A 233,407-nucleotide genomic window follows, 5' to 3' on the forward strand; every position below is an offset into this window, starting at 1 on the left:
GCATTTTTGAAAATAAACATTAGTTTAAGAATGTTAATTCTGTTTCTAGTCACCTCTGTAAGGATTTCACCCCACAAAAGTCACAAAGATAATGCCAAGACAATATTTTCATGGGAAAATCTGCATTTAGAGTGGAGCTCAGAGACCGGTTTTCAAAGAAACTGTACAGACGTCCATTACGATCTACAATTGAAGGACTGGAGTTACATGGGTCACTCTTTTCCCAGATTACACAAGCATATTTTGGCATATGAGGACTGCTGTGTCCCTCACCATGGCAAAGGATTAAGAGAGAGCTCATGTTTTTTTACATCATAAACTTTCACTGTCATGTATTTGTGAGGAGACGAAAATGGCTAAACCCCAAGTGAAACACAAGTGAAACTTGTGTCATCATTTATTCAACCTCATGTTATTCAGTTTTCTTTCTTCTGTGGAACACAAAAGGAGATATTTCAGAGACGCCTCAGTCACCATTCACTTTCAATGTATGGAAATGAAAGTTGCAAAAAGTGATTGGTGACTGAGACCAACATTCTGCCTAATTTACTTTTGTGTTCCACAGAAGAAACTCATATAGGTTTGGAACAACATGAGAGTGAGTAAATGATGACAATGTTCATTACTGGGTGAACTATCCCTTTAAAGTTAGGCAGGATTCTTCTTTTGTATCTCACATCTGCTGATCTGTGGACATTTTTAATCCCCTGGACATTCCCAAATAATGACATATCCACACACATATGTAGCACAGCATTTAACAAAATAAGAGATGATAAAACTCATCAAAAGTATCAAAAACATAATCAGAATCGGTATGTTTATCTTAAAGCCATGCTAGCACCAGTCATTCTCCTCTGTCTCTGGGTAGTACTGCCGTGCCCTGCCTCTGTTGGCATCGGTGCCCAAGGTAAAGTGGTATCCGTTGGGCAACCCATGAAACTGCTGTTGCGGAGTTGGGGGAATAGCCACAATCGGCATCCCTACAGTCCTGGGAGACCGTCCTGTCTGAGGGCTCAGATCCTCTTGGTAGACAGCAAAGGCTTCAGGCTGGAGGCAGCAGTGCTGGCCAGTGGGGTGGTCTTGGGGCCCCAGGAAGGGTTCTGAGTTAATGCGACTGATAGGGGCTGGCGAGCTGGAGATGGAGCCACTGTGTAAGAGGGCGTTGTGCTCAGACAAACCACGGCTCAGCCTGCTGGGACTCGGGGGAGGCAAACCAGCCTGAGTGCCCAGAAAGTGCACAGGGGAGGAGTTGGCAGTCCTGTAGGCCACAGAGGGACGAGGAATAAGGGGGGTCTGAGGCAGCTGTCTGCTACAGCGGCTTGGAGTGCTCGCCCCTGAGGTCAACAACACTGGGCTCCCCTTAGCCCACTCACTGCCCTATATGAAAATTAAACAAGCAAATCAAAACAATAAAATGATGAGGAAAATGCCCAAAAGATTAGACAGGGAAGGTGGGAAACAAGAAGTAATAAGACAGTAGAAAAAGAAGGAAGATGGAAAGCAGGAACAAAAGGAGGGAATGGAGAAGACAGTGAAGACAAAGAAAAGAATGACAGATAAATGCACAGATAATGTTGTGGAAGAAGATTGGAAAGAGAAGTGAAAGGCCATGAGAGATTTATCAACAGCCAAAGAGCAGAGAAACTTGAGTTTTCAATTTAAGTTTTTATCACAAAACATGAATCACTTTAAATAAACTAAAATCTGATAAAAGTAAAACATTCTAAATCTCATTGCAGTCATATTATGTATGTACAGTTAAAATGCTGCTCCATATCCAGGCTTGGTACTGTAAAATCAAAATCCACCATATGTCTAACCAAGCACCTCACAGAGGCTCTTATAAATGCCACTATATGATTAGTAACCCTGAGAGCTTTAAAATCCAACAACAGCCTGTACTGAGGAATCTTACTGTACTGCAGCCACATTCTCCGCTTTAACATCTAAAATGTGCAAAGGTTATACTGCAGCTTTACACAGCTTCCATGTGCACAGTTCCATGTGCTCCTCAAACTGATACTGTGATACTTCGGCTAAAACTGAATATGATTTGGAATGCTGGCACTATCGACAGCCTCTGTGGCAAGTTTGTCAGTTACCACAGAAAATAATTTGAACTAGTTTCTTAGTTTGCTGAAACAAATACGTTTACAGAAATGAATTTACAATGAAAGTCTATGGAGCAAGGTATGCTGTTATTGCTGTTGTTAAAGAACTTCTTTTAATTCTTCCATATAAATATATGTTACTAGAGCTGTAAAGTTTAGCAGTATGATCTAGATACAGATCTGATGTTTTTCTAACCGATTATTAGTTTCTGAAGTAATGCTTGTGGGTGGATTGAACTCATCACATCTCTTTCTTGAATCCATACACAATATATAGAAATTACTGGGTTTACCAGGTTATATGGTAAAGACAGGGATTGAAAGACTGTATATAACGTGACAGAGAATGTTTATAAACTATTCTGCCACACTAGTCTCGTGTTAACGCATATTAAGGTTGATTTTAAATTAAGTCTTGTTTTGAAATACTTTGTATTTTAAAGCAGGAACTGAATAAGCTCCAAGGAATGACAATGGAAACAGAACGTAACCGAAAAGGGAACGAAGTTCCTTTCAATTGTTCCGGATTGAAAACTTTATTTTTAAATGCTGTTAATCGGTTTATAGCCAGTTAATATTGTTCTGATATTTTTTTTTCATGAAACCATAGTCTAAAGTTTATCACAGTAAATTTACAGAATTACACCACTTACTGTTGCAAAAAAATGATAAGCATGTGCTTTGATTCTGAAGGAAATCCACAAACTATAATTTTAGTACCACATTGTGGATGTAGCCTTCTGTGAATGCTGAAGACCATTTAGATAACTATATATAATTACTACGTATACATGCATGGCTAATAATGCATAAATATTGCAAAATATTGAGGTCAAAAGTCAATTTCTCAGCTGTTTCCAAGTCTTCACTGAATTATTGTTAGATACATTATGATGCATTAATACAGACTTGATGCTGCCAGGTTCTGACCGAGAAAGCAGATCTGTAAATAAAACAATTAAAATAAAATAAATAATAATTAAATAATAATAGCCCGCATAAAATGACGTTTACGTCCAAGCTGTGTGTGCATGCAGGAGAGAGAGATTTTGGCTATTAATTGATTATGGATGGCCAGATGCATTTTTGAATTATTTGAAATATTTTGGAGTATATATTTAATATTAAGAATACATTGATTAAAAATACATATTTTACATACACTCACCTAAAGGATTATTAGGAACACCATACTAATACTGTGTTTGACCCCCTTTCGCCTTCAGAACTGCCTTAATTCTACGTGGCATTGATTCAACAAGGTGCTGAAAGCATTCTTTAGAAATGTTGGCCCATATTGATAGGATAGCATCTTGCAGTTGATGGAGATTTGTGGGATGGACATCCAGGGCACGAAGCTCCCGTTCCACCACATCCCAAAGATGCTCTATTGGGTTGAGATCTGGTGACTGTGGGGGCCATTTTAGTACAGTGAACTCATTGTCATGTTCAAGAAACCAATTTGAAATGATTCGAGCTTTGTGACATGGTGCATTATCCTGCTGGAAGTAGCCATCAGAGGATGGGTACATGGTGGCCATAAAGGGATGGACATGGTCAGAAACAATGCTCAGGTAGGCCGTGACATTTAAACGATGCCCAATTGGCACTAAGGGCCCTAAAGTGTGCCAAGAAAACATCCCCCACATCATTACACCACCACCAGCCTGCACAGTGGTAACAAGGCATGATGAATCCATGTTCTCATTCTGTTTACGCCAAATTCTGACTCTACCATCTGAATGTCTCAACAGAAATCGAGACTCATCAGACCAGGCAACATTTTTCCAGTCTTCAACTGTCCAATTTTGGTGAGCACTTGCAAATTGTAGCCTCTTTTTCCTATTTGTAGTGGAGATGAGTGGTACCCGGTGGGGTCTTCTGCTGTTGTAGCCCATCCGCCTCAAGGTTGTGCGTGTTGTGGCTTCACAAATGCTTTGCTGCATACCTCGGTTATAACGAGTGGTTATTTCAGGCAAAGTTGCTCTTCTATCAGCTTGAATCAGTCGGCCCATTCACCTCTGACCTCTAGCATCAACAAGGCATTTTCGCCCACAGGACTGCCGCATACTGGATGTTTTTCCCTTTTCACACCATTCTTTGTAAACCCTAGAAATGGTTGTGCGTGAAAATCCCAGTAACTGAGCAGATTGTGAAATACTCAGACCGGCCCGTCTGGCACCAACAACCATGCCACGCTCAAAATTGCTTAAATCACCTTTCTTTCCCATTCTGAAATTCAGTTTGGAGTTCAAGAGATTGTCTTGACCAGGACCACACCCCTAAATGCATTGAAGCAACTGCCATGTGATTGGTTGCTTAGATAATTGCATTAATGAGAAATTGAACAGGTGTTCCTAATAATCCTTTAGGTGAGTGTAGATTATTGTATACTTTGCTTGTTATGATTTCTATGCTGACAATTCCCCCACATGGGAATTTTTTTAAATTTTCACATATTTTGGTAGGGGCAAGTCCCTTAGTTTGAGCTTGTATTTATAGACCAGGTCCCTTTTTTCTGGTAACACTGCAACTGGTATATCACCCACTCTTAGTGCGGAGTACTGAAGCAAAAAAAAAGAAAACGGTTTATGTTATAAACCGTTTTTTAATTTAGTTCTTAATGGTTGCCAATAGGAAATGAGGCAGCGGAAGGCAGGCAGTGGAATGACGGAACCCGGAACAAAAAAATACAGTTTCTGCTCATAACGACCAAAATGACAATTCTTTTTTAATCCCCGTTTTAAAGTTTATTCCAGTGCAAAGCCCTGCCCCATAGATTCCCCCCTTCTAAGTGTATTACTGTACACATGCTTTTTGCTAGTTGTATTTTTAATTGAGGGATGAGTCAAAAGTATTGTCTGTGGTAATCAACAGCATGCCACATATACCATAGAACTGAGCTTGTATTAAACCTGGAATATTCCTTTAAGCACTTCAGATCGTCATCATTACAAAAGGTTTTGGAGCTTACCAAGTTCAGCATTCATCACTTAATTTTTACCTTGTCTCAAATACCTAAGCTTTTGTTAGTTAGACAGCACTTTCTAGTTAGACATCAGATTTTTTTTTTTTTACCCTGATCAGTCTCTAACCCAGACCCAACCCTTCATCTGACCACATGTCCCTGTCCGGTCTCATCTGCCCATCCCACCTGCTTGTTAAGATTGGCCTCCTGAGTTTCACTGGGCGAGGTGGCACAGCTAGCCATGGCAGACTTGCTGTTGCAGTGATCCCGGCTGCCGTAGCGATCACAGGAGTAATACCGCTGCTTCTCTGCCGATGACGAATGGTGCCTCCTCTTATGGGAACGACCCCGGTCATGCACCCTCTCCTCAATGGTGTCAGCCTCTGTGCCTGTGAACAAACCACAAATATGAGGAAAGGCAAACTATCAGAACCAGGATAGATTGCATCATCTTCTTCGGTTTATATTCGCTCCTGTTTTCTCAGAAAACGTGTTGAGTGCCCTATATTGAGCACTGAGAGGTTACTGTAAATAATTCCTTGTTCAACATGGATCACCAGGTTTTGTACAAACATGTTAAGGCCATGCAAACTTCAGTGCATGATGACAAAAAAGGAAAAAGAGGTACAATACCAAATACTTCAAGAATGTATGTTTATGAATTTTTAATTCAGTTTATTTGAATTCTTCTCTCAAATTATGCTAATAAATAATCTGTAATGAACATAATGCAAAACATTTTCACTAGGGGTCAAATGATTTTAGACCCCACAATGTAAAATGATCTAATTTGCCATTTAAGTACAATTATAGATGCAAATCTTAGAGAGAACTGAAGGAAAAAGAAAACAACAAGAATTCCTTGAGCTATTGTGCCCTGCATAGAAGTCTGTCACAGTGTCTCCTCTCCTCTGGATTTCACAATCTTTAACAAGACACAGGACATTTTCCAGTCAGAAACCTGACTGCCTCAGTTTTTCTTCCCTGTTCTCGATTGGCCTGCTGAGATGCAACCATAAATTAGCAGGTCATGGGTCTGCATGTCTTTCTGCACTTTTTATCTGGCTGATAGAGGCCAGCCACAGCTGGATGCTCTCACACCAGTTCAACTGCTGCTTCTGCATTTCAACAGGCTGAATCTCACCTGAGTCTAGGACAGGGGTGGGGAAAGTTTTCTGGGACAGGACCCACATCGAGTTTTGAGTAGTACATGTGGAGCCCCATTGTATTGTTTTTGAGTTAATGTCCTGCATTGACTGTTTTTTGTGTCTTTTAATCCCAGAAATTATTGTGTTCTCCTAATGCACGATGCAACTTTTTGTGAAGTGTATATGTGTGTGATGGGACTACTTTGCAACTGCCTAAAGTATTGCCCTACCAAGGTACATACTTTTATATCAGGCATTAGAAAAACTTGATAAAGGCTGAGTATAATCATAAATAGTTTATTTTTCCATCTCTACTTCCCTGGTTATATATTAACATATATAATCTGGCAGCTAAATGTTTAGAATAATGTACAGATTTTGCTCTTATGGAAAGAAATTGGTACTTTTATTCACCAAAGTGGCATTCAACTGATCACAATGTACAGACAGGACTTTAATAATGTGAAAATTACTATTACTATTTGAAAAAAAAAAAATGTCAGAGCTTCTTAAACTACGTCAAAGAGTTCTCATCAAAAAATCCTGCACATGCAGCAATGACAGTTTGCAGATCCTTGGCATTCTAGCTGTCAGTTTGTCCAGATACTCAAGTGATATTTCACCCCACGCTTCCTGTAGCACTTGCCATAGATGTGGCTGTTTGTTGGGCACTTTTCACGCACCTTACAGTCTTGCTGATCCCACAAAAGCTCAATGGGGTTAAGATCCATAACACTCTTTTCCAATTATCTGTTGTTCAATGTCTGTTTCTTTGCCCACTCTAACCATTTCTTTTTATTTTTCTGTTTCAAAAGTGGCTTTTTTAGTGGCTCAAAGTGGCCCAAATGAGCAATTTAGCATGATTACTCAAGGATAAGGTGTTGGAGTGATGTCTGCTGGAAATGGGGCCTGTATAGATTTGATCAAAAATTACTTTTTGAACGGCCACTTTGGAGAATTATAGTACTAATTTCCTTTTAAAACAGCAAAATCTCTTCATCATTCCAAAACTTTATGTCCGCCAATGGTTTGGCTTCCCATTTAGCACACAACTGAATAAAACAGGCTGCATGTCTATGATGAATGATTTCTGCAAGAGTTAGACTTGCATACAGGTGCAAGGGACTTCAACATTTCTAAATTACACAAATAAAATACATTTTCTTTTGGATTTCTTAAAAGTTTATCACTGAGAAGGTTTATTCACAGACTTTGTAGCACCAAACAGCACAAGCGGCCTCAAAAATAGACACTTCTCCTTGTGTAGAATGTTGCACAGATACAGATCGATAAGCTTTTTCGAAAGGGGAGGAGAGAGAGAGAGAGAGAGAGAGAGAGAGAGAGAGAGATGACACTCATGCATGGCTGCCATATTGGGAATATTAGGTAATATTGTGCAAAATATTACCAATTTGTGCAAGAATAAAGCTCTGATTGGAGGTTTGCCTCTTGTTATCTGGCAACCCTGAGCATATTTAAAAAAGGGACATGCAGGGACCTCTTGTTTGAACATTTATCTTTTCACTTGCACTCATTCTGTTCAGAGTGTCTGGTGGATCACACTCCTGTTTATCATCACTCTTGACTATACTGTTGACTTGGGTTCCGTTGTTGTTTGTACAAATATAATAAAGTAAATATGTTATTATTATTGTCATTATAAGTGGTAGTACCTCAGTCAATTGCTTGACGCGTTGTCATGTGCTGTCAACATGGCGGCGCTCATGAGGGGGCAACCCGCTCCATGTAAAACTAAACAGCTTTTATTGGGTGACTGATATGACGGAAGACTTCATCTAATGTGAGTGTACATCATTTTCAACATATTTCTAAAAAAAAATGCTATTCATGTCTTTTTGTAAAACATTTTTAATCAGCAAAACTTACTGAGTACCTTCAAATACAGGATTAATTTTAAGGTTCTTCCAAAAGTTTTTAAAGCAATGACTTTAGAACCCTCTAACATTTCCAACTGTTAATCAAAATATGTTCCAAATTGTTTATGTAAATAATAAGAGATCAGATGAACCTGCTTTATCTATTTTATTGCTCACTTTTATTTCCTTGTTGTTTTCTGAATGTTTTATTTTTTTGAATCATTGTTTTTACAATTTTCAAAATTAAAAGTGAATACAAAAATGTATTATTGTTATTATTATTATTATGAAACTGACAATTCAATTGTATGTAGGTATTGACCTGTAGTCTTGTGTTGGCCAGTGGGTGACCTGTCCAGTGACCTCTGTTTCTTATCTTTGTCCCTGCGATGATGGCATCTGTGATGATGGTGATGGTGATGTCGTTCGTGAACAGGTTTCTCCAGATTGTAGTCATTCAGATTGACCTTCTGAGGGCGCTGTGGTGAAAAAGTGGATGCAGAGCGTCTTATGGGGGAATCAGGAATAGGCTGAGAACGAACAGAATGTGAGTAGTTAAATAAAGTCGGATTAATGCAGTTGAACTATTACATATGGCGTACTGAAATGGAGTCCAATAACATTGTGCAGTCTGTTGATCCTTCATTTATTCTCAGATGCATCACACCTGGGATGAACTGAAAACCACATGTGCTCTAAGGAATCATTTTGGTATCAAAGTATAGGTAACATAAAAAGCAGTGTAACATCTGTAGCAGCTGACATAATTCTCTTTGAGGAAAACACTTATTTTGGGCTTAGACCCTGAATTTATGACAGGTGCATTTTAACAGTGTCTATGCCTCTTAATCTGTCTGAAATGATCAAAGGTCAGGTGTCTCCTCTGAGTCACAGCACTAGACTTACTTCGATTTCATGTTTTGTAGTACAACAGACTGCTAATCCCTAGATTCCAATTGATACTAAAGAGCAGTCCTGTCAATTAGAAAATTATATAAAAGTTCCATTGGTTGCACAAGACAAGAATTAAAAAAGGTTGATCATACTTCCAGTAAAATACCAGGAGGGTGACGGGAGTGACTCCTCTGATGAAACACACGGTGAACCAAATGGAAGCCATGGGCAAGGAAGACAAGGAGAATAAGATTCGAGTCATGAGTCATATGTCCACTTATTAGTTGAAGATTTAATTACTTTTTACTTAGAAAATAATTTGTCCCAATTGTAGCACCAAATGTAAAACATATTGCAAAAATAGTGTAACATTGTTTCCAAATACATAGAAGTCTACAGAGGCCCTAAATAACATGTGAGGTATAAAAATAAAAATAATGCATGGCCTCCGTGGGCTTCCGTATGTTTGGAAGATCACATCTGATTAACACATAACACAGTTTACACATATGTTACACAACACAATATACACCTAATAATAAACAATATACAGTATACACAAAATAAGAAGAGTGTATACCAAAAAAAAACACTGTACCCCCCACCCATGTATTCATTTTTTGAGTGTTCATAAATCAGACTACACTAGTCATCTACATGTATTTTTTTTTTGCATGCAGTAAATATAATGCAACAGAAAGACACGTTGTCTTAGCATTATTGACACAATCTTCATGTCTCAACACATTCAATTCTAAATAATTATTTTGTCGTGGCACTGTAGATTCAGCAACACCATCGCGCCGTTACCCCTCCAGACAAAACTACTGATTGCTCTGAATGCTTAAAATAATTTGTTTGGGTGAAAAATGGATGGTATTATTTCATAAACTTATTTATTTTAGAAAGTCATCTGGGTTGGCATGAGGGTGAGTACATTTTTGGGTGAACTATTCTTTTAAGGGGGAAGCTTAAAGGTGAAGTGTGTAATTTTTTTAAATGTTGAAATCCAAGCTTAATATACAGAGACAGCTAAAAGATTTAGGACGCAGGTATGTTGGTTGACTTCCCTAAAATGTATAAACACCGTGGCTTTGTGGTGCATTGATATTTTTGTTTGAGAATTCCAACTAGCCCATCACATCAACATTGACTCAACCAATGGCATGAGTTTGGGGCAGAACTATCTGTTTGTCTGACTAATGGAAGATAGGGGAGTGTTCAGGAAAACCTGTTTGAAGTGTAAAATCATTTTTTGAATGCTTTAAAATAGGTTAATAGCACAATAGTCTGACTGGAGAACGTTCAACCAATTATGTGTCAAGTATACCTGCATCTCTGCATTGAGTTTTGGCATGGATACTGCACGTGCTTGGCTCTCCAGGCCAGCAGTAGTCGCTGTGTTGGCACTGTTTTCAATCGTCCTCATTTCTACTGACTCCTGACACATATGTACACACAATGGGGGATTTAATATGCACTGAAAAAAGACACAGTATGGTGTGTGACAGGCACAGTCAATGTTTTTGATTGCAGTACCTGGGCAATGTTTGCATTTGAGGCTTCCTCTGATTGACCTCTTGAGATTGGCCGTCGTTTAGACCTGTGGACCTCTCTGGACTTCTCTGAGGCCCAGGATGAAGATCCTCTAATTGTGTTGTCAAGACTGATCAAGAGATTTGAAAGAGAGAACATGTTAGTGTAGATAAGCAATTAAATTAATAATTTAATTGTATGTCTAGTGTAAGATTGGGTTTTATGCTCACTGTGTGTGTCCGTTGTTGAGTGTGGTGGAGCTTGGTCTGGTTTGAGCTTGAAACTCTGAGGGAAAATCTACATTGTTCATGGCCTGACCTTGCATGTGGGTTAGGGGAAGAATTGGCTCTAAGAGAGCACTGACTTTATTCTTCAAAGGGAGAGAAAGACAACACATTGTTATTATATGAAAGTATAACCTGATTAAAGCGATAGTTCACCCAATTCTGTACTAAATTTGGTGGATGTAGCTTAAAAGCTCTAGTTAGTATTATACATTTTGGTCTTTTTTTCTTTTTTTTTTATAAAAATAATAATTAAAAAAACCCTAAACCAAGTTTTGTATAATAACAGCATTTTGGCTTTGTAAAGCCTATTGGCTTGACTGACAATGGCTTAAAGTGATAGTTCACCCCCCAAAATTTATCTCACCTTTATGCCATCCCAGATGTGTATGACTTTCTTCTGCTGAACACAAATTAAGATTTTTAGAAGAATATTTTAGCTCTGTTGGTCCGCACAAGTGAATGTCTCCATATATTGAAACTCCATATCTTCTGAACAATTGATGGGTGTGGGTGACTATCAGTCTCCACATTTGACCAGCCCCAACCAACTAGGTGGCTGAATGTGACAGTGAAAGTCAATTCCACACCAGAATATGCAAGTGAAAGTGGAGATTTACAGTTAAAAAGGACTTAAATATTGATCTGTTTTTCACTTACTCATCATATCACTTCAGAAGACATGGATTACTTTTATACTGCCTTTTGGACCTTCAAAGTTCTGGTCAGCATTCACTTGCAATGTGAGGACCAACAGAGAAATGTTTTTTTTTTTTTAAATCTTAATTTGTGTTCTGCACAAGAAATAAAGTCATACACATCTGGGATGTATGAGGGTGAGTAAATCATGAGATAATTGTATTTTTTTGGTGAACTATTCCTTTAAACCAATGTCAGCCAAGCCAATAGGCTTGACAAAGCCAATATACTGTTATTATACAAAACTTGGTTTAGTTTAAAAAAAAAAAGACCCAACATTTCTAACACTCACTCCTAGAGCTTTTAAGCTACATCCACCAAACTTAGTACAGGCCTTCAAACTGTTCTGACTGTTCAGACTTGGGGGTTGCACACCGGATGAGAAGTGTCACAGGTAGGACACGGCATACATATCAAAAACAGGGCACGTCGATGCGGTTCAATTGGCACTTGGTTCACACAAAATTTACCATGGAAACAGTGACATTGATGAGTTTGCAGGTTAGAGAATGAAACTGGTGTAACTGCACAATCTGAATTATTAGAAATGGCTATGTTCATTATGCAGTTTCAAAATCTGTAGCATTGAATGGGCTTCATTCAAGCTGTCAAACCACAAAAATACATCTTGTAACTTAAAACACATTGTGTAGGCTATCTGAAAGAAACACAGACACAATACATCATCCAGAAATGGCTTGAGAAAATAATATTTGTTCTTTGATAATGATTTAGGTCGAATTTGAATGGAAAACTACTATTTCTGCTGCACCAAACTCCTTGGTGCAGCAGAAATATAAGCAGGTATGTTAGAGTATAGCCTACATGTATCACATGTAGGATAGTTAGTATTATCTAACTATCGTCCTATTTCAAATCTACCCTTCATAGATAAATTACTAGAAAGTACTGTTGCCTTTCCAGTCTTTTCTAGTCGAAAATAATCTTTTTGATCCTCTTCAATCTGGTTTTCGCCCTCTACATAGTACTGAAACTGCACTAGTTAAGGTACTCAATGATTTGCTTCTCTCTGGTGACTCTGGTTCTCTGTCTATGCTCCTGCTGCTGGACCTCAGCTCTACCTTCGATACTGTCTCCCATCAACTACTCATTTCTCGTCTTTTGGATGTGGGTATTTCTGGTGCTGCTCTTTCTTGGTTTTCTTCCTATCTCTCTGATAGACAGTTCTACATTTCAGTTCAAGATTTTCACTCACCTACTGTCCCCCTGAAGCAAGGTGTCCCACAGGGATCCGTTTTAGGGCCATTACTATTCATAATTTATATAATACCTCTTGGTCAGATCCTTCGCCGTCATGGTTTTAATTATCATTTTTACGCTGACGACATTCAATTATATACTACCTGTACATCGACTCTATCTATCACAACTGACAAAATCTCTGCTTGTGTGCATGAAATAAAAGATTGGCTTCATTCAAATTTTTTAAAACTTAACATGGACAAAACTGAGATTATTTTTACCGGACCTCCGTCACTCACTAACAAAATTCCTACTAACTTCACCTGCGAGTTTGCTGGCTCTCACATCAAACCATCCAGTACTGTTAAAAGTCTTGGTGTAATCTTTGACTCCTCTCTATCTTTCCATTCTCACATTAATTCTATCACTAAATCAGCATTCTTTCATCTACGTCGCATCGCTTCAGCTCCGGTCCCTTCATCAGTATCTCAGACGCTGAAACTGTCATCCATGCATTTATCACATCACGTCTCGATTATTGCAATGCACTTTTTATTGGCCTTCCTGCTAGCTCCATTTCCAAATTGCAATACATTCAAAACTCTGCTGCCAGAATACTCACCCACACCAAGCGTTCTGCACATATCACCCCAATTTTGCATGATCTTCACTGGCTTCCTGTGGTTTACCGTATCAAATTCAAAATTCTCCTTCTCACTTTTAAATCTCTGCACGGCTTGGCTCCCTCCTATCTCTGTAATCTGCTTCACCCCTATGCACCGACTCGCTCTCTACGATCCTCCGACTCTAGCCTTCTCATCGTCCCTCGGCATCGCCTTGTTTCGATGGGGGGCAGATCATTCAGTGTTGTAGCACCCAAAATATGGAACTCTCTACCCCGATCACTCTGTTCTGTTAACACTATCTCTGAATTCAAATCCATGCTCAAAACTCACTTATTTGCTGAATGTTATAACTCTTAAGTTGTACTGTTTTTTTTTTTTTTTTTTCCGCTGGGTGCTGTCCCATCTACCTAACCTTCTCATTTTCTGTACCTTCACTGTTATCTACCTGCTGTTGTTTTGTCTGCTGTCTTTGTCCTCTGCCTTTATTGTTGCTTGTCTATTGTAAAGCGTCCTTGAGCTCTGGAAAGGCGCTATATAAATAAAACTTATTATTATTATTATTATCACCTGAGATCCAGGCCCAGCCTGTTCTCTCTGCTGCTGTTGCTGCATCTGAAGTCTTTTGGCTCTGTTCTGCTTGTAATATTCAAAGATCATAAGAGCTGCATACACCTTACCCACTGTAAGCTCATTGTCTGCAAAAGAGAGAAATACATAGCCATGTGTTGTTTGGAAGTTCCAATGGTGACCACAAGAGGTCACTGTGTAATATCTGTGTTTGGAGTGTTTACGAGTTTGATGAAGTGTGATTGTTTTGGTCAGTTGTGTGTGTGTCTCTATATAAGTCTTAATCTTGTGTTGTCTGGATGCATGTATTTGAGAGTATTGTTATGGCAAAATTAAGAAAGAATCTCCTCGGAAGTGAGTCATGATGTGTTTACGTTTATGTGGGGTGACCAGCAGGTCCATAGTCTTCTGAGAGAGGTTTGGCCAGACTGTAGCTAGCTCCTTTTTCAGTTCAGCGTCTGATAGACGCTGGGCCACCATGCCTGTGGAGATTCATGAAAACCGGGGCAGGAGGCTAATAAGTTTATATCCATTAGAAATCACTTATATATACTTTATATATAAATTATACATAATAGCAAGCATTGATAGTTTTACATTTGAGGGTTTTATATATTTATTTATTCTTTTTTTGTATCAGTGGATAAGTAAGCAAAGGCTAGTAAACGTTTGCTTTGTCAATGATTCAATTCAGTTTACCAAATGATTACATGCTCCATTAAATGCACCTTTACTGAAAGTACATTGGGGATCTGAATTTGGTGTATTTTTATTTTTTTTATGAAAATAGATCAAGAACTGTATGATAACACTTTACAATAAGACTCCATTTGTTAACATTAGTTAATGTATTAGGTATCACTAACCAAGATTTATAAATGCTGTAAAAATATTGTTTATTATTATTTCATATTAACTAATGTTAACAAATAGAACCTTATTATAAAGTGTTACCTTTTTAATAAGAAATTAATATGTAGTTGTGTTTACTATAATCAAACAAATAACATAATTCATGCATTAAACTTCTATTGATTGGTCAATACATCATAATGCTTGTTTTCACCTCCAGAAGGCTGAGGATTTATACTGGGCAGTGAAGCTACAGAAATCCATCCAGTGCCAAACTCCCTTACAGATACGGCAGATGCAACACACACCAACCCACACACACCGCACTAATGAATGGTGATGGCACTAGCAGCAGCAAAAGTACCAATCACACTCAAAGAATTCGGCAGTGTGAGGGAGTATGTCTCTCCATTAAATCAGGTAATAATTACATTTGGAATTATTCATAAAAAGATGAATCAAGAAAGATGGATTCCAGTGTGACATTTGAAATCTTTTTTTCTTCTTTTTTTTATTACTTGTAGTCTTTAAGAAGAAATGGAGGGCTGGAGACTATTATCTAGACTGCAATCTAGACAATAATTACACAATAATTTAGAAAACATGAAAAGTGCTGACCTGATGCCAGTTTGATCTCCAGGGCGGTGCGGATCAGAGCCATCAGGGTGGAGGTGAAGTGCACAGTGTTGTTGTCTGCAATGGGCATATTCATTTTCACCAGCCGCTAGGGGAAGCCAGTAGGGTCATTAGTAAGTTAAGAACACTCTTCAAATTCAGCATCACCCAGAACAACCCCCCATCCCAAAAAAAAAAAAACATCAAAACCGTTTGTGTGCATCTGAAATAACGCATATTGAATTCATCGCTGTCTATTGCCTCTACTGATTCTTGTAGTGAATCATTAACTATATTGGATGTGTTCTGTATATTGTAATGTATGCTGTTTTTATCTTGAGGTAGGTACGTTTAATGTTTGAAACACACAAACAGTTTTGATCACAGAGAGAGTAAGAATGTACAGAATCATACATTCACATTCACTGCAAAGGGCTAAGATCTGCAACCAAAGTGCACTGGTGATAAACTGACACAGACTCAAGAGTGAAGATAAGCATGTACACATAACCATGAAGGGCTTTGGAGACATGGGAGCTCGACTCTGATCAATAAGCAAATAGCTGATTTTAGATTTTAGAGTTTCATCAGTAAGCCGAATAGTGACCAGTTGCTGGTTTCTGGTGCTTTCACCAGAAAGCAGCAACTGGTTTTTAAATTTAAAAAAAAAAATAAAAATAAAAATAAATACACCAGCAACTTTCATCATCCTGAAACAGTCAGCTGTAAAAATCATCTTTACAGGTAATTTATGCCCCACTAGTGGCACTAAACAGAATTATAATGAAATAAGAACAAAGATGATAAAAAAATAAAATATATATATATATATATTGAATCAGTTTTGTAATTAAAAGTTTTGGTCTTGCAAGCTTTGTTAGGCATTTCAAGCAGAGAATGCCACATCAGCCAATTTAAACAAAAAATATACAAATTTCTATTTCTTTATTATTTAGTGTATAAATATATTATTATAAAATAATAACTGTTTTCTAGAAAATCCCCTCCTGCCATTGTTCGGAATAAAACAGGTAGTCCCTTCCCCCCAAAAGTTTGTCATTGGTTGAGCCAATGTTGTTAGGTCTGGCCCTCTCAAACTAACTATTATTCTATTTGGTGCTGCTAGTGGTTAAAAAAAATACATATTTCACCTACTGTATCGTGTTATGTACAGGTGTTAGTGTCAGTCATAATGAAGAGTTGAGCTCCCCTGAGCATAAATTTACTAGCAGTAGCAGTGCAAGAGAAACAGAGCAAAGTCAGAATGAAAGAGAGGAAAATGGTCTCACACACAGACATACATTCTCACACACTGCAGAGAGAGAAATAGAAAGAAGGGCTACAGGAGAGAGAAAAAAAGAGAGGAAATGGTCAAGTGGACAAAGACAGACAGCACACGAAAGACTAAGAATATAAGTGAACGATCACAAAGAGAGGAAGAGACAGGTCAAGTGAATAGTTCTCATGATTAAAAGAAACTTAGGTTACACACACACTGCTCTATGAGCAAAAGGGTGACGAAGGGGGGCACTTTTGGAGTGATACTATCTATTCACAAAATAAGGACTCTAAAAGTGAGGTAAATTTGGGGCCCTTAAGAGAATCACAAAAAAAAAAAGAAGCTCTGAATGATCCTTGTAGAAGAATAAATAAGTGCAATTAGGCAAATTGTTTTATGTAAATTGAGTTGATTGAGTACATAAAAGATTACGCATACAGTGTAGTGCATATGATTGGTATTGAGTTTTCAGTAATGTCGTGCACAAACCCTTACACAATGCAACTTATGGGGTAGATTTTATACACATGAGGTTGGGATCTATGTCTCGCTTGTTAATAATTAAACTTTCGTTAATACTTAAATGGCTATTTAATATTATGCAAAAATTATCTTTAGTCGGTGACCATCCCTAGATGTCACAGGAAGTGGAGGAGGGTCTCGAATAAATAGGAAAAGGGGGGGGGGGGGTACACCAAAGAGATTAGAGCGTGGGGAGAAAACAACAAGGAAACAAGGAAACGAGGGGGAAACACTGCAAGAGCACAGAGATTGGCTGAAAAACAAGCCAATGGGAAGACAGTACGAGCAGAGGGGGGTGGGGCATGTGAAGTTGAGCTACCTTGTAGGCGATTCGTGGAGGACATTTCTTTCCCAAACCTAAAGGTGGGGACATGTGGAGCAGCATCTCATACATATCGAGGTACTTGATACGACCACTTCACAGTGCAGACAATGCAAAAATCCCAAAATAAAGAAAAAGGATGGTCAGTTAGAGAGACAGAAACAAGGGGGACATAAAGTAAACCAAACAAAATGAAATTATAAGAGACAACAAACAAACAAACAAACAAACAAACAAACAGAAAGACAACAAAAAACAGAAATCTGAGTTATTTAGATTTCCAAGAGTGTCATGGACGGGGATGCCATTCTGGCCTGGAAGGGTCAGAGATGAATCTCAAAGTTAGAGGTGAGAGAGTTGATGCTTGATAAGGAGAGATGAAGAGGTGAGTGAGATGACAGGAGAAGTGGATTGTGACAGAATGGCTGTGTTGTTTGGAGGATGTCTGCATTTGCATGCTCAGACATTGAGGGGAGTTTCCACTTTTAGTGCACAGAAACAAAGGTTTCAATGCCAGTTCTTTTTTAATTAAATCACAGTTCCTGTTCTGCAGAAATCTTGCAATGTAAATTTCATTGAAAAATGTTATCTAAATAATGGATATTGGTGTTAAAGTTAAACAGTGAGATTTAACTTCATTTTTAAAAAGTTAAATCACTTAACAATATTTTGGTCAACAAACTGACAAAACCCTGAGATTCAGTCAATTGGGAATATGAGAATTGTACTTAAGTGTGATAAATGTTTAATTACACTGTCAATCTGTTCAGGTTGTAGGTTAATTTGTGGTTTTGAAAGCTTTGTTTCCCATTCAGCATCATTCACCAAAGCCAGTCAAGTCTGGTGGGGCAAGTGCTTGTGTGTAGTCAAGTCATTTGTGCACAGCCATTCAAGTTCGGGTCTCTGGGCATTTGCACACAGAGCCCGCACGACTGGAAGAAGTTGCTTGGGTTGCAAACCTTGTATGCTACCCTATTAGGGCAGTTCTTCCCTAAGCCAAGGGGGGGCGAGATAATGCGCAACAAATTGTACATATCCTTATAGGAAATCCGTCCGCTGCGGAAAGAACAAGCAAAACATGACACATATATAAAGAAAGCTCGGAGAGCACATTTGTGTTGTGGAGAGAATGGACGCAGATCACATCCACACAAGGATGACAACTATTCTTTCAGGCATTCACACATTATTATGGGAACATGATGAAATATTCATCATTTCTGTTATTTATGTGATTGAACCTGAGAAGACACAAAGGCTTTGAGGCCTAACAAAATCACTCTTTTTAACTGCTGCAAACTGAGTTACTATATTTATCACAAGAGTAGGCCTCTATCTGGTGGGGCTGAAACATACCACGCGGCCGGGTCGTACTCCGCCCACACTCGGATAAACTCATCCAGGTGGTGAGGGCCCAGGATGGAGGAGTCACGTGTCAGGTACTCAAAATTGTCCATAATGACAGCCACAAACAGGTTTAACATCTGTGAAAAGTGGAAGAAGAACACACCATGGAGGAAAATCTTTGGAGTGTGATATGATTCTTAAATGCAATGGAATATTTAGTGTCACACATCCAACCAGGTTTAAGTGTTTTAGATTAAGATTGATTAAATGTGATCTAGTTAATTATATGATATGTTGATTAATGAATCAAATGAATCATTAATTAATTAAATATATTAATATTTGTTGAGAAAAGCCCATTAAATTATTGTGGCAGATGAGTAAAGCATTGATAGATACAATAGACATTACAAAAAGTGACTTTTTAAAGAAGTGATATTGTTTGTTTTATTTCTATATTATTAGACATCAATGGCCTACAGTCCACAGCAATCCGTTAATTTATCTGAAGTAAGCTTAGGGGTGTTCACACAGGATGTGTTAATTTGTTGTGTCTGCATTATATTTCAATTGCTGGTCTATGTGCACATACTGTACGGTCAGACTGGTGTCTTTTTCTGGTGTGTCACACCTTGCTGTTTATTATTGTATATCCTTCCTTGAGTACCAATGCTGTCAAGTTTAAAAACTCTTCAAATTTGATAAAGATGTCTGTCTCGAGAACCATACACTCCATCCAGCTGTTTTTTTTTATTTTTTTTTTTACATAATTTCGTAGGTATTTTACATTTGAATTGCTCCATGTAAAGTAAATCCCTTACTACAGAATATAAGTAAGGCTCAAGGGCCTTAATTAAATTTGTTAAAGGAATATTCTGGGTAGAATACAAGTTAAGCTCAATCGACAGCATTTAAGCACAAAAAAAACAAAAATCTTCATATTGTCACTCCATTTCTTTACAAAAATCAAGGTTACAGTGAGGCACTTACAATGGAAGTGAAAGGGACAAATATTTGGAGGGTTTAATGGCAGAAATGTGATGCTTATTATTTTATAAAAACAATTACATTAATTCTAATACTAAAGGTTAGTAAGTGATTTTATCACTCTAAAATCATATTTATGTTTATGTCTTGTGACTATACTTTTGAAAGAGTATTTTAATGTAAAAAAATTGGCCCTAATTCACTTATATTGTATGTTCCTCACTGGAACCCAGATTTTTGCTTCTTTTCATTTAAGAAAAGGAGGAACACATCAAAATACATTTTTTGTGGTAGTCAATATTATGCCACAAATTGTGTTGACAGAGCTTAAATTCTTTTGAACCTGGAATATTCCTTTAACTGTTTTAAACACGTTATTATTTACATTATGAATTAACACAGTACTTGCTTTAAAATACCAACCCTATTTTTGGATAAACAATAAAGCCGCTTGGTGCCAGTAGGACTGTATTGGGGTGGAGGTAGGGCAGAGAAGTGATGACATGCTACAATAGCCCTGTCCCAAATGGCACACTTGATGTGGACTTTGCTCATGAAGTCCACAAGATCATAGAGGGTCGCATTTGTCATTTTATGACAAATTATGACTATTATCTAACTGGCAAAGTGGAGACTGAGAGGAAGACCACGAGGGCTGAAGGTGCCATTTGGGACAGGGTCAGTAATGAGCCTGTGTTGAGAAGTACAACTCTAAGCACTGACCAGGAATGAGCAGAGGAAAATGAAGGAGACAAAGTAGATGTAGGCAAAGTTGCTGCCGCACTCCTTTCCGTGGGTGCCTGAGCGTTCGTCACAGGTGCGCTTGCTCAGACAGGACAGCATGATTTCATGCCAGGCCTCACCAGTGGCACTCCTGCCAGAGATAAACAACGGATCTGGTATTAATACTGAGAATGATCATTAGGGAACATGATGGAGACTCGCTTGTTGATGGAAAAGCGCTGATGTGTCAGATTTCATTTATAACACTATCAAACTGATGTGCTGGCTCCCATTTCAGAGGAAGCCTCAAGGTAATGAACATAAGGGAAAGATGGAAATGTATTTCTGAATTTTATTAGGAAATGTTTATTTCTGGTTATGTGGCGGATCTCCAGGTGCCACTTTAAAATTCAAACTGGCCAAATGTGGAGACCAGAGCGAAAGGAGCATTGCAGAAAGAAAGAAAAAAAACTGAGTAATACAAAGTACCATAGATAATACAGACAACTTTTAGCACTGTAATTTGAGAGCACTAAAGGTTATTTTGCAGCTATCAGAAACTGGATGGATGGATGGATGGATGACATAAGGTGTGTGCAAACCTGAACAGCAGCATAAGCGCTTGGAGGAAAGTGCGAAAGTTGTTGTGATGATTGATGGCAGTGTCTTCGTTCAGTTCAATGTTTCCAAACAACTGCAATCATAATATTACCGGTAAATACAGTACCTGTATGTTTTAAAATGTAACCATTTAAGAGAATAACATTTATATACTTTAATTTGCCAATGATACATTTCAGTGCATTGCAATTACATTTTACCGGTATGCACAATTATTAGTTGATGCACTGAAGTTACATTATTTAATGTACTGCCAGTACAGTACCTGCATTCCAATGATGGCGTAGATGAAAAACAGCATGGCGATTAGAAGGCAAACATAAGGTAGGGCCTGGGAACAACAAATGAAGAAATCAAATCTTATTTCCAGTCAACAATTCAAAGCAATGCAAGTCAAAGCAGTCAAAATAGAGGAGAGCTACCTTAAAAGACTGGACAAAGGTCCAGAGTAGGATGCGGATGGTGTATCCCTGTCGGAGGAGCTTGATGAGCCTGGCTGCTCTGAAGAGCCTCAGGAAGCTCAGGTTCAGCAGACGGTCCTGTGGGAAAACAAACTGTTTCAGCTTGTATTTGTACCCATTTACTTCATTTAGCACTACTGTTCAATTCAACACCCAATCTCTTTTGATCAAATAGAATTTTTGGCACAAAAGAAAAACGCATGACAATATTTTAAAGGATCTCTATGAAACAAGATGAAACCCTTTGAAACCCTTCACACTGAGTCCAAAATATCGGACTGCAATGATCAGTAATGTTTGTTTTTTTTATTCAGAGGATGGGTCAATTTTGGATTAATTTTGGTTGATTAATTAAAGTTCCAGAGTTTTCAGAGAATAACAATAAAATTGGCATTGGATTCTTCGTGAACAGCATGAAGAATAGTTAGCAAATATTTAGGTGACAGTGATATTGCAACTGTTCCTGGATCAGCAGCTTTTACAAAGATATCCAAACATGCATTGCCCTTTTCCTTAACCCCAACCTATGAACCCCAAATCTAATTGGCTAATAGGAATGCTGTTCTGGGGAAAACAAGGATGTTGATCCAGGAATATGTCCAAATAGCAAAATCAAGGTAAGCTGCCTGTCCAGCAACTATTGACAGTAGCAGCGAAGGAAGGTTTTTAACTCTAATATATAAGATAATATACAGTTTCACATCATGAATGCTGCTCAGATTGCATAGTTTGTTGAAGAACCATGTCATGTAAACAATGGAGAATATATCAATATTTCTCAGATTTATCACTTTTATTGACAAAAAGTGCTATTGGATGTTTTATCCCATTTTGATATTGCATGTTTTCATTTGTACTCTATTAGCACAAATAACTAAATTGCTGTTTCTGGAGCATTGCTATCATGAAACAGAGATCGGATATCAATGTTGAGCCTTTAGACCTTTGGCAAGATGTATAATTTGTTAACATTAATTACATTTATAGATGGCAAATTATATATTAAAAGTAAGCAGAATGATGTCACTACCACGTGCGGGCGATTGCATATCAACAGGTTAACTGGCACTTTTATTAGGACTTCAAACCAGACCTATTCAGCTAGATATTACATACCTACTAAACTGATAAACATGGGCTCACTGTGAAAATGACACTATATAGTTTCTAATAAAGGTAGGACATAAGCCTACGATTGGAAGTAAATTCAGGAGGGTGGAACAGACACAAAGTTAAAAAATGAGACAGTAACTCACCGTAGTCTAAACATGAAGATGATAAATTGTGGCAGGAGCCAGCCAAGATTTGAGTGAAGACATTTCATGAAAAAGGAAGACAGAGAGAAGGACCACAGGAGAACAATAACAGCCATCACACACAAATATAGTTACAGTGCAAACACAATTACATTACTAGCAGCTTTTGACAGTGACATGGAAATCAAAACAGACAGTATAAAGGGGCCGTTCACAAGAACACGTTTTTGCAACTACAGTATATAAACATGCTAGATGGACATCTTTGACCATTGTGGCACCAAAAGCTGTTTATTTCAGTATCTCAAACAAAATCCGCATTTTGTTTAGAAAACATGTCAATGCATCTCGAGACATCTTGTTTTCTTTTTGTTGCTCTGCATCCAGCTTTATCTTTTTCTTCACTTTCCAGCCCATTTCTGCTTTCTGCCTGCTGAGGGTATCAGACCCAGTCTGTCTGGCTCTGATACGCTCTTCAAATAGAGAAAAACAGAGCTCGCTGCTGATCACTTACGTTAATTTCAGTGACTAAGATGTCAGTGATGCTTCCCAGCACAGTCACAAAATCAAACACATTCCAGGCATCTTTCAGGTAATTCTGAGAGGAAAAGAATTAGAGAGATTATTGAGGGACAGCGAGAGAAGCTTTCAATTTGACTCTCTCTCACAGGAATGTCTCACTATCCATTAACATGGCTTGTATGTGTCACTTTTTGACCATATAGGCCATTGTGGATTAAGTTGTTAAAGGGATAGTCCCTCTGAAAATGACATTTCTGTCACCATAAATTATCACAGAATTGAACTTTTTTTGGGTGTACCATCCCTTTAAAGGTATGAGAGGAGATACTTGCCAAGGGGCCAAAAGCAATAATTTTGAGAACACACTCCATTGAAAAAAGAGCAGTGAAGACAACATTGAGATACTTCAGCATCGCCTCGTAGAAGTCAGGTGCCTTGTAGAACTGCAGGTAAAATACAAAATAAAACATATCTTTAATTTGTTTTGATGTGATTTACAGCACTGAATCAATTATCTGGTCCATTATCTGACATTAATATTAGCAAAGGAATATGAAAGGTACATGCAAAATTAAAGGAATATTCTGGGTTAAATACAACTTAAGCTTCATTGACAGCATTTGTGGCATGCTGTCGATTACTATAGAAAATAATGTAAATTTGTCTCTCAATTGTAAAAACAGAGCAAACGTGTATACATTATCGTGCTCAAAAGACAAGCTTCGATAAGCATGAATTGTATGCTGGTCTACTCTAGGCTAGTTTATCCTGGTAAGTTCTGGTCTAGCTAGTGGACCAGCTTATCATCAAACAAAATTTAGCTCAAGAAGTTAGACTTAAGAAAACCCAACCCAGCATGCATCTTTTCAGAAGGGTGACTTTAAATGTAGCTTCTGGGGCAAGCGTACTGGAGAGTTTTAAAAGCAGTTTGTATTTTTAAGTTGTATATAACTTGTGGCCACATTATAAAAATTCTTAAGAGAAAAATAAAGTTCTTATAATAAATTACACGTTCTTAAGAATATATATACTGCAGCTATAAACATTGACTGTTTAAGAAAAAAAGTTAACATTTTTAAATTTGTCTTTTTCCAAAGAATACAAAAATATTCTTAACTTTTTCATTCTTAACTGTAGTTAGAAAATAGTAGATAAGAGTAAAAAATTCATTAGGAATGTTTTGGAAATCTGACCCCTGGACTTCTTTGATGATACTTCATAACTCCTAATAAACTCACAAAGAAAGAACAAAATGACAACTGAAAGAACAAGACGTCCGATTTACCTTCATCATGAGCACCAAGGTGTTGAGAGCGATCAAGATCATGATGGAGTACTCAAACGGTGGAGAGACGACAAACTTCCACAAACGGTACTGAAACGACTGCTGGTTCTGTGGCATATAACGGGTCAGAGGCTTGGCGTTGATAGCAAAGTCGATGCAGGCTCTCTGAGAGGAAAACCAGCAAATATGGAATTAATTCACAAAACAGACCCAGATAAATCATCAATGTTAACCTCTAGCTTTTGGAAAGAGGATTTTTAGAATCACTTTTTCACTCTCATAGTCAAAAATAATCATAAAGCCAGTTGTGCCATACAAAGACTAGTGGCCTCTATGGAAGACCCAGTCTAAACTGTAGAGGAAACCAAATAGATTTTAGATGCAACTGATAGTTTCTGGCTTTGTCGATGTTGATGATAAATTAATTATCTTGGGGTCTTGGTTCCTGCCACAAACTGTTAGTCATGTTAGGCTGGTATATGGAGAGGCAGATAGTGAGACAGCACAGACTCAGCAGACAACTGAGCCCATCTAAAAGGGTCTCAGAAGAAATGGGGCAGCAACATCTTGCTGACTGCTTTTCCATGGGAATGGGTGTCTGTGTGTGTTTACTCACGGTGCTTCAATGTTTGAATGTATAACTACTTCTCTCTCTCTCTCTCTCTCTGTGTGTGTGTGTGTGTGGGGGGGGTCTGCTGTAGGCACATGCATTAATCTGGTTCTGTCACAATCTCCTACCTGGACATCTGCAGCTGTTGCCATGGCTGGCTTCACTGTAGGTACCATCTCACATCACTGAGAACTTAAAAAAACACCTTCAGTGTTTGTTTGTGTGTAAGAGGAAGATGAATGTTTATCTGTGAATCGTTTACTCTTGGAATCTTTTATTTTTATTAAATTTGTTAGCCCTTTTTAAAAAAATACACCTGTATTTTAGGGAATACATAAGCCAGTTTGTAGATATTTTTATTACATCTTGAAACAGCATCTATTAGCCTGGGATTCAGAGTATGTGAGTTGAGTGGAAAAAAACGTTCCCTCCCCGCTCCAACTTCATAACAGGTTCTCTATTTCCTGCACACTGGTGAGTGAAAATTTATATTCACTCCTTAGTACAAATTTGCAGCAACTTCCCAAGCCAATGTAAAGTTCTTACAATGTGTTTTTATCATGAATGCTTGGGCACAAGATATATTAAAGGGATCGTTCACCCAAAAATGAAGATTCTGTCAACTTTTACTCACTCTTATGTTGTACCAAACCCCTATGCCTTTCTTTCTGCCATGGAACATATAAGGAGATGTTAGGCAGAATAGCAGACTCAGTCACTATTAACTTATCTTGTACAGCGAAAAGATGCAATAAAAGTGAATAGAGACCGAGGCTAACATACTGCCCAAATTCTCCTTTTGTATACTACGGAAGGAAGAAAATCATCCGAGGTTGGAACAACATAAGTAAACAATTTAGATAAAGTTTGTAGATACTACATTTTATATTTGCTTATATGTATATTTGCTTAACTTTTCCTTAAAGTCTGAAAATTTCAAAATAATTTAAAGTATTTTAGACAGACAGACAGACAGACAGACAGACAGACAGACAGACAGACAGACAGACAGACAGACAGACAGATAGATAGATAGATAGATAGATAGATAGATAGATAGATAGATAGATAGATAGATAGATAGATAGATAGATAGATAGAATCCATTCCATAAAAGATCAATTACAGAACTTTTAAAAGTGATACTCTTGATATTTTTGGTCTTTGTCAGGCCAACATAATAATGACAGAATTCTTATTTTTGGGTGAATTATTATACTTTTAATAAAATGATAGATAAACAACATCAGGAAACTGCTTTACTGAAACAGTAACAAAAACCTGTGAATGTGTGTTAAGCTCAAAATTGAGCATTATTTGAGTGATCTTGGACAAAGAGAAAACACAGATGCTCAGACTTCCAAAAACACAGTCCTTGACTCCTAGAACCACTTATATTATCTGGTCAGATTACCTAATTTAAATGAGTTGGTTACAAACTGTGGGTTTGTTGGGTGACCATCTCTGTATGCTATTTAGTCATACCTCATTTTTCTCCAGACTGCAATCTGACAAGGCCTTATCACCCTGTTCCTGGAATGTGATGATTATCAAGGCCACGAAAATGTTGACAAAGAAGAAGGGAAAGACCACAAAGTAGACCACGTAGAAGATTGACATCTCAATGCGGTAGCCTGGATTGGGACCCTGGTCCTCAAATGTGGCATCCACAGAGTGTTTTAAAACCCTGTATAGACAACATTCCACCATTACGTCTAACATTTTAACATTTCATACTAAAATGAAAATGACTACATTTGACAAATTTACTACATTGAATATAATTGTATTAAAATTTGAAGGAGCAGAGGGGGCATGGAGACAATTAGACATTACACATCTAGAAGAAAGCTGACCACCAAAAGTTACTACTCATACAAATAAATACTGTAACAGACTATTACAATGTCTTGCACAGCAGATCCATGAGTTTGGGCAGCCACAAAACAGATTCATGAAAGTCTGCCCAATCGCCCTGCTGAGAGCTATGGCTACGTTTCAAACTGATTTCAGCCTTTAAAGTGAAGGAATACAAGGCTACTGAGGGGTCAGAGGACACAAGGGAAGTGTTTGAAATGGACAGAAGCTTTCATAGGGTTTAAATCCATACAAAAACCTACTGGATAGTAAACAGTATAAATCAAAATATACCCAACTGTCAAAAGTTATTTGTATATGGGACTTCTTTAACCAGGGAAATATTTTTTATAAATGTGTATGAGTGAGTGTGTGACTTACGTGGGCCACCCCTCTCCAGTAGAAACAGTAAAGAGTGTAAGAAATGCCCACAACACATTGTCATAGTGGAAGTCATATTTCCTCCAGACCCTGGGCTGGGCTGCCACCCCATCATTTTCATAATCTAAGAACAGCCCACTGATAAACAAAAGACAGAGGATATTAATATAGTAAAAAAAATCAATATCTGCAATATCTGGTTGATAAGAGCTGAGCAAAAATAGAAAAATATAGATTCACTATACAAATTTCTCTGACTTTAAACATTTTGTTCATTTCTATGACTTTTTAAGGCCTGGAAAACACATTTAAAAATCTGTCATATATTTTCCAGGTTTTTCCATTACCATGGAAAACCTGCACATTGTTTCTCAATGTGTCTAAGCTTACAGTGTCATAAATCTATGACATTTTCTTCCCGAAATTCAGAACAGATTTAGACAATACCGCTGCATGCCTGCAGGGGGTGCTGCAGGTGTGAGAAAGCAGCCCGTAATACTCTGTGCCCCTGTTTTAATCCAAATCTACCTGCAGTCTTTCTCCAGGCTCTTGGACTCATCTGTGCAGTAGAAAAACTTGCCCTTGAAGAGCTGCACAGCAATGACAGCGAAGATGAACATGAACAGGATGTAGACAATGAGGATATTTAACACGTTCTTCAAGGAGTTCACCACACAGTCGAACACAGCCTAAGAGAGATCACACACACATATACAACATTTTGGCAGGAAATCTGGTTCATTAACAACCAACTATATTTATAAAGCTGAACTAGGTAGTTTTACAGACCATAAAGCAGATTTTGAGTATCAACAGATGCAAATTCACACATTTTAAGCCAGTGCCACACTAGCCGGTTTTTCCAGTGATTTACAGGAGTAAGTTTCATAAACATAATCACTGACCAAAAGCTGATGTGAATGTTTTCAATGCACTCAGTTGCACATCATCACAAACACTGATTGTAATCCATAGTGATTCTGTCACAAAGCATTTTTTCTTCCTACACTAAAATGACTAATGAAACCAATGGAGGCACAACAACGTCATTTATTTACTCACTGAAAGCTGCATATGTACATTTGCATTCTATGACAAGCCTCGATGGGATAAATACACAGTTACTGTGTAAACTACAGTTACTCCATGAATCGCATCTGCAATCACTCTACTGCAATTGTTTATGCTCACACGATACTGGTGTTGTTATTATCAGTTCCACATGACAGGGAATCAGAGAGAGAGTTGTGGTGAGTTGGTATGTTTGTCACCCCTCCACTCTTGTTAATGTGCAAGTGTGTTATACCTCCAACTGAAGAGAGAAAGATCTCAGGCTCACCAAAACAGTCTGCATGTGTGACACCCTTAGCCAAAGCAAGTTGATTTGAGTCTGCTAGTGTGGCACTGGCTTAATCTGTCACAACTGAGAATAAATCATTTCCAGTTATCTGCAACTGCAATGCTCACAGGTGTTTATTAAGCAATAGCCTTGCTGATTTTTTTTTAACCAGTCTAAAGTTGTTTGCTGGTCTAGCATCCTTGCCAATTTGGTCAGACTGGTCTGTTTTTTAAGGTTTTAAATGTTTTTTAAGCACTTGACAACTGGTTAGGCTGGGAGACCAGTGGCCAAACAGCTGAACCAGCTTAACACTAGGCCAGATAAATGCCAGCTTTGCCAGGCTTTGATCTCAGCTAAACACCATCTTGGCCAGGCAGGGAGACCAGAGAAAAACTAACATGGATAAACTGTGACCAGCTAAACCAACTAAGACCAGCAAACCAAACTTCTGCTAGTTTTATCTCATTCGTTTTTTCAACAGGGAGCTCTTACCGTGCGTTAAGACCAGAGATGGCGAGAGCGTCAAAATTCGCTCTGGCTGCCATGCCAACAATGCTATGGAATATTCATGGACGCTCTGTCTAAAGAATAGTTTAAATAGGCGGCAACATTCGTTCAGAATGCTTGGTTTTGTGAACTATATTTAAAGGGGCCGCAAAACATCCAGACATGTCGACCGTTACCTTTTTGCCAACATATCACAAGTAGCGTATATCCTCATGAAATCTTTTAATATATTATTATATAATATTATATAAACCATAATGTCCACTTCATCAACTAACCTGGCACACCAACAATTTCAGATACCTTTGTCCACGCATCGTTTTTAAAAAATTTTTATTTATATCCCTGTAAGCATGGACAGATCATATTTTACAGGAAAACCCGCCACGGCAATAATCCGTTTTTCCTCCATTTTGTCTTCGGAACTAATGTTTGGTGGGAAGCAAAGTTTACACAGTTGTGTTCTCTAGACTTCGCTAGAGAGGAACACTTCTATACTCCAACAGGTTGCCGCCAAACTGCGCCAAAGCTCATTACCATAATTTTGCCCACACTTGAACTTTCCCCTGACGCCCACACTGCCTAAGACAGGGCGTGCCACTTCTCGCCGCCAAAATGAATGACTTCCGGGCGATTTGACGCTCTTGATGCCTCTGGTCTGAACGCACCATTACTGTAAGGAAAACAGCTGGAGTTCAGCATCATGGTATGATTGCTTTAACATACTAAAAATGGAATATGCACCTTCAGTTTTGGTAGACGTTTAATGGTCTTCAAAGGCCGCAAGACTCGCAACACCCTCAGGGACTTGATGGTGTTGATATCTTTACCCTTTGTCCCTCTACACAAGTCAAAATAAGCAAAGGGTCAGTAAGTGCCAGATTAAAAACATGCTAACATGCTGTAGCTAGCCTTCAAAGGAAACATATATATCCAGACAAAACAAGTGAGAATGTGTGAAAACATGATGAAACTTTTACTTTTGGTTAAAATATCAACAATACTCACATAACCCGGTTCTCTGATAACAGTGAGGTATCTCACTATGTGTAACGTGTATCCTTGAAGCACCAATAACACCCAGTCTGTCAGCTGACAGACAAATCACAGCAGTGATGAGGGAGTCCCACCTCCCTATATAAACCAATGTTATAGGTGCCTACTTCATTCTCTACTTATCTCTTCACTGTGCAACTGCAAGGAGGGAAGTGTGGTGAGATTCCTCATTCCTGTAATTAGAGAACGGGGTTTTCTTTCTAACATTCTCACAATGGGATATAGTCAACTCCTGTATTGCTGATATGCTGTCCGAAGCAGATTGTCAACTGGCTTGTAACGTACACCCACCCAATCAATTTGCAGAGTGATGGGTAGATGCAAACATAAAAATAAACATCCTTCAGATCGACTGACGTAAACCACTCTCTGGGATGAATAAACTGAGTGTTTTGAGCATGAGAATTTTGTTGAGGTCTTTGTTGAGGTTTCGCAAGTCTAGAATGGGATGGAGACCTCCTTCTCTATTGGGGCTGGCAAAATACCTGGAATCAAAGCCCTGATGGCTGACCTCCAGCGGCACAATCCTTATTGCTCTTTTGCTCAGCAAATTGGCTATTTATCTAGATAAAAACAAGGGATGAACTGTGCATGCGCACCAACTTAATGTGTGAACAGAGAGGGGCCCGCTGAAGCTCTCACTCACTGATGGTGCTACGGCACCATCTAGTGGCGGAGCTGGGGATTACAGCTCTGAGTTCAGAACTATTTTGTGATTTACGTTCACACAATGCTGCACCCATGGCCCACTGCCTGGATGCACAGAGGATATTTTAATTTTGTCACACACATGTTTTTGTGCAAAATGTCCTCCTCTCTTTTTTCTGACCCTATGGGTGGAGAGGGGAGATGCAAACTGAGAGGCACTGGGGAAACTGGTGTCAACATTCCAATTAAATAATTTGTGTATGAACCGTGTAACACAAAACGTATGGTTTGATTCCCATTCCAAGTCCTCTTGGCTGGATGGCAGAAAACAATCTCACTGCTTGTGGGAGGAGTGGAACAAAGACTCCACAAGTGCTGTTCACCCACTCCATGTCCCAAACCAGAACACTGGTTAGGTCGCCCATCTCTTCATGTTCCCCTGAGGGTTGTTTGGCCACTACAAAAGAAGCCTTGCTTCTCGGCTGGGGCTATTTTGGCTGTGCCCCTCCCTGCCCTGACTGCTGAGGTGGCGGGGGAGGCCTGGTTTGGGTTCTAAAACCAGATTGTCCACCTCTAAAATGGGTTGTGAACCCAGAACGTGATGGCTGGGGGGGCGAGCAGTAGATTTTCGGGGAAGGCAGGTCTCTAACGCTCACCCATTCTTTTTCCTCAAATCACACTGCTGCCGCACTGTGGACACCTTAGCCCTGAAAAGGGCTTTCGGATCCATTGAGGCATCAAGGAAATCTATCTTGAGGCACATGCTGAGGCCACAGATCTGGACAGCCCCTCTTGACGTACGTAGGTTGAGATCCGCAATAACGCAGATTTCACACAATGCCGCATCCGGCTCCCCCACATCAATTTGTCTGCCCATCTCCTCCATCAACTCAGTCTGATATGCTGTAAGAAGTGAGTTAGCATTAAGAGCCCTTACAGCTAGGGCTGAAGATCGGTAGATCTTTTGGTAAATGGAGGCTGATGATCTCTCAATGAAGCGGGAACAGGCGAAAAGTTGATTCTCCACCAATGCCTCGACTGGAGGGGGGATGGACATCCCCAGATCCTCCATTTTGTGCACATCCAGTGTAGAGTAACCTTATAAAAACCAACGCATTTCCACTACGTATGCTGGGGGAGCTGTAATAAATTGCTTTACCCGGGCAGCAAGAGATGGCAGCCGTTTACCATAGTACAGATCCCTCTCTGTACACTAGCCAGTCTACTGTGACGGATGGAGAGCTTGGCTGCCGCCCTCCTTGACATCTCAATAAGGTGTAGCACTCCTTGGACGGGGGTGCATCCATCATGCTACCCAGCTGAGAAGGAGAATGAGTGGGGAGAATGGCATCATCTCCATCCTCCTCAGCATCGTCCTCCAAAAGAGGATCATCAGCGTCATCCTCCTTCTCCTCTTCCATGTCCTCTGCCAAAGAAGCTGATTCAAAGAGGGGAGGAAGATTGGGAGAGACTTCATCCATGAGATCGCCCCAGCTGCACTGTCCTTGCAGCTGGGGTGGTGGTGTTTTCCTCTGTTGAGAAAAATAGGGATCCTCATTATTTGACACAATGACCAGCAGCCTTCTTTCAAAAACTCTCCGTACAAAATGGCATTTCTGAGCCCCAGACAGGCTAAGTGGGTGGGGATCCTTCGGTGAGATCATAGATCCACAAGCGCATGGACGGGAGGGATACTTCCCCTTTGCTCCGCCGCTCAGTGAGCTTGCAGTTGCCATGACAGAACCTGAACTCAAGAACACAGAAGCAGTTCACCACAACTTGCCACTTGATTCTGTGTTAATCCTAATTGAGGTAGAAGCTATAACAGCTCGAAACTCCACAGAAAAAAACACAAGCTCGCCTCCTGGAGAAAACAATATAATATAGCAGAAAATATATTAAATTTGACAGTGAATATATTCGCAAAAAGAACAGCCGCATTCTGCGCCATACATGAACGTCTTGCCTGATGACCTGTTAAGCGATCACATCTTACGAGTCCTGCTGATGATAGCTTCCAAAGATCTTCATGGGGAAGAGAACGAGAATGAAGTAGGCACCTATGACAGTGGTTTAAATAGGGATGTGGGACTCCCTCATCACTGCTGTGATTGGTCTGTCAACTGACAGACTGGGTGTTATTGGTGCTGGCCACTCCCAAGGCATTACCCATAGTGAGATACCGAACAAATGTTAGAAAAAGAACTACTGTAAACATAATACTCACCCCTCTTTTTAGACTCAAACTGAATAAACACCCAACTCTGTTGTTCTCAAAGTTTAAAGTGTTGTAGCTTTAAATCATTCCAGCAATGGATTGGTGTTATTTCACAAAAGCAAATGCTCTGGATTGCATGCAGGTGCTGGTTAATACCCATACACTAAATGGGCTCTTTCTGAAATGTTATTGAATGATACATTAGCACTACTCATGCAAAAAAATAAGCAAACATGGATTCAACCCAACACTGCTGTGCATCAGATTTTTAAAGAACAATCACAACACCAATGATAACAAAGAAACCCGCCCTGAAAAAAGGGCATTGTTTCTTTTCAGGAACAAAGTCTTTATCAAGCTGACGTTCAAAGGTGTCGACTTGACTAACTGGCTGCATTCATTTGAATACACTGCAGGTATTCGTTACAACGCAAAGCTTATAGCAAGAAAAAACATTTATAAGATGTAGGCTAAATAAAATACAGTTCAACCTTAGTTCACCCTTAAAGAAAAGAAATATTCATGCTTTCGCTTCTGAATGCTCAAATCATTACTGCCAAGCTTACAATGTAATTTGATGAAGTAACTGCAAGGACAAGCACATTTGATAATGGAATTATAAATGATTAATCTATGGTCAAATGAACAACTAAAGCCTTAAAAGTTCAATTTAAAGAAGTCATAGAGGAAAAATAATCATGCTCTTTAAAGAAGTCATAGAGGAAAAATAATCATGCTCTTTATAAGACATCACATTAATTTAAACAACCTTCACTGTTAAAGAGATAATTCACCCAAAACTTTAAATGGTATCATAATGTACTCAACCTCTGTCACGAACCCCGCTCCGCCCCCTTGAGCTTCCACGCTTATTCCGCCCCCTCGAGCTCCCACGCTCGTTCCGCCCCCTCGAGCTCGCACGCTCTTTTTGCTCGCTCGAGCCCTCACGCCCACTTTGCTCCTACTCGCTCACATGCTCGTAGGCAATCTCCCTTCCTCGAGTTTCTCACGCGTTTCCAATCCCCCAGAACATTATGACCACCTGCACTCGCGTCATCTGCACTCCTGCACATTAGTTTCACCTGCACTCGTCTCATCACCTGTCATGGTTTACACCTGCACTTGCCCCTATATATATCACTACCCTTTCGTCTCACGGTTGTTGGTTATTGTTCTAGTTTACCCCGCATCTTCGCCCCCGCTAGTCTCGTCTAGTTTTGTACTCCTCTCGTTTACCCCTTAGCTTGCCAGCCCCCCTTGATCCCCTGTCTTTTCCTCTTGCTTGTCTTGTTTGTATATTGATTCACCGGCTTCGACCTCACACTCCCTTTGACTACTCTCTCCCGGATTTGCCCCCTTGTTTATATCTTGATTCCCCGGCTTTTGACCTAACGCTCACCCTGACCATTCTTCTCTGGATTTGCCCTTGTTTTGTACTGTTGCCTGCTTTTATTTTAATAAAGCAGTTTTTTCTCCGACATTGTGACTGTCTCTACTTGTATTCGCTACAGAATAACCAACCTCACCGAAGACAGTCACAATGTATCCCACGGATGTACGCAGCTCACTAGAGCGGATTTTTTCTGCACGCTCTGCTGAAGGATCTACTGTTGGGAGACATCACCGAGCGCTCACGGCGCAGGGACCACAGGTACGTTCGATTTCTGACTTAATTCACCCTGTTTCACCTGTGTCTGCCCCTGAGCCCGTTGATGCTCCCAACGCATCCCTGAGCGCCGTAAGCCTTCAATCCCCTGAGAGGTTTGACGGCTCTTTGGGCGCTTGCCAAGGGTTGTTTATGCAGGGCAGCGGTTGTGGAACTCATAACCTTGCCCTTAACATTGTGGAGCCAGCGGCCCGACTCTTGGCTTTGCGCCAGGGGAGCCAAGCCTTAGAAGCTTATGTTGTGGATTTTTGTGCCCTGGCTAACCAGGTGAATTTTGATGAGGTGGCTCTAAAAGGAGCCAGCGCCTGTAGCCTTGACCGTCCCCATGGCCACGTCCCCTGTTGGCTGAGGACGCAAGAGAAGGAAGAGGGCCCCTTCTCCCCAGTCTCGTCTTGTGCTCAAGACCGCAGAGGTTCCCTCAGAGTCTTCCACAGCTCTACCGACCTCTGCTCTGCCCTCAGAGTCTTCCACGGCTCTGCCGGGTTCTGCTCCGCCCCCAGAGTCTTCCACGGCTCTGCCGGGTTCTGCTCCGCCCCCAGAGTCTTCCACGGCTCTGCCGGGTTCTGCTCCGCCCCAAGAGTCTTCCACGGCTCTGCCGGGTTCTGCTCTGCCCCGAGAGTCTTCCACGGCTCTGCCAGCCTCTGCTCGCCCCTCAGAGCCCTCGCGGCCTCCGCCTCTCGAGTCTCCCAAGGCTCCTCCTCCCAAGCCTTCCAGGGCTCCTCTCAAGCCTCCCAGGGCTCTTCCTCTCGAGCCTCCTAAGGCTCCTCCTCTCGAGCCTCCCAGAGCTCTACCTCCCAAGCCCCCCAGGGTTCTGCCTTTCAAGTCTCTCGAGCCTCCCAGAGCGCCGCCTCTCAGGGCTTCTCCTCCTGAGTCTTTCAAGGCTCCTCCTCCCAAGCCTCCCAGGGCTCCTCTTCTCGAGCCTTCCAAGGCTCCTCCTCCCAAGCCTCCCAGGGCTCCTCCTCTCGAGCCTCTCAGGGCTCCCCCTCCCAAGCCTCTCAGGGCTTCTCCTCTCGAGTCTTTCAGGGCTCCCCCTCCCAAGCCTCTCAGGGCTTCTCCTCTCAAGTCTCTCAGGGCTCCTCCCCCCCTCAAGCCTCTCAGGGCTTCCCCTCTCGAGTCTTTCAGGGCTCCTTCTCCCCTCGAGCCTCTCAGGGCTCCGTCCCTCGAGTCTTTCATGGCTCCACCCCTCGAGCCTCTCAGGGCTCCGTCCCTCGAGTCTTTCATGGCTCCACCCCTTAAGCCTCTCACGGCTTCGCCTCTCGAGTCTCTCAGGGCTCCTTCTCCTCTAGAGCCTCTCAGGGCTCCGTCCCTCGAGTCTTTCATGGCTCCACCCCTCAAGCCTCTCACGGCTTCGCCTCTCGAGTCTCTCAGGGCTCCTCCTCCCCTCAAGCCTCTCAGGGCTTCTCCTCTCGAGTCTTTCAGGGCTCCACCCCCTTCGAAGCCTCTCAGGGTTTCGTCTCTCGAGTCTTCCAGGGCCCCACCTCTAGAGCCTCTCGAGTCTTCCACGACCTTTTTCCCCGAGCCTCTCACGGCTCTACTCCCAGAGACTCCAGAGCTTCCTAGGGCTCCGCCTCTCGAGCCTCCTACGGCTCCACCTCCCGAGCCTCCCATGGCTCCACCTCCCGAGCCCCTCACGGCTCTGCTCCCAAAGACTCCAGAGCTTTCTATGGCTCCGCCTCTCGGGCCTCCTACGGCTCTACCCCCCGAGACTACAGAGCCTGCCAGGTCGTCGCCTCGGGGACCTCCCACGGCGCCACCCCATTGGCTCCAACTCCTGAGCCTTCCAGGCCTTCCCCCCTAAAGCCTCCGTCAGCTCCACCTCCAGAGCCTTTCAGGCCTTCGCCCCTAAAGCCTCCTTCGGCTCCACCTCCAGAGCCTTCCAGAACCCCACCTCCAGAGCCGCCTACAGTGCCGCCTCTGACGGCACCACCTTTCACGGCTCAGCCCGGACTTCCTGACACTCTCCCTGTCCTGTGGCCTCTTCCCTGGCCTCCGGACCCTATTCCTGTCCGGTGGTCACCTTCCAGACCCCCGGACCCAGTCCCTGTCCTCCAGTCGCCTTCCAGACCCCCTGACCCCGTCTCTGCCCTACGGCTGCCCCCTAGATATCCCGACCACCCGCCTGTCCGCTATGTTCCCCCAGACCTTGCCTTGATACTGCCCATTGACCCCATGGACTGTCTCATTTCCCTCTGTGCCCCTTGGACTGCCCTCAATTTTGTTTGTGTGTTTTGTGGGTTGTCTGTTCGGGGTTTTTTGTTTGTTGGGTTCGTCCAGCACCACTTCCTCACAACCGAGCGCGGCCGTCAGGAGCCGTCTGTTTTAGAGGGGGGAGTACTGTCACGAACCCCACTCCCTCGCTCCGCCCCCTCGAGCTCCCATGCTCGTTCCGCTCCCACTCGAGCTCGCCGAGCACGCTCTTTTTGCTCGCTCGAGCCCTCACGCCCACTTTGCTCCTACTCGCTCACATGCTCGTAGGCAATCTCCCTTCCTCGAGTTTCTCACGCGTTTCCAATCCCCAGAACATTATGACCACCTGCACTCGCGTCATCTGCACTCCTGCACATTAGTTTCACCTGCACTCGTCTCATCACCTGTCATGGTTTACACCTGCACTTGCCCCTATATATATCACTACCCTTTCGTCTCACGGTTGTTGGTTATTGTTCTAGTTTACCCCGCATCTTCGCCCCCCGCTAGTCTCGTCTAGTTTTGTACTCCTCTCGTTTACCCCTTAGCTTGCCAGCCCCTTTTCCTCTTGCTTGTCTTGTTTGTATATTGATTCCCCGGCTTCGACCTCATGCTCCCTTTGACTACTCTCTCCCGGATTTGCCCCCTTGTTTATATCTTGATTCCCCGGCTTTTGACCTAACGCTCACCCTGACCATTCTTCTCTGGATTTGCCCTTGTTTTGTACTGTTGCCTGCTTTTATTTTAATAAAGCAGTTTTTTCTCCGACATTGTGACTGTCTCTACTTGTATTCGCTACAACCTCAAACCCATATGACTTTCTTTCTTTTGAGAAACACAAAATGAGATGTTAGGTAATATGAGAGCCTCAGTCACCATTCACTTTCACCATGTGCAATACAATGAAAGGTGACTGATACATGCTGCCCAACATCTCCTTTTGTGTTCTATGCAAGTTAAAAAGTCATATAAGTTTGGAGCAACATGAGGTTTTGTAAAGGATGACAGATTTTCATTTATAGTGTGAACTATCCCTTTAAGTCCCTATTTTGATGTATACAGTAACATGTGATGTTAGATGTCTGACAAAAGAAACTAGATACATTATTAAAGATTTCCATTAAATGGTTACACTACGGTTACAACTAAATAACAGACATCAATAAAAATTCAAGTCCACACGAGTAATATAACAGCAATCCTAACACTGCATGTGTGCCTGTTGATTTGGACTTAGCGATGTCTGTTGGCTGAATCAAACTTAAAGTACTTTATATTGGTTTGCAGGTACCGTTTGGTTCTTCCAGTGCAGCAATGGAAGAGAAAACAACAGAATATCTGAGAGAATATTAATTATATTTATTTTATTTTATTAATATTTAATTATATATATTTGATATTTATTATGGTCTATAACTATAACAAAGTGTTGGTATAAAAAGGCATTGGCAGATGTATGATTGGTGCTGACAGAAGAATCAGCAGAAAATAACTTCAAGAAATAATTGTAAGAATGCGTAAAATATATAAAAATCCCACAGGAAAATATATCCATCTATTCAGCTTTCAAAAAAATTTAACTACAAAGGGCCTTTTCATTAGCAAGGGCAAGTGATGATATTTGTGATATTTGTAGGTTTCTAACAATTTACCTCAGAGATCTTAACCCCTAGACAGTAACAAATTGTACACACATATGCATGTTCCATACATTATTCTCTAAATACTCAAACACCAATCTGTAGAGACCGTACGGTCACCAAACAGCATGGTGAAGTCACTACTTTGGCCCAATCACATGGCTCTGCAAAGTCATGCCACTCCACCCATGCTCCCTGATGCACATTCATCTGGCATGCATTCCCTGTATAGGTTCCTGTTGTTTATCATCCAAAACCACTACACACACTAAAGGAGCCTCAATAACAGCTCAACAGATACCCTGATAACTTTCACAGTGGCCCTGATTACAATTACGGTGGGATGTTGTTACACAACAATACAACATTACTTTCAAGGTTCTGATGAAAGATATCAGTGTTATTGTAGAGGCTCCAACCATGTACAGATATTCTCACTCCACTAATATGTAATGACAGTAAAGGACATTATCCCAGTCAACTCAGGATAATGGGATAAGAGATGTTATCAAGGAGAAGGGAGAATATTTGGGGTTCCCCACCTGTTTACGCTTTGATGTGATCTAATGAACGAGAAGAACACAAGGCAAAACATTATGACATGTTGAGAACAGAAAGTACCTCTGCACTTACAGTTAAAGGGATAGCTCACCCAAAAATGATAATTTTGTCATCAGGAAGATGTTAGGCAGAACGTCTTGGAAATGACAAGGGACTGACAGTCTAACACCCTGTCTACACCAGATGCGAGTGGTGTGGCATGATTCGACAAAAGCAAATCGCTCCCATCATTATCAATTACATTGTCTTCATTGGATGCATCTGTCGTTTTTCGCCTTGTCAAACAAACGGTAAACGGATGCCCCATTCTATTTTGCGCTGCACCCGCTGGCACTACTTATTTGACATGTAGACGAGTGATGGGTCGTTCGCGAATGAGTCAGCTCTAAGAGCCGGCTCTTGTAGGTGAATGTTGGGAGCCAGCTCGCATATCTGTAGAGTTGAATCTATTTATAAAAATATAAAAAAGATATGAATAATCAAAAGCTTTAAATGAATAGAATTAATTATTTCAAAGAACTAAAAAAAAGAAATAAAATAATATAGGCCTAAATGCTCAAGCTGTCTGCTCAGACTAACAGCCTTACCTGTTGATCCTGTCAATCAGACCTGCAGTGTCAACCAATGAACCAAAGATTCATGAGGGAGGGCGGAGCAAACTTATTTTGTTGTTCAGATTGCATTCGTTTTGAATTGTTACATTTATATGCACTTTGTTTAATATACATTAAAAAATTTATACTTTAAATGCATATGTTTAATAGCATTGTTTTTCATAACAAACCAATGCATTGTGGTTAAGGTAGTGTATGATTTCATTTAATAATTTAATTAGAATTGTTTTAACACCAATTATAGTCAAACTATCATAAACTGCTTGACTTGGGCAAAAAATAAATACATAAAAATGTAAAGAGCCGTTTGGGAGCCAAAAGAGCTGGCTCTTTTTTGTTGAGCTGAGCTGAATGAGCCGGCTCACTGAAATGAGCCAGAAAGCATCACTAATATAGACAGCCTTAAGGCGTTGCAATACAACACAACATTGCTCGCATCCGTTGTAGACAGGGTGTTAGTCACATTCCGTTTCATTGTATGGAAAAAAGATGCAATGAAAGTGAATAGTGACTGAGGCAAACATTCTACCCAATATCTTTTTTTGTGTTCCACAAAAGAAAGTCATACAGGGTTTGGAAAAACCTAAGGGAGAGTAAATGACAGAATTTTCAATTTTGGGTGAACTATCCCTTTACCCACATAATCTTTTCAGGAAACTGAACTTGATATTTTAAAGAAAACAAAAAGAGAGATTTTTATGAGCACTTTGTCACATTCCTTTGTGAGGCTTAAAACACGAGAAAAGGCATTATGGCTTTGTTGACTATACTGTATGCTAAAGTAAAAGGAAGTTAAGTGACAGTTTTTTGGCAAATGTTTTGGAAACTGACAAAAGGAGGAAAAGGCTTTGTATGGTGGGTGAAACAGACACTTCCAAATGCCATTCATTTCTTTTGTAGGAGAGATGAATGATAGACTTCACAGAGAGAGGATCATCTGAGCTTGCATCTGAAAACCAACATGATCAAGATCTGGAGTGAATACTAAGACATGCCAAAAAGAGATGCTTGAACCATAGCTCTCAATACAGTTCCGATCTGATTCAGATCACCTCGAGCAAGGTTGAAAGGTAATATTCACATTTTGCTTGCTCTGCAATTCCAGCAATGTAATGTTATACTTTACTATGGAGTGGTGGTGGCATAGTGGGCTAAAGCACAAAACTGTTAATCAGAAGGTCACTGGTTCGAGCCCCACAGCCACCACCATTGTGTCCTTGAGCAAGGCACTTAACTCCAGGTTGCTCCGGGGGGATTGTCCCTGTAATAAGTGGACTGTAAGTCGCTTTGGATAAAAGCGTCTGCCAAATGCATAAATGTAAACGTAAAAACTTAGAACTAGCAAGCCTCAAAGAAGTATATGAATTTGATTTTGGGACATGGGCAAAATGTGTCTAGATTATCTATATTATGCTTCAACTCCACAGAGCACACTGGCCAATCATAGCAGTCACACTGGCTGTCCATCACATTCTCTCACATGAACCTGAAAGCATGCAGAGAGATGAGCATGTCAATATGTTCATGTTCTCATGCCAATCAATTTAATGGAGCACTAAAGTGATGTCTCAAGTGAACAATGATGCAAGACCAGCCTTGATATGCCTCTCCAATCTGATTTAACTGTTCATCTTTGATATGAAATGACACGTGCACTGAGCTAAACAGAAATGCACATAAACAAACCATCCTGTTTACAGCCACAGTGGGGACTGTCCAGGATGCTTTATGTTCAGTAAGTACTGTTGTGACATACTGAGAGTGGTAGGAATGTTTCGAACAAATTAAATGGATTAATAGCGTCTACACCTTCTGACACTGGAGAATGAAATTACATGGAGAAGAAACAATCTAGCGCATAGGTTGCAAATTTGGGATGTGCAAAACTCCATATTTTCAAATAACTAGTCAATGGGTTGACTAAATGACTAGTCAATGTTTTATGGAAGCCCAATTTTTTTTTTTATTAGATAGATAGATAGATAGATAGATAGATAGATAGATAGATAGATAGATAGATAGATAGATAGATAGATAGATAGATAGATAGATAGATAGATAGATAGATAGATAGATAGATAGATAGATAAACTAGTCAACGTTATTAATCAACTAGTCAGTTATTGGATGACTAGATGACTATCGTGACCCATTCCTACTGCAAATGCTTGAGTGATGCTCAATGATAGATTATGGAGAGGGTGAAATACAGGAGAAAGTCCCATGCTTCAACATTTGCCTATGAGCTAAGCATAATTCGACTCACAGAGATGACGAACAGGGAAAGAGAGAGAGACAGAAACAAGGACACAGAGAGAGTTAAGGTGTTACCCCATGAAGCTCCTACAAGTGATTCCAGGTAGAGAGAAACAGAAGAAGATGGGGAGTCAGTGACAGGACAGCAGAATACTCACATTGAAAATGCCTTGACATGACACAGCAAAAAAGACAAACAGGACGTAGACAGATTAGTCTGCTTAGAAGAGAACAAGCCGAGAGACCCCTCCTTCTGAGATACCCTTGTTAAAGTTCAAATTCATAATAGCTTAGACCTGCCTTAGCTGGTTTGCTGGTCTTAGAAATTGCTGGTTTAAAATCGCCTAACTAGTCTCCCATTCTTGACAAGTTGGTATTCAGCTGGTCAAGCTTGTGTTCAGTCTCCCAGCCTCAGTGGCGGATTTAGGCATGGGCGACATCACCAACAACCCCCGCCCCACCCAACAACTTTGGGGGTGCGTTGAAGCGGGTTTCGCCCAGGGTGCCAATCAAGCTAGAACCGCTACTGCCCAGCCTGACCAACTAATCTGTGCCCAAAACCCCTCGAAAACCAGGTTGAACAATTAAAGCCAGCAAAAAAGCTTAGGTTGCTTTAAGCTTAGTTATTTTTTTCTGTCCGCTCTCTTTCTGTTTTTTTTTTTAACTGGCAATGTTCCCTTACTGTTTCTAATAGCAACTAATAGCATTTCCTCAATACTGAAGTGTTGTAGTAGTCCATCCATTACACCACTGAAGATGAGCAAACAGCTGATCATATCAGACAACTCCTTTATTAGCTCCCACACATACACAAACCCACGCACACACATTTACACAGAGACATACACTTGTTCTCTTTAATTAATAACAATAAGGAATACATTCTTGAAATTGCAATAAAGTGATTTCAATTGACCCAAAGACAGGAAGGAACAACAGATCGCAGCGAGCTGGCAAACATTTCCAGCTCTGCATGTGCACAGCTAAGATAGACAAAGACACACTTGTCCCACTGAGAGATTGAGTGTCGAGTAAAATCCTTAAAAGAAAATACAGGTGAGAACCTTCACTAATATACAGTATGTGTCTCTAATTATGAGAAACATTTTTTTGTCAAGATCAATGATAAAAAAGCATACAAAATAAAGGTTTTAGTTAGAATCATCGAATTAGCTGTGTGAGTTTCATACAGGACTTGAAAATTATAGGAAACTTACGAGAATGCAAATGCCACCAGTGCACCACTGACCACAATGAAGTCCAGAATATTCCACAGATCTCTGAAGTAGGAACTGGGATGCAGTATTAAACCTAAATCCACCATCTGATGAAGAAAACAATTAAACAGGATTATACAGTTAGTTACAGACCTCTTATCTGATTGGACAAGCACTGTTCCAACAGTTCTTGTTTTTAACCTAGTAACACTAGGACGCTTGACTGTTTGTATCACTCCGCTTGTCTGTGTGTCTTATTGAGTTCAAAATACATTGTCAGTCTGTGCATTGCTCAATAATGGATGATCCTGCTTTGGCTTAATTTGGAATTATTTTCATTAGCAAAAATAGACAAAATAACTATCCATATTTTGTCTAACATGTAATTTACTTAATATTAACTTATTGTTTACAGAATTGTTGTTCAAAAGCAATATCACACTAGCAATCGTACAACCTGTGGCATGAGGCTACCCAATCACAGCCTGGCTGACATTCAATACAATCTTGCTTGTGTGATATTGCTTTAATATGAAAAATAATTGAGGTTAACACCTTGACAGCCACATTTTTAACAAAATTAGCATATTAAGATGGGTCATTGTGTTCATTTTAACCATCACACAAGCCACGCATTCGTGTGGGGCCCCAAACGTTAGGGGGCCCTCCGCCCCGGTAAGAAAGCTCAGTGAATACCCCTTGAGGGGTGATATGCAGTTTTGGATACACGTGTGGCATGAATACACCATTGTCAGCGCTAACAGAGTGGTTCACGTTATAGGTCTGCCAGAATTTTAAGTCCGTTTTTCAAGTAGTATTTCGTGTTCAGGTTTGTAATTTATGAAAAAATATGCAGTCCTTCCGAACTTGTTTCACCCATGTGCTATCACTCACATATGCTCAAACGGATGTGTTAGGGGCCATTCACAAAAAACTTGGGTTTTTATTTTAATTTTAAATTGGGGCCCTGGGGTGGTCGGTTGCTTGGGGCCACAGAAATTGTAAACAGGCCCCTGGCAGTACAGTAATTTACCTCACACTTACCTTAATGACCATCTCAAATGTGAAAACACCAGTGAAGACATAGTCCAAATACTTCAGCACCTATGATGTGAAAAGTACAAAAATCAATAAGTCTGCCATCAGTTCATTGAGACATATTAGGAAATAATGGTCATACATTGTCAAAATGTGACTTTAAACAACCAGAAAAAACACAAAAGATATGAATTTGTAAAATGTAGACTCACATTGTTACGAGGGGCATTGGCTTGGACTGGGTCCTCGGCAGCCAGGGCTATACTGCTCATGGAAATGACCACCAGGATACACATCTCAAAGTAACGTAGACTGACAATGTAGTGACACAGACGCCTCACACTACACAACAATTACACACACAGTCAAAGAGAGGCTAGTGGCAATTAGATCCTAATTAAGTCTGCCTTTGATGTATCTATAGACATATAATCACTGGTAATGAGTATTATACGATAGTTAGTTACAATCCTCTAATATACAGTAAATGGACAAGGAGAGCTCAAAAAGTGCTGATATTTAGTCAAAAGCACTGGGGTGCTTCACTGTTTGTATCACTTCACCTTTCTATGTGGTGACATTGTAAACAGGCTACCAGTCTGTGCATGGCTAGGCAGCAATCCAGCTTTAGTTTCATTTAGAATTTTTAAAAAATAACTGTCCATATTGTGTCTTAACATTGGTCCTTTGTAGTGCCCCAACTGGGCCATAGACAGCTGGGTTATAGATGCCTCATTTGGCAGCTGCTCCACAGTTCACAGCTCTATGTGGAGGTTTATGGCATTGGATGCCTTTAAGACTTAAAGACCTTGAACACACACAGTGAAACTTTACAGCTAATAAGCAAAAAACATTTTCCATACAACAGCCTTGGTAGTTCGCCATTCGCCAACTACAACAGCCGCGCATTAATATTTTAGATTCCCCACACAAGTGTTGGGGAAGCTACACTGAAACTGTACTTTGGACATTTTCATTCTATAGAGCATTTAATCGGACAAAAATCTGTGTAGTGCAAGATGAGTCATCAATATTTTTGGTCCTTTTCTAGAAGAAAAACATTGTAAATTTAAATGTGTATACCTGCTAAAGGTTCCTTTTGTCACCTTTTAAGAGTGCCCAAGTACATAGATGGCTTCAAAGCTAAAACGCATATCATGAAAGCCATAGAAACCATTAAATGCAGTTACTATGTTAGTAGCATTGCTACTTCAAGTTAGCTATTCCCCAACACTTCTACACACACACTCACGGATTGGTTGGGCTGAAGATGAACATTGAGCTGAAAGGTAGGATGGGACGAGGGCTGCTCTGGTTCAGATCCTCCAGATTCTTCTCAGTCATGGGCATTGTCTCACTGTCTATACTGTTCACTGAAGAGACACAAATATGTCAAGTGTAAACCAATATATATGTTCCTTGGAAGAAAGTAAGTCATGGAGGTTTGGAACAAATTGAGGGTGAGTAAACAACAACTGAATTTTCATGGTTGAACGAACTATCCCTTTCATTCCCTTGAAAAGCACACAAATGCAACTCAGTATGTGAGCATAAAATGAGTTGCAAACGAATAATTGTGGGCTGAAAAGGCTGTTTGAGAAATACTGACTGGGTATGAGGGTTGTCTCTCCTGGAGGAGATGTGATGGTCACAGGAATGTGTGTGTTCATTCCTCCAGTCTGACCGACATTCCTCTTGTTGTCAGAGTCTTCTGGTTTCTCAAGACACCATCTGTTCCTGACCGGAGGCTGATGAGGGTTGACAGCCAGTGAATCTCCTCCCATGTCCATGTGCCTGAAGCAGTGATTCAGAAGCAGGTTAAAGTTTGAGCCACATTACATATACCAATATCCATCCTTTTGAAAATGGAGAGAAATAGAACACATACTAGAACACATTCCTTTGATTGACATGTCTCAATATTTTTTCAGTGTCTTGAGTCAAAAACTCTGTGTTTTTAAGATGCTGTATCAAGTTAAAAAAGGTTCAATTTTTAAAAGATTCAACATATTAAAACCCCTTTGTTCAGTTGCATTCTGCCAAGCACTACATTGAGATGTTTTTGAATGCAAGAATCATACTATGTGAACAGCTTCTATGCCTGCAAGCTACTTTCATAATCAGAGGGAATAATTAAAGAAAACAAATATAATTAGTCTCATTAGATCCTGCAGAGTGTTATTTTGTAAACAAGTGCAATGTAAGACATGCATTTTACACAAGAAACTTAATTTAAGACTTTGGTAACATTTCATTATAAGGTTCCATTTGTTAACATTAGTTAACAAAATTAGTTAACTAACAATACAAAATTAAATCAAAAGTTGCATTTGATAACATCGTTTAAAGCACTATGAATAAACATCTACTAACAATAGTGTTTTTATTAACTAACATTAACAAAGATTAACAAATGTTGTAAAAAGAAAAATGTATTTTTTTGTTAATGATGCTTAATGCATTTACAAAAATTTAACCTTTTTTCAAAAAATACTTTTTAGTAAGAAATTTTACCTGTGGCTGTGTGACTTGCCCTCCTCATTCTCTCCATTCCCTAGTTGTTCCTCTCCCTCTAGCGTGGACTGAGCTTTACTGGTGTGTGGCCTGTGCCGTCTCCTCCCTCTGTTACCTCCATTCTCCCCTCTGGAGCACCTCACCCCTTCCCTTGTTCCTGAATGTGAGCCCTCCTTATGCCTGGACCTCCTTTCACTCTTCCCCCCAGCACTGACCACTCCGTTGCCCTCCCTGTTGTGTCTGTGGGAATGATGATGCCGATGTTCTCTCTCACCCCCTCCCTCATCCACCGACCTCTGGTGGTTATGTCTGCACCCCCCCTCTCGGCTCTGGCTCCTGTCACTCTTACCCTCCTTACACCATGTCCCATCATGCTCTTTACTACTGCTGTGATGAACGTGATGTCTGCCCTCTTTGCTGTGGCCTGTGTCCTTGTTCTCATTGGTCTCATTGGAAGGCCGCTCCCTGTGATGGTGGTGCTTGTGTGGTGGGTGGGACTGTGAGGGTTCCATCACAGGGGGATGTCTTTCATCCACTGTGCCAACCTCCCTTTGCAGTTCCTGTGGCTTGTCCCAGCCTCTTTTGGAGCTGATGGGGCCATCGCAGTGAGGTTCCACCACCAGAGGTCGGTCCAAGTGGGTCTTGATGTCAGGGCAAAGGTGAAGGTTGGAGGTCAGGCGAGCATTGAGCTCCTCTTGGTACAACGCCTCGCTGCTGGCCTGCATGTGCTTGCGGATCTGGGAGGTGCGCTGCTCCCACACAGACATCATCTTCAGGGAGCGCTGCTGCTCTATACTAAAGAAGAGAAGATTCATGGAAACATACCTGTCAGCATTAGATAGAGTTTAAATAACATGAGGGTGAGTAAATTATGACTTCTGAATTTTCATTTTTAAGTGAACTATCCCTTTAAATGCAACACAGTTAGGCACGATGTTGAAAGTAGTCTGCAACCATGTCAAGACCCACTTTAATGTCAGCAGAAGTGTGATCAGATCTGAATTCTTTAACATAAAATTTCATAAATTTAGCAAATAATAGTAGTACTTCACGTCAAATAGCTGCAATACAGTTCATGCCATAATGAGGGTGGATTTGTATTGAATGAGGGTCTTTATGGATGTGAAATAACAAAGATCAGGCAAGGACATGTTTTGCTCATCCTGCAAGTGTTTGTGGATGATGGTTTGACTAGTGAAGTTTAAAGTCAACATGAATTGCAGTTTGCAACCCGTTTTACTTCCATAGTGTATTTTTGAGTGACACAGGATATACCTTGAGAAAAAGAAGGGTGGGACTATCCCAAGAATTAATTGAACCTCAGAAATCATAATTCATTAATAATTTAGCACTTACATTTTTCTAAATTTACAATAATATTTAGAATCAACCGAAACTACATGTACAGAAAAATTCCAAAGCATTCAAAGCATGGAATAGGCTTTTATATACAGTAGTCCCAAATTATTATTAGAAATTGAATATCTAAGTCACTGTCTTGTTTATATAAGAGTAACAAAACTGATGTGTATTATAGCTCAATCTGAGATTAATTAACATTAGAATGAAGGTAAGAACAAATCAATATGTGTAACTGTTGTGAATCCATCTGGCTTTATTTTCTTGAGAACGTTACGGTTGTGATTTTTGGAGCTTTAAAGTTCTGGCCACCATTCACTTGCATTGTATGGACCAATAGAGCTGAGAAATTCTTCTAAAAATCTTCATTTGTATTCTGCAAAAGAAATAAACTCATACACATCTGGAATGACATGAGGGTGAGTAAATGTTGAGAGAATTTTCATTTTTGGGTGAAATATACCTTTAAATATAAATAAGATTAATATAGAAATGTAGTAAAAAAAAAAATAATAATAATAATAATAATATATATATATATATATATATATATATATATATATATATATATATATATATATATATATATATATGGCTCGTTGGCCGTGGCGGGCATGGGCGCTGGCTCGTTGGCCGTGGCGGGCATGGGCGCTGGCTCGTTGGCCGTGGCAGGCATGGGCGTTGACTCGCTGGCCGTGACAGGCTTCGAGACTGGGGCCGTGACAGGCTTCGGGACTGGGGCTGTGACAGGCCTCGGGACTGGGGCCGTGTCAGGCTTCGGGACTGGGGCCGTGTCAGGCTTCGGGACTGGGGCCGTGACAGGCTTCGGGACGAGGGCCGTGACAGGCTTCGGGACGAGGGCCGTGACAGGCTTCGAGACTGGGGCCGTGACAGGCCTCGGGACTGGGGCCGTGTAAGGCTTCGGGACGGGGGCCGTGTAAGGCTTCAAGACGGGGGCCGTGGTAGGCTTCAAGACGGGGGCCGTGGTAGGCTTCAAGACGGGGACCGTGGTATGGAGCGCTGGTTCAGTGTCTGCCTCCCCCACAGTAAACGAGGAACCAGCGCACAGTAGGGCGAGGTCAATAAACTGAGCCAGGTTGAGAGAGCAGCGACCACCAGGCATGAATGATGAGGCTGGCTCATTCAGTCCAAATTGAAAAATGTCTTTCAGAGCCACCTCATCAAAATTCACCTGGTTGGCCAGGGCACAAAAATCAACCACATAAGCCTCCAAGGGTTGACTCCCCTGACCCAAAACCAAGAGTCGGGCTGCTGGCTCCATAATGTCAAGGGCGGGGTTATGAGTTACACAACCGCTGCCTTGCATGAAAAACCCTTGGTTAGCGTCAGAAGAGCCATAAAACCTCTCCGGGGATGGAGAGCATACGGCGCTCGCGGATGCATGGAGAGCATCAACGGGCTCAGGGGCAGACACAGGTGAAACAGGGTGAAATGAATCAGACATAGCACATATGCTGCCCCTGGGCCGCGAGCGCTTGGTCAAGTGTCCAAACAGTAGCTCCTCGCGCTGAATGTGACGTGTATCTCCGCTCTAGTGAGCTGCGCGAATCCTCCGCGTGATACATTGTGACTGTCTACGGTATGGTTGGTTATTCTGTAACCCGCACACACACACACAAGATGAGACAGTCACAATGTATATCAAAACTGCGTTTATTTTCAGGCAAACAAAAGTACAGCACGAAAAATCCAGAGGGAGAATGGTCAGGGTAGCGTAGGGTCAAAAGCCGGGGAATCAAAGAGAGTAAAGTGGGCTAATCCGGGAGAGTAGTCGAGGGGAGCGAGGGTGAAAGCCGGGGTAAACAGGATCGAGAGGCGGGTAAACTTACAAAGGGAGTAGTCAGGGGTACTAGGGGAACGAGGAGCTGGCAAGCTAAGAGGGAATCAAAACTAGACGAGACTAGCGGGGGCAAAGACACGGGAAACTAAATACAATAACCAACAACCGTGAGACGAAAGGGTAGTGATATATATAGGGGCGAGTGCAGGTGTAAACCATGACAGGTGATGAGACGAGTGCAGGTGAAACTAATGTGCAGGAGTGCAGATGACGCGAGTGCAGGTGGTCATAATGTTCTGGGGGATTGGAAACGTGTGAGGGACTCGAGGAAGGGAGATTGCCTACGAGCATGTGAGCGAGTAGGAGCAAAGTGGGCGTGAGGGCTCGAGCGAGCAAAAAGAGCGTGAAAAGCTTGAGGGGCGGAGCGAGGGAGTGAGGTCGAGGGAGTGTGTGTGTGCGACGAAGCGGGGATGGGGCAGAGGAGCGGGGTTCGTGACAAAATTGCACAACTAAATTAAAGAGTCAATAAATAAAGCATATGGCAGAATTCTTACAGATTGCTGCTACTCTGTACTATTACACTTAATCCCTAATTTAAAATGTAACCCTCCCCTCCTATATGACTTTGTCATATCAGCCCAGCAATCACATGGTTGATACTAATTTTCTCAAGACCACTGAGGTGATCCTTTCTCACATCGCAATCTTGCGAGCTCTGTGTGGCCATACCTGGGCAGGTACCCTTTTGTGCTGGCCCAGAGTGTGTTGCCGCCCTAGGTGGCTGCCTATAATGCCTATGCCAGGATCCGCTACTGGCCTCCATTAAGAGAGAACCTAAATCTCTTATATTTCTCCCATCCTACTTAGAAATGAAATATTAAATGTTCTTCTGGGTAATGTCATGCTATGCCTTATTTCTTATTAATTTAGCATGAAGTGTACATGAATCAAGACAGTTCTCAGTGTAAAGCAATGGTTCAGTTGAGGAAAAGTAAAACGTCTCTGCTTTACTCTGTCTTCTCTTTTTTCCTCATCACTTTATTCTGAGCACACCTCTAACAGGTAGGCTGTGTTCCATGGAGCGGGCGTGATGAGTGAACTGCAGCGATGTGTAGACAGATGTTGGGAAAGAGAACACTATGAGTCTGAGAGAGAGAGAGAGTTACACTGATTTTGATACACTATTTACAGCTAAGGCTCTAACAGGGCCTTGCAGTGTGAAACACTCCTGTGGTCAGATTGCAGTTCTAGTGGACAAGGTATACAATATGGTTCTGTTTCTTTGCATCAAACTCTATGACAGAACCTCAAAGAGTGATCTTAAAGAAATAGTTCACCCAAAATTAAAAATGTGTCATCATTTACTCATCCTTATGTGATTCCAAACCCATATGACTTGAACACAATTGGATATGTTATAATAAACAAATCTCTTCAATAAAATGGCAATTAAATGGCAGCTGTATTGTAAAGATGGCAACATAAGAAAGTCAGGTTTGGAACAACATAAGGGTGAGTAAATAATGACAGAATTTTCATTTGCAGGTTAACTATCCCTTTCTTTTCTCTTTTCTTTTGGCCTTTCAGCCACTTTATTTGTTGTAGAGAGAAGAGGAAATGGTGGGGGAAATAAGGGGCAATGGGATATTTCAGTTACATTGCCTGCATGAGTATTACGTCAGTGTGTAAGAGCACATTTCACATTTACTATGAAACATTTAATATACTTACCAAAATAATCTGTTGGCATTATAATCTCATGTAAATTAACAAGCTTTTATATAAAAATAAAAAACATGTTCTCAACATGTTAGTACCCCATTATCTACAGGTAATAAGCTGCTGTAAGTCATATTGCTAACGTCCACCAGATATAGCCACAGACTGCCCACCACAGGTGATATTTCTCAGGACAACTATTTTAGTGACATCTGTTAGGCAGAAGGGGAATTGTAAGTATGTATACATGTATGTATGGTATTCATAACATTTTAAATTACAACAGCTTGAAAGTGGATAGCGTGAAACATTATAGATGAATGATTTGCACAGGTGAGCAGAGGGTTCATATAAAATCGCAGGTTAACCATGGGAATACATAAACTGCATGTGAAAAATGAATAAGGGAGAAGATTCTGGAATGTCCACAATACAGCAGTCACTGTCAAAAACTATGAGGTGTTATGGATGAGTACTTGTCTTTTGTCTCACAAATGATCAAAATATGTCCATTCATATACTAAAGCATTGGTCATGCCCTATATAGAACTATTACCTCAGGTAGTGGTGTGCAGGGGAGCAGACATAACTCCTAAAACACATATAGCACACAGTGAAATACACAGATACACACAGACAGACTAAGAGTCCCCACACTGCCACAGAAAACCAGTTAGAACAAAAACATTTGAAATTAGAAAGAAAATCATTAAGGAACAAAGATGTGTGTAAAGACAGACAGAGGAATGGTGACAAAAATGTAAGAAAAAAACAGAAATGTACAATACAGTGGAGAAAACAGAAATGAAAGCAGACTCATCCAGTTGTTGGTATTGCACTGCAAATCTCTAAAACCTTTCAAATGTTCAATACTGCACAAATGGAGTAATTACATCTTTGCTATGTAAAATAAACTAATTCAATAACTTGAAAACAAATGCCAATTATACTACTCTTAACTTTTAGCCTCTGAAAAGATAGGGGGGTTTGGGGCTATGAGGGATAGACGTACTGTCTGTGTGGATTGTTCAGTCAACAAAATATTGAAAATACACCTTTCCAAAATAATTCTGGTGGACTAAAAACACATCTAGGTAATCTAGGTCTTCTCCATACCAATAAAATGAATGGTGACCGTGGTTGAAGATTTTCAGTGAGTAATGTCTTAAACTTTCTGTTTCTCACTAAATAATTTTATGGATTGCTTTTGCAATACTTTTTTGGTGCTCCTTGATCTTTTTGGAGCTTGAAAGCTCCTTGTCTTCATCCACAATCATTGTATAGAAGACAGTTGCTTAGATACTCTTCTACATTTCTCCTTTAGTGTTCCACAGAAGAAAATCATACAGGTTTGGAACAACATGAGGGTGAGTTATTTATAGGTGGGGTGGGGGGGGGTGGGCGAGGGAGGCAGACTGTTTGAACATCAATCCCTCACAGCCTCGTTTTCATTCTATTGTTATTTCATTTAATTTCTCTAATTGAAGCATCTACCCAGACAAAAGTCACCTGCACTCAAAAACTTTGAATGTGACTTCAAATTCTGTAGTCTTAATTCTATCACTGGATTTAATTCAAAGCCTAGAACTGAATTTCTGCTTGCTTTTATGTGCGAGTATGTGTGTGTATGCTCTCGCAGGGGCCTGTCTTGTGCAGTGTTGGGTGTAATGCATTAGTAAATAATTACAGTAATTAATTGATTACTATTAATTTTCAGTCATTTAATTACATTCTGATGCAATTGTGTTAAATACTGTATATACTATAGAACAATTCTATATAAAACAAGAGTGAATTTCAAATCGAAATTTAACGTCTAATGTTAAAATATTTGTTTTCTAAATTTACGCTGCCCCCTTAAATTCTTTGGCCATTTCATTAATAATTGATTTGATTTTACATTATTTATTTGCAAGAATTCAGAGAACGGTTTTATGTCTATCTTTGAATTTTTCATCTGGTCGAGGTTAATAATGGTTTTAGAAAGTAATTAGTAATAAGTAAATCAATTATTTTCAGACAGAGTAATTAGTACAGTAATGTAATTACACTGTAGAAAATGTACTTAGTAGTTAATCATTAATTACTTTTTAGAGTAACGTACCCAACACTGGTCTTGTTTTAATAATTGTATCTATACAGTATGTTGTACAATGAAGAAGAAATATTTAAGATTCTGCACTATTTCTAAGTCATACATCAAACGTTACCCAATTTGTGACCATTAACACATTTGTACAAAAGGTCAGATTTCCTTGCTTCCATTGAAGCACACAATAATAGTTTTATTATTTTCATAATTTGTATTGAACAATACAAAATGCTAATACAGATAGATAGATAGATAGATAGATAGATAGATAGATAGATAGATAGATAGATAGATAGATAGATAGATAGATAGATAGATAGATAGATAGATAGATAGAGGACTTTTGAACACCACTTTGTCAATAAATATAATTAATGAAAGTTTGAAAGTTATTTTTAAGTGTCACCCTTCTTTCATCTTATTCTTCATCATCTTACCTATTATTCTCTATGATCCAAGTGAGACAGCCTGAGTTGTGTTTAACTGTGAACTACATAAGCACTCTGGTCAACGAGACTAGTTCAGATGCCTGGTGTGATGCAAGAGCAATGTACTGGGACAGAGTGGGAGAAGAGATTGTAACAGAGTAAATTAACTCACGGTGAATGAGAGCTGGAGTTGGAGGAGCTGCATGAAAGAGCACCAGGTTTTGGCCTTAAAAAACTGCATATGCCAAAAACAAAAACCACGAGAGGGTAAAGATAATAGTTTGGTGGGGGAGGAGTCAGTGGCAGAGACTACTGCCATCAATTACTCTGACTCCGCCCAACTCTATGGGATGTACACATCAACAATAGTGTGACTTTTAAACAAAATAAAAAACTAAACAGATAATGAAGACATTACAGTATTGGGGAAAAAAGTTTGACCTCAGCGTGCATAATATAGGAAAAATCTTAATAAAATGTTTTTTAAATTATGATTTCATTACTCTATTATATAACATAATGAATAGAATTTTTCAATTATGTGTTCAAGAACTGGAACTCAATAATACCAGCAGATGCATTTGTCTTTCATAAATAAAAACTACAATACATTCTTAAACTTTAACATTGGGTTCCCCTGACCACATTTAAAAATGTTTACATCCTTGGTAATAGCCTGTTATCAATGTATCTTCACTTTAGACATAAATAAACAACTTAAGTTCAACGGTAAACAACCAAAGTAAAAAAAAAATATACATTTGTGCCAAATAAGTAAATTACCGCTTGTGCTGCTAATTAGTTGCTGATATCAGGGGGCAGTGGTGGCTCAGTGGTTGAGGCTCAGGGTTACTGACCAGAAGGTCGGGGGTTTAAGCCCCAGCACCACCAAGATCCCACTGTTGGGCCCTTGAGCAAGGCCCTTAACCCTATCTGCTCCAGGGGGATTGTCCCTGTAATAAGTGCACTGTAAGTCGCTTTGGATAAAAGCGTCTGCCAAATGTATAAATGTAAATGTAAATGTAAATATCTTGAATGACACATAAATCTGATCCAGCCTAATTAAACATAGATTGATTTGCCAGCCACATTCAGTAAGAGTGAAGATCATCAGCTATTTCCACAGAGTAAATCAAGCATGCATACCATTGCATAGTAAAAACAACCAACTGGTGGATGTGGGTGTAGGACCAGTGATACAGAGAACATTTACAGAGACTTACTAATGAACAAATAAATGTTATAACAGAAATAAATTAATAAAACAACCAACACCCAGAAACACACACACACAGTAGACAAACTGAAATTCAGTTCTTGAAGGGGAGAAACATAAAAAGTACATGAGAGAGAGAACAGGAAGTAGTTATTAACAGGTGTTATGGAGGGTTATGGACTTACGCTGTGATGGAAATGTTGGTAGCCGACATGGGGCTGACCTCCTTTACCTCCTTGGCTTTCTGTAGAGCCAATTTCTTACTGATGGCCTCCTCCTGTTCCTCCTCATCCTGAGATAGTAAGATAGAGAAAGATACATTTGCATCCAATAGCAAGCACCTCTACCATTATCAAATCAATGTGGTGATGTCCCAGGGGGCCTTATGGCCTCATATTGTTGGTACCGTTTTCATGTAGGGCTGTAAATCCCACGATGGATTGAAAGCTTCATTACCTTGAGTTACTGACCAGGGCAAACATCAAGCAGATAAAAAAAAAACCTTACAGAGTCTCAAGAAATCAATAAAAGCTGTCAGTGTGTGAAGATAGGTTCACTTCCGCCTTAATTCACAATACACAACATATGTGGAGGAAGACTCATGTGGTGCATGTGCAGTTACAAATGGCTAGTGAGTCATTTCTACAATACATTTATAATATATTGTATCATGCCCCAATAATATATATTGTATATAAATGTTGAAAATCCTATAATTCAATGTTATTTTATAAAAATATAACAATTAAGTGAATAGGAGGGTGAATTTTACATAGTTTTACTACTTTTATTTGAGCAGATGTTGCCATTTTTGTCACTGTGTGCTATGAAAAACTGCCAATTTCGGTAGTGTGATTATTTTCAAAAATCTGTCAAAAAAAACTTTAAAAACTTAAATTAACTTCACCCTCATGTAAGCAAACTCTTAATCCCCCACAGAGTAATGGCTAATTTAAGCACATCATTTGTATCCTATAATTTGGAGAATATTTCTGAAAGTCAGTTATATCCTTATATTTAAATACCTGTTTAAATTTCAACAAAAGCATGTTGTATAACAACTATGGAGTTCAAGGGGTAGTGCATAACAAGAATAACCATAATACAGTGTGACACGGTGCAAGAGGATGTGGATATATGTCATGTTTATAAAATTGCCCATATGCAGGATCTAAAAATGTTCAACCAACCTTGGTGAGTTCTTGTGCATTGGCAAGGTTATCAACAGCGATGGCCAAAAAGACATTGAGGAGAGTGTCTTATCAAATGTATTTTAAGGAATCCAGAGGTCATCTATAAAACTGTGAATCAAGACACTTTCAGTCAGTTGCCCAAAAAGGATACAGTTTCCAAACAGCGTGAGCACAATGAAGTACACAGAGCAGAACATTCCTCTGTGCACTCCTCCCTGGGACTTGATTCCATGATACATCACAGCATTCCAGTCCTCTCCAGTCAGAATCTGACAAGATAAAACACATCATGCAGACACTACAAATATCAAATGATTGTCTTTTATACTGCCAGATGGTTATTACCTGAAACACTGTAAGAATAGCAGCTGGGAACGTGTCAAAGTTGGTAGTCGGGGTCTCATCTTCGAAATTGAATCTAGGAGAGAGATCGTGGTGAGCTGTGAATCATATTTTTTGGATGAGTATCATGTAAATGATACAATGTTCAGTACTAGATAGAACAGAGCCAGCTTTGCTCTATTTCCAGCATCTTTTTTCTTTAAATCTGTTTGCTAGTAAACAATGCAAACACACTGACAATTAGATTAAAAAACAGTCTAAATACTTGCCTCGGCAAGTATTTAAGATGTTTATGCACAGTCTGTTTAAGAGGCATTTTAGATCATGAGATTATGTGATACGAGTTAACCAAACAAAAAGGGTGCTAACACACAAAAAAATCATACTTATTAGTATTTGTGTCTTGTTTTCTAGTAAAAAAAGAATATCTAAACATTTTTAAAACAAGACACATTTACATAAGAAGCTAAAAAACAAAAGATTTTGTCATATTTTTAGAGAAATCTAAAACAAAGAATTCTAACATGAATGCTTATATAAAGAAAAAAACTATTTATTTAAATATTTAAACTATTTAAAAAACTTTATTCAAAGGGAAAACAGGTTTATTTTTCTTACCCCACTGGCAAATATTTTGCATAAACCCAACCAAATGTTTTTGGAATTCTCCTAAAACAAGACTTAAAACAAGAAAGAAAAGTACTTGAAAAGGCAGAATTACATAAAATATTAAGGCTGTTCATATGTTTGTACCAGAAAATAAGACAAAAATACTCATTAAGAATTTATATATGTATGTAGCTCCAGTCTAATTCATACTCCAAACTATCAGGGCTCTGCAGGGGTCCTTATTACTAGAGACAACTAGTAAACAGAAATGCTTAAAACAGGAGAAGAATCATCTCACAATCAAGAGCTTGTTTTCGTTATTCTGTTGAACAACAAAAAAATGCTTCCTTTAAATACTCAAGCCCTATTATTATTTATTTATTTATTTTGCAAAACATTATTACAATAACATTAGAAACATTAAAAACAATTTAAATGTTGCTAGAGTATACTATATTTCCCTAACGACTCCACTTGGCATATGAGGGTGTCCTTCCATGCAACCTAGTTGAAACCTCTCTTCAATAATGCCAGTATTCTAATATTGGCTATGGTGTTTGATCCCTGCCTTTTTAGGCACAAATCTGTCCGCTACAAAAGCATGTGCGCAAACACCATTCCTTAGAATTTTCTTCCTTCAAGACCGCGATTCATCTCTCGTCTAGAAGACTGCTTCGCAGTCGACTACACGAGTCAGCGGGCGGAATCTTCAAAACTGTTGGAGGATACCTATATTTTTCATTTTCTAACAAACAGCCATACAAGGGAATGTGAATTTCAGTATGTATGCTACATTTTAAAATTACAGCATACAGTGTTTATTATAAGGGGCCACCCATAAGGGGGGGTGGGGGCTCAAGAGAGATCAACACCCTCAATAGTGCGGAAATCGCCCGCTGGAGATTGCACGCACGCATTGCCCGTGACAAATAACGGTGCACCAACATATAATGGCACACGTGCATACCATCTGGGCCTGCTCAATACTCACGAGTACTTTTAAAGGAGCTACTTTTTTACTCTTAAGTCGTTTTTAGGACAGGTATTTTAATATACATCTTCTCTCACTAAATTTTTTGGGAAGTAGCAGTACTTTAATTTGAGTATGATTTTTCAGAACTCTTTCTACCCCTGCTTAAGACTAATTACTTGATGCTGGTTAAAACACTTGTTACTGTCTATATCAATTATGGTTACACCTGCCTATATAACAAACATTCAAGGTTCTGAGCACTTCCATCAAATGCGAGAATGTGTTATCTGGTCTCATTGTTTCCACTTGCACTGTTCTCTGAGGTGCTTCACACTCTATATCACTGTCTCTTTTATCCAACCCAGAAAATAACTTCATGGATCAGACAGGGAGTTTATCATGTCCATCTACAGTCTTAAATATTAATGCACTATGGAATTGAAACCGAGTGCCAGAAAGGCACAAAGCAAGTTCTAATTTTACTAAACACAGAGCTGGAAAGACTTCAATGATATCAATGATGAACATCTTCCCATTGCTCTGTTATGTTTCAATAACATTTTCATATTTGTTTATCCAGCACACTTCTCATTACAGTAGATCACATGACAGCATGTTTGTGCTTCTAAGCTGATATTTACTTATTGGGAAGCCTGCACAGAGGCAATTCCTCTGTTGTAGCATACAATCAATAATTCATGGAACAGAGAAATGAAAACTTTATTACTAGATCTGCTCAGTCATGTTTGTTAAAATGAGGCTGAGTGGTAAATGAAATGGCAGGGCTTGGAAGAGTCACGGTCACTAATGCAGCAAGGAACGTATATGATAGGGACTTTTAATCCCATGTCAAGGGGTGATTTTTTATATATCACTTTATACAATGCAAGTCAAAAGTATACCACCCAAGTGCTCTGAAGAGTAAAGGACCGAAATTAGATGCGAGTGTAAATCCCCAGTGGTACTTACTGTCCTCCGAAGAGCTGCATTCCCAGGAGAGCAAACACAACGATGAAGAGGAAGAGCAGGAACAGGAGACTGATGATGGACTTCATTGAGTTGAGCAGAGACACCACCAAATTTCGCAAGGAGTTCCAATACCTGCCAAAGTATTCCATTATAGCTTAATTTAGGGAAAGGAATATACCTCAATTATCAGGACATATGATACATATATACAGGGTTCAAAGTTAACCTTTTTGCCACATTGGCTAGTGGTGGATGAACTGAGAAAAATTACCAAACATAAATATTTCATACCGGCCATGAAACTGTATTTTGCATTATTTTTACTAAGAAATATTGGTAACACTTCACAATAAGGTTATTTCATTAAAATGAGTAAACGCATTAAGTATCTGGAACAAACAATGAACTATATTTTTATACTGCATTTAATAATTGTTGTTAATTTTAAGCTAATAAAAATACAATTGTTTCTTGTAGTTCATGTTAGTTCATAGTGCATTAACTAATGTTAAAAAGTACAACTTTTGATTTACAAAATTTGTGAATATGTTGAAATCAACATTAACCAAGATTAATAAATGTTGAAGAGTCATGTGACGCCATGTGAGGATCTTATGTGGGAACAGCAAGCTCTTTTAATGACATAAATTGGTGATATTCGATACAATATGTCAGAGAACATTAAAAGACACTTATGTGCTCAAGCTGACACCCCCGAGCAGGCCCCGAGCCAGGGAGTCAATTTGGTCGGAGAGATGAGGGAAATGCGACGTGAGATGTTGAACATGTTGGCAATGTTGACGAAGGTCGTTGCTGACTTCAAGGATCTTGCTGTGATATGTCGAACGATCACTGCCATGGAGACGGAATTCTCTGAGGTGGTTACAGGAGAGGGGGATGTTGAGAGATTGTCTGGAGTCATCAGAGAGGGAATTGTCTGCTGGTCCTCTGGCGACTGGGGTGAATTTGGAGCATGTCTGGGAGAAGTTGGAGGATGGATAACCATGGCCGGCAGAATAAAGTTCATATTTAAAGGCCAAAGAGGGTCAAGATATGGTGAAATTCCTGGGTGGGCTCTTTCCGAATCTGCTTGACATAACAGGCCATGAGCTGGAAATCGAGTGACCTCACAGGGTTCCTTATCAGTGAGCTGCGGAGGGAGGCAGGCCCCGATCAATTCTTGCAAAATTTCTGAGATCATCCGATAAATATATTGTGTTACATGAGGCGAGGTGTAAAAGAAGGCTTTCTTGGAAAAACCAGAGCATTTTCTTTTTCAAAGACTTTGCAAATTCGACAAGAGAGGAATGTGATCGATTCAATGAATGCAAGAAACTTTTAAATCAACGGAAGTTTGCTTTTGCACTGATATTACCGGCCAAATTGAGAACAGATGCTAAAGATGTCTGTAAAACATTCACATGCCCATAGCAAGTGATGTGCTTCATAAAGCTAATGGAGTAAGTTATCTTGTGGTACTCATGTTGCAGCCGAGTGGAATCAGAGCACCTTTTTTTTTTTCTTTTTGTGCTGGTTCCTCGTAGCGATTAGAGTTTGTTTTGTGGTGTAACACACCTTTGGGACAGTTTTGTGGATGAATCTACACAGTCTTTATTCCGCCTATTGGCTGGAGTTTGTTTTATAGATGATCTTTTGTTGTGTAATTCTATCTCACAAAATTTGTATAGAAACACCAGACTTGAGCAATCCGATGGCAAAGCGGTCACGGGGGCTCTCGTAGGTGTACTGTATATGGACTGTTTGAGTTTAGAGGGATGGATGCCAGTTGGCGCTGTCATGCATGGTTAATAGACACATTTGTCTTTTTTCTGGTTCTGGGGGAAGTTTGGGGTTTGATTGTTGCATTAATGTTGGAATGTGGTCCTTATAATTTTGTTTTTACACACAATCTTTTTTTTCTTATATGTCAAAATGTCAAATGTTAATATGGAGTGCATTGTCTCTCTCCACGTGGAATGTGAATGGGTTGGGGCACCCCATAAAAAGAAGGAAGGTTATTTTGCTTCTTAAGCGTAAGAAATATGATAGAGTGTTTCCTTAAGAAATGAATATTCCCCCGCAGGAAGCTGAAAAATATGGGAAGACATGGGGTGGACATGTTTTCTTTAGTGTTGGCTCAAGTAAGAGCAGGGGAGTCATTACACTGATAAGTAAACATCTACAATTCAAATGTCTCAAACAGATTAAAGATACATTTGGAAGAGTCATTATTGTTTTAGCAGATATTCAAGTCTTTTTTGGCTAATATGTTGTTGATTTCTCTATTGGAAACATTTTAGTCTCAGATTTAGTCTCTGGTGTGTTTAGAGGTGTTGCCACATATGGAGAAAACAAAATCATATAGTTGACACTTAATGTATCCTTTTTGCAAAATCCTGAATTCCAACAAATGTTTAAGGCTTAAATCAATGTTTATATGGTGACCAACTGGTCCTCAGTATCCTCTGTGGGCGTAGCGTGGGAGGCACTGTGCCGAGGCAGGGCTGAAGCATCAAATGTCGTCTAATGGCCTCAGAGAATTGACCAGATTGAAATACAGATATAATACTATTTTGTCGCAGAAGGTGGAGTTTTGGCTATTCAGAGCAAGAAAGTCATACTTTGAGTCGGGGGACAAGGTAGGAAAACTTCTGGCTAGATGTATAAAACAGAGAGAGTTTTTTTCTACCATTCCCTCAGTGAAATCTGCTGGTGGTGAAATATTTACCACAGCCATTGATATTAATAATACTTTTAAAGAATTCTATCTTGATCGCTATAGTTCCATGTTTTTGTTTACTGATGAGGATATTAGAAACTTTGTGGAACCATTAGAACCTAAACTGATGGCTGAGCAAAATAATTCTCTTGATTCTGAGATAAACTTGGGGCTTGGGGAGGTAATTAAGTGCGTATAAGAGTTACTGTTCATTTTCCCTGATCCAGCTAGACATTCAAATATTGTCAAAAATGGTGGCTAGCTGATGAAGTAAAGTTTCGACATCTCTTATACATATAGATCAGGTGGTGTTTATTTGGGGCTGTAGCTCTTCTGATAACATTAAGCGTTTCATCAATATCATGTGTTCAGTTGCAAATGATCAGTCTCCGGTCACTGACATCTCACTTGATGCTGAAAAGGCGTTTGATATGTTGAATGGGATTACTTTTTAAGATTTTGGAAATATTCGGGTTCGCAAATACTTTTATTGGTTGGATTAAGTTACTATATAGACACCCAATAGCAGCGGGGCAAACGATTGGATACATTTCTGATTATTTTACTCAGGCAGGGCTGCCCTCTTTCCCCATTATTGTTCTGTTTTGCACATGAACCATTAGCAGCCACGATGAGAAAGGAGAGATGATTTTCCAGGGGTGGTGGTGGGAGGTGTGGCGCATAAGCTTTTTCTATACGCAGATGATATTTTATTATTCGTCTCTGACCATACTAGATCTATGCCTTGCCTCCACAGAATTATTAATTCCTTTTCTAAGTTCTCATGATACAGAGTTAATTGGTCTAAATCCGAAGCTTTGTCTCTGACAGCATACTACCCGTAACGGCTTTCCAGCCAGGCTCCTTCCAGTGGCCCAAATGGGGCACTAAGTATTCTATTTTTTTTCTACACATTTTTCTACAAATTTGTGTGATTAAGTTAGAGTTAATTTTGACCCATTAATAAAAAGGTTTTCGAGCGATGTGGATATCTAAGATTAGGAAGGTTAATATTTTTAAAATTTATTTTATCTACCTATTACAAACTTTCCTGATAGATGTCATCCTCTCTTATTTCAAGCAATTTGATATCATAGCGAAGTCCATCATTTGGAATGGTAAATGTCCCAGATTATTATATTTCGGTAAATTACATTGGTCGCTTCCACCTGAGAGAGCCCCTCCCTGGTTTTGTATTGAACAGGAAGTTGTTGCCCCTCTTTCGCCATTGCAATGCCTTTCTATCAAACTAACTGGAGAAGTGAACTCCCTGTTATCACGCATTTGCACATGGTATGGGCAAAAGTGTCCAGCGTGTTTACTTCAGACATTTATTGAAATATTGCTTCAAGCATATGACTGAACCCAAAGTTATGTACTAATAAGTCCCCTTTCTGCTGGACACAGTGGATTGCGAGGGAGGTTAAAATGCTTGGTGACCTATACGAGACCTATATGGATTCCCAGGTCTAAATTATTTAGGTATTTACAGCTGCGCCACCTGCTTTGTACTATTTTTGGGAGTAGGATACACATCCCTAAAGCAGCAGTTACTCAAAGTGGTGATTACTGCTTTTGGAATAGGCCATGAGGCATGAGTGTATTACTCCCTGCTAATTCAGTGTATGGGGGATGGACCCTTATGCAATTCAAGATTTTACATAGATTCTATTGGACACAGATAGGGCGGTCATTAGTATAGGGGAAAACTATATAAGAAATTGGGTCCAAGCCAGTGATCGGTAGACAGATCATGGGGCGGCTGTGGCTCAGGGGGTGGGGCGGGTGGTTCGATTCCTGGCCCACACGACTCCACATGCCAAAGTGTCCTTGGGAAAGACACTGAACCCCAAGTTGCTCCCAATGGCAGGTTAGCGCCTTGCATGACAGATATGCCGTCATTGGTGTGTGAATATGGGTGTGAATGGGTGAATGAGACGCAGAGTAAAGTGCTTTGAATACCTATATAAGTAGGTGCTATATAAGTGCAGACCATTTTCCATCATTCTGAGGTTATGGAAGTTTGCTGGTTCACCTTATTTCTGGAGTGGTGCACGGAGATGGGCAAGGTGGCGGCATTTGAGGAGATGTCTGTTAGAAGACTAGGCAACCTGGGGTGTTTAATATGAAGTGGGGCAGCTATCTGAACTTTTTGGAAGGCTCTTGGGGAGGGGCAGTGGAGAGGGATTTATAGTTGAAATGTGTGATTATATATATATATATATATATATATATATATATATATATATATATATATATATATATATATATTTGGTTTTGTTTTCTGTTTTTGTTTGTTTGTGTAATTTGGCTTTGACCACAGGGATGTTTGTTGGGGGTCAGGGTGGGGTTGGGGATTGGGAGGGGGAATAATGGGGGTTAAAAGTTGATTTTGTGCATATATGTTTTGTTTTTCTGTTTCATGTTTTAGAATCAATAAAAAGTGTTAATCTTAAAAAATGATTAATAAATAATTAGTATTGTATACTATAGTAATGAAATAACTGTTCATTGGTAGTTGTTAACTAGTGTTGTTTAAGCTGAAGTATGTAGCTTTTTCTGTGTTAAAATACTTTCTCCTATCCAACCTTAATATGCAGAGCCAACTATAAGTAAGCCATTCATTGGTTAATTTTATCAAAAACTGTAAGCACTTTGTCTCTGTGGCGCAACGGAAGTTTGTTTTAAGCGACCTTTCTTCTGTATACAAACATATTGACACTGACTTGACCAATTGCGTGAGTTGGGGGTGGGGCTATTTCTTTCTTTGACCAATTGCTGACAGGGGGCATATTCAGAAAGCTTATTTAAAATTATTTTTGCAATTCCATTTGTTGGAGCTAGTGATGCAGAAATTATACACTTCAGCTTTTACAATGTTAACAAATGAAACCTTGTAAAGTGTTACCAAAATATTTTAACCCTATGACAATGGAATAATTTAGACAATTGTTTTTTATTTTATACTGTGATTTTGTTCCTAATTTATTTGTTTTGATGGCATAAAAAAAATTGTCATCCTATCTGAACTTACTGTATGATGATACATTTTCTACCGAGGTTTAAGGTGGAAGTGCAAGTCAAAACATACATTGTCTTAAGTAGACTTCATGATTTGAATCTCAGTGAATATCGCTTTTAAAGTATAATTAGTTCTAATATTTATGTCACAGTTCCTTATAAAATTACTCGCCAAGTCCTTTATACACACATTTAGGGCTTGGCAAGTGTACATTTTGGACCCTGTACATGCTGAGGGCAGCCTAGATGAAGGGACATTTTTGTTCACTTACTTTGTAACTTTGAATATCCTCAGCAAACGTAGTGCTCGCAAAACACTGATGCCAAAAGAGGCTCCTGGTTTTACTGCTGCCCAAATCACCTCAAAAATGCTTCCCACAATAACCTAAACATAGCAAAGACAGAACACAAATATGAAAATAAAAATTATTTGTCAAAATTCCCAAAGGTCTTCTGTTGTTTTTGGCGATCTGTAACAGCAGGGCTTTGTCAGCACTCAATTACTCCTGGAAAAAAGGATTGTCTTTGCTTCTGAAAAGGCAGTCTCCCGGGCATTAATTCCTAATGGAAAATGTTCTTGTCCTGTGTATCATTTGTATCTGATGGGATGTTACTCACCCCAAAGTCGAAGCAGTTAAATGAGGAGTGAAAGTAGGTCCTGGGCCCAAGGCCATACATCTTCAGACTCATCTCTATTAGAAACAGTCCAAGGAACACAAACTCTGCCAAATCTGTACACACAAAGCATTTTTTATTGGTGTTAGTCTTCAATTCATTAATGCAATTATAAACTTTGTTTGATTCATGATTAACACAAGTAAAAAAAGAAAAACAATTTGACAGTGGAGTAGGAAATATAAACTTCTTATTCCCATTATCCTACAAAATTTTAAAAGCATTTTGTTGTTGTTTTAAGAATTTCTACTTGAAACAATACAAAATAATTTAAAAGAAAATGAGTTTTTGCTTTGCTCATACTTTGTTTCTTTCACAATAGGTTTAAAAATAATGAGTGCAATGATGCTAAGTAGGAGTGGTGTGGCCTTGTAGTTAAAAATCTGGGCAGGTTACCAAAAGATTGCAAATTTAAACCTTATGATGGGTGATCCATAAACTCCATCTCATATTGCCCTTCATTAATGCACTTAACCTCAGATAGCTACTTGGGGAGCTGTCCCTATAATAATTGTAGTCTATATGGCTTTGAATAAGAGCACTAGCTACATGACAGATGGTCATTAGCCTAGTTGGCATGTATGTAGGTAAAGGTTTATGAAAAAGTTTGGGCAATGGTCTTTTGTCATCAGAGTATAATGGCACTAATCTATTTCTGCACAGTCATACTGGGTAGCCCCACCCTCTGAGAAATATCATCAGTTTAAAATCCCACACCACATAACTGTACATTGCACATCAAATATCTTCTGACAAGGTGTCTCGCTGCACGGCAGTTTAGAGGTTGAACAAATTGCTTGTTGTTGGAAACATGCCACATCAGCCCTAGACAAGTAGGCGTTACTGTGTGAACTAGAAACTGTGGGAACTACTGTACATCCCTAACACAACCACATGTAGTTGATAACACCACTAATGTGGATCAAAACATAAAAAACATCTTTAGAAAAACATTTTAAAGATTCAATTCACTTACACAGTGCATATGTGAGCCAGTCAGGCTGATTATAATGGACTATAGCCACACACAGTGTGTTCAGTCCCACTATACACAGAACAGTCCAGTAGAAGCTCTGGGCCTTCACCATGCGACGGATGAAGAACCGTAACCTCTTCTCTTTTCTGTGAAAGTATGATGAGCTCTCATTCTTGCTACTCTTCACACTCATACGAGTGAATGGAGAGCCATGGGGAGCTGCAGAGAGAGTACAAGACAAAGACGGATACTCACAACAGCTTATAGAGGGTGTCCAATAGAGGTGAGGAGAGGAGAGCAATTGAACAGAAGAGGTTTTGCACAAGTGCTAACACTCTATATCCATGGAATCAAAAAAAAAATATTATTAAGAGGCCAAAGAGTGCAAAAAAGGTGACAAAACATTTTCAGGTTACCCCTTCACCAGTGTCCAAGAGATAAACCATCTAGTTTAGCTACAAACAGCAAACAACAAATAGCTTTTTTAAGAATAGCTTATTTTTCTACAGTAAGTGTTCTAATACAAATCATTTGTAAATATGTCACAGGCAAGATTTGTAGTTTTTTACAAATTACACAAATATGCAAATAAACAATAGGAAAAATAGAGAATATGCACACCTATAATAACACTAGATCACATCAACACAGATCAATAATTTATCACTATATAGTTCACAAAATTAGAAATACGGATATAATTAAGAGGATTGTTTTATATCCATACATTATAATGAACATGCATAAGATGTACAATGTATTTTTGGACTGTCAATCGATTAAAGTTTTTTATCAAATTAATTACATGGTGTCCTGATTAATTAATTGAGATTAATCGCATATACAAATATTTGCTGAGAAAGCCCCTCATATAACAATAACTCAATAAATAAAGATTATACATTTATATCAATATATAATTATACATAGTTATCATATATATATATATATATATATATATATATATATATATATATATATATATATATATATATATATATATTCTATATTCTTTCTAGCAGAAGAGTTAATCATTTATAAGACAATACAAAAAGCAGCTTTAGAATACAATGTATTGTTTACTACCATATTATTGATCATAAGTCGATCATACAGTTCACAGCAATCCATTTCACAAGTGAATTTGTCAATCAGTTGGAGATTTATTATGAGGGCTTGTTTAAGGACCCGTCAATGTACACCTGTGTCAGACATGCTTGTGTAGCGTCTCGGGTGCGTTGCATCATAAACATAAAATGTTTAGTTCACTGTTTCAAGTTAAATATAGTTTAATACATCTTGAGATCCCTTAGTTCACATTTGCACTCCTTCAAGTGTTTTGAACACAAGAACGTAACGCATGTTTGTGTTGTTCTGCCTAATAATAGTATAATATTATGCATGCAGATCTAGGAGTGCCTATTCTTCTCTTGGCCACTAATTAAAGAGTAAATACAAAATGTGATGTCACATTTTTACATCATTCTTGTAGGATTGTTTATCTTTTCTTTTATCTGATACAAATTGTGTCGTAAATAGAGACACAATGCATATATGGGTATGAGAATTGTCTCCCCTCTGTGACTCTAACATTAATCACTTAATAGAACTCTCAGTATCTCACATTAAACACAAATGTAATATTACTGTGTACAAAAGGAGAGGTGAAAAATCATTCCATTAGCATCTTGTTACTCGCCCCAGAGAGATGAGGGATAAACCTTTTGCTGGCTATTTTAATGTGGACATTTGCCTTCAGTGAAGCTTCATAAACCGTCCGACACCACCTATGTCATCTATCTATTTTTCGACTCTCTCATTTCTTCTTATGGGCCTTATACCTTCTTTCTGTCATATCTCTCTGTTCTCCCACAATGAAAACAATCCAAACCCAAAAAGCCACACTAAATACACTTGCATGCACACGTGCAAAATTATGATGATGGAATGTTTGGGAGTACAGTGACTAACTAAAAGTAGTGAAGCTATTAACTTTTAACTATTTTTTTTGGCATGGCAGTACTTCAGCTCTGGGGTGAAATAATGAAGATAATGCAAGGCTTCATTCATATTTAAGGTGGAATAATGCAGTACAAGCTTTCACTGACCAATTAAAGGTCATTTCTGAGAGATCTGGCGGCAGATTTCCACAACACACAGCTGGGCATTTACACCACTCAAAACCTTTACTTAATTATTATCTCACTCAAAATTGCTGATCCATTGTACTGTACATTGTTTCTATTAGAAGTAGACATGAGTCCATACATGAATGCAGTGCACTTTATTATCAAATTAAGTACTTATGAATTGTCCACTGGGAGTTTAAAGGCCACAGGTGCTGGGTATGATTCTTACCGACGGACAAGATATCAGTGAAGTGGTCTTCCCCCTCCTCTGCGTTGATGAGGTCATTTTTGCTCTTCTTTGCTCTCTTCAGTACTAAACATGTTGGAAGGAAAGTACATTATAATAACAGCGTTGAAAACCATAATAATGAAATCTTTTATCTCTGATTGATTACCTGGGTTGTTGCATTTCCTCTTGTACCAGGAACCATCCTCCTTCTCTTCTGCATTCTTATCTTCCTCAGCAAGCATTACTTCCTCTGAGATAAAGATCACATTTTACTACTCACGTCTTCAGTCAAGTTATTCCTTCTGCCTGATCTAGAATCTAAACATCTGTCAGATATGAGAGCCTGAAACTCTTTTGCCTGACATGAGGTTATGCAAATGCAAACTATATTTTTACATATCCTGAAGAAAATGTGAGTGATACTTGCATGTGCAAAACTCACCACTATTTTGTTGTGGGTGGTTGCTATATCATTATGATTTGGTTGCCAAGGTTTTTTTAGAGGTTGTTATACATTTGCCATGCATTTCTGTTAGGTTTGTGGGTGGTTACTAGGGCATTACTAAGATGATCTAGGTGGTTGCATACTGGCCTAAATCAAAAGTACCCACTCCATGTCTCTAATATTCTGGTTCCTAGATATGGCTTAGGTCTCTCCTTCAAGTACAAAGTAATTTTTACATTGTATCATCCACCAGACAAAAGTCAGCACACAGCAAGACACATGATTTGAAATGTCATTCATGTCTGTAGCAAAAATGGTGACAGGATCAACTCATTGCCATAACCATATGCTAGGGGTGTGACGGTTATTATATAACCGTGAGACCGACGGTTATAGTTGAAAACCGTCATTAGAACTCCATAACCGCCAAAACCGTGTAATTAAAATATTTTTTTTACAAAAAAAAAAAATAATCATAGAGAATGTTTAAATACTAATTAAAAACAACAGTTTAACTTTAACTTTTAAACGCGCAATCCAACGGACCACTGAGGCGGCGCGGCACATTACTTTCTAGAGCAATTAAATAGGCCTACACTGTCCGCCTGTTTTGTTATATACATCCCTAATAAAGTGCCTATAATATTTCTATTCTGAAATAATATCGGCATTATAATTATTATGACTATGATATGATGAATGATTTTTCATTAGGCTATTTTTGGTGCGCATACGCACAGCGCGTGATCGCGTGGTGCATGGGAGCGGACGCGCTGCCTGCTGCAGTAGCCGTCACTTTACATGTGAGAACTTCGTGAAGAAAGGTAAAACAGATGGATCTCGTTGCGAAAAATAATGTTACATCGCCTATATGGGCACATTTCGGGTTTAAACCAGATGGCAACGGAAAAACCAGAAAATCTTGATGAGCCTGTGTGCAGAATATGCGGAAAGACGGTATTTGTTACAAATGCCAACACCACCAATCTCCGTAACCATCTGAAGATTAACCACCCCGCGAAGTGAACATGTTGGTGTTTCTGTCACGGAACTTGGAAGTCGAAAAAGATTAGGACTTTAAAATGTCATTGCACTTTTTGGTTTCCTGAATTTAGTTAGTTTAATTAAGTTATTATTACAACAGTCGTTCTTTGTTTTTTTCTTTGATAAAGGTAGATTTTATCATTTATTCTTTATTTAGTAATTTAGGCCTAGTCATTAATTTTTATGCAGCTCTTATAGAATTTAATTAGCCTATTTTTTTAAAGGATTTGTTTACTGTGTGTGATTTATTTAAAACAAAGCACGTTCATTGCAATTTTATTTTTATGTTAAGTATTTGTTTAGCTTCTGTGTGTTCACTGCTAATTGTCCAACTGTTCATTTTAAATAAACATAGAGCAAGTAGCTAATCAGTGTCTGCTCGTTTATTCAAACTAAGTTTTCCTTCGCACTGCCCCTCCCCCGGTTGTGACGGTTATGTTATGAACCGTCACATTTGACTCAAGTCATAACCGTCATCACCAATTCTGAAACCGGCACACCCCTACCATATGCTAGATTTAATTCTGTCAAATGAAGTTGATATTACTACTATAGAAATTCTGCCACAGAGCGATGACATCTCAGATCATTACCTCGTCTCTTGTATGCTGCGATTAGCTAATGTTACTCAATCTACAGTAACCACGTTATCATTCAGGTAGAACTATTCTTTTGACCACTAAAGATACAGTTGAAGTCAGAAGTTTACATACACCTTTTTCACAATTCCTGACATTTAATCGTCATTAGGTCGATTAAATGTCTGTCTTAGGTCAGTTAGGATGATTACTTTATGAATATTTTAAGAATATGAAATGTCACAATAATAGTAGAGAGAATTATTTATTTCAGGTTTTATTTATTTCATCACATTCCCAGTAGAACAGAATTGTACATACACTTCGTTAGTATTATTGTTAGCATTGCCTTTAAATTGTTTAACTTGGGTATTGGGATGTTTTGGGTAGCATTCCACAAGCTTCTCACAATAAGTTGCTAAAATTTTGGCCAATTCCTCCAGACAGAACTTTTCAGGTTTGTAGGCCTCCTTTCTTTCACAAACTTTCTCAGTTCTGCCCACACATTTTCTATCAGATTGAGGACAGGGCTTTGTGATATCAGAGTTCCAAATGACTTGCTCTTATCATCTGATCACAGGTGCACTTCTCTTCTAGTGCTTTTAGATCTTAGTGCTGCCTTTGACACCATAGATCACGACATTCTCTTGAATAGGCTGGAGAATTATGTTGGCATTTATGGACTTTAGCATGATTTAGGTCCTATTTAGCAGACTGCTACCACTTCGTCTGTGTAAGTGAGGAATTGTCAAATCAAACAGAATTTAAATATGGAGTGCCACAGGGATCAGTTTAGGGCCTCTGCTTTTCTCCTTATATACAGTATGCTTCCCCTGGGAGATATTATCAGGAATCGTGGAATAAGTTTCCACTGTTATGCTGACAATACCCAACTTTTTATTTCTTCAAACCCATCAAAATTTCACAGTTCTCCAAATTAGCAGAGTGTTTCAATTAAATCAAAGATTGGATGGCCAGAAATTTCCTTCTAATCAATTCTGACAAAACAGAGGTACTAATTATTGGGCCAAAAACCTCTAAAAATAAGCCACTAAAATATTATTTGACTCTCGGTGGATGCACTGTTACATCGTCTTCTACAGGAAAGAACTTGGGTATTATATTTGATCCCAATCTGTCCTTTGAAAATCAAATTTCTAATGTTTGTAGATCAGCATTCTTCCACCGCCAAGTTACAACACATGCACTCTGTTGCTGAAGGCAAAAATCTAATTCATGCCTTCATGACCTCAAGACTAGATTATTGTAATGCATTACTGGGAGGATGTCCTGCAAGTTCAATAAATACATTTAAATTGGTTCAAAATGCAGCAGCCAGAGTGCTGACTAGAACCAAGAAATATGATCATATTAGCCAAATTTTATCATCGTTACATTGGCTACCTGTTAAATTTCGTATTTATTTAAAAATTTTGTTAACTACGTACAAAGCTTTGAATGGTCTATCTCCACAGTACTTCTACTACGCTATATTCCATCACGTTCATTAGGATCGCAAATTTCTGGCCTGTTAATAGTTCATAGAATATAAAAATCCACAAAAGGAGGTATATCACTTTCCTATTTTGCTCCTAAACAATGGAATAGTCTCCTTAACACTGTTTGGGATGCAGATACACTCACTCAGTTTAAGTCTAGACTAAAGATTCATCTATTTAGACAGGCATACACCTAATTTATCCATCAACTCACAATTAGGCTGCTTTAGTTAGGTCTGCCGGCACAAGAAACAAACCAGAAACATTTATCATGCTCTATAATTCTGCAAAACATTTAATGGCATCTACACTAATATTATTCTATTTGTTTCCCAGTCTCAACTTCAGAATTAATTTCAGAGCCGGCCAGATCCACCTCCGTTCATGCCTGGTGTCAGAGTCCACTGCTTTGTGTCTCTGAGTGATGATGACTAAACGGAGCCTGTGCCGGCCAGATATCACTTCAATCTATTACGATGGACTTCAGGGGATGATGCCAGGGGATGAAATGATGCCAACTCCAATCATAAGACATGGGATACTTCATATGCCACTGCCTAAACCTTGGACTTAGGATAGACCTCACCGAAATGGCCTGTTGGTTGAACTGCGATGCACCTCACTGATCTCTGCCTGCCTCACTTTGGTCTAATGATGGAATACACTCTTAAAATAGAATACATAGACCTTAAATTATTTGCCAACAAAACCCTTCATCGGTCAATTAACAAAGGACAATGCATCAATGTGAACATCTGCAGGCTGAACTTCAAAGACATTAGTCATTAATCTTACATTTCATACAAAATCTTTGTATAAACACTGGCCCTTAACACTTACTTAGTTTTATTATTTTAAACCATGACCTGCACTGCAGATAAATAACACATTTTGGCATTATATTCATGCTGGTTAGCCACAGGGGAACTGGCCCACACAGTGAGTCTGGTTTCTCCCCAGGTTATTTTTCTTCATAAAATCTACATCTTATGGAGTTTTGCGTTCCTTGCCACATTCGCCTTCAGCTCGCTCACTGGGGTTCTAAATACAATTATGATTTAATTATTTAATTATGAAATTGTATAAACAATTTACAATCATATATATTCAACCTTCACAATGATGACTAAGGCTTTATAGATATTACAGCTTCATTTTCTGTTAATGCATGATTTTCTGTAAAGCTGCTTTGAAACGATGTGTGTTGTGAAAAGTGCTATACAAATAAAAATGACTTGACTTGAATATCCCAGCTTAATATGCAGAAACAACTATAAGTAAGCCATTCTTTCTGTGGTGCTTTGAAAATTCCTCTGTTTAGCAGATACTAAGAAGTAAGTTTTCATTCAAATTGTTGTCAAAATGGTATTAAATTAAAAGAATTAAGTGTACTCAAACTTTTGAACCCCACTGTAAATGCACCATCTACATCAACTTTTATCCTGAGCAAAAAATGCCTTGAACCTTTGGGAAAAACCTTGTTGTATCAGAAGTCATACATTTTGTTTCCGATTAAGTTTTTTTATGAGGGTTTACTGTACATCATGCTTCTCTAAATCCGATGCTGAGAAGCATATGAGAAGACATCACCAAATGGGCTCCAGATCAATGCAAATCTACAGCAACAGAGCACTCCATCAAATTCATTGCACAGGTCCCTGCACAGCAGCTGATGAAAAAGCTGTTACAGGAAGACTGAGGGCATGAACCAGCTTGTGAAGCCAGTGGAAGGCTATTTGGTTGCTATGGAGCTGCTGGCAAGAGGAAGTATTAAGCAACAGACAGGAGTGCAGCATCAGCTACCACAGAAAAGAACAGAAAAGAATACCTCTAAATTCAGCTCTGGGATTAACTATTTTCAGTGGTGGCTAAGAAATTGCTTATTAGCGGTTAAAGAAACCTAATGGACCAAAATATTGATGACTAATCATGTACTACTCAGATTTCTGTCCATTTAAATGCTCTATAGAATGAGAATTTCCCTCCCCCTAATACCACCTGCAACCAGCAAGTATTAAATCATGGTTCGTGGCAATAATGTAAACAAAAGCATTTTGGCTGTTTGAAATAACAGGGATGAGCTCTGTGAACTGTCCCACCCAAACTTCTTGTTTCAAAAGGAACACTTGAGTTTGCTTGGGCTGTTAGACTGACCTGCCTTGCAGATCCACTCCAGATAGCCAATCAGCTCTTTCTCAATCTGCTGCTGTCTGCGCATCTTCAGGAACTCCTGCCTTTTCTCCACACGCTCTCGCTCTTTTGCAAACTCTCTGCAGGAATACATACACACACACACACACACACACATGAACAAACTGTACTGCACACAATCATCTGTGGGGCAATGATCTATGGCACGTGTTTGTAAGTATAATTGTTTATGTTAACATTTACAGTATGTGTGTATCTCATAATACAGTGATACACCTAAAGCACACACTACAAAAATAAATGCCCCACTCAAAGACCACAGGTTATACACAGCAAAAATTATTTTCTTAGTCAGAATTTCTGTCTTTTATTACATAAAAAATATGTAAACATCATTAAAACAAATTTATTTGTAATATAATTATGCAAAATAAGTGTTATATATTAATATTAAGTCTTGCTTAGGCATAAACATTACACAATTTTGTTACATTTATGCTTAAATCAAGAAAAACTTTTTGCCAATGGTGTAAGAAAAATAAAGTTAATTCAAGATAAAGAGCATGTTATGACCTCCTTGCTTCCTTTTGCTTAAGCAGTGGCAGTGTTCGATTTTGAAGTGGTGACTGGGGATAATTGCTTATTGCGTACACCTGTGTGGTGGTGTGGTTTATTTCGCATTCTACCCCGCTCTCTCTCTCTCTTGTCACACACACACACACACTAGACACAGGCTGGAGCTCTACATCTGGTGACATGTGAGCGGATGATTTATTTTGCGCAGTGAGAAACTTTTATTCATTATCTGTGGATTACCTCCAAAATTAGAGAACACAGAAGAACTTGAGTGGGCCCTACTGACATCCCAGAGTGGAAAGACGATCAGAGCAGCCTCAAACATTTCTACTCCAGAATCCCCATTCTCAGTTTGATTGACAAAACCACGCTCTTTGATGAGTGGGCTTGCGCAAAATACATTGTCGCTCAATTGGAACACGAACAAGACGACCATGTCTGAGAGTTGGACAGGTGTTTTTCATCAACTGGAGAATAAGACCTCGTGGAGTTTGTTTTATGCCTGCCTGGGACATCTGGATCTGTGGAGCATGTGTTCTATTAATGAACGCAGCACTGACATCGAATAAATCTCGAGTCAGTGTAACAGTCATGAATGCAATGCTTTTTGTACATATTCATTTTGGAATGAACTGCTCTGCATTTTATGCTAAACATTGAAAGAAAAATTGCTGCCAGCGAAAAGTACAAGGTGACGACAGTTACGGATGCACCCTCTACTTTGCATTGATCTGCGCCTAGGTAAGGATGCATCAATTTCATTTTTTCTGGGAGGGGGCTGTCCCGTTTTCCACAAGCAGGAATCCGGTCACCCTATATAAGAGGTACTATAAAAACATTCTTTAAATTTCAAAACTTAATCCCAATGTAATAAAAGCATTTATTGAAACCAAGCTGCCAAACGATGCCTCCTACATCTGTATACACAAGGGTACTCATTAATTCATGACCACCTCTACAGCAAAAACATCAACGCCTATTTTACATCACATCCTTGGCCCCACCCAGTGGGGGGTCAGTTCGAATAGGAACGCATTCGAGGCATGTGCACTACAACTGCTTTGTGACCGAGTATGCGAGTCAAGAAAATATAGGTGGCGCATTATTACACACACTATGTGCTGAGCACTCCACAACACTCACTCCCCAAGTATATTTTGGCCTTAATGCACACCTTATTCATTAACAGAGAGCTAAAAAAAAAAACTAATATCAAAAGTAACTGTCAGTATCTGGTGTGGTCACCAGCTGCGTTAAGTACTGCAGTGCATCTCCTCCTCAAGGACTGCACCAGATTTGCCAGTTCTTACTGTGAGATGTTACCCCACTCTTCCACCTAGGCACTTGCAAGTTCCTGGACATTTGTGGGGGGAATGGCCCTAGCCCTCACCCTCCAATCCAACAGGTCCCAGACGTGCTGAGATCCGGGCTCTTCGCTGGCCATGGCAGAACACTGACATTCCTGTCTTGCAGGAACATGCGCACAGAAGGAGCAGTATGGCTGGTGGCATTGTTATGTCAGGATGACCCTGCAGGAAGGGTACCACATGAGGGAGGAGGATGTCTTCCTGTAACGCACAGAGTTGAGATTGCCTGCAATGACACATAGCTCAGTCTGATGATGCTGTGACGCACCACCCCAGACCATGACGCATCCTCCACCTCCAATAGAACCTGCTCCAGAGTACAGTCCTTAGCAATTGGTGTCTTAACGACCATTCCACAGGTGCCTTAACAACTATTCCACAGGTGCATGTTCATTAATTGTTTATGGTTCATTGAACAAGCATGGAAAACATTGTTTAAACACTTTACAATAAAGATCTGTAAAGTTATTTGGATTTTTATAAAATTCTTTTAAAAAAGTGTCCTAAAAAAGGGATTTTTTTTTTCAATCTGTACATTAGTTTTAAGCACCAGCCTGTAACCATCCATGTGTCTGAATCCATGTTTATTTGTTCTATTAAGATAGAAATGATGGGTTTTGTTGCTGCAGTAGTTATGTGATCTTTGTTTTTCAGAGGTTCTTGATTAAATTGTCTAATGCTTTATTGTCAGTGTTGCTTAACTATTTAATAAAAACAAATACTCAATATTGAGTTTAATGTGTTCTTTTACCATATCTATCAATTACATGACTTTTTCAAATAATTTGTAAAACTGCATGCACATGAAAAACTTTTAAAACAATGTGTCGTCTACTTGAAGTCTGTCCCAAATGCCCACTTTTATCACTCATGCCCCTTGTGGACTTCCTCCGAGTGCAGACAGATGGGGTGCTAGTCAGGGGTGCTATTTGGAACAGGGCCTACTTGACCTGATCACTTCTGTAGCCCCGCCCAGTAGTGGTGAGCAGTGAGATGGCGATGAGTGAGCAGATCGGTCAAGAGCAGAGAGGCAGTCATAATAGTGGCTATTTACTACCATGTCTTAAATTAGAAGCAGTACCAAAACTGGGCTTTTCTGACAGAGGGTCTGACTGGGGGGGGTGCAAAAACCTTTACTAATATTATAGTTGAACCTCAAGGAACATCTAAAGAAAAGAAGAAAAAACGAGAGTTAAAAAGTCATGTCCTGCCCCACATCCCATTCTGGCAACCAGGATCCAAAAAAACGTACATGGTGGACTATTCAGTAGGATTTTTCTCGTGCGTGCGTCGCGTGCGTGTGTCGCGTGTGCGTGTGCATGCGCAAAATCTGCAGCAGACCCTCGCTGTCTCTTTTACATATATTAATGCAAATGCTCACACAGTCAATGCAATGCAGTATGTCAACTCCAATCCATTGTACTTCTAACTCAGCATGAAAACATCTCCATCTCATAAAAGAACTCCAGACAGAAATATTGAATAGTTTGTGCACACTTGCAGATAAGCAAAACGCACACAGAGGCAGATACACCGAAATGACAAGCAATGCTGCATGTGTCAGCAAGAGTGTATTTTGTGCAGAAACACAGGTGCTGTTTCACTTTTAGTGAAGAAACTTGTAGAAATCTGTCCTCCCAGATAAGACTACAAAATAGTCTGTTACACAACTCTGCAACTGATTCACTAAAAAAGCTTTAACTTTTGCTCCTGTCCTTAACAGTGGCGACAGGTGTTCTTCAAAAGAGCAAAGATGTCAATTAGGACCGGGCAATACAATTATTTTGATATTTATCATGATAAACAATCCGCTACATCAATCAAACTTTTGAGTAATTTTCTATGATAAGCCTGTGTTCTACTTCTAGACAATCAAGTGTGTGTGTGCTGCTAAAAATGCAAGCGCCTCTGCTTTCCCAGACTGTGTGAAGTTGCTAACGTTAGCTACCTTGCTAGATTAAGCTAAGCCAGTCACTGCGGTCTGAGTCCAGACCCTAGATTGATTCCATCTGGACCACAAGACTTCATGATGACAGTTGTGCCTTCTCATCTCATCATCTGTAGTAAGCAGTGTGACAAAACAGTGCTGTGTACGCCAGCTCTGATCTTTCTGCAGCTTATTCTTTAATATTTTTCTCTAGTACCAAACATGCTTCATTTATGTCCGGTTCCGCATGTGTTTCCTTTTTTCCCTTCATGTGAGTAGGCTTGAGGCGCCGCATAAGTTAACGTGGTTCCAAAGCACCTTTTAGACCATGTTTTTTCCTTTCTAAATTTAGCTTTTATTAATCAGAATTTTATGAACCTTTAACAATACACAAATAGATTTGTTATTTTGTGAAAATTCATCTACTTCAACTCTGACATGGATGACAAGGAAAGGTAATAAAGATCGCCGCGTGATCAAGCATGATAAGCAACTTCGGCATTTTGATGGTTTTAAACATGTTTCATCATGCCCGTCCTCTCTGTATTTGTAACAGGATTGTTCTTACATCCAGCAGAGCCATGGCCAAACCTCTGACAACTGAAGCATCTTGGGGGGGTTAGGGATGTATATGTCAACCGATCCATTCAGGTAATTGAGGTTTGTTGAATGTCAAAATATACATTCCAGTCTTTATCATTTGGTCTCCTTTTTTATTGTAATACTCTAACACTGGAACTACTGGAATTCTAGAACTACTAGAATGGCCATAGCGTTCATTCTGACCATTCATACTACACTGTACCGAATGTCATTTTTGTCATGTCATATTTACATTTGAAGCTTCTATTGAGGTTAAAGAATTAGGCTTCTAATGTCTGTTGTCATAATTTGACATAACACCAAAAAAAAAATTTAATCCTCAAAAAATCCTCAATTTGAATAAAATAGAATAATATGGATTAAATGGAGCACCAAGCGAACGCAGATAGGCCTACATGATACAATTTTTTTTGTAATGTATAATAGTCTAAGAGCTGCTGGACTGCCCCGGAAGATGCGTGCCTCACCTGTCCAGCAAGCACGGTGAAAATGTTGCTTTTGAAAGTCTAAATGCCAACAAACATGGATTGAAGCAGAATATTTAGTTAGATAAAAACATGTTGTGGATTTTGGAAATGATTGCATCTATCTTTTTATCAATATATTTAACTTTTGGATTTTAGAACACACTGGAGTTATTGGAAAGATTTTGATCACATGAATCAGAAACAATCCTATGCAGCCACCACTGGAATCAAAATCAATGAATAAATGGATCTGTTATGTTAGTGTAACCTGAATAGTTGTGTCCGTTTGATTTGGCCATGCCCCCGGACATGCGTAATGTTAATCACCTAACCAGGTGAGGTTGTGTGTGTGTGTGTTTGTGTGTATATATAAGGTTTCCGTTGGGTCTTTGGAAGCATGTTGACTGGTGGCCGGCTGTTGTAAATTCGGACACTGACAGATTTTCCCTCGCAGTAAACATCGGAGCTGTACGGGTCTAGTGTTTGGCTGTGGCTGCATTTGGATAAGGGTTGGTATGTTTTTAGATATTATTAAATCTTAATATAAAGTATTTTTGTATATTCATGTCTCTGCTCTATCTCTGTGGGAACGGAAATGTGTGCCCTTATTGGGTTGTTGTTTTCTTGGGTGAAACTCCCAAGGTGGCGTAGTCTGTGTTTAGCGGGTTTGTCTTTATTAATTACTGGGGTACTTGGGTTGGGCCCGCATATCCTGACAGTGCTGGGAGACTTTGGCCCTTAACCCTTGTATCTTTTACCCTCTTTATCATTAATAATATCCCCTCCCCCACTCTGTGACGCCACATTAGGAAAGGTAATAATAAATATCAGGACACAAAATTGAAATTCTAATGAATGTGAAAATTGATTAGTTAATCAATAACCATAGAACCTGCCTTGTAGCTAATTACAGATACAAATTTGATTATATTCTATTATTCTCTTTGTAAAATAAAAACAAATATTAGGATATTATAACTTCTAAAAACATCAACAATATGCATTTCAATGCATAGTAAAAACCTTTATGGAGACATAGGCCTAACCCAAAATGGCCAAAACAGTTAATAAAGAATATGCAAATTCGCTAAACTGCGGCAAAAATAACAGATTTAGAAAGCAATATTTGTTTTACAGTGAGCAAAAATATAATTCTGCAAAATTATAATGAAAATATCATACTGTAAAATCATCATTATGATTTTACAGCATGATATTTTCATTAACGCATTCTCCTATAAGTGGGCTCACTTGAACAAGGCATCTGGTTATTTTGGGGGCAAACACCACACATCATTCACTGATTGATTACTTAGTCAACACAGGTAATCTCTAACTTCCGCCATCCACCCGGCTTTTTTTTACAAACCGGCATTATCTCTGAATCACTCTCAGAGTCCTTGTCAGATGAACCATCAAGAGACCAAGAGACATCACTAACACAATCTGCTCCTCCATCAGACTCTGCATCGTCAAGGCTCTGAAGCAAGGCTAAAGCCTCTGTGGCAGTTAGTATCTTTCTTGCTGACATTTCAAGTTTTAGCTTAGCAATAGCATATAAAAACAACTAGAAAAAAATGGTTGCTAGGCAACAGTGACACGCATTTTCAACGCCGGTAAAAAGTAGCAAACGCTGAAATGATACACCGGCTATAATGACCGTTGTGGCCATTCAAGGTAGAAATACTCAGAACTCTTGTTTTATATTTTTATAATATAACAATGTTAGAATAAAATATACACATATTTAAGAAAAGTCAGGGTCCTATGGTTATATGGGTTTTATTTCAACAAAGTTATTACATTGCATAATTTAAACTGTCAAAATGACTGCCTTGGTAGTTTTAGTGTTAAACCTATAACACATTGTTGTGATCGTTCTGAGGCTATTTCAGTCTCATCCATGACTTGTTGTTCTCTAGTTCTTATGCCTTTGGTAGAGTTTAGGTATGGGTGTAAAGATGCCTTCATAGGAACACCAGCCAAAGTATTTGCACGCATTAGATTATCTACATGAGATGAACAAGTACATATCTAGCATCCAATCATCATTCAAATTCTGTTCTAGTATCTGTCTTTTGGGAGTTTGTTTGTATGAACGATTAGGCTACGTTGGACACTGGATTGATTCCATCCACACCGCAAGACTTCATGACAATGGTTTCGCCCTCTCATCGTCTCTAGTGAAGAGCACGACAGAACAACAGTGATGTGGACAACAGCTCTGATCTTTCTGTGCTGTAATCTTGAATATTGTTCTCTAGCACCAAACATGCATCATTTCTGACCTGTCCCGCTCTGCACGCGTTTCCTCTTTTCCCTGCATGTGTGTAGACATGAAGCGCCTTTCATGCACCTTTTGAACCATAAAGTTTTCCCTTTCTAAATGTATTTTTATTTATCAGCATGTTACAAGACTTTAATAATAAACAAATCGATTTCTGTTCTAATTTTGTGAAAATGAATTAGATGTCTGGAATGGATAAAGAAAGACTAAAATTACTAGTTGGTAGACTAGTCTCTCACTTTAATGAACTTTTTTAATAAAAAAAACAAAAACATGTTTTCTAAATTGTATCTCTGAACGCTCCTGAACCCACATTCAGCATCATTCCACAGTCACAGGGGCTTCTATGCCCCCATACTTGGGTATCTGAATCTAAAAAAAATATAAAAAACTTTTCATTTTAATGTAAAAATATTCCAACAAATACTGGACTGCTGTCACTATGCTTCAGAACAAACAGATGATCTTTTAACATTAATTTTCAATTGATAAACTATAAATATTTTAATATTTTGGCAAAAGATCCTGCAGACCCCACTGCTTTGGCCGTCTCTGGACCCCCTGTGCAGTTTTGTAGAGACTATTTTGACTGTTTAGAATTTTGTTTTTTTCTTTTCTTCCGTCAACTTTGAAATAAATAAAAAAAGTGCAATGTGTAAATGTATATCGTGATAAATATCGATATCAAACTATGTAAAAAAAGATTATCGCTATAACAATTTTGTCCATATCGCCCAGCCTTACTTACAGCCAACATGTCGCCCCATTCATCGCATTTTACGAACAGCAAGGGGGTGCTAGGGGCCAGTTGTTCAAGGCCTTAGATGGCAAAGTATCCATGGTGCTTCCGATACTCGTAGTGCAATTCAATCATTGACAACAGAATAGACATTCCCACTCCTGAAAGGTTCGCAGTCAGTGCAATTGGCCTCAAAATGCTCCATATGCCCAATGCCTCAATCTAGGATGGGTACTTGTAGGAGATGTGTACTTTAGCAGAGCCCATAAACCCATGGCGAGCACTTTTAAAACCAGCGTGCTTGAGAAAGGTAGGCTCAGCTTTCTCACACCTTGCAAGAGCAGCATCTGTGCTAAAGAGCCCAGACTCGTCATGGGAAGTAGAAAACATTCACATGACATTGGGAAGCACATTTTCAAACAGACTAACGAAAACAATATGATTGCCCTCTCAGGTGAAAATTAGTCTTTCCTGGACATTATGGACAATTCATTATCCAAAGATGAGGCAAACAGTTGGGTGGCTCCACTCCCGTTTTGCTGTTCCATAAGGCGTTTGCCCAACAATAGAGAGAAGATTGTTAGTCATCTTTTTTCCCTTCGTCATACTCCGAGAAAGATGAAAGACTACTATTTAGAATTCATGGAGATAATTTTCAAAAAGGGACATGCAGGGATTGCCCCCCTCTTGAGAACAATAAATAATTTTGGCACCTCACAATTTTTGGTGTGTCACCCAAAAATCATGAAAAATCTGAATAGTATTTGATTCAAATGCCCAGAGTCACAATACAACCCTCAATCAGGTACTCTTCAAGGGCCCAGATTTGAACAGCAGCTTGAAAGGTGGGCTCATCTGCTTTGGATCTGAAACTTGCACATTGATGGCAGACGTCGAGCAAATGCTTCACAGCTTTCTGGTCAAACAAGATCATTGTGCATTTTTTAATCTTGATGGGGACATTGTTGAATACTGTATTAGGGTTCACCTCTTAGGCAATTCTCCCACACCACTAGTTGCTGTATATGAGCTCAAGAGAACAGCTATAGAAGAAGAAGAGTATGGAAGCAATGCCAGGCTGTTCATCGAGAGACATTTCTACGTGGATGATGGACTGAAATCATTCAGCTCTGAAACCGAGGCCATTAATGTTCTGCACAGCAGATGCTCGCAAAGTCCAATCTCCGCCTTCACAAAATCTCATCCAACAGTCCTGTCATCACAAGGACCTTTCCAAATGTGGATCTCGCAACCAAATTGCAGGGCCTTGACCTTGGACAAAGGTTACCACCCATTAAACGAAGCCTAGGATTGGACTGGGACCTGTCAACAGACATGTTTGTATTTCAAGTATCCATCAGTAAGAAGTCTTACACTAAGCAGTGAGTGCTATCAACCATCAACAGCTTGTACAGTCCTCTTGGATTCATAGTATCTGTAAGCATTGAGGGTCGCTCCATACTGAGAAACCTCTCTGGAGGTGCAGATGACTGGAATGCCTCCCTGCCTAAGGAGAAACCATATCGATGGCAGAAGTGGAAAGACATCTGAAGAATGGCAAATTCCAAGGATGTATACCTCTGCTTCATTGTCTGCCGCACATAAGAGATCATTATTTTTTATGCTTCCAAGGCTGAATGTGCAGTAGCTTACCTGAAAGTTACTAATGCAGATGGTCACACAGTGAGGTCGGTTTCCTTTTCGGCAGGGCAAGGCTTGCCCCCAAACTAGACATCAATCTCCCTTTGCTTGAGCTGAGTGTGTCTGTACTGGCAGTGGATGTAGCTGAATTACATCAAGAACAAACTGATGCAATGATGGATTATGTGAAATTCTACACTGACTCTAAGGTGGTGTTTGGATATATCTTCGACAAGATGCTTCTGTTTTCATAACCATGTACAGCATGTCAAACACTCTACACAACCACATCAGTGGAAATTTTTGGCAACTCTCAACCTAGCTGATGCTGCCACTAGAGGGCTGCCCACCGAGCACCAGGTTTTGTCATCATGGCTTACAAGTCCTCCATTCCTTACAGACTTGAGCCAAACTTATCACAATAATTAAACTTACACCCTTGTCAGCCCTGAAACAGATGTAGACCTTTGTCCAGAGTGTATGACCTGCCTTACTAATCCATCATAAAACAAACTTATAAGTTCAAGATTCCAAAGTTTCTCAAGATTGAGTTCTCTAAGGCCTTTTCACAATTGCAACACATTTCCAAGTCTTTTAGGCAGCAGACAGAAAATGTCAGAGCAGCTAAAGCAGGCTAGGGCCACAGTCATTCGCTCTGACCAGAGAGAGGTCTAAGCAAATTGTCCACAAGTCAAGTCCTCTCAGCAAACTTTGTCCATTTATTGACACAGACGGACTCAGCGAGGGTTCAGCGAGGTCAGTTAGTGAAAGCTCAACTACCGTCTGAAGAACAGCATACAGTCCTTAAAGGTATGTCAACAAGGCCGTCACCTCAAGGAAGGAGCAGTCAGGGCAGCTGGCTATTTGATTTCTGGGGGAAAAAGATCAGTCCGCAGCACCATCTTCAACAGTGTCCTCTGTCTCAAATTGAGAGGCAAACAAGAAGAACAGATCATGGTAGATTTTCCAGCTGACAGACTATGCATAGAAACTCCCTTTACATATGTGGGACTGGATGTCTTCAGTCCATGGCCATTCACAGTTATAAAAACATGAGGCTGTCAAGCAGAGGCGAAGAGATTGGTGGTCATATTTGTTTGTATGTCCACCTGTGATAATCACCCCAGCCATGTTGCTCACTCAAATGGTTGGAACACCACAGTTCCAACTGGGCAATTTGAATACCATGATCTCTGCAGAGCACAGTGGTGCCAGGTTCAGTATTTAGCCAGTTTTTTTTTCTGGGAGATGGAAGAAATAATATTTGAGTGGACTTCAAGGATGTTGCAAGTGGCGCACAGTTAAACCCAGCCTGCAGAATTAATATGTTGTGCTTATGAAGGATGGCAAAGAGAAAATAATTGACTGGCCATTTTGTCCTCCTGGTTAAAAGATACATATTAAAATGGTAACCTGACAAGTTTAAATCCCCCACATCTGTTACTGTTGTTTGTTAGGTTTGTTGTGACATTGTATAATGTCAGGTGGGGAGTGTTCTGGCCCTAGTTATGGCAACAGTTTATTTGGTCAATACTGACACCTAGTGGCCACTCTAAGAATTCTACCACCTGTATCAGTATAGTAGCCATCTTGTCTGTCAGTCCACATTGTGGAAGAGCACAGAAGTGTATTCACCTACATTCTGCTTGTTTTTGCTCTTGAGAAAGCATAATCCATAAATACTTTATTCATATGATTATCTGAGATTGTGAATTTTGACAATTTATGTATTTGTTTTAATAACTGTTTCCAAGTTACATTTTGAACATGGAATTCGAGGAATATAATCCTGATGCTAGATTAACAAAGTGTAATGTATTTTAACATGGCCATATTCGAAATTGTGTAAAGGTCATTTTGTTTTAATTGCATCTTACACTTAACAGCATCTTACACTGTTTTGAATTTTGTGTTGTGTGCACTAATTCTATAACTCTGTAAGAGACAAGATCTTTACAATATCTTTATTAATTTGTTACAGATTCACAAAATGGTCACCGTAAAGTGAATTTGAACTTGAATCTTGCCTATGACCTTTTACTGGAGCCTTTTTTTTTTTTTTGTTTAGCTCTCTGCCAAAGCACTGTACGAAAACGCAGGCTGAGGACAGAAGAGTGCCATTCTCTCCTAGATAAGCGATAGGAATGTTAGGAACATATTGTACTGTATATAATCTAAGCCCTAAAAGCAGAGTTGTCAGAGTTTTGAGTTATTCTAAAAGAGCAACAATAAATAGCTTATGCCACACTGATAGCAGAATAAACATGAAGGGCTATTTGGTGAAATAGAGTGAACATTATATTTGATTTCCAGGAAATCATCAATTCAGATCCCAACAGCAGTTAGAGTTCACCACAAAGCATTTATCCAGAGACCTTCCATTAAAATGGCCTGTTTGTGGGTATGAGAGAGAGAGAGAGAGAGAGAGAGAGAGAGAGAGGCATCCAGAAAGACAGAGCAAAATCGATTAAGCATAAGGGAAAAATAAAGATGCTTTGTGTGTCTGTGTGTGTGTGTGTGTGATTTAAACTCATTTTACAGAGAGTGTTTGTAGCTCTTGGTTCTAATCACAAGTGATGGAGGAAAAATCGAATTCGGGCCAACACTGCATTGGCAAAATACAGCTTCATAATCAAATTCAGAAGCAGGTCTCTACTGCACTTAACATTGTTTCTACTCTGTATATGCATAGGCTATAGATGAATGATATCAACCTGTAGGACAAATTATTTTATTGGGGCTTTTAATGCTATAGGAAGGCCCATTTGTTTCAAAAGTGCCTACCAAACAGCTATACTGTATTATGCATCCCTTGCATAATTTTAAAAGATTGTTATTTGTTTGCATCCGAAATAGATGCAATCCATGCAATAGTTACTGTAGGCTTTGTATTGGCTTCAAATTGTCTATATGTACTGTATGCTTGCAGCCAATATATGCATCTGTCTCTGCTGAGATAGGAGTAGAATGGCTGAACATATAACTAAATTAAAAGCTTATGAAATGATTGTGTAAATTGTGAATACATTAATTGATCAAAGAAGCACCTTGTATGAGAGGCAAAATGACAAGCTTTGCAAAAAACATGTTATATTTGCTATTTCATTTTTAAAATACATTCTTATGGTCATCTCAGTACTGCCATCTGTAACAATCTCAGGCCAGATCCACACTAATATGCTTTAATTACCATTTTCTAATTACATCATTTGCCAAAGTATGTGGTACTAGAGAGCATTTTTAAAGGGCAGTTTTTAGTGGAAGTAAAGCCCAGCCTGATCTCATGTAAACAACATGACTGTGGCAAAAAAAATAATAATAATTACATTAGTTCGTTCATGACATGTATTGTGCCAGTTTCTAGATTAAATGTCCACTGTGTGGTGCTAAATGCGAGTTAAATGTTCTCTTCAAAGGCTTTAAAGGTGCACTTGTTTTGTTTTTCTCACTTAAAGTATTTCTAAGAAATTGATAGTATTTTTCAGACATAAAAAGAGTACTAACATAAGATAGCTGTTTTAAACTACATTGAGAGGGTCCCCTCACTGAGGCTGCCATGATTGAATCACATGAGCAACTTAATACTACTCGCTTAATCTCAGTAACTGTCCTGTTATTGGACACTTTAATTTAGGGATTAAATTAATCGTGACTGACTATGAATACTGAATTTCTACAGTGGCAAAAACTATTCTGTTTGAATGATGCTGTATCCACACACCATGTGTGACGTGTATGGCTTTTTTCTGCAGAACACATTTGAAGAAAAATAGAAAAATATATCGGCTCAGTAGGTCCTTAAAATGCAAGTGGATGGGGATCAGACCTTTTGAAGCTCCAATAATCTCAGACAGTCAGCATAAACGTCATCCATACGACTCCAGTGGTAAAATGATTGTCTTCTAAAGTGACACCAGTATGCACGTTTAACCTAATCACGTTGGCATGTTCATGCGAGAACTGACACATGTGCAACACACCTGGAAGAGCAGCAATGTTTACAACTGAGTAGGAGGAATGCTGTACAGAAGCTTTGGTAGTTTGGTTTGAATCTGTATTTGTATCTGTATGTTTTTCACACTGGTGCATTTGTGTGCTTATCCTAGATATCTCAACCGAGAGAAAAACGTAAGATTACGTACGTAACATGCCAACACGAATACGTCACATGATAGACCGCATGAACTCAGCCCTCTCTTGACGTGAAATATTAAATGATTATTTAAATGATTAAAAAGTACTTAAATATTGATATTTTCAACCAAAAGTGATCGCTTCACTTTAGAAAGCATTAATTTAACCGAAGTCATATGGATGAAGTTTATGCTGGCTGTCTGTGATTTTTGGAGCTTCAAAGGTCAGATCACCATCCACTTCGGTCGGACCTACTGAGCTGAGATATTTTTCAAATGCCAACTATCCCTTTTTTCAGCATCTCGCACAGGAATGCCAAGTGTTTTGGAGGTCGTGACCAGTTAAAAATAAAAATAAAAAACATCTTGAGACACCTGTGCTCTGTTCCAATCATTGCAGTGTGGGTAGCGTTCTCAAAGCAAGAGCGCATTCGGTCTGAACGGCCTCTTAGTGTGGACATGACCTCAGTACTGCCATCTTTAGTAACTTAAGGACACCACTTGAGGTAATTTTTAAGAAGTTATGAGCACTGCACATGTTAGGATTCTTGACAAGTTGATTATGTTGAATTGGCGTATGGGTAGTTGAAATCCATCTGAAAAGTTGCCATGTTATGCAGTGTGATTGTGACAAGCTATACTGCATCTATTTTAAACAGCATTTTGCTAAACTCTTATCACTATTACGCATCCAGAATTTATGAAATCATATTAACTGAGAGACAAAATGGTATATTCATATTATCAGTAAAAAAAATGTTGATGACCATTTCAAATTAATTAGCAAAGGTAAAAATGTAATTAAAAGATGACGACTACATTTGCCCTTATATGTTCAATTTAACCTACAATTTAGATTTTTATCAAAAAGGTGATATGTAAATAGTAGAGTAAAAGAGTAGAGTAAAAAGAGTAAAAACTAGAGTTCTTATTTTGATTTGATGGAGATGAGATTTGTTTGATCACAATGGATCCAGACTCACCCTGACAGCACCCCCAGAACCAGATTAAGCATGAAGAAAGAGCCTATGATGATGAGCGGGATGAAGTAGAGCCAGTTCCAGGTGTTCCCTGATGCATCGTTGGCCTGCAAAGAGAGAAAAAGAAATGAAGGAAGAAACGGAGGAGCAGGGGAGAAACAGAGAATTAAACATTAATATGAAAACATATGAGAGATCAAATCTAAATGGCAGTTCATGGACTTCCAATACAACTATCCTTTACACCAGTTCCACTAAGAGCATATTTCACGATCTCACATCCATATCAGTGCAGCTATACTCCTTATTGCCCACCTAATTGCTTTTCTTGGAGATCCCATGGCCTTTCAGACTAAAAAGGATGTGAAATTTAATCTACTGGCCAACAATTTGTGAAGAACCTCCTTTTAGACAAGAGAATTACATTGACCATTCACTAAGCATTTCAGAGGCATGGAAAGCCCTGCTGAATGGACAAGCTTAGACCAGCATGAATTTTCAACATTAATCTGTCTAATTTCTGGGTCAGCCTAGCCATGTTGTACACCAGCAAAAAAATAAAAAATATTTTGAATGAAGCTGGTTGACCAAGGGAGGTTTGTTTGTTAAGCAAGTTCATAAGCCTGGTAAGAAGACCAGTATCCCAACCCCAACATAAGAAGGTGTCCAGCAATGCTGGTATTTTCAACAGGGAGCATGGAGAGATTTCTCCAAGGGTCATTTTATATTATTATTAGTTTGCAAATTGCTCTCCCATATTGTCTGTAATTGTGAAGGGATTTGAGAGAATGCTGATTCAGCAGTTGAACAGAGATCAGCACTACAATCTCCCTAACACCCATCTTTGCTTGAACCCCATCTACCTCCACTCACATACACAACAGTTTCTATGGCAACAGGCTCGTCATGCCTACCTCTGTCCCTTTGTCTCTCCTCAAGTAGCTTTAAATATATATATATATATATATATATATATATATATATAAAATATATAATCAAATTGACCCTGAACTGAGCCTGTGAAGGGTATTTTGGCAGATCTTGCCAAATGCCATCTCCCTGCTTTGAAAGGAATGTTAGTGATTAATTTAACATAAATGATGCAGCTCTTTCTTTAAATACTGGATGAACCCTATTTGACATAGAACAGTTTCAATTCATTCTCACGTTGCCTGAAACAATGGTGAATCACCCAAACTTCATCTAAAGCATCTAACATCTAACATAACAAATGAACATAAGCCTAATATTACTTGCATATGGGACATCGACTATGTGGAGGCCACCTCGCTGTGAAATATATTGTGATTAAATATGCTAATTTGGAGCAAATTTAATTTGTAAAGAAGCGGCATCGAAGTGGCAAATATACCACGTTTGCACAGATTTCTTTAGGCTGCCCAACGTCACACAGGAATCACAGTGGAGTAAAACCATTTATCATGCACTTGAAGGTTGATTATTAATTTGCATGCTCCAGCACTAACCCACTGTAGACTTGTCACAGCAGAGGCATGGGGGCTACTCAGAAAATGCTTGAATTGTTTTCCAGTGTGATTGCCAGGGTGATTATGCAATATCAGAATGTGTTTACTGGTAGCCATAATGTATGAAATTGTTTCCATGGCCCCATCCCCAGCCTATAGTTCAGAGGTCTGTGTTCCCCTGGAAGCTGAATACAGACTTCACCAGATTACCAAAGTAATGGCAAGAGCATCTGCTAACAATACATCAGACTGTCAGGAATATGGCTGTTAAGCATTTTAACCTAGTTATCCAGTATTAAACCTCACCATACCCCATTTTATGAAGAGCGAATACACTTAAAATTCTCCTAGATTTGATCAAATAAAAAACAAATATGGCATTTGCTTTCTATATAACAATACAGTTTACACACACTGCCCTTGAATACAGGTTCTTGATACAGTATGTGTACTAACTAGGATGTTTCAGCTTCACTCTCCCTTGCACACACTTCAAGCCATACATCTGGATAAATCAACAATCTATAGTATGAAATCATTTCAGAGACAGCAAATGAACATAGAGGCTGATCTCAAACAACATTCAAAGTCTTCTGCTCATCTCATCAATGACAATAAGAGCTTTTATTAATTTCCTGATTGGCATTAGCCGACTCTGAAGGGACATAATCATCCAGCAAAATGTTTCTCTTAGCTTAGAACTCTGGGCTTGTTTTATTATCAATATTTAAGTGACATTATTGGTTCCGTTAATGCCTATTCCTTTCCATTAATATTGATTAGTGAGACAGAGCCTGTAACTAATGGAATGACGAGGTGACTGACTAGATTTGAATGGGATAACGACTTCAATATTAAGACAAAAGGATACGGTTGAAACCAGTGGTAGCAGCTAGAGCACATGGTCATTTCGAATTATGGTGTGGTCACAAATCCAGCCTGCATCATTACCCAAATCTCAGAACTTTCCAGACATGTTCTATTTTGTTATACCATAAAAAGCCAAAATGTCCATAAATAAAAAAGACAAAAGAAAATGACGTGTTTCATGTTGAGTTTTAGCCTTAATGATAATGTCTACAGCAGTGGGGATTTCTTTAAGACTGCAAGGGAAGCTCAGCTTCCCCTATAATGTCAAAAAAATAATGGTCAAATATGTACTATTGTGTAAACAATTTATTGACTAAAAATGCGTTAGAACACGTTCATCTCGAAGACGAGTTCGTTCAGAATCAGCTACATTACATATAGCAGGTCGGCTGACTCTATTTACTTCTCATACATTCCTGTAGCGTCAGTGCATTTCACTGTTGAAGCCGAGCGTCCATTGACTTCAATGGGGCTGCTCTGAACAGTTTTTTTCAGTGCTCCGAAAATAGACGGTCATTGGATAAATGCTGCGATTATGTCCCGCCCACGGACGCTCAGCGTCTCTGGGGGTCAATGAGGAGTGGGCACCGCGTGATGATTGGAGGATCTGTCGAAAGACTGCATCTCCTTTTGATTGACAGCGAATCTGTACTATAAGAAGTCACTGAAGCTATTTCGCGCTCAGTCCCATCGCGGATTTCTCAAGTGTAGTCGAAAGACAAACTGCTGCAACCTATTTCTTTATATTTGTTTGGCGAAATTGCTAGTCAATTTGCATAATACATTTCACACAATTATACACCACATTCCTTGTTTCAGTTTTACCAAGTTTAATATATTTTGTTTTAGAGCGTTCGTTCGTTCGTTCGTTCGTTCGTTCGTTCATTCATTCATACAGTAGGCTAGGCTAGCGTCGTACGGGTGAAACTGCGCACGATGGCAGACGGTGCTAATATTGTCAACCTGATTTTGGCGAAGCCATTTGAAAGTCTTCCTTACGAGGAAAAAATTTGAATTAAACAGCAGGGCAGATCAACACCTAAAAAATAGGTGCAAAAAATAGGGTAAATAAGTTTATAATGTAGGCCGAAAATGAGCTTCCCCTCTTTGAAAGACCAGCAGCCGCCACTGGTCTACAGATAATTCAGAACATGTCCCACTTCAGTTTTGTCCCCCTATAAGTATCCTGAGAAAGTACCTTTATACTGTAAATGGAAATATCTCTTTGCCATTTAGTAGAGGTTTCTAAAATGCCACAAAAGTGTAAGAAAATTACATGTCTGCTGCACATCCACAGATAATTTGAAAGCACAGAGGACGAGAAAGAACAGATTATAATTTTCCACTGACGTAAAGTTCTATTGCCAAGGATAATCAGATTACCCCTAAAAGATCCAAGGTCTGGATGGTATGATTTAGGAAAATTCATCCAACATTAGACCTCATCAAGGACCCCAGAGGACTGGAAGACCAGTGTGCAGGAGAACACTTATGGCGGATGCCATATTTTAGGAGGAAAGAGTCGGATTTATGTACTGTTGCTAAAATGAGCAGCCATCCAGCAGAAATCATTCCAGGCATGGTTATGACAATTAACAAATAAGGAAATGTTTTAATAAATATTGTGATCCATCTGGTCAATATAAGGCCAGTGGAAAGTGCCTCATTTTAAAAGCTTTAAAAAATACACAAAATATCATAAAAGGTCCGATTTCAAGGTATATCATACCTTTAGGTGCTAACTTTAGCCATCTATACACTGCAAAAGTGTACCTCAATGTGATCCGTGCCCAGACACTTGAGGCAGTGATCGTGGCCATCAGAGGCGGCGAGGTAACGACTGCATCCAGGAACTGCACCGTGACAGAAAGGCATCTTTAAAAAGACGCATCTTCAAAAAAACGTTCAACGTCACTGTGCTTGCTCTAATAGAATATATACTCTTTTAGAAAAATACTCTTTTAGCTCGCTGAGATACAACTGCTCGGCTCCGAAGAAAAAATCTGAATGAATCAGTATTCCAGCCTCCCTTTTATACCCGTATGTCGGGGGGAGTGGCATGCAAATTCTACTCTGCAATTCTCATTGGCCTTTTCTCAAAGATCTGAAGGTGTCTCTGGCTCTCAAGATTGACCCGTAGTGTCACTACTTCGACACAACGTTGAGTGAGTGACAGAAGCGGAACCATGGGCATTGGGGGCTAGTATATCTCTGTGGACGAGAAACACATCTCTGGTGTTTGCTGCCAAAAAGCTGACCACAGAACACAGTCGCATTTGAAGTTCCAGTAGTATCAGGAAAACTTAAGATGCTTGTGTTTGTTGTTTGATGAGACCATCCCAAACAACTTGTCTGATATTTTTGGGGGGACTTTCTGACCTCAAGACCCAACTAATTTCTGCAATTCTTCAGCTGTGATCCTTAGAGATTCTTTGGCCACTTGAACCATCCTCCTCACCGTGCTTGGAGACAAGATAGACACATGTCCTTTTCCAAGCCAATTCTGAACATCTCCAGTTGATTGGAACTTGTTAATTATTGCCCTGATGATGGAAAAGGGCATTTTCAATACTTTGGCTATTTTCTTATAGCCACTTCCCATTTTGTGAAGCTCAACAACATTTTGCCGTACATTAGAACTATATTATTTAGTCTAACACACTGTGATTGATGATTAAGGGAATTTGGCCTGTGTGTTACCTCATATTTATACCCCTGTAAAACAGGAAGTCATGGCTGAACAATTTCATGTTCCTAGTCACCCCGGTGCACAATTTAAAATATGAATGGGAATATTTTACTCATAAGAATTTCTAGGGGTGCCAATAATAGTGGCCAATGTGTTTTGGAGAAAAATATTTATTTAATAATGAAATAGTTCCCCTCTTTCAATTGTTTTACTTCAATAAAAGGTTAGAATTTTTGCATTTTTCGAATGAAAGATCAAAAGGATAAACAATGCAGATTTATTTTTCACAGCCTTCTTTGCTGATATTTACCAAGGGTGCCAATAATTTTGGCCACCACTGTAAATCCAATTACACATAAGTTACAATTGCATTAATAATGTTATGAGATTTATGTTTTATATATTGTTTTGTGCGATCAGCAATACATTCACAGCACCACACCCTGTCAAACACCTGGCTCCTGTATGCAACCCTTCTTTCCCTATGTTCTCTCCTTTAACTGACACTGAGGTCTCTAAACTCCTCCTCTCCAACCACCCCACAACCTGTTCCCTTCCATCACACCTTCTCAAGATAAGACCGTTCCTCTCTGTACATGCCACACAACTGCTCGTTCAGTCCCTTGTCATAACTAAACTGGACTACTGTAACGTGCTCATTGCAGGCCTTCCTGCATGTGCTATTAGACCTCTCCAAATGATCCAGAATGCAGCAGCACGTCTGGTCTTTAATGAACCTAAGAGAGCACATGTTACACCACTCTTTGTCTCTCTCCACTGGCTGCCAGTTCATGCACGTATTAAATTCAAGGCCCTGATGCTGGCATATAAAACAGTCACTGGGTCTGCTCCAGCATACCTAAAAACATTTATGCAGAGCCACGTTCCCACCAGAAGCCTGCGGTCGGCTAAGGAACGTCACCTTGTCGTACCAAAACAAAGAGGCACCAAAACACTTTCCCGGACTTTCAGTTTCATCATACCACGGTGGTGGAATGACCTTCCCAACTCAATCCGGGAAGCTAACTCACTCTCTATCTTCAAAAAACGGCTAAAAACACATATTTTCCAAAAGCACTTAACCGGTCACTAAAAAAAAAAAAAAATTCTTATTTACATTTCTTGTTGCGCTTAAATCTGTTTTGTATACTATTATGATGATAGTGAAACTTTGTAATATGGCACTTTTGTACCACTGTCTCCCTAAGATGATTCGCTGATGTTCTTCCTCTTTTGTAAGTCGCTTTGGATAAAAGTGTCTGCCAAATGAATAAATGTAAATGTAAATGTAAATAAGTCTTTCAGTGCATCTCCGTTCACGAACAGATCTTCTCAACGGTATCTCAGTTTTTTCCAGTTGTTCTGATTCAGCTGATAAATCTTTCAACAGATGTTGACGATTCCTCCTTAACACAACACCACTTGTGGTTTCAACATTATAAGACCTTGGTTGAATTTGTTCAAGTACAATGCCTTTCTGATTCCAAGTATTAGTTTTATCTTTAAATCTGACCTCCTCACCCACACGAAGTTCAGGTAAATGATGAGTTCCTTTATCATAATAGATCTTTTGCTTCGCCTTTTGTTGTTCTTTAAATTCTCTGACTTTCTTACTGCCTTCTGTCACGAGAAGATCCTCGGACATAGGTAAATTAGAACGAAGACGTCGTCCCATCAAAAGGTATGCTGGCGAGTTTCCACACTCAAGAGGGGTACTACGATAAGCAAGCAGTCCCATATAAAAACTACTTCCATCATCGTTTGCCTTTTGCATCAACCTTTTCACAACTCCAACTGATTTTTCCACAAGACCATTAGACTGGGGAAAATATGGACTTGATGTTGTATGTCTGAAGTCCCAGTCTTTTAAAAAACTCTGGAAACTAGCATTAACAAATTGAGGACCATTATCTGTGAAAACTTCAGTAGGTACGAGCAAAGATGGATTTCAGGCATTAAATAACATTTTCTGCCATAGTTGTGCTTAATGCACACACCTCTGGATAAAATGAATAATAATCCATAGCCAAGAGGTAATTTTTTCCATGACATGTGAATATGTCTGCACCTACTTTTTGGTATGGTCTTTCAGGTACCGGATGCGACTTTAGTGGCTCTCTTGGATTATTGAATTGATATCTGGCACATGTGGCCTTCATGGATTTTGTTCAACATCTCACGTCTCATATTTTTCGGAATCACTATTTTATTTCCTTTATATAGAATTCCATTACAAACAGACAATTCAGATTTGCAGTTCCAAAATTCATGAACTTCTACAACACAATTTTGCTTCACATCTGGCCAACCATTCATCAAATAGTATTTCACCTGAGCGAGCGTTTGGTCTTGTTCTGTCTCCTGATAGATCAGTTTCATTTTTTGAATCAGAAACAGGTAAAGCTTCTACGATCATGTTCACATAAGCTTGAATGTCCTCAATCAACTTTCCACTCGAGGGTGCAGTTGGGTCTACGGCTCTGGACAAGGTGTCTGCCACAAACATCAATTTACCTGGTGTATAGGATACAGTTAATGCATAACGTTGCAATCTGATCATCATTCTTTGGATTCTCAATGGACAATCATTAAGAGGTTTTTTGAACAATGCAATCAATGGTTTATGGTCAGTTTCAACATCAACACTCTGTCCTGCCACAAATTGATGAAATCTCTCACAAGCAAAAGTAATACTAAGCAACTCTTTTTCAATTTGAGCATACCTACACTCCGCATCAGTCATCGAACGTGAGGCATATGCAACTGGTTGCCACGTTCCATCATAATCCTGGAGAAGTACTGCTCCCAATCCTGTCTGTGAAGCATCAGCTGAAATTTTAATAGAACGACTGGGGTCATATAATTTCAAGATTGGCTCTTTAGTTACAATTGCTTTCAAATGTTGCCATGCAGACTCCTGTTCATGGTTCCAACTCCATTCATTCCTTTTCTCAGTTAGCCATCTTAATGGAGCTATTTTCTCAGACAGATTTGGTATGAATTTACTCATATAATTCAACATACCCATGAATCTCTGGACATCTTTTACACATTGCGGTCTTGGCATATGTTCGATAGCAGAGATCTTCAGGGGATCTGGTCGCACTACTAATGATGTCACCCAAGAAGGTTAACTCAGTCACCCCAATTGACACTTTTCTCTGTTCAACTTCAAATTTGCTCGCCTGGTTGCTTCAGAAACCCTTCTTAACCTCGCATCATGTTCTTCTTTCGAAGCTCCCCAGACAATTATATCATCCATTGATGTATCAACGCCTTCCATGTGTTCATAAATCATGTGCACTGTTTTATGATACACCTCCAGAGCCGAAGCAATTCCAAAAGGAAGCCTTAAAAACAATATCTTCCATATTGTGTATTAAATATGCAAAGTTTTGAGCTGGCAACATCCAATTTTAACTGCCAAAATCCTGTCGACGCATCTAGGTTGCTAAAATATTTGGCATTTGCAAACTGGGCCATGATCTCTTCACGTGTAGGAAGCTTGAAATGTTCTCTCTTAATTGCTCTGTTCAAATCTCTAGGATCAAGACAAACTCAAAGTTTTCCATTCTTCTTGTCCACAATCACCAATGAACTAACCCATTCTGTGGGCTGATCAATTTTTTGTATCACTGCTAAACTCTCCATTTTATCCAGTTCTTCTTTTAATTGTCTTTGAAGTGCAAATGGTACTTTTCAACAGGGATGTATAACTGGAGGTACCGTTTCGTCAATTTGAATGGTGTGCTCTTCTGACAGACTCTCCTCACATCCCCAAACTCTGTTATGATTGAGACATACTCAGATTCAGACTCTTTTGATTCTTCTACAACCAGCACTCTTTTCACCAACTGCAGCCTCTCACAAGCAGACAAACCCAGAATAGCTTGAAAATCCTTTGGCACCACTACAAATGACAGACTGTGTGCTTTAACCTTATATCGCAGTTTTGCAACACATTTTCCTTTCACTGGTATGTCCGCTCCAGAGTATCCGGTTACTTTCAACTTAGCAGCATGCAACTTTGGTCTAAGCTTTAGTTTGTTGAATTCAGTCTCAAAAATTATATTAACTTGAGCTCCAGTGTCGAGCTTAAACGCAACTGTACTATTGTTTATTTGCAGTTGTACAGTCCACTCTTTCTGTTCACCTCCATCGTGTACTACTACATCCACATAGAATTCTTCCAATTCACACTCAGTAACAGCATTTACTTGGCTTGATGTTCGTTTACTTTGACAACAACGTGCATAATGATTAATTTTACCACAGTTGTTGCAATTTTTCCCATACGCTGGACATTTTCTGGGTGGATGTTGAATCCCACAATGATCACACGCTCTTTGAGGCTTATCAGTTACCATCCTGCTTCGTTCCTGTTGCGTTACTTGTTTTGCAGTTACACAAGGTGTCTGATACTTCTTTACAACATCCACAGCACAAGTCTCATTCAACAATTCTTTCGCTTGCGTTCTTACAGTCTCTGCCGCTCTACAAAGTGCAAATCTTGTTCTCGAAGTAACCGTTCCCTCAATCCATTGTCAGGTATTCCACACACAATTCTATCTTTGATCAACGAATCTGTTAATTCTCCAAACTCACAAGTTTTACTCCTATGTTTGAGCTCCGTCACATACTGATCAATTGTTTCTCCAATTTTCTGCATGCACGTGAAAAATCGATGTCTTTCATAAGTAACATTTCTTTGTTTTATGAAAATAAATTATGAAATATATGATAAAGACAACAACAAATTGAAGGCAGCTATGATACTGCATTTCTTTTACACAGAAACAAAGCAGCATCAGAACTGCCTTTGATGCTAGGGGATGCGATGGGTCAAAGCAGGCTTAATTTAGTCTGGTTTTTATGCATTATTGCGTCTTTACACAGAATTGTGAGACAGACCTAGCTTAATTTAGCTGTGTAAAAAGTTAACTTACATTCTTTAGCGCTAAAAAACAATGCAAGTTCTCTTTTACAATGCCATGAACATGCAACAGATGTCAAGAATTTCACTGAATTATTACTTACATTTTGGGTTGCTTCTTATCTTGCACAAGCAACATGGACTACTTTTATGAAACTGTTAGGTCCTTTTTAAGCTGTAAATATAGCACTTTCCACTACATTGAAAATACGGTTTGTGATGTTTGTTAAAACATCTTTTGAGTTCTGCATAAAGAAAAAGTAATATGGGTTGCGTACAACAAGTGGGTGAATAAAATATTAAATTAGACAAAACCTGATAAGTGCTCAGGAAATCCACAAAGTTCTAAAGAAACTTTTAGGAGGTGCATGATTGCAGCATGTTGTAAAATTATCTTATATTATGCAATGCTCAGAAGTGTTGGATTATACATGCAGAAGAATTTAAACAACATGATTTGAATCTAGGAAAAACCCAACCTTTTTAATCCTGGAATTCCTTAGCATTATAAATTAACGGATCAAGCATTAACTTGTTAATGAAGGCCTGTCTTTGGACAATAAACTTTATTTAAAGCAAAAAGGGTCAGAAAGGCCCCTCAGCACGACCTTCTGATCTTCCACTCAGAGTTAATTCAGACTTCTCTTTGAAAGGTTTCCAAAAGACCTTTCATCTTAATCCAGGAACATTCTACACAAAGTCACAGTACTTTACCGATTTAACCTTCTAAAATGTACAGAATGCATTTAAATCCACAATTTGTACAATATCTAGACTTGCTAGGTCATTCTGATAATTGCTTTGAACTGTGGTAACTTGTATAACTGACAAATTAATGATTATAGCCTAATATACCTCTTTAAAATTTGTGTAATGTTTTATCCATGTTGTATAACCAATTAATTAACCAGTATGATTTGTAACCAGGGATTTTCATGTTTTGTTACCTACACGTATAATATCCATGAAAGAATGTCATGCTTGTATGCAACAGTTTGCTTGGTTACATAGAGAAAGCTGATGACAATGAATATCATGTCTCTTGTACCATTTGCAAGATATAAAGTTAATGATGAAACATGCACTATTTTGAGTGGGAAATTTGTAAAAGAATCTGAAACAAAGGACCATAAAATAAACTCTCTGAAAAGTCACTTCTGATTGGTGCAGGACACCTTTGGGGATGCGGCCAATTTCGGTTGAAATGGTTCCAAACAGGAAGCGCTCTCCTCTCTTGTTGTCTTCCCTCTATGCTTGTCTCTCCTGCTCTTCTGACTGCTCAGACTTCGCTCTGACTCTTCCCTCGTGGTCTTCTCTGGATCTCGTCGGAAACAGATCCATACCATGTGAGGTCCAAGGAAGCTCGGGACTCAAAGTCCCAAGGAAGTTCGTCACTCTCTACGGTTCACATACCCATGAGAAGTCCTCACTTCAAAACCAACCTCATCATTCATACAGACAATAACTATCCGATCTTACAGAGGTCCAAAACATTGACGGAACAAACTTTCAAACAAGAGCCAAGAACCAAGCAACACAAAGAACTGCTTCAAATTGAAAACTGAGGCGATATTTCAAGGTAAGACAAGTTATCTAACATGTGTTTACAATATTGTCTATTGAAAGTCAAAATGTTTTAGTTCCGAAGCATTTATTTGTAGGAGTAATGCTAGTTTTTTCTGGAAAAATTACTACATTCATCGGACAGGCAGTTAGCTTCTATTTTTAAGCACATTTCTGTGAAACTTTTTAGCTAAATATCAACAACTTTTTTAACAATTTTGTCGCTTGTAGAAGATAGTCAAACCTTTTTAGTTACAAAGCATTTATTTGTAGTAATGCTGCTAGCTAGTTTTTATTTCTGGAAAAAAACGTGACTGTCATCGCCGGCCCATTTTGGGCAGTTTCTGTGAAACTTACTAAATAAACATTAGCTAGCAATGCTATGTACATTTTAAACTAAATATCAATAACTTTTTTTTGCCAATTTTGTCGTTTGTGAAAAATCCACCTGAAGTAATGTGAGGCAGAGAGCAGACGCTGTGTTCATACATTCTTTTTTTTAACTGGCCTGCTAGTTAGATAAGTTATCTAGCTTGTTGATTTTCCCATGTAATAAAATTTTCAATAAAAATTGTAAATATCTTTCTATAATGTGGCAGATAGCCTTACCCATCCATCACACAGTCAAAAAATACAAATAAATAAACCTTCAGCTGCCAAGTTATGCTACTGAGAATAAAATGTGCTAAAGTGTCCTGAAAATAATGGCAATAATTGTCCTAAAAGTAGGCTTCATTTTCTATCTCCAATATAATGTATGTATTTATTTGGGATTAAATATGAAATTTCTTTGACAGGTTTAATGAGAATTAAACCCATTCTACGGAGAAATACACTTTGTTTAGTAGATTTCTTTGACTTTGATTTATTTAAAATTGCCTGCACTAACTTTTCACTCTCTGTTTTCGACATGTCCGGAGCAAGAACTCACACACTGCAGCGACAGCATTTAGATTATGTGTAGCTTCCTATTCTGCAGTTGGACATTCTACTTAGCTACCAACTGTTGTACTTTTTTTCTGTTGTAGAGATGGATAGAGACTATGGCTCCCTGCTCAGCACCCTCAAGAGGAGGAGGCAGCTGACTGCTGATGAGCTTAGATTCATAGCAGAGGAGGACAAGGCTAATGAGAGCATGAGCACACAGGAGGAAGATCTGCAGGACCAGGAACTACTGCAGGAATACCCAGACCACAAGGATATGGAGGATGAGATGGAACCTGATCTCCAGCCAAGACCATCAACTAGGTATGCATGAATGTGTATGCATTGTTTGTTTCTATTTCTCATATGACTGATACTCACAGTAAAACTAACACTGTTACTCTTATTATTTGGGGTATGGCTAGCCATTCTTGCACAGCTCCCAAGTCAGCTAGAAAGCATAAACGCTTCCCTGACTCTGTTTCTTATCCCTCGTACTCTGACATCGATTCACAGGCACCAAAACCTCTCCCATTTAAGCCTAGACGTCCATTCGGTATTGACTTAGGTAGCATGCGTCAGGCTGTGTGGTCAACCTCCAATATGATGTTGCGGGAAATTGACTTTTTCATGCTGTTTTTTACTCTGGCTGTAGTTGCTGAGATATGCAGCTTTACAAACCGTCAATAGTGGGAGCTCATCCTTAACTGTCTGTCATATTCTAGCTACCACAGAGCTTGGATGTAGGTGACTCCCGATGAATTTAAAAAAATGTCTTGGGTTGCTTATTTACATGGGGTTTTCAACTCTCCCTGATTCCCATTGTCATTTGGGAACCAAGTCACTTCATGGCTTGTGGGCGAGTGGATTTATGTCACGTGACCACTATAAGGCTCTTTTAGAAGCTCTAAATGTTGTAGACCCTAACACAGAGGATAATCAGGATCGCCTTAGGAAGTTGCATTATCTTAAGGACCACCTCAAACAAAAATGCCAGCAGCTCTTTCAGCCTAACCAAAATCTGACAATAGACGAACGTATGGTCAAGTCTAAAGCTCGGTCAGGATTTTACATGAAGGGCAAGCCTCGGTGGGCTTTTAAATTATGGGTAATTGCAACATCAGACTCAGGGTATACTCTCGACTTTAATGTTTACACAGGTAGTCATGATGGGCATGTCACTGACTTGGCCACCAAAGTAGTTGAATCGTTACTGCAGCCATTCAAAGACCAGGGCCACAATGTTTGGTTTGACAACGTTTACACATCCCCAGCTCTTATGGTTAAGTTGTTAGAAATGGGAATTAATGCCTGTGGGACATGCAGGGTGAATCGTAAACTGTTTCCTGCAGAGTTTAAAGAAATCAAAAGATGGGAATGCAAGACAGCTCGTGGGGATATGAGGTGGTGTAGGATTGAGAGGAATATACTTGTAATTCAGTGGAATGTCACACGTGCAGTTACATGACTCTCCAATTTTCACAATGTGAATGGCTCAACAGAAATTACTAGGTTTGTAAAATATAATGGCGACTGGATAAAATAAGTAGCCCTCCATCCCACTGTCATCAGCGATTATAACAAAAACATGGGCTGTGTTGATAGGTCGGACCAAATGATAAAATCTTACGACATCCTACAAAAAACTCAGAAGTGGTGGAAGACTCTTTTTTTTCCCACTTCATAGACATTGCCGTTGTCAATAGTATCATATTTTTTAAGGAATGGCAACACATTCATGTGGCACAAGGGGATAAGTGTAGACTGTTGAACTTAACCAAGATAGATTTCAGAGAAAACCTGGCTCGTCAGCTGGGAGGTATCGATATTCACGCAAGTTTCTCTTTGTAAACACTAAAGCCTGTAGTCCCACCTAGTCATCACTCCACACAGCCCATGTCCCTACATTTGAAGAGTCCTCTAAGAGATGTTGGCTATGCTATCAGAAAAGTAGGACTGAAAATAAAACTAAAGTAGCTTGTTGCATGCCAGAATGAAATGACAAAAGACTTTGCTTGGTTTGCGATAAGAACTGTTTTCAGTCTTCGCTCTCAGCTGAGTGTGACAAGTTTCACGAAGAGGCCTAGGTTGGGCTGTGTGTTGTTCTCCCCCTCCCCTCTTTTCTCCCTCTCTTCTCTCCACAGGTATTGCAGTTACTGAGTATTTATGAATTTATATATATATTCTATTATTAATAATCAAACCAAGAGCTCAAGGTTTGGCTGATTTACATGGTCCAGTTAGCCACTTCTGGTAAGTGCCGTAAATACACCATTCTGCTGCCAAATAAAAATTTTCTCCATTGGTGGCTAGTGACGGTCTATTATACAGTATTTCCCTGTTTGCTGCCTTTGAAATCACAGCTTGGAAAAGTGGCTAGTGAAACTTGAGACTGTAAGCATTCTTGTGGTGCCAACAACCAATCAGCATAGTCAGAATGTCAGGACTATTTTCCAGTGACTTCAGAGTGGTTAGTCACATTACATTTATGGCTTAGGTGATTGGTTGAAAAAACATGTGCCCCACACAACAGCCAAGCAACTGCCACTGAGATGAATGGGAATGCTAACGGATAACTTTCTCCAGGTATTATACATGTCATTGGTTTAAAAACAGTCTAAAACTACAGTGAATGAAATTAAGATAAGTATGAAATCCTGAGAGTTGTAAAAAATTAATTGCACATGTCCCAAAATAACCAGATGTCTGAGTTGAAAATTTCAGAGAAATATCTGGCTACTCTTGCAAATGAGCTGCAAGCTGGTTGGAGCCTATCAAAGCTTAATTAGAAATGAGAAAATGAGGAACCAAGTGGAAGAATATTTATCTCCGTATAGAAGCCACTGATTTGATACATATTCTGCTATCCGTTCTGGACTCTGCACTGAGGAGACCTAATTAGTGAAGAGATGGTTGAAGTTTGCATGCTAAATTGCCCTTTAAGAATGAATGAGGACTTGTCGTCCATGAAATAAACAGACAGAAGCAACATTTTAGCATAAAATCCACTTAACAAAATGAGTGTGTGTGATTGAGCACATCAAGTGTTAATGGAGAAAACAAAAATATGAATTGATGTGATTTTGTGTAAAGAGCAAAGCATAGGTAAACTTATAAAAAAGCACAGTTTTCATAATCTCATTTAATTTATAAAGTACTGCCGGGAAAGGCAAAACCAGTAACTGCACATTTCTTTAAAATTTAGTTCTAACCAAAATCAGGTCTCTTAAACTCTTTATCTATGGGTGACAGACTGTGGTTTGGCCCAACTATGCTCGGGTGCGGAAATAACGAAGCGAGAATATTTTATAATCCACATTATGTAGGTTAATCAAAGTTTTTCTATGTTTTTGTGTTAGCATAGTTACTGCAATTTGGATTTATAGGGTAGTATACTGTATGTTTTTCTTGGAAACTTGACAAGATTAAAAGATATGAGTAGTTCTCTGAGTAGAGCAGATCTATTGCTTAAGAGGCTGTTCACACAGGACATGTTCAAGAATTAAAAACTGCTAGTCAGCAGCAGGGTTATACTGTGGGTGTGTTCATAGGTGGATTAACGTTTGGTTACGTATGTAACCTCCGTTCCCCGAGGGAGGGAATGACACGTTGTGTCGGAGAAGCGACACTAGGGGTCTCTCTTGAGCACCGATATTCACCTCTGATCTTATTGAAAAGGGCCAATGGGAGTTGGCAGTCAGTATTTGCATACCCCGCCCCCGGACATACGGGTATTTAAGCGGGGCAAATACAGGAGTTCATTCAGGATTTTTCTGAGGAGCCGGAAATGGTCCGGCCACAACAGTGGCTCGGTTCAGCGACATGGCGGAGGAAAGACACAATGTGTCGTTCCCTCCCTCGGGGAACGGAGGTTACATATGTAACCAAACGTTCCCCTTCTGTCGCTCTCTCCGCGTTGTGTCGGAGAAGCGACACTAGGGGACCCATTCCAATCTTGCCATGCGCTGAACCTTGTACGTGGACTGCCGATACAGAGGCGGGCAGGGATTTCATCCAGTGCCACGCATCGTCTGTACCTGGCTGCACGTACCCTTCCCCAATGCCCCATAAGAACATCGGAGTCCTCCTAGTTACCCTGGGAGGGGAACAAGGCGATGTTTGCCAACATGGGAACGGGCCAGCCTGGCTGGGCCTCATTTCTCTCTATGTTTCTCGCATAGAGCAATCACGGCCGGGGCCCTTACACGCATATAGGGAAGGGGTCTTACCCAGACCCTCGCGGAGACCACACCTGCCCTTTTTCTTGGGGAGGAAAAGTGGTAGACACGTCACACAGCCGTCTTAGGGCTCGTGTGGAAAGTATGGCGCAGTGGTAGATCCAGCCTAGAAAGGGGAGTTGCTACAGCACGGCGACCGGGCAGCTGTAACTGCCTAAGGGAGACACGGGGTCCGCTCAGTAGGGGACAGAACCGTGGAATTACACACAGGGGGAGTCCGAACAGGAGGCATTCTTATTTTACCTGTGGAGCCCCTATACCAGTACAGGGTGGCCACCAGGGTACCCGCAGTGGCTTGGGTCGGCGAGTTCCTCCGCTGAACCGCGGACCCGGAGGGCTGGGGAGGAATCGACCAGGATCCCGACTCGGAGTGGGGCGCCCTGGGAAAAAGGCGCACTACTTTACCTTGACATCAGGAAATGGGCGCTGGGCACAAGCGATCCACCCGGCCGGTCGGTCTACGTGTTACCGAGTTCTATGGGCTCGGACCTGAGAAAACACGAGACGCAACCAACTCAACGCGGAGGTTGTAAAACCTTGCGAAGGTGGTGGGTGTTGCCCAACCCGCGGCTTTACAGATGTCTGCTAGGGAGGTGCCCTTGGCCAGTGCCCACGAGGACGCAACACCCCTTGTTGAGTGAGCTCGGACCCGCAAGGGTAGGGGCACGGCCTGGGTGTGATAAGCCAGTGTGATGGCATCGACAACCCAGTGGGCGAGCCTCTGTTTGGAGACGGCATTCCCTTTCTGCCGTCCCCCAAAGCCGACAAAGAGCTGCTCAGAGCGTCTGGTGCTCTGTGTGCGGTCCAGGTAAATGCGCAGGGCGCGCACTGGACACAGCAACGAAAGGGCTGGGTCTGCCTCCTCCCGGGGCAGCGCTTGCAGGTTCACTACCTGATCTCGGAATGGTGTGGTAGGAACCTTGGGCACATAGCCCAGTCGCGGTCTTAGGATCACAGACGTACCTGCCGGACCGAACTCCAGGCAAGTGTCGCTGACAGAGAACGCTTGCAGGTCCCCGACCCTCTTAATGGAGGCGAGCGCGATCAGCAGGGCCTTCTTAAGAGAGAGGGCCCTGAGTCCAACTGATTCGAGCGGCTCGAAGGGAGGTCTCTGGAGTCCTGCCAAGACTACTGAGAGATCCCAGGAGGGAACTAGGCCTGGCCGGGAGGGATTCAACCTCCAGGCGCCTCTCAGGAACCTGAGGATCAGGTCGTGCTTACCCAAAGACTTGCCGTCTACAGGATCGTGGTGGGCGACGATAGCGGCAACATACACCTTGAGGGTGGACGGGGACAGCCTCCTGTCCAGCCTCTCCTGTAGGAACAGAAGCACTAACCTAATCGCGCATCTCTGCGGGTCTTTGGCTCGGGAAGAACACCAATCTGCGAACAAGCGCCACTTTAGGGCGTAAAGGTGCCTGGTAGAGGGGGCTCTGACTTGGTTGATGGTATTCACAACGGTCGCCGGTAAGCCTGCTAGCTCTTCCGCGTCCCGTCCAGGGACCAGACGTGGAGGTTCCAGAGGTCTGGGCGCGGGTGCCAGAGCGTGCCCCGTCCCTGAGAGAGGAGGTCCTTTCTCAGGGGAATTCGCCAGGGAGGAGCTGTCGCGAGGAGCCTGAGTTCCGAGAACCAAGTCCGAGTGGGCCAGTAGGGGGCCACCAATGTGACTTGCTCCTCGTCCTCTCTGACCTTGCACAGCACCGGTGCAAGAAGGCTCACTGGGGAAATGCGTACTTGCGCAGCTCCGAGGGCCAGCTGTGTGCCAGCGCGTCTGTCCCGAGGGGAGCCTCTGTTAGGGCGTACCAGAGCGGGCAGTGGGAGGTTTCCTGGGCGGCGAACATGTCTACCTGGGCTTTGCCAAACCGTTCCCAAATCAGCTGGACCGACTGGGGGTGAAGCCTCCACTCCCCGCCGGGCAGGCGTTGTCATGATAGCGCGTCCGCTACAACGTTGAGCTTGCCGGGGATGTGAGTGGCACGCAGCGACTTGAGTCACTGCTGGCTCCATAGGAGGAGACGGCGGGCGAGTTGTGACATGTGGCGGGAGCGTACGCCGCCTTGGCGATTTATGTACGCCACCACCGTGGTGCTGTCCGATCTCACGAGGACATGTTTGTCCCGAACTAACAGCTTCCTGAACTTCCTGAGAGCAAGAAGGACAGTCAGCAACTCCAGGCAATTGATGTGCCAACGCAGCGGGGCCCCTTTCCAGCCTCTGGAAAAGTTTTAGAGGGACCACTGTGCCTGGCTTGAAGGAAGCGAGGCAGTCCAGCACCGACTGAGCACGCTCGCTCATGAGACGTGCTGTCATTGAGACTGAGTCTAACTCCAACCCGAGAAAAGAGATGCTCTGAACCGGAGTGAGCTTGCTCTTTTCCCAGTTGACCTGAAGCCCCAAGCGGCTGAGGTGCCGGAGCACCTGGTCTCTGTGTGTGCATAGTAACTCTCGAGAGTGTGCTAGGATGACCCAGTCGTCGAGGTAGTTGAGAATGCGGATGCCGGCTACTCGTAGCGGGGCAAGGGCCGCCTCTGCGACTTTCGTGAAGACGCGAGGGGACAGAGACAGGCCGAAGGGGAGGACTTTGTACTGAAACGCTTGGCCGTTGAACGCGAACCGTAAGAAGGGTCGGTGTCGTGGCAGAATTGAGACGTGGAAGTACGCGTCCTTCAGGTCCACCGCTGCGAACCAATCTAGATGCTGAACGCCAGCCAGAATATTTCTCTGCGTAAGCATTTTGAACGGGAGTTTTAACAAGGCCCGATTGAAAACTCGCAAGTCCAGGATTGGTCGTAAGCCGCCGCCTTTCTTGGGTACAATGAAGTAAGGGCTGTAGAAACCCTTCCTCATTTCGGTTGGAAGGACGGGCTCTACCGCGCCCTTGGCTAAGAGGGTCGCGATTTCCGTGCGCAGGGAACTGGCGTGCTCGCCGTGTACTGCGGAAAGCGGACGCCCCTGAAGGGGCGGGAGCCGGGCAAACTGAATTGCGTAACCGAGTCGAATGGTCCGGTGCAGCCAGCGTGATGCGTTGGGAAGCGAAAGCCACGCTTCCCAGCTCTGCGCTAGGGGCACCAAAGGGACGAGTATTTTGGACGTACCCGGCGGGGCCTCGCAGCGGGGCGGAACAGGTAATGCAGCGTCGGGCGGCTTCGTTGCGGCCTGAGGCTGAGGTGCTCAGAATAGACTCAAAGCACTTACCTTGCTCCACGCGCCTGGCAGGGGGCGGGTTCTTGACTGAGGAAGAGGTCTGATGTTGGCGTCCTCTGGACTCGTCTGAACCGGCCGGCCAGGGGACAGTCGTGGGCAGGTGGAAGGCGGGATCGCCGCGTCCGGTGTGCCGGGACTGTTGTGATCTGAAAGCACATTGCCGTGAAAACGGCATTTGTGGGCCAGGTGACCCAGAGGCAAAGGAAATAGCTCTTTTATTGAGAATGTGGGTACCACAGCCCCATCAGGGGGTGTGGCAAATGAAAAAACAAAGGATTCTCCTCCCGGCCCTCCACCGGGGGACGGAGCGGTCTTACCACCTCCGGAGCTAACGTCTTTGGCTCTGGGTCGGCTGTCTCAGGAATGCTTGGGAGCCTTCCAGGTCCTGGAGGGGGTTCGTGAGACAGGGGGCGTGCGCCGCCTGCGGAGTGCTCGACGCTGGGGCTGAGAGCTGGGCCCGGGTTGAGGCGGAGCAGGAGCTGGTTTCCTCGCAGGGGGACACCCTCGGCGGGCAGACGGGGCAGGGCCCGTAGCGGCAGGTCTGCGGCGGGGCATGATGTGCGAAATGGCCTCCGTCTGCTTCTTCACCGCGGAGAACTGTTGGGCGAAGTCCTCGACGGTGTCACCGAAAAGGCCAATCTGGGAGACAGGTGCGTCCAGGAAGCGGTTTTTGTCAGCCTCACGCATCTCGACCAGGTTGAGCCAAAGATAGCGTTCCTGGACCACTAGAGTGGTCATCGTCTGTCCGAGTGCCTGCGCTGTGGCCTTCGTCGCTCTCAGGGCGAGGTCGGTCGCTGAGCGCAGTTCCTGCAGCACATCAGGATCAGGTCCACCCCGTGCATGTTTCTGAGAGCTTTGGCCTGGTGGACTTGCAGGAGGGCCATCGCATGCAGGGCGGAGGCAGCGCGTCCAGCCATAGTGTAGGCCTTCGCATTAAGTGAGGATGTTGTCCTACAGGGCTTGGATGGGAGTACGGGGCGACCCCGCCAGGAGGTAGGGCTACCGGGGCATAGGTGGTGCGCAACTGCCCTATCAACCTGGGGAATCGCGTCGTACCCGTGGCGCTCTCCGCCGTGGAGCGGGTGGCACCTAGACAAGCGGAGAGCAGGGCTCTCCACGTAGACGTCAGCTCATCATGCACCTCCGGAAAAAATGGGACCGGGGGGATGCGAGGCCGCGAACGGCGAGCTGCCCCCAGGAACCAATCATCCAACCGTGAAGGCTGTGGGGAGGATGGAGGGTTCCAATCCAACCCCACGCTCACGGCGGCCCGGGAAAGCATGTCGGTCATCTGAGCGTCGGCCTCAGCCTGGGCCTGCTGGCCCAAAGGCGGCAGTCCAGGGGAGTCCTCGGCATCAGACACCGCACTCTCCGATGCAGCGGCGAGCTCATCTGCTTCGGACTTGGGAAGATTGACACCCAGGAACGACACAGGGGCGGAAAGGCATCTTGAAAAAGACGCATCCTTAAAAGGACGTTCAACGCCGCTGTGTTTGCTCTTTTAGAGAAAATTACTCTTTTAGTAAAAACTCTTTTAATACACAGTGTGTGTGTGTACGTGTCTGCGCTGTCGAAGCGCTCAGGGGCAACAATGCACGCCGTGCACTGAGGAGAAAGCCGCTGTTGTGCGCCGTCAAGATCCAACAGCATGCAGATCGTCAGAGGAAAACAGGAACGTTTAAGTGGCGTGTCACTCGCAGCAAACTGCAGACAGACCATCGGCTCCGAAGAAATTTTCTGAATGAACTCCCGTATTTGCCCCGCTTAAATACCCATATGTCCGGGGGAAGGGTATGCAAATACTGACTGCCAACTCCCATTGGCCCTTTTCAATAAGATCAGAGGTGAATATCGCCGCTCAAGAGAGACCCCTAGTGTCGCTTCTCTGACACAATGTGGAGAGAGCGACAGAAGGGGAACCCATATACACCTTCACTAATCCAAAATGTTTTTTAAGATTTATGCATTCAATAAAAATAAATAGTTGTATTTATTTCATTTACCTTAATTAACAATTATTCATTTTGATGGAATTTTGTATTGAAATGTGTAAATCCTAAAAATATGCACAAATGTTTTTTTGAGTGTATAAACAAGCATATTGTCCATATGCTTATTCTTGTATTGTAACTTTGAACCACTAAGCTGCATGTAAAAAAAAACCTTCATAGCAAACAATTTCTAATGAAAGTACGTAAGTACGTCAGTTTACAATAACAGCAGAGCCAGAGTCAGATCCAGGCCATGTCACAGCCACGCTAGAGACAGCTCCAGGCCATGTCACAGCCAGAGCCAGAGTCAGCTCCAGATCATGTCACAGCCAGAGCCAGAGTCAGCTCCAGGCCATGTCAGAATCAGAATCAGCTTTATTGCCAAGTATGCTTACACATACAAGGAATTTGTCTAGGTGACAGGAGCTTCCAGTCAACAACAATACAAACAATACCAAAAACAGCATCAAGACATAGGTAATTAAAAACAAAAAAGAACACAAAATAAATAATTATACATATACGTACATACACTTACCTTCATACATACCCACATACACACACGTAGTGCAAATCTAATACAATCTGTTATATAAAGAACAAAAACCTGTATATTATGTACAGAGCAATGTAAGTAATGGCAGAAGTGGATATGTTGGATAATATAAATTAAAATTAAAATTAAACTGTGTATTGCACATAATTATTGCTCAATGGGGCAATTTAATTGTTCATTAGATGGATGGCCTGAGGGAAAAAACTGTTCCTGTGTCTGACAGTTCTGGTGTTCAGAGCTCTGAAGCGCCGGCCAGAAGGCAACAGTTCAAAAAGGTAGTGGGCTGGATGAGTGGTGTCCGGAGTGATTTTACCAGCCTTTTTCCTCACTCTGGAAGTGTATAGTTCTTGAAGGGGGGCAGGGGGCAACCAATAATCCTCTCAGCAGACCGAACTGTCCTTTGTAGACTTCTGATGTCTGATTTCGTAGCTGCACCAAACCAGACAGTTATTGAAGTGCAGAGGACAGACTCAATGACTGCTGAGTAGAACTGTTTCAGCAGCACTGGTGGCAGGTTGAACTTCCTCAGCTGGCGAAGGAAGTACAACCTCTGCTGGGCCTTTTTCACAATGGAGTCGATGTGTATCTCCCACTTCAGGTCCTGTGAGATGGTAGTGCCCAGGAACCTGAATGACTCCACTGCTGCCACAGTGCTGTTGAGAATGGTGAGGAGGGTCAGTGTTGGGGTGTTCCTCCTAAAGTCCACAATCATCTCCACTGTTTTGAGCGTGTTCAGCTCCAGGTTGTTTTGACTGCACCAGAAAGCCAGCCGTTCAACTTCCTTTCTATATGCAGACTCATCATCATCTCGGATGAGGCCGATGACAGTGGTGTCGTCTGCAAACTTCAGGAGCCTGACAGAGGGGTCCTTGGTGGTGCAGTCATTGGTGTACAGGGAGAAGAGTAGTGGGGAGAGCACACATCCCTGGGGGGCACCAGTGCTGATGGTACAGGTGGTGGAAGTGAATTTTCCCTGCCTCACAAGCTGCTGCCTGTCCGTCAGAAAGCTGGTAATCCACTGACAGGTAGAGGTGGGGACAGGGAGTTGGTTTAACTTAGTCCGGAGTATATCTGGTATGATTGTGTTGAAAGCCGAGCTGAAGTACACAAAAAGGATCCTTACATATGTCCCCGGTCTGTCCAGATGTTGCAGGATATGATGCAAACCCATGTTGACTGCATCATCCACAGACCTGTTTGCTCGATAAGCAAATTGAAGGGGGTCCAGAAAGGGTCCAGTGATGTCCTTCAGGTGGGCCAACACCAGTCTCTCAAATGACTTCATGAACACAGATGTCAGGGCGACAGGTCTGTAGTCATTAAGTCCTGTGATTTTAGGTTTCTTAGGGACGGGGATAATAACTGAGCGTTTGAAGCAGCATGGGACTTCACACTGCTCCAGTGATCTATTGAAGATCTGAGTGAAGATGGGGGCCAGTTGGTAAGCACAGGAACGAAGGCAAGCTGGTGAGATGCCATCTGGTCCTGGAGCCTTCCTTGTCCTTTGCTTCCAAAAGACACGGCACACATAGTCCTCACAGATCTTGAGTGCAGGTAGTGTAGCAGGAGGGGGGAGGAGGGGGGTTGCAGGAGGTGTTAATGGTTGTGTGAAATGAAGGTCCGAGTGCATGTGGGGTGTGAAATCGGGCCTTTCAAATCTGCAGTAAAACACATTCAGGTCGTCAGCCAGTCGTTGGTCCGCCACAGGGTTGGGGGTAGGAGTCCTGTAATTAGTAAGTTGTTTCAGGCCACTCCACACTGATGCAGGGTCATTAGCTGAAAACTTGCTTTTCAGCTTCTCAGAGTAGCTTCTTTTAGCCACTCTGATTTCCTTATTCAGTGTGTTCCTGGCCTGATTATACAAGACTCTATCCCCACCCCTGTAAGCCTCCTCTTTGGCATGACGAAGCTGTCTGAGTTTTCCTGTGAACCATGGTTTATCATTGTTGAATGACAAAAATGTCCTAGTAGGGATGCACATATCCTCACAGAAACTGATGTATGATGTAACAGTATCTGTGAGCTCGTCCAGGTCTGTAGCTGCAGCTTCAAAAACACTCCAATCAGTGCAGTCAAAGCAGGCTTGTAGTTCCAGCTCTGCTTCAATAGTCCATCTCCTTATAGTCCTTACAACTGGCTTTGTTGATTTTAATTTCTGCCTGTAGGTCGGGAGAAGATGAACCAGACAGTGATCAGAGAGTCCCAAAGCTGCATGTGGGACAGAGCAGTTCGCGTGTGAGATTTGTTTTGTTACAGTCCCCAAGAATAATAATGACTGAGTCCGGGTATTGTTGTACTGTGTCTGAGATTTGATCAGCCAGCTGTTGCAGCGCTAAGTTCCCAGACGCGTTAGGAGGAATGTAAACACTCACCAGAATAAACGAAGAAAACTCCCGCGGCGAGTAGAATGGCTTACAGTTAATAAAGAGCGCTTCCAGATTAGGACAGCACATCCTCTTTAGTGTTGTTACATCTGTACACCAACTTTCGTTGATGTAAAAGCATGTTCCACCGCCTCTCGTTTTCCCCGTTAGCTCCGCGATGCGATCCGCTCTGAACAGCTGGAAGCCCGGCAGATGTAATGTGCTGTCCGGAATGGCTTCACTCAGCCAGGTTTCAGTGAAGCACAGTGCAGCAGAGTTTGAAAAGTCCTTATTAGTATGTGTGAGGAGATGTAGTTCGTCCGTTTTGTTGGGAAGAGAGCGGAGATTTGCGAGATGAATGCTCGGCAGTGCTGTTCGAACGCCGCTGACGGAGTTTAACCAGCGCGCCAGCTCGTCTCCTCGCCTGCTTCTCGTAGCGCATCTAAACAACACAGCAGCGCCTCCAACTAAAATGTCCAGCAAAACGTCCGAATATTGAAAAACCGGGAAAAGATTATCTGGTATGTGCTGCCGAATGTTCAGCAGTTCGGCCCTGGTAAAACTGATTGATAAAAGATTGCTAAACACAGGACAAACTGTGTCACAGCCAGAGTCAGCTCCAGGCCATGTCACAGTCAGAGCCAGAGCCAGCTCCAGGCCATGTCACAGCCAGAGTCAGCTCCAGAGCCAGAGTCAGCTCCAGAGCCAGAGTCAGCTCCAGGCCATGTTATAGCCAGAGCCAGACTCAGCTCCAGGCAATGTCAAAGCCAGAGCCAGAGTCAGCTCCAGACCATGTCACAGCCAGAGCCAGAGTCAGCTCCAGGCCATGTCACAGCCAGAGTCAGCTTCTGGCCATGTCACAGCCAGAGCCAGAGTCATAGCCACGCCAGAGTCAGCTCCAGGAAATGTTATAGCCAGAGCCATAACCAGAGTCAACTCCAGGCAATGTCAAAGCCAGAGCCAGAGTCAGCTCCAGGCCATGTCACAGCCAGAGTCAGCTCCAGGCCATGTCACAGCCAGAGCCAGAGTCAGCTCCAGGCCATGTCACAGCCAGATCCAGAGTCAGCTCCAGACCATGTCACAGCTAGAGTCAGCTCCAGGCCATGTCACAGGCAGAGCCAGAGTCAGATCCAGGCCATTTCTCAGCCAGAGTCAGCTCCAGGCCATATCACAGCCAGAGCCAGAGTCAGCTCCAGGCCATGTCTCAGCCAGAGTCAGTTCCAGGCCATATCACAGCCAGAGCTAGAGTCAGCTCCAGGCCATGTCTCAGCCAGAGTCAGCTCCAGGCTATGTCACAGCCACGCCTCAGCCTGTCAAGTGGCATGCACAGACTAGAGGCCTTCTGTTTATGTTTGACCAGTATTGGATGTAATACATTTTTTTAATTCTATCCATTGAAAAAACATCAACAAACATGCTATTAAACAATGCTGGGCATTTTCAAGGATAGCAGCAGTTTACAACACACTCAGCTCAGTTGCACATATTCGCAGTACCTCAGGGAAACACTTTGCAGGCTATTTCTGGTAAGTTTACAAGCATAAATACGGAAGCGTATTGCATTCACTTGAGAAAAAAAAAATCTACTCTGTTTTTCTGAATTAACGAGTTAATTATCTCAGAATTACGAGAATTTTTCATGGAAAAAAGTTTTTGCTCTGTTTTTCTGAATTAACGACTTAATTATCTCAGAATTATGAGATAATTTTTCATGGAAAAAAGTTTTTGCTCTGTTTTTCTGAATTAACGAGTTAATTATCTCAGAATTATGAGATAATTTTTCATTAAAAAAAATATTTTGTTCTGTTTTTCTGAATAAATGAGATCCCTCAAAATCCTGCCAGGAGCTCTATTTTAGCTGGATTGCATGGAAGTAAACATGTCCCGCCTTTCAAGTTTAATCCGGTTTTATTTTACTTTGGGTCTGAGACATTGGGAGATACGAGAAACTATCGCGTGCGCACGCGTTACAGTTTCCGGTGTGTGTATAGCTCTTTTCCTATTGCGTCATTGCCATCATTCATTTACTCAAAGATACGGAGGATGCGCATGAATTTATAGAGATCTAGTATGAACGGTCAGAATGACCAATATGGCCATTCTAGTAGTTCTAGAATTTCGGTAGTTCTAGTGTTAAATGCAAGTACAAGTCTATTGCCTGATTAGTGTCCTTTGGAAGATCAAAGCGTGTCTCAGCCATGACAGTATTACAAATGTCATAGACAGTAATGTCTTTGTATTGAAGGCCAAGTTTAAAATATATCTCTATAAATTCATGCGCATCCATGCTCTCAGTATCTTTGAGTAAATGAATGATGGCAATGACGCAATCGGAAAAGAGCTATACAAACACCGGAAACTGTAACGTGTGCACGCGATAGTTTCTCGTATCTCCCAATGTCTCAGACCCAAAGTAAAATAAAACCGGATTAAACTTGAAAGGCGGGACATGTTTACTTCCATGCAATCCAGCTAAAATAGAGCTCCTGGCAGGAGTTTGAGGGATCTCATTAATTCAGAAAAACAGAACAAAATATTTTTTTTAATGAAAAATTATCTCATAATTCTGAGATAATTAACTCGTCAATTCAGAAAACAGAGCAAAAACTTTTTTCCATGAAAAAGTATCTCGTAATTCTGAGATAATTAAGTCGTTAATTCAGAAAAACAGAGCAAAAACTTTTTTCCATGAAAAATTCTCTCGTAATTCTGAGATAATTAACTCGTTAATTCAGAAAAACAGAGTAGATTTTTTTTTTCCTCAAGTGAATGCAATACGCTTCCGTACATAAATGTGATGACCAGAGAAAAAATCTTAAAGGTCAGCATGAAGAGAAGCATTATCTAGATTAGAAGCAGAAAAGGTTGCCACTGTGTTATATTTGCCTCTCTTGACCACCATGCTGTAATATATTATGAAAAAAGCACATCTCCTAATACAACTTGGCCAACAGAAGGCAACCCACAGCCCCAGCAGACCAGCCTCCTCCATTAGTCTAGTTTGGTATCATGTTGCAGCAGCCCTTAGTGAACCACAGCACCATTAGAAATGTTCCCTCTAACTATTCCCTGTCAGTCAGAATGATGCTTACAACTTCAAAGACCAAATGTCTATTTTTCCTTACATTATACAAAAATATTCACTGTCCATACCATCTAAGGATACACCTAACTGCAAACTGAAAGTACTTGTTCAATCATGACTTACTGTAAATATTTATTTACTCTCATGTCATTCCATAACCCATATTTGATTTCAAACTGGTCTCATAGTGAAAATGTGACTCTATATAAATTTTTGCAAAACTTGTTATACGTGTCTCCAGGTAAAATTCCCAGGTAAAAAAAAAGAGGTACAACAACAACTGTGTGTTTTATTCACTTTCACTCAAACCATGTCTTTAATGGCTAATCATAACTTTATAAATACTTATTTTTCTTTCTATTACCCTGCTATTTTATGATATCAACACACTTTTACTCAAACGCATCTTTTGAAAAATATTATATTTTAATGCTTGTATTACAGAACCTCCTACATACACTTATTCCTACATGTATAGCTTGCACAGTAGCTCACCTGATAGGGCATTGGGCTTAGGGTTGGAGGACCCTGGATCAAGTCTGGCCATGAACTCAATCTGACACATGACAGGGCAGAGTCATAGAAGTTAAATGAAATAGTTGCTTCAGAAAATTAGCTTTTTCATTTAACTTATGCTTTTACAAACTCTTGTGGTTAGTTTTAAGCATTGATATGTAAGGATGTATTTTTTTCTGATTAACAGTTTTTATTGATTCATACAAATGCAAAGAAAAGAAAAACATATATTCACAGAATCAACATTTAACTCCTCCCAATCCCCAACCCCATCCTGACCCTTAACAAACATTTGATCGCACATGAGTATATACCAGTGGGGATTTCTTTAAGACTGCAAGGGAAGCTCAGCTTCCCCTATAATGTCAAAAAAATAATGGTCAAATATGTACTATTGTGTAAACAATTTATTGACTAAAAATGCGTTAGAACACGTTCATCTCGAAGACGAGTTCGTTCAGAATCAGCTACATTACATATAGCAGGTCGGCTGACTCGATTTACTTCTCATACATTCCCGTAGCGTCAGTGCATTTCCCTGTTGAAGCCGAGCGTCCATTGACTTCAATGGGGCTGCTCTGAACAGTTTTTTTCAGTGCTCCGAAAATAGACGGTCATTGGATAAATGCTGCGATTATGTCCCGCCCACGGACGCTCAGCATCTCTGGGGGTGAATGAGGAGTGGGCTGGCCCGGACTTCGGGCTTCCGCGTGATGATTGGAGGATCTGTCGAAAGACTGCATCTCCTTTTGATTGACAGCGAATCTGTACTATAAGAAGTCACTGAAGCTATTTCGCGCTCAGTCCCATCGCGGATTTCTCAAGTGTAGTCGAAAGACAAACTGCTGCAACCTATTTCTTTATATTTGTTTGGCGAAATTGCTAGTCAATTTGCATAATACATTTCACACAATTATACACCACATTCCTTGTTTCAGTTTTACCAAGTTTAATATATTTTGTTTTAGAGCGTTCGTTTGTTCGTTCGTTCGTTCATTCATTCATTCATTCATACAGTAGGCTAGGCTAGCGTCGTACGGGTGAAACTGCGCACGATGGCAGACGACCTGATTTTGGCGAAGCCATTTGAAAGTCTTCCTTACGAGGAAAAAATTAGAATTAAACAGCAGGGCAGATCAACACCTAAGATTGATTTAGTGCAAAAAATATGGTAAATAAGTTTATAATGTAGGCCGAAAATGAGCTTCCCCTCTTTGAAAGACCAGCAGCCGCCACTGGTATATACACAAACACACACACACACACATGTTGTGTTTCCATGTTTTATGGGGACTTTCCATAGACATAATGGTTTTTAAACTGTACAAACTTTATATTCTATCCCCTAAACCTAACCCTCACAGAAAACTTTCTGCATTTTTACATTTTCAAAAAACATAATTTAGTATGATTTATAAGCTGTTTTCCTCATGGGGACCGACAAAATGTCCCCACAAGGTGATAAATACACGCTCACACACACACACAAAATAATCACACACATTTAAAACTATACTTCTTTTTCAAATGAATCTAAGTTCCCCAGCCTTCTACATGGCATTTCCTTGAATGCCGCCACCCTCCCCATCTCTTTGCACCTCTCTTGAAATGAGGGTGCTCCAGCTGACTTCCATCCCCTTAGAACAATCTGTATTCCGATCATAACACTGACTAGGACCCAATTTTTATGTGTTTTTCCACTATATTATTGACCGCCCCATCCCCTCAAATACAAAGTCTGGGGCAAATTGAAATTTGAGTGCCCAATATGTCACAAAAAACACGGAACCGTCAACCAAAATTCTTGGATCTTAACACACCACCAAAAAACATGGGTTATGTCTTTATCTTCTGATTGGCATCACCAGCAGGTGGGTGTGTCTTTCAGACTAAGCCTATACAAACTAGAGGGGGTCCAACATAATCTATGTAAAATCTTAAATGGCATAAGATGCACCCTTGCATCTCTAGATGTCTGACCAGCTGAAAGGGGATGTTTTCCATTCCAAATGAAGGAATTCACTATGCTATCAAATTGTTTGAAATAAGAGAGGGGTACATCTATAGGGAGAGACTGTAGCGGGTAGTTAAATTTTGGAATACAATTCCTTTTAATAACATTAACCTTCCCAATCATAGATGAACGTAATGAAGCCCACCTGCCCACATCGCTCGAAAATCGTTTTATTAAAGGATAAATTAACTATATCACACAAATATTCTGGGAATAAAATACCCAAATACTTAATGCCCTGTTTGGGCCACTGGGAGGCGCCCGACTGAAAAGCTGTTACCGGGCAGAACGCTGTCAAAACCAAAGCTTCAGATTTAGAGACCTTAGAATATGAATTAAGTGTGGCTGCTAATGGTTCCAGGGCAAGACAGAACAATAATGGGGAAAGGGGTCAACCCAGCCTGATGCCCCATTCGGAGTAAAATAACCTGAAATTAATCAATTTATTTGTATCACCACTACCGGGTGTCTATAAAGAAACTTAATCCATCCAATAAAAGTATTGCCGAACCCATACATTTCCAAAATCCTAAAAAGATAATCCCAATCTACCATATTTCATGCCTTTTCCGTGTCAAGTGAGATGACAACGACAGGAGTCTGATCATTCACCACTGACCACATGATATTGATGAAACGCCTAATGTTATCAGAAGAGCTATGGCCCAAATAAACCCCACCTGATCTATATGTAGAAGAGATTTCATAACTTTACTTAATCAGTTAGCCAACATTTTTGACAATATTTTAACATCTAGCTGGATCAGGAAAATTGGATGGTAACTCTTACACTTGCTTGGATCCTTGTCCTTTTTTAGAACCAGACTGATCCGGGCTTTTGTCATGGTTGGCGGAAGCTGTCCATTCTTTAATGTTTCCGTATAAACTTCTATCAAAAGTGGAGCCAGATCTGTAACATAAGATCTAAAAAAATTCAGCAGCAAAGCCATCTGGCCCCAGAACCTTGCCTGTAGGCTAGGCCTTAATTACCTTGTCAAGTTCCTCCAAGGTTATCTCAGAATCAAGAGAATTTTTTTGCTCAGTCGTCAGTTTAGGAAATTTTAATGGTTACATAAAGTTTCTAATATCATCATCAGTAGACGAAGATGTGGAAATATAGAGTTCAATATAGAATTCTTTAAAAGCAGAGCCAGAAATTCTTTAAAAGCAAAAATATTTCAATCAGGTAAAATCTCTAAGACCATTAGACGACATTCAGTGCTTCAGTTCTGCGTCAGCACTTTTACTATTCCCTTCCAATTCCACTAGTTTTTGTGCTTTGGATTTTTTGGTGAATGAGGCATACTGTATGATCCGGCACCACTTAAGTGCCTCCCATACCACACCCACAGAGGATACTGAGGATCAGTTGGTCTCCATATAGACACTGATTTCAGCCTTTAGCATTTGATGGAATTCAGGATTTTCTAAAGGGATACATTAAAGCACCAACTATATGAATAATTTCCTCTATTAAATAACACCTCTAAACACACCATGGTGTGATCTAAGACAAAAAACTATTCCAATCGAGCAATCAACAACAGATGAAATGAGGGACTTTTTAGGCACTGGTGAAAAAGTTTGGATAGTGATGATGTCTTCAAAAATAATGACATAAATAGTTTTCATGCATCACTTAATGTCAAACAATGTCCAGAAAACTTAAAAAAGCTAAATCAATATTCGTCTGCAATGTCAGTACGACAAAATTACTTACTACATTCACTTTATGAAGGACATCGCTTGCTGTGGGCATGTGAATGTTTTACGGCATCTTTTCTCAATTTGGCAGAGAATATCAGCTCAAAAGTGATCTTCCATTGATGTAAAAGTTTCTTGCATTCCTTGAATCAACCATGTTTCTCTCTCTGTCATGTTCGCAAAGTCTGGGAACAATAAAATGCTGTGGTTCTTCCAAGAACCAGAGCTTTATCAGATGATCTCAGAAATTTGACCAGAATGGATCTCCCTCAGCGGATCACCGAGTTGGAACCCTGTGAGCTCGCTCAATTTCCAGCTTATGGCCTGCTATGTCGACCAGACTCTGAAAGAGCCCATCCAGGAATTCCACCATATCCCGTCCCTCCACTCCCTCCGGGACCCCCATTATACTGACATTTTTCCATCGGCTACGGTTTTCCATGCCCTCCAACTTCCCTGAGACACGCTCAAAATCCATTTGTCACTAGCGAATTAGCAGATAATTCCCTCTCCGATGACTCCATATAATCGATACGTTTCTCAACATCCTCCGTTCTTGTAACCACATCAACAAATTTTTGCCTCGACGTATCGTATTGTCGTTGATCGAATGATGTATCCTCCAAGTCAACAATGACCTTCGTGAGCATTGCCGACATGTTCAACATCTCTCGCTGCATTTTCCTCACTTGCCCGACCAAATTGTCTCCCTGGCTCGGGGACTGCTCAGAAGCGTAAGTTTGAGCACGTAAGTGTCTTTTAATGTCTCCAGAGCCTGAAGATTTTTAATTCTTTGACATATTGCCCACCTAGAACAGTATTGGAACAGAGTGTATAGAATCTCACTGGTTTATATCATAAAATATATTACAATTAGCAAAGTGTGCAGAGCTCGCCATGCACACATCATGTCAGGTAAAGATGTATTTTTAACATCTCATTTATATTTTAAATCACTATTGGTTAGGTTCAGGTAAAAGCTTTAGGTAAGGGAGCTATGTTTTTGAAAATTATACAGCAGTGTTATACAGCACATACATTTTGAATTGCAAAATTGAATTTTGTCATGTTCACGTAAATTTCATGAGATTATTTGATTTAGGCACTGTATACAAGTTCAGTCAATGGTTTCATTTGAGAGTGAATTACAACTTCTGTTCATCACACAAGTTATTGGGTTGCTTCAGAAGACTTGTCACATTGACAACTTCTACTAACTTCTAAGATAAAAAAATATAATTTTCCACTTAAGATAAATTAATAAGGGTTTGAAACGACATTAGGGTTCGTAAATAATGATAACATTTTCATTTTGGGGTGGGGAATAAGAGGTACGTCATGTTTAATTTTTGACGATGGGGGTAGATAATTTAATTGCTAAACTTGAGGGTGAGTCTTATGCAACCATATGGATCCTGTACTGTATAAATGACTAAAGATACAGATTTGTGTCCGAGTGTGTGTGCTTTTCCATCTTGATAACATCTTGCACTTCCAGGGCCATCAACAGCTGTTATAAAGGGATAATGGATGGAGAAAAAAAGAGCAAGGACCCTTTAACAAGAGGATTTCCAACTGATGATGACAGGAAATGAGACATGCGACTACACAGGCCAGCTCCTTCTATGTCTCTACATCTCAATCTTACATGCCCCACATTAGTTTTGGCACTTCCTAAAGACCCTTTAGTCCTTTAGAACCTTGCTGTCTGATTTAAACACACACATACTTGTGCGCGCACACATGTGCGCAAGCACACACACACACGGATAAGAGATGGATAACAGACTAGTGGCAGATTATATATATACTCCTGTACCATGGGGCTAAATTCAACACTAATAGCCTCATAGGACAGTGTAATTAATCATGATATTTTTGGCCTTGGAGAGAGGAAGGAAAGACACTTCATAATTAAAATCTAGACATAGAGATAATTCATGATGGGGTAAGAAATATGAACCAGAGTAGCCTTTAGCAATGGATCAGAAATGTAATGAGCATCATTTACTGTGTAATTGACAGCAGTGATTCTAGACACCCTCTATACAGATGAACATGACACCAGTGATAAATTCTGCATGGTGGTTCTAATCAAGCTAAACATTTTAAGATCTTGCCATTATGTTGTCTGGGTCACAGACAGCATGCCCACAGACTGACCAGTTTTCACAATAAAAATGTGTGTTTGGCTTACCATGTAATTTCCAGGAATCAGAGTGCACAGGTTTTTAACAGTTCTCCAGATAAACAAAGTCAATGCCAATATGAGACAATTCTTGCAAATTCAGAGAAAGAACTAGTCGATGGATTTGCCAATTTTCATCACAAGGTTCATGGTATCAAATCTTTGAAGCGTATTTAATGTTTCAGGCTCTTACCACGTAAATAAGATATTCTTGAGCACAACTGCATTTTCTTCTTCGTTTAAAGAGTTATGTTTATGAAATAAAACATAACAAAAGTCAACACATATTTCATGCAAATTTCTTGAGTGTGGAAACTACTGCACTATTATTTAAATGAGCAACTACTTTCAAGCTGTTTTATAAATGTTATTAACTAGATGCATTGTATAAAGCAACACATGACAAATTGAATCTCTTCCATTACTTTTTGTCCTTTCCTGTGACCATGACAAACAACAAGCCACACGTCATTCTGTTGATCGCTTGGTTTCTATTTTTGCACCAAACTTCATATTTATGCACCGTACATCGTGTGTGTGTGTCCGTGTGTGTCTGTGTGTGCGTGCCTGTGTGTAAATCTGACACCAAGGTAATATGACTAAAGGGTCTTTAGGAAGTGTCAGAAAGGCTAATGTGGGACATGCTTGATTAAGATAAAGAAGACATAGAAGAAACTGGCCTGTGTGGTGGCATGTCTCGTTTCCTTAAAGTTGTTATGAGGAGTAGGATTCTCATAACTACATTAAACATCAACTAGACTTGTAAAATTTTCAAGACAAACTTGTCCAAATTTTAAGTTTAAATGTTATACTGGCCTTACAGTCAGACAGACAGATCAACCAGTGCATTACCAGTGCATTATTATAGACAACCAGTGCATTATTAAATGGTTGCTATTTGCTAGGCATTCTGGCTGGTGGATGATTTAGCTGAATACTATGGTGTTTTGTTTGGTTGCTAGGCATTGCTATGGTGTTTTAGCAAGTTGTTTGAGTATTGCTTGATACAGTAGAACATTCCATTTTAACATTATATAATTTAAATCTATAGAATTTTTGTGATTTTCAATTGTCAGTTACAGGAAAACTGTAAGTTTAATAAGAACAGTCTGAAGGTATGCGCCAAATTTTATGGATATAGATCAAAATCTCTAGGAGGAACTACAATTAATAGTTTTGGTATTGGATTAGGCGTTTTGGAAAAACCCTAAACCAAATCTGTAGAATAACAGTATGTTGGCTTTATCAAATATGTTCTGATTGCATGTGATTCAATGTTCAATGTGGACATACAAATTGTTTGTCACTGAAATCTTATTGCATTGCATTTGGTTAGGACACAGTAGTACAATCAATGTCATATTTAACCACCACAAACGTCTCATTTAAAAAGTGAACTTTGATGTTGCTCAGATGGCCTCAGCCTGTCCAAGTAGGCACTTTTTGGCCAGAATAATCTGTGAAGTGGACCTGAGACTAGGTGCTATGTTATTTCGTACACTGCAGAGAGACATCATCTTCACTACATAGTGGTCAGACTCAGTGAGGTCCCACCTCAGTAGCAGGCATCTATTTATCTTGAATCACTAGAGCAGCGGGGTGCTACTTCTGAAAGCACAGGGTTCAAAGAAGTTCAGCCCAACCAGCAGCAAGACATCAGAGACTGATGCACAGTATGGTGCTCCATATGATATTCAGCCAGGGATTCATGAAGATGACTGATTTCAGGGACAACTATAACTGTGGCTGTGAGTTCTAGCTTATTCAGTATGTCAAAAAAATGTAAGTTACCAACTCCAGCTTTGAGTAGAGATCCAATTTGACTGTGATCATGGCTCAGTATCATTTTAAAGGAGAAGCCCATTAAATTTGAGCATTACTGTGAATGGGAATTCATGACAAAAGCAATTTGGCAGAACTTTTAGTTTCGCAATTGAGGTTCTTTTTCTGTGTATTTACCTAAGGAACTGATATCTGTTTTCTCCACTGTCTGGGTTAAACACATTTACAGTAGCTTTGAAACTTTTCACTTTAGCACCCTTCAGCCATAAGCTCATTCCACCAAGATTCTCTAAGAAGCATTACTGAGATTCTATCCAGCAAAAAAGTATGTAGACATCAGAACACCCCCACAACCATATGTGCATGTTGAACACTCAAAGGCATTACTCCCTCTGTTTTCACAATAACAGCTTCCAGTCTTCTTGGAAAGCTTTCCACTTGATGTTGGAAAATGACTGTGAGAATTTGCTCCCATTCAGACACAAGAGCTTTAGTGAATTGAAGGCACTGATGTTGGGCAGTGGGTCATGGCACACAGTCAGCATTCCAATTCATACCAAATGTACCTCAGCTCTGAGCTCATGCAGAGCAGTCAATATCTTTCACACCAGACTCAGAAAACCATGTCTCTATGGACCTCACTTTGTCCAGGTGCATTGTCATGTTGGAACAGAAAAGGACCCACCCCAAACTATTGCCACAAATTTTGAAGCACACAAATTGCAAGAATGTTATTGTACGAGTAGTATTAAGCATCGTTCCTACAGAGTCTACTGGAATAATCAAATCTGTTAAATAAAAGGGGAATCTAGAGAACAAACCACAGAGGAGCTATTGTAGAATCATCTCTTTTCTTCTCAAGTTGCATAACAGTTTAAGAAGGAGAATATCTGAGAATTCTATTTCAATTGTTCATAAAAGTTGACAAACATGCTTGAAAATTGGACTCACATTGTAAAGGATGTCCACCCATCCCTCCATAGTGATGCACTGGAAGACAGTGAGCACAGCAAACAGGATGTTGTCGAAGTTAGTAATACCAAAGTTTGGGCCGATCCAGTATTCCCGACAAATGGTACCATTCTCACACATCAGCGCAGGTGGTTCTGTCCCACAGGGGAATTCGGCCGCCTGTTCCCCTGATAGAGAAACATTACTGTCATTCATAGACTTTGACAGCAATCCTCAGAGCACCATAAGTGTATGAGTTCTTATAAAAACAATAAACCATAACCACAAGCTCTGTTAGTATGTTGCAGCTCACATACCGGTATCGATTCTGAAGCAGGCACGGTGGAACTTGCCCATGTAGAAGTCTAGACCAATGATGGCAAACATGAGGATAGCAAAGAAGAGCAGAAGGCCTATCTGAAGCAGAGGGACCATCGCTTTCATGATGGACTTCAGAACAACTTGGAGACCTGATCACAAAAAGAGAATATATGGAATATAAATTATTACCAGCAATAATTGCAAATTAGTTGTCTGTCAAACTATAAATGCAGAGGTTAGAGATGTAACGTTAGAATAAAAAAGAATACATTTTCATTGGAAGGAGAACCTTCTTAAATTAGAATTTTGGGAATGTTAGTTGTAGTGTTACTGGGACTTACTGGGAATTCCAGACACCAGTTTGAGTGGCCGCAACACTCTCACTGCCCTGAGTGTCCGCAAATCAAAGTCTGGCCCCACAACGGTCAGAATTCTGTGGAGAAAAAATATATCAATGATACATTATAGCTATTTTTGAAGATACTTTTTATTGAACTAATTATATTTATATAAATATTTCTTCCTCTTTTTCGATGAGCTCAGTGAACCATGATTTGCCACATGCTAGATGGTAGCAGGTGGTATTTTGGCAGCGTAAATCAAACTTTTCTCCTTTTTTGTAATCAAAATTTGTATTGTTTTAATTGTTTAGTGTAAACTCATAACATATTTCTTTGTGATATATTACCCCATTAAAACTGTTGCTGAGGGATTGACAGCAAATTTAGCGTCTTTCTCTCCTATGACTGTCTTTCTCCACCATTGTCTATAGTTTTCCTTTTGGAAAGCCACAGGTTTATTAATTTCTTTTGCTATAAGGTCTCCCATTCATCCCTAAGGAAGTTTACTCCACTACAGTTTACTTCCATGTTCCAAATCAGCAGTTGTGAAAAGGGTACATTTGGAGGAGGGACAATCTCATTCTAGAGGCATTTTATTAGACAGAAATACAGTATAGAGGCTATATGTAGTGCAAAATAAGTCAACAATATTTTTGGTCCACGTTCCTGTAGATAAGTAAACGGGAATTTGTTACAATATTTAGGAGTACCTAACCACATAAATAGCCTCAAAACCACATGTGTTAAGAGCCAAAAATGGGGTCTGCAATATTACGTAAAAATACATTTTAAATTAAAACCGAGGGAAACAAAACTAGACTACTGAAGGCCTCACCACAAAATATACAGTCATTGGTGACTGTCCACGGAATCACTATGGATCACTCTGTTACATATATATTTCACTTAGACATTTAAAATGTACTTTCCCTGATGGCAGCTCAAGGCCGAATGGTGGAAAGTTCCCCATTCTCCTGGGTCCAGCCACACAATCATAGTACTACTGGCACTCGCTCTCATCACACAAACACACACATACACACACAAAAGATGACTAAAATTCACTCTGACTGTTTTTCTCAGGCTTTCAAGTGGATGCAAGGAGAGGCAAAGACACTCTGCATTAATATATTAATAGCTTTGACTCTATCCTCAGGTCCCCTTCATAATCTCATATCTCAGACGTGTAGTCTCCTCTGATTTTTCTTATAAAACACCACACAGAAAAACCTGGCCTCATGGAAAGGGACAGCCCAAAGAATAATGTCCCAAAGCACAGACTGGCTTCACCAGCTGGTATGGGTTGCAGTGACTGTTAAGTAAATGGGTCTGGATAAGGCTGAAGGCAGATAGATTTCACTCAATGGACAGCCAGAAGAGAAGCACAGAGACCTTTTTCCTGCGCTTGCTAATACCTCCATCCAATAGATTTACATTTATTAATTATTAATTTTTAGCAGAACGTTGTGATTCAAATTGTAGGTGTGTTCCCAATATGTTTCAAAACGTAAGTTTTGGATAATGTGAAATACCAGGACATGATGTCACATCTGAGAGCTTTTGGTTGTAGTGAATAATAATATTATTTTCAAAATGTTAAAATATTGTCTACTCACTTTCCTGCAATAATATATCACGCAGATTTGAAATATGTAAGTCTATTCTCTGTATTGATCAAAGAGGTCAGCATGTGACATTTTGATTTTCTATTGGTCACGCATCCGCTCGTTATTTAGATTCACAGGTCAGAGTTAAAAAAACTTGAACTTACCTCCGCAGCCGAATGCAATATTACATTTGTGTTTTTGGTGTTCTGCTTTCAGATGTGTTTGAATAGGAATGAGTGTAGTGAGATTTGTCTGTCCATAGTGAATGCAAAACTCCTTCACAACATGACACAATTAGTCAATCAGAACAGTACATCCTTTTAATCAAAGCAACTTTCAGATAAGGGTTTCAGATACAAAGACTAAATATACTGGGAGAAAATTCCCTACTCAGCGTAAGTAACCTAATTTTAACTGTTCAATTGTTCTATGTTTGTTGTCTCCTAAAGGCAAACACAACTATGGGTCTATTATTGTCAGGAGGCAGACAATGGGTTGGATCCAAATGCAGTGTACTTTATTGTAAATCAAAGTGAGACAAAACAAACAGGAACAAAGGAAATGACCACGATGGGTAAAACGACACTAAAACCTGGAAACATGGAAAACATGAAAGGTAGAACAGGCAGGATAAACATCAGGGGGAGCACGGAGACAGGCATCCACAAACATCAAAGACCGACAGGGGAATGGTGAAACAAACCGGGTTAAATATACAAACACAATGACAACTAAACGAGACACAGGTGAGACCAATGAAGAGTGCAGGCAGTGAGAGAGGCCAGGAATTGTGGGAATTGTAGTTTTATACACAGACAGTGAAACACGGGGCGGACAACAAGGAAAACGTGACATGGAATTTGACGTGCTGAGTGAAACAGAAAACACGGACCGGACCACATGGAATGTGACATGGAATGTGACATGGAATGTGACATGGAATGTGACATGGAATGTGACATGGAATGTGACATGGAATGTGACAGGTGAAACGGAGAACATAGGCCAGACAACACAGGAACGTGACATAGCCCCCCGTCAAAAGGACCGGATTCCAGACGGTCCTAAGAAACAACAGAATAGGAAAAATAAACAGAGGTTAAAGGAGAGGGGGGCTGGACAAGGGGGAAAACAGACAGACCAGAGGGGCACAAGGGACACAAAGACAGACTAAGGAGGCACAAAGGTACACAGAGACAGACCAAGGAGGCACAAGGGACACAGAGATAGACCAAGGAGGCACAAGGGACACAGAGATAGACCAAGGAGGCACAAGGGACACGGAGACAGACCAAGGGGGCACAAGGGGCAATTAGGCAGTCCACGGAGGCACAAGGGCAAGAGGGCAGTCCAAGGGGCAGGGACAGATCCAGGAGGCCTGGGAGGTGGCCACAGGACAGGGACAGGTCTAGGAGGCCTGGGAGGTGGCCACAAGACAGGGACAGGTCTAGGAGGCCTGGGAGGCAGCCATCAAGACAGGGACAGGTCTAGGAGGCCTGGGAGGTGGCCACAAGACAGGGACAGGTTCTAGGAGGCCTGGGAGGCGGCCATCAGACAGGGACAGGTCTAGAGGCCCAGGAGGCGGCCACAGGACAGGGACAGGTCTCAGGAGGCCTGGGAGGCGGCCATCAAGACAGGGACAGGTCTAGGAGGCCTGGGAGGCTGCCTCAAGATCTGGGGACAGGTCTAGGAGGCCTGGGAGGCGAGCCTCAAGACAGGGACAGGTCTAGGAGGCCTGGGAGGCTCTGGAGTCTCTGGGGGCAGAGCCGTAGGAGGCTCGGGAGGCGGAGCCGTAGGAGGCTCAGGAGGCAGAGCCCTAGGAGGCTCAGGAGGCAGAGCCCTAGGAGGCTCAGGAGGCAGAGCCCTAGGAGGCTCAGGAGGCAGAGCCCTAGGAGGCTCAGGAGGCAGAGCCCTAGGAGGCTCTGGAGGCAGAGCCCTAGGAGGCTCTGGAGGCAGAGCCCTAGAAGGCTCTGGAGTCTCTGGGAGTAGAGCCGTAGGAGGCGGAGCCGAGGAAGGCCTAGGAGGCGGAGCCGAGGGAGGCTCGGGAGGCTCTAGAGTCTCGGGGTGCAGAGCCGTAGGAGGCTCGGGAGGCGGAGCCGTAGGAGGCTCAGGAGGCGGAGCTCTAGAAGGTTCTGGAGGCTCTGGGAGCAGAGCCATAGGAGGCTCTGGAGACAGAGCCATAGGAGGCTCGGGGAGTAGAGCCGTAGGAGGCGGAGCCGAGGAAGGCCTAGGAGGCGGAGCCGAGGGAGGCTCTGGAGTCTCTGGGGCAGAGCTGTAGGAGGCTCGGGAGGCGGAGCTCTAGAAGGTTCTGGAGTCTCTGGGAGCAGAGCCATAGGAGGCTCGGGGAGAAGAGCCCTAGGAGGCTCGGGAGGCGGAGCCGTGGAAGGCTCAGGAGGCTCTGGAGGCAGAGCCGTAGGAGGCTCGAGGGGCGGAGCCCTGGAAGACTTGAGAGACTTGAGGGGCGGAGCCCTAGAAGGTTCGGGAGGAGGAGCCCTGGAAGATTTGAGAGACTGGAGAGGCGGAGCCCTGGGAGGCTCGGGAAGCTCGAGAGGCGGAGCCCTGGAAGGCTCGAGAGACTTGGGAGACGGAGCCCTGGGAGGCTCGAGAGACTTGGGAGACGGAGCCCTGGGAGGCTCGAGAGACTTGGGAGACGGAGCCCTGGGAGGCTCGAGAGACTTGGGGAGACGGAGCCCTGGGAGGCTCGAGAGACTTGGGAGACGGAGCCCTGGGAGGCTCGAGAGACTTGGGAGACGGAGCCCTGGGAGGCTCGAGAGACTTGGGAGACGGAGCCCTGGGAGGCTCGAGAGACTTGGGAGACGGAGCCCTGGGAGGCTCGAGAGACTTGGGAGACGGAGCCCTGGGAGGCTCGAGAGACTTGGGAGACGGAGCCCTGGGAGGCTCGGGGGAAGAAGCCCTGGAAGGCTCGAGAGACTGAGCTCTGGAAAGCTCGGGAGGCGGAGCTCTGGAAAGCTCGGGAGGCGGAGCTCTGGAAAGCTCGGGAGGCGGAGCTCTGGAAAGCTCGGGAGGCGGAGCTCTGGAAAGCTCGGGAGGCGGAGCTCTGGAAAGCTCGGGAGGCGGAGCTCTGGAAAGCTCGGGAGGCTCGGAAGGCGGAGGTCTGGAAAGCTCGGGAAGCTCGGAAGGCGGAGCTCTGGAAAGCTCTGAGGGCGGAGCTCTGGAAAGCTCGGGAGGCGGAGCTCTGGAAAGCTCGGCTACTGGCACTGGCTCTTGGACGGTCACGGCTACTGGTGCTGGCTCTTGGACGGTCATGGCTACTGGCACTGGGACGGACAAGACCACAGGCGCTGGCTCAGGGACGGTCGAGGCTACAGGCGCTGGCTCAGGGACGGTCGAGGCTACAGGCGCTGGCTCGCTGACGTCGGAGGCTACAGGCGCTGGCTCGCTGATGTCGGAGGCTACAGGCGCTGGCTCGCTGACGTCGGAGGCGACAGGCGCTGGCTCGCTGACGTCGGAGGCGACAGGCGCTGGCTCGCTGACGTCGGAGGCGACAGGCGCTGGCTCGCTGACGTCGGAGGCGACCACCGCTGGCTCGCTGACGTCGGAGGCGACAGGCGCTGGCTTGCTGACATCGGGGGCTAACGGTTCGCTGACCGTGGCAGGCGTGGGCTCTGGCTCGCTGGCCGGGGCAGGCGTGGGCTCTGGCTCGCTGGCCGGGGCAGGCGTGGGCTCTGGCTCGCTGGCCGTGGCAGGCGTGGGCTCTGGCTCGAAAACCGGGATCTTGAGGGGTGGTTCGTCGGGCGCGAGTTTCTTTAGGACGAGACTCACGTACTCCCTCCACGTGTGGTCTCCGGGTTCTGGCACCTCCCACCACTGGGCTGATGGTAACCCGATCCAGTAGATGGCCGTGGAGAAGAGACGTGAGTACTCGCAAACGGTCAGATCAGCCTGGGCCAGTTCGGTGAAAACCGCTGCTGGATCCATTATTGGGTCGGTCTTTCTGTCAGGATGCAGGAGAAGGCAGACAATGGGTTGGATCCAAATGCAGTGTACTTTATTGTAAATCAAAGTGAGACAAAACAAACAGGAACAAAGGAAATGACCACGATGGGTAAAACGACACTAAAACCTGGAAACACGAAAACATGAAAGGTAGAACAGGCAGGATAAACATCAGGGGGAGCACAGAGACAGCAACCACAAACATCAAAGACCGACAGGGGAATGGTGAAACAAACCGGGTTAAATACACAAACACAATGACGACTAAACGAGACACAGGTGAGACCAATGAAGAGTGCAGGCAGTGAGAGAGGCCAGGAATTGTGGGAATTGTAGTTTTATACACAGGCAGTGAAACACGGGGCGGACAACAAGGAAAACGTGACATGGAATTTGACGTGCTGAGTGAAACAGAAAACACGGACCGGACCACAAGGAATGTGACATGGAATGTGACATGGAATGTGATAGGTGAAACGGAGAACATAGGCCAGACAACACAGGAATGTGACAATTATAATGTAAATGAGAGAACTAAAGTAAAGTACCTCCATTACAGACATAAATCAGAGCATCACTACTTAAGCAGAAAAATGCATCCCTATTCTCATATTGTCAGGCTGAAGTGTCACTTTTCTTGTATCACTGAGACCAGATCCAGACCTCTGCAAGATTTAATCACCAGATAACAAAATATGCAATCCCCAAACTAGAAATTTGTACAACCCAAATTCAAAAAAGACTGTATGAAAAATGCTAATAAAAAAAGGAGTGATTTGTAAATTATTTTCACCCTTTACTATATTGAAATCACTACAACTAAACATTATATGATGTTTTGATTTTATTAGCATTTTCATACTGTCCCAACTTTTCGGAATTGGGGTTGTACCTTGGAAACTGGAAATTGGAAATATTCTGCCCAATGCTTTACTTACTTTAGCAAAAGCATATACCTTTGTAGAGCAATACTTCAAGCAATTTCATAATAGTTCCATCAGTCACAAATACAGTACACTTCAGAAAATTGTGCATTATGCATTAGAATTAGTACACATCTATTTCTGGGCTTAAAAGATTTAACAATCAGTCAATGCTCAACAGTAATACAATGTGGTCCCCCATGTACTACTTAAAGCCTGTACCAAAAAACTTTGCCCACCCCTGCTCTAAGCAAAGTAGTCCAATTCAAAACAGCAGTGAAAAATACTGTCTTTTGGCACAGCAAGGTATCCATTCCCTTTAACACTTTCACTGCAATTCTGTTGATTTACTAGCTGTGCTTCTGAGGCTCTGAATCAACCAGAGAGGATTCCAGCACTACGGCTCAACCATTGACAACACTGAGACATGAGCATTCTCTAGACATCCACCAGGGAAATGTAATACTCAGGCGAATATAGTACTCTGTGAAATGAGTCTTGACTAAAGGAAAGCCCTGCACACTGCTGTTTGAAAGCATGGGGAGTGTACAACAGGCTCAGCTGTTTAAATAAAGGATTCAGTATAATCACAGAATAGAATCACGACTACACACTCTCAAATTTCTCTAAGGACACATGAACTTCCTACCATCATGTTCTCACATGCAATTTAAAATTAAAGAAGAGTTTAAAATTGTTTTGTGGGTAATGAAACATCATGGTCCTTTGTATGTATTATCCTCACTTTTTATGCCTGGAACTACATTACATCTCTGCTTTTTAGAAGGTAAATTATGCTTAAGAAGCTCAATGCTGCTTGTTAATTCATCAAATGTGACCAGGCCAAATACCAGCCATATCAGTGTTGTAGTCAAGACCACCTAAACTGAGTCCAAGTCAAGACCACGACCAGCGTGTATTGAGAACGAGACAATACCAAAACTTTGAGGGGTTGAGACCAAGTTGAGACCAAGACCAGACCAGTGCGAGTCCCTCACTGCATAACACACTTACGATAAAATATGGAACATGCCAACCATAGGCACTCCTCAAATTGATCTGAAAGGTCCACATTCCCAAAATCAAATGAATATTCCTCTTCATTCACCTCTTTTAGTGCCATATGTATGTGTGTGTGTGTGCCAGTGTACCAGTGTACCATGAGAAATGTCTTGATAAAATAATCAAAAGGCATTGCCGAGGTCATTATTATGAATTTTCCTTTGTTTTCTATGAGCAAACAAATACAAACAAACACTAAGGAGCTGAAATCAACTTAACCATCTTTATTCAACACTCCTTTTCCCAGTTTTACCATCCACCTAAAACAATAAAACATTTTGTGCAAGCATTGCATCATGTTTTCTGGATAACTCTTTCCCTACAAATCATCATTATGTACAGAATATATCAAACAATTATTCAATACTTTAGTCTTCACATTTCTCTGTCTTTTCTTAAACAATATAGTAAGTTTTTTGTTGTTGTTTTTGAACCAACAACAAGCCTTGTATAAATGTGTGCAATAACGACTTCAAGTGGCGTTCCTTTGTACTTTTCCCAGTAGGAAGTTGGAAATCCGACTTTCCGAGTTGAATGGAATGCAGTAAGAAGCAGATTGCTAACATTAGCTAGCTAGCTGTGCTAGCATCACTTACACTTAGCTTACACTTAGTTTACCTTTCTTTATGCTTACTTTCTAAGTGCCAATAAAAGTTTGACGTGGTCCCAGCCATCACGGTAAGCATTGCATTGCAGAATTTACATACTGTTGTGTGTTTTCTTTTGGATGTTTTTTTGCAGATTAACTCTTTTTTTAAGTCAGTGTTTCACAAAAAAAAATTCTGCCACGGCACAATTTTTATGATTAAAAAATCCCATGGCACACCACTTTCTCAAATAACCATTGTCGATAGTTTTCCTTTTCAAGAACTTGTCCATGTTTTCTGTCTGTCTTAGTAGCGTGAACTCGTATGTTTGAAATTCGGCTATGCAAAAAATGCAAGTAACATAGGTACTCTGAATAATGAGGTATACCAAGAGCCAAGATACCAAGAGCGCTACCTGGATAATGAAAAACCAACAAATTTGTGTCTTTTGCCATTTTTTGATTTGTTCTTGCAAATTAATTCTTGCAACGGCACAACAAATACATGTTTAATTTTAATTTATTTATTTACTGTATTTTACGGAAAAAAGTCGCACCAGGTCAAAATCGCATTGTTGATAGAGAGAAAAAAAAAACACATAAGTCGCACTGACAGCAGTTGGATCCGGCAGGCACTTGGACAGGGTGCAGCCACCCGGCCTCCATTTACTGGTTCAGATGTCAAACGCGCTCAGTGAAGATTACAGTCCCTCAGAATCTACACATCAAATCACTGTGTTTTTGGACTTGTTTAAAACAGGAGAATTCGCTTTTAGTAATGTACATATGTAACATTTCTCAAATTCTTTTTATGTTTCATGAGAGAAATGCAACAAGTAAGCCACATCTGTTTATAACATCTGTATCTCTATGCTGAGCACAAATAAACAGCTTTTAGTCTTTGAGTAAAACAAAACATTCATTCGGTTCACTGACTGAATGTTTTTACTACAAGTGTGATGATGAAGATTCATTTTGAGGGCATGTGTTATGAACGAGCAGCGAAGGCAGACGAGGAGATGCAGATCCAGTTGCAGTTTAACTTTATTACATAAACAAACAGGCAAAACACAAAGGAAAACCCTCAATGGGGAAATAAACATTACATCGAAAACACCGGCAGGGAACACACACACCAGGCTAACAACATTCAATGAACGACAAGGGGTGAACAAAAAGCAGGGCTTAAATACACAGTGAGTGATGACTGAATGAGATACAGGTGAAAACAATGAACAAAATGGCAGTGAAGATGGCAGGTGGATTCTGGGAAGTGTAGTTCTAAACAATGACAAGTGAACACGAAGGCTAACCAAAAGACAAAAGTGAAAACTAAGGAATGCAAAGGTGGCAGACAAAGGGCAACAGTGAAACAAGACAAGGAATTCCTAACAGCATGTGAGGAGTTGTGTTTTACAGCAGAGTAGAGTTTGTTAGAACAATAATGTTATGATGGACAAAATATTTAAACTGGCTGCATAAAATACTTTGTAATGGAAAATATACTGAATCGACAACTTTAAAACTCTTCTACTATCTCTATGTCTTCACTAAAATATCATAAAAAAGGTATTTATTTATTTTGAAGAATTTGATAATTTTCCATGGCACACCTGACAATCTTTCACGGCACACTAGTTAGCACAGTGGTTGGGAAACGCTGGTTTAGGCAGCCAAATTGTTTTATAGAAGATTTGGCTGACATCTCTCAGATATCCAGTTTCGTCTCCTGTCTCCTGCATTCACATTCTTGGAGAGCATGTGAAGTGGGGTGGAGAGGGGTGACAGCTGTTAACAGTAACAAAGAATTAAAGTAATTAGTCGAGTAATTTCAAGAAATTAGTCAAGTTATTGCTAGTATTAGAAGCATGAAAAGTATTAAATCACAGGATCTTCCACACACTCCTGTCTGGGAATTTGCTCTTATCATTTACTCTACTAGTGAGTGAGCCAAGGTCTCCAACACTTTTGTGACTCACATCTTCTGACTTACTCTCTAAAATACGAGCATAAAATTTTTTTTGACTCTTATCTACTGTATTGTATGTGTCTGTATCAAACCATTTGGTCAGAAGAATAACTAGCCGGTACACCATTTTCTTTGTCTTTTGCATTGAGTTTTAAAAGGATAGGCTAAATTATTTTCTTTTTAAACCACAAAACTAGGAACTATTCCTGTCATTCAAACCTCCCTTGTTGCTCTAATCATGAGCCAGGTCAAATCATTATACAGTAAGTGCTGCACCAAAAACACATAAAAGTTTCATATTTTCCCTTTAGGGCAGTTTTCAATCTTCAAATGGTCTGAGAGGCAACTGCACTAATTATAGACTAATGGCCTGCACCACGATGGAACTGTTTAGCCTACTATTTTAAAGTTAGAGCTACTGAATATCTCCATTGCCTCAGTAGACTTTACATGATCAGACACTTTGCCCACATTAGGCAGTGACCTGACAGGGGGGCACACAAACAGAGAGGGACTGTGGGAATACAGGAGCCAGTACCAGGCACTCATACCATCCTCAACCTCAGGGACGTTTCTAGCTATACGCAATTTAAGCGGCTGCTTAGGGCCCCGAGCCACCAGCGGGCCCCACAAAGCAGGGGCTTTTTTTATATACTGTATATATACAGTGAATATATATATAAATACAAGTAAGGCATCTGTTTTGGCTCAGTTGGTCAGGTTTAGGGGGCCCTGTTGTAACTAACTAACATAAATGTAAATTAAAAATTTTAATAAACTAAAATGCATTTGAATCTGCAAATCATTTACAGACTAACCCACTCTTCCTGAAAAGATTTCAGTGTAGGAGAACATTTTCATAATTTTAAAATGTGTGATTTTTTTTTAATGTTAAAATACTTTCCTCTATCCTACTTTAAAATGTCATCTATATGCCATTGATTCCCTAAAAAAGTGTATACGCTGTGGTGCTTTCAGAACATTAACCTAACCAGCCCGACACAGTAACATTGGCTCAACCAAAGTCTTTCTAGCAAGTCAGTCCACTGTCAGACATCTTTGGAATGCTCCTAGGAGGCTCATGACAGTGCAGCTCCTATCTACATGAATGGGTGCTAGTCAAGCTTATGTTTAAACAACATGTTTCAAATCAGCAGTAAAATCTGACAATACTGGTATCATAAATTGGACTTCTTTACCTCATATTATGCTAAAAAGCTACATTTTTCTGACTTGTATTGCTAAATGACATTTGCGTTCTCTAGTTGATTGACCGGTGATGTCTGTATCTAAAAGGTGATTGGCTCTTTTAACTGTAAGTCAGGACTTTCTACATCCGTTGACCATTGGACGCTAGAGCTACTTTGTTGGGCATTCTTATTTCTCCCATTCATTTTAACAGAAGTGGCCCATCTCTCATAAATGAATATTCTCTGGCTCAACTAATGGGGTGAGTTTTGGGCAGGGCTATTTGTTTGTCTCACCAATGGAAGAAAACCTATATGAAACACTCATTACTTTTGCAATTTTGTTTGGTGACGCTAGTGGCACAGAAATTACAATATTTGCCGATTAATTCAGCATAAACAGCATTATCAATTCCCTTAAACAGCAATCACATGCAAACTTACAAACACCTCAAGTAAGCAACATCTGCACCAGCAGGTGTAAAAACATACATCAGCTCTCTACGAGCATGTGCTGGGATATTAGCCACTTAATGGAGCTGAAGAGATCAACAGTCACACTCCAGTGCTCATCTCCCAACACATGGGGAATGTAAAAAAGCAACAAGCTATGCAGGCAAGAGGTTTATTGCTGATACATTTGATGCATATAGCAGTCTTTACACCAGCAGTCACGCCACAATATTCCATTGGTTGTTGTGGTGGTGGTGTAGTGGGCTAAAGCACATAACTGTTAATCAGAAGGTTGCTGGTTCGAACCCCTCAGCCACCACCATTGTGTCTTTGAGCAAGTCACTTAACTCCAGGTTGCTCTGGGTGGATTGTCCCTGTTATAAATGTACTGTAAGTCGCATTGGATAAAAGTGTCTGCCAAATGCATAAATGTAAATGTACAACACTGCTAGAAGATATTGAATGATGGCAAGCTAAGGCAACTGCCTTGTTGCATCACTTCCCAGTCAGGCAATGACTTCACAGACAATGTTTTGTGAATGAAAATACCTTGTGCGGAAACTGGTTTCAGACATTTCCAAGGCATCGGTCTAAAACAAATTCATGTGAGCTTTAGAGAAAACTAAACAAATATTTAGTAACTACAATGCATATTTATCTGCAGAACTTGAGTCATGAACTACTCCTTCAAATTGTATTTGTATTCCTTCAACCAACTTCATAGTTGGATATCACAGGCATCAAAGCCTGTATCTATGCACTCAGACTGGATTTGGTCATGTCTTGATACATCCTTCTTCCAAATACAGCCTTCAGCTTTCAGACACAATTCTCCCAGGGTAATGGCTTGGCTTCTCTAGACTTGGCCGACTGTGCCAACATCATTCTAGACAACATTAACAGTATCTATTAAAGGCAGCATTTACAAATGGGAGAGTGGAGAGGTAAAAGTCACAGCTGAGAAGCCACTCATTATGTTGACATTTGTGGACTTGCATCAGCATGGTTTAGGTCCTATTTTGCAGACCGCTACCACTTTGTCTGTGTAAATGAGGATGTGGCAGCGAGGGTGTGGTCAAGCGCCTGTCCAGAGAGAGAAAGAGGTAAGGGCGCTTGCACCTGAGCTAAATTATGTCTAAAACCTGTCTCTAATTCCAGTGAGCATGGGGAGAGTGGCATATAAACGGCCACACCACCGCCAGACAAGGGAGAGACAGAGCACAATGCCGTTTATATGCCGCTCTCTCCATGCTCACTGGAATTAGAGACAGGTTATAATACATAATTTAGCTCAGGTGCAAGTGCCCTTACTGCTTTCTCTCTCCAGACGGGTGCTTGACCATGCCCTCACTGCCACAGAGGAATTGTCAAATCAAACAAAAGTTAAGTATGGAGTGCCACAGGGATCAGTTTTAGGGCCTCTGCTTTTTTCCTTATACATGCTTCCCCTGGAAAATATTGTCAGGAATCGTGGAATAAGTTTCCACTGTTCTGCCAATACCCAACTTAAATTTCTTCGAAACCCGATGAAATTTCACAATTCGTCAAATTAGCAGATTAAATCATAGATTGGATGGACCGAAATTTCCTTCTACTCAATTCTGACAAAACAGAGGTACTAATTATTGGACCAAAAACCTCTAAAAATAAGCCACTAAAATATAATTTGACAGCATACTTCCACCTCAGAAATATTGCTAAGTTATGACACTCTGCTCTGTGAAACAAATGCTCTGTTGCTAATGCCGAAAACTACTTCATGCGTTCATGACCTCAAGACTAGATTATTATAATGCATTACTGGGAGGATGTCCTGCAAGTGCAATAAATAAACTTCAATTGGTTAAAAATGCAGCAGCCAGATTGCAGACTAAAATAAATATGATCATATTTGCCCCATTTTATAGTTGTTGAATTGGCTACCTGTTACATTTTTGAATACATTTTAAAATTTAGTTAACTACGTACAACAATTTAAATGGTCTAGCTCCACAGCACTTAAGTGACCTTCTACCATGCTATATTCACAACATTCTGGCCTGTTAATAGTTTAAAGAATATCCAAATCCACAAAAGGGGTAGATCCTTATCTTATATGGCTCCTAAACAATGGAATATTCTCGATAACACATTTCGGGACCCAGACACACTCAGTTTAAATCTAGCCAAAAGACTCATCTATTCAGCCAGGCATACACCTAATTTATCCATCAACTCACAATTAGGCTACTTTAGTTAGGTCTGCAGGAACCAGAAAAATGTATCATAATCTATAACTCTGCAATACATTGAATGGCATCTACACTAATATTATTCTATTTGTTTCCCTGTCTCAACCTCGGGACTCATATCCAGAGGTTACCAGAACCGGCCAGATCCAGCACCGTTCGTGCTTTGTGTTGGACTCCACTGTTGCGTGTCAATGAGTGATGATGACTAGCTGCAGTCAGTGCCAGCCAGGCATCATTTCAGTCTATTACAATGGACTTCAGAGGATGAACTGATGCCATCTCCAACTGTAAGACAAGGGACACTTCATATGCCACCGCCTGAAACTTGGACATAGGATGGACCTCACCGAACTTTACCGAAATTACCTGCCGTTTGAACTGCGATGCACCTCATTGATCTCTGCCTGCATCACCTTGGACTACACTCTTAAAATGGAATACATATGTGATGCTCTTGTTCTACCCGCTCCGTAAGGGACTCGAACCTAGGTCTCCGGCATGGGAGGCGGGTGCTCTAACAAGGAGACTCCCATGCCGGAGTACTCCCTAGCGTCAGTCGCTAGTGCACCTCTTGAGGTCAGGAGAGTGAGGTTTTACTGCACAGCTATCTATCAGCTGGCTCCCGTTACACTCACCCCCCTAAACCTCACTCCCATCCGGGTCACGGCACCAATGTGACTGGGTCTGTGTGTAAGAATTCACTACGAGAGCAGGTGGATGGTCACTCAAGGCTTCCTCTTTTATTGGTCCTGGGACAAACAACCAAATGCTGGTAAATACAGTGGTTGCTCAGTCATCAACAGCGAGAGATATGAGGCTCTGCTCATCTCACAGCTTCACATTTTGATAGTGATCATATAGCGTTCAGAAGTTCAAAGTCTTTAAAAATAAAATACAAAAATTTGCGTCTTTTATTCCCTCATTACTGTTATAGCAATATAGAAACATATTCTAATACAAGGCATCAAAACACAGTGAATGACCATCATTTTATATGCAATATTTCTATAAAAGAGAAAATAGAAAAGAAGATACAACCCTGCGACTGTAATGACACAGTCATGAGCACAGCAAGTGCGAGCAATCCACATGTGCTCGTTAACTCCATTTCGATTAAATTTGGAATTTCTTAATACAGAACATGTATACACTTCATAAAACACATACCTGGGACAAACAACCAAAGGCTGGTAAATACAGTGGTTCAAAGTTGCTCAGTCATCTTTAAAATGAAATAAACACACTTTCAGTTCACAAATAAGTTAATTACACACATCTTGGATTTATCTCTGCAAATATTACATATTTGACCCAACTGACAGGATCAGAATGATCACAGATTAATCAGATACATTCTTGTGTGACTTAAACGTCGAACCGGTGTCTGCAGATGAACATAATTCATTTTAATAACAGAGCAATCATCAGAGCAACTTACCAACAGAGAGAGATATCAGGCTCTGCTGTGGATCACGTAGCGCCACTCCACTATGTAAACTATGCAAATACATGCAAATATGCTGCTGCAACAACCAATGGCGAGATGTCCCAGTCTTAGCATGAATTTAACAGTCATTTGAACACCGTTACACATAGACTATAAATTAATTGCCAACAAAAGCCTTCATCAGCCAACTAACAAAGGACAATGCATCTATGTGAACTTCTGCAGTTAATCCAGGATGGACTTCAAGGACATTAGTCATTAATCTTACAGTTCATACAAAATCTAAAATTAGTTTAAACACTGGCCCTTAATACTTACTTAGCCTAATCATTTTAAACCATGACTTGCACTGCACATAAATAACATATTTTGGAATTAGTTTCACTCTGTTTAGCCAGAGGGAACTGGCTCCTACAGGTTTTTTTCTCCATTAACCAACATTTTATGGAGTTTTGTGTTCCTTGCCACAGTCACCTTCAGCTTGCTCACTGGGGTTTTAAATACAATTATAACATAATTATTTAATTACTTATTTTTTAACACAATTTTCAATACTATTTAATCAAACTACACAACAGTGACTTTAAGAATTTATAGATATTACAGTTTAATTTTCTGTTAAAACATGATTTTCTGTAAAGCTGATTTGAAACGATGTGTGTTGTGAAAAGCACTATACAAATAAAAATGATTTTATTTGACTTGACTCATTATTCTTGACTGAACTTTGAGTGGCAGACTATTATTCCAGCTTGTAGAAGCCTGTGATGCAGCCACTCATGGTTTGCCTAAGCCAAACCATTCAAAATCAGGGGAAGTGCTGTCGTTAGAGACCGAAGACAGACAAGATCAAAGACATTCATTAGAACTTCCTGAATGCTGTCAGATTGATGACTGACACGGGAACAGTAAGAAAGTCCCAATCATTACCAGAGGTTAACAAAGAAGGTGGTGAGCACCATGCATGCTTTACGTATAATTCATCAGGTTTTAGAGAATAAATAATGCATTTGCTCTCAAGTCATAACAGCTACTTCCCTGCAATCCATGCAAACAGATGAATTTGTATGTATGGGCTGTAGAATTAAAAAATAATTTTGACAATTTTTGATAGCAAAATAGACCAGACGTATGTTTTTCATTGAGCTGTTATATGAAGTGTGTAGCAGGGAGGTATTATTGCCTTCTTACACAGATAATGAAGTAAACTGCATGTGGGAGGATTGCAGATAAACAAAAGAGATGCTCGCAAAGATGAAAATTGTGCATGCAATGATTCGAATAACAGAAAAGTACACTTTTCATTTGATAATTTGATTACAATGATCTGAGTTTCATCTGTACATGCAAGTGTAAAGAGCATCACTCTGCTTTCTATCTCTGATGCCGCTCTCTCAATTTCTTTCTCTTAGTGGCCAGGGAAAGCTATTCAAACAGCCCTCTCAACATCACAACAATTGTACAAACATATGGCACATGTGAATGGATTCCATAACCCCCAAGTAATGGCTCTTCTTAACCCATTGAGCAGATCTATTAATATATTATAAAGCAGTTCAATGGAAAGGATGAGGTGAGAACCAGCTTGATGACATAAATAATATTTTATTGATTTAACTTAAACAAAAGACAAACACACACACTGATGGACATGTCCATAAACGATATCTCTCTCCTGCACCATCCTCCGCAGTTGGCCTTTATCCTTCTCTGAGGTTTAATTCGCCTGATAACATAACCTGATAATCTGCCACATATATACTAGAGCTATCAATTCTTGTGAGCCAAATTAGATAGGGAAGAGATAATTGGAATCATTATGGAAAATGCAGTGGTGACTAAATCGTCTCGGTTACTGTCGTAACCTCCGTTTGCTGATGGAGGGAACGAGATGTTGTGTCGATGTAGGGGTCTCTCTTGAGAGCCTAGTTTACCTCTACCTTTGAGAAAAACAGAATTTGCATGCCCCTCCCCCAGACATATGGTTATAAAAGGAGGGAAGTGTGCATCGGTTCAGACAGGTTTTGAGGAGCCTTATGGAGGGACACTACGTCTTGTTCCCTCCATAAGGGAATGGAGGTTATGTCAGTAACCGAGACATTCCCCTTCTGTCACTCACTCGACGTAGTGTTACATGGACTGCTGATGCAGGTGCAAGCAAGCTGCTGCATGCGAAAATAGCAGGTGCATCAGTCTGCACGTGACCTTCCTAACACCCCAAAAGACATTATATAGTTTCCCACATCCCTGAGGGAGGGAAGCGACATACTGTAACTAGCATGGGAGCAGGTCGCACCAGCTGCTGCCTTTTCTCGCACAATGTTTTCTCTCCATTGAGTGTTAGATGTGGCTGTGGCCATATAACGCTATAACATGCATCGGGGAAGGCGATCTTTTCCAATCCTATTCTTTCAGGGGTAAAAGACACCGCGGAGACCACATCCTGCCCAGCAGGGGAGGTTAAAATGTGGCAAATACGTCACATGAGCTTACCAGCCACATATGGAAGTGGCGCAGTGGTAGGTCCTACCAGCGACCAGGGGAAGGAGGGAGTTCTGCCCAAGGGAGATGCGGGACCGTACTGCAGAAAATACATCACAGGAGATACTGCAATAATCAGAACCTGTGGAGCACCTGTTCCAGTTCAGGCAAGTCGGTGCCTGCGATGGGTCTAGCTGCGAATTTCCACCGTTGAATTCAGAGCCAGAGGGCTAGGGAGAAAGGACACCCAGGGTCCGTGACTTGTGGACTTGACTGGGGGAGTAGAACTTACATCTTCACCTTAGGAGAGGAGAAAGGCGCTATGTGCAAGTGATACACCCGGCAGCTGTACCGTATTACTGAACTGTACGCGTTCGGACCTGTCAAAACACGGGACGAGACCGGCTCAACCCGGAGATTGTAAAATCTTGTGAAGGTATTGGGTGTTGCCCAACCCGCCGCTCTGCAGATATCTGCTAGAGAGGTGCCATTGGTCAGTGCCCACGAGAATGCCACACTCCTTGTAGAGTGTGCTCGAACCTGCAAGGGGGCAGGCACGGCCTGGGTCTGGTAGGCCAACGCAATAGCATCCACGATCCAGTGGGCAAACCTCTGTTTGGAGACAGCGTTCCCTTTCCGCTGTCCACCTAGGCAAACAAAGAGCTGCTCAGAGTGATAAAGCTCTGCGTGCAATCCAAATAGGTGCGCCAAGCATGCACCGGACACAGCAACGCTAAGGCTGGGTCTGCCTCCTCCTGGGGCAGCGCTTGCGGGTTCACTACCTGATCCCTGAAAGGGGTCATAGGAACCTTGGGCACGTAGCCTGGTCGGGGTCTCAGGATGACATGAGAGTCTGCCGGACCAAACTCCAGGCAAGTGCCACTGACAGAGAATGCTTGCAGGTCCCCAACCCTCTTGATGGAAGTGAGCACGATCAGGAGGGCCGTCTTCAAGGAGAGGGGCTTTAGTTGACCTGATTGTAGCGGCTCAAACAGGGCTCCCCGAAGGCCTGAGAGGACAATGGTGAGACCCCATGAGGGGAACAGGCATGGCCTAAGAGGGTTCAGTCTCCAGGCGCCTCTAAGGAACCTGATGATCAGGTTGTGCTTCCAAAACAACTTACTGTCCACTGCATTGTGGTGAGCCACTATGGCGGCTACATAAACTTTCAGGGACTGCCGCCCCTCCAGCCTATCCTGCAGGAAATAGAGCACTGACCCGACTGCTCACCTCTGTGGGTCTTCGGATAGGGAAGAACACCAATTTGTGAATAAGTGCCACTTTAGGTAAAAAGTGCCTGATAGAGGAAGCTCTGGCTTGAGTGATCGTGCCGTTTAGATCCTCTGCATCTCGTCCAAGGGCCAGACGTGGAGGTTCCAGAGGTCTGGCCGCAGATGCCAGAGGGTGCACCGTCCCTGAGAAAGAAGGTCCTAATTTGCCAGGGAGGTGCTGTTACGAGGAGCGTGAGATCCGAGAACCAAGTTGGGGCAGTAGGGGGCCACGAGAATGACTTGTTCCTCATCCTCCCTGACTTTGCACAGGACTTGTGCAAGTAGGCTCACTGGGGGAAATGCGTATTTGCGCAGACCCCGGGGCCAGCTGTGTACAAGCGCGTGGGTAGAATCTTGGGAGGCAAACAGATCTACCTGTGCTGTGCCGAACCGAGCCCAAATCAGTCTCCACTCTCCGCTGAGCATTACCTGTCATGACGATCCCGTTTGAAAACCAAAGGTGATCGGGCGCTTGTGGTTGTGGAATGCACTTCCTCATTGCCTATATTTAAATCTAGATTGAAGACAAATTTTTTTCTCTTTAGCCTATAATGTTGGTTGAGAATTATAACAGTTTTTTGTGTAGGTGTTATAATGTTTTATTAATTTGTTCTTTTTAAAAAAATGTATGTTCTATTTAATTCTGTTATTAATGTTTGTAAAAAATTGTACAGCACTTTGGTTACAACACTTGTTGTTTTTAAGTGTGTTTTATAATGACAGCACGTCCACTGTGGTGTTTAGGTTGCACCACAGCGGGTCTATTAGTGGCGTGCAGCAACCTCAGCCACCTCAGCCACTGCTTACTCCAAAGGAGGAGATGGCATGCGAGATGCAACATGTGACAAGAGTGAACGCCGCCCTGGCGATTTATATACGCTACTGTCGCTGTGTTGTCTGAGCGAATCAACACGTGCTTGCCGTGGATCAACGACAGAAATCTGAGCAGGGCTTAGAAATACAGCCAGACACTTTAGGCAGTTGATGTGCCAACCCAGCTGGGGCCCAATCTAGAAGTCACCGGCTGCGTGCATGTTGCACACAGCGCACCAGCCCACTGGGAGTCATCCGTCGTATCTACGACATGTCTGAAATTTACATAGAGAAAAAACAAGTTATCACACTCTTAGCTTAGTAACATGCTAATGACAATCTCTATTGAAATCAATTGTGAGTCAAGTCCCCAGTGTGGAACACTATTTGTGTGGTGCACAGAGTTGCTGTCAATATAGGGCATTCACTTAAGAGGTTCCAAGATGGTGAAGAGGCTGTCTTAGATGGTAGCTACCAGCGGTGCAGCTCACTAGGTTATGATGAAAACCTAGTGAGCTGGTTTGGTTATTCATGCAGATAAACAGAACTTACATCGTAGTAAAGAATCACTGGTTTCCTTGACAACCAATGTCAGCCATAAAAGAGAGCATCTGGAGTACCAGAAAAATATAAAACATTAAGAACTTGTGACAGCAAATAGGTCACAGGACCTTGGTGGCCACTTTAAAAGGAGAAATCAATCAAAGAGCTCAGTGCTTTTCTCTTAGCTTACTTGGACATATAAATATTAGATGTGGTGAACACAAATATAATGTAGTTATCAAGAAAAATTCTGAATGATTTATGTAAACAATGTTTGTCTAAGGTAACTTATCTTCAAGAAACATACCATTTTAATCAACAGGGGGTTCTAAAAAGGTACAAAATAAAAGCCCATTTTTGCTGTAATCTATCAAGAGCATTTTTCACCTTTAAAAAGACTCCAGCAATCATTTGCGAGGTCTGCGTAATGTGAGTGCATTCAAACTCTTTAGACAATAACCACAGATCAATGCTTTATATGCGATAATGTGAGCAGTGCCAGACACAATGCATCATGTGATTCATGTTATAGATAACAACCACTCTTTGTGAGCAGCACTCAGCACAACAGAAATCTAATCATGATTTCAGGGCATCTTTTCAGCAGTTTGACATGTATGAGCATTTAACACATATTCATGGTTATCGAATTATCCATAGAGAAGGCACAAGATTTCCCCTTTTTGGAGGTCTTTGATTTGTCATCTATGTACAGTATGTCCTTTTAGAAGTGCACCAAAGCTTCCATACTTACTCTAAAGAACCTGTACATTAGCTCTATTAACTTCAAACACTTGTGTGACAGTAACAAATAGCATGAGAAAATATAAACACTAAATACAGAAACAAAATGATAAATTGCAAAACATTTTTTATTGTATTATATTGCACATGTAGTTATAAAAACGTGCTCATCTAAAATGTCCACTCTCTGTCTTATGAAGCATTGGAAGAATGATTCATTTAAGTGAATCGTTTCATTCAGATGGTTACATTTACGCCCAGACCATAATGACCTAGCAAAATAAAGATAAACCACAGTAAGTAACAGTAAGTTAATAAAAACTAAACCATGGCCAGAAAGCCATTTCAAAAGTCCACCAAAGCTATTGTTTTCTATTCTGCTCCCAGAGCTGTCAGTTAACCAGAGAAATGAATGTCCAGGGAAAACATAGTAACAAAATAAGGTAATCAATGTAGACTGCGCTCCTTGTCACTTCTTATGTTCAGTGACTAATTAGTTTCTCTCTCAACACGGCCAGCTAATAGCATTAAAGCATCATCACTTCCTCTCATCAACTTGACTTCCTGCAAACAGCTGCTACTGGGCTGTGACGTGCATGAACATGCAGACATATGGATGGATGATAAGGGATTGGAATGAATTGGATGTTGTGGGAAAAGCGGAAGAGACAACGGATCTCATGTACAAAATTACCACTGTATTCACAACAGGTTTGTTTGGTCTTATTCTAATGTTGATGAATCTGGATTACATTTAGTAATTAGCAATTTTTATATTAGGACTTTACGCCCAACCTCACTTGGACAGCCATTCATTTATCTGAAAACATACCCTTACGCTCACATGCAGCAAGATCTTAGAGTTATGCCAAGTGTGACATTCTAAAAACCAGCTGGAACCATTTATTTCGGTCTTGACCAGGGGTTTTCAATCCTTCTCAAGCCAAGGACCCTCAAACATGATGAATGTCTTGTGAAGGATTCTCTTCTTAAAATATAAAGGCAGCTTCATGGTATTTCATGATATTTTCATGTATAAACAACACCCATTTCAACTGTGTGAAAAAACAGAAGCAGGATATTATTGCAAAATTAAATAATAGGCTTTCATTTTGTCATTGTACTGATATCAAACAAAACTAAATAAAAATGTTTTCTGGAAAATATTTACTTTGAATTTAATTGACAGCATATAATTTTTCTACCCACTATTAATGTTAGATTTATAGACCAGAAGAGAGACTTTTTCAATTTCATTTGTATAGCATACTTCATTATGGTTGCCATAAAATAATCAAGATAACCATAAAGTCTTAAAAAAACATAATGAAACTGTAATTAAAACTGAAACATTTAAAAATGTATCTTTATTAATCTGTAAGATATTACATTTTGAAATGCATTTCGTAAAATCTTTTCTCTCTCTCTCTCTCTCTCTCTCTCTCTCTCTCTCTCTCTCTCTCTCTAAATTTCCATAGACCCCATTTTGAAAACCCCAGACCTAGACTACATGTGATCAGCTGTTTTTTTTTTTATGCAGAACTTCAAATCAAGGTACTGTGTGATGCATAAAATTTTTGTCATCCTGATATAAATGAGACTTACTAATGATAACATCCTGTAATGTACATAAATAAATGTTTTAGCTTAACACACTGCATGGTTCTAAGACAAATAAGAGTCTGTGATTTTTGCATACATGTGGTTTCAGTTTTTTGTTAATATAACCCTTAATATAGAATAAATCTGAGAGCAAATATATTGAGGAATCTTGATTTTTGCATTTGCTCACAGGTTTTACACACAAGTATGTGATTATGCAGCGAATGAGAATCAAAGAGAGTGGTAGCAGTTCAAAGGTGTTATAAAAGAGAAGCAGGGTGAGTGTGGTGGTGGGGGTGTGGTCGAGCGTTCATCCGGAGAGATAGAGAAAGCGGTAAGGGTGCATACCTGTGCCAGACAATGACTAACACCTGTTTCCAATTGCAGTAAGCTTGGGGAGAGCAGTATAAAATGGACCATGCCATCAACAAGAGAGGGAGAGAGCTACTGGTCTGAAAGAGACTGTACTGAATCTAAAGATTATTCTGCTGAAAAGCCCACTAAATTTGTTTATTAAAGCTTACCTTGAGTGGAAGAATCCTGTTCCCATAAATATTTATTGGTCAACAGGTTTTGCTTTTCCATAAAAAATTAAAAGTGAAACAACAGCAATGTGCAACTTAAAAAAAAAAAAGAAAGAAAAAGAATAACGGGTCTGTTATGTGGTGTAACAATGAAATATGATGACCTGTTTCTGAGTCTCATTTCAGTAAAAACATTTTATTCGATAGTGAGCAGCCAATAAATTGTAACTCCAATTAAAAGCCACTTCCTTGATGGCTATTTGTGCTTGTAAGTGGGGTCCTAATGACCAATAAATATGGGATAAAAGACAGTAAATTATTTATCCTGCTTATTCTAAAATTAGATTTGACAGCCAGGCCATCCAACCAAAAACAAAGAAGAATAGGATTCATAATCTTTTCAGATTTGTATATCTGTGTATTTGCTTATTAACCTATAGAGAAGAGCTGATCCACAAAGGTGAAATTACTCTTCTGGCTATACACAAAGCAAATAGTTTACATGTCTGTGTGTAAACAGACAATCCCTCTTTTAGAGACCCATGTGACTCAGGACAGATTGTGATAAAATAGACTTCGAAATAGAACCATAAAAGAGACTGAAGAGGCCTGATCTAAATGGACAAGCTTGGAGATATTTTTTGCATTTGTTTGATGGATGCCTTAATGAGACAGGGCTGCATTCAAATATTTGACTAGGTCACTGCTCACTGTTGGGATTAAATAACCATTACCACCGCTCCCTATAAGCAGACTACACAGTCTGCATAGGGCACCAACTCCCAAGGGGGGCACCAGAAAGTCCACCACATATCACGCATATTTTTAAACACAAAAATTTGAATTTGACCATAAAATGAAATCAATGAGCCGGTGTGGTGTGTTGTTGGCTGCTTTTGGTGGGCCCCACTTTTTAGACCCAGTACGCCTCAGTTCCCAACACTCCGAGTCTGTGATGCCATGACAGTGCTGCTGAAGTCTTAAAGCAGCTGCGCGTATTTTGCGGCATGAGCGACCGGTTTATGTGATCAGCAAAATTACCGATCCAGTCTAAGGACGTGAATATCGGCTGATACTGATTGGTGGCCGACCAATCGGAACATCCCTATTGCAAAGTGATTCACATTTTGTAGTATCTGTTACTCAAAACCCCCATAAGCTGGATCAAAGGCCGAGTTCGGAATGACATACTACCATCCTTCTCTTACTATTTCTGCCATAGACATATACACTACCATTTATATAGCTAATGTGCATGCGCATTCTAGAGTAGATTGACAGGTGATGTCTGTATCTAAAAGGTGATTGGCTCCTTGGACCCATGACATCACATAGAGGTTGAGGAACCGTGTCTAACTAAATGCTTTCTAGAATGAGAACATACCCTCCCTCTAGATCTGTTCAGCACACATGGCTGCATTCTAACTGGTACTGATCATGCCTTCATCGGGCACTTTGAAGGGACCACAATGCTGTAGGGTCTTTCCAAACAGATATTCCAATAAGAATTGCTGAAAGAGTGAGTTCTGACTGACCATTATAACCTCTCAGCCAGAGGTTTCTTGGGATGTATAGATTGATTAAGTGTTCTTTATTCTTTATGCTTAGTGTATTTTGATTCAAGACCATGGAAAAACTCTTTTTCACATAAACAATCTTACAAAATGAATTGAAAATAACATAATTAGTCACCTTAGGCACCATAAATAGAATTATATTTTTACACATCTGTTAGTGAACTGTTTCATTTTTTTAATTTGACTTTTTTCTTTTTTTTTCTATTTAGCTAATGTGGACATACACAGTTTTCTTATCATGGATTCCAATGGCACATGTTCGTTTACAGAGTCTTACTGTTCGTGTTCCCAGAACTCAGTTGGTAGGTTATTGATTGCTAAAATTTTTATTTTGGGATATAATCTGAGCTTTCACATCCAATTTTACATAGAAATCAGTTTTATGACTAGGGTTTCTAGTTTGGTTTTCAGTGGACAGTTCGGTGATGGTGCCTCCTACGGAGTTGGTGCCTTATGCAAAAGTTTTCCTGAATATTCTCCCTTGCGATCTGTTACAAACCACCAAAACGAACTCAAATACGCCTTCGATTTGGCCAGATTTTGTTCTAAATGACGTCACACCCATTCATCGATTTAATAAGAAGTGTGCAGAGGCCTTTATGAGTTGGTTCTTTTAAACCACAAAACACAAAGCTCTACCTCCTGAACTAATGACTCCTACCAGCCAGTTCTTTGAAGAGAATGAGAAGCCAACTGAACTGCAATCATTCATTTTCTGAAGTCAAACTCAAAATGAACCAAGAATTCCTACAGTGTTATGTGTACTTAAGGCTTGTGAATGTAAAAACAGGGTCCTTATAAACCACACAAATCCAGCAGTATGCTCTGCAATTCCACAGTGTCTTGAAATACATTAAATAAAACAAAAAACTATTTTCCTTTATTATTTTATCACAGAGGCCACCTCAGTGCCAGGTTTTGTTTAGATAAACATGAACTCATAGTTCCTACAATAGTAAAAACTGCCTTCATTCCTATGGTTGAGAATATATCTGTGAAAATAAAGAGACACCTTTTTGAGACGCTAGTAGCAGTACAGATGCTACAGAAAGAAAGTGCGTGAGCGAGCCAGAGTGAGAGAGAAAGAAGTATGCTAATTAGACGGTGTTAATCTAAATCCCTCAATCAAACCCAACACCCTGCTCACACTCATATCACACTGACACTTGTCAAACTGAAGCCCCCTCTGTGTCTCAGTGATGTGCCTCAACAGGAGGCCATGCTGCATGTCTGTAAGCCTCTACAACATCTCTCAAAGGCTTTTCACAGGAAAACCCCACAGAACAAAAGATTGTATTGTTCACAGCTGTTGAATTAATGTGATAAAGATCTGTTTAATAATATAACACGCTGCAGGACTGCATGCACACAAACTGAAGCTGCTGTTTCTGCCCTACCTTAAGACAAACTTGAGCATATTGAATATCATGAGAGATGAAGAAAAGGTGTGAACAGTAGGAGAGTAGATTTCACAGTATGTTATAGGTGGGGATATAACTGAAGTATTGTGATATATTACCAGAGGTGGGTAGAGAACCCAAAAACTGTCCTCAAGTAAAAGTACAATTACTTGAAAAAATTATTACTTAAGTAGAAGTAAAAGTTCTAACTTGAATAATTACTTGATTAAGAGAAAGTATCCAATTAAAAGAGTAGTGAGTAACTTGTTACTTTCCCAAATGGCATACTAGACGTTAACTCCCCTATATTCCATTTCATAATACACATTTAACATTATTATTAGTATTAATATTAATGGAAATGCTGTCGGAATGATGCGCTACCGGACCTCAATCAGCCAGATGTGGCAAGCGTGGGATAAAGGCGACCAGAGACAGCAGTTTGAAAGAGAGAGAGAACTATGGGCAGATGACCTGCCAGCAATTTACTTGAGTGAGAGTAAGAAGTACCCACATTTAAACCTACTCTAAAAGTAAAATTTTTCCCCAAAAGTTACTCAAGTAAATGTAAAGGAGTAAATGTAGTGTGTTACTACCCACATCCGTATTTTACTACATGTTATTTGTGCCAGAACGATAAATCGTTATTGGATTAAATTTTGATTTAATTAAAAAATATGCAGTCTGCATAAGGCACCAACTCCATAGGGGGCACCATCAACGAACAACTAGACTAGAAACCCTAGTTATAAAACTGATTTCGATGTAAAATTGTATGTGAAAGCTCAGATTATATCCAAAAAGAAATTTTCTAGCAATCGATAACCTACCAACTGAGTTCTGGGAACATGAACAGTATGACTCTGTAACTGAATATGCACCATTGGAACCCATGATAACCATGTATGTTATGGAACAAATCTGGTGAAGTTTGTCAGAGCGAAAGTGGATCTGTTTGCTTCAAGTGAGACGTCACACTGTCCCTTCTGGTTTTCCTACTTGCTGGTTTACCCAGCACTGCTGGGCATCTGGGCACTCTTTTGAATGATGGGTTATCCCCTACTGTGGTTGATACCACATTCTGAATGCTACAGCTCCATTAACTAGGAAGCTTTATATGTTCAAGAGGTGTATTTTTGCTTCTTGATGTGCAGCGCAAGGTGAAAATCCAGTTCACTGCCCTGTCGGTACAGTGCTGGATTTTTTTGCATGAGGGTTTTGGGCCGGGGTTGCCCTGGCAAAGCATAAAATCTATGTTGCCACTACAGCGACTGAGCATGTGCTTATCAGTGGAGTCTCTGTCAGTAGACATTCTCTTGTCTCTCGTTTTATGCATGGGGTACACAAGCTTAGACCTTTTCGACCCATCCGTGTGTTCCCTTATGGGAATTATCTGTTGTTTTAGAGGCGCTCTCGGGTGCTCCGTTTAAGCACTTGGCATCAGTCACTTAAAATGGCCCTGCTAGTAGCATTGGCATCATTTAAGGCCCAGGAGTAAACTCATACATTTCTGTTTTATTCAGATGCTTTAGCTTGTTTGTGCGCCGCTATATGCTTGCCACACCGGCATAGACAGTTGGCAGCTACTGTTCGCATGGCGTGAATGTATATTGTTGCCAATATGATTATGAAGCTAGAGTTCCAACAAAAGGGAACATTTTGGTTAAGTGAAATGTAACCCTGGTTCCCTGAGTGGGAACGAGATGCCGCATAAGCTGGCCATACTCTCTAGCAGCTGTATAGGCTTGTGCCTGCCTGCAGAAAATCTGACTTGATGGCGCCAAAGTGAGCGTTTTTATGGAGCCTGTGACGTAGCTCTCCAGGGGCTTCATACTACATAACACTCAGGGTGTGTCCCAATGTGATTACGCAGCGTCTCGTTCCCACTCAGGGAACCAGATTTACTTTTCACATAACCTAGATGATTACGATACTCAGAATGTCTAGAAAAGTCTCCCTTCAAGCAAATTACTTGAGCCACTCACAGGAACACACTAGTATTGACATGTAAGGGTCTTCTGCAGCAGCCACAGGAACACAATCTACTTCCAGATATCTGAGAATTGAGAAAGGAGGAATCAGGATATTGCCTTAATAGGTGCAACCACTGCAAAATCTATTTCTTTAACAGGAAACTAGAATAGAGACCATGTAGGTTATTATTCAATACAGTGAAGACAATCAATATCTATCCAGCATCTTTACCACAAGTGACATTTAGACATACCAGGGAAGCTGGACTACTCTCAGTATAAGATCTAGATAAAAGAATGACACAGCTACAATAAAAGGAATATTCCCATCTGCAGGCGAACATAACACTGCCTTACCCCTCAAGTACAAGTACATTCACGTTCTCTCAGATTACCTTTGATTAATCGGAAACACTTTACAATAATATTGTGAGTAATACATTCTCTTGCGTTGTGACCTACAGAGCTGAAATATTCTTTAAAAATCTTTGTTTGTGCTTTGCAGAAGAGAGAAATTCATTTTTGAATTTTTGAATTTTCACTTTCAATGCATCTTTCTTCCATACAAAGAAAGTGAATGGTGACTGGCTGTCAATCTGTCCAACATCTCCCTTTGCCATTCAACAGAAGAAAGAATGTGATACAGGTTTGAAATGTGGGTGAGTAAAAAAAATGTGCTAGAATTTTCATTTTTCAATAGTTAACATGAAACAACAATTAATAATAAATAAAAAATAATCAATATAAATAAATTATGTTACCTAAATTACCTTATTGTAAAGTGTTACCACTAAACAGATAAAGAAGAAAAACTAAATTAATCCAATATGAAGAAAACCTTTCATAAAAGATGCTTTTAAATTAAAAATCACCTGTCTCTGCATCTTGCATTTTTTAAAGACACCATAGCTAAGTACTAGGATTCACTTTGTGCCTATGTAAAAATCCATGATGTTATGTAACACAAGGTGCATGACATGTACATTGTCATTTCATTTGTCTATTAAAGGTTCATTACAAAAGAAATACATCTTAAGAAACAGAGCTATAGGTATTCAAGAACAAACAGAGGGCATAAATATCAGAATTATTGGAAACAGATTTAGAAGAATATGAGTGCATGCATTCTTGTAATGCATTATTGGATGCATTGCAGGCATCATATATCTTAAGGGAAGATCTACTATGTATGTATTGATATAATATCTCAGCTATTTAGCCTCACACCACACAAAGTTTCCTAAATGACCTAACAAATGATCTGAAGTCAGGCAAATACAAGGACATTTCCTCTACATAATATATAAAGCCCTCCTTAGGTCCCTTTTCTATAGGGGTCCACAGAAACACAAATCTGTGAACATAATCATCCTCCAGGGAATGCAGGCAGCTCATTAAGAGTGACTGATCTGAGCAGAGAACCCCAGCAGCCATGAGGTTTATCGCAGCATCAACAGCAGGCCATCACCATGCCCCTCACCCACTAAAACAGTCTGGACAACACAGAGAGGGATAGATGAGCCTGCTACTTGAACACACAGCCATAAAGAGGAGTGGTATAGCTCAGACATTCTCTCACTGTTTGGTTCAATGCAATATTGATCGGGATGTGAACCTAGGAAGTCAGATATATTCTCTTATTAGCAAGTCCAAACATATTACTGGGGCCATATAAGAGCTATGAAACTGGATAATAGAGGTGAAGATTATTATTATTTTTACATAATATAAAGATTTTTTCTACCAAGTTTTATTTTGTTATACTGTACATAAAAATAACATATATATATATATATATATATATATATATATATATATATATATATATATATATATATATAGTATCTACAGTACTGTGCAAAATTCATAGTCACATATGTTTCACAAAAACATTTAAGACAGATATTTTACAGTATATCTTCTGCTTTAGTGTGTCAATAGGAAATAACAATTTTAGATTTCCAAACATGTAACAGAGCTGCCTCTGCATATTAATCTAGGTTGGGAGAAAGTACTGCAATATGGAAAACATCATGGCTCGAGACTTCATGGTTACTAATTTTGCCCCTTTCAGTCAAGCCAAGGTTAAGAGAGAAACTGGACATTATTTGCATCAGTTCAATATTAAACTATTATTTAAATAAATAAATATTTCATTTTGCTTTTTTGTAATGCCATCAGCACTGGAGTTATGGCCCAGGTACACCACGTTGCCTTATAAAGTACATTCTTTTGACCACAAGTGAATCATGCCGTAGCCAGAAACAAAACTTTGGGTGTGCCAAGCGAAAAATGGGTGTGCAAGAACTGAAGCATATTTAAGTGAAATATAGTAAAATGACCATTAACAACCACTGCATCAATTTCTTTTTGGCTACAATTTCTTTTAAGCTTTGTGTTATGTTTAAATGACTTTTTTTTTTTAAAAAAAAGCAGTAGGTAGGCCTGTTAATGTATCAAAACAAAATAAAAAACTTTAACGAAGTCAAAAGCATAAAATAATACAGGACATGTTAAACTTGAACCTAAAATTTGTTAGATTTTCTTTTCTTTAGGCAGCTTTAACTGTATTACCAAAATGCAATACAAACACAAATTTGATAAGAACACTTATTTATTATGATTATTATTATTATCTTTATCTATCTTTAAATATATAATTGTCTTCTGTTCATGATTTGAAGCCTATAAGTAATTTTCCATCTGTTGCCGTTGATGGATACTTGTGTGATGGTAAATGGGCCATTGGAGACAAATATCCTGATGCCAATTGCGACAATCTGTAAATGGCAAAACCATGGATCTGGGAAGTCCCCAAATAAATTAAACAGTAGTCCAGGGTGTGAAACTAGCATCCGCCACCCGCAAAATGGGACAAGGCTGAATCCAGTTCAAAAGCATCTCGTCCAAAAGCAGGTCTTTAATGCCTGGGTAATTTTGCTCATCTACCCACAACAGGCAGGCAACTTGTAAGATGTTTTTGAGTGACACATGACAAGAAATGCTGTTGACGCTTGAAGAAACATACTGATTTGCTCTAACCCTTTAGTTCATAATTTGAAGTCTATTAGTAATTTTCCATTTGTTGTTGTTAATGGATACTTGCGTGATGGCAAATGGGGCCATTGGAGACTTGGTTTGGGGACGTGGTTATAAGATATACGTTTTCTGATCACCTCGTTATTTGAATTGCTTTTTCGTTTAAAGTGCATTTTAATTTAGAAATGTCTTTTGATCATGTTTTCAATAGTTTCAATAAATGAATACAATTTTTAAAGCTAAATCAATCAAGCAAAACTATTCACTGACCCTTGCAGTGGGGTTGACGATGTAATCGGATCTCGCAATATTTTTTTAAGGTGTTTATTGATCAAATATTTTTGACATATTGTACAGACCTATTGCGCAATACAGAAAAAATGACAAAATACACCAGGTTTTAGTCACATTCATTGATTTAAAAACGTAATTAATCTAAACTAAATAAATCAGTATTGTTAAACTTAAGAATGCACAACTGAAAGAAGATTCAAAATCTTTTTTTAACATTTATTTTTATTTATGGAGTACAGGGAGGTTTGGTTCGTAATAAAAAAATGTAAAATAATTTTGTTATGTTAATTATGAAGCCAATATAATTAAACGCTAATACCATGTCTGACATGATGCAAACAGACAGTTGTAGACCTCTGATTTTGCACAATCAGGGAAATATTTGAACCAATATAATGCAGTAAAACCGCAGGACAGTGTAGCATACATTTTCAAGCGTATTCTCCAAATATTCCAAAATATGCTTAATATATTGTAATTGGGGAAGAAAAGAACAACAAATAACTTATTTTGCTTTGTATTGACATATGCAATTATGAATACTGATCCATAAATCCAAACTCAGTAGCATAAACTTTCTTAATTTGAAGTGTGCGCTTGTTATCTTCAGTCACACACACTGTTGCGAGAGTGTGCGGGTAATCTGAGAGAGCCTCTGTAACACATTGTGTATTATTATAGTCATTATAGTTGATTATTAAATTTTGTAATTGATGCATTGAAGTAATAATGATGTAATGATGCATTTTACACCCCTACATACTATAATTAATCATTAAAAATCCTGTCATTTCATTTAGGTGTGCTAGCTTACGTTTTGGGTGGCAGTTGCACACACTGGCACACCTTTGGCTATGCCACTGGAGCAAATAATAATGCGTTCGAAGCTTGCGCAATCAGAATAATTTCTGATACTCTTTAGTACAGTCAATGACGATGCACACACACAAGGACTGTTCACGTGCAGACTGTGCTGATGAGGTCTCCATTATATCATTCAAAATGCAGTTGAGAAACTAAGACCATTTCCATTTACTAATTACACTCTGGTCATTGAACGACAGTCAGGAGGTTGAAAATATGGATCAATAAGTCATTCTTGACTAATCTTACAACCAAGCTGTTCACGTGCAGACTGCACCATTTTATTATATGCTATGATTATAATCATTATCATATCATACCATCCTGCCCCAGTTTAATGAAGCACATCCATTTCCTGTCAGGAACATTATGATGCCGAGCGATGGGCTAGCCTATACACTGAAGGTGACAGAGATTAACAAATCATCTGATTTATCACCAATAAAATATAAAGGAGATAGGTGAACAGGATGAATGTATACTTTTATATCTATAAAAAGGACCAAATATATTACATACTTGTAAATAAAGGGATCTAACTGTCTGCTGCAAAAATCACACTGTTATAATGTGACTACTTTATGTCTGTGTGACAGGGCAGAGGGTGGGGCCGGGTCATGATGCTACACACCCAGCCCCTAATTAGGCTAATCAAGCCTCAGAGAGGGATAAAGGCCGACTGGAGACTGCAGCGGGACAGAGAGAGAGATTAACGGGCAACTGTCTGACACCTTTTGTGTTTGTCTTTTCGTTTAAGTTCTTCATTAAACTATTATTTATATTGTCAAGTCAGTTCGCGCTTCCTTTCCATGAATCCCTTTACAGTCTGTTATAAACAAACTCCACAGGCTGCCTCAGATCTCCAGGTGAAAAAAGATGGCTCTATGTCCTCCAGTTTCATGCACAGCCTTTTCCGCTACAGAAACAGAACTACCTCCATTAAATCGGTTTATTGCAGGGAGGTGAAGGGCTGATGCAAGCCTTTGTGGTTGGACAAAATAAATCTCCCTGCCATTAGATAGCGAAAAGCAGGACACTCCCTTGTGGTGCCAGTAACCATACAGGGGCCAGCTCCACCATATCACCATGCCCATCACGGCTCACTCCCCCGGGATGAGCGCAGATCCCCTAGGCTTGTCAACCAGTGAAGCCACTTCTGCTATCTCACTTTATCCATATATGACATCCACTCTTATTACTTCAACACAAAAAAGATCCTTTGTGGTCCCATCAATCAAGAAAACAAATACCAAAGCTTTATAAGCTACCTTGCAAGTTCCTATCACTCTTTTTAATATCTAATGCTCTGCAGCATGCCCACAGAATGGCCATAGTCTGTTCACTGACTATCTGATTTATATTGCACACAAAAATGGCAAGCACTGGCAGAACTCACCTCATTGGCTGGCTGCTACGCAATGTCTGGGAGTCTGCCAGCACTTAAAGGCATATAAACTAGGTCCACAAGGAGAACTGTATATTCTGCATTGTTTTCTGAGCTGTGTCTGTAATAAATCAAGTAATACTACTTGGAAAGATAGAAATTCTCATCACAAAGTCTAAATTTATTTTGCACAATTTTTTCTGTGATTTCTGAACAACAGTTCACAGAGATAGCCATCACATTATTTGAATTTGATTATTGAAGTATAATAAGTATTTCAGATAAACACACCCCTAACTGGCACATATAAGCAAAACGATGTGTGACTTTTTGCTTTACGGGTATATGTCGGTCAAATCTAACCTCTCCTCGATAAGGCCTGGTCTTGATTATTCACCTCTTTAACAAACTATTTGTTGCCCCTCACAAAATCATCCAATCTTGTAAATCCATACCAGAAACACAAACAACAATAGTTCCTGCAGTAACATGTTCAAGCAGATAAAATGCTGACAAAAACAACCATCAACACATGTAATGCCCATGAATAAGGATCGGAATATTCACTCTGTATGCTTTTGCTGGAGTTTTGCTGATTTACATTAAAGATGTGGGATATTCCTACTTGATATCTCCAATCTCCAACCCTAAAGGCATTCCATTGCCAGATGGAAGCTGACGTGAAACAAAGCTGCTACGCTCCCATTAGCTGAGCAGGTGCTCAACTGAAACCAGACACGTCTCCTAGCAACCCTATTGATAAACAATGCTGCAACCCCAGCATTTGTTCTACAGTTGTATGATTATCAAAAGCAAGTAAAATTTTCATGTTTCATGTTTTGAACAACTGTCTCTGCAAACGTTTGTTACACAATCTTTAATATCATGTAATGTAGGAAATTTGACTCATTGATCGATATAATTTCATAAACGTGAATGTTTATCATTAACTTTGTAAATCTCCATGGGTGCTGACATGTTTGAGTGACATCACACACCTGCATTTCGGTGAAATCAGAGTTGAAGATTTCCGCACAAGTTTCAAAACTGGAATTCCTACTTCAACTGGCTTTCCATTCCTCTTGCAGAACTCCCTCTCCACCTCATTACACCTCCAAATTACTATTTTGCTTTGGTAAAATGCTTTAAATTTGGATAAAAACCTTGTTTACCTTGATCATACAATGTTAACTGATATAACCATGTCATCGCACAATTAAGTAACAATATGATTAATATCAGGACTTACCCTGTCAACACTACAACAAAATCCATAACATTCCACCCGTTGTGGAGGTAGGAGCCTTTATGAAAAGCAAAGCCTAGAGCGATGATCTTGATCCCAGCCTCGAAACAAAATATTCCGATGAAGTAGGGTTCTGTGTCATCCTGTCATGAAAGAAGAGCAATATGAGATGTTAGTAATACAAAATAAGACACATGATGCAAGTAAACAAAGAAAATTGAGTGTAAAGGCAAACATAAATCTCTTTGGCACGTGGTTATGCATTGTGTCAGTTAAAACTTTCATTAAATTGTTGTTCTTTCACAGAATGACAAAGCAGCACAATTACAGTAAAATGAAACAAATTAAAGTTGGAGAACAGGGAGCAATTACTACATATTCAGCTGTATTGTATTTCTCAGAGTGAATATTCAAAGCAATTATAGCTTTCTAATACGAGAACATCTAAAACTGCCACCCGTAAGTGAAGCACGTATTCAATACCATGATGGGAAATAACAAGTGTGCAATAAAGGCATGAAAAATTATGGAAGATAATGCTGCACAACAGGCTAGTAAACACTGAGGGTCCTGCACAAAGCACAAATACAAGTACAAGTCCAGTGATTTTATGAAGAAAATTCCAACTCACCAGTCGCTTTGACATGGGTGTCTTGTCTAAAGCTGGTAAATGCTGTTCTAAGCCCAGTACAATACAGTTTGCTATGATGGTGGCAAGAATCAGGTACTCAAATGGAGTAATAACGTCAAGGAAAGAATCCATGGGATAAAAATAGTTTGAATTAATTCACAGCAAAAACATCATCATGCAATGAGAAGATAGTGTAGAAATCAAGAAAGAACAGTATAAAAACACAGAACAGCGGTATTACTTATATGTAAGGCCAAATACAACTTCACTACAAGACATTTGGACAAGAGACACTCTGATTCCTTTGAACAAACCAAACCTCTATCTCCACTATCACCTTTTTTATTATTAAGTGAAAGTACTGTAAATAACTATAGTAAGTGATCTTACGATCTTACAAAGACGTCAGTCCACGTTATGTTTATATGAATTAGAAGCAACTGATAAACAGTTTATTCAGTGTAAATGGCCCCTAAGACTGCTGGCAAAAAATTGTGTAAAACAGGGCTAAAGGCACACCTTAAGACAAATTTACTTTTTAGTTTTTTTCTGGTCACAAAGTGTATCAAGATTGAAAAAATTATTTTTTGAATAATGACAGAGAAACATTTTGTGTGAAAATAAATAATCACTGATGGTTGTTTTGATTAAAATTATTATTATTATTTTTAAAGGTGGCGAGGGGACCTTTACCCCGCATTTGTAGGGACAATAGTAAAAATTAGGCTGCAAGATGCTTTTTTTAAGTAACAAATGAAGATAATGATTATTCAAAATAAACACTTCAGAAATGGGTTAACAAGTTTCTGTTAATTTCAGTCATATTTGGCATTTCATACATCTCAAATATTCTATAAACAAATTAATCTGCATTGTGATCGGATCAGTCCATGTGAGCCCCACCTTGAATTTTTTTTTAATAACAAATCTATTTGCCCCACTAAAGAAAAACAATGTATTTTAAGGGAGCCTTTAGCTCCTGCAACAGGGGGGGTTTAACCCCAAGTACTATCCTTCCACTTATAGGTCAGTTATTGAAATACACTTGACAAGTAAAAACAAGTATTTTGCCTCAAAATAAATGTGATAATTTCAGGGATTCTCATTCGCTAAATACATTTGCAACATTTTAAAAATAGCTGATTCTTACATCCAATTACCCCAACTTTTGAGATTGCACACAATGATATCATGGATCAGTATATGAACAAGTGTTAAGGAAAGAACTGTGGTAGTTTGTGTTGCTGTTCAGTGTTTTGGGAGAAAATAAATTCAAAAGTGCCTTTAGCCCCGTTGTACCCTACTTCTTTTTGTCAGCCTATATTGCTCTTTCCATGCAAGCTGCTACAAAAAGCTTCACAGATTTAACATTTAGATTTAAGATTTTAATTTAATATTTAGCCTATGATCAAGATGAATGTTTAAATCAATTCTTTAAGACATAAGTGGTATTTTACAAAGCTTGTCAAAAATAAATGTGGTAAAACTGGACAGTTGCAGCGATCATTATTAATCCATTGGTCTCCCTCACTTCAGCGCTACCCTGAACGAGTTCAAAAGCGTTGACATTTCAGCACCTTGGACAGCGCTTCATGAACAGCACTGAAAACTGAACCCTAAAACGATAGGGCATCAACGTTAAAGGACAACTTGAATTGGATATTTAAAATCTCAGTTACTTGTGACTGGTATTCCCAACAGCAAGTCTCCAGAGACTGCACAGCAGTTTAGACGGCCTAATGTAAGAGCTGTTTTGGTTGCTATGAGCGACAGAGAGGCTCGTTGCCTCACTGAAAAGAATCAATACCGCAGTGTCTTGATGTGAAAAACGGCAAAAACCCTAAAAAACTCTAAATGGTAAATTTCAACGTCACTCGTTTTATATTTAAATATTTAAATTATTTGGAACTCTGTTTTCAAATATGAATCGCAATTTTTCTTAAAAGGCAATTTCAGACATCTGTCAGGGGTATTTCCTGTCAGAGAAAGCCATGCCCCTGATAATGTTTGCTCCATCAGTGAGACAACACCCAGCATATTGCACGCTATTTAGATCCAAAGTGTTTGTTTTTTTTATTCCTGATAAACCAGACACATTTTTAACACAATAGCGTGATTATGAAAATCGAACCATCTGTTTCAACTTAAGCGACCTTTGCGACCTGAACTAGTGTCAAATAAACTAGGCTTAACAAGTATTGTCAAACAAAGCGATGGATAACCCAGATTTAACTGATATGACAGAATACTAATATTGTAGCCTACATATTAGACTGTTTTGAATTCTTACAAGTGCCCGCGATTTGCGTAAAGGATATGGCCACTCTGTTATTTTCTTCGCATATTTCCGAATTATATTATCTTCGCTAAAGATGAACAGGGATCTGTTGACTGTGAGGCAGTTCTGTTTGACTGGTATCGGGTTGTATATGGCCATTGTCCGGGCTCTTTGAGCCATTGTTTGCTTATACACTCTCGGTCCGCCCGAGGGGCCTGGCGGCCGGCTTGCACCTCTGCCTTGACCCGCTGGGGAGCCACCGCCTCCATACCGGGTCGGAAGATCGTCTTCAAATCGAGCCATTCTAGAAACGCACAGGTTTGACAACAAAAATCCAAATTCACATCAGACAGAGTGAAGAGAAGAAGCATCACAACGCGCGATGTATTCCCAGCCACGAGTTCTTTTCATCCGAATAGGTCTGTCATCCAAAAGAGGTCGTTTCCCCACCAAATAAAGCCAGAGTTTCTTGAAGTACTCCAACCATTACGTGCTCATTTGAACACACCTCTGCAGATCGCACCACCGTATCAGTGCAGTTATAAACCGAAAGCCAGTTAAAGTTTATCGGTCCGCGTTACACAATACTTCAAAAGTCGACTTATAGAATCAAACAATTAACATTTTCACACCTCACAAAAAGGATTTAGGTAATCCACCATGTCGCGAAATAATCAGTGTAACGGTGCCTTTACGAACTATTTTGCGTTTTGAATTGAGTCAGTAACACAGATTTGAATATCCTGCTTCCTTGCTTGCGATGCTGTTGCTCATCCCTCTAATAGTACGGCAGTATATATTCCCTCGCTCGCACGCCTGTATCGTTGAAATGAAAAGGAGCAAATGTTATTATGCTAGAGCGAAGCCTGGTAATGAAATTTTAACCAGTTTCTGTAGCCGCTGCTTCGTCTGATTCAGATCACGTGACTCTGAAGCGGCCCGTCAATGGCTCCTGTACCACTACAGTATCCATGGCACTGGGGCAATAGGGAGAAATAAAGAGTGATGTTAAGTTAGTTTTAAGTTCAGACATTCGTTGGATATTTGGTTTCTCTTACCCATGCTTTCTTCAGTCGACGTTCTTACAAAGCTGTAATTAGCACAATTGGTTTAAAGGGAGTAGCCTATAACTAGTCTATATGGGCATAAAAAAATGGACTCAGAACAGTCAACGCTTGGTGTCGAGGCAAAATTATGCCTAAAATGCTCCAATGCGCTTTGACTGTCTAGCAGATGTAAGAGACCGTCTTAACTCCCCCCACTGCGCTAAAACAGGAGGTGTCCATTCATTCATTCGACGTGCAATTTATACACGAAAAAAACGGTAAAATACATTTTCACATTCAGAATGTTGTAGGATAGACAGACTTATTACAGAATATATTAGTACAGTATGATCAATTATATGAGTACAGTAATAATCTTTCTCGAAAAATATTCACTGAAATTCACCAAAATGATATTTTCTCATTCTAAAGGTTCTAGTAACTGTTCAGAGGATAGATGGACTTACTACAGTTGAGGTTATTACAGTATGATCAATTATATGAGAACAGTTATTATTTTAGAAAAAATAAATAAAATAAAACTCACCAAAATTAATTTTTTCACATTCTAAAGGTTGTAATAACTCTTCAGAGGATAGATGGACTTACTACAGGTGAATTATTACATTATGATCATCAATTATATGAGTACAGTAATTCGACACATTTCTGTTAATACTGTATCTACTTCCTGTAATATAGGCATAATAGGAGAGATGGCATAATAAAGTCTGGTCACTGACAGCAAGAGAGATCTCCACTATCACTTCCTAGAGCACGTTACTCATAAAATCGCTGTTGTGGAGAGGATGCTTAACATCTGACTTCAGTAAATGTTCAGCCATGGCCAAAAGTATTGGCAGTGACATACATTTTGTGTTTTGCAAAGATTGCTGCATCAGTATTTGTAGATAATGTTTTAACATGTTTCTATGGTATACTGGAAAACAATGATAAGCATTTCATGAGTTTCAAAGGCTTTTATTGGCAAAACATTCAATATATGCAAAGAGTCAATATTTACAGTGTTGACCCTTGTTCTTCATAACCTCTGCAATTCGCTCTGGCATGCTGGATATCCGCTTCTGGGCCAAATCCTGACTGATGGTGATCCATTCTTGCCTTATTAGTGCTCGGAGTTGATCACAATTTGTGGGCTTCTTCTTGTCCACTCGCCTTTTGAGGATTGACCACAGGTTCTCTATGGGATTAAGATCCGGGGAGTTGCCTGGTCACGGATCCAAAATTTCAATGTAATGATCTCAGAGTCACTTCATTATCACTCTTGCCTTGTGACATGCTGATCCATCATGCTGGAAAATGCACAGATTATCAACAAATTGCTCCTGGATCGTTGGGAGAAGTTGCTCTTGCAGGACGTTTTGATACCATTCTTTATTCTTAGCAGTGTTTTTGGGCAGAATTGTGAGAGATCCCACTCTATTGGATGAAAGCAATCCCACACATGGATGGTTTCAGGATGCTTCACTGTTGGCACGACACAGGACTCATGGTTGCATTCACCTTTTCTTCTCTGGACTATCGATATTCCTGATGTCCCAAACAGTCAGAAGGGGGCTTCATCAGAGAAAATAATTTTGCACCAGTCTTCTGCTGACAAATCCTTGTACTTCCTGCAGAATTTCAGTCTGTCCTTGATGTTTTTCTTGGAGAGAAGTGGCGTCTTTGCTGCCCTTATTGACACCAGGCCATTGTCCAAAAGTCTTCGCCTCACTGTGTGTGCAGATGATGGCCACAACTATAAAAGCAGTGAGCTTGGGAAAAATCTTACATTTTAGCAAACCCTTGCCAAAACTTTTAAACTTGCCTTATTATGCAAGTTGAACATGTACGAGTCATTCTCCCGAACATTAGCTTCTCCATCTGAAATGATTTCACCAGCAAACCTGCACACAAAGCAAAACCTCAGGGCACAATATTAGACCAAAACAGCATGATAGCTTTCATTTTTGCAGCAAATCTCACATTTAATTAATATACTTGATGTTGAAGTTGAGCACATTAAAAACCAAGCATAGAGTCCTCAGTATTTAAAGTGTTCGGTGTAATTTTCTGCTATCCCTGCTTAAAACCCAGAGACAACTATAAGTACTGGTTAGCCATTTGTCAATAGCTTTCCTTAAAGTGTAATCACTGTTTTGCTTTTTCCTCTGAGAAGTCTGACATTGCACTTTCCCAGGTGCTGCTGATATGATTAGTGAAATAATGTTAGCTGGTCATTTTGTGCCAGGGCCAAAAACAGTGAAATTTGTTTTTTTGTGATAAACCACAACAACTGAAGCAGAAAAATTTGCGAACACAAAATGTATGTCACTGCCAATACTTTTGGCCACGGCTGTATATCAAGTCTAGGATAGCTGTCCTTTCTGATAATTTCCTTTACATACTTTTAGTAATCTGCTCTGATGTACTGTTGCGCCCTGTGCCTCAATGATATAGTCAGGATCAGGTGTTTCTTCAAGGTCCACCACCAGCTTTTTTATGTTTGTAATATTCAGGTGCAATTATTTTCTACAATACAAGACAAAGTCATCCACCAGCTTATGTAATCGGAGTCTTCTCAATTTTCAATGCAACATCCATTTGAAGTTTCGCCTGCAAACTTGATACAAGGCAACTTTGTTTGTATGAGTATTTCTCCAACTGGATGTTTCATCATATATGTCATTTTATATGAAGTGAGATAAGACCTGATATAAAAGTAATATTACTGTGATAATTCCCTGTAACAAATAAAGAGGGACATTTGTAGTATTTATTGGTTCAAAAACATATTTTTTATAATAATAAACAAGTTGTTATGTTAAAGCTTTCAAAAATTGTTTTCTAAACTTAGGTATATTCACTACATTTCAAAATGTATAACAAATTCATAAAAAATTGTCCTTCAAAAAAGTTGATTGCAATTATTAAATTCTTCTGTAAGACTATTTAAATTCATTTGGGAAGTTCTTTAAAGAATATAACAGGCAAGACAATGTGCAATGTTTTCATTTTATTTCAGCAAATAACTGCATAAGTTGATGTTAATTGGCTTTGAGTGACATTGGAGATTTTAAGGGATTCAATGGTTTTAATTGATGGTTGTTTCAGTCAGGACCACTTGCATCAAGTGTATCAATTTTACTTTCATTTGAAGTAATCATTTAATTGTATTGTTCTTTTCTGGGCTCTCACTGCCCAGCCATGCATGGGTAGAGCAGGAAGACCATAACTGAATTTAAAGCGAAAGTCCAATCAGAGGGCAAATTCATTAAATCAGGGGAAGAAAAACGTAAGTAGCACAGGCAGGGAGGTAGAAAACCAGATGAAAAATGCTTTAATTCAGAGACACAAAAATCCCTGAACTAGTAACAGGAACAGACAGAAAGCATATTATCTAACATGATGATCTAGCAAAAATGGGCGGATGTGGAAAAGCTCAATTATTATTATTTTTTTTTTTTTTTCAAAAATAATTGAATATCATATTGTTATAAATAATGTTATAATCTCACATGTAGTAAGTCTGTCCATCCTCTGTGATGTTACTACAAACTTTAGAATGTGAAAATATCATTTTGGTGAATTTTTCTTCTAAAATAATTGATTACTGTTCTCATATAATTGATCATTCTGTAATAATCTTTCGTGTAGTAAGTCCATCTACCATCTGGAAATTTACTACAACCTTTAGAATGAGAAAATATAATTTTGGCGAATTTTTGTAAATTTATTGATTACTCGTATAATTTGATCATACTGTAATAATATCTCATGTAGTAAATCCGTCTTTCCTCTGGGAAGTTACTACAAACTTTATAACATGAAATTATTATTTTGGAGAATTTTAGTGTGTGGAGATTTCAGACGGTCCCTAACTCTCAGTTAATATCGAAATTAAACCAACTGAAAAACATCACCTTCTTCCAGACCCAAGCACAGGTTGAACGGTTACTTTAAAGCGAGTACATTCTGACTGTATGAGCAATCAGTGAGTTAACATTTCCCACAAAAGCAAACAAAACACAATTCATTCAGAAAGGGGTGGAGCCGGGTGGGGTAAATCAGGACATTAGGCCTATCTGGCGCCAATCGGAGTGTCTTCTATCACTTTCATATGTTTTTGCTGCGTCAATAATGTCAAATGTGGTAAAGTAGTTAAAACGCCCAAATTTGACATTATTGTCCCAACAAAAACAGAACGTTGCCTGACGTTAGCGTATGGTTCCCTTATGCTTATTTTTGGGAACCATTTCCCAAACGTACACTAACGTTCGAGCAATCAAAAACTAAAGTTCCCAGAATTTTGCAGGAACGTTTTTTAACAACCTAAAAATATTTTATCTACAAAGCTTTAATGGTTATTTTTTTATTACCATAAACTAATCTTCCCAGAACACAGCAGGGAGGTTTTTTGTGTGACAACCTAAAATATTTTATCCACAAAGTTCTAATGGTTATTTTTAGGTTCTGCTTTTTTAAGCATAAACTAACATTCTCAGAACATTACAGGTAGATTTTTGTGACAACCTAATAAGAAATTTACAGAACAGTCTCTAATGATTATTTTTAGATTCACATTTTTAAAAACCATAAACTAACCTTCCCAGAACATAGCAGGTAGATATTTGTGACAAACTAATAAGAACTTATACAGAACATTCTCTAATGTGTACTTTTAGGTTCTATTTTGATAAATGCTTATATTAAATTCTGAAATATAAAGGTAAATAAATGTCGTAGTCTTGTGGGCAGTATGAGTTCAAGTCCCTGCTCGAGGACCTTTCCCAATCCTGACCACCCTCTTCTCCTCAGTCATTTCAAATCTCTCGGTCTCCACTCAAGGTGAAAAATGTGTGTGTCAAAGCTATACAGAATAAGTGAAATTCATAATGTGCAGAAAACTTGCCTTGGGTGGAAGACTCATAGACCACAGCTAAATTACAAAATATCAAACTAATAATTAAAACACCACTGAAAATCTTTATTTCTCACAGGCACAATTTTAAAATTCAGTAATCATTTCATAGTTCCATTTCAATGCATGAAAATACAGACTTAAAAACAGCCCTGATCTCGGTCTCTGCTCCTCAGAACACATGGGAGTAAAAAAACAACAACAAAAAAAAAAAAGATACAAGCTTGTCCAGCTGTTTTTATTTCTCTTCATTCTTGCTCATGATAATCAGCTAATAACTTTTGCTTTCAATACCAGCTGTACAAAATTTTATGCTTAAAAATTTAGAAATTGTCTACTATGCTAATGTCTCACTCATACAAGTAGTCTTTTCACCATCCTAAACAAAACTAAACTGTTTGTGAAAGACATTCACTCTAATGAAAAGGTCAAAATTAATTTGATTAAAAGAGTTTAACTAAAAACTGTTTTATATAAATGCCCACAATGGATCTTTTATAATAAATGTTGTATTAGCACAAAATCCCTTTAAAGCAGAAATTTAGTAAATGACACACTGTACTCCTCCTGGCCATATTTTAATTGTTAAAGGCCTGGGCATCCTGTTGTGTGCATGAAGTCAGAGCTCAGGGATGCATTATTGCTATTGTCGTGTTAGATGACTGGATGTTTTCCACCTGAGCAGCGGTCTGATCACTGAGGGTTTGGATAGAGCTGCCTGCCTGGTTCTGGCCCAGAATGGTCTCAGAGTATCTACATTTTGCAGAGCCACACTGACAGCGGAAGTACTTTTTCTTGATATGCCAGTAAGGATCTCCATAGTCAAATCTGATGGAAAAGAAATGGCAACACGTTTGAATTCTAGTAACACAGGGGAATTACTTCAATTACAATTTGGTGCATGAATGGATGACATAAACAAAAAGCATGGGATCACAAACATTTGTTTTAATCGGAAAAGATTTACCCTAACTGGTCTCCAGCTTGAATAGGCTTGTTGGCATAGAGTGCAATTCGAGGAAAGCGCAGGTCCTGGTGTTTGGTGAACACACGTACAGGAAATAAATTTGGTTCACAAAGATGATTCATAAACCTACTAACGTTACCATAAAATTGGGCATCTATGCAGTAGATCTCTCCAACCTAGAAAATAATAGATGTTACCATTAAACGGACATAAATGGAAGGCAATTCAAAGGATGCATGCACAGACTCAACGTTAGGTTTGAGCCTAATCCAAACCTGTATTCACATATAAATGTACTGTAGTGCCCCCTGATGGCCACAAGTATAAAAGCAGTGAGCTTGGGAAAAATCGTACATTTTAGCAAACCCTTGCCAAAACTTTTAAACTTGCCTTATTATGCAAGTTGAACATGTACGAGTCATTCTCCCGAACATTAGCTTCTCCATCTGAAATGATTTCACCAGCAAACCTGCACACAAAGCAAAACCTCAGGGCACAATATTAGACCAAACAGCATGATAGCTTTCATTTTTGCAGCAAATCTCACATTTAATTAATATACTTGATGTTGAAGTTGAGCACATTAAAAACCAAGCATAGAGTCCTCAGTATTTAAAGTGTTCGGTGTAATTTTCTGCTATCCCTGCTTAAAACCCAGAGACAACTATAAGTACCGTTTAGCCATTTGTCAATAGCTTTCCTTAAAGTGTAATCACTGTTTTGCTTTTTCTCTGAGAAGTCTGACATTGCAACATTGGCTTAACCAATTATGTGAATTTGGTGTGGGATAACCTGTGTGGCAGAACAACCGTATTTTTTTTTCGCTAATGGGCCAAAAATTACACACTGCAATTGCACCTTTAAATAAAAAAGTACTTTGGTTTCTAAATGTTCCTAAATGTTCATTGATTTGTTACTCTCATATTATTAATGTTTAAAACAACATACAACAAGAAAAGGTCATACTCGCATACAAACGTTCCCTCAGGAATATCCTGCAGCGCTCTGACTCCCCAGCCCATCCTCTCAGTCTTAAACACCTGCAGTCTCAACCTGAGGATGAGAAACTTAATAAATGACATTGTAAAAAGAAATATAAGACCATAAGTCAAATGGATAGTTCACCCAAAAATTTAAATTATCTCATCATTTACTCACCCTCATACCAGATGTGTATAACTTACTTTCTTTAGCAGAATACAAACAAAGATTTTTAGAAGAATATCTCAGCTCTGTAGGTCCAAACAATTCATGTGAAATGTGATCAGACCTTTGTAGCCCCAAAAAGCTCATAAAGGAAACATATAAGTAATCCATAAGACTACAGTGATTAAATCCATATCTTCTGAAGCTACATAATAGGTGTGGGTCAGAAACAGGTCAAAATGTAAGCAAAAAGAAAAAGTCTTTAAATATTGTTCTGTTTCTCTCCCACACCTATTATACTGCTTCTGAAAACATAGTCTTAAGGAATTACTTTCATGTTTCCTTTATTTGCTTTTGAGCTACTAATGTCTGATCACCATTCACTTGCTTTGTGTAGACCTACAGAGCTGAGAAATATTTCTAAAAATCTTTGCTTGTGTTTTGCTGAAGAAAGAAATTCATACACATCTGAGATGGCATGAGGGTAATTAAATGTGAAGAGAATTTTCATTTTTGGGTGAACAATCTCATTAAACAAAATAATTTACAATATACAGTATACATATATTGATATACAATATATACCGTTCAAATAAATGTTTTTTCTTTAGAAAAGAAATTGAAGCTTCTGTTCAGCAAGGAAGCATTCAATTTTTTTGTGATCAAATGTTTTTTGTTTTTTTGGGATAAGAAAAAAAACAAAACAAAAAAACAACACCACATATATACATATATACATACATACATACATACATATCTAATACATACATACAATAATCACAGCAAAAACAAAAAACCCACCCAGGCCTCAGGAGCATTAAGATTCAGTCAGGCAATTAGCCAGTGACATACAACGCTGGTGTCAAAGTAAGCTTTTCCATTTTCAGGCAGCCTTAAGCCAAAAATTAAACTCCTTTGCCCCATTTATACATGCAGTTGAGAGCCCCATGTATATGACATTAAGGTATGTCAATATCCACTATATAGTTGTAAGAGTGTTAGACGTTTCCAGCGCATGGCAAGTTTTTTGGCTACCCGTCAAGCCAGCTAAAAGTATACGCTTCTGATTCTCTCGTAAATTCAATAGTGAAAGGTCATAAAGTAACAAGATAGACAATGATACAGGATCAAAATAAGTCCAAAAAGAATGTTGAAAATTATTATAACTGTTTGAAATAACTTTTTTCTTTCTTTTTTTATCCCCTTTACTCCCAATTTGGAATGCCCAATTCCCACTACGTGGTGGAACGGTAACACCTCAATAAAGGTGGCATAGGACAAGTCTCGGTTGCCTCCACTTCTGAGACATTGAATCGGAGTCATTCTACATATCTTATCATGTGGGGACTCTGAATATGGAGGCTCATGCTACTCTTCACGATCCACACATAACTTACCACGTGCCTCATTAAGAGTGAGAACCACTAATTGTAACCACGAGGAGTTTACCCCATATGACTCTACCCTCCCTAGCAACTGGGCCAATTTGGATGCTTAGGAGACCTGGCTGGAGTCACTCAGAACACCCTGGATTCAAACTCGCGACTCCAGGGATGGTAGTCAGCGTCAATACTCGCGGAGCTACCCAGGCCCCTGAGATATAATTTTTTTATTTTTTGAATTTCTTGAGAAGTGCCATACAAGCCAATTATACTTAAAGTGTGTGCTAAAGCAAGCATGGGATGAAACATCACCGGAATAGTGACTGCTAGTATGCCTAATGTCTGCGTGGAGGATTCGTTGATCAACTTTAAATTGAAAAAATATTTTGTAACAGTATACTGGATTTACTGTATTGCAATATACTGCTATACCAGAAAGCAAGACAGAAAGTGTCAACATTGTTAGTCCAAACGTTGGTTAGAACCCAAAAGCTTAACACAGACTCGGGGAGAGAAAGTTTGATTAAATAATGCATTACAAAGGACTGGTAATATAATGAATGGAAAACAAATGGATGGGTGTACTGCCGCTGGTGGCTGAAGGCTAGGCAGGAGGAAAGTGACGAAGTGCAGGGATGGGGGCTGAGGGCTGAAGACAAAGCAAGCTGGAGGTTAATGGCAGAACGGAGTGGATTGTCAAGCACCGGTGAACTGTCAAGCACTGGTTTTATCTAAGAGACATAGAATGAAGGATGGATCTTCATAGACCTTGGTAGTTTGAGTTTAACGGAAGAGGGGCTTATGATCTTTTCAATTACAAAGGGACCAAAGTAATGGGGAGACGGTTTTCTAGACTCCGTTCTCAACTGAATGTTTCTGGACGACAACCAAACCTTCTGACCTGGCTGGTAATTGGGTGCTGGAGTCCGATGGCAGTCCGCAAGGTGACAACTGTTGTCAGCGGAATAGAGGAAACAACAGAGGCTGATATCCTAAGGAACACTGGAGACATGCCCGTGGCTGAGCTGGAGAGGGAGTTGTGAGCATATTCAATGCAAGCAAGGTGGGCACTCAAGGACAAGGGATTATGGGCTTACCACATCATAATGCTGCCTCTAACTCCTGATTGTTTCTCTCTGCCTGCCCATTGGATTGAGGGTGGAAGCCAGAAGATAAACTCAGATGCCCCAAGAACCCGGCAGAAGGCTCTCCAGACCTGAGAGGTGAACAGAGGTCCACAATCTGAGACAATGTCCAATGAAATGTCATGGCGACATAAGACATGTAACACCAGCAGATCAGCAGACCTTGGAGAAGCGGTCAACAATGGTAAGGATGGTTGTTTTACCTTGAGAGGGAGCTAATTCTGTAACGAAATCAATGGCGATGTGTCACCAGGGGCGACTGGGAATAGGCAAGTTGCGAAGCAGTCCAGCCAGGGGATGATGCAAAGCCTTCCCATGAACACACACAGAACAGGCAGCGATGAAGATTTGAGTGTCCACATCCATGATAGGCCACCAGAAGTGTCTTTTAAGACAGTGTAGGGTGCGACTGGAACCGGGGTGACAGGCGAATGGGGAGGAATGTCCCCACTGGAGAACCTGGGAATGAACAGCATCAGGAATAAAGAAAGATCCAAGAGGTCCATTACCAGGATCGGGTTGAGCGCGTTGAGCTTCCCTTACCACTGACTCGATCTCTCAAGTAATAGTCCCCACCACACAGGAAGGATGGTTTCAGGGCTCAAGAAGACCTCCTCTGGGACAAACTGATGGGAGAGGGAATCAGGCTTGATGTTCTTGGAGCCAGGACAGTAAGTGAGGGTCAAATTGAAACATCCTAAAAATAAAGCCCAGAGGGCTTTTGAATCGTTTGACAGTCTGTATGTATGCCAGGTTTTTTTGGTCAATCTACACCAGAAACGGATGATGAGTCACCTCGAGACAGTGCCTCGGTTCCTGACGTCATAGTTATGTTCAGCACCAGTCAGGCAGTTGGAAATGAAGGCACAAGGATGGAGTTTCCCATCAGGGGCGGCACTTTGGGACAAAATCACTCCCACACCTGAGTTGGAAGTATTCACCTCCACAATGAATTCACGAGATGGGTCAGGGTGTATCAACACTGGAGCTGAAGTGAACAAATCAAAACAAGTTTACAAAGGCTTTTACAGTCCAACAGAAAGGGGTGGAAGATGTGAGTTTGGTGAGAGATGCGGCCACACGACGGTAAATCCCTTATGAATCAACGATAAAATAGGCAAAACCCAGAAAACGCTGTAGTTGTTTGAGGGAGGTTTAGGACATGCTGCCACTGCTCAAACTTTCTCTGGATCCGTCTTCACCTGCCCGCCCTCGATTATGTAGCCCAAGAAACTAACAGAGTTGACATGAAATTCATATTTCAAGTCAAGTCAGGTCAAGGGGTTTTTATTGTTGTTTCAACCATATACAGTTAGTACAGTACACAGCGAAACGAGACAACATTCCTCCAGGACCATGGTGCTACATAAAACAACATTGGTTAAACCCAGAACCACATGAGACTACACAGACTAAACAACATACCTATATAAAGTGCATGTGCAAACGTGTGCAAAAAGTATGGGACAGTACAATAAATTACTAACAACGAACAGGACAATAGACACAGTAAGAGACAGTGCAGCGCCGACCTGTACACAGCAGTGCAAAAGATGACAGTTTCTAAAAACACCAAATGTAAACATAACATACTATGAGACCGTGTTCTATGCACATAGCAGTTATTGAGGTAGCAGCCAGTTATAAAATGAATCAACCAGAGAGGATTCCAGCACTACGGCTCAACCATTGACAACACTGAGACATGAGCATTCTAATGCTAGTTGCTTTGTGGATTCAGTGTTTTTGTAAATGTCTTTGATGGAGGGGAGACCCCGATAATCTTCTCAGCTGTCCTCACTATCCTCTGCAGGGCTTTGCGAAACGGTGCAAGTCCCAAACCAGGCAGTGATGCAGCTGCTCAGGATGCTTTCAATAGTCCCTCTATAGAATGTAGTGAGGATGGGGGTGGGAGCTGTGCTTTCCTCAGCCTTCGAAGAAAGTAGAGACGCTGCTGGGCTTTCTTGGTAATAGAGCTGGTGTTGAGGGACCAGGTGAGGTTCTCCACCAGGAGAGTGGTCACTCTGTGCTCTCCTAAAGTCAACAACCATCTCTTTTGTTTTGTCGACATTCAGAGACAGGTTGTTGGCTCTACACCAGTCCGTTAGCCGCTGCACCTCCTCTCTGTATACTGACTCGTCGTTCTTGCTGATGAGACCCACCACAGTCGTGTCATCAGCGAACTTGATGATGTGATTAGAGCTGTGCATTGCTGCACAGTCGTGAGTTAGAAGAGTGAACAGCAGTGGACTGAGCACACAGCCCTGGGGGCCCCAGTGCTCAGTGTAGTGATGGTGGAGATGCTGTTCCCGATCCGGACTGACTGAGGTCTCCCAGTCAGGAAGTCCAGGATCCAGTTGCAGAGGAAGGTGTCCAGGCCCAGCAAGTTCAGCTTTCCAATCAGGTGCTGGGGAATGATTGTGCTGAATGCTGAGCTGAAGTCTATGAACAGCATTCGAACATATGAGTCTTTTTATCTAGGTCGGTGAGGGCCAGATGGAGGGTGGTGGCGATGGCATCGTCTGTTGAATGGTTTGGATAATACGCAAACTGCAGTGGGTCTAGTGAGGGGGGCAGCTGGGTCTTAATGTGCCTCATGACGAGCCTCTCGAAGCACTTCATGATGATGGGTGTGAGTGCGACGGGACGGTAGTCGTTGAGGCAGGACACTGAAGACTTCTTTGGCATGGGGACGATGGTGGTGGCCTTGAAGCACGTTGGAACGACGATGTTGAAAATGTTGGTAAGAACATCTGCCAGCTGGTCTGCACATCCTCTAAGCACTCTGCCAAGAATGTTGTCTGGTCCAGCAGCCTTCCATGGGTTGACTCTACGTAGAGTTTTCCTCACATCAGCCGTGGTAAGACGGAGCACCTGGTCGTTGGGAAGAGGGGTGGTCTTCCTCGCCACCACGTCGTTCTGCACTTCAAACAGAGCGTAGAAGTCGTTGAGGTCTTCCACGAGGTCTTCCATTCGTTCCAAGCCGAGTTATTGAGAGGAAGAGGATACTTGTTTTTGATGGTGATGTTGTTGAGGCCACTGAAGTCAATACAAGTGCAGAGGGTGCTGTCTTTCTTAGCCACAAAGAAAAAACCTGCGCCAAGTGGTGAGGAGGAAGAGCAGATTATGCCAGCAGCTAGTGAATTATGTATATATTTCTCCATGGCCTCCCTCTCAGGCTGGGAGAGGTTATACAATCGACCGGTGGGCAAAGGGAATCCAGGCAGAATATCTATCAGGCAGTCATAAAGACGATGAGGTGGCAAGGAGAGGGCCCGATCATTTCTGAAGACCTCACCCAATCCATTATGCTTTATGAACTGAATCGGTGTCCATAGTGGCCAGATTGTTCTGTTATGCCAAACGATGGTTAGAACCCAAAATCTGAAAACAGACTCGGGGAGAGAGAGTTCGATTAAATAATTTATTACAAAAGGACTGGTAATTTTATGAATGGAAAACAGATAGATGGGTGTACTGGCACTGTTGGCTGAAGGCTGGGCAGGCAGGAGGCAAGTGACGAAGTGCAGGGATGAGGGCTGAGGGCAGAAGACAAAGCAGGCTGGAGGATAATGGCAGAGCGGCAGGCTGGATAGTTTGGCGTGGCAGGCTAGATGGGGTGCGGAGCTGAGAATAACCAATGAGGTAACTGGTAGAGAGAGTACAGGTGTGCTAGATGAATAGTGGACCACTCAAGTAGACTGACATTCTGGCAAAGAATTACTGAGATCCCAGTGTTTAAGTACAGCAGACTGCGATGAGATGATGAGAGGCATGAAAGATATAATCAGCAGGGATGAGCTGCCATGTCACTGGAACAGACCAACTCACAAACACACAGGGGGAGACACAGACTGAAAGAAAACACTATTGGCCAAGGCCAAAATCCTGACATACATTTAATAGAGCCATAATAAAAGTATTAACCAGGTTATGGCCTTTGAAAATAGCCTCTAAGCTGCAAGAGTTTTATGTTCTTATCTAAATTTACTTAAAGGGCCGACTGCAGAGGATGGTGCGGGAGAGAGAGATCGTTTACGGATCTCTACGGAGGATGGTGCGTTAAACGATCTATGAACTTGCGGGAGAGAGAGAGAGAGAGAGAGATCGCTTACGGTTCCGTAAACAATCTCTCTCTCCCGCACCATCCTCTGCAGTCGGCCTTTATCCCTCTCGGAGGCTTGATTAGCCTGATAAGGGACCGGGTGTGTAGAATCACGACCCAGCCCTGCCCTCCGCCCTGCCACAGACACATTCTGGGGCCACCTGAGACTTATTATATTGCATCTTGTAAAAAGGGACATAATAGGTCTCCTTTAAGAGGTAAAGCAGCTCACTGGAACGTATTTGAAGTTGCTGGGGAAAGGCTTGATCAATTTAATTAATCTATGGTGAATAGAAGTTTTGATTTCTTTTCAAAAGCATACCATTTAAATAGTCATTCCAAACTTTTGAACGGTAGTGTATAATAGCCACGTTACCGAAGCCCATTCTGTATCACTCTATTCCGGCATGTTCTCCAACAAGAACAGGCATGGTTACACTCAAACAGAAAGGGTGGATCATCTCTGCAGAAATCTTTCAGCAATCTGCGATCCTGGGTACCAAGAGATCATAAACATTCCTAATTTTAATAATAAACTTTACACAATTGTTTCTTAAGTCATAAGGACATGTTGATATCACAGCACAGTCAAAGTTAGCAATTAGTAACATGTTGTAGAACCAGGGCAATATGAGCCTAGTGCCAAAGCTGTGGCAGTGGAAAAATGCATTTGATTTGTATTTCTACATGTCACAGTGAAGACACTGTGTACAATGTAATGTATACCTCTAAAGTGAATCATGTAACATTAGCAGCATCTTACCTTATCATACCAACACCGTATGCTGAGCTGGCCACAGATACAGCTGCTAGAAGCACAGTCATCTTTACAACTGCAGTGCTATACCAGAGAGCAAAAGAGAGTGTCAGATATATAATAGAGCCATAATAAAGTAAATGGACATTGAAAAATAGCCTCTTACCTGTAAGTGTGTTATGTTCTCATCTATATTTACTTGAGAAGTAAAGCAGTTCTCTGGAACGTATTTGAAGTTGTTGGGGCAGGGCTCATGGTCCACTCCATTCACACACGGCACAGGGACCTCCTCATAGCCTCGAGATATATCTCTAAAAGGTCACACAACAGATCCCTTTAAAAGAAATAGTTCACCCCAAAAAAAACTCTTGTTATTTACATCATTCCATCCCAGATGTATATGACTTACTTTCTTCTGCTGAACACAAATTAAGATTTTTAGAATATCTCAGCTCTGTTGGTCCTTACAATGCAAGTGAATGGTGATCAAACTTTGAACCTCCAAAAAGCACATAAAAGCAGCATAAAAGTAATCCCTAACACTTCAGTGGTTTAATCCATGTCTTCAGAATTTATATGATAGGTGTAGGTGAGAAACAGATAAATATTCAGGTCCTTTTTTACAATACATTTCCAGCTTTGACCAGACCCGACCAGTAGGTGGCAATATACACGAAGAATGCAAAAACAAAAAAAAAAGAATGTGAACGTTGAGATTTATTAAAACAGGACATATACATGTGTCATGGTGCTTCACATATATAGACAACACTGAACACTGAATATCAAAAATAGTCCATAAATACATGTTTTCCTCTACCTACATTCACCTGTGTACCATTAATAATCACAAGTTGAAGTGAAAGTGTTTTCTTACTGAAAGTGATAACCATCTCTTTAGTCTTTGAGACATTCAAGTCTAGTTTCATGCTTTTACACCAAGAGAAAAAAGGGCCTTATTAAGCAGTGTGGCCTTCAACTGTCTCAACATATTAAAATGATTTAATTTACGATTATTAGAAATACTCAGTGTCTTTAAAAATCTACCATCTCCTCAACTGTAACAAATGTATCGAAACGGGCAAAAAATGAGTTAAACTCATTAGATAAAGTGAAATTAGTGTCATAGTTTTCCATTAGAGTATGCTGATTCAATACCAGTGTGTTTACTGCAGCCAGACTCTTAATTCCCTTCCAGGCGGCTCGAAGATTACCTTGCATAAACACACCCTCAATCTTATATTTATAATTGCTTCAAGCAATTTTTATTGTCTTTTTAACTTTTTCTCCTCATTAGTCCCCGAGAGAAATACACTCTTCTTCATATTCAATATACTCTTTAACTCCTTTGTGACCCAAGGTTTATTATTAGGATACAAGGTAATCTCTTTAGAAGAAATAACAGAATCAACACAGAAAGTGATATAGTTAGAAATAGTGAGCACTTGTTCATTCAAACCAGAATATTCAAAAATATATTCCAATCTGTGCAATCAAAACAACTCTTTAAAACCTCAATATTAGAGGGAGTCCAGTCTTTAACATACCGTACTTCTCTCACTTTATAATGGGAGTATACACAGAAGACAGCAAAACTATATTATGATCAGCTGAACCAAGAGGAGGTAAAGACAGAGACCTGTAAGCTCCTGGAATCGGGCCATAACATCTGTCCAAACATTTTCCAGCATGAGTAGCGCATGTAACATATTGTAATAGCCCTTTAAATATTTGTCCATAATACAATAGTTAAAATCACCCAAAATAAATAGACCAACAGAGCTGAGATATTCTTCTAAAAATCTTAGTTTGTGTTATGCAGAAGAAAGTCAAACAAATCTGGGATGGCATGAATGAGAGCAAATGAGAGAATTCTCAATCTTATCCATACAAGAACTCCATTTTCCTCCACCTTAAATGGATGGTTGTGTAAAAAAAAAAAAAGCACATAATTGAAGATTTGAGCATAGTTTACTTGGATTACCTGCTTAGGAGCCTTTCTCTCCTGCCATCTCTTCCACTCCTGGCATCAGCTAGCTTCTTATTGGTGTTCAGGATTGTCCACATCTTAGAGTTTATATTACTACAGTCCAACGGAGTCTCGCCATCCCTGTTCTTCAGATTAACATCTGCTCCTCGGGACAGAAACAGTCTGGAGAAAGAACTTCATATTAAGCCACTCTCCAAGAAACATCTCAAGACTGTCATTTTAAAGTCAACATTAAATGGTGTTAGCGATCCATTTTACTTCCATAAAAGATTGCATCTCTGAGTGAGGATTTTCAAAAACAAAAACAACGGCAGGGACTTTTTTTTTCTCTTTACTGTCACCACATGATATTCTTACTTTAAGCCCCAGAAAAAAAATCAATATGACTTTTAACCCTTGTGCACCCTTTGTTACGGGTGCATTATTGAGGCCAAATTTGACCCCAAACAATAAAAGTGTAATTTTGTACTGTAACCATGGAATAATGGGGGGGGGTATATTAATATATATTACCTTATTTACAACTAAATGACAAAACTACACCATTAATTTTAAGTAAAGATTCACTTTCTGTAAAGATCTACATTTCTCAGTTTAATTCCGGGAGAAAATATGAAAAAGGTGTCATGCATTAGGGGCAGATTGCTTCCATCTGCTGGAGAAAAAAAAATTCTATTAAAATGACCTGAAATTATACAATTACCAGTATATATATACAATAACCAGTAGATTGCTGCAGAGGTCCACTCATTTGCCTGGTTGTAGCAAACTGAAGTTTTTTTTTTATTTATTTATTTTTAGATCTTATCACAAGTTTTGTATTTGTATATATATATATATATCTTGTTTTATCCTTTCACCCAGTAATTTCATATGTGGGGTCAAATTTGACCCCGAACATCACGAGTGTGAGTTTTCGATCACACCACCACACAACCTCAATCCAGCCCAATTTGATGAAGGAAACAATGTTTTTTTTTTAAGAAAGCAAAAGTTCAAAAGGGGTAATTTTTTTACCCCAAAGCTACAGAAGGATTCTTTTTTTTTTTTTTTAAATGCTCATCATAGAAGAGCTGTATTCAAGTAAATATTTGTGTGAATTGCACTATGTATTTTTTCTTTTTAAATAATTGAAGTTTTGACTAAAGAATTTAATCACGTCATTGACCCTTACACATGGAGAAAATATGCACCTGTTACCGTCTGTTATTGTATTTTATTATGAATTGAGAAATAATCCACATTATGATCAGGTAAAAAGCTTGTTCTCTACATTGTTTGCTCAATGTCACACACACACATTTGTTCTACTCGTACAATAACCGAACTATAATGGAAGTTTGGTGTAAATTGTATTTTTTCTGTTAAAAACATATACATGTAATTGTACACCAGATGTGGAAAGTTACGAATTACAACTACTCTCATTACAGTACTTGAGTATATTTTTCTACTTTAAGTATATATAAATAATAATACTTTTACTTGAGTTGATTAAAAAGTATTCAACTTCACTACAGTCATTTCTTACCCCAATTCCAATGTACAAAAAAATAAATAATATTTCAGAATTTGGAAGAAGAAATGTATAAGTGCTAAATCTGTTTCAAAACAAAAAGGCGCTGGTGTACGGAACATCGGAAGCCCGCAGGGCACAGCAGCTTGCAGAAAGAGGACTGCCACCAGTGTCTCTTCTCTAGCTTCTCCAAGACTTACTGCCCTGTCACTATACAAGAACTGTTATACTGTAATTTTCTGCAGGTTTCATTTTATTCTGGAAAAGAGCTGTTCATTCAGATACGAGGGAACCATCTTAACACGTTTAACCACTGATCAAACTTCACTTGTTTTTTTTAAGGAAGCAAAGTTTTCACTGTATCAGATGTTAACACAATGTAGTTTTACATACAGTTGTGGCCAAAATATTGACACCCTTGGTAAATATGAGAAAGAATGCAATGAAAATGATATCTTTGTTTAACCTTTTGATCTATTATTCAAAATATTCACATCATTCATAATTATAATTTGTTTCTCTCCAAAACACATTTGCCACAATTACTGCCACTCCTAGAAATTATTGTTCTTATATATATATATATATATATAGCACCAGTGTGACTAGGAACATGAAATTGTTCAGCCACGACTTCCTGTTTCACAGGGGTATAAATATGAGGTAACACACAAGCCAAATTCCCTTAGTCATTTGTCACAATGGGTAAGACAAAATGAGACAAAAGGTTGTTGAACTTCACAAAATGGGAAGTGGCTATAAGAAAATAGCTTAAGTATTGAAAATGCCCATTTTCACCATCAGGGCAATAATTAAGAAGTTCCAATCAACTGGAGAATTGATCCAGTTAAGAATTGGCCTGGAAGAGGACGTGTGTCTATAATGTTTCCACGCACAGTGAGGATGGTTTGAGAGGAAAAAAGCCTCAGCTCTCATCCAACAACAAACTCATACATCTTCAGTTTGCCAGACACTAATGGAACTTCAAAGGTTCTATGTTCAGACGAAACAAACAAGAGCTTTTTGGCAGCAAACACCAGAGATGGGTTTGGCACACACAAAGAGGTAGCCATATGGAAAAGTACCCAATACTCAGTTAAATACCGTGGTGGATTTTTTAATGTTTTGGGGCTTGTACGGATACATGGTATCATGGACTCAATCAAATACCAACAGATAAAAATCCAAACCTGAAACTTAAAATGGGACCTGGTTGGATCTTCCAGCAGGACAGCAAGTTCAAAACAAACATCAAAATCAAAACAAAAATTATTCACGGACCACAAAATCAAGGTCCTGCCATGGCCATCCCAGTCCCATGACCTGAACCCAATAGAAAACCTGTGGGGTGAACTGAAGAGAAGAGTCCACCAGTATGGAATTTGAAGGATCTGGAGAGATTATGTATGGATGAATGGTCTCAACTTCAATAGGCATTATAGTAGAAGACTCCGAGCTTTTATGTTGGCAAAGGGAGGTTGCACAATGTATTGAATAAAAGGGTGCCAATAAGTGTCACACATATATTTGACCAAATAATGTATTTTTTTATATTAAACTTATAAATTGCTGTGTTTACAATTGTTTGATATCCATTAGAGGATAGATTTTTGTGAATACTTTGAATGGAAGATCAAAAGGACAAACAATAAAGACATTTAGCAAAGCCTTCTTTGCTCCCATTTACCAAGGGTGCCAATATTTTTGACCACAACTGTATACAGTGGGTACGGAAAGTATTCAGACCCCCTTAAATTTTTCACTCTTTGTTATATTGCAGCCATTTGCTAAAATCAATTAAGTTCATTTTTTTTCCTCATTATTGTACACACAGCACCCCATATTGACAGAAAAACACAGAATTGTTGACATTTTTGCACATTTATTAAAAAAGAAAAACTGAAATATCACATGGTCCTAAGTATTCAGACCCTTTGTTCAGTATTTAGTAGAAGCACCCTTTTGATCTAATACAGCCATGAGTCTTTTTGGGAAAGATGCTACAAGTTTTTCACATCTGGATTTGGGTATCCTCTGCCATTCCTCCTTGCAGATCCTCTCCAGTTCTGTCAGGTTGGATGGTAAACGTTGGTGGACAGCCATTTTCAGGTCTCTCCAGAGATGCTCAATTGGGTTTAAGTCAGGGCTCTGGCTGGGCCATTCAAGAACAGTCACGGAGTTGTTGTGAAGCCACTCCTTCGTTATTTTAGCGGTGTGCTTAGGGTCATTGTCTTGTTGGAAGGTGAACCTTCGGCCCAGAGCACTCTAGAGAAGGTTTTCGTCCAGGATATCCCTGTACTTGGCCGCATTCATCTTTCCCTCGATTGCAACCAGTCGTCCTGTCCCTGCAGCTGAAAAACACCCCCACAGCATGATGCTGCCACCACCATGCTTCACTGTTGAGACTGTATTGGACAGGTGATGAGCAGTGCCTGGTTTTCTCCACACATACCGCTTAGAATTAAGGCCAAAAAGTTCTATCTTGGTCTCATCAGACCAGAGAATCTTATTTATCACCATCTTGGAGTCCTTCAGGTGTTTTTTAGCAAACTCCATGCAGGCTTTCACGTGTCTTGCACTGAGGAGAGGCTTCCGTCGGGCCACTCTGCCATAAAGCCCCGACTGGTGGATGGCTGCAGTGATGGTTGACTTACTACAACTTTCTCCCATCTCCCGACCGCATCTCTGGAGCTCAGCCACAGTGATCTTTGGGTTCTTCTTTACCTCTCTCACCAAGGCTCTTCTCCCCCGATAGCTCAGTTTGGCCAGACAGCCAGCTCTAGGAAGGGTTCTGGTCGTCCCAAACATCTTCCATTTAAGGATTATGGAGGCCACTGTGCTCTTATGAACCTTAAGGGCAGCAGAATTTTTTTTGTAACCTTGGCCAGATCTGTGCCTTGCCACAATTCTGTCTCTGAGCTCTTCAGGCAGTTCCTTTGACCTCATGATTCTCATTTGCTCTGACATGCACTGTGAGCTGTAAGGTCTTATATAGACAGGTGTGTGGCTTTCCTAATCAAGTCCAATCAGTATAATCAAACACAGCTGGACTCAATTGAAGGTTTAGAACCATCTCAAGGATGATCAGAAGAAATGGACAGCACCTAAGTTTAATATATGAGTGTCACAGCAAAGGGTCTGAATACTTAGGACCATGTGATATTTCAGTTTTTCTTTTTTAATAAATGTGCAAAAATTTCAACAACTCTGTGTTTTTCTGTCAATATGGGGTGCTGTGTTTACAATAATGAGGAAAATAAATGAACTTAAATGATTTTAGCAAATGGCTGCAATATCACAAAGAGTGAAAAATTTAAGGGGGTCTGAATACTTTCCGTACCCACTGTATGTGGAGTTATCTGGTTTACTTTCTACTATATGTCCAAAACTTTTAAATACCGTAGAAAGATACAATGCCAATAATGTCAGAAATGAATGGGGACTCAGGGCAAAGATGCCATAGAATTGAAAAAAATGGAGGCAAAAATTGCCAACGCAAAGCGTTTTATTAATAATATCTGATATAGTTATAATAACATACATTGCGAGCTTCTTTTGACTTTTCACTGAACATAATTGTTTTTCCACCATCTGGTCCCTCGCACCATCGCATGCACAGATGGGCTGTCCGCTTCTATCAATCCACATCAGTTCGGTCTTATACTCCTGCTTTAAATTCCATAACTTTTCACCACTCTTGTTCAAAATAAACTGTCCTAGCGGAAAACATTTGCTCACTGTGCTGTACTGTGCTGGCATGTCTGAAAAGCCTCACCCGCTAGAGGCCAAAAGTGCACAAGGAATGGATGTTATTTAAAGAAGGTATGAGAAATTACAAAACATAATGTATCCAAATGCTACAATTTACTTAATAATAATAATAATAATATTTCAATATGTTAAATAACCATAATTTTAATTAAGACTTTATTATTACAACTGTAATACAATAATACATATACAGAATAACCAATTGTAGTGTTTGAATCAATCATATCTCTCACTAAACACTATGTGAATTGTTTATTTTTGCCTTATTTTATTCATCTGGCATGGAGTTGATAAAATTATGCGTAATAATCTCATTCCATATCTGGATAATTGCTGCAATATCATAGAGGATACATTTCCTCTGTTATATTGCATTATATTAGTTTTGTACAGTATGTTAACTTAATAGCCAAAATACTTGAATGATACGTGAATGAGAATAAACCTTAAATAGGTTTCAGTCACAATGCACATTAGGGATTTTAGAGATGATTTAGAGACATTTAAATGTTACAAATGGCTATTTCTATTTAAATAAATGTTGTATATTCTCTTGCAGATATGCAGGTCTTTGGCATTTAGAAGCTGCTAGTTTAGGACCTGTGAGGAATCTGTTTCTCAAACTAGAGACTGTGATTTACTTGTCTTTTTGTTGTGCATCTGGCTGTCCACTTCCCTCTCTATCTTGGTTAGAGATTATTTTTTTAAAACAGTAATGCATGGAATAGCCTTCATCTCTCTAAAACAAATAGACTTTAGATTTGAAGGAGAAATGAACTTCTTTTTGCCTATTTTTAAAACTAAAATTTGACTTGCAAGTGTAAAGCAACTTGTATGAACTCAATACCTCAGCAAATGGGGAAAAAACCCACTGTATTGTGATAACCGCACAATAGCACAACCATTTTCAATTGTTCTTATAATAAGAAAATGTTCTTGAGTTCCAAATCAGCAATTTAGAATGCTTTTGTAAGGAACAGGTGACACAGTATATGTTGCCATCATGGGTGAAGAAAAAAAATAAATAAATACCAGTTAAAACAATTATTTCAAACTGTAAAAATAATTTGCATTTATTAATTTTGACAGTATTTTTGAGCCATTTAATGCATCCCAGGTGAAAGGAAGCATCAACTTCTTTCAAGAACAAAAATGTCTTTGTGTTCTAAAAATGGAAGCGCATATACTATATACAAATATAGTTTTCATTACCGGCATCTTTTCGTAGTGGATTAAGGACATGCGCGCTCAAGGTTGCCACAATTCTGATTGGCTAATCACCATTTTTTTAAGTCTGTTATTTATCAAACGTAGAGAATTAAAGTACTGTAGTTGCATGATTAGATCAAATAATACATGACACAACTGATCTAAAGGGGATGCTAAGGGGGGAATGGTGATTGTACAAGGGGGAATGTTTGCTGGTATTTCTAGCAACAAGGGGCATGGCATCCCCCCACATCTCTCTCAACTCAAGCCATGGTGACATCATCCAAAAAGTTATTGTAATTTCTTTGGAATAACTTCTGGCGATGAATCATGAACATTAAGACTTGGGACATTTCTTAGAAGTAAATTTTGATTTCATTTTGAATCCATACGTTTACCTATTTGTTGACAGATGGTGATGAATTGATACATTTAACAAAATGTTTTTTCAAAATGAATACACTGTTTACAACTGTGTGGACAGGGAGCATAATGTTAATAGTTGCTTTAATATTTCAGTGCGGACACAACCATATCAAGGGTCTTGCTCTCAGTTATTTAGGTGTACTCCCTCTGCTCTAAACTTACATTACACAGTCCAGCTGGTTCTGTCTAACAGCGATGTGGAGAGGGGAGTCTCCATGGATGTTCACAGCATGAAGGTCAGATCTCTTCTCAAGCAGGAGCTGAGCAATCTCATCACAACCAGAGAATGCTGCCCAGTGAAGGCAGATATTATCTTCCTACAAAACAGATCAGATCACAAACAGAATTCATGTCTAGCAGGTAAAATGTCAAATTCACCACACTGAAAGTTCTTCCAGAAATCTTTGCTTTATTTGGGCTACAGCTAGTATCCTCCAGACTACATTCTCACAGAAATATTTAGAAACTACTGCATAGACTTGTGAAAATAGAAAATTAGATAATTCACATTGTTTGATGATCTTTGAAACAAGACTGTGAAAATAAGTGTAAAAGCTGCTAAAAGGCAGAACTTATGAGTTGAATGCTCACTGACAAACCTTATCTCTCATTTGGACATCTGCTCCAGCTGAGATCAGCAGCTTCACCTGCTCTAGTCGCATGTTCTCTGTTGCCCAGGTGAGGGGAGCCCACCCGCCATCATCCTGACAGGAAGAACAGGAATCGGTCCTTCATTTATGATAATACTTTTATCAACAGCATCTAAGTAGTACTCCAATTTCAATACAGCATCCACATTTCAAGAGCTATATAGATGGTTCTGTGTTACCTTACAGTTGACATCTATGGAAGCAGTGGAGAGGAGATACTGCAGCACACCTGTATGTCCCCCTCTTGCTGCCATGTGAAGACATGTGGAGCCTCTCAAATCCTGTGAGGTGGAGACATAAACTTGACATGCAAATGGCTCATGCATATAAAACAAAGATGTACCATGATTTAGGCACTTCAAAACCTTATTTAATCCAGTGTGTAGTATAAAATAATCTTAACAAAACATTCTGGATTTCACAGCTGATTGACAGATAACAGAGCACTATGCTCGATGAATGCCTTTTGTAGAAGGCTGCCTATCGTACCTTATGTCCAGTAGAAGCTCCAGCTTTCAGCAAGTATTTTATGGTTTCTAGATGATTGTTCTCACAGGCATACATCAGAGGAGTTCTCTGCTCCGCATCACACATGTCCAGGTTTGCACCAGCCTAAGAGAAACAAAGAGATAATTTACATTTACAAAATTCAGCCTTTCCACGGACTCTACATCATTGGGCAACATAAACTTGGGCTACATACATATTAATCCACATTAAGTGATCTTCTATTATGATTTATTCCATCATGTTAATTACGATCGCAAAATTCTGGCCTGTTAATAGTACCTAGAATACCAAAATCAACAAAAAGGAGGTAGATAGTTTTCCTATTTGGCTCCTAAATTATGGAATGGTCTCCCCAACACTGTTCAGGACTCAAACTGACAAATTTTCTCAGTTTCAGTCTAGATTAAAGACTCATCTATTGAGCTAGGCATACACCTAATTTATCCATCAGTTCATATTTATTCTGCATTAGTTAGGTCTGCCTTATCTGGAAACATTTATCATATTTTGTAACTGCAATAAATTGAATGGCATCTATGCTAAGATTACTATATTTGTTTCCCTGTCTCAACCTCTGGATTCATATCCCAAGGTTTACAGAGCCTGACAGATCCAGCTCTGTTCCTGCTCCCATTGCTACAGCCCATTGCTGTTGCTCCAGCCAGATAAACTACAGTCTATGTTGATGGACTTCACAAAGGATGATCTGATACCAACTCCAACCGTAAGACATAGGATACTGCATGTGTCACTGCCTGAACATTGATTTAGGATGGACCTCACCGAAATAACCTGCCAGTTGAATAGCGATGCACCTCACTGATCTCTGCCTGCATCACCTTGGTCTAATGATGGACTGCACTCTAATAAAGTCCAGGATGGATTTCAAAGACATTATTCATTAATTTTACAGTTCATTAAAAATCGTGTTTAATAGGTGGCCCTTAACACTTAGTTTACTCATTTTAAACCATGACTTGCACTACACATAAATAACCAATATTGGCATTATATTCATGCTGTTCAGCCAGAGGAGAACTTGCCCTCACAGTGAGCCTGGTTATTTTTCTCCATTAACCAACATCTTATGGAGTTTTGTGTTCCTTGCCACAGTCGCCCTCAGCTTGCTCACACATATTTCTCAATTTACACACATTTTTATAAAAATACACAATGATGACTAAGACTTTATAGATATTACAGCTTTTCTGTAAAGCTACATTGAAACAATGTGTGTTCAGAAAAGCACTATACAAAGACAAATTACTTGATTTAATAAGAATAAATTTGAAAACGCTGTTTTAGTTTAACGAAATGCTCTCCATCCACATGGCCATTAACGTTTTTTTCCAAACGTTTTTTTGATGTGAAACATCAAAACGCTTAAATCTCCTTACAACGGATGTGAAAACTCGTCGTTCCCTGTCAGTCTGAAACACAATCATCCTGGTGGTCTACCTCTGGACACCAATTCAGAGTAAACTTCCCATCGCCTTTGAAGAAATGCAATAAGGTTAGTGGTGGGGTGAGCAAGATACAGACAATGGGTGTGGCATCAAGCCTCTGTGAGGATTTACTGAAAATAATGATAAACATAAAATGTGCAAAAATGGGAAAAATAATGGGTCCATGGTGGGAAAGAATTCAAAGTAAAGGGTAATCTGGCATCTTTGCGTTAAAAGGGGCTTGCGTAGGAAGGGGTAGTGTCCACAGGATGATCCAGGATGTGGGCAGGGCCCAGCAGCTGCACGCGCTCCCCTCGTTGATCTGTGGCACGTGGGTGGCGGCCTCCTCTGCGGCCTGTCTTCCCAGGGCCGCAGTGTATGTGAGGCGAAAGCGGCCCGGCATCCGTACCTGACACCCAACACGAGTGCTTCAAATCCTTGCCGTCACATCTAATTCTCACCAGAGGTTTGGGGTGCGGGTCCGGAGTGCATCTTATTAGGCCGGAACCCTCCACGCTTTGTTCCCGAATCTGCGATGGTGCCATTGTGTGCACACATGGAGATTCTAAGCTGGCTCCCAGAGAAGAGGTGAACTCTACATTTTAAAGACAGCGGTGATAAAGCGTTATTAACATCAGCTGTGCGTCATCAATCTCTGACGGAACGAGGCTTATTAACTATGCACCTCTTCTCGCTCCCCAGCCCACTCCCATTGTGAGCCTAGCTGAAGGACTGCACTCAGAGGCAGGGCGATGATGACGAGAGGGCGAGACGGTCGTTCTGCTAAAAGACGTACAAGATAACATTTATCTTTAACAATGCTATCAAAGTGGATAGCAGTCAAAATAATGCTGCTACCATGTGGGCAGCCATCTTGATTGTTTTGGGTTGAATGGATCACATTACTGAGTTACATTACAACATGTCATCGTTTTCCAATGTCTCAATTTTTCCAGTTCACACAACATGAAGACAGTGTTTTCAAATTCATCCAACTCCGACTAAACCAACCAAAACACTAAACATTACTATAAATTAGGGCTGTAAATTGGTGAATTTTTTATAATCTAATAAATTACATGGCGTCACGATTAATTAATCGAGATTAATCGCATATACAAATATTTGCTGAGATAGCCCCTCATATAACAATAACTCAATATATAATGATTATACATAGTTATCTTATATATATATATATATATATATATTCAGATAATTAAAATGCTTTACATTCCTGTAGCAGAAGAGTTAATCATTGATAAGACAATACAAAAAGCGGCTTTAGAATACAATGTATTGTTTACTACCATATTATTGATCATAAGTCAATCATTGGCATACAGTTCACAGCAATCCATTTCACAAGTGAATTTGTCAATCAGTTGCAGATTTATTATGAGGGCTTGTTTAAGGACACGTCAATTTACACCTGCGTGTTTAGGTCACTGCGTCAAGTTAAATATAGTTTAATACTCAATCTTTAAACACATCTTGAGATCCCTTAGATCGCATTTGCGCTCTGAGTGTTTTGAATGCAAGAATGTAACGCATGTTTGTTGTTCTGCCTACTGAAATGTTTTCTTCACTGTATAAACTGTGAGTTGCTCATACAGCTGAAATTTCACTTACTGCCCTCTGGAGTAAACAGGTGGTACTACAAACTTGCATTTCTCAGGAATCTTCCTTATTATGGTTCGTGGGCATGCGATTAATTGCGTAATTTTTTTAACGCGTTATTTTTTGTAAAATTAAATGCACTGAATTAACGCGTTAAATCGACAGCCCTACTATAAATGTAAATATCCCAATTAAAGTGTATACCGATGAAGTACAAAATAATGTATCATATCCTGGTGGAAGATCTTAAAAACTTATTTGAAAAGGAACACTGATCATCTGTAAATGAACATTGTTGTGTCCTGTTAACATTAAAATCACCTGCACTAGTATATGACAGATCTCCTTTTGTCCCTCCTCAGCCGCACAGTGCAGGGGGGTCTTCCTCTTTTCGCTCTCCATCCGCAGGTTTGGGTCCACACCTTCTACTGATCACCATCATAACAGCCACAATTATAAAATAATTTGCAAAACTGAACCACACACATATATAATACAGACTGCTTGAGAAAGGCCTCACCCAACATATGCAAAACCCTCTGGAGCTCTCCTCTCTTAGCAGAGAAATAAAGCTGCTTCGGGGGTAGCTTGAACTTCTTATACCTTTAAATAATTGAAAATACACAGCACAAATGAAACAAAAAAAACAAAAGTATGGCAAACTCTTCCTGCAAGTACAGTGAAATCTGGAAATCTAAGTACTATATAGGTATCACCATAAGTATTTTAAACAAAATATTCAGCTCTATTGCACTAATTAAAGGGTTAGTTCACCCAAAAATGAAAATAATCCCATAATGTCCTCACTCTCAAGCCAAACACAATCAGAGTTATATAAAAAAATATCCTAGTTCTTCCAAGCTTTATAATGGGAGTGAATTGTACCTTAGATTTTGAAGCCTAAAAAAGCGCATCATCCATCAAAAAAGTAATCCATATGGCTCCAGGGGGTTAATAAAGGCCTTCTGAAGCGAAGTGATGCGCTTTTGTAAGAAAAATATCCATATTTATAACTATAAACTATAATCACTGGCTTCCGATAGCGGCTGTCCGCGCATAGCATAAGCTCCGGTAAGAAGTGACAAACGCGGAAGCGCAGTGGATAGAGCGAAACAAAACGCTGGTCACGAATTAGAAGAAAACAACAAAGGACTTTTAAAGAAAAATGGCTGAGGAGTTTGATATAAGAGAAGAGGAGATTGAGTTTTTTTGCCCAGCCCTATTTGTTTGATCCAGAGTACACCGACCAGGAACTCCGGGAGATGGAGGAGGCTGCTGCAGTGGCACAAACAAAATAATCTGGTAGATGGGGAGTACAGGAGAGGTGGTGGTGCTCACGCAGGAAATGTGATGTAATGCCAACAGAAGCTGAGTGTTTGCTGCCATGAATGGACGATTGGAATGAATGTATAAATGCACAAACTTACCATTTAAGACTAATACAAATCTACAGTATTGCTAAAACAATGCAGTTTTCCTTTGCTGTAAACAACGCGTGCTTCTTTTTCTTACAAAAACTTATTGCCTCACTTCAGAACGCCTTTATTAACCCCCTGGAGATGTATGGATTACTTTTTGGATGGAAGGGTGCACTTTTTTGGGCTTCAAAATCTAAGGTACCATTCATTCCGATTATAAAGCTTGGAAGAGCCAGGATATTTTTTTATATAACTCTGATTGTGTTTGGCTGAAAGAAGAAAGTCATATACACCTAGGATGGCTTGAAGGTCAGTAAATTATGGGATAATTTTCATTTTTGGGTGAACTAACTCTTTAAATTATGTTGGAACAGGACAATACTGATCTATGTTTGAAGCGGATCCTTACTTGCCATCCTCCAGCGCATTCAGAACACTTTCAAGTGATTCTTTAGCAGGGTCTACTGCACAGCCAACAGTAACAGAGTCCAGTTTGCCCCTTCTGTGAGAGACACAATCATAACAGATGACTACGAAGCACAAAATTAGTTAGTACAAAAAACTATCCAATACGAGCTAACAAGGTGGCAAACACATTGAAAATATGAAGGAATGGTCAAACAGAAAAAAACAGAAACAGTTCAAGATCAATGCTTCAAAGAACCAAAAGGTCGAAGTCTTGATCTTCCTCCACAACAAAACTTACTCCATTAAGGCAGTGTCTCTCTTGTTTGCGGGCACAGCCGCTGTTGGCACTGCACTAACAGAGTCAGGTTTGGGGATCGTGACATCTTTTGCATGACTAGCCTCCTCGCCACAGTGCGGACAGTAGAGCTGACCTCTGATCAGTGAGGAACAGCTCCGGTGAAAGCGGTGAGAGATGTTCCCATCAGGCTGACATTCCATAAATGTCCCCTGAGTTAGACAGAACACTACCAATCTTAGTTTAGAAGTTTCATTGAATCTACACAATATGAGGGTGGGCTGATAAACTGTTCAAATATTACAAAACCAGACTCCTCAACTGAAGTTGTTCATATAAACTCACAGCCCTGCAGAAGAACCCACAGCCTGGGCAGCTCTGGTGTTTCACCATGCCCGCACGATGATCCTCACACAGCACGAGCAATGGGATCTTCAGAGAGGGACGCATCATTTCCTGCTTCAGAATAACCTTCTGACATAAACTAAGCTAGAAAGAAAGAAAAAAAAAAAAAAAAAAAAAAAAATCACTAAAAAATTTAATTGTTACACTTTCTTGAAATATATTTAATACCACTTTTTTTAATCAAGCACGTCAGTGTACACAATTAAAAAATTCCCCACCTTTCCATCTACACTCTCCACAGCCATGCACTTGCCCTCAGCCAGAGTCACTACATCCTGATTCTTAGGAGTCTCCATGCGACAGCTACATAGTGGAGGTTCCAACATGTCATCAGCTTCCATGTTCTCTTTATCCTCCGGCAAACCTGATAAGAACAAAAAACACCTGAATTGTTCATTGTAAACAATGATAACTGGATTAACTACTTATTAAGGTGGATCTCTTAGCACAGTTACAATATAATTGTTTTAGATGCATACCCTAAGTTCTGTCAAACTACACTGTTCGGTTAATATTTTTGTCTTCAAGTGATTTTTTTTTTTTTACCCCAAAATTTTTATTCTCTCATAATTTACTCACCCTCAAACATCCCAGATGGGTATACTTTCTTTCTTCAGCAGAACACAAAAAGACTTTTAGAAGAATATCTCAGCTATAGTTCCACACAATGCAAATGAATGGTGATCAGACCTTTCTAACTCCAAAAATCACATAAAGGAAACATAAAAGTAATTAATAAGTGGTTAAATCCATATCTTCTGAAACAATATAATAGGTCATGTGGTACCTGTTTAGTTTCACTTTCACATCTGAAAGTGAATGTCAAAGTGGAGATTTAGAGTAAAAAAGGACTTAAATATTGTTCTGTTTCTCACCCACACCTATCATATTTGCTACTGGATATATGGATTTAAACACTGGAGTCAAATGTATTACTTTTATGTTTCCTTTCAGTGATTGTTGGAGCTTCAAAAAGGACTGATCACCATTCACTTGCATTGTGTGGACCTACAGTCTGTGTTCTGCTGAAGAAAGAAAGGCATACACATGGGATGGCATGATGGTGAGTAAATGATGAAAGAATTTTTATTTTTGGGTGAACTATCCTTTTCAAAAACTGATTTTAGATTAAGTAAACCTAAATATATTACAAAAAAACATTATTAAAGAATATCGGTGGTTTCACAGAGGCAGATGCTTATCGAGGGTTTGTATGCATGTTGCTGGATAATCTTACTCCCTTACAAAGTCAGAACTCCAAGTTGCATGTCTAATTAAAACAAAAAGGGTTTTAAATCTGCCTCTGCTCACTTTGAGACCCTCCTATCAAATAAAAAAAACAGAGAGGAAGCATGTACATTTTGTGGCATGAAAAGCAAGCAAGCAGTGGAAAGTAATTGTGTTCTGCAATAACCTCCAGTGCAGATATTACCTACCTGTGGGGACTGCTGTGAACATGTTATCATGAGCCAGAGCATGCAGAGGCAGTTCGGTGTATTCTTCAGCACCGCTTTCTGGAACGTCCTCCATTTCTTTGTTCTTGATCGGTACTGCTGCATTTCCTCTCTCTACCATTGAAGTCTGTTTCTCAGGACCGACTATGTGTTTGAATGCCTCCTCTATGGACATCTGCCCACCTTTGAATCCAGCAGTATGCAAGGCTTCCTGCTAGAATAGGAAACAAAGATCTCAACCGTTCAGACTTAACTGAAACAGATGTATCTTATTTCACACCTACATGAAAATCAATGTGCAAGGAATTGTACCTGTGCATTTGAGGACAACGGGACATTCTGTTTCTTGGACACTTTAGATTTCTTCTTGGGGACAAAGTTATATAACCCCATCTTTCTTTTCTTCTTTTTGGAGGCTGCAAACAAGGGAAGTAGCAAGCCATTAGATTTACGCTCTTATTCTCTAAACAAATAAAATGTAATTTAGCTTAGCTTTTTAGTTAAACATGGTCACCTGATTGTGGTGAGTCTTTGAGTTCCTGAGGTAACCTGATCTGCTGTGTGGGTTGGGACATGTCTTTCTCATATGCACTCTTCTCTCCGTTCATTATCTACATTGTCGGAAAATAAATTAGAAGTAAATTAACAAATAATAAAGAGAAATAAACAGCTGTGTGCAGGAAACAAGTAAAAGTAAAACTACATGTATATAATGAAATATCATAGAAGATACTGTAATTATTTTGGAGATACAACAAATTTTTAACAAGTATAAGAATGTGTAGAGCTACTGAGTGTTTATTACTATCAGGGGCGTAGCAACCATAATAGCTGTAGGGACATGTTACCCTACACATTTAGATTTTGTTATGGGTTAATGTGACAGGACAGTATAGAACTGACAGGAAAGGTTAGGGGAAACAAATGGCAGGCAAACTACCTTCAGAGCAGTTGGAGCAGGTGCTGGTCTAACCATGGTTTTCCATGCCAAACGTGGTGGAGCAGGTACCACAGCTATCAACTGCTCCGCAGCCTGCTGTGAGCTTCTCTGGGACACTGGGTCAGAGCCATCACCTCCCTGTATGACTGCAGGTGACAATATGGTGGTGTTACCATTGTCAGAACTCTGCGTTGCTTGAGCATCTTGTTTATCTTGCTGGATAGTGTCACAGTTTCCTGAGACGCTGTTTCCAGCTAGGGACTTAAGGGATAACTGCCCAGATTGTAACTGATAACCAGGCCCTGTGGTCTTCCTGCTGCCTGTCTGTTGTTTACCAGCTTTTTGAACAGCGCCTAGAGATTTGGTCTTCCTCCCTTTCTTCAGAGAGTCAGCAGGTCCACCCATACCTATAACCATATCATGAGGAAATATACTCATATTAATTAATCTTCTATAGTACTTTTATTCAAGGATCTAAGATATGTAAACAAACTGCATTTTATTTACTTTGTATACAATCAATGTAAATGTTTGCTTAAAGTCAACATAAAAGCCATTTGTAAGACATTTTACTTAATGTATTCTAACAAAATGTAGGGTGGGACTTGATTTCATCCATTGGATGGATGCAGTTGAAAAAGTATGAAATGTTTTTACATTTCAATAAAAGATTACAAACTTTTTCAATTATGAATAATGTGTACCAATGATTCAAGCACAATAAGGCCCCCAAATAGAGCGCGTAAACATGAGAGAAATCTTTTTAAGGGCGTTTCATCTTGAAAGCTTCACATTCCATTTAGCATCTGCTAAACATCTTAAAAAGATCTGATTTACAAACATTCTAATTCATTAACATCTCAAAGACATCTGCTGAATGTTTTATTGAAATCAGGAAACGAGGGAACGTCTTATAGACCTAGTACAGAGCAAATATTCTAACAAAAAATATACATTTCAGATGAACCACACACATCAAATAGACGTCTGGGTGATGAATGTGTGCATGTGAAAGATGTTGTTTGCTCATCTTCAATACGTCTATAAGACGTTTCTTTTCAGGTGTCAATAAGACATTAATAATTTATCTTTAAGACATATATGATTTAAAATTTGTAGATGTTTTGCAGATGTTAAATATATTGTGAAGCTTTTCAGATGAAACGCTCTTACACAGACATCTCGAAGACGTATGTGCTTTCGGCGAATATGATACTTTTCATTTCATGTTGTTGACTTGTTGTTGCCAGACACTGTTGTGTATGGTAATAATATTGATATAGTATTAATAAAATACATACTAATATAATTGAATAACAATAAGAATAACCTTTTAGAAGCATTTATGTCATTGTATTTAGTAGTAGTAGCCTAAATGATAACAAAACTCACCTTTCTTGGACTTAGCCATGGCAGTGGGAACCTGGAGCAATCCAAGAAGACCTCCAAGTTCCTTTCTCTGTGAGAACCAGTAGTGTTAGAAGTCATGCATCTCGAAATCTAGAGCTACCTGTCTCGATAACATTTTAGGCATCATAGGCGCGTGCTGACTCGACTCTACCCTCTGAAACCCAAAATGTTATAAACTAAATCGGGCAGCTCACTAGGTTTGGAGAGAAGGCCAACAAATCTGTATCATTGGCTCGTGGTCTTACTATCCGAGGAAAATTACATGTTAATGTTTATCCTTGATGCAGCGCGCTCACTGTGGGCGGCATTACAATGAAGAATGTGAAACAATGTAGCTAACAGACACGCATTATTACACAAGTCATAACATCACAATCACAAAAAAATGCTGCGTTAGTAAGCTGAATCGGTCGTGGTCTGAGATTTCGGCACATGAATAACAGCTTCACACATACTTACCCGTTAACTTATTATGGTTTGCATTATTGTAAAACAGCTCTTAGCATTCCGAAAGTTTAGAGGCTGTCTCTCTCTTCACTTCCCTGCTTTTGCTACATGCATGCGCTCTGACACTATCATGTGACCAGACTGCGCTCTCTACTGGTAATAGAAGGTAATTGCAAGGTAACAGCGTAGCCTACTATGGCAAGGCGATTTAGCTTTTAACCCCCAAGAATCAGAATCAGAAAAACGCTCCCAGTATTAGCGTTGTAAATGCATTTGTACTAGTATGTGTATGCAGCCATGTTGGCAGGGACGTATTATGTCTGGCAAAGGCACCGGGGACAATTATCTCCAAGGGCCCCCTTCAAAAAGTTGTTGATCCATTTTTGATGGGTTTTCAAGTGGGGGAAACGAGAAAAAAAATGGCCCTGGGCCTTTAAAGCCCCAAGGGGAGTCAAGGCCCCCTGGTAGTGAAGGGCCCCTGGGCACTGGCCCCATCAGTAATCTATCCCTGCATGTTGGACCCTGATACTGAACTCTCCATGCTGCACACTTATTATTGTTTGTATGGTAGACATGACAGTTATTGAGTTAAGGATTGTATTACTGGCAAGTATTTTCTTTTTTGCATGATAGCTAGGACTACAGGCCTGTTAATTTTATTGAATTTTTTTCTCTGTACCTGGATCCTTCACATCAATCTATACAAGTTGTATACAAGAAGTAGCAGTCAATAGTGTATAAGGGAGAGATCCTAGAAGATACTGTAATTATCTTGGAGATGCGACAAATTCTGAACAAGTATAGATAGTATATATGAGTAGATCAATTTGGTGTTCATTGCTCTCGTAGTAACTGTCAGGATATGTTACCCTACACATTTATATATATATATATTTTTTATTTTTTTTGAAGAGTCAAATGAATATTCTGGGTTCAAAACATGTTAAGCTCAATCGACAGCATTTGTGGCATAATATTGATTACCACAAAAATGTATTCTGACTCGTCTCTCTTTGAGGCACGTTCAATGGAAGTGAATAGAGGCCAATTTGTGAATGTTAAAATTCTTACGTTTCAAAAGTATAGACACAAGACAAAGGACATAATATCACTTACAAACCTTTTCTGTGTAAAACTACAGCCAATTTGAAAACTTTTCTACCATGACGATGTAATGTAAACAAACCCTAAGCCATAAAATTATTGTTAAAATTACTATTTAAACAACTTTACAGCTCAAATAATACACAAGTTTTAACAAAATAATTAATTCAAGTGCTTTTATAAGATAAGTTTCACATTTTTGTTTAAACCCTCCAAAAATGGCCACATTCACTTTCATCGTCCCCTTTCACTTGTATGTGCCTCACTGAAACTCAGATTTTTGCTTTTTTTTGAGGAAAAGGAGGGATGAGTCAAAATAAATTTTTGTGGTAATCAACATTATGCCACATATGCTGTTGATTGAGCTTAAGTTGTATTGAATTTGGAATATTCCTTTAATGTGCCAGGAAAGTATAGAACAAACAGGAAAGGATAGGGACAACAAATGGCAGGCTAACTAAAGAGTAGTTCGATAAGGTACATCATTGATTTAAAACAATTTTTATTAACATGCACACTACATTTAACTACAAATCACTGTTTTATATATACATATACAAACGTAGTGTGGGATAAAACTGCCATGCATGGGGGGAAAAACAATACTAACATAGTAAGAAAATTCTCATTCAATACCACAGAATCTGAACAAATGTGGTATACAAACGTAAAACATTAGGAGTTACAAACTAAACTGGATTTTACCTAGCTTATCAATAAAATGAAAAATAAAACCTAAACTCGCTAATACAAAAGTCAAAATTACCAGGCTATTTGTACAAAACTTACACATGTACAAAATGAGGTATATCCTTAATAATTAAGTCTTTTCTGCTCCTAAAAATAAGCAGTAACAAAATAACTTTTGCATGGGGTTCACAATAATGACAAAAATAGCAGATCATTTCTAATTAAAACAGGAAAGTTACAACATTTTTAAATGCTTAGCATAGTAGATGAGAAACCAAGTCTGAATATATAAATTGACCTCTTATGTTTAGTATCAGATTCTTATTTGTAAATTTACACATTTAGAACAAAAAGTGCTTGAGGTTTGCATTTATTAATAAGTCACATTAATGTTTTGAAGCAACGTTTTCCTCACAAGTTTCATAGTCTTCTTCCTATGGTTGGGTAACATCTTATGTGTGGAAGCTATCTTCATAGGAAGGTGGAGGCTCTGAGAGAAATAAAAAAAAATCTATTAATACTCAGGTAATATTCTTCTCACTATTGATCTGCTTAATAATAACATTTATTAACTACATCAATTAAATTAAAATGGTTCAGCTGCATAGCAACGTATTCCTTTATTCCATTATCAGGATCATTTTGAATAAGAGGACAGATTATATCACTTCATTTAACATGGCATACCATGTGGATATGTTGAACTTCCATAGTTCGGAATCATGCTCATTGGTGTGGAGGCCGACAAGGATCTGTCTTGAAGGGTGGTGGGTGAAAAGAAAGGGGGTGCTGATGCATGATTGGAGTTTTGGCTCTGTCTGAAGCCGAGTCCAGGAGTATAGCTGAATGCATTAGGGGACACAGCCTGAGAACCTGACTCCTGCAGTGGACTCTTTTCCATTTCCCCATTGTAGTTAACTGCACCTGGGAGCTCAGGGTACAGATCTGCTGGTGGCGCACTGGGGGACGCATAGGAGCTTCGAGGCCTGGGTTTGGGTGCAGCTTTAGGCTTTGAGCGAGGGGGAAGCCTGGGAGGGGTAGAGTCGGAGGGAGCAACAGTAGGAGAAGGGGCAGGAGAAGGGGTAGGGGCGGAGGTGGAGTTTGAACGTGGGGCTGGCGTGGGAGGAACAGGCCTGGAGGGGGCAGGCCGAGTGGGATCCACTGCAATGTTTCCAATGTAAATGGGCAAAGTTAGTGACACCTCTGGGTATTTCAAAGAGACCTGGAAAAGCAGAGACAAACCTACAGATGAGACTCAATGAGAGGAAGGAAGCAGGAAATACCACATGCAATTTCCATAAACTTCTGATTAACTGCATATTTGTTATATGGATGTTCCCATTCCCTTACATAAAACCTGTTAATATCAGACTCAAATAATCCAACCACAATAGAACAGAATACTCATAGGAAAGAATGGGAGACCGCAGCAAACATTATTTTTACGTACAAAAAGTTCACTGTTATGTTTAAATTAATTTTCAAAAGAGGAAAAATATAGAGAACAGTGAATTACGTCAGTCAGAAGAGAGAAAGATACCGAATTTACTGACACCCTTCAGCAGCTGTAATAGAAACTCCATAGCAGCAGTGTTGACTAGATTTTTCTTATTAAAGCCAGAGTAACAATGCAAATAATGTTTTAAATTTACACTTATGAGGAAAAAAAGAAAATATAAATGTTTGCTAGATTTATGATGCTAAATAAAGCAGACTTGCATCATGACAATGTCGGTCCACAGTGAATGCAAAACTGCAGCATGATGCGATACATTCAGAAGATATTTTATGTTTAATATATAGTTATGTGGAGCAGGATTTTAGACAAATAAAATGGTCAAGGCCACCTACTCTTATTGCTACTGTAATTTATAATATTAACATGTAATACAGTATGCGTAACAAGTACTCCATAAGTATTACCCAGAAACCTTGACCTAGAAATTTACCTGAATGTAATAGCCGATTTGGATGAGGTTATCACCAGACAGAGAGGAGGGGGGAAGAGTTGGAACAATTATCTTCTCCTTCCATTCAGCTTTATGTCCACCCTTAACTCCAGGACCTTCTACTTCTGCTATAGCCCGCAGGTCATGTGTCGGCTTCTTAGTGTTATAGGTAACTTTCTGAAATGAGGAAATGATCAACAATAAGGATCACATTATGATACTTACCACTGTTTTCACACAATTTACCATTTCATTGAAATATTTGAACTCTATAAGTATAACGTGTGCTTTAACACGTTTACATATAGTGTTATGGTTCACAATTAAAAATATAATTATTGCAGAACACAGTTTAAAGAACTTGGACTTGATTAATTGTATAATCTGAGGACATGTTACCACTAATTCTTTTTTGCTTGATTTATGAAAAACAATGACACTGAGAAACTGAAAACATAGTTCTCAAATGAAAACTTTGAGGCAGAAATGTCACAGAAGCCGCACTGATGCGATCGTTTCACCACCGAGTCTATGTTTGTTGCACTGCTCATACTGAATTAAAGTGACAGTGCACAGTTGATGGACACCATGAATTTTAGTTGACACAAAAATTTGAAATTTCATCCATTTACATAGTCGAGTGCTAACAGCTGTGGTATAGAAATGCATGCAACAGCATGTGTGGTTGGAAAATTCAGAACTTACCTCCATCTTGTATTGACAATGGATGACACAAGATTGATTGTGGTGAAACATGGTGCTCAATGACCCTCAAATAACTTTTTTAAGGATTAATTAACAAAGAGAAAAGCATGGGATGCAGCTACTTGGGCTGTTGTTGCAGATGGTAAATTAAAGTGATAGTTCACACAAAAATGAAAATTCTCTCATTATTTACTCACCCTTATGCCATCCCAGATGTGTGACTTTCATTCTTCAGTAGAACACAAACAAAGATTTTTAGAAGAATATCAGACCTTTGTAGCTCCAAAAATCACATAAAGGAAACATAAAGTTAATCCATAAGACTCCAGTGTTTAAATCCATCTTAAGAAGCGATATGATAGATATGGATGAGAAACAGAACAATATTTTAGTAATTTTCTTACACTAAATCTCCACTTTAACTTTCAGATGTGAAAGTGAAACTAAAACTAAACAGGCACCACATGTGACTTTCAGATGTAAAAGTGAAAATGGAGATTTAGAGTTAAAAAAAGGACTTACATTTGGATCTATTTCTCACCCACACATATTATATTGCTTCTCAAGATATGGATTTAACAACTGAAGTCGTATGGACTTTATTTATAGTTTCCTTTATGTGATTTTTGGAGCTACAAAATCTCTTTTTTGTGTTGTGCTGAAGAAAACGTCATACACACATGGGATGGCATGAGGATGAGTAAATGATGAGAGAATTTTCATTTTTGGGTGAACTGTCCCTTTAATACATATTTGTGGTAGGAAAGAACTAAACAGAGATATTGCTATTCAATGGTTGTACATAATTACTTTTTGTGGTGGTGGGGGCATGGTCGAGGGCCAGCTTGTGAATTGTCACTGTGACAATCATTGACAGGTGATGATCCTCACTGTTCTCATCTCCCGATCTCCATTCACAAGCCGGCACTCGACCACGCCCCCACCACCACACTTGTTTATTATTATTATTTACTATGTTATTTAGCTATATTATTAAGACCGATCAAGCCAAACTGAGCGATCAAACCGTCCTCTGTTGTGCAAAACAACATTCAATGGCTCATCGTCCTCGCCCTCCCCATTCCACAAAATGATTATGTTTGAAATGAGCAGAGCTTATTGTGTTGGCTGTCACTACATTAAATTATTCTCCAAGACTGCATTAGATTACACCAGTATCATGTACATAAGATTTCATGAAGATTAAGTTTGTAATACTTCAACAAATCTTGATCAACTGCTCACTCCTGATAACCTTTTTAACTTTTTTCTAAAAGGTTATCAGGAGTGAGCAGTATTAGTTTCTGCAGCAGAAACGCTGCCAGTGTACAAACACAAGCTTTGTTTGATACTAAAGTTGTCTGACGTACTGCTCTGGTGCTTCTTACACACTGCATCGGAGTGCTGTGTGCAACAGGCATAAGATAGCACAAGCAGCATATTAATATAGTCAAGCAGTTAGTGCCAAGTCTTACCTGCATTAGACTGGCTACTACATGGCCCGTTGACTTGTCCGATTTATTTTCAATCTCAGCTGATACTTTGATGATCTGTCCAGCTATATATCCCCGCATGTCGCTCTTGCCGATCAGCACCACTGTTCCATTCTTCACGAGCATGTATGAGAAATGTTTGGTTACAGAAGATGAGCTAGGTACCTGCACAAAGCATATATCAACAGCAAAGCACAAATTAGTATGGTTTTATTACATTTTTATTCAGGTAAATTTTTCAATTTCACACTTACCTGTATGTCAGGTACTTCATTGAGGTTGATGCTATTCAGCATACAGAAGGGTTTCTCGATTTTGTAGTCTTTTGCAAAGCGAGGAGTGTCTATAAAAGCCCGAACTCTGTAAATAATCTGTCCATAAGGCCCTTCAAATGATGTTGGTGCAGTGGCTAAAAAAAGAACAAATTAGAGAGGTGTGAATTGTGGATCTCCTCTGCAGGTGTCAAAAAAAAGTGTAACTATTCATTCATTTATTTATTCATGTGGAAAACATTAATCAGGAAACAACCGAGTGCACCTTAGAGCTAAAATATTTTAGAAAAAGACTAAAAACAATCAAAGCCAATGCAACAGCATGAGAAGGCACATGTTTCCTTAAGATTAGCATTGACGGCAGACTGAGGTGTCAAATTGCAGCTATGCAGCTCCAAACAATTAAAAACGTGGGTTAGTATGTATCTTGTCATAACAGAGTAAAAAGACAACTTTCTATCATGCAGAAAATGAACATTAAGAAGGAATCCAATTCAAAATATAGCTGTCTAAAAGCAGGTCAGGTTTTGGTTTTATCACACCAGTCAAACTTATGTTTTTTGAGTACATTATTTACACAGTCACAAAAAGAGTCCATACTCTAGCTGTATGATGTAATATCAGTTGCGATTTCTCCGAGTGTGCAACAGAGGCAATGTCTCCTCAAAAATTTGAGTGAGCAAAATAAACGACTGTACGTAAATAAAACAATCAATCAATGCAACTCCTCTCAAGGCCTTGTCCTCACAGCGTATCTCTGCAGATTGCTATGAGTGGGATGAACTGATGGAAGTGCAGAAACTATTTGCACAGTAAACAACTAACTTACACAGGCAACAGCACTTCTGGTCACATCAAAATGAACTTAAAATTACTTGAAAACTGAAATGGTATGTGCGTGACATGCTTTCGCTCTTAAACGTAAAGATACATGCCATCACGAACCCTGTTTACCAAGGAGTAGATGATGGATGATCCTATAAAAGACTATAGATGACTATAAAAATAATAGGTGAACAAATTAAATATTCATGAAATATATTGCTGCTTTTTGCTGTTTTCTTGTAGGTACTGTTTTTGAGGTAATGAATAAATAATTATTATAAAACAAAGCAGACAATTTGATTTGACTTGATTTAAAAAATAGTGTTAATATGAATTTACAAAAATAAGTATGTCATACACAGTATGGCAATTAACATACACTGGTGGCCAAAAGTTTGGAATAATGTACAGATTTTGCTGTTTTGGAAGGAAATTGGTACATTAATTAACCAAAGTAGCATTCAACTGATCACAAAATACAGTTAAGACATTACTGATGTGAAAACAGCACAATCACTATTTGAAAAAATTCAATTTTTGACAGGCAACATTTCCAGCAGCCATCACTCCAACACCTTATCCTTGAGTAATCTTGCTAAATTGCTAATTTGGTACTAGAAAAATCACTTGCCATAATATCAAACACAGTTGAAAGCTATTTGGCTCATTAAATTAAGCTGAACATTGTCTTTTTGTTTGTTTTGGAAAAGCCACTTTTGAAACAGAAAAACAAAAAGAAAATTTAGAGCGGGCAAAGAAATACAGACATTGGACAGCAGATAATTGGAAAAGAGTATTATGGATCTTAACCCCATTGAGCTTTTGTGGGATCAGCTAGACTGTAAGGTGCGTGAGAAGTGCCCGACAAGACAGCCACATCTATGGCAAGTGCTACAGGAAGTTTGGTGTGAAATGTCACCAGAGTATCTGAACAAACTGACAGCTAAAATGGCAAGGGTCTGCAAAGCTGTCATTGCTGCTCGTGGATGATTTTTTGATGAAAACACTTTGAAGTAGTTTAAGTTAAAAATATTCACTTATTAATGTCCTGAATATACATTGTGATCAGCTGAATGCCACTTTGGTGAATAAAAGTACCAATTTCATTCCAGAAGAGCAAAATCTGTACATTATTTCAAACTTTTGGCCGCCTGTGTATATTCAATTTGGGTATTGATTTGTAACAAATTTTGACAAATTTGTAACCTATACAAATTTGATAATAATAAACTGATTTAAGGACAATATATGTTACATATAGAACAACAGAATATAAAAAAACATTTTTTTTGTATTTTGTTGTTATGTTGTTGCATTTATAAGCAAAATATATTACTTTATTATATTTTTATTTTATATATTTTTATGCAAGCCTACTTTTTCATATCATATATTGTGATAAATCAGATTTCAGTATGTGTCTAACCTGAAAGCTATATAAATGTCAACTGGAACAGAAACAGGAAGTTATATTGAAATGTTTTAAATAACACACAAATGCTGAGATGTCACTCGTCTCATATCTCATTTTGAAAGTCCACCACACACCACTGTGTAATATATACTCCTAATAAAATAAGGGTGGAAATATACTGTAGTTTCACTGGAACGTCAACCATTATCATGGAAACAAGTCTCTTCCTGCTCAACAGATTACATCCTATTAAACAAAAGGTATTGTGCTATTTATAGCTCTTTTACAACCATAAGCTCATCCACCAGGGCGGCACTCTGAAAATAATGATGTTGGACAACTCACATTTATTAGGTCCTTTTACTGGTAAATGTTCTTAGAAAATGAAACCTGAGGAGTTAAGATATTAGAAAATATGAGGGTATACGCATACTTTGAAATGCGTCACATATTGAGGTTCTAGAGACCAAACACCAATAAAAAAAAGAATACATTATTGTTTAATATTCAGACAATATTTATGTTCCGCGCTGTTGACGTGGATAAATGTAAACAGTGGATAACATATCTTGGAGGAATTCAGGACAACAGATGTGTTCAATGACAGAAAAGTGCAGTCTTACCTGGTAAGAGAAACTTGAAGGAAAAGCTGTGCTCGCCCTCTTTCAGAGTGCCTGAGAAACAGACGGACAGAAATTGTAAGGGATATAAACCAGCATCTTGCGGCATTCGTTATATGTGAGAGAGTCACCGAAGAACCTTTATCTGCCATTGAGACAGAGCTGCTGAAGAACTGTTCCTCCTCAGTCCAGTCCATGTCATTTGCTTTGCTGGTCACTCCACAGAAGCCCTGGCAGTTCACTTTGATTGCTGGATTTGTGGAAAGAATAAAAGACATACAGTATAATCAGTCAGCCAAAAGAAATGTTCCTGCACAGACAAAATCATAATTAATTGAAATGTCATAACTTACCAAGACATGTGTAAATGCATTAGGTTCTGTTAAATTCTAGGTAACAATAAATTAAAAAGGATCATCTACTCAAAATGTTTTAATTCTGTCATTATATATACCTGAAATTCTGTCATATATACACTGGCGGACAAAATTTTGGAATAATGTACATATTTTGCTGTTTCGGAAGGAAATTGGTAATTTAACCAAAGTGGCATTCAACTGATCACAAAGTATATTAAGGACATTACTGATGTGCAAACAGCACCATCACTTTTTGAAAAAAGTAATTTTTGTTCAAATCTAGACAGACTCCATTTCCAGCAGCCATCACTCCAACACCTTATCCTTAAGTAATTAGCTAAATTGCTAATTTGGTACTATAAAATCACTTGCCATTATATCACACACTGCTGAAAGCTATTTGGTTGTTAAATGAAGCTTAACATTGTCTTTAGGTTTGTTTTTGAGTTGCCACAGTCTGCAACAGACTAGCATGTCTTAAGGTAAATATAAGGTCAAAAATGGCAAAAAAGAAACAGCTTTCTCTAGAAACGTGTCAGTCAATCATTGTTTTGAGGAATGAAGGCTACACAATGCTTGAAATTGCCAAATAAAACTGAAGATTTCATACAAAGGTGTACACTTCAGTCTTCAAAGACAGAAAGAGATGTGGAAGGCCAGGTGTACAACTAAACAAGAGGATAAGTACATCAGAGTCTCTAGTTTGAGAAACAGACGCTCACATGTCCTCAGCTGACAGCTTCATTGAATTCTACCTGCTCAACACCTGTTTGATGTACATCAGTAAAGAGAAGACTCCGGGGTGCAGGCCTTATGGGAAGAATTGCAAAGAAAAAGCCACTTTTGAAACAGAAAATCAAAAGAAAATATGTTTGAAAGTGCAAAGAAACAGACATTGGACAACAGATAATTGGAAAAGAGAGTTATGGACAAATTAGAGAGGTGTGAATCTTAACGCCAATGAGATTTGTGAGATCAGCTAGACTGTAAGGTGTGCAAGAAGTGCCAGACAACACAGACACATCTATGGCAAGTGCTACAGGAAGCGTGGGGTGAAATGTCACCTGAGTATCTGGACAAACAAACAGCTAGAATGGCAAGGATCTGCAAAACTGTCATTGCTGCACATGGAGGAATTTTTGATGAGAACTCTTTGAAGTAGTTTAAGAAGTTCTGAAAAAAAAATTCAAATTGTAATAGTAATTTTTCACTTTATTAATGTCCTGACTACACATTGTGATCAGCTGAATGACACTTTGGTGAATAGAAGTACCAATTTCTTTCTATCAGAGCAAACTCTGTTCATTATTCCAAATGTTTGGCTGCCAGTGTGTATATGTAAATATACATATGGGTCAGGAGCTTCAGTTAAGGTTCACAACAACCATCAAAATGGGAAAAAAATGTGATCTCAGTGATTTCAACTGTGGCATAGTTGTTGGTGCCAGACAGGCTGGTTTGAGTATTTTTGTAACTGCTGATCTCCTGGGATTTTCAAGTGCAACAGTCTCTAGAGTGTATAGAGAATGGTGCGAAAAACAATTACAGCCAGTGAGCGGCAGTTCTGTGGACGAAAATTCCTTGTTGATGAGAGAAGTCAATGGAGATGGCCAGAATGGTTTGAGCTGACAGAAAGGCTACAGTAACTCTGTACAATTGTAGAGAGCAGAATCGCATCGAAGAACGCACAACATTTTGAACGTTGAGGTGGATGGGCTAAAACAGCAGAAGAACATGTCAGGTTCCCGTTCTGTTAGCCAAGAACAGAAAACTGAGGCTGCAGTGGGCCTACCATCTGTGTACCTAAGCAGAAATGTCAGAACAAGTGATGTTTTTCCAATCATCTACTGTCCAGTTTTGGTGAGCCTGTGCCCACTGCAACCTCAGTTTCCTGTTCTAAGCTGACAGTAGTTGCACCCGAAGGGGTCTTCTACTGCTGTAGCCCATGAGTCTCAATGTTAGACGTGTTGCGTGTTCATAAATGTTTTTCTGCATAAAACTGTTGTAACGTGGTTATTTGGGTTACTGTCACCTTCCTTTCAGCTTGGACCATTCTGGCCATTGTCCTCTGACCTCTGTCATTAAAGGAATAGTTCACCCAAAAATCTAAATTTGCTGATAATTTACTCACCCTCAAAAAATATTTTTTCTTCATCAGAACAGGATTTAAGATTTTTAGGAAAGTATCCCAGGTTTTTAGCTTCATCCAATGCAAGTGAATGGACACCAATTTTTGACGGACCAAAAAGCATATTTAGTTCAAAGAAATCCACATGACTCCAGTCGATTAAGTAATATCTTCTGAATTTAATTTGTGAGAAAAACAAATAGCTAATTAAAAAGTTTTTAAACTTTAAATCAGCACTTCCGCCAGCTCTCTGTAGCCCTTTGAACTGGCCTAACTCTTGTGTGAAGTATGTTCTTCTGTGATAAACAGAGCGGAACTTCAGAAATCTTGCGTGAACGCTCCAACATGATGACATCATGCAACAGTGACGTGAGGCATTGAGTGTTTAAAGGAAGCTTGCTGACGTTCAGATTACATAAACTAAAACACATAGAGACTATATCACCTAGATATCATATAGAGACTGTGTCTATTCCCCAAACTACCAAACACAAACCCTTCCCAGGCTGTTGTTGAGATATATATATAAAATATGTAATATATATATAAGACTGATCTTCAGTTACTGGAAGCTTTTGGTTGCAGTTGTTGCGATGAAAGGTGGCACAACCACCTATTAAGTTTAAGGGGGCAGTTCGTTTTCACATGTGTTGGATAACTTTTTTGCTTCAAAAAAAGTCCAAGTAATCCATTAAAAATATATATATAAAAAAAAAATTTTAATAAAATTTTAGTTTTGCAATTAAATAAATTAATATGATGGCACAATTATATTTTTGTCTACAAAGCTAATTTCAAACATTTAAGTATTTCACTTCATATCAAAAGATTTTTTAAGATCATGAGAAACATGTCAGGCTAGTGACCTCAAACTTTTGAATGGTAGTGTAAGTACAGTGTAACAACAGTATAACAGTAAAGAGTAGGACCAACAGGTGAAGTATAAGTCAATAATCTGAACACTCAATATATTTTTTTTGTGTTTCAGTTTATATATAAATACCTACAGTTTAAAAAACATCCAGGCAGGGTTCAGCTAAACCGTAAACTCTAAAGAAAACAAATACTGTAGAATGATATAATTTCTCCAAGTATAGTTGTAATGACTACTGTGTGTGATTGTTATTCATGTTTTTCTTGATCTGGAATGCTAACAAACCAGTCTGGTGAGTCCTTGTCATCAACCCCCTGACCAGAGATCTTAGCTCAAACAACAGACCAGTCCCAAACAAATGACAAAACCACATGACTTTCTCTATTTCTCATTTCTTTGTTGTAACCCTATTACTTACTTTTTAATTTTCTTATGATATATTTGTAGATTGTAGATTTTCAGTCATATCACATTTGCCTAACCCACAGCTATTTCAGACCAATGCACCACATTTTAAATTGCACTTCCTTGTTTACACAAAGTCATGGAGGTTTATCAGCAGAAAGGATGTCAGCCTATACCCTTGTTTTTATAAAATAAACCGGAGACATTTCTTCTTTATCCCTCAGCCAAGGCAAGACCCAAACCACAAGATCAACAAAAGCTGCATTGTCTGTTCTGCCAACTGATTTTTGCTCGCTGTATTTAAGTTAGGTTGCAGGTGTATTTGTAAATTACTATTGTGTATGCAATAAATATTTTTTATATTCATTCAATATACTATATGAACTGAGCGGTAAGTAACGTAAAAATGTTCCCAAACAAGCTGTGTGACCATGTTGCACACTGAATGGTCCTGATAGCTGGAAAATAAAATTTACTGCACGTTAACCATGATCAACAATCCGTATATCCGATTGGTCATTTGTCTCAATGATAACTGGACAGTGATAACTTAAAAATAATAAAAGCTTATATTGTGATGCATTTTGAATCAGTTGCCAATTAATGAGCAATGAAGCAAATACAGTTGAAGTCAGAAGTTTACATACACTTCGGTTGAAATCATTAAAACTCATTTTTTTACCATTTCACTGATTTTTCATATTTCATATTAGCAAACTATAGTTTTGACAAGTCATTTATGACATCTACTTTGTGCATGACACAAGTAATTTTTCCAACAATTGTTTACAGACAGATTGTTTCACTTTTAATTGACTATATCACAATTCCAGTGGGTCAAGTTAACTGTACATTTATTTTTTTTGGAAAATTCCAGAAAATTATGTCAAGCCTTTGGGCAATTAGTTTCTGATAGGCTAATTGGAGTCAACTGGAGGCGAACCTGTGGATGTATTTTATGGTCTGCCTTCAAACTCGGTGCCTCTTTGCTTGACATCATGGGATAATCAAAAGAAATCAGCCAAGACAAGTCTGGTTCATCCTTGGGAGCAATTTCCAGATGCCTGAAGGTACCACATTCATCTTTACAAACAATAGTATAATAGTACAATATCTGGTCTAATGAAACAAATATGTAACTGTTTGGCCATAATGACCATCGTTATGTTTGGAGGAAAAAGGGTGAGGTTAGCAAGCCAAAGAACACAATCCCAACCGTGAAGCATGGGGGTGGCAACATCACGTTGTGGGGGTTGCTTTGCTGCAGGAGGGACTGGTGCACTTCACAAAATAGATGGCATCATGAGGAAGGAAAATTATGTGGATATATTGAAGCAGCATCTCAGACATCCACCAGAAAGTTAAAGCTTGGTCACAAATGGGTCTTCCAAATGGACAACGACCACAATCATACCTCCAAAGTTGTGGCAAAATGGCTTAAGGACAACTAGGTCAAGGTATTAGATTGGCCATCACAAAGCCCTGACCTCAATCTAATTTGTGGGCAGAACTGAAAAAGCGTGTGCGAGCAAGGGAGCCTACAAACCTGACACAGTTAGTTCTGTCTGGAGGAATGGGTCAAAATTCCAAAAACTTATTGTGAGAAGCATGTGGAAGGCTACCCAAAATGTTTGACCCAAGTTAAAAAATGTAAAGGCAATGTTACCAACTACTAACAAAGTGTATGTAAACTTCTGACCCATTGGGAATGTAATGAAAGAAATAAAAGCTGAAATAAATAATTCTCTCTACTATTATTCTGACATTTCACATTCTTAAAATAAAGCAGTGATCCAAACTGACCTAAGATAGGGAATGTTTTCTACAATGAAATGTCTGAGTTTAAATGTATTGGCTAAGGTGTATTAAATCTGACTTCAACTGTATCTGCTATCAGCATCACCTCAAAAATTTCAAATCATTGCAGAAATGTGAATGCTTTGGTAAGAGGACCTGTATCCTGTCCTGTATTTCTTAACTGGACATAATTCAAACTTAGAGATGACAAGTACAGCTCAAACAAAACACTTAAAACAAACACTAACAAATCTATTTCCTTTCTTTGCAGAGTTTAGTGAGATTCTACTTTAATTAGCATGAAAAAGAATCATGTTGACTACACTTTTATATTCTCTGATCCATATTGTAAATTTTTTTTATATAGTTTCTCATTCATCGCATTCCTTATTGTATCTCTGAAGAGATTATAACCTGCAATAGCAGAGCAGATAGCCTATATATGCTTTAATATAATATTTTATATTATTGACTATAATATTTTTTTTGTTCAGTTGTGTCAAGACACCTTACCTCAATATGACCAGATGTACTGTAAAGCACTTATAAACAGGTGCTAATATAGACAGGTGGTGGGTGAGAAGTAGTATATAATGCCTTTACTTTTGTTTCAAGCAGTCTGGCTAGTAAAGTAACAAACTGCACAAGCAATGTGTGCGGTCTTAATAAAGACAAGATTTGAGAAGCACCTTAGCTGGACAGGAGAGTAACGGAATACATGTAATGAGATTATATTTAAAATACAAAATATAAGTAACTGTATTCCACAACAGTGACAATTTAAATAATTGGTAATTAGAATACAGTTACATTCAAAAAGTATTTTGATTACTGAAGAGATTGCTTTGCATTTTATTGTCATTTGTTTAATTTAATATTTAGTCCTTTCAGATGGAAAACATTTATACATATACATATACATGATGTGATCCAAAGTGCATTTGAACAGTGGTGAAAAACTTTCTTATGATGTGTTACATTCATAAGAGAAGACAGAGAAGTAAGTTTGAAGTAAGTTTAGAGCAGAAGACATAGAAATAAACCTTGTGTAAATTGTCAGCTTTACGCTAACCTAAAATGCTATTTCTAGCCATTTTACATGCACAAGTTACCAGGCACAATCATATATTTACATTTTTTCACGTTAGATAATAATTTCTTTTTTTTTTTAGTAAGACTTTTTGATATTAGGGCAAAAATCATATTCTTGATAATAATGTTTGTATTGTTTTCCTGAAAAAATATCCAAAAATCCTTTAAACAAGATCAGTTTGATTTATCTTGTTTTAGAAAAAACACTGCATAAGCAGTTTAGGTTTTTCAGAGAATGTATTTTTTTAACGTGTATTTTGTCTTACTGTACTGACAGAGTTTTTATAGTCAAAACAAGTTAAAAAAAATCTACCAGTGCTGAAGAAGTAACCTTAAGTATTTAGAATATTTTACTGACCTTGAGTAATCGAACGGAATACGTTACAAATTACATTTGACAGCATGTATTCTGTAATCTGTAGTGGAATACATTTCAAAAGACCAACCCTGTGGACAGGTTAATAGACGTTTACAGGTTCAGTCTGAATGATTGATAAAACGCTACTGAGCAGACTTAAGGCATAAATCTGCAAATTTGACGATCGGAAAAACAATAAACATCTCCGAGCAGCAGCTCGTGCGTTACATCCCAATGCTTTCGTCTTCTAGAATGATTTAGGCCCTAGAATCTGACTTTTGCTGAAATACATTACATTACTTAGATTTGTATTCTGTCAAAGCTCATCTTGATAACCGAAACTGCAAATGTTTTTTTACCTGGCATGGTATCGAGAATCACTAGAGGCTACGCTACATAAATATCTAACTATGATTTTTAAAGATATGTTGTCAATGTCCTTCTTGAACACTTGATTAAAAAGTGTGTAAACTCATAGGAACTTCAGAGAACTGCTCTGATAAAAACGAAAGTGGTTATTTTATGCACTATTGCTCTTTGGCAGGTCAATAAAAGATCCGCAAAGTTTCCCTCTCCACCACTTTCAGACCTCCATGCGCGACAGCGAAACCAACGTGCGCTACAATGTCTAGGAAAACAATTGTCTAGGATTCACGTGTTTCGAGCGATAGATTTCTTTCCATTAGACTTTTAATTCCGAAATAGTCCCATAGAAACAAAGCGAGTGGCTTCGGTGTTCGATCAATTGTAATAGTTTTATTTATGTACCTACCTTTACATTGTATAGACCGGGTAGTTGAGATTTTCAGTGTTCCAGAGATCGATTCACCGGGGCTGTAAACTTTTTTGTTGTTATTAAATGTTATTTCGAATTCCTGAATCTTTCCCATTCTGTTTTCTATCCACCGTGGCAGGTGGGTAAGCGAAACGAACGTATAAAGGAAATGGTCTACCTGTGACCGACGTCAAATTTACATCGTGACGTCACCAAGGACTTTTCACTGTTGTGAGGAAAACAAATAATTTCTTGCGTGGAATAGTTTTGTTTGTGCCTGTCAACAACGTGTTATTTTAAATGTAACGTCATCACTCAACACAAAGACAAACACATTTATTGTCTTATTTTGTCACATTGCTATCAATTTCGCCGACAACCTTTAAGGCCGATGCACATGAATTCTAAATATTAGTTGGCTATTTAAAGCTCAATCAGAACCAGCTGAATAAGTGAAGGGTTGTTTATTTTTACGTTAACATTTACTATAGGCCTACATTACAGTACTTGCATACTAGAATAAATATTTACATACAAATATTGACAGTTTTTAAACTTTTTGAAAATCCACGTGTTAAACAGTTACTACATAGCTACAGTTAAATGGGTCATGACATGTTTTTTTTTATTGTATTATTATGTTCCCTTAGGTGCAATTATAGTATTAATATATATTTTTTTTAAGAAAAACTTTTAAAATCTAGTGATTTATGACCTTTTCCCACCCTGATTTAAAAAGGGACAAAATATTTTGTAAGTGTAAACTTAAAAGATTCCTTAAAGCAGTACTTAAAATATATGCTGAACATAGACAAGCACAGTGCAATTAAAATGAACTAAGACACTGTATTGATTACATTTCTGTTTACAGTTTGACTTAATGTTTCTGATTCACTTTTGTTGTTGACAGTCCGTATGACTCTTATTGCCCTGAGAGATCTCCGGAATGCTTTAATAAAATTACGTGAGCCAAAAAAGTAGATTAAGGGGTCCAAGCAACAGTTGATTCCTGCTAATATATAACAAGCATAATATGCTGTTTGCAACTGCAACATAAGCCAGCATTCCTTAGGGTAAAACTTTATCACAACTACTCCTATGGTCCGAACAACATTAAGAGGAAGAAAGCAGAGTCCAAATATGACTAGACATATGCCTATCATCCTCATTGACTTGGCCTTGACTGACTGGCCCTGTGCAGAACTTATGTTAATACGAGACACTGAGCTGGCCAGGCGACTATAGCAAAACACAGACACAGTTAAGGGTAGAATACACCAAAAGATTAAAGTAAAAAAGTTAATAATGAAGAATTCATCTGTGAACTTTTTCTGATGGATGGTAAGACACTGCCTATGGTTTTCCTCAGTGGTTACAGGAAGCTTCCATCCGTAGATGATGCCATTTACGATCAGAAAACACCAAATCCCAGCACACAGTTTTTTCACAAAAGACTTCCTTTTCAGCAGTGTGGAACAGTTGAAGTGCACCACAGTCATATAGCGATGAACACTAATGAGTGTGAGAAACAGGACGCTGCCATTGAAGTGGACACTGAGCACGGCAATCTTCAGCTGGCAGGTGAATGTTCCAAATGTCCAATTGCTATCATTGACAAAGTATACTGCCATCAGTGGGGTGAATGGAGCAATGATAGCATCAGACAGAGCCAGGTTAAACTGTAAAACAGTTCCAGAGTTCCATTTACGAATGCGACACGTGAAGACCCATAGACTAAAGCTGTTGAGGAGGAGGCCCAGCAGGTAGACCAGACAGAGTATCACCGCAAGTGATATGTGCTGAGGCTCAGGAGAACATGATGTACTGTTGATGTTCGAAACCAAAGTGTCCATCTTAGAAGAATGCCGCTTCTGAAGAAAAATGAGTGTGTTATAGATAGGTGGAATAAGGAAGGTGCAATAAAATGCAAAACACTTTTTTCTCTATAAACAGTTAATTTGCATTGCCTTGTTGACTGCATTTGCATTACCCTGTCAGTAAGTAACTACATATTAAAAACAACATAAATTGATAAGCATGCAATTCTGTCTTAATCCTAAATCTAACCCATATATCATGACCAAAATCTTGGTAACTAGCTGGATAGCGTGTTGATTTTTAGATTTATTCTTAAGAGCCTCATATAGCTAACACTACACAAACACACTGATCTGATCATTCAAAAATATTGCTAATGAATGGCAATATGGGATTCTGTCAAATTACCTATAAAGAAGTTAAACTAAATTTTTCAAAATGTCTATTAAATTAATGGAATACTTCATCAAAAATGATGATTCTCTCATCATTTACTCACCCTTATGTCATATTATGTCTTCAGCAGAACACAAAAATAAAAATGTATATATAGAATGGATATTTATATCTATTTGTCCATACAATGCAAGTGAATGATAACCAAATTTTCTAGCTCCAAAAAGGACACAAAGGCAGCATAAACGTAATTCATAAGACTCTAATAGTTTAATCCATGTCTTCTGAAGCAATTCAATCGATTTTGGGTGAGAACAGATCAAAATATAACTTTTTTTCACCATTTACTTGCATTGTATGCACAAACAGACATCATATCTCCATTATAATATCTTAATTTATGTTCCGAGGAAGAAAGAAAGTCATACAAGTTTGAGACGACATGGTGAGTAACTGATGAAACAATTTTTGTTGGTGAAATATTCCTTGAATTTACTAAAACTTTTTATTTGAATGAATAATGCCCCATGTAGCTTGTTAATGTCAGAATTTTGTAACCTTGAATGTTCATAGAAGTATAATGCATATTTTAAAATTAGGCATTTTAAAATTGCTTACGCCAAACCATCAAATTGAAATGCCAACATTATTTCTATCATTGTCAGAAATTAACCAGGGCTCTGGGCATTAATGACACCAGCAGTGAACAAAATGCCCCTGAAATTCAAAACGTTGGGGCAAAAATGCTCCCATAATGAATTCCTCGATTTATTATCTGTAACATCTGTTTAATTTCTTAACACACTATTTTAGCCTAGATATACACCATTTCACATAATCAATGAGTTTCAGATTGAGAATTTAAATGAATTGATTACATTGAAGTATTAAAGGATGAGCATAAAAGGGTGACAAACAGCAAATTTGTATTTAAATGGTTAAATAAATAAATAAATAAATGGTACAAAAAAAAAACCCTCATAAAGTAAAGACTGCCCATAAAAATCGAATCCAGGTGGTAAATTTTGCCCCTTAATGTGAAAAGTTAATTTCTGACACTGATTTGTTTGAACCTATAAGAAAGTACTATTTGTGTACTAATCAATAATCCTGCAGTAATGCTCCATTTTTTCCCCACTTGATGTGATAATTGATATATATATATATATATATATATATATATATATATATATATATATATATATATATATATATATATATATATATATATATATATATATATATATTTTTTTTTTCAATATATATATATATATATATATATATATATATATATATATATATATATATATATATATATATTCGAAAATACAAAAGAAACAAAAAAATGCATTGGTAAATTACTAAAAGTAAAATCATTCTTGATGTATATTAAGCCACAAAGAGCACTTACCAAGTCAAGCAATTCTCTCCTAAAACACATTTGGAATATGGAATTTGTTCAAACTGATAAGTTAAGAGATGTGAACTCAACTTACTTCACTCATCTATATTTCGATATGTCAAAGAGGAACCAAGACAGGATTTCCTTTTATTATTCAGCAGTAACAGCTCCACCTTATTTTTTTAATTTTTAATTTTTTACTTACGTTTTTAAAAAAAATAGTAATGAGGTGGTTTAGTAAAAAACAACAGCAGCCTCTTGATTTATGGCTGTCAGTAAATAAGACACTTTAAATAACGTGTGTCAATCTGACTAGTCTGATTTGATCTCACTTACTGTATTATATACTGTATTCTGAATGTCAACAAAGAAAAAAAAAACATTAACACTGGAAAATATTATGACACATACACGTCTTATATATGGAGTGGTGGTGGTGTAGTGGTCTAAGCACCATAACTGGTAATCTGATAATCAGAAGGATGCTGGTTCGAGCCCCACGGCCACCACCATTGTGTCCTTGAGCAAGGCACTTAACTCCAGGTTGCTCTGGGGGCATTGTCCCTGTAATAAGTGGACTGTAAGTCGCTTTGGATAAAAGCGTCTGCCAAATGCATAAATGTAAATGTTATAAGAGGCACTTTAGACAATAACCACCAGCAGTGGTTGAGCAAATTACTCTCCAATGTGTGATACGTAATCAGATAACTTTTTATGGGTAAAGTAACGCAATACTTTTTTTTAGACCATAATATGAATATGAATAATGCTATTCAAATTGGCTGGCATTTCGATGGAAAAACAAATCATGCATATACATGTTATTGATTCTTTATTATAAATATGATGTGAAGAACTACTTTCTAAATATCTGTGTGTTTACCATGTTTTTTTGACATGACTGTTGTACAGTACATTTACATTTATGCATTTGGCAGACGCTTTTATTACAGGGACAATCCCCCCAGAGCAACCTGGAGTTAAGTGCCTTGCTCAAGGACACAATGGTGGTGGCTGTGGGGATAGAACCAACAATCTTCTGCTTAACAGTTTAGTGCTTTAGCCCACGACACCACCACCACTCCAGAAGCTAACATGACCTATAATGTCTCTATGAAATGCATTGCATAGCAGAAGAGAAAGTGGCTGTGAGAAAAAAATTATGAAAAATTAACGTAATGCTTTACTTTCCATAAAAAATACAATTTTAATTAATGTAGATACTTTTTTGAGTAACGCAATATTATAATGAGTTACTTGTAGAATTAACGTTACCCAACTCAGACATCTAATATCTGTAATAAGGGCTCTGTCAGTAAACATATATATATATTATTTTTATTTTTTTATAAAAGTTAAGTGGTTTCAATTAAATTACATTAGATATGTGTGGAATTTCACAGCAAAAAATAATAAAATTCTATGAATTACCAACAAAAACTAACAACATTATTTTTGGACCTGCAAATTACATCTACCTATTTACAGTATAATATCATAAATATTTTATATTAAGGACAATAATTAGAAACTTTATAAACATCCTTATTAACTGAGGCAGGGCTGTGGATCTTGTTATCATGAGGGCATTCTTGTTAAGATCATGCCCCATTTTAAACTTCACACCCATTTTACCAAAAAGAGATATGGAATGTCTTAGTGAATTTCTGAGAGCTGAAACAATATATTTTTAGATCAAGACAGCAGTTGGTCCCTAAAAAGGTTTCTGCTGGAAGAGGTGTTAGTGAGGCCAGCAATGTTGCTTACCCTGCAGTCTGTGTGGGTTCTAATGTCCCAGAATAGTAATGGGTACACTATACAGTGAAATGGCACTGTCTTTCGGAAGGGATATTCAACCGATATCGTGACTCTCGCACTTCTTATGAATGAGTAGGGGTGTGTCCTGGCCAAAAAATTCCCCCCTCAGTCATGGCCTCCTAATAATCCCCATCCATGAATTGGCTCTATCACTGGACTACCTCCTTTCCACAACAATAGCTGGTGTGTGGTAAGCGTACAGGCGCACTATGGCTACCGTTGCGTCATCCAGGTGGATGCTGCACACTGGTGGTTGTTGAGGAGAACCCCTTGTTCACTATGTAAAGTGCTTTGAGTGTAGTGTCAGAAAAGTGCTTTATATGTGTAACGTTCATTCATTCATAATAGAAGTGTTGCGATTGTAGTGTACCATGTCCTCATAGTGGTGAATGCTAATGAGAGTGAAAAACTGAATACTGCTATAAAAGTGAATGGTATTTAAACTATTTTATCCGACAGAGAACATTGAAAAAATCAATTTACCAGAATGATAATATACTGCCATACACTGTCCCATAGGATATACAATAACATCACTGATAGTTAGATAAGACTGGAGAACCTGTAAATGTAAACTGCAAACTGGAGTGCCTGACTTCCACACAGGTGTTGTGCATAGAGTATGAATACCCACAAACCCAACGCACTGAGCAGGTCCCACCAAGAGGGTCAGGCAAATGAGCACATAGTTGGAGGTATGCTGGGGTTTAATTTAAGTCCTTCTTTTTTTTACTATAAATTATCCTGCCTGCCCAGTATGTGGCAATAATATACATCAAGAACGTGAATCACCAAAAACACAAGCACAAGAATGTAAACGTGGAGATTTATAGTAAAAAAGGACTTAAATATTAATCTGTTTCTTACCCACACCTATAAAATAGCATCTGAAGACATAGATTTCATCACTGCAGACATATGAATCACTTTTATATTGCCTTTATGTGCTTTTGGAGCTTATAAATGTTTGTATCCATTCACTTGCATTGTATGGACCTACAAAGCAGAGATATTCTTCTAAAAATCTTAATTTGTGTTCAGCAGAAGAAAGTCAGGTATCTGAAATGGCATGATGACAATTAAATGATGAGAGATTTTTTATTTTTGGGTGAAGTTAAAATATGATTATCATTGCATTTCAGAACAGAATAGCTACCAAAATATATGAAATTTAAATGTGTCAGGAGAAATATTTTGCTATTGTGTACATTATTAAAAAAAGGTATACTGCAGATATTTACCCCTGTGTTCCCACAATATCAGTAGGCTGAGCTGAGCTGAACATGCAGCAGAACACTGTCAACCTCACATTTCATGTAACATGCATTGAGCAGCTGTAACATTTAATAAATAATGAAATGAGGAAGCTTTGAGGCAAGTAGGATGTTATCTGATATGACAGATCAGGGCCGAGCAACTGTCAAGTCAAGTCAATTTTAGGGGCGGAGCCAGGAGTTTTTCAAAAGGGTCGCCAGGCAGGGGCAAGCGATCAGTCTGTTGTGGCACAGAAATTTTCGGGCAGCATTTTTATATCGTTGGACTATGGTTGCTGGGGGTGGACTGTGAGTGGATACAATGATACCTGGGATGGAGAGGTTTGGTGACCTTGGCGTGCGCACATGTTAAATTTGTACATTTGTACAGAGATGATTTCACCTCCAAAGAACTAAATTGTGCCAAAAAATTACAAAAATGTACTAAAACAGCAATTGCGAGTGGGGTGGCCAATGGGGTGACCAGGCTTATGTCCATGGTGGCCACAGCCACCCCTGGCCACCCCCTAGCTCAGCCACTGTTTGTACAGCACTTTTCACAACACATATAGTTTCAAAGCAGCTTTACAGAAAATCAAGCATTAACAAAAAATTTAACTGTAATATCTATAAAGTCTTAGTAATCGTTGTGTAGTTTGATTAAATATGATCGTAAATTGTGTTTAAAAATTAATAATTGTATTTAGAACCCCTGTGAGCAAGCTGAAGGCGACTGTGTCAAGGAACACAAAACTCCAGATGATGTCGGTTAATGGAGAAAAATAACCTTGGGATAATCCAGGCTCACTGTGAGGGCCAATTTCCCCCTGGCTAAACAGCATAAATATAATGCCAATATTAGTCATTTGTGTGCAGTTGTAACGATTACCCTGTCTTGTTTCTCTGTTGCCCTTTTGTTTACCATTTGTTGTCACTTTTGCATTTCTCAGTTTTCACTTTAGTCCCTTATGTAATTCCATAGTCTCTTTGTTAGCGTTTGTGTTTTCCTCTGTTCATTGTTTTCACCTGCCCTTGTTAATTTGCCTTTGGTTTCTGTTAATCACATTGTTATCTTGTTTGAGTTCTGTTCTTTCATTGGTCCCTTTTTTCCCTGTCTGTGTATTTATACCCCGTGTCTTTGTTCAGTCTTTGTCAATCATTGTTTGATGTTAGCCTGATGTGTGCTTCTCTCCCTTGCTCCCTGTTTGTCTCTACCGTGGTTACCTTTACTAGTTTATGTTTCTTTTCCCCATCGTGGGTTGTTTACTTTGTGTTTCTTTATCAAATAAAGTTCAAACTGCGTTTGGATCCGCATCTCCTCGTCAGCCTCGTTATTCAAACGTAACAGAACGATTGACCACACAAGGATCCAGCAGCTATTCAGGCCAAATGTTGGCTGCTCAACTTGCAGCAAGAACACTACCCACTTGTAGACCACGCTCACTACTTCCTCCTCCTGGCGAACGCTACTGACTTCCCGGACTCCGCACTGATGATCTTTTTCAGGGACAGCTTAAATCCCTCGCTGAGGGAGCGGGTGCCACAGGCAACGCCCGGCAGCACTCTCCGCGACTACCTGGAGATGGCCCTACTAGCGTGCAGCTCACCGCACCCTGTCACACCAGCCTCACCTGTCAGCGAGCAACCCCCCATGACAGTGGCTCCCCTTGAACCTGCACAGTCCACTTTGTCCGCCCGAAGGAGAAGACAGGCTTCCGCCTCCCGACCCACGCCTGCCCCGGTCTGCGAGCCAGAGCCCACGCCTGCCCCGGTCTGCGAGCCAGAGCCCACGCCTGCCCCGGTCTGCGAGCCAGAGCCCACGCCTGCCCGGTCTGCGAGCCAGAGCCCACGCCTGCCCCGGTCTGCGAGCCAGAGCCCACGCCTGCCCCGGTCTGCGAGCCAGAGCCCACGCCTGCCCCGGTCTGCGAGCCAGAGCCCACGCCTGCCCCGGTGAGCGAGCCAGAGCCCACGCATGTCACTGTGAGCGAGCCTGAGCCCTCGACCGTCCCCGAGCCAGTGCCTGTAGCCTCGACCGTCCCTGAGCCAGTGCCTGTAGCCTCGACCGTCCCTGAGCCAGCGCCTGTAGCCTCGACCGTCCAAGAGCCAACGCCAGTGGTCGTGCCCATCCTAGAGCCAGCACCTCTCGAGCCTTCTAGGGCTCCGCCTCCCGAGTTTCCCGAGCTTTCCAGAGCTCCGCCTCCCGAGTTTCCCGAGCTTTCCAGAGCTCCGCCTCCCGAGTTTCCCGAGCTTTCCAGAGCTCCGCCTCCCGAGTTTCCCAGAGCTTTCCAGAGCTCCGCCTCCCGAGTTTTCCAGAGCTTTCCAGAGCTCCGCCTCCCGAGTTTTCCAGAGCTTTCCAGAGCTCCGCCTCCCGAGTTTTCCAGAGCTTTCCAGAGCTCCGCCTCGAGCTTTCCAGAGCTCCGCCTCGAGCTTTCAGAGCTCCGCCTCCCGAGCTTTCCAGAGCTCCGCCTCCCGAGCTTTCCAGAGCTCCGCCTCCCGAGCTTTCCAGAGCTCCGCCTCCCGAGCTTTCCAGAGCTCCGCCTCCCGAGCTTTCCAGAGCTCCGCCTCCCGAGCTTTCCAGAGCTCCGCCTCCCGAGCTTTCCAGAGCTCCGCCTCCCGAGCTTTCCAGAGCTCCGCCTCCCGAGCTTTCCAGAGCTCCGCCTCCCGAGCTTTCCAGAGCTCCGCCTCCCGAGCCTACCAGGGGTCCGCCCCTCAAGCCTCTCGAGCCTCCTAGGGCTTCGCCCCTCAAGCCTCTCGAGTCTTCCAGGGCTCAGCCTCCCGAGCCTTCCAGGGCTCCGCCCCTCAAGCCTCCCGAGCCTTCCAGGGCTCCGCCCCTCAAGCCTCCCGAGCCTTCCAGGGGTCCGCCCCTCAAGCCTCGAGCCTCCTAGGGCTCCGCCTCTCAAGCCTCGAGTCTTCCAGGGCTCCGTCTCTCAAGCCTCCTGAGCTTTCCAGAGCTCCGCCCTCCGAGCTTCCCAGAGCCCCGCCTCTCAAGCCTCGAGCCTTCCAGGGCTCCGCCCCTCAAGCCCCTCGAGCCTGCCAGGGCTCCGCCCCTCAAGCCTGCCAGGGCTCCGCCCCTCAAGCCTCTCGAGCCTCCCAGGGATCCGCCTCTCGAGCCTTCCAGGGCTCCGCCCCCCAAGTCTCCTACGGCTCCGCCCCCAGAACTTCTTGAGCCTCCTACGGCTCCGCCCCCAGAGCCTCTCGAGCCTCCTGCAGCTCCGCCTATGGGGCCTCCTACGGCTCCGCCTCCAGAGCCTCCGATTGCTCCGCCTCTCGATCCACTCAAGCCTTGGACGGCTCCGCCCCCAGAGCCTCTTGAGCCTCCTACGGCTCCGCCTCTCGAGCCACTCAAGCCTTTGACGGCTCCGCCCCAGAGCCTCTTGAGCCTCCTACGGCTCCGCCTCTCGAGCCACTCAAGCCTTCGACGGCACCGCCCTCAGAGCCTCCCGAGCCTCCTACGGCTCCGCCTCTCGAGCCACTCAAGCCTTCGACGGCTCCGCCCTCAGAGCCTCCTATGGCTCCGCCTCCCGAGCCTCCTCCGGCACCGCCTCCCAAGCCACTCAAGCCTATGGCGGCTCCACCCTCAGAGCCTCCTACGTCTCTACTCCCAGAGACTCCAGAGTCTTCCTGGTCTCCGCTCCTAGAGCCTCCCACGTTGCCGCCTACCTCAGCTCCACCTCCTGAGCCTCCCGAGCCTCTCCCGGCTCCGCCTCCGAAGCCTCCATTGGCTCCTTCTTCAGAGCCTTCATCGCCCTCGCCTCCTTCGGCTCCGCCTCCTGAACCTCCTTCAATTCCTCCTCCCGAGCCTCTCCCGGCCCCGCCTCCGAAGCCTCCATTGGCTCCTTCTTCAGAGCCTTCTTCGCCCTCGCCACCTTCGGCTCCACCTCCAGTGGCTCCGCCTTTTGAGCCTTCTACACCATCGCCTCCCTTGGCTCCGCCCAACACTGTTCCGCCTCCTGACCTGCCCAAGGCCTTACCACCTGTGTCTGCCATGGCCCTGCCTAAGCCTCCTTTGGCCCCGCCTCAAGTCTTCTATGGCTCCGCCTCCGAAGTCCTCCTTGGCTCCGCCTCACACGGCTCTGCCAGCCTCAGTCCCGTGGCCTCTTCCCAGGCCCCCTGACCCAGTCCCTGTCCGGTGGCCTCCTGACCCTGTTCCCGTCCTGAGGCCTTCCCCCAGGCCTCCTGACCCAGTCCCTGTCCATTGGCCTCCTCCCCGGTCCCCCAAACCTGTCCTTGCCCTTTGGCCAGCTCCCAGACCACTGAAACCTGTCCCCACCCGGTCGATACCACCCCGGCCTCCCAAACCTGTCCCTTTGTGCCCCCATGGACTGTCGGGTTGTCCCTTGTGCCCCCGTGGACTGTCTCATCTCTCTTTGCGCCCCCCGTGGACTGTCGCATCTCCCTTTGCGCCCCCGTGGACTGTCTCATTTCCCCTCGTGGCCCCCCCGGACTTCCTGCCTGCCCTCTGTGCCCCTTGGACTGCCTCCTTGTTCTTGTGCCCCCCCCCTGGTCTGCCTGTCTGCCCCCGGATTTCCTGCCTGCCCAGTGTTCCTCCCTGGTCTGCCTGTCTACCTATGTGCCCACTTGTACTGTCTGTTTGCCCCTGGTGCCCTCATGTTGTTCTTATGGACATTTGTCTTGTGTGTTTTTTAGGATCGTCTGGAATCCGATCTTTAAAGGGGGGGGCTATGTAACGATTACCCTGTCTTGTTTCTCTGTTGCCCTTTTGTTTACCATTTGTTGTCACTTTTGCATTTCTCAGTTTTCACTTTAGTCCCTTATGTAATTCCATAGTCTCTTTGTTAGCGTTCGTGTTTTCCTCTTCATTGTTTTCACCTGCCCTTGTTAATTTGCCTTTGGTTTCTGTTAATCACATTGTTATCTTGTTTGAGTTCTGTTCTTTCATTGGTCCCTTTTTTTCCCTGTCTGTGTATTTATACCCCGTGTCTTTGTTCAGTCTTTGTCAATCGTTGTTTGATGTTAGCCTGATGTGTGCTTCTCTCCCTTGCTCCCTGTTTGTCTCTACCGTGGTTACCTTTACTAGTTTATGTTTCTTTTCCCCATCGTGGGTTGTTTACTTTGTGTTTCTTTATCAAATAAAGTTCAAACTGCGTTTGGATCCGCATCTCCTCGTCAGCCTCGTTATTCAAACGTAACAGCAGTGTAAGTCATGGTTTAAAATGTGTAAATTAAGTAAGCATTAAGGTCCGGTGTTTAAAAAGAAAAGAGATTTTGTATTAACTGTATGATTAATGACTAATGACTTAAGTCCATCCTGGATTAACTGTTGACAATTAAATTATATATATTTTATTATAATTTTTTTCTTCTGTAAATTAACAAAATTTTAGGATTTAAATAATTTTTTTCTTTTATTTTTTAAGTAGTAAAATGTATGAGACATTTGAGACTACATTATTTGTAGGTCACTAGTTGAATGTTAGCAAATATGTGACATTGGTCATGTTACATATTGGCCTCCTTTGTATGAAAGGTCAAATTTTCCATTGAAGCACATAACATGCTTTTTGGAACATTCTCAATTCATCCTGGGACAACATTGACCATCTGGATTCACACAAACAGATGAAGTCTGTGCCAACTTGAGTACATGCTGTCATTGAAGCAAATTTTGTTTCTTTTTTAATTCATTTACATAAGTTGTTATGATGTTAACAAAACTAACAAAAGCATTTGCACTAATGCTCTCATACTTTGGGACTGAAGACCCCCACCAGTTGTGAGGGTCCAGCTGCGGTCTAGAGTAAAAGAGGGTGAACCAGCTAAAGGTACTGTCCAGGAGAGAGACTAACTACCATCAGGCAGGGAAAGAAATAGAAAACACACCTCCCTATCTAAAAAAATGTGGGATGGGGGAGGGAGAGACTATTAATAGAAATAATTATATGTTTGTTTAATTACTGTCCAAATGACACTGGTTAGGGTAATTTATGATTCTCCTGAGAAGTTCATGATGCCTCTAAACTAATATAAGATACAGTAGTAGTACTCATACTGTCACAGCTTCTGTTAAATTAGATATTAATTGAATAAGCTGGTTAAAGCTGAGAGTAGTGCATTTAAACATGACAACAAGACAGGACATGTCTTTTGCAACTCAAGTAAAAGAGGAACAATTAGCCATCTTTGTGGGTGCTAGGCCTCTTCTCGGTTTCTAATATGGGCTTACCTTCCTTTTCTTTACCTTTTTCAATTCCTCTGTACTTCAGCCAGTACAGCTGGAAAGTAAACAATTTTCAGCCATTTTGAGAGGATTTAGTTATTGGTGTGGTGATGTTTTTCCCCCGTGGGGAAACACCGTAGCCTACGTCATACATGATGCCTGATTAGACTGCAAAACAGGAAAATTGGATTGCCCTACATGATTCTGCATATTTATTTTTTGCCGTTAAAAATTTTTTTTGTTATTAAAATCTTTGTTTGTGTTCTGCTGAAGAAAGAAAGTCATACACATCTGAGATGGTATGAGGGTGAGTAAATGATGAGATAAATTTTCATTTTTGGATGAACATTCCCTTTAACCAGGGGTGGAATGGGCATAGGGAGAACCGGAACTTTTCCTGGTGGGACGACGGGGTGAACGTCTGAAACCCCCGCCCCTGCCTTTAACCGGAGGTGGGTAGTATCACACTACATTTACTCCATTACATTTACTTGAGTAACTTTCTGAAAAAAAATTACTTTTAGAGTAGGTTTAAATGTGGGTACTTTTTACTCTCACTCAAATAAATTTCGAATAATTTTTTTTTTACTTTACTTTTACAATTGCTGGCATTCCTGTGGTTACATTGGTTTAATTTTAGTTAATGTGTAATTATTTGAGAGATTATTGAATGGGACTTTTACGACAGCGGAAGTTCACACTGCTGCTCACGCTGACAGACTGTCACTCAAGTCATCACTGCTGCTGCAGCATCAAACTCTTTCTTTGAAAAACTTTCTTTGCTTCAAACAGTGAAAAAAGAATAATTTTGTCATGCAATACCTTTATTTAACACCAAGACAAGCTGATATTTCAAGATTAAAATCACAGCTTCAACTTAAGGCTGCACGTTGAGGTAAGTTTTGGCTCTAATTCTAACACAGGCTTTTCTGTGTGATGTGATGGTAATTTTCAGGGTGATCCTGTAACTGGGCTTTTATTTCATCAGTCTTTAAGTGTACATATTTAAATCAGTGCAGAAATGTACAAGTTAAGTGTAAATGCTTTTTGCTCTGCTCTTCGTGTGATTGACAACTGGAGTGTGAACAGACAGCATTTCTTTGCATGCACAGCGAGGGGTGTGAGGCACGCATGTGAAAGATATGCATGCATGTTAAAGAGTGTCCAAAATCGTTCACTCATTCACTCATTCATTTTCATATATAGTGAATAGCAATTAGTGCACTATATCTCAGCAGTGAGTAAACAAAATGAGTGAGTGAATTCAGACGCTGACGTACGTGTTGGAGCTCTTGGGTGTCACAAAAATGTCACATATGAACTTTTGAAAAACTTGACCTTACTTGTTATTCTTATTAAATAATATATTATTACAATAAATCTTCATTCTGTTTGTCATTTTAATATATACTGTGTGTTAATATAAACAGTAAACACATTTTATGAAATAAAGAATACATTTTAAAATGTATCAGTATTTTGCCTCTCTATATGTTATGTTATTTTAATCAAGAAATGATTGGTCAAAAAATAAATGTAATACATTCAGCATGAAATGAAATATTACAGGAGTGAAGGAAGCAGTAATCTCCCACCTCGTCACGTGCTGCCTTAAGTTGAAGCTTTGATTTTAATCCATGTCTTCCCCGTGGTGGATTGTGGGCAATTAACCATTGAAGAGTGTACATCAAATGTACAGAACTAGGAAGTTCTGCTGTACTGTACTGATTTGAAAGAAGATCTAAATTCTTTCAAATCTGAAAACTATAACTGCACTGAAATAAGAATCCACACAGGACATTAAAAGCTATGAAACAGCTAAAGTAGGCATTAATAAAACATGATCTTGCTTTGGTTTATATTTCAGCATTATATATAATGCCCTTGTGAGCATTTTCACATAATAATTACTAGAATGTTGGCCCTTATCAGTCAAGGCCTCCTAATAATCCCCATCCATGAATTGGCTCTTTCACTCTGCTACCTCCTCTCCACCACAATAGCTGGTGTGTGGTAAGAGTACTGGTGCACTATGGCTACCGTTGCATCATCCAGGTGGATGCTGCACATTGGTAGTTGTTAAAGAGAACCCCTTGTTCACTATGTAAAGCGATTTGAGTGTAGTGTCAGAAAAGTTCTTTATATGTGTAATGTTCATTCATTCATAATAGAAATGTCTTGATTATAGAATATCACAGCAGCATAGTGGTGAATGCTAATGAGAGTGAAAAACAGAATACTGCTATAAAAGTGTTTGGCAATTAAAGCTGTTTTGATCTGACAGAGAACATTGCCAAAAAGCCAATTACCAAAATGATAATATACTACCATACACGGCCCCATAGGGCATATAATAGCATCACTGACAGTTAGATAAAACTGGAGTACAGTGCCTGACTTCCACACAGGTGTTATGTGCATATGAACACCCACAAACACAAGACATTGAGCAGGAGTCCCACCAAGACGGTCAGGCAAATGAGCACATAGTTGGAGATATGCTGGGAATTAATGGGACAAATGGATGCATTGAAGAAACATAATAAGGAATACAGGTGAAACTCGAAAAATTTTAATATCGTGCAAAAG

General features: G+C 39.9%; 4 protein-coding genes across 6 annotated transcripts; all 4 read right to left on the reverse strand.

Annotated features, from left to right (window-relative positions):
• Nucleotides 1-351: 351 nt before the first annotated feature.
• On the reverse strand, nucleotides 352-166,016 carry LOC127638703 (probable voltage-dependent N-type calcium channel subunit alpha-1B). The gene is made up of 50 exons (XM_052120348.1): nucleotides 165,751-166,016; nucleotides 163,433-163,538; nucleotides 162,805-162,944; nucleotides 127,625-127,716; nucleotides 127,280-127,432; nucleotides 126,963-127,150; nucleotides 89,908-90,011; nucleotides 75,188-75,303; nucleotides 69,634-69,717; nucleotides 69,468-69,551; nucleotides 67,110-67,328; nucleotides 66,077-66,189; nucleotides 65,731-65,843; nucleotides 59,719-59,850; nucleotides 57,171-57,243; nucleotides 56,977-57,094; nucleotides 56,823-56,890; nucleotides 55,818-55,924; nucleotides 54,589-54,651; nucleotides 47,018-47,812; nucleotides 46,113-46,297; nucleotides 45,756-45,876; nucleotides 44,716-44,845; nucleotides 44,510-44,569; nucleotides 43,466-43,572; nucleotides 42,324-42,335; nucleotides 39,360-39,380; nucleotides 30,147-30,243; nucleotides 28,085-28,245; nucleotides 27,557-27,694; nucleotides 26,804-27,005; nucleotides 24,709-24,873; nucleotides 23,756-23,866; nucleotides 23,416-23,499; nucleotides 21,607-21,723; nucleotides 21,450-21,515; nucleotides 21,166-21,257; nucleotides 20,564-20,714; nucleotides 18,863-18,990; nucleotides 17,504-17,600; nucleotides 15,387-15,492; nucleotides 14,291-14,398; nucleotides 13,917-14,044; nucleotides 10,768-10,907; nucleotides 10,541-10,667; nucleotides 10,332-10,442; nucleotides 9,154-9,192; nucleotides 8,430-8,637; nucleotides 5,269-5,471; nucleotides 352-1,380 (listed from the first exon to the last, which is right to left on the reverse strand). Exons 1-50 carry the CDS (start codon nucleotides 166,011-166,013, stop codon nucleotides 838-840), a joined length of 7,089 nt encoding a protein of 2,362 aa, XP_051976308.1. The 5' UTR covers nucleotides 166,014-166,016; the 3' UTR covers nucleotides 352-837.
• A 5,717-nt stretch (nucleotides 166,017-171,733) lies between these two features.
• LOC127638173 (histone-lysine N-methyltransferase EHMT1-like) lies at nucleotides 171,734-201,238 on the reverse strand. 3 transcript variants are annotated; one of them, XM_052119601.1, is made up of 24 exons: nucleotides 201,106-201,238; nucleotides 200,629-200,695; nucleotides 199,237-199,643; nucleotides 198,811-198,907; nucleotides 198,609-198,712; nucleotides 198,279-198,507; nucleotides 197,061-197,206; nucleotides 196,783-196,926; nucleotides 196,441-196,649; nucleotides 196,144-196,236; nucleotides 194,837-194,919; nucleotides 194,638-194,744; nucleotides 191,231-191,353; nucleotides 190,921-191,022; nucleotides 190,691-190,795; nucleotides 190,254-190,408; nucleotides 183,164-183,331; nucleotides 181,346-181,490; nucleotides 181,186-181,263; nucleotides 180,799-180,914; nucleotides 173,611-173,697; nucleotides 173,035-173,113; nucleotides 172,645-172,820; nucleotides 171,734-172,505 (listed from the first exon to the last, which is right to left on the reverse strand). In XM_052119601.1, the coding sequence occupies exons 2-24, from the start codon at nucleotides 200,645-200,647 to the stop codon at nucleotides 172,304-172,306; spliced, it is 3,174 nt and encodes a 1,057-aa protein (XP_051975561.1). In that variant the 5' UTR covers nucleotides 200,648-200,695; nucleotides 201,106-201,238; the 3' UTR covers nucleotides 171,734-172,303. The 3 variants fall into 3 exon arrangements, with proteins under 3 accessions (XP_051975561.1, XP_051975568.1, XP_051975552.1); XM_052119608.1 differs by having other exon boundaries at nucleotides 194,638-194,741; nucleotides 198,279-198,510; XM_052119592.1 differs by having other exon boundaries at nucleotides 198,279-198,510.
• Nucleotides 201,239-202,692: 1,454 nt separating this feature from the next.
• Nucleotides 202,693-218,204, reverse strand: LOC127638191 (arrestin domain-containing protein 1-like). The gene is made up of 8 exons (XM_052119618.1): nucleotides 217,951-218,204; nucleotides 210,305-210,415; nucleotides 210,169-210,219; nucleotides 207,289-207,443; nucleotides 207,017-207,199; nucleotides 204,837-205,013; nucleotides 203,575-204,109; nucleotides 202,693-203,377 (listed from the first exon to the last, which is right to left on the reverse strand). Exons 1-8 carry the CDS (start codon nucleotides 218,066-218,068, stop codon nucleotides 203,340-203,342), a joined length of 1,368 nt encoding a protein of 455 aa, XP_051975578.1. The 5' UTR covers nucleotides 218,069-218,204; the 3' UTR covers nucleotides 202,693-203,339.
• Nucleotides 218,205-218,745: 541 nt separating this feature from the next.
• LOC127638201 (P2Y purinoceptor 4-like) lies at nucleotides 218,746-221,678 on the reverse strand. Its single transcript, XM_052119627.1, has 2 exons — nucleotides 221,579-221,678; nucleotides 218,746-219,824 (listed from the first exon to the last, which is right to left on the reverse strand). Exons 1-2 carry the CDS (start codon nucleotides 221,606-221,608, stop codon nucleotides 218,790-218,792), a joined length of 1,065 nt encoding a protein of 354 aa, XP_051975587.1. The 5' UTR covers nucleotides 221,609-221,678; the 3' UTR covers nucleotides 218,746-218,789.
• Nucleotides 221,679-233,407: the final 11,729 nt, after the last annotated feature.

Source organism: Xyrauchen texanus, chromosome 4 (assembly GCF_025860055.1).
Source record: "Xyrauchen texanus isolate HMW12.3.18 chromosome 4, RBS_HiC_50CHRs, whole genome shotgun sequence".
Taxonomy (NCBI): domain Eukaryota; kingdom Metazoa; phylum Chordata; class Actinopteri; order Cypriniformes; family Catostomidae; genus Xyrauchen; species Xyrauchen texanus.

Excerpts from the sequence above, each read along its gene's own strand:
- LOC127638703 (XM_052120348.1), bottom strand. The coding sequence starts at position 166,013 with ATGGCTCGATTTGAAGACGATCTTCCGACCCGGTATGGAGGCGGTGGC. Across the intron at positions 162,945-163,432 it reads CACCCATGTCAAAGCGACTG|GATGACACAGAACCCTACTT; the intron begins GTGAGTTGGAAT and ends CTTTCATGACAG. Across the intron at positions 23,867-24,708 it reads CCTTGGTGCTCATGATGAAG|TTCTACAAGGCACCTGACTT; the intron begins GTAAATCGGACG and ends TTTTACCTGCAG.
- LOC127638173 (XM_052119592.1), bottom strand. Across the intron at positions 196,650-196,782 it reads GTGGGTTCTTCTGCAGGGCT|GGGACATTTATGGAATGTCA; the intron begins GTGAGTTTATAT and ends TGTCTAACTCAG. Across the intron at positions 191,023-191,230 it reads GAGCTTCTACTGGACATAAG|GATTTGAGAGGCTCCACATG; the intron begins GTACGATAGGCA and ends TCCACCTCACAG.
- LOC127638191 (XM_052119618.1), bottom strand. The coding sequence starts at position 218,068 with ATGGGAAAGATTCAGGAATTCGAAATAACATTTAATAACAACAAAAAA. Across the intron at positions 210,416-217,950 it reads CCGGTCTATACAATGTAAAG|CAATCAAAGTGAACTGCCAG; the intron begins GTAGGTACATAA and ends CCACAAATCCAG. Across the intron at positions 204,110-204,836 it reads AAATCGGCTATTACATTCAG|GTCTCTTTGAAATACCCAGA; the intron begins GTAAATTTCTAG and ends CTGCTTTTCCAG.
- LOC127638201 (XM_052119627.1), bottom strand. The coding sequence starts at position 221,608 with ATGTGTTTTAGGAGAGAATTGCTTGACTTG. Across the intron at positions 219,825-221,578 it reads GGAGAGAATTGCTTGACTTG|AAGCGGCATTCTTCTAAGAT; the intron begins GTAAGTGCTCTT and ends ATTTTTCTTCAG.